At 46.7% G+C, this 288,358-nt stretch overlaps 1 protein-coding gene across 6 annotated transcripts; it reads right to left on the bottom strand.

The window, feature by feature from the left end:
• Nucleotides 1-52,152: 52,152 nt before the first annotated feature.
• Nucleotides 52,153-275,394, bottom strand: TOR4A (torsin family 4 member A). Of its 6 annotated transcripts, none has more exons than XM_030207774.1 (4): nt 275,255-275,394; nt 252,410-252,957; nt 158,978-159,067; nt 52,153-53,725 (listed from the first exon to the last, which is right to left on the bottom strand). In XM_030207774.1, the coding sequence occupies exon 4, from the start codon at nt 53,674-53,676 to the stop codon at nt 52,414-52,416; it is 1,263 nt and encodes a 420-aa protein (XP_030063634.1). In that variant the 5' UTR covers nt 53,677-53,725; nt 158,978-159,067; nt 252,410-252,957; nt 275,255-275,394; the 3' UTR covers nt 52,153-52,413. The 6 variants fall into 6 exon arrangements, with proteins under 6 accessions (XP_030063634.1, XP_030063635.1, XP_030063638.1 ...); XM_030207775.1 differs by having other exon boundaries at nt 158,982-159,067; XM_030207778.1 differs by lacking the exons at nt 252,410-252,957; nt 275,255-275,394 and adding an exon at nt 274,662-274,715.
• Nucleotides 275,395-288,358: the final 12,964 nt, after the last annotated feature.

The raw sequence follows: 288,358 nt of genomic DNA, 5'->3' as shown, positions 1-288,358 counted from the left end.
TGCTTAGACTATGAGCATTTGTGGTCATCGCTTTCCAGCTACATTTCCTAGTATGTGTTTTGGTTTTAGTGATTTGGGGGTGTCTTTTCTCTTTGGGTACCTTCTTATCTTTTTGTTCCGCCTCAGTTTAATTTCAGGAACATCGCAATGCTGTAGTGGAGCAAAAGAATTTTGTAGTGGCAACACTTGTGCTGGTGGATGCTTTTGTGTCACATGACCACTTCGGGTCCTATCAAGGACAAGATTAACTCTGTGCACTGGCAGGCCCCGAGTATTTCTCCCTCTGCACCTCCAGCCTATGAAACACCCTACAAGCCAGGTTTTCAATTCATAGAACCACAAAAGCACACAGAAGGTGTGTGTAGTGGATTTGAGAAGTGGGGGCAAATCTAAGACTGAAAACACTGACTTAAGCACTCAAATATGCATAGATGAGGAAACCCCAGGCTCAAGCACTAACCTGAGGGACAGGGAGGATTCTGCAGACACGGAGACTGAGTCCATTACAGATCCCAGAACATCAGTAAACCTGGTACTGTATGACTCATTAAAAGATAATGACATTGAAAGGATAACACAGAAGGTCCGCCCTATGCCTTTTAATATGAATGAATGGTGCAAATGGGCCACTGATATTCTGATTCACTGGGGCCTAGGAAAGTATAAGAGGAAAACGTCTGACTTGACAGACTTATGCACGTGGCTTTAGGACCCCACTATTTTTAAAGTAGGATCTCTCACCCACCCATACCAGTTGGTGAAAAAGGGTCTTGAGCACTTATTTCGCTGTACCCAATGCAAGCATTTAGAATACTTGCACCCCTGCCAAATGACACACTAGAACAATTTGCACCAGATGTTTGAACTGTACTGGAAGCAGCCTTTCGAGACCAGGGAGGGGTGGCCCAAATAGAAGATTATGGTCAAGAACATCATAAAGCATTTTTATTGGAAATCCTATCCCCTGAGATTACTAAACATCTCAGATTGTTTGCTGAGGAACCCAAAGTATCTCCTTTTGACACGTTAATGCTCAGGATTGGATCTGTGTGGAAAACTCAGCCATCCCAGGTAATTACTGTGTCAGAAGCAAAAAAAAATGGCAAGCAGAAGGGCCATCCCACAGCAATAAGTCAGGAAACACAGGACAGGCCCCAAGGATGGGGCAGGGCAGAGGTAATTTTAGAAATTGCTCAGGCTACATCCCGTTTCATGAACTCAAAGCACAGAGAGACCAGTTAGCACAGCAGCAAATTAAGTGGGAGCAAGATAAATATACCATGCAGCTGGAATTAGCCAGAATAAAAAGTGAATTGATAGCTGCCCAGGATAATCAAGAAAAAAAGGAATAGGGATGTCCTGATCTCCAGTGTCCAAATATCAAACAATCCGAAGTATTTTGTGCCCAGCCTGACTCATTTCACTTACCTGAGCATGCACTTCCAGCACCTCAGGAGAAGGGAAAACAGACAGATTCAGAATATAAATTAAAGTTTTGTGGCACCCTTGATTTTGGACACGTGTGGATGCCCAAATGTGAACAGCAGGATAGGGGGTCAGGATAAATTAGCATTGATTGACACAGGGGCTGGAATCACGTTTTACAAGCAGGGTTTCTCCCACTTCTGACCAGGAAATGTGCAACATATAAAATCCAAGGGGTCAATGACACAGTTACCAACTGTGTGGCTATCCCAGTTAAATGGGGTATCCGGTGCAGATGCAGAGGGAACATGATAATGAAATTTTGGAAACCAATGCAGCCACTATAGTAAGCACAGAAAAAGAACTAATTGGAATCGATGTCCTCAACCAGTTAATGGTAGTGGATATGGCTAATCTTACCTTGTGGCAATGTATTGGATCTCCAAAAATGTCTACAATTTTGGTGCATGAAGCAATTCCCATACATTTGGCTACACAATGCACAAAAGCTGACCAACAGTATGATCTGAGTGTAATTCCCACAGAGGTTACAGACATCCCTGTTGGACACAAGACAAACTAGAATGTGGCAGAATGTCCACAGAAATCCTGTTGGAAGGGGAGGATCCTCCGCCCCGAAAGCAATATCCAGTACCTCATCAGGCAATAGAACCCGTAGCTAAGATTCTCCGAGGACAAGCAGGCTGCTTGTTCTCACTGATGGGTTGACGTCCTCGGCAGCCCCCTCCATCGGAAAGTTTACTAGCAAAGGCCTTTGCTAGTCCTCGCGCGCCCATGTGCGGCCGTCTTCCCGCCCGAAACAGGCTCGAGCCGGCCAGTCTTCTTTCGTCCGCACTCGGTAACGGTCGTGTTACGCCGTTCGTTGCCCCAGACAGTCGGACCTCGCGCGTCCTTTTCGACGTGTTTTGTCCTTTTTTTACCTTGCAAAAGTTCGGGAAGCGCTCGGTAGTAATTCCGGAAGACCCTTTCGGGCTTTCTGCCCTTCCGTATTTCCAGTTTTTGCCCCTTAAGTTTTCTTCGTTGTCGGGGTAGGCTCCTTTTGGCCTCGGTCGAGATTTTTTCTCCCTCTAAATTTTGGTGCTTCAATTTTCGCCATTTCGGCTTTTGATTTCGCCGGCGTGATTTTTCCGCCCATGACATCGAAGCCTTCCAGCGGCTTCAAGAAGTGCACCCAGTGCGCCCGGGTAATCTCGCTCACTGATAGGCACTCTGCGTGTCTTCAGTGTCTAGGGGCCCGCACCGCCCTCAGAACTGCAGTCTGTGTTCCCTGTTACAAAGGCGGACTCAGGTAGCGAGATTAGCCCAGTGGAACGTTTTGTTCTCGGGCTCTTCGTCGGCATCGGCACCGGAGGCATCGAGTGCATCGACGTCGTCAGCGTCCGGACCATCTTCCTTGGCTGCCGTTCCATCGACTGCATCGAGGCATCGGACCTCTGCATCGGCGCCGATGGCATCGGGCGACTGTATCAACGTCGGTGGTACCGAGACTTCGTCTGCTAATGTCGTCGGACGGAGGTGCATCGTCAGGAGTGCAGGTGAGGGCTGTCCATTCCCCTGCTGGTGGCGGTGAGCCTTCGGGTGGGTCTCCTCCTACCCTGAGGGCTCCTGCGGTACAGCCCCCCCCGGGATCGACCCTCTTCGGTCTCGGCCCCGAGGACAGCGACGGATGGATTCTACGTCCTCCTCGTCGGTGCCGGGGAGCTCCGGTGACATGCTTCGGAAGAAGTCGAAGAAGCATCGACACCGGTCTCCTCCCCGTGTCGGCACCGAGAGCTCTGGGTCGCCGAGGGATTCGGCACCCAGCCAGGCATCGGCACCGAGAGGACCGCTCCACCCTCTGTTCAGGAGGTGTCGATGCGCTCCACTCTGGACAGCCCGGAACAGCCTCCTCGCACGGAACAGGTTCTGGCGTCGACGCCTGCATCGACCCCTCAGCCTTTCTCTGCAGCCGCTCTAAACGAGAGCCTCCGGGCCGTTCTCCCAGAGATTCTGGGAGAGCTGTTGCGCCCTACCCCTCCGGTACCGGCGGTGCTTGCGCCTCCGGTACAGTCGAGCGTGGCGCCGGCTGGCCCATCGCCCGGTTGAGGTCCCCGACGTCGGTACCGCGTGCGGTGCCGACCGCGGCCACCTCCCAGGAAGGCTCCCCGACTACGTCGGCGGAGGGAGCTTCGCCGATGCGGGCGAGGGAGTCTACCTCTCGACGCCCCCACCGTGGACGGGGTTCCACCGAGTCGAGCAGGGCGAGGTTGCAGACACAAGTCCGTGAACTTGTGTCTGACACCGAGGGTGAGGCCTCGTGGGAGGAGAGGAGGACCCCAGATATTTCTCTGACGAGGAGTCTGAGGGTCTTCCTTCTGATCCCACTCCCTCTCCTGAAAGACAGCTTTCTCCTCCCGAGAGTCTGTCTTTTGCTTCCTTTGTCCGGGAGATGTCTACGGCCATCCCCTTCCCGGTGGTTGTGGAGGACGAGCCCAGGGCTGAAATGTTTGAGCTCCTGGACTATCCTTCTCCACCTAAGGAAGCGTCCACTGTTCCCTTGCACCATGTCCTGAAAAAGACATTGCTTGCGAACTGGACCAAGCCACTAAGTAATCCCCACATTCCCAAGAAGATCGAGTCCCAGTACTGGATCCATGGGGACCCAGAGCTGATGCGCACCCAGTTGCCTCATGACTCTGGAGTTGTGGATTTGGCCCTAAAGAAGGCTAAGAGTTCTAGGGAGCCTGCTTCGGCGCCCCCGGGCAAAGACCCTAGAACCTTAGACTCCTTGGGAGGAAGGCCTACCATTCTTCTATGCTCGTGGCCAAGATCCAGTCCTTACCAGTTCTACACGAGCATACACATGCGGAACAATGTGCGGCAGTTGGCTCTTCCCCCTGAGCAAGCCAAGCCTTTTCAGGAGGTGGTCAGGCAGCTGAAGGCATGCAGAAAATTCCTGGCAGAGGAGTTTATGACACTTTTGATTGTTGCGTCCAGGGCCGCTGCTCAAGGTTGTGGTGATGCGCAGGCTCTCATGGCTGCGTGCCGCCGACCTGGAGAATAGACTCCAGCAGCGGATTGCGGACTCGCCTTGCGTGCGGACAACATTTTGGAGAAAAAGCGAGCAGGTGGTAGAGTCTCTCCACCAGCGGGACACCGCATTCGACAAGTTCTCCCGCCGGCCAGCCTTCAGCCTCTACCTCTACAGGTAGAAGATTTTTCGGGGGAAGGAAGACTGGTCCCTATGCTTCTGGTAAGCGTAGGTACAATCCTCCCTTCTCGACAGCCTGCGGCCCAGGCTAAGCCCCAGCGCGCTCGCTCTCGTCAGCAGCGTGCGCCTCAGCAAGGCCCCGCGGCTCCCCAGCAAAAGCAAGGGGTGAGCTTTTGACTGGCTCCAGCAGAGCATAGCCGACATCCAAGTGTCAGTGCCGGGCGACCTGCCAGTCGGGGGGAGGTTGAAAGCTTTTCACCCAAAGGTGGCCTCTCATAACCTCCGATCAGTGGGTTCTCCAAATAGTCCGGCAAGGATACACCCTCAATTTGGCCTCAAACCTCCAAATTGTCCACCGGGAGCTCAGTCTTACAGCTTCCAGCACAAGCAGGTACTTGCAGAGGAACTCTCCGCCCTTCTCAGCGCCAATGCGTGCGAAGCCCGTGCCATCCGGGCAAGAAGGGCTGGGATTCTATTCCAGGTACTTCCTTGTGGAAAAGAAAACAGGGGGGGATGCGTCCCATCCTAGACCTAAGGGCCCTGAACAAATATCTGGTCAAAGAAAGTTCAGGATGCTTTCCCTGGGCACCCTTCTCCCCATGATTCAGCAAAACGATTGGCTATGCTCTCTGGACTTGAAGGATGCCTACACACACATCCCGATACTGCCAGCTCACAGACAGTATCTGCGATTTCAGTTGGGCACATGCCACTTCCAGTACTGTGTGCTACCCTTTGGGCTCGCCTCTGCGCCCAGGGTGTTCACAAAGTGCCTAGCTGTGGTAGCAGCGGCACTTCGCAGGCTGGGGGTGCACGTGTTCCCATATCTCGACGATTGGCTGGTGAAGAACACATCCGAGGCAGGAGCCCTGCAGTCCATGCAGATGACTATTCGCCTCCTGGAGCTACTGGGGTTTGTGATAAATTACCCAAAGTCCCATCTTTCCCCAGTGCAGAAACTCGAATTCATAGGAGCCCTGCTAGATTCTCGGACGGCTCGCGCCTATCTCCCAGAGGCGAGAGCCAACAACTTGTTGTCCCTCGTCTCGCGGGTGCGAGCGTCCCAGCAGATCACAGCTCGGCAGATGTTGAGATTGCTGGGCCACATGGCCTCCACAGTTCATGTGACTCCCATGGCCCGCCTTCACATGCGATCTGCTCAATGGACCCTAGCCTCCCAGTGGTATCAGGCCGCTGGGGGACTAGACGACGTGATCCACCTGTCCACGAGTTTTCTCGAATCCCTGTATTGGTGGACGATTTGCTCCAATTTTGACTCTGGGACGTCCCTTCCAATTCCTCAGCCACAAAAAGTGCTGACCACGGATGCGTCTCTCCTGGGATGGGGAGCTCATGTCGATGGGCTTCACACCCAAGGAAGTTGGTCCCTCCAAGAACGCGATCTACAGATCAATCTTCTGGAGTTGCGAGCGATCTGGAACGCTCTGAAGGCTTTCAGAGATCGGCTGTCCCACCAAATTGTCCAAATTCAGACAGACAACCAGGTTGCCATGTACTATGTCAACAAGCAGGGGGGCACCGGATCTCGCCCCCTGTGTCAGGAAGCCGTCAGCATGTGGCTCTGGGCTCGCCGTCTCGGCATGGTGCTCCAAGCCACATATCTGGCAGGCGTAAACAACAGTCTGGCCGACAGGTTGAGCACGATTATGCAACCTCACGAGTGGTCGCTCAGTTCCAGGGTAGTGCGACAGATCTTCCAAGCGTGGGGCACCCCCTTGGTGGATCTCTTCGCATCTCGAGCGAACCACAAAGTCCCTCAGCTCTGTTCCAGGCTTCAGGCCCCCGGCAGACTAGCATCGGATGCCTTCCTCCTGGATTGGGGGGAGGGCCTGCTGTATGCTTATCCTCCCATCCCTCTGGTGGGGAAGACTTTGTTGAAACTCAAGCAAGACCGAGGCACCATGATTCTGATTGCTCCTTTTTGGCCGCGTCAGATCTGGTTCCCCCTTCTTCTGGAGTTATCCTCCGAAGAACCGTGGAGATTGGAGTGTTTTCCGACCCTCATCACACAGGACGAGGGGGCGCTTCTGCATCCCAACCTCCAGTCTCTGGCTCTCACGGCCTGGATGTTGAGGGCATAGACTTTGCCTCTTTGGGTCTGTCAGAGGGTGTCTCCCGCATCTTGCTTGCTTCCAGGAAAGACTCCACTAAGAGAAGTTACTTCTTCCATTGGAGGAGGTTTGCCGTCTGGTGTGACAGCAAGGCCCTAGATCCTCGCTCTTGTCCTACACAGACCCTGCTTGAATACCTTCTGCACTTGTCTGAGTCTGGTCTCAAGACCAACTCTGTAAGGGTTCACCTTAGTGCAATCAGTGCATACCATTACCGTGTGGAAGGTAAGCCGATCTCAGGACAGCCTTTAGTTGTTCGCTTCATGAGAGGTTTGCTTTTGTCAAAGCCCCCTGTCAAGCCTCCTACAGTGTCATGGGATCTCAATGTCGTTCTCACCAGCTGATGAAACCTCCTTTTGAGCCACTGAATTCCTGCCATCTGAAGTACTTGACCTGGAAGGTCATTTCTTGGTGGCAGTTACTTCGGCTCGTAGAGTCAGTGAGCTTCAGGCCCTGGTAGCCCAGGCCCTTACACCAAATTTCATCATAACAGAGTAGTCCTCCGCACTCACCCTAAGTTCTTGCCAAAGGTCGTGTCGGAGTTCCATCTGAACCAGTCAATTGTCTTGCCAACATTTTTTCCCCGTCCTCATTCCTGCCCTGCTGAACGTCAGCTGCACACATTGGACTGCAAGAGAGCATTGGCCTTCTACCTGGAGCGGACACAGCCCCACAGACAGTCGCCCAATTGTTTGTTTCTTTTGATCCCAATAGGAGGGGAGTGGCTGTAGGGAAACGCACCATATCCAATTGGCTAGCAGATTGCATTTCCTTCACTTACGCCCAGGCTGGGCTGGCTCTTGAGGGTCATGTCACGGCTCATAATGTTAGAGCCATGGCTGCGTCGGTAGCCCACTTGAAGTCAGCCTCCATTGAAGAAATTTGCAAAGCTGCGACGTGATCATCTGTCCACACATTCACATCTCATTACTGCCTGCAGCAGGACACCCGACGCGATAGTCGGTTCGGGCAGTCAGTTCTTCAGAACCTGTTTGGGCTTTAGGATCCAACTCCACCCCCCGAGGGCCCTGTTTGTTCTGTTCCAGGCTGCACTCTCAGTTAGTTGGTAAATTTTTTAGGTCAATCTCATTTATGTCCTCGCCGTTGCGAGGCCCAATTGACCATGGTTCTTGTTTTGAGTGAGCCTGGGGGCTAAGGATACCCCATCAGTGAGAACAAGCAGCCTGCTTGTCCTCGGAGAAAGCGAATGCTACATACCTGTAGAAGGTATTCTCCGAGGACAGCAGGCTGATTGTTCTCACAAACCCGCCCGCCTCCCCTTTGGAGTTGAGTCTTCCCTTGAAGTGTATTGTCTTGCTACATACTGGACTGGCCGGCTCGAGCCGGTTTCGGGCGGGAAGACGGCCGCGCATGCGCGGTGCGCATGGGCGCGCGAGGACTAGCAAAGGCCTTTGCTAGTAAACTTTCCGATGGAGGGGCTGCCGAGGACGTCAACCCATCAGTGAGAACAATCAGCCTGCTGTCCTCGGAGAATACCTTCTACAGGTATGTAGCATTCGCTTTATACAGGTACTGGAAGAGAGGGGCATCATTAGACTGATCTCTTCTACATGCAACTCTCCAGCATGGCCAATAGTTAAACCAGGAGGCTCCTTTAGACTGACCATAGATTTCCGCGCCCTAAATCAAGTATCAAAATCTGTGGTACCGGTTGTGGCCTCATACCCGGAAATGATCTCTAAATTAAACCCCAACTGTAAATTTTTTTCTGTCCTAGACATTTCAAATGGGTTTTGGAGCCTGCCCCTGGCCCCAGAATGCCAGTACAAAACAGCATTTCAGTGGCTAAATAAACAGTACGCATGGACTGTGCTACCGCAGGGTTATAAGGATTCTCCATCCATTTTCCACAAATACATGCAGGAAGCCCTAGCTCAGGTGTCTTGTAGAGACAATATAGTCAGTGGTGTCCTGAGAGCTAAGGTTTCTAGTGTAGCTGAGGGTGGAGGGAGAGATCAAAGCATTAAATCGTTGTACTCTCACTTCCCATCCTGTGCTGTTCACGCATGTCCTGCAGGCTGCATCTGCTTTCTTTTGCCCCCCGCCCAGGTGCATGTCTTTCTAACTCCTTCCTTATTTCACTGCCCAGGGGCGTGTCCTGCTTCATCTGTTTTCTGCCCCTGCCCAGGGGCGTATCGTATCCTCCTAACTCCTTCCTTGCTTCACCGCCCAGGGGCGTGTCCTGAGATCTAAGGTTTCTAGTGTAGCTGAGGGCGGAGGGAGAGACCGAAGCATTAAATCATCGTACTCTCATTTCCCATCCTGCGCTGCTCATGCTCATGCGGGGCTGGTGGTAGACAAAATTTTGAGGTAACGTTTCGCATTCTTTCTTTTGATCTTCTTAGAGTCAGTCCGTGTCTGGGTTGAAGTTTCTCCTGCTTTTAAAGTACAGGTTTGTTCTGGACAATAATGGAACAACTACGAGGCCCTGATCAGATGAGTTTACCGCATGATTGAATTGTGTGTTTCAAAGTAGCTCTAGTGGAGGGTGATATTAACTTCCCAATCCAAGGAGGGTGGATAGGACTGTTGTTGGGTTTTAGTAGTGGGAGTGTGTGGTGTTTGGTAGTGGGCGTAGACTGAGGAGGCAATTAGGTTACCCAAAAGTTGAGAAAACAGATCTGTCTAGTTTGTTTCTGTCGCATCAGCCACCAGTAGTCAAATTTTATTAAAGTATATCTTCTGAGATATTCTCTGTATTTCCTTGTGCACTGGTACTGTGTATCAAGGGTTACCATATATCTTCTCTTAGGTCTTCAGATTTGTTCTCCAGGAAATATTCTCTTTTTCTTTTATGTGCATATGACCAATACACCTACCCAAGTAATCAGAGAAACTATCTCTGTCCTTTTAGTCAGTCTGGACACATGGAGGCAGTGGTGTGCTGGAGCCAGCTCGAACTGGCTCGCAAGAGCCGGTTGTTAAATTTTTTAACATCTTTGTGAGCCGGTTGTTCTGCAGAGCGAGCCAGCGCCAGTAAACGAGGTAAGCATGGCAGGAGGGCGCCACAAGCCATGCTTACCCCATTTACCTCACCTGCCGCGTCATTGAAAGCCCTGCCCATCTCTAGCCTTCCCTTCGTGAGTTCGTTCCCTCAGAGTCCCACCTTCTGATGTCATCTCCTCTTTCCGCGAGGGTGGGACTCTGAGGGAATGAACTCGAAGGGAAGACTAGAGACGGGCAGGGCTTTCAATAACGTGGCCGCTTCGATGGAGATAATCAGGGGAGCAAGGAGAATCACTAGGGGGAGCAGGGGAGAGAAGAGAATCGCTGGCTATGGGTGGCTGGTGGGGGGGCAGGGGAGAGAAGAGAATCGCTGGCTATGGGTGGCTGGAGGGGGGCAGGGGAGAGGAGAATCGATGGGTATGGATGGATAGAGGGGGGCAGGGGAGAGAAGAGAATTGCTGATATGGATGGATGGAGGGGAGGGCAGGGGAGAGGAGGGTTGCTGGGCATGGGTGGATGGAGGGGAGGGCGGGGAGAGGAGGGTTACTGGACATGGATGGAGGAGGGAAGGGAGAGAGAAGAAATGCTGGACATGGATGGAGGGGAGGGAAAAGTGAGGAAGGAGATGAGATGAGGAAAAAGGAAGAGAGGAGAAAAGCTGCACATGGATGAAGAAAATAGGCAGAAGCTGGATCCACTGGACTGTCAAGTCTGCAGAGGACCCTGCTTTTACTTACATATGTAGGGCAAGAAATGAAGAAGAAAGGCAGAAAGTAAAGAAATAAATGGAAAGGAAGCCCTGGAAATGTAGTTAAGAGGAAAGATAGCAGCAAAATCAGATACTGGGCCAGCATGATCAGAAAAACAAAGTCACCAGACAACAAAGGTAAAAAAAATCATTTTATTTTCATTATAATGTTTGGAATATGTCCACTTTGAGAATCAGGTGCTCAACATTAAAAGTTTATATTTATTTACTTATTTATGGCATTCTATCCCACATTAAACATGAATTAGATCGGAACCTGGGATCATTTACATTTTTTTTTCCTGGAGTAATGCATTCCCCCCCAGGCTCTCTCCCAAGCTATAGCCAGCTCTGCAATTTGGGGGGGGGACGCCGAGGTGGAAGAGGGGGCGCAGAGGTGGATGAGGGGCACAGAGGTGGACGGGGGGGGGGGGGGGCGCAGAGGAGAGAGCCTGTTGTTAAACATTTACCAGCACACCACTGAATATAATCCAATATGTTGATGACATTCTAATTCAATCTGAAACTGAATATGACCACTATGCCCATGTAAGAGAGATTTTAAAAGCTCTTTTGGAAGCTGGACTTAAAGTAAATCTGGCCAAAGCTCAGCTGTGTAAACCACAGGTTTCCTTTCTAGGAGTCACTATTGGCTAGGAAGGGAAATCCATAGATTCTCAGATCTCATACAGAAATTACCTCTTCCTACAGACCAGAAATCCCTCCAATCATTTCTAGGGCTTACAGGGTTCTGCCGTGATTTTATGCACAACTATGCTGAAGTGGCTGCTCTACTATACTCCCTGCTTAAATGTAAAGAATATGTTTGGGAGGCAGAGCACACAGAGGCAGCGACTAAACTCAAGCAGACTGACTTCTGCTCCTGTCCTTGCTCCCCCAGATCACAAGCAGAATTTTTTTCTATACCCAGTGGTTGGTGAGAACAGTAGAGGAGCTGCCCTAACACAGCGCTTAGGAGGGACAGACCGGCCAATTGCTTGCTTTTCCAGAGTTCTCATTTCTCCAGAACTTAAAATGGGAACCTATGAAAAACATGTTCTGGCTGCATATGCTGCTATGCAAACATTTACATACATTATTGGGGCTCCAACCACTTACATATGCAGCCACCACACTCCCCTTAAATTCATTGTGGAGGGCAAGTTGGCTTGTAGTAGAATTAGGACGGAGAGAATAGTCCTTTGGACCCTGATGTTGCAGGCAGAGAATGTGAAGTTTGAATTACTAAAAGAGCCTAAAGTGCAGGTTGCAGGAATCTTACTGGAGGGACAACCTCATGACTGTCAGCCTTCACCCAGTACCCCCAATCATTTAATATTTAAAGAACTGGTACTGGACAGAATATCCCCTTTTCTTCCTACAGTATATATTGATGGCAGTAGCCAATGTGAGGGTGGAAGGGGATTAGCAGGTTTTGCAATTGTACAACTGGGCCCAGATAACCAAGTAATTCTGCAAAGGCAGTACTCCTGTGGGTCAGCCTCGGCACAATACTGTGAACTGGCTGCCTTTGTGGCCTGTTTGCAGGATTATCAAGACTCCCACCCTGAAATACAGACAATCTTAGATTCAGATTATGTATTCAGAAGTGCCATTGCATTGCTGCCATGGTGGTTAAGCCACAACTTTAAATCCACAGATGGGTCCATGGTAAAACATTCAGCACTATGGGCTATGGCACAAGAACTCAGTGAAAAATTTCAGAAAGTTCATTTAGTGAAGGTGAAAGCACACAGAAAGAAAGGCCCTTTAGTGAAAGGAAACACTTTAGCGGATTCACTAGCGAAGGAAGCATGTCATGTAGGCCCTATATGGCCCTGGTATGAGCAGACCCGGATGGTAGCCATGGCCACACGGTCCACTGATTACGATCAGGTGGTACCACCAGATTATTTCAGTACACTGCAGGAGAATGACGCAGAGCTTTCCAATCTGAAGCAACACACCCCAGACAACACTTACCAGCATACACCCTTTCTCACACTCACTATACAGAAAGACATGCTGTGTGTGAAGGAGGAGGAAGGATTGGTTATAGCTATCCCCAGAGCTCAAGGGAAAGATTGGATGCATTGGGTTCATGGAGCAGGTCCCATGGGGCACCCTAAAGCTGAAGAGATGTTGGCAACTCTGAATATGTTGGTCTGGTGGCCAAAAATGAAACATGACATACAGGATCATGTGGCCTCCTGTGTGATTTGTGCTTCATTTGGGAGACAACCTAAAAAGAAAAGGGGACAGCTGATGAGAGTGCCACCACGGGGCCCATTTGAAAGACTACAGATAGATCATGTGGGCCCTCTCCCTTTAACAGCTAGGAAAAACAGATTTTTACTCATAGTAGTCGATTCCTTTTCCCACTGGGTAGAAGCTTTTCCTGTATCAGATCAAACTTCTAGAACCACAGCTGAGGTCTTAATTATGCAATTTTTTACACGTTGGGGAATTCCTAAGACTATTGAATCTGATAATGGTCCTGCTGTTGTTTCTCAGCTAGTCAAGGAATTGTTTGATTTTCTAGGCATAGAACAGCAATTGCACATTTCGTACCATCCCCAAGCAGCGGGGCAGGTAGAACGTATGAATCAAACAAACAATCAAAGCACATCTCAGCCCTATGCTGAATCTGACAAGGAAAAATTGAGATCAGGCCCTCCCTTTGGTCCTTATGTGTATCAGAGCCAATGTCTGTAAGTCCACAGGTTTTGCCCCATATGAAGCCTTAATGGGAAGGCCAATGCCTCGATGGGAAAACCTGTTACACCCTTTTCTCCCGGAGGATCAGACTGTAGTTCTTGCAAATGAGTGGATGAAATCCCTGCAATAACACCTAAAAGAAATCCAGACCACTGTGCTGGCACACAGAAAAGTCTAGGGATTATCTGCAGGAGGTGCAGGCCACAGATTCTGATTTACGACCACTCAAAGTGGGGAGTAAGGTCATGCTCCTAAATCCTAGACCAAACCTCCCCTTTGGCACAGCAAAGTGGGATGGACCATACTTGGTTACAGATACATTAGGCCCAAGCCTATATCAGATCCTAAGGCCAGACAACCAGCGATGTTGGAAACACATCACTCAGTTGAAACCTTATGGATAATTAGTGGTTACCAGTTTTTGTTCTCAGATTCCACCTGAATACAGCACAGATGACTGATTCCTGAATACAGCACAGACGACTGACTCCGGAATACAGCACAGAAGGCTGCCCCCGAACAAAAGATGTTGGAAGAGTGGTAACTATAGTAGCCACTCATAATGTACAGTATCTGTATAGTTGATACAAGCATTCATTAGTGATAATAATACTTAGTAAACATTAGTAAACATTATTTCTGTTGAGGTGTTATATAAGTAAGTTTATAAGTAAGTACGTTAGTTATTATACTGTAATAATCAGTGTGCTTCTAGTATGGCACGTTTTCTGTTTAGTGTGGTATGTGTTCTCCTTTACCCAAATCTCATTACAGGAACTATCGTCCGAATATGCACAATTGGTTGGACCAATTCCACAGATGGGGTATATCGCTATCAAGAAATACCCCCACCATTCCCTGAAGGAAAAGACCTGGTTATCCTGAGTTTCTGCTCGGTGCAAGACAGACCAGTCTACTATTCCCTAAACATCACACACGTGAAGTGGGCTCCATCAACTTCCACTTCCCTAGAAAGAACACAAGAATTGATTGCACCCCCAGAGAAATACTTTCTAGGCCCTCCTGCCTTGATTCTATACAATATTTCCTGTCAGGATAAAGGGACTTGGCAGATCACTTATATGTGGATTCAAAGTAATCACCACCACATTACTGAGACTTCTTTCTTTTTTGATGTACTTTGTTTACCTACCACTCCTCCTCCCACCTCCCCTACCACTCCAGTTCCTCCTATTCTGTACCTCTCAGATATTAATTTGTTCCAGGAGGAGATACCATTTCAGATTAAATATGATGCACCCCATGATGTAGAATACCACTTTCTTACTTGGCATCTGTATCCTAAAGTATTTCTAGTCACTACCGAGCAGACGGACGCAGCAATGTCAAGGGAAATTAGGGAAGCGAATAAAAAGGGCAAGGTAATATTAATGGGTGACTTCAATTATCTGGATATAGACTGGGTGAATGAAACATCGGTACACGCAGGGGAGGTGCAATTTCTTGATGAAATCAAGGACGGCTTCATGGAACAGCTGGTTCAGGAGTCGACCAGAGAAGGGAAAATACTAGACTTAATCATTAGTGGGGCTCATGATCTGGTTCAGGGGGTAATGATGCTTGATGCTTGATAACAGTGATCATAATATGATCGGTTTTGATATTGGCTACGAAGTAAGTGAACTCAGGAAATCAAATACACTAGCGTTTAACTTTAAAAAAGGAGACTACGATAAAATGAGGAGAACAGTGAAAAAAAGACTGAAGGGAGTGGCTGAAAGGGTAAAAAACTTGAATCAGGCATGGATGCTGTTCAAAAACACCATCCTAGAAGTACAGGACAAATATATTCCGCATATTAGAAAAAGAGGAAAAAAGACCAAATGTCAGCCGGCATGGCTAAACAATAAGGTAAAGCAAGCTATTAGAGCCAAAAAACAATCCTTCAGAAAATGAAGAAGGGAACCGACTGAAGACAATAAGATAAAGCACAAGGAATGTCAAGCCAAATGCAAAAAGGAGATAAGGAGGGCTAAGGAGGACTGAAAAAAAATTAGCGTTAGAAGCGAAAACACATAGCAAAAATTTTTTTAGGTATATTAAAAGCAGAAAGCTGGCTAAAGAATCAGTAGGGCTGCTGGACGACGGTGGTGTTAAAGGGGCGATCAGGGAAGACAAAGCTGTAGCGGAGAAATTAAATGAATTCTTTGCTTCGGTCTTCACCGAGGAAGATTTGGGAGGGATACCGGTGCCGGAAAAGGTATTTGAAGCGGACGAGTCAGAAAGACTAAATGATTTCTCTGTAAACTTGGAGGATGTAATGGGGCAGTTCTGCAAACTAAAAAGTAGTAAATTGCCGGGACCGGATGGTATTCATCCCAGAGTATTAATAGAGCTGAAAAATGAACTTGTGGAGCTACTGTTAGTAATATGCAATTTATCCCTAAAATCAGGTGTGGGACCGGAAGATTGGAGGGTGGCCAATGTAACGCCGATTTTTAAAAAGGGTTCCAGAGGAGATCTGGGAAATTATAGACCGGTGAGTCTGACGTCGTTGCCGGGAAAAATGGTGGAGGCTATTATTAAGAATAAAATTACAGAGCACATACAAAAGCATGGGCTACTGAGACAAAGTCAGCACGGATTTAGTGAAGGGAAGTCTTGCCTCACAAAACTACTGCATTTTTTCGAGGGGGTGAACAAACATGTGGACAAAGGGGAGCCGGTGGATATTGTATATCTAGATTTTCAGAAGGCGTTTGACAAAGTGCCTCATGAAAGACTCCAAAGGAAACTGGAGAGTCATGGGATCGGAGGCAGTGTATTATTATGGATTAAGAGCTGGTTAAAAGATAGGAAGCAGAGAGTAGGGTTGAATGGTCATTATTCCTCGATGGAGAAGGGTAGTTAGTGGGGTCCCTCAAGGGTCTGTGCTGGGACTGCTGCTTCTTTAACATATTTATAATTGACTTGAGATGGGAGTAACTAGTGAGGGTAATTAAATTTGCAAGATGACACAAAGTTATCCAGGGTCGTCTCGTCGCAGGAGGAGTGTGACTGGGAGGAGCCTCGTGAGACTGGGGATTGGGTGTCCAAATGGCAGATGAAGTTCAACGTTGACAAGTGCAAAGTGATGCACATGGGAAGGAGAAACCCGAATTACGGCTATGTCATGCAAGGTTCCGCTTTAGGAGTTAAGGATCCGAGAAAGGGATCTGGGAGTCATCGTGGATTAGGACGTTGAAATCTTCCGCTTCAATGTGCTGCGCGGCTAAGAAGGCGAACAGAATGTTGAGTATTATTAGAAAAGGGATGGAAAGCATGAGGATGTTATAATCCGCTCCATGGTGTGACCGCACCTGGAGTATTGTGTTCAGTTCTGGTCGCCTCATCTCAAAAAAGATATAAAGGAGTGTGGAGAAGGTGCAGAGAAGGGCGACGAAAAATGATAAAGGGATGGGACGAACTACCTTATGAGGAGAGGTTAAGAAGGCTAGGACTCTTTAGCCTGGAGAAGAAAGGCGGCTGAGGGGTGATATGATAGATGTCTACAAAATAATGAGTGGGGTAGAGCCGGACAGATGTGAAGCGTTGTTTAAGCTTTTCTAACAATAATAGAAACTAGGGACACAAGATGAAATTAGAATGTGGTAGGTTTAAAACAAATCAGAGAAAGTTTTTCTTTACTAAGCGCGTGGTTAGACTCTGGAACTCATTGCCGGAGAGGTAGTGATGGCCTTGCTGAGTTTAAGGGGGTCTGGACAGATTCCTGAAGGAAAAGTCCATTGATCGTTATTAAATTTGGGTTTTGCCAGGTTCTTGGGGCCTGGATTGGCCGCTGTCAGAGACGGAGTGGCTGGGCTTGATGGACCTTTTAGTCTTTCCCAGCGTGGCAGTGCTTATGTACCAAATATCCAAACTGCTCTCAATTTGTTGCCAACCACATACATATGCTTAATACGTGGTTGGATATGCAGTCAGCCAATCCCTCTAGATACAAGCGGGAATTATGGACACCATTTTAGGGGGCACAGGAACTGCACTGGGGGCCCTTAATACAATTGATATAGAAGTGCTCTGGAATAAGATGGGATCCACAGCACAACATGCTTCTGAAGGGTTTACATCACAACATATTATTAATGAAGCTTCAGCTAAATTATCTAATGTAATTGTAGATACCTTTGCTCTTATCACCCATTATTGACAGAACATTGTGACTTTAGCACATGAAGAACACAGGTTGGGAAAGAATATTTCATGGCTATGGCCTGTGATCAAATACAGATTGAGCTTATTACTATCTTAAAGGAAATTCTAATCACGTCTAAGTTAGGCCACTGGCCACCATCTCTTATTCAGATGGCTAGCACCAAATTTGCTATAGCTCACCTTGATTGGTAGACGGTTAGTGTTCCAATCTGATCACAACAAGGATGCTCTATCTGTACTTTGATCCCATGGTCAGGACAACATACAGTTATTTACCCTGTTGTTAATATTGGTGTGCCATTTAATAATATGATAATGTATCCTTTGGACCATCTCGCATGGGTGTAGCCCTGGACAATGACTGGACATCATTCAGACCAATGGACCCTAGCCTGTGCCAGCGAACGCCCTTCATTTCCAGTGTGAACCTCATCAGTTTAAAGAGAGTGACAGCTCCTGCTGGAACAATACATCCTCCTGTACTCTGACTGCTGAACTTTTGTATTCACCCACTGTCTCACATAGGGTGTACTACCTTGGAGCGGACACTTTTGTTTTAATCTGTTCTTTCCTTAAAATATTTCTTTTTCCATTGCTCCCCAAGTACATGGACATCCGCCTCCCTAAGAACACTTTGCTGTACAGTTCAAACTTTTTACAGAACAATACTTGATGCAGTCATACACCGCTGGTGTCCATCACCATTAATGAGACAACATATCTGCACCTCTGGTTACCAATGACTCTATTGACATTCCAGATTTTATTCCATACGCTGTACATCCACTCCCTCTGGGCATGGGAGAAGAGACTTTACACAAACTACTGAACTTACTAAACTTCATGCCTATATGGACCATTTGAAAACAACCTCCACAGAAGTGAATCATACCATCACCTATGAGAATGGACAAATTAGACAAACTGTTCAAAATTTGGTACAAGACTCCCATGTCTCAGTATGGGAATTATTTTAACTAGTGTACAAGTATTGCTATGCATTGTTATGATTTCATGTGCTGTAAACTTAGACATACGTACAACTCTGTGCAAAGCTTAACCTATAAATAACCTCACCCTAAAAGGCAGCTAATTTGGTTTTTTTTTAACAGTCCCATCATCTACTTGGAGCCACTTCTAGTCTAGCAGGTTAATTGAGCTTAACCTCCAAAATGCCTGCATCCCTTATGCACTGTTCATTCTGCTCTAAGACATATAAGGACTGCCCAACCTAAGACACGAGGCTTGGACTCATAATGGGATTTAAACATCTCACTACTGTGGAGATATGAATTAGCAGGAACAATATAACTGGAGGTATGGGAACATGAACACTACAGTGACAGATCAGGTACCCAGGTTTGCTTCCATCTTGCCTCCATGAGAAAAAAAAGGGGGTGGAGATGTCAGGATTGCGGGAGGTCAAAATTATTGCTGGACATACTTATATTAATATGAAACCAGCTTGACTTACTGAGATTAATGTTAGACCAGCTTCTGACCTCTGAGAACTCCCCCCCCCCCTCAGGAATCAGAGGATGGCAAAATGGACCAAATGGTGTTGATCTGCCTGCTAGCCCTGTGTTTAATTACTCCTGATTAACATACCTTTTGTTCCATCTGGGAGCAGGGCTCTCTAAGAACAAAAGAGGCCAGACAAAGAAGCTCCCATAGCTTGGGACTTCAAACAGGAGAAACTGTGAAAATATTCACCTTCCTCACTTCAGAAAGTAAACTGGAGTTTGGCTGGGAAGGAAGATACGTTTTTTTGATCTCTTTCTGTTCTGGAGGTATAAAGCAGAGCACATGGTGCTCAGGGCACTTCTCTATGTCCAGGGACTGCTCCCTGTCCAGGGCACTACATCTCTCTCTGTCTTTCTCTGTGCAACAGAGCCCAGAGCTCTGCTTGCACTTCTCTCTCTTTCTTTCCCTCTGCCCACAACCATCTTGAGCACAGGGCTCTGGGGGCTGGCAGTTTTTTCTCTCTTTCCTTCTCTCTGCACATGGCTTTGCTGGCTTAACTGTTCCTTCTCTTTATCTAAACACATACCCAGAGACAGCATTGTACCATTTACCTGTACTAAGTGCTGTGAGCCCATACATGTATGCAAACATAATATACTATATATATCCAAACCCGTGTGGATTGTACATTCTTTGGGAACCCACTGCCTCTGTGAACTGGACCCGGGACCAACCCTAGACAACGATTGCTGACAAGGGACACTTAAGGAAGGACTGTTTTGCAAGACTGGGATTCACCTCCTACTCCCAGTGGCCGGGGGTGAAGCCCTTGCGGCAAACAGTGGAGTTACTGGGTGTCAGGGTTAATGCACTGTTAGATTCAGGAGCGGACCAGACTATGCTTTCCCAGTCTCTGTGGAGAGAATAAGAAAAGAGGGAGATGGAGAGATAATAATGGGGGCCGGGAGGTTAGTATTCAGTGTATTCACGGGGCTTCCACCACATATCCCCTACAGAAGGTTCAGATAAAAGGGCCCTTAGGTACACACTGGGTGTGGGTGGCCGTATTACCTAGACTGCCACAAGAGCTAATTCTGGGCAGAGATTGGCCCGCATTTCCCCGCTGTGTAAGAGCGGAAGCATGGCGGGTAGATGTTCAGAAAGAGGGGCTGCTAAGGGGAAAGAACATCAGGCAAAGAAGAACATCAGGCAAAGTAGGTGGTACAACCAGCAGACGATGGGGCTTGGATTGCTAGTCCATTGAAGAAAGGAATAAAGATTAAACAGACTAGCAATTGTTTGGCCAGGGGGGTATGTGAGGAGGCAGGAAACTACAAAGTCCAGAATGCACTGCAACAGCAAGGGACTCAGAGTCAGGGGAAGGACTCTAGGCAGGAGAGTGAGAAGCCAGGAGTTGATTGAGAAATTGAACCAGGTGTGAGAGGTGTTCAGGCAGCTTTATTAAGACAATGGTGGAAGCGCTGGGGAAGCTCTCTGCTGAAAAGGTGACAGCTGCACTACCCTCTGAGAAAGAAAAGTAAATGCTTTTGTTTGGCTGTTTGAATTGTGAAAGTTTGAAGAACTGCTTTTAAGTCTGAAAAGGGTTTAATTAGAAGACTCTGAATAAATGCCTTTTTTGTTATGGTTGAGTTGAAGAAGAAATGTTTGAGTTAAAGAAGAAATAAGCCATGAAGATTATGTTAAATGGCAACTAATAAAACCTTTAGTTATAAGAAGCCTGGTGTTGGTGAACATTTGTGAAAGGAGAAGAGGAGGCAGAGAACTCCCCTGTGTTTGAGGCAGAGTCCTGGTGAATTACCAAGAAGTGTAGAGCCCAACAGTGACTGTGGGTGAAGGAAGTTAAGCAGGGTCAGCCCTGGCCAGATCTTGGAAGGGTGACCAGCTCACAATATTGATGGCTTTGGACCAATTCACCATACTATTTTAACCTCACTATGCATAACTAGTAACACTTATTTTTTTTTTTTTAAACTATCCATGGAGATTACTATGGAGTTCATTATTATTAAGCCTCTTTAAGATGAGCCGAACTTATCACCAATTACTTTTTATTCATCGAAAGACTTTTCCTATTCATTGCAAAATATTACATTTATTGCATGTTAAGCTCCCTTTGGCAATCTTGACAGTTTTTATCCCTTTAACTTATTACTCTCTTACCAAATCGCATGGTATTGGATTATTATCTCTCTTTTTTGGTAACCTTTACAGATAACTGTTTGCAGACTGATTAAGTCGTAAGGATTTTTAGCCAGTGAAGTTTTTGCAAAAATGGTGTGATATGGTCACATCACTTGCAACCTTATATTAGTCTTGCTGCAGCATTCTGAATCAATTGGAGCAGATGCAGACCCTTAGTAGTCAGACTAGTGTACAATGCTTTACAGTAATCCAGTCTTGATGTTATCATGGCATGCATAACTGGGATAAAATTTGCCTTCTCAGTGTAAGAAGAGAGGCAGTGTAGTTGTCGCAATAGAAGAAGCAGCTGTTGAAAGTTGCTTGGATTTTGGGGGAATCAGAGTAAGTGTTGAATCTAACTGTATTCATGGGGAGTTCATACTTTTCAAAAGAGATTTTGATGTCCGGTAGTGTCCACTTGTGTTAGGGACCCAGAGAACCTCGGTTTACTTAGGTTCAGACAAAGTTCGTTGTGTTTAGCCTATTCTGAATTGATTTTAGAACAGGTAATCAGTTATTTAGGGATGTAGGTAAGTCAGGATCAATGGATAATCAGGTTGGCTAGTGGCTTGAGGTAGATATTGAACAGAATAGGTGACAGTATCAATCCTTGTCAGTGCCCATGGTGACGATAAGTTGCTGCCAAACATTATGGACTGTTTCCTGTCTGATTAGATAGGATCTGAACCAAGCAACCGTTGTTTCATTGATACCTGTTTTCTGCAGTCGTGCTAGCCTGATATCATTATCCACTATGTCAAAAGCTGCTGAGAAATCTAGCAGTACTAACACCAAGGCAAATCCTCTGTCTCGGTTTCTGTGAAGATCATCTAGTAGGGATACGAGGACCATTTCTGTTCCATAACTGGGTCTAAATCCAGATTGACATGGATCTAATCCAGTTTCTCTCTTCTAGCCAATCACTGAGTTGAACATGACTAAGTTTTCCTAGAAATGGGATGTTGGATAATGGCCGGTATCTTTCAAGTTTGTCCTGGTCAAGGTTGTTTTTCTTTAGCAAAAGGTGTGCCACTGGTAGTGCCATTGGTAGTTGCCCATTAGAAAGAGAGGAGTTCACGATTTTCGTGACACCTTCTATGAGACCAATACTTGCCTAATGCCCTATCTTTGATGGACAGAGTCGAGGGAGCAGGGTCTCTTAGGATTTTGTCAAGGCTCTCCTCTGTTATTGGGTTAAAAGTGTCTCGTATGTCTGTGTCAGGAGGGGACAAGTTTGTGTGATCCTGGTTAGCTGATTGGAGACCTGGATGGGGCTGCCTGTAAATTCTGGCAGAGACTTTTAATTTTGTTGGCAAAGTATTCAGCAAAATCATTGCAGTTCAGTTTTGACTGGACAGACTGGTTCTGTTGTGGAGGTTGCAGTAGGCTGTTTACTATACTGAACAGCTGCTTGGTTGAACTGGCAGCCTGTGCAATGCATTGAAAGAATATTGTTTTTGGTTGCTGCTAAGGCTTGGCAATACTTTGTCATATGTTTCCTACAGTTTAGCCTGTCTTCATCCAGGCAAGATTTACGCCATCTCCTTTCCAATTTCCATCCTTCATGTTTAAGAATCCAAAGTACTGGAGAAAACCAAGGTGACCGTTTGTGAGTGGGGCATAAGACCTTTTTTACTAGTGCCATTTTCTCTAAGGTCTTGGCTAAGTGTGTATTCCAAATGTCAACCTGTTCTGACACTGTAGTTGTCTTTTCATCAACATGTGGATAGTCCAAGGCCCCTAGGAAATTCTCAGTGGTCAGCTTTTTTTGTCTTTGATCTTCTTCCATTTCTGGGAGGTGCTATTTGTTTCAGGTGGTCACTTAGGGAAAACTTAATTAGAAAATGGTCTGACCATGATAGGGGTCTTATTTCAATACTGCTATCCTGGAATTTTGGGATGTCAACCCCTTTGTAGCATACGAATTCTACTATGTGACCCTTTTTATGGGTTGGAGAATTGATCACCTGTGTGAATCCTAGTGCTGTCATCGTGTCCAGGTATCTGGGGTTTCAATGTGTAGATTGAAATCTCCCATGATTACATTCTAGTGTAATTTAGGGTCACTTGAATAATCAGGTCCAGAAGTTGTTGCACAGATGATGTGTTGTTACAAGATGCTCTAGTAGTATTCTCACAATATTACCACTAGAGGTCAGTCTTACATATATGGAAGAGGTGGGGTTCACACCTACCTCAATGGCCCACTTGACCACTAGGGACCTTGAGGTAGATCCAGGTTGGAGGGGACCTACTTACACATGGCTAAGGGTAATGCATTTGATATACCGCCTTTCTATGGTACAAGGTCTGGAATTGGGAGATTGGAATGGGGGGGGGGGGGGAGGAATTTGTGTTATATTGTTGGAGTCCCGGGGGCTTGCGGAATTGGGAAGGGGATCAGAATCGAGGGCGAGAAATTTGTAGTTCAGGTCCTGGGTGGAGGGGGGTGGAGGGTGTCAGCATCGAGGATTTGAATCATAGGGTTTGAATGGTGGTGGGGCTTGGGGGATCCAGTCATGTTGTTGGGAGGGGAGCAAGCGTTAGAGGTGCAGAACATCACTGACATAGCTGAAATTCAGTGCCAGCACATATGTAACTAAGCGACCAAAGTTTGGACTGCTATTTATGTGGTCCTGTTTGATCTTTAGCTATGTAGTCACCAGCACTATTGCCAGCACCCACATACCCGCCAGCTGCTCTCCAACTCCACACTAGGAACGCATCTCTCTGGCTCACTTTAAAAATGGCCGGTCAGATCCGACAGTCAGCGACCGCTGGTGCCTGCATGGCTAAAGATCAAACAGAACTGCGTAAATAGCAGTTAGTTACATGAGCGCTGGCACCTCTAACACCTGCTCCCCTCCTGCTTTAAATATCAGCTGGATAATGTTTCATAAGCACAGCACTAACTGTGTTTAATTTCTTAAAGTAACCTATAACAGAAAGTATTTCCAATAAAATATGCTGTGTTAATGTAATTGATATCCTTCATCACCTTTTACTTTATTTTACCTAGGCAACACTGGGGATTTCTGCTAGTAGGTTCCCTCTCTTTTTCTCCCTGCACTAAGCTTGATAGCTGTTCCTGGTCCCTCTGAAGGCTTCTTATCTTCTTGTTATGTTTTGTCAGTACCTGAGGCGGGGGATGGATCACAAAGACAGAAAGTCTCACACAACAAAATCTGTCTCTATGGAATAATTTCCAACACATTAAGAATATTTCACCTCCCAGCACCTTCCAAGGCTATCTTTGTTTCCAAGTGTTATTTTAAAACAATTATCAGCAACAGCAACCAGGTTTTATTACATAATTACATATAATGATTATCAGTGCTCTGACAGTTACCTATTTATAGGACAGCAATAGCTTTCTATTTTAGGCTGAATTCTTTTCTCCTGCTCTTTCAGCACAAGTGATGCAGAAGCCAATTCTAAATACCATGAGAAGGTGTGGAGAGAAACTGACTGAAATAGCCCAATTAAACACACAAGGAGATCATGTTGAGTCTTGATGCAGAGAAGCTGTAGCTGTATTGTTATTGTGAACAGGTGGATTTTGTCTGCATAGTACACTGCTACAGTGTGCATAAAATCCTTTGTTCCCTGATGTAAACCTGGAGCACTCGAATCATTAGAGGTGACTGCAATTCACAGCATTTCACAACCCCTTAGGAGGATTTGCCACCAACTACATCTTAAAGGAGACCTGCCATTTTCCTAGAACTGTAAGCAGAAATGACCCTTAGTAGCAAAACAAATGTGAAGACACAGAGGAAGAAATAACTAGCAGCTGGGTCTGTCTGTTGAATTACAAGTACAATAGTACTAGAACTATAACCCATTTCAGAAACACAGGAGCTAAAGTAACTAGATCGGTCTGGCAGGATACATGCATGTTGTGTAGGCTGGATCAGTATATAAATGCATGTTGTATAGGCTGGATCAGTACAGTGGTGCATCACCCAGAAAAATTGGACCTCAGAGTTTAGATGTCTGTGAAGGCTTATGTGGCTGCTTGGACTTGGTATCCTGTAGTTGGACATGAGATGGGCATTAATGTAAAAGAGAACCATGCATGCTGAGCTATTTATTGGAGAAGGATGGATTGCCAAGGAGCAAAATGGAAAAAAAACTATCTTAGAAAAGGAGGGATAGCTTAGGAACTGTACTATTTATGGCTGGCAATTGGGATATATGCTCAGCAGTATAGATAGGAATAACCAATCGGACTGTATAGGTCAGTGGGCCTTTTCCTGTTCTCATATATCATGTAGGTATGCTATCTAGTGGTTATAAAGGAGACTTGCCTTTTTCTTAGGCTGTAATCAAAATATAGTGTTAAAGAAAACCAGCCTTGTTTCCCAATGTAGCCAACCTATTGCTGTTACCTTCTGACCCATGGCTACTTGGGTCTAAAGAAGACAGGAAACAGAGTAGAAGCAGTGGGAAATCCTGCTTGCAGCCCAGAAGGCTAAAATCCTGGAAAACAGTGATTCATTCCAGCTCTCCACACTGGTTTACAGTTTTTTAAAGTTTTATATTTCAGACTGAACAGTACACTTCCATGTATCTCCTAAACAAAGTTAACAATTAAATTGGCAAGCTAAAAGAGTAACTTATATAACATTTGACAATAATATTATTAAGTATTCTAGAGCTTCAGAGAAAATGCAGGCCCTGCTTCCCTGTCTATATTCTCCTGAAGTCTTGAGCTCCTGATGTTGGAAGTTTCCATATTAAGGAATAAAGAGGGGAGAACTGCAGAGAACTAGCTCAGGCAAACTATTTAAAACAGATTTTTTTTCCTTCCAGTTTCACAGAATCCTGGACTTAGCCCTTGTTGCTCCATATAACATCCAGGCAGCGGAAACACATAATTCAAATGATTTTACTCCAGTAACTAAGCAAAGAGGTTGGTTTGGGGGGGAGGGGACAGAAACACATTAGAGTGTGTGTTTTACAGTGATGACTTTGCACCTGCAGCATAGAAGTGGCACAGGGTGGCAAGTGCCATCTCAAAAAATTGCCTTGCAATCCCTTTGCCACCCCAAACAGAATCAGTGCTTTACAGTCCTTGCAGAAGTGCTGTCTCACACTTAGCTAGACTGTCATCTAAACCTTAGTGTAGAACATCACTGTGAAGACTCAGAACTTTTGAATCAAAACATCTTTAATGCAAAGCAAACAAAGAAAATATGACTTACAGTTTGTAGTGATGCACAAGAGTCTCTGCCCTCCAAAACTGGGAGTCTGTTCTCTACCAGCTCACCCTGTAACCAGGGGAGCCAGGAAATCTCAGCATTGGCTGATAAGTAATGCTTCACAAAAATGGGGAGGTACACAAAGATAATAATAGCTAACAAACCCGCCCAAAGAAATACGAGTGAACTAGTCCAAAAAAGAATATAAATATTATACTGTGATAGTGATAGCTGACAGAATGAGTAGAGAACCCCCCCCCCCCCAAAAAAAAAGGATAAATGGCACTACACTATTCTTATCTATTTGAGACAAGTTTGAGATGTGCCGTTTATCCTTTTTTTTTTTTTTGGGGGGGGGGGGGTTTTGAACGCATTCTGTCAGTTGTTATGGTTGTCTTTTGCTGCTATTTTGGACATTAAATATGGACATTTAATAGGATTGTAAACTGTTTGAATTATATATATTTCTTCACAGACACTTACCACTTGATTTAATGGAAGCTTCTGTGATGTAAGGAGAGCACATTGAACCGCCTATTGTGGCAAATTTGTGTTTAGCTTTCGGGCTAGGTGAGCCCTTACTGATGAGCTTCCACTATCACGCTATAATTTTTATTTTTTTTAAGACTAGTTCAATCATTTCTTTGGGCGGGTTTGTTAGCTGTTATGATGAATAATGCTGTCAATACTTTTAAATGGTGAAAATTTGACGTTACAAGGCTTTTGAAAGGCTTAAAACAGCTAGGCACAGTGTTAGATACAGTTCTTAGAACCCCATGCTGCAGACAGATTCGTATTACTCAATGGAGAGAGAATGTGCAGGCTACATCCCAAAGGCTGAAGCTTCAGTAGCTCCACACACAGAGTGAAGCACCAGAAGGACTAGCAGTCCACAGACACAACAAGCAGAAGGGCAAGAGCCCAAGAAGCCAGCCAATAGGAAAAGTCCTACAAAGCATAAAGAACTGGGACATGTGCTCAGGAAAAGCCTATTACAGAGCACTGCAGGAAGACTAATATTTGTAGTCCAAAGACACTTCCTGCCCTTCATAAAAGCACAAGCAATGTAACCTGTTATAGGCAATGCAATCTGATATAACAATGTCCAACATATACATATAAAAAATAAACTACCTGCCTCCATGAATATGGGGTCCACCAACAGAAAACGAATCCTCAATATCAATATCTCTGGTAACATCCAATGACATATACACACAAACCAGGACTTGTAGCCACCAGTGCTTGAAACAGTTCACACCAGTATAATATAATAGAAATTTTTATGTATGTAGAGTACCCTCAGATATTTACCACTATTACTGCAGTCAATAATGCTGCTACAAAGTGGCATAGCACTTCTTTCATCGGGTAACTCTTAACAAATTTTTTGGGAGGAGCAACATATGCTCATTTTTTCATGCTTCCAAATCACCTTAGTGCTATAAAATCGCTTATCACTTTAAAAATGTATATACTAGGTGAAAACTGTGCACTTATCTTGACAAATTCTTGCCTCCCTGGCAGAACTATCTTGCCTCCCTGAAACATTCATCAATTGCCTTCCCCTGAAACCGCCCGACTCCGCGGGGTTTCAATCACTTTCCTCAGGGACAAGGGTTAAGGCTGCATAATTCTTTTCTTCCTCATTCTTTTTTCTCTCAAGCAATCAACAAGACAAAGCAAGACCTAATGCCTGCTTATCCCCTGTGGCTTATAAGGCATCCGCATCCATGTAAGGTCGGAAATGACGTCATAATCACAACTAGCTTTATACAAACTGCTTAAAGACAGTCAGAAGATCGAGCTGCAAACATCTCTGCAGACCACTCCAGGTCAAATTATAGTGTTCCATTCCACATTTTCATTGAGCCCCTGAGGGTTCACTGTCTGTAAAGTAAAAATCCACCACTGCTCACGTCTGGCTAATGCAGTAGCCCGATCCATGCTTTTCATCCAAACAGGGACATGATCAATGATAAACCAACGTAAATCTGCAAATGTATGTTTAAATTGCTCACAATGGGCAACCATAGGGGCTGTCATAGTTTTTGTAGATAGTCTGCTTTTATGTTCTGTTAACCTCACCTCCATGTGCCTTGTAGTACGCCCTACATAATACAAATGGCAAGTTTTTGTAGATAGTCTGCTTTTATGTTCTGTTAACCTCACCTCCATGTGCCTTGTAGTACGCCCTACATAATACAAATGGCAAGGGCATTCAATAATATAGACAACAAAAGATGTAGTGCACATAGAGGCATATTTTCAAAGCACTTAGACTTACTAAGTTCCATAGTAACCTATGGAACTTTGTAAGTCTAAGTGCTTTGAAAATGAGCCCCATAGTGTTACATCTCAATTTAAATGTTCGTGAAGTTTTTTGATGAGTCCACTGTGTCATACTGTAGGTTTGACTACAGAATTGGCAAGTGCCACAAGGTTGATGTATGCCATCTTCTCTACTTTGATTGTTATATCCCATGGAAGTATGCACCAACCGGTCCCTAAGGTTCTGCCCCCGCGTATACGCAATATAAGGCTGCTCTGAAAAAATAGTGTGGAAAGTTAAAACCTGCCCGTGTCTATTAATAATTTGGACAATTTGGGGGGCCATGGTAGAAAAACCTAGCACGCATACCATCCTATTTAATGATTCCTTAGGCTTATCTGTCAGTAACAGCGACCTTTGCGCGAACCATGCTCGTTTGTACGCTTGTCGAATGCAATTCTCAGGGTACCCGCGTATCCATAGTTTGTCCATTAATAAGGCAGCTTGTTGTTTAAAAGATATGTCAGTGGTACAAATTCTCCATACTCTTAAAAACTGTCCCACCGGTAATGACCACTTTAGCCTATGAAGATGATGACTGCTGAACTGCAATAAAGTATTTCTGTCCGTAGGCTTATGATGGACTGTGGTATATAAACTACCATTATTTTTATAAATTTCCGTGTCCAGAAATACAGCATGTTGACTATTTTTGTTCATGGTAAATTTCAAATGAACATCTCTGCTGTTCAGCCAATCAAAAAAACTGATATAAATGATTTTCTGTAGATGACCAAATGAAAAAAATGTAATCTATAAATCTACCCCAATATTTGATGTGGGTAATCTCCACTGAGAATTGTATAAGTTCATTTCCTCGAAACTACTGACATATAGGTTGGCAATGCTAGGAGCTGCTGCTGTACCCATGGCCACTCCAGTGATTTGCAAAAAGAATGTTGACTCGAATTCAAAGTAATTCAATTTCAAAACAAGTTTACCAGTGCCAACAAAAAAGTAGATGGTATGCGTTCGGTGACAGGATGCTTAGACACCTTATTTTCCACAATATCAAGAGCAAGGTCCTGAGGGATATTTGAATACAAAGATTCAATATCCAGGGTGACTAAAAATGCTCCCTCTGGGACTTCCTTTATCTCAGCCAACTGGCGCAAAAAATTAGCAGTATCTCGTATATAAGATCTAGCCAGAATGACATAAGGCTGTAAAAAATAATCCAAAAATTTGGACAAAGGTTCCAAAATAGTGCCACATAAGGACACAATAGGACGTCCAGGAGGTTTCAAAAGATCTTTATGAACCTTAGGGACCGTGTAAAACACTGGATTCCTGGGATTGGTGACTTTCAAGAAACGTGACTCAGCTTTAGTAAGATAGCCGCTTTCTGTGGCTCGATCTACTATATCAACAATCTCTGTATGTAATGTAGGGCCTGGATCTTCTGATAATCGTTGATAATATCTGATGTCAAAAAGTTGCCAACGGACCTCCTCCACATATGTGTCCTTATCCTGAATTACTACCGACCCGCCCTTATCCGCGGGACGTATAATAATCTTAGGATCCTTGGATAATACATCTAACTCCTTCCGTTCCACTCTTGTCAAATTGTCATACCGTCTTCTATACTGTCCATAAGTAATCTCTGTTGCTTCTAATTTTTCCACATCTCTAAGAACTAAAGCTCTAAACATCGCTATGTGGGTATCCATAGGACCCGGAGGAATCCAACGTGATTTAGGACGAAATAAGGGCCCATCCTCTTGCGGTGAAATTTGCTGAGAAAAAAATAATTTGACCTGTAAGTTCCTAATGATTCTGGCCAAATCAATCCTAGTTGAAAAGGCATTATGGGATATAGTAGGAACGAACGAAAGTCCTCTTTCTAACACCTGCATTTGTGTAGCAGTGAGTGGCCTCTGAGAAATATTAATTACGTTTGATTCCTGGAATGACTGGATCGCGTTACCGGGCCTTGCGTCCCTAAAAAAGCTGGAGCAGGTGGTCTCATCGATGTTGTCATATTAGATTGCATCATTTGCAAAGAACCTTGGTGAGTATTGGCATTACTGTGGGCTGCAATGTCTTGGTACTAATGTTGATATTGATGTTGATATCCCACATTGGGTGCCGTGGCATATGGAAAAGAAGAAGTAGTTACTGGGCCTTGAAAATGTGATTGAAACATAGGTTGTTGTACATAGTGTTGCTGCTGATCTTGAAACCCAAGACGTCGATTCCCTCGTTGGCGTGAACGTTTTCCTCTGCCACCTCTTCCTTGTCTGCGATCACGGGATTGCCTCCCGCCATCAGAGCTGTCATCCGAACTTGAAAAGGCTTCTGGAACCATACCTGATTCCTGACTTTGGTCATTATTATTCTTTGCTCCAAGCCAATTATAAACAGGACCAGCTGCATAATCCGACTGGTCATGTTGGAGCTTTTTAATTTTGTTCTGCTTTAAAGAACCATAGTATTGGTCCAGTGCCGACAGCTCAAAACTAAGCTGTTCTTCCGGTTTAAATATCACTTCTGGTGTCTGAGATAGCATTTGTAATTGGGTAATAATTCCTTCTGTGCTAACTTGGAGTTCCTTAATTGTCTCCTGCGCCGTTTCAATCACTAATAACATAAGATCCCTCGAACAGTGATTAAAAATGGCATACCATCTACTTTTTTGTTGGCACTGGCTAAACTTGTTTTGAAATCGAATTACTTTGAATTCGAGTCAACATTCTTTTTGCATATCACTGGAGTGGCCATGGGTACAGCAGCAGCTCCTAGCAATACCAACCTATATGTCAGTAGTTTCGAGGAAATGAACTTATACAATTCTCAGTGGATTACCCACATCAAATATTGGGGTAGATTTATAGATGACATTTTTTAAATTTGGTCATCTACAGAAAATCATTTATATCAGTTTTTTTGATTGGCTGAACAGCAGAGATGTTCATTTGAAATTTACCATGAACAAAAATAGTCAACATGCTGTATTTCTGGACACGGAAATTTATAAAAATAATGGTAGTTTATATACCACAGTCCATCATAAGCCTACGGACAGAAATACTTTATTGCAGTTCAGCAGTCATCATCCTCATAGGCTAAAGTGGTCATTACCGGTGGGACAGTTTTTAAGATTACTGAGAATTTGTACCACTGACATATCTTTTGAACAACAAGCTGCCTTATTAATGGACAAACTACGGATACGCGGGTACCCTGAGAATTGCATTAGACAAGCGTACAAACGAGCATGGTTCGCGCAAAGGTCGCTATTACTGACAGATAAGCCTAAGGAATCATTAAATAGGATGGTATGCGTGCTAGGTTTTTCTACCATGGCCCCCCAAATTGTCCAAATTATTAATAGACACTGGCAGGTTTTAACTTTCCACGCTATTTTTTCAGAGCAGCCTTGTATTGCGTATACGCGGGGGCAGAACCTTAGGGACCGGTTGGTGTATACTTCCATGGGATATAACAATCAAAGTAGAGAAGATGGCATACATCAACCTTGTGGCACTTGCCAATTCTGTAGTCAAACCTACAGTATGACACAGTGGACTCATCAAAAAACTTCACGAACATTTAAATTGAGATATAACACTATGAGGCATATTTTCAAAGCACTTTGGGAGGCTAAGTTCCATAGGTTTCTATGGAACTTTGGGAGGCTAAGTGCTTTGAAAATGAGCTTGTATGTGCACTACATTTTTTGTTGTCTATATTATTGAATGCCCTTGCCATTTGTATTATGTAGGGTGTACTACAAGGCACATGAAGGTGAGGTTAACAGAACATAAAAGCAGACTATCTACAAAAACTATGACAGCCCCTATGGTTGACCATTGTGAGCAATTTAAACATACATTTGCAGATTTACGTTGGTTTATCATTGATCATGTCCCTGTTTGGATGAAAAGCATGGATCGGGCTACTGCATTAGCCAGACGTGAGCAGTGGTGGATTTTTACTTTACAGACAGTGAACCCTCAGGGGCTCAATGAAAATGTGGAATGGAACACTATAATTTGACCTGGAGTGGACTGCAGAGATGTTTGCAGCTCGATCTTCTGACTGTCTTTAAGCAGTTTGTATAAAGCTAGTTGTGATTATGACGTCATTTCCGACCTTACATGGATGCGGATGCCTTATAAGCCACAGGGGATAAGCAGGCATTAGGTCTTGCTTTGTCTTGTTGACTGCTTGAGAGAAAAAAGAATGAGGAAGAAAAGAATTATGCAGCCTTAACCCTTGTCCCTGAGGAAAGTGATTGAAACCCCGCGGAGTCGGGCGGTTTCAGGGGAAGGCAATTGATGAATGTTTCAGGGAGGCAAGATAGTTCTGCCAGGGAGGCAAGAATTTGTCAAGATAAGTGCACAGTTTTCACCTAGTATATATATTTTTAAAAGTGATAAGCGATTTTATAGCACTGAGGTGATTTGGAAACATGAAAAAATGAGCATATGTTGCTCCTCCCAAAAAATTTGTTAGAGTTACCCGATGAAAGAAGTGCTATGCCACTTTGTAGCAGCATTATTGACTGCAGTAATAGTGGTAAATATCTGAGGGTACTCTACATACATAAAAATTTCTATTATATTATACTGGTGTGAACTGTTTCAAGCACTCTCTTTGAGTTGGTGGCTACAAGTCCTGGTTTGTGTGTATATGTCCATGAATATGGGGGCAGTACACTCCCCTCCTGGTATTGGTAGATGACACTATTGAAATTCTCAACTTATAAATACCACTAAGTCCATGCAACGTCCATAAATAAAGCTGGAACTTGAAGCTTGAAAACTTTTGCTTCTCTCTGGTTCACTGTTGCTCTAGCGACTTCTCTCTTGCAGTCTCGTAGGAGTTGAAGCGAGAGGCAGACAACACAAAGAAACAAACAACATAAAAGAGAGAGAGAGAGAGGGAGGGAGAAAGTCTCTGGAGTGGACTATGGTCCATGTTGTCCTCATCTCTTTGTGGTGTGGATCACTAGCTAAGTGATGTCTCTGCTGCAGAAGTTCTTTCTCTTCCAGGGAAGTCATGTGTTGAAGTTCCAAGGTGGTGCCGTCGGGTTCTCGAGGCAGAACCGGAATTCATGAGCCCTTGGACCACTGCCGAGGAATGGTGGAGGCAGGCAAGACCACCCTGGAACCGGATACAAGGAAGAGCAGGACTAGAACTCTGGACTGGAGTAGTAACTGAGGCGGGCAAACTGGAACAGGCAGAACTGGAACAGCTTCACCTGCGCTTGACCACCGTTCCTCAGGAGTTGAGCCCCTGAGTGCAGGTGGCCGGCAGGACTTGCAGGACAGGGCAGGAACTGAAAGCCCAGAGGACCTCCCTCTGGGTCTAGGATACACACGGGAGGCTTGGCTAGGCACTAGACTCGGACTGAAGGCTGCCACGCTGCCACTAGGCAAGAACACAAGACAGACTAAGCGGACAGGGGAAACACAAAGGTTAGGCGGAAGCAGGGGCTCGGATATACATACAAGCTTGGCAGAAGCAGAGGTTAGGAGGTACATACAAGCTTGACAGAAGCAAGGGTCAAGACATACATACAAGCTTGGCAGAAGCGGGGTACAGGATATGCATACAAGCTTGGCAGAAACGGGGTTCAGAATAAGCATGCAAGCTTGGCAGAAACGGGGTTCAGGATATACATGCAAGCTTGGCAGCAACAGGGTTCAGGATATACAGGCAAGCTTGGCAGAAGCGGGGTTCAGGATAAACACGCAAGCTGGACAGAAACAGGGTACAGGATATACACATAAGCTGGGAAGAAGCAGGATTCAGGATATACACACAAGTTGGGCAAAGCAGGGCTCAGGATATGCACACAAGCTGGGCAGAAGCAGGGATCAGGATAAACATACAAGCTAGGTAGAAGCAGGACTCAGGATAAAGACATAAGGATTCAGGATTTACATACAAGCTAGGCAGAAGCAGGACTCAGGATAAAGACATAAACTGGTCAGAAGCAGGATTCAGGGATTACATACAAGCTAGGCAAAAGCAGGACTCAGGACATCCACCCAAGCTGGGCAGAAGCCAACAGTAGAATAAACCAGAAACTAGCAGAGTCGGGCAGGCGGCAGATAGTAGAATAAAACAGGAATACCAAAGTCTTGGAGCAGGCAGTAGACAGGAGAATAAACCAGGAACTAGCAGAGTCTTTGGGCAGGCTGCAGATAGTAGAATAAACCAGGAATAGCAGGCTAAAGGCTGAAGCTTCAGTAGCTCCAGACACGGACAGGGAACAAAGGCTGAAGCTTCAGTAGCTCCACACACAGAATGAAGCACCAGAAGGACTAGCAGTTTACAGACACAACAAGCAGAAGGGCAAGAGCCCAGAACAGGAAGGGCAAGAGCCCAAAGCAGGAAGGGCAAGAGCCCAAAGCAAGGCTAACACTGACTAACCTGACGGCCTTTTGGCAATGCAAAGGCCCTGAATGCCAGTACAGCACTTCCTTATCAAGGCTCTCACTGATGATGTCACCTACAGCAGGACAGAAGCAGGGAACACACCGACACCAAAGAGAGGCTTGAAACACATAGGAAGTAAGCATACAGGAAGGACAGGAGCCATCTTGGAAGCTGGAACAGAACAGGTGGAAGCCATCTTAGATGCTGGCCAGGCAGGAGCCATCCCAGAAGCTGCACTTCAAGGGATCAGGTGAGCAAAAGAGGAGTCACGACCACGGACGTGACACCAAGTCATTGATGATCCACCGTTCTGTAGCTCTTACGGCACTTTGGTGGTAGATGTCTGCTCTTTCATCAGCTGGTTAATGAGATGTAGATGCAATGTTGGTGGCAAGAATGGTCATCTCTGGATCTATCTCTGTGTCTGTAGCTTTCAAGTAGACCACTGCTGCTATGGCCTTTTCAGAAGTGTCTGAGAAGATGTAAATTTCTTTGTGAGAGGCAGTACTGAGTGCTGCAGGAATGTAAATGCGTGGTATGTGAAGTTGTTTAAGAGTCTTTAGAAAATCTTTCCATTTCTCCCATTCTTATTGCACTTCTCTCTTTTGGGCTGTCACTTGTCAGCAAGCACCCCTCCGTGCTGTCCGCTCTCCACTCAACACCTCTCCGTGCTGTCCGCTCTCCACTCAACACCTCTCCGTGTGGTCTGTGCGCAGCTTAGCACCTCTCTGTGCTGTCCTTCTTCACCCACACAATTGGGGCTAATCCATCTCCTAAGCAGAACTGCTCCTGCTCACTTGCAAAGAGTAATTTACAGTACTATTTATTCAGCAGAGTACTTTATTCCAGAGCACAACCAGCGAGAAAACAGCAGGTCCACAGTACTATAGCTGCTGGTCTCTGTGCCCCTGGCTTCCCTTCTTCCCCCACCCAACAATCCCCAATAGTTCAGAACAGTTCAGTCTTGAAACTTCACAACAACTTGAAATAAACCTTTGAATCAGTCAATTCTTCTACTCCCTTTCTCCTACTGCCTAGGAGATAGAGGCATTTTCTCCACCCTCGCTTGTCAGACACCAACACTCTGACAACCACCCACTAAATGTCCAGACTGACCTTCTTCAGGTAATTAACCTTTGTCCTGAGCAGAAGAACTCCATTTGCTCCTGCTCAGCCTCCTTCATGACATTTTCACTCTTCTCCTCGAGCTCAATCTCCTCCCACTCCATGGAGTCTTCCCCCACCCTCTCTCCCAGGTGCTGCTCCTCCACTTGATTATCCTCCATCTCCCAATCACCTCTTGACTTTTCTGCCTGCTGGGAGTGGGAGTGCTGTTTCTCATGTTCCCCCCTCCCTTGCAAGTGCTGCTGGGTTCTGTAGTTCTCTTCCTTTCTTACAAGTCTCCTACCCCCTTTTTCCGGCAGAGAGTGCTCTTCATTTCTTGGCTTACTGCCCCTGTCAGCTCTTCTCTGCTTTCCCTCTACCTCCTCCTTACACACTGCAGGTGATGGACTATTACCAAAGACATGAACTCTCACTCTATATTCCACAATTTCCTGGTTGAAGTCTTTGTCATGGCACCATAGGAATCTCAAGTAGTTTCTGTAGTCTGGGTGTACGACAAAGTAATAGAACATCTGCTGGAGATCTACTGATAGGGTTCTTTCTGAAGTGAATCAAGACTCCTATTAGGCTGTTGATCATGTCAGGCCCATAAAGCAGCACATTTTTGAGTTAGGTTCCTTCAAATTAAGCATTGGAATCAAACACAAGCCTGGTTTTTGTGGGTGATACACCCCAAGGCATTCTTCATTGTTTTTCAACGGTGGAGCTGGCTCTGCATGGCCATTATCCAGCATGTTCTGCATGAATGTTGTAAAGTGCTGTTTTCTCTCTGGTTACTACTACTACTATTACTACTACTACTATTTAGCATTTCTATAGCACTACAAGGCATACGCAGCGCTGCACAAACATAGAAGAAAGACAGTCCCTGCTCAAAGAGATTACAATCTAATAGATTCTAAGCATCTTTTGCAATGAAGTGAGACAAGAAAGAGCTTGCTCTCTATTGTTAGGTATTCTGGAATGGTAGTGGAATTTCTTATCCATAATTCTCAAGAAATCTCTATCTTCTACTGAAAGTGTTAGTTTGTCATCATCCTTGGTGACTTGGAACACCAAGTTCCCCAGATGTTCTCCTAAATCTAGTGGAGAGGTGTCCTGACAAATGGTTGATCTGGGAACTGGTTCTTCCTAACTGCATGGGCGTAGTTTGATTGTTTCATTGGGGAGGGGAGCGGCGGCGGCAAAGGGTGGGGCGTGGCACATATACATACATCTTATACATATTCATTGTGGTTATTCAAAACACACATAAGCTTAAAACAAGTTATATATATGCAAATGAATATGCTAATATGGAGGAAGGAAGGAAGGAAGGAAGGGAGAAAGAGCTGGCTTTTTTGGGAATAACCACAATGAATATGTATAATCTAATCAACAACCGTTGCAAATTATTTCAATCTTTATTATATCTTTAATACATATTTAATATACCACATTATCTAACAAATATTACCTAAAATTCCCCATATCATCCAAACATTCATCCATTCACACTTATTTTCATAAAATACATAAACACTTCTATAATATTGTAGTACCCAGAGTGAATGTGTCACTTCTGTTTCACAAAGATCTAAATAACACAGCTACTATTTGACCTGTCTTCTGCACACTGAGTCAATAAAGTTCTGACTCTCCTCTCCCTTCCCCTCCATCCGTGTGCATTTCTCCTCTCTTCCCTGCCCTCCACTCCATTCATGTCCAGCATTTCTTCTCCCTTCCTTCCCCTCCATGTGCATCTCCTTCCTGACTTCCCTCCCCTCCATCCATCCATGTCCAGCAACTCTCCATTCTCCCCTGCCCTCTCCTCCATCCATCCATATCCAGCAACTCTCCATTCTCCCCTGCCCTCTCCTCCATTCATCCATAGCCAGCAAATTTCCTCTCTCCCCTGCCCCTCCCTATCCATCCATGTCCAGCAATTCTCTCTCCCCTGCCCTTCCCTCCATCCATGTGCATTTCCATTCTGTCTTCCTTCCCCTCCATCCATGTCCAGCAACTCTCCTCTCTCCCCTGCCCTCCCCTCCATCCATCCATGTCCAGCAACTCTCCATCCATATCCAGCAAACTTCTTCTCTCCCCTGCCCCCTCCCATCCATGTCCAGCAGTTATCCTCTCTCCCCTGCCCTCCCCTCCTCTCCATGTCCAGCAATTTCTCTTCTCTCCCCCTGCCCTCCTCTCCCATCCATGTCCAAATTCTCCTTTAACTCCCCACCCTCCCCTCCCATCCATGTCCAGTGACTTCCCCAGCTCCCCCTTTTCAGTCCCCGTTCTAGTTTCCACCTCTCCATCCATATCCAGCAAATGTCCTCTTCCCTGCCCCCTCCATCCATCCATGTCCAGCAATTCTCTTCTCTCCCCTGCCCTCCCCTCCATGTCCAGCGATTCTCCTCTGCCCCTTCCCTCCATGTTCAGCAATTCTTCTCTGCCCCTGCCCTCCCCTCCATGTCCAGTGATTTCGACTCTCTTTCCTGCCCTCCTCTTCCATCCATGTCCAGCGATTCTCCTCTGTCTTCCCCCTATCCGTGTCCAATTCTCCTTTGACCTCCCCCACCCTCCCCTCCCATCCATGTCCAGTGACTTCCCCATCTCCTTTTCAGTTTTCTTCAGTTCCAACCCAGCCCCACCTGCCCTCCCTCAGCTCCCCGACAGCCCTCCTCTCCGTTCCTTCCTGCCCCCCCCCCCCCCGCACATTTAAACATTTTATTTTCAGTTGCAGCGATGACAGTGAAGAAAACAGCACAGCAAGCGGGTTGGCCTCCAGCCTTTCCCTTCCCTCTCAGTGTCCCACCCAACAGGAAATACATCATCATAGGAAGGCGGGACACTGCTAGTTTTTAAATTAAAAATAATTTTTTTCTACCTGTGTGGTCTGGTCATGTGGAGGGGCATTTTCGAAAGGGACATCCAAGTTTTGATTTGGACATCCTTACAAAAGGGGCAGGGGCAGGGAAACCTGTATTTTTGAAACAAGATGAACGTCCATCTTTCGTTTCGAAAATACCCTAGATTTGGACATCCCTAGACATGGACATTTCTGATTTTTGACAATTTTCGAAACCAAAGACGTCCATCTCAGAAATGACCAAATGCAAGCCATTTGGTCGTGGGAGTAGCCAGCATTTGTAGCGCACTGGTCCCTCTGACATGCCAGGACACCAACCGGGCACCCTAGGGGGCACTGCAGTGGATTTCATAAAATGCTCCCAGGAACATAGCTCCCTTACCTTGTGTGCTGAGCCCCCCAAATCCCCCCTCCAATACCCACTACCCCCAACTGTACACTACTACCATAGCCCTTATGGGTGAAGGGGGGGCACCTAGATGTGGGTACAGTGAGTTTGTGGTGGGTTTTGGAGGGCTCAATGTTTCCTCCACAAACGTAACAGGTAGGGGGGGGGGATGGTGCTGGGTCCACCTGTCTGAAGTGCACTCACCCACTAAAACTGCTCCAGGGACCTGCATACTGCTGTCATGGACCTAAGTAACTCTTAGTGTAAATCAAAGAGACAAGTTGTGTAAGCCCAATGCTCAAGGGCACATTTATCCTAGGAGGAAAAAGCCCCAAGAAGCACCTTTTCCACTATTTTAAGCAGAGAAAGGGCTAGGACTGCTTCATCACTGGCAAAAAAAACCCTCCTGGTGTCTAGTTTCTTATCTTATTCAAATTACTTGTCTTTTAGAGTCACCAACAGAATGGGGAACTCAATACTCATTTAAAGAGGTACTTATCTTGAAACAAGAGTCTTCTGTCAGTGTTCCTTCGGATCTTTTCCTTCCAGTTTCTTCCACTTTTTTTTTTTTTTTGCCTTTCTGTCCAGATTTCATTATTACTAACCAGTCCTCAACTTCCCTCTTGTTACTGCATCTACCTACAAGTTTCCATCTCTTTCCCTCACCCCTGCCCCCTTCCACATGTTCCCCAGACTTTCACTAATTCTGTCCTCTCCTCTCCTTCTTCCATCCTCTCTCCCCTATTCCATTCTGATTCTTTCCATCCCCTTTCTCATTCTATCGCATCTCCCATCAATCTCTCTCTCATTCCTTTCCATCATGTCCTCTTTCCCCTTCCATTCAGCATCCTCCCCTCTCTCTCCCCTTTGCAGCATCTTCCATCTCTCTTGCTCTCTCTATTTCTTTCCATCCAGTGTCTCCCCTTCATCTCTCCATCGAGCATCTCCCCCCTCTCTCTCCCCTTTGCAGCATCTACCCTCCCCCTTACCTCCAGCCATCTCCCTCATTTCTTTCCACTCAGTATCTCTCCCCCCTCCTCCTTCCATTACCTCCCCCTTTTATTCACTGTCTCCCTCCTCTCTATCCTCTTCCATTCACTGTCTCTCCAGGTGTTCCCTGTTCCATCCAGTGTCTCTCCCTTCCATCTAGAATGTCCTCTCACTCCCTTTCCCTGATGTAGCCATCCAGGATCTCTTCTCCCTTGCCTCACCTGTCCTCTCGCTCACTCTCTGTAGCCCCCTCCCCCCAAGGTTAGGGCTGTGTCAGCCAGGAGGAACCGCAAGCTTCTGTGCTTTACCCTGCCCTTCCCTGCCTCTTACTCACTCTCTCCACCCCCCCCCCCCCCCCCCGCACCCGATGCAGCTACAAAACAAAATAAAAACGTGCACGGGGCCTTGCTCCTATGTGCACCGCTGCGGGCTTCCCTCCTTTCTCCGGAAACAGGAACTTACATTATGAGGCAGGTGAGGGAGGAAGAGAGAAGCCGGCAGCAGCGCGTGCCTGTCTCTTGGGCCCTGCGCGTGGAATGGGTAGCACTTCAGAAATGCAATCCTAGAGGTTCTGGATTTGAGCTTTCTACCGAAGAGCCTAAATTTGGCTTCCAGAACCTCTCTCCCACATTTTTCTATGTTACTGGTAATCACATGTACCAAGACAGCCAGTTCCTCCCCAGTGTGAGGTCCGCCACCTTCGCACCAGGCAGGCAAGTCACCAGGTGAGCCTCACATCCACCAGCCACCCAGCTATCTATATGCCTAGTGAACGAATCACCAACTACAACAGCTGTCCTAAGCCTTCCCTCCTGGGCAGCACTTGGAGACATATCCTCGGTGCATGCCCTGGCTACAGGAGTACCTCTCTGTCTCCCACAGCTGCACCAAGTCTGCTACTATAGCCTAAAGAGAACAGACACGTTCTCTGAGAGCTAGGAGCTCTTTGCATTGGGGACACACACATATAACCACTCACCAACTGGGAGATAATCATGCATGTCACACTCAATGCAAGACTGGATAGCACCCCTCTTGCTGCTAGACTGCTGAATCCATCTTAGTATTTTTGAGTTTTTCAATAATTTAAAACTTGCTAAAGTATTAAGGAAATTAGCCTAATATGAAAATGTCTTTTAGTTTATATGGTATATTGTGTGATTTATTTAGTATTTAATTAGGGACAATGCCAAAGGCCTCCTAAAAAAAAATAAGTTTTGAGTTTTGTTTTAAATCTGGACAGGGAAAGTAGCAATAGAAAAAATTCAATCTGACAGAAAAGAGGTAAACCATTTGATAGTGAGGTCACCAAGTACAATAGACTGAAAACAGGATATGAGAAGAATGATCAACAAGGTCGAATGCAGCAGACAAATCAAGGGATATAAGGAGTGCAATTCATCCATCATCTAAAATGGAGTAGAGTTTGCTGTCAATGCTGTGATGGTAGTTTCTGAGCTAAGATTTTCTCTAAATCCAGTTTGTCTGGGATGATCTACAAGATTTGAGAGTTGATCAAAAACAACTTTCTCTGTAATTTTTGTAGCTATACAAAGATTAGAAATTGGACAATAGAATGGCAGGATTAGAGTGATCTAAAGATGGGCCGTTAAGAGCAGGTTTTACTATAGCATGTTTCAAACATCGGGGTACAGTATCCATGGAAAGACTCAAAGAGATCATATGGAGAAGTAACGGTGAAAGACCATGACGTCGAGTTCACAACCAACCTGATGGAAATGGATCTAATAATAAGGTTATGAGATGAGCATGTTTTATAGTGTTCTCAAATCCATCAGAGAAAGAATTGAAAATGTATTTCAAGAGCTGGTGTAGGGGTAACTGGAGGACAAGGTAAAGGGGGTATAGTAGCAGGGGGGAAAGCTGCTTCAGGAGGGTCTAAACTTTAGTCTGGAAAAAGAGAGCTAAGGAATTTGATGAAAGGGAAGCCTCAGTAATGTGTAAGTTCAGAAATAACTTGCAAAAGGGTCATAAGTACATAAGTAATGCCACACTGGGAAAAGACCAAGGGTCCATCAAGCCCAGCATCCTGTCCACGACAGCAGCCAATCCAGGCCAAGGGCACCCGGCGAGCCTCCCAAATGTACAAACATTCTATACATGTTATTCCTGGAATTGTGGATTTTTCCCAAGTCCATTTAGTAGTGGTTTATGGACTTGTCCTTTAGGAAACCGTCTAACCCCTTTTTAAACTCTGCTAAGCTAACCGCCTTCACCACGTTCTCCGGCAATGAATTCCAGAGTTTAATTATGCGTTGGGTGAAGAAAAATTTTCTCCGATTTGTTTTAAATTTACTACACTGTAGTTTCATCGCATGCCCCCTAGTCCTAGTATTTTTGGATACTTCACATCCACCTGTTCCACTCCACTCATTATTTTATATACCTCTATCATGTCTCCCCTCAGCCGTCTCTTCTCCAAGCTGAAAAGCCCTAGCCTCCTTAGTCTTTCTTCATAGGGAAGTCGTCCCATCCCCGCTATCATTTTAGTCGCCCTTCGCTGCACCTTTTCCAATTCTACTATATCATTCTTGAGATGCGGCGACCAGAATTGAACACAATACTCAAGGTGCGGTTTCCATACCTTTCCTAATAATACCCAACATTCTATTCGCTTTCCTAGCCGCAGCAGCACACTGAGCAGAAGGTTTCAGTGTATTATCAACGACGACACCCAGATCCCTTTCTTGGTCCGTAACTCCTAACGTGGAACCTTGCATGACGTAGCTATAATTCGGGTTCTTTTTTCCCCACGTGCATCACCTTGCACTTGCTCACATTAAACGTCATCTGCCATTTAGCCGCCCAGTCTCCCAGTCTCGTAAGGTCCTTCTGTAATTTTTCACAATCCTGTCACAAGTTAACGACTTTGAATAACTTTGTGTCAAAGCAAATTTTATTACCTCGCTAGTTACTCCCATCTCTAAATCATTTATAAATATATTAAAAAGCAGCGGTCCTAGCACAGACCCCTGAGGAACCCCACTAACTACCCTTCTCCATTGTGAACACTGCCCATTTAACCCCACTCTCTGTTTCCTATCCTTCAACCAGTTTTTAATCCACAATAGGACATTTCCTCCTATCCCATGACCCTCCAATTTCCTCTGTAGCCTTTCATGAGGCACCTTGTCAAACGCCTTTTGAAAATCCAGATACACAATATCAACCGGCTCCCCTTTGTCCACATGTTTGTTTACTCCTTCAAAGAATTGAAGTAAATTGGTCAGGCAAGATTTCCCCACACATAAGCCGTGCTGACTTGGTCTCAGTAATCCATGTCCTCGGATGTGCTCTGTAATTTTGTTTTTAATAATAGCCTCTACCATTTTCCCCAGCACCGACGTCAGACTCACTGGTCTATAATTTCCCGGATCTCCCCTGGAACCTTTTTAAAAAATCGGCGTTACATTGGACACCCTCCAATTTTCCGGTACCACGCTCGATTTTAAGGATAAATTGCATATCACTAACAGTAGCTCCACAAGCTCATTTTTCAGTTCTATCAGTACTCTAGGATGAATATCATCCGGTCCAGGAGATTTGCTACTCTTCAGTTTGCTGAACTGCCCCATTACGTCCTCCATTTACCGTGGTCAGTAAGTTTCTCCGACTCGTCCGCTTGAAATACCATTTCCGACACCGGTATCCCACCCAAATCTTCCTCGGTGAAGACCGAAGCAAAGAATTCATTCAATCTCTCCACTACGTCTTTATCTTCCTTGATCACCCCTTTTACCCCTCGGTCATCCAGCGGCCCAACCGATTCTTTTGCCAGCTTCCTGCTTTTAATATACCGAAAAAAAATTTTGCTATGTTTTTTGGCGTATAATGCTATCTTTTTTCGTAATCTCTCTTGGGATCTGCGCCTTGCATTTGCTTTGACACTCCTTATGCTGCTTCTTGTTATTTTCAGACGGTTCCTTCTTCCATTTTCTGAAGGCGTTTCTTTTAGCCCTAATAACTTCCTTCACCTCACTTTTCAACCACTCCGGCTGCCTTTTGTAGTTCCGTCTTACTTTTCTAATTCGCGGAATGTTTGGCCTGGGCCTCCAGGATGGTATTTTTGAACAGCATCCACGCCTGTTGTACAATTTTTACTCTCTCAGTTGCCCCCCTAAGTTTTTTTTTAACCGTTCTTCTCATTTTATCATAGTCTCCTTTTTTTAAGTTAAACGCTAACGTATTTGACTTCCTGTGTATAGTTACTTCAAGGTTCATATCAAAACTGATCATATTATGATCACTGTTATCAAGTGGCCCCAGTACCATAACGTCCCTCACCAGATCATGTGCTCCGCTAAGGGCCAAGTCTAGAATTTTTCCTTCTCTCGTCGGCTCCTGCACCAGCTGCTCCGTAAAGCTGTCCTTAATTTCATCAAGGAATTGTACCTCTCTAGCATGTCCCGATGTTACATTTACTCAGTCAATATTTGGATAATTGAAGTCACCCATTATTATCACATTGCCCATTTTGTTTGCGTCTCTGATTTCTTTTATCATTTCTGCGTCCTAGAAGAGTTGCTGATAGCTTTGACATAATAATTCATTTTAGCATTTTTTACTGCATTGTTGTAGTGGTTTCATAGAATGTGGTAACCATTGCAGTGTGCTGAGATATCAGTTGATTGTTTCCGGAAGAAATGTTCAGCATTACATAATTGACGCTTTAATAATAGAATACCATGATAGAGCCATGGAGTTCTCTTACAAGAATGGAGTCTCAGAACAGTACTGTCAGATAATGATACATCGGGAGAGCAGAATAGAGGGGTAAGGGATGAATTCCAACAACTAGCGGTCTGATCAAGGGGAAGATTAAGAAAACCAGTGGGCAAATCTAATATAATAATTTGCTCCTCCAACATTCCAGTGTGTCTCACTGGGATCGTAACCACCTGCTGACGTCACTCCTCCAATGTTCTACGTCCACCCTCCCTCCCAGTTCCATGGGACCCTGGAACTGAGAGGGAGGGACAGAGGGAGGGGGGACCCTAGAAATGGGAGGGAGGGAGGGGGACACTGGAACTCAGAGGGGGGAGGGAGGGAGGGGGGCCTGGAACTCGGAGGGAGGTGGAGGGGGCAGGGGAGAGATGCTGCACATGGATGGATGGAGGGGGCAGGGCACAGAGGATGTTGCCTGCAAATGGATGAATGCAGGGGAGAGAGCATAATGCAGGGGAGAGAGGGGACCCTGAAACTTGGAAGGAGGCAGGGAGGGGACGACCCTGGAACTCGGAGGCAGGGAGTGAGGGAGGGGACAACCCTGGAACTCGGAGGGAGGGAGGGGGGATGACCCTGGAACTGGGAGGGAGGGGGGGGGCCCTGGCACACACTCTCATGCTCACACACACACACTCTCACAGACACACTCGCACCCAGTCTCACTCTGTCACACACACACACTCGCACATTCACTCTCTCTCTCTCTCTCACAGTCACTCTCACACACACTTTCTCAAACATACACACTCCGAGGAAAGCCTTGCTAGCGCCCGTTTCATTTGTGTCAGAAACGGGCCTTTTTTTTTTACTAGTGAGAGAATAAAGGCTTAAATGTTGCAGGGTCATGTCTGATAAAACAAATGGATGCGTGCCAATTATTAGAAGGTGATGTTGACAAAGCAGTAACTTAAGAGGGAGCCAGAAAATGATCACTCCAGACGACAGTGAGTACTTGCAATGGGGAAGATGAGAGGGATGAGACTTGTGGGCTCATTTTTGCAAGAGGAGTGGCCTAGTGGTTAGGGTGGTGGACTTTGGTCCTGGGGAACTGAGGAACTGAGTTCGATTCCCACTTCAAGCACAGGCAAGTCACTTAACCCTCCACTGCCCCATGCAAGCCGCATTGAGCCTGCCATGAGTGGGAAAGCGCGGGGTACAAATGTAACAAAGGTCCATCACAGCAGTATGCAGGTCCCTGGAGCAGTTTTAGTGGGTGCAGTGCACTTCAGGCAGGCAGACCCAGGCCCATCCCCCTATACCTATTACATTTGTGGAGGAAACAGCGAGCCCTCCAAAACCCACCACAAACCCACTGTACCCACATCTAGGTGCCCCCCTTCACCTGTAAGGGCTATGGTAGTGGTGTACAGTTGTGGGTAGTGGGTTTTGGGGGGCTCAGCACACATGGTAAGGGAGTTATGTACCTAGGAGCAATTTATGAAGTCCACTGCAGTGCCTCCTAGGTGCCCGGTTGGTGTCCTTGGCATGTCAGGCGGACCAGTGCACTACAAATGCTGGCTCCTCCCACAACCAAATGGCTTGCAATTGGTCGTTTCTGAGATGGACATCCTTGGTTTTGATTATCGCCGAAAATCAGAAACAACCAAGTCTAGGGACGACCAAATCTAGGGACAATCAAATTTAAGGATTTGGATGTCCCTGATCGTATTATCGAAACAAAAGATGGACATCCATCTTGTTTCGAAAATACAGGTTTCCCTGCCCCTGGATTGGGACGTTCTGCGAGGATGTCCAAATTGAAATGAGGACGTCCCTTTTGATCATGCCCCTCTAGGTCATTTTGTATGAGGATAAGGTCCAAAGTGTGACTGACCACACGGTGACAGTGTCCATGGCCGGTCTTAGCAATTGCGGGGCCCTGTGCAGACCAGTTCGCTGGGCCCCCCCCCCCCCCCCCCCAGTCCTGCCCCACCACCACCCAGCCCCTTGTTGACAAAATATGTTTTAAACATTTTCTTTTATTTCAAATAAAGACAAATCAAGCAAAACATGTATACAAAAACTAATTCAAACATAAAAAATGCTATACTAGGAAACCTTTGGGTGTAAAAAGCAAAACCATGTGCACGTAAGAAGTAGATAAATGAATTAAAACTAAACTCCTTAATATGTAATGCTTGGTAGCAATAATGAAACACTGATTGAATATTCAGATAGCAAGCAGCCTGAGCCAACAGATTCATTTTCCACTGTATGAACTTGGCTGCTAATAGTGTGCTGAACTGAATAAAATAACTTGCTTTTTTTTCATTATAAATAATTTCTGTAAGCTGTTACAGCTCCAGTATACCCAAAATGACACAAACCAAAATTAGCATACAGATTCTGCATGCAGCACAATACCAGAAAAAAGCAGAATATTGCAAAATAAGACAGCAGATGTAAATTCTCAAATTGGACATATTCCAAACACTAAAATGAAAATAAAATGATTTTTTTCTACCTTTGTTGTCTTGTGACTTTGTTTTTCTGATCATGTTGGTCCCAGTATCTGATTCTGCTGCTCTCTATCTGCTCCACTTCCAGGGCTTCCTTTCCATTTATTTCTTTACTTTCCTCCTTTCTTCTTCATTTCTTGCCCTACATCCATAGGTAAAAGCTGGATCCTCCGTGGACTTGACTGGAGGAGGTATGGAGTGGATCCAGCTTTTGCCTATTTTCTCCAGCCATGTGCAGTTTTTCTCCTCTTTTCCCTTTCTCTCATCTCCGTCAGTATGCATCTCCTTCCTCTTTCTTCCCTCCCCTCCATCCATATGCATTTCCTTCCTCTCCCTTCCCTCTGCTCCATCCATGTCCAGCATTTCTCCTCGCTCTCCTCCCCTCCATCAATGTTCATCTCACTTCCTCTCTCTTCCCTCCCCTTCATCCATATCCAGAATTTCAACTCTCCCCTCTCCTCCATCCGTGTCCAGAAATTCTCCTCTCCCCTCTATCCATGTGCATCTCCTTCCTGTCTTCCCTCACCTCCATCCATGTCCAGCATTTCTCCTGCCCTCCCCTCCATCCATCCATAGCAACTCTCCTCTGCCCTCCCCACCCACCCATCCATGTCCAACAATTCTCCTCTGCCCTCCCCTCCCATCTATGTCCAGCGATTCTCCTTTGCCCCGTCCTCCCCTCTCATCCACATCCAGTGATTTTCCTCTGTCCCCTGCCCTCCCCTCCCATCCATGTTCAGCGATTCTCCTTTGCTCCCTGTCCTCCCCTCTCATCCACATCCAGTGATTCTCCTCTGTCCCCTGCCCTCCCCTCCATGTCCATCGATTCTCCTCTGCTCTCCCCTCCATGTCCAGTGACTTGTCCCAGCCCCCAACTTACCCTCCTTTTCAGCCCCCGAGTTTCAGTTCCCAACCCCAGCCCCACGTGTGCCCTCAGTTTTCCACAGCCCTCCTTTCCTTCCAGCCGCCCTGCGTTAAAAAAGTCGCAGCAGCGTCAGCGAAAAAGCAGGCTTGCCTCTAGCCTTTAAGCCTTACCTTCTCTCTCAGCATGCACTGTACCACCTTCACAGAAACTGGAAATTGCACCAGAGAAAGGCGACACATTGAACGCTGAGAGAGAAGGGAAGGCTTAAAGGCTAGAGGCGAGCCTGCGTTTTCGCTGCCGCGACTTTTTAAACGCAGTGCGGCTGGAAGGAAAGCAGCTGAGGATCAATTGCAGGGAGCGAAAGGAAGTGCCACGGGGCCCCTGGAGGCGCAAGGCCGTGTGTGAACACTCCTATCTCCCCTGCCTAAGACCGGCCCTGACGGTGTCCACCAATTGGGTAAGATGAAGATTTAGGGGCATGTGAGTCATCTATATAAATATTAAAATCACCAGCTGTAATACAATCAGAATAACTGGTAGAGGCATCAGTTAATGTCTGGACAAAGGTATCCCAGAGATGCCTTGAGGTATTAGGGGGGACACAGCAAACTAACAACATAAGGTGTTACGTCCCTCACCTGTTCGACGCTCCTCCCGGCTAAGTCATTCCGCAGCTCTGTCCAAAAGGGACAAGGTTCAGTCTTAGGAGGGTCTGTTTCAGTTTCCTAAGTCTGGCAGCCGTCATCCGGCATGGAGCAAGGGCAGCAGTCATCTTGGCTAGCTCAGGAGGGGGCAGCCATCTTGTATAAACGAGAACAGGAAGGAACTCCATATTTGGTCTTGGGAGGATCTCCTATGGGGGCAGCCATGTTGGATTCACCTGACTTTGGTTTGCTCTGATTGCTTCACTATTTAAAGCACTGCCTCCAGGCCTTCATTGCTTCAGCCTCAATTGTTCAGAGGAGTTGCTGTGGGAGTGCTCTTCATTGACTATTCTTCTGTTCCTGTTTACCTGTGCACCGGACCTTGGCTAGTTTTCTCGGATTACGCTTGGTTGCTGCCTGCCTTGACCCTGGACTAATTTTGACTATTCTTTGCCTGTCGGAGTACTGGTTCTGGACTGTGTCTGTTCCCTGCCATCCTGGTCAGCGGCTGTGCAACCCCGCCGGTTCCAGAAGTCCTGGTGGCCGCCTGCAGCTGGGAGCTCACCTCCCGGTGAACGGTGGTCGCTTTCCAGGTGAAGCTAGGGGTTGTCTGGCTGCCTGACTGAGTGCAGTAGCACTCCATCTCTGCCGTGCTCTGTCGGGCACAAGGGCTCACTACTACCGGGTCATAACATAAGGTGACAGGGGGAGGATGATTAATATAAAGAAAATCTAGTGATACTCATTCTTTGACAGCTGATATGTTTGCAGACTTTTTTGTCTCTAAAGGGCAATCTGTTTTAAAGCAAATAGTGCCTGTGCAGGAGATGTGACAAAATAAGGGGCCTTTTTACAGAGCAGCAGTAAGACATAAGTACATAAGTAGTGCCATACTGGGAAAGACCAAAGGTCCATCTAGCCCAGCATCCTGTCACCGACAGTGGCCAATCCAGGTCAAGGGCACCTGGCACGCTCCCCAAACGTAAAAACATTCCAGACAAGTTATACCTAAAAATGCGGAATTTTTCCAAGTCCATTTAATAGCGGTCTATGGACTTGTCCTTTAGGAATCTATCTAACCCCTTTTTAAACTCCGTCAAGCTAACCGCCCGTACCACGTTCTCCGGCAACGAATTCCAGAGTCTAATTACACGTTGGGTGAAGAAAAATTTTCTCCGATTCGTTTTAAATTTACCACACTGTAGCTTCAACTCATGCCCTCTAGTCCTAGTATTTTTGGATAGCGTGAACAGTCGCTTCACATCCACCCGATCCATTCCACTCATTATTTTATACACTTCTATCATATCTCCCCTCAGCCGTCTCTTCTCCAAGCTGAAAAGCCCTAGCCTTCTCAGCCTCTCTTCATAGGAAAGTCGTCCCATCCCCACTATCATTTTCGTCGCCCTTCGCTGTACCTTTTCCAATTCTACTATATCTTTTTTGAGATACGGAGACCAGTACTGAACACAATACTCCAGGTGCGGTCGCACCATGGAGCGATACAACGGCATTATAACATCCGCACACCTGGACTCCATACCCTTCCTAATAACACCCAACATTCTATTCGCTTTCCTAGCCGCAGCAGCACACTGAGCAGAAGGTTTCAGCGTATCATCGACGACGACACCCAGATCCCTTTCTTGATCCGTAACTCCTAACGCGGAAGGCGTAGCTATAATTCGGGTTCCTCTTACCCACATGCATCACTTTGCACTTGTCAACATTGAACTTCATCTGCCACTTGCACGCCCATTCTCCCAGTCTCGCAAGGTCCTCCTGTAATCGTTCACATTCCTCCTGCGACTTGACGACCCTGAATAATTTTGTGTCATCGGCGAATTTAATTACCTCACTAGTTATTCCCATCTCTAGGTCTTCCGGGACTACCACTGGCTGAATGCGGCCACCGGTGGTAGTCCCACCTCGTGCACGTGCCATTTCTGGATGAAAAAGAAAAATGCCCGGCAGTGGCGTAGCTACATGGGGCCTGAGGGGGCCCGGGCCCCAGTAGATTTGGCCCTGGCCCCCTGCCCCATGATCCTCTTCAACCCCCCTCACGCCACCAACTCTCCCCCACCGTCGCCGCCCGCCCCGTCACCGCAAATGATACCTTTTTTGAAGCGAGAGACTTTCTTCCGCGCTCGAGTAGCGCCTTTCTTCGACGAAGTTCCGGCGATCAGCTGTTTTGATGCCAGCATCGAAACAGCTGATCGCCGGAACTTTGTCGAAGAAAGGCGCTACTCAAGCGCGGAAGAAAGTCTGTTCAAAAAAGGTATCATTTGCGGCGACGGGGCGGGCGGCGACGGCGGGGGAGAGTTGGTGGCGGGAGGGGGGTTGAAGGGAATCGTGGGCAGGCCGGCAGGGGGGGGTCCGATGTGATGGCGGCGGATAGGGGGGGACGGCGGTGGGGGGGGCGGCTAAACAGTGCCCCCCCACCTCGGGCTCTGGCCCCCCCTCCCGGTGAGGTCTGGCTACGCCCCTGATGCCTGGAAATGGCTTGCACAGCAATAACCTGATGGTAATCGGGCATCACCATGTGCTGCCCAGTTACCGCCAGGTTAGCGTGGGAGTCCTTATCACCATTTTTCTTACCACATGGCCATGTGTGCTGGGGACTTTTTTACCCGCTGCCGCAAAAGGGCCCTGGCGTGTGGGAAAAATGATCCCCGCTGCTAGCGCAGGCCCTTTTTCCTGCAGCTTGGTAAAAGGACCCCTAAGTTAGTTCAGGATACTTTTAATTGGGAAGTATTTGAAGAAGTATGAGAACATGAAATAAAAAATATTGCTTGTTCTAGACACTTACAAGGGCAGTTCATGAATGCAAACATAGTACAAGAGCCCAGTTGCAGCTGCAGATATTTGCCCTGAACTTCCTGGGGCAGTGGAGCATTAGGAGCCCCAAATATGAAACATATATAAACTACATAGTGATACATACATCAAGTTCAAATGATGGGTGCCACTTTTCTTGGGGGAGAACTGACCCACTTTTGTTATTTGAAAAAATATATATATATATTCAAAATTATACTTTGAACATGACAAGCAAACAGCTCTTTTGTAATTTCACATAGAAATTTAATTTCATAATTACAGTGATTAACCTCCTTATTAATGAGGGTAATATCAATGCATACCATGAGAGTAAGTGATGAAGGACCATCACCTAGAAGCATTTAAATCATTCTGCAGACGAAGGGCAAATTGGAAAGTCTGGCATAGTCCTAAACAGTTCAGTTTGCCTGAACCATGACTATAGGAGGAAAGAGCTTTTCAGTGTGGGACCACAGTAATTAAGGGCTGGGCTCCACTTGTTCACATGCTTTAGATGAACAGAAACATGCCTATGTAGCCAAGGTCCCATTCTATTTCATTAATGCAACAGATTAACTTTGGCTCCAACCTGTTTGCAGCCTGTGGTAGAGTACTGTCTGTCCTCTGTAGTGTAGTAGTTAATCTGTCGTGCTAAAGTCTCTATGTATTTGCTATCAGGATAAAAGCCTTCCCTCATCAGTTCATCTAGAAAACAATGCATGATGTGGCTCCTCTCCAGAAGAATAAAAGGGACAATGTCAGTGCTGTTCCAGAGTGGATGGTACTGCTGCAATGCTGACCGAACAACACTGATGAGGTCCTCACTCATACTGTGTGAGTTCAGGATATCACTAGAAGCATTGTACAGGACATACTTGACGATCTCATTCCCTCCAATGTTGCTTATCAAGACATAGATAGCATTGAGGAATTCATTGGTTTGATTGGACTGAAAAAATCCATTCAGGGTGTCCAACAGAGCAGGAGGCATCAGTTCTACTTCATCAAAAATAAACACTGGGATCTTTTCTTCAATTTCTGCTTGGCTGACTATAGTAGAAATCTTGCTAGATAAATTCAGCTGGCAAGAGAAGATGTCTTCATTAGCAGGACAATGGTGCATCACAAAGTACTGTAGCACAAATTCGCCATCCATGACTGAGCAGAAATGTCTAGCCAGCAACCGCCCTATATAACTCTTTCCAACCCCACTAGGACCATGAACAGACATCACGAGAGGTTTATTATGGACGTGGGTGGCCAAATAGTCCTTTAAGAGGTTCATAATGATTTCCATGGCTATCGTCTGACCAAACACCTCTCGCTGTAAGGTCTTCTCAAGCCCATCCAAGTCATACTTCTGTAGGTTATCATCCAGGTTCTCAATTGCATTCAGTATCTGAAAGCAGATAATGGCAGTGAGCAACAGAAGGCAGCGCTTGGCCTTGCTCTTTTGCTCTAGAGGAAGGTGTTTCTTCATATTTTCAGGGTACAACACGGCTCTGGACCTTCTGGATTTCTTTTTTCTCCTTTGATTCACCATGGAAACACGTTCAACTGTTGGGGTGTCAAAGGTAAAATATTGGGGTTTCTGAAAACCCATTGTATCAACAAGCATTTTTCGGTTTACGTAGGGATGTTTTTGCATTAGCCTAGTTTGTGCTGATTCCAAGGATTTCTCCCCAGTCAGATCCAGATGGAGGCGACTCTTCCTCAGTATCCTTATTTTGCGTCGAAGGCGGACCACAGCCCGCACAGGAGACACCAGGCATACCTTCAGGGGTCTGCTGGGAGCCATAGCACAAGGGTCACTCTCTTCCATTTTTCTGACACCATTCAGGTTAACTTGAAGGAACGCAAATCAATCTTACCTGGGAAAAGAGAGAAAGAGTGATAAGATGTCACCACCAAACTGTGAGAAGAAGTTTTGCAACTCATGCCAGTGGAATGGAGGGTTTAGATGCTATCTGGTTAGCAGATTTCTGATTCAGTTCCGAATGCGCTGGTTCTATAGTTTTTTTACATGGCTAAATGTTTTGGATTTTGATATGGATTTTTGATCTACTCACCTTTACCAAATCCAAGCTCAAGGGGCTAGATTCTGTAATAGATTCTGTAAATAGTGCTCAAATTTAGGTGCCAGGAAAAATCCGCACTAAGCACTATTCTATAAAGGGCATGCTAGGCTGAGTGCCCTTTATACAATAGCACTTAGAGTGGATTCCCACGCCCAACTTTGGGATTGAGGACTTATGCCAGCCTAAACTTGGTGTAAATCCTAGCGCCCCTGACCAGCCCCTCTTTGGGTTGTGCATAAGACACTATGGGTGTGCAATGTTATAGAATAGTGCATAGGCAGATATACATGTAAATCCAAATTAGTGGCAATTAACTCCAAACTACATCAGTGTTGTTAGCATCCAACTGACTGACTAGTTTATGTGCACATCTGGGTTCCACATCCAAATTTGGGTGCCCAACTTTGGGCAACCTATATAGAATTCAGGGGAAGATGACTTTCATAATTACATATGAAATGCCATACTGGGAAAAGACCAAGGGTCCATCGAGCCCAGCATCCTGTCCACGACAGCGGCCAATCCAGGCCAAGGGCACCTGGCAAGCTTCCCAAACGTACAAATATTCTATACATGTTATTCCTGGAATTGTGGATTTTTCCCAAGTCCATTTAGAAGCGGTTTATGGACTTGTCCTTTAGGAAACCATCCAACCCCTTTTTAAACTCTGCTAAGCTAACCGCCTTCACCACTTTCTCTGGCAACGAATTCCAGAGTTTAATTACACGTTGGGTGAAGAAAAATTTTCTCCGATTTGTTTTAAATTTACTACACTGTAGTTTCATCGCATGCCCCCTAGTCCTAGTATTTTTGGAAAGCGTGGCCGCTTCACATCCACCTGTTCCATTCCACTCATTATTTTATATACCTCTATCATGTCTCCCCTCAGCCGTCTCTTCTCCAAGCTTAATAGCTCTAGCCTCCTTAATCTTTCTTCATAGGGAAGTCGTCCCATCCCCGCTATCATTTTAGTCGTCCTTCTCTGCACCTTTTCCAATTCTACTATATCTTTCTTGAGATGTGGCGACCAGAATTGAACACAATACTCTAGGTGCGGTCGCACCATGGAGCGATACAACGGCATTATAACATCCTCACACCTGTTTTCCATACCTTTCCTAATAATACCTAATACCTAATAATATTCAATTCAGGTACTGTTGAAGGGGGATTATAGAATGAATGCAGGCTAAGATAGCTTAAGAGAACACATATACTTTCTGTGCACTGTAAAGAATTTCAAATGTACATTTCTGCAGGATTTGTGATAGTTTTTTTATAAAGATACAAAGGTTACTCTCACTATGTCAGGTCATCTATGCCATAGTTTCAAACACAGTGGTTCCCAAAGGCTCAGGGGAACATTTTACAGACTTAAAAGAAATACAGTAGCAACTTACTGGTTAATATTCAGCCCAAAGCAATCAGAAGTTTTGTAAACATTGGCCACCATAGGCTAATTTAGACCTGGATACTCAATGCTGGGCCATATCTGGCTACCAGCACTGAATATCAGGTCACCAGCGGTCACCTGAAGTTATATAGGTACTGCTATTTAGTGCCGGTATCAGGATAGCTGCTATTTATGTAGTCCAAACTGCTCAGATATCTGGGCACTGGCACTAGATATTGGTGGTGCCCAGATAACTTCCTGCTTTGCCTTTGTTCCACCACAGACCAACCAAGCATTGCCATGGTGGTTTGTACAGATATTCAATGAAACTCTCCAATTAAGTGCTGCTGAATATATGTTCCAGACCTGGTCAATGTGATTAAACCAGGTAGGAGCCACTCCTTCCTGGTTAATTCCTGCTGGATATTGACTCCTTAATTTTATTTCAAAATGCATGGGTTTGCCAATATTTGATAGCAACCAGGAAGTGACATCCTGAAGATGAAAAGCTATTTACAATCTAAAAGACCAAAATAAATAAAAGATAAAATATACTCTAAAGACTAAAGGAGAAAAACATCAAACACATAACATTATGAGGATGATGTGCAGTGGTCTGTCCCCTTGTTAGGTGGTGCAGAGGTTGAATCTGTGCATGGTTCACTAGAAGTGGTCTAAAGCAAAACAGTGCTAAAACTGAGCTGTTGTAGATTACCTGTTTCAGGGGTCCTTTTACTAAGGTGCACCAAAAAGTGGCGCGCGCTGGTCCATTTTTCAGTGCAAAAAAGGCCTCTTTTTTTGGCCAAAAATGGATGTGCAGCGAAATAAAAATTGGCGCACATCCATTTTGGGCCTGAGACCTTACTATCACCCATTGACTTAGCGATAAGGTCTCACGTGCTAACTGGGTGGTAATCGTCAGCGTGTGTATACTGCCAATTACTGCCCAGTTAGTGCTATGTGGTAAAAATAAAAAATATCTTCTGCCGCCCAATCAGACACGCGTAAAAAATGGCATTACTGCCCGGGGCTCACGGTAGCAGGGTGGTAGTTCCAAATTGACGAGTGTTGGATGTGTGTAAGCGTCTACGCGCCTTAGTAAAAGGGCCCCTCAGTTACCCTGGTGTTACACATTGCCAGGTTCAGTTGCATATGGAACTTTGGGAGCTCATATGCTGGGTATTTTGCATAGGCCTACCACAAGTTGAGGTTGGTGTGGGGTCTGTGACCTCATGTGAGTACTTCTGTTTTGCATATAGTTATTCAGGCACTGGTGTTAAAATGTTTAGATTATTGTAGCACGCTCCTAATATGAATGCCTGGTAAAATTTTGAGGAAATTATAGATTTTGCAAAATATTATTGTACATAAATTCTAGGAAGATAGCAGTTGGAATGAGCAGCTCTGCTGTTGATTACCCTATCTTGTCTTTTGAGATGAAGGTTAAATGTAAGATCCTGATACTTAGTTTTCAGGCCATGTGTGAGTGATGGTCCTTATATTTGTCAGTAGTAGCAAAAAGAGGAAGGCTGCTGTAACTCTAATGCAAATCATAAGACATCAACAAGTGAAGAGTCCAGTATATATACTTGATCAAGTTAATCAACACAAAGTATTCAAAGTTTCAAATCTTCCTTTATTCTCAAACATTCTTTTCTTGTTGTATTTTTATATATAATTAAAATGAAAAGTTGTTGAGCACTTAGCTATGGCTCGACAGTGGCCAAACCAGTTTCACTTTACATGCTTCATCAGGAGCCATGCATCAACTTTCTTACAATGTCAAAAAGATGATATCACATATTTATGTGATCACCTACAAGACAAATGTATATCAATTACATCCGTGAAAAGTAACAGATTAACTGGTGTTCAATCCTTATTTACAGAATCATTAATTTGACAGCGTTTCAACTTTGTAACTGCTTAGATGGATCTTTATATCTACTTAAATAAACAATGCAGTTAACAAACAATATTGGTTCAATGTATTTTAAAGGCAGCTTCCAATATGGTATTTTTAACAATGTCATGCTGCTCATTTTATATGAACAAAGGCTAAACATTCTAATCCAAGTTATAAAAAGGCTGTTAACGGTTATAAGTTTCCATACATAAATGCTGCTCCAATTTAGAAACATTCCCATTTCAACACATCCCATCACATTGTACCTTTTATAGTAATCTATCCAGATATCCTCTTACTCCGTGCTGTTTTCAGTTTTTCTCCCCCCCCCCCCCCAACCCCAGGAGAAACTAAACCATCCCTGCCCCCCACTCCCACCTACTGTCCGCTTCCTGTATCATCAGTTACTAAACTTGTTAGGACACCCTGTTGAAGTGAAGCCTGCACTTTTTCCCATAGCTCGCAATACTGGCGTTGCCCCAAGGAGCACGATGATTTAAAAGACATAAGCACCCAACTAGCCATTTCCCTCATATGTTCCTTCCAGAGCACCAAAAGGGGAGGAGAGGGATCCACCCAGACCTTTAGAATACACTTCTTTGCCAGCCAGGTTGCCAGCAAAGCAAATTTACATTGAGCACTCCCTAACCCCTGCTCCTTCAATGATGCTGTACATCCCATAAGCACTGCTGAGTACTGCCACTCTATAACTCACTGCAAGACATGCTCCATGACCTCCAACACCCCTGGGCATTCCATGAAGGAATGCAGCAATGTTCCCACCTTTATCTTGCATGTATTACAATTGGGATCTTCCCACAACCCCATCACCACTCCTCTCTCCTTAGTGATGTGCACTCTGTACAGAATCTTATACTGTATGTCTTGCAGTGCAGCGTTAGGGGTCACACGGTGAATATTTCCAAATACCTCAGCTAATCTCTTTTCTATAATCTCTTCACCTGTATCCTGGCTCCATAACTCAGCTAATTTTATAAGATACGGAGCTTTTTTATTATCTCTGATTACTTGGTGCCACTGGGTCAACCGGTTAAGTGTTGGGGGTAGCTGTAAAAAACCCCACTAAAGTTCTATATTTGTGTTCCACACCCAACACATAATTGTGCGCCTGGAGGTAAGCAAAAAACTGTGAATTGGGGATTTCCCATACACGTCTGCATTGTTCAAAAGATGGGAACACCTCTCCCTCCCATTGACGGAGATGGCCCAAGTGCCTACATCCCCCACTCCTCCACTTGCTGAATACTGTTGTAACCATTCCCGCCGGAAAAGCAGGGTTACCCACAAAAGTTAAAAAGGGGCTAGGTCCAAGAGTCGCCCCTCCCACCCCCCTCCACCATCTCCAAGCACTTTGCAGAGCTTTCCAGTACTGATTCCCTCCAGCTCCTCCAGCCCTCCCCCTCCAACATAACAAAGGGATCTTTTTGCCACTCTAACTCTCCCAAAAACCCTTAGGGGCAACTCGTGTATCCAGCGTAATAACGCTGCTACATTATAAGCCCTCAAATCTGGCAATCAAAGACCGCCTTTCGTCCTATCAGACGCTAACTTCATGAAGGAGATTCTCGGACGCTTTGCTCTCCAAATAAATGAACTCACCACACTGCGAAGCACAGACTCTTCCTGCTTGCGGACCCACATCGGAAGCATCTGTAAAGGATATAGCAACTTAGGCAGTATCACCATCTTAACCAGCGCTATCCGACCCATAAAACTTAGCGGAAGGTCCTTCCATTGAATGCATAACCTTTTGACCACTTCTAATTTATCCAATACATTTCTTTTATATACCCAATTCGGCGCCGCACTTAGATACACTCCCAAGTACTTTATACCGACCTGGGCCCACGACAATGGGAAGCTACTCAAACCCAGGCTCGCACATGGGTTACTTATAGGGAGATGTAACAAAAATAAAAATAAATAAAATAAATTTTCCAAAATTTATGCTAAGCCCCGAAAACTCCCCAAATTCTTGAATTATACTCATGGCCCGCAGTAACGTAATGGTCGCATTGTCCAACAGAAGAAGCATATCGTCTGCAAATAAGTTTATACGGTATTCCTCTCCTCCCATCTGAATTCCCCGTAGCTCTGGATCTTGGCGAATCCTGGCTGCCAAGGGTTCTAGTGTTAATATAAATAATAAAGGTGACAAAGGACACCCCTGCCTAGTACCACCCTTCAAATACAAAGGTTCTGTAAGAGAGTCATTGATAAGGATCTGGGCTGTCAGGTTGCTATACATCCCACAAATCCAACTCAGAAACTCCCCTCGTATTCCGAATCTCTGCAACACCCAGAATAGGTATTCCCAGACCACTTTATCGAACGCTTTCTCCGCGTCCAAACTAGCCAGGAGTGCATCCCCCGCCTTTTGCCATCCGTCAAGTAGAATACGACTCACTTTCAATATATTGGCAGAAGCAAATCTCCCCTGAACGAATCCTACCTGATCCGAGTGCACCAACTGAGGAACTAAAGCACCTAACCTAGCCGCGAGCACCCCTGCTAAAATCTTAATGTCTTGGTTAAGCAATGAGATTGGCCTATATGACCCCACTAACTCTGCATACTTTCCAGGTTTCGGAAGGACAGTGATATGAACATAGTTGAGTGTTGTCCCCATCACCCCTGATGACCTCACCTCCTCACACATCGCTATAAAAGAGGGTGGGACTAGGTCCTGTAATATTTTATAATATTCCATACCCAGTCCATCTGGACCTGGGGCTTTAGCCAACTTTAATCTTTTAATGATTTGCTGCACCTCTTTTCCGTGCATCGGTTCATTTAGCACCCCCAGTTGTTCATCAGATAGGGATGGGAGCTTCACATTTTCAAAGAACTCTTTACACTTCTCCTCAGAAAATGAGCCCTCCCTATAGAGCGACGAATAAAATCGTACAAACTCCTTCTGTATTTCACCTAGTCCTGTACACACAGAGCCCCTTACATCCCTAATTTTTCCTATATAGCTTTTAGAAGATCTCTGTTTCACTAATGATGCTAGTAATTTCCCCATCTTATTTCCCCACTGAGAGAGCCTGTATTTATACAGTTTTATGCTATACATAGCCCGCTCATCCAGTACCTCCTGCAATTGCTTCTTACAATCTACATACCCCTTCCTCGCCTCTTCTGATGGTGAAAAAATAAAGAGCTTCCGAGCCTCCCTTAGTTTCAACATTAAGTTTGTCACCCGAGATTCACACCGCTTTGTTACGGAGGCCAGGTAGGATATAATTTTACCCCTTAACACCGCTTTTCCTGACTGCCCCATTTTTTTGGTCAACAATTGGGATACCAGTAGATAATCCAGACGTGCATAGACTCCATGAGGGTGTGAAAAAAAGGTATAATCCCGGTCCTCCAAATGGTGCAGGTGCCAAATATCTACCAATTCTAATTCTTTAAGCAGATAATTCACTCCCCTCTCACCATGGCCTCTACCTTCTTTCTTTGGTGGTTTACAATTTATCAAAGGGTCGCTAGTTATATTAAAATCCCCTCTAATAATAAGCGGGTATTCATCATAGGTTACTAATTTAGTAGCTAAAAGTGTAAAGAATTTGTGAGAGTACACATTTGGTGCGTAAATACTACACATCACCACTTTCTTTCCCTTCAGCAGCTCTGCTACAATGATAAACCTTCCTTCTGTATCTTGATACATACTGTGGAGGCTAAAAGCTATGGACTTCCTTATCAGAACAGCCACCCCCCCTTTTCCTCCCGTTACATGCCGCAAAGAATACATCTCACACCCAGTCCTGTTTCAATTTCAAATGTTCAGACTTCCCCAAGTGGGTTTCTTGCAGCATTGCTACATCTGCTTTTTGTCTCTTGAGTGCCTGCAGAATTTGTTTCCTCTTTATTGGAGAATGGATCCCATCTACATTATCCAGCACCCAATAGGATCCCCTCCTGCTGTCAAGCAACCCCCCCAAGCGCTAAGGAGCCTCCCAGCTGCACTCCCCAGACACATTTTCCCTGATACTCCTCAGGCACTTCAATCTGCCCTTGCCCAGCACCACAAACCAATTCCCACCAACTGACTTTCCGTGCCCCACATTGAAAAAAAAACAGTGCGGACCTCCCAACCCTACCCTTCAAGCCCTCCTGCTGTGTTCCCGCCCCCTCCCCCCCTCCCGTCCAAAGATTAAACAGTATTACCACATTCATCCCTTCTGACCACTCGCACCAACCACTCCCCTTCTTCCACCATCAACCCCCTCCCGCACTCTCTGCTCACACGCAAACCCCTTCCCTGTTATCTTTCCCTGCCCCCATGCTAAACTCACTTTTTTACAATACAAACTGGAATTCAAAGATTCTTCACTCCCCGGTAAGCTTGCAGCACTCTCTCCTTGTCTGCATAGTTTAAGATCTTAGCCAGCACCGGTCTGGGCTTGCGATCCTCCTCCCGCACTTTCCCCACTCTATGAACTCTCTCTGCTCGCATGGCGCCGCCTTCAAATTGCAGACCCAGTTGTTCACGCAGCCACTGCTCCACAAATGTTCGTAAGTCCTTCTCCTTCACCGCTTCGGGCACTCCTATGATCCACAAGTTATTGCGCCTACTCCTATTTTCGTGGTCATCTACTTGACCTGCCAGCTGAGCACATTTCTGTTCCAGAACTGCAATTCTTCCACTCACGCTTTCCACACGGTCCTCCTGCTGTGACTACTCCTTGTAGGCGCACTCCCTGCCATTCTAAGGAATCCTTAATTTGGTCCACGGAGGACTGAATCTTGGACAGTTTTTCCTCCAGTACTACAGAGACCTTCTGGACCAGTTCGTTCACAAGATCTATAGGCAGCCCTGCTTTCATTGGATCCTCGCTCGTCGCCGCCATCTTGGTTCGTGCTGTATGAATATTTTCCTTCTTCCCCTGCGGGGTCTTTCTGGGCATGCCAACTTGCCCTCCGGTCTGCTCAAACTTTCAATTTGCCCTGTCAGCAGCTCGTATCCTGCACTATTGGGATATCCAGTTTTAGTCCCAGATTGGGGGCTCTATTGCAGATTATTAGGCAATAAGCTCTGCCGCATCACGTGACCCCCTAGCCTAGTTTTTCTGCTTAAACCTTACTATCAATTATCTATTATCCAATGAAAAGATCACCTTTCTTAACCAATCATTTCATAAGTACATAAGTAATGCTATACTGGGAAAAGACCAAAGGCCCATCAAGCCCAGCATCCTGTCCTCGACAGCGGCCAATCCAGGTCAAGGGCTCCTGGCAAGCTTCCCAAACGTACAAACATTCTATACATGTTATTCCCGAAATTGTGGATTTTTCCCAAGTCCATTTAGTAGCGGTCTATGGACTTGTCCTTTAGGAAACCGTCCAAACCCTTTTTAAACTCTGCCAAGCTAACCGCCTTCACCAGAGTTTAATTATGCGTTGGGTGAAGAAAAATTTTCTCCTATTTGTTTTAAATGTACTACACTGTAGTTTCATCGCATGCTAGTCCTACTACTTTTGGAAAGCGTGAACAGACGCTTCACATCCACCTGTTCTACTCCACTCATTATTTTATATACCTCTATCATGTCTCCCCTCAGCCGTCTCTTCTCCAAGCTGAAAAGCCCTAGCCTCCTTAGCCTTTCTTCATAGGGAAGTAGTCCTATCCCCGCTATCATTTTCGTCGCCCTTCGCTGCACCTTTTCCAATTCCACTATATCTTTCTTGAGATGCGGCGACCAGAATTGGACACAATACTCAAGGTGTGGTCGCACCATGGAACACTGCATTGTTTGAAATCACCAATCAATGGTTAATATAAACGTGACATAAACTTCATCATTAGTTAATCGCTCCAATCTGATACAGTTCTAAATCGTTGCTTAATTCAACTATATGGAGCGTTACCCCAACATTTCTTTGATTGTCATTATTGTCAGCAAAATACACGCCACTCAATTAAATTGGTTCCATTGAGTTCAAGCGGTATCACCAAATCATATTTATGTGATCACCTTTCTTAACCAATCACTTCATTGCATTGTTTGAAATCAACAATCGGTGATTAATATAAATGTGACATAATCTTCATCATTAGTTAATCACTTCAATCTAATACAATTCTAAATCGTTACTCAATTCAACTATATGGAGCATTACCCAAGTATTTCTTTGATTGTCATTATTAGCAGTAAAATGCACGCCACTCAATTAAATTATTCAAGCCAATTGGTTCCATTGAGTTCAAGCGGTAAATCCATTTATGCTCTTGTTGTAAAAGCAGCTTTCCCCTGTCTCCTCCTCTGATGTTCGGTATCACTACATCAACTATAAAGCATTTCAAATTGTCAAAAGTATGTCCAAGCTTATTACACTGACTGACTAGAGGTGCCTCCATCCTAACCCTCTTTATATTGCTCCGATGTTCATTTAATCTTATTCTAAGACTTCTTGTTGTTTTCCCCACGTATAGTTTTTCACATGGGCAAAGGATTATATACACTGCATAAGTAGTATCACAATTACTAAAATGCTTTAGCTGATACTTTTTAGAGTCATGTGGGTTAACAAAAGATTTTAGCTGCAAAGTTATATCACAATTTTTACATTTACCACACTAAAGTGACCAACTGGAATATTGGTTTTTTTCATGAATGTAGATTTTGGATTTGTTGGGCTTAAGATTTCCTTCAAATTCTTTCCTCGTGTATATGAAATACATAATGTTGTATCTCTGAATGTGTTGATTGATTGTAATATAAGCCAATGATCCCTTATTATATTAGAAATCCTTGGACTAGAATTTGTATATTTACTGATAAATGTCAATGATCGTCCTGTGTTTTTTCAGAATTTCTCAAGAGCCAGTCCCTTTCATTATTGCATCTTTTTTGGATGTGGAGATATTCCAAGCATCCAAAGAATTCATCATGAAAGTCCATCAAAAACTTGTGCGTAAAAATACATTTCTACTCTCAACAAGTTGCCATCCTAGACACTGTAAAGAGTCTTTGCCATATGCACAATTTTTGCGATATAGAAGAATATGCAGTAAAAAAGAAGATTTTAAATCACAATCTAGAACTTTGACATCACGATTGAAACCAAGGGGGTACAATGACAGCATCTTGAACAAAGCTTACAATAGAGCAAAATATAATGAAAGGGACTGGCTCTTGAGAAATTCTGAAAAAACACAGGACGATCAAAGAACTTTGACATCTATCAGCTAAAATCTTTTGTTAACCCACATGACTCTAAAAAGTATCAGCTAAAGCATATTAGTAATTGTAATTATTACTTATGCAGTGTATATAATCCTTTGCCCATGTGAAAAACTATATGTGGGGAAAACAACACAAAGTCTTAGAATAAGATTAAATGAACATCGGAGCAATATAAAAAGGGTTAGAATGGAGGCACCTCTAGTCAGTCAGTGTAATAAGTTTGGACATACTTTTGACAATTTGAAATGCTTTATAGTTGATGTAGTGATACCGAACATCAGAGGAGGAGACAGGGGAAAGCTGCTTTTACAACAAGAGCATAAATGGATTTACCGCTTGAACTCAATGGAACCAATTGGCTTGAATAAGTTAATTGAGTGGCATGCATTTTACTGCTAATAATGACAATCAAAGAAATACTTGGGTAATGCTCCATATAGTTGACGAGTAACAATTTAGAATTGTATTAGATTGAAGTGATTAACTAATGATGAAGATTATGTCACATTTATATTAACCACCGATTGTTGATTTCAAACAATGCAATGAAGTGATTGGTTAAGAAAGGTGATCACATAAATATGATTTGGTGATACCGCTTGAACTCAATGGAACCAATTTAATTGAGTGGCGTGTATTTTGCTGACAATAATGACAATCAAAGAAATGTTGGGGTAACGCTCCATATAGTTGAATTAAGCAACGATTTAGAACTGTATCAGACTGGAGCGATTAACTAATGATGAAGTTTATGTCACATTTATATTAACAATTGATTGGTGATTTCAAACAATGCAGTGAAGTGATTGGTTAAGAAAGGTGATCTTTTCCTTGGATGATAGATAATTGATAGTAAGTTTTAAGCAGAAAAAATAGGTTATGTACGCACATCAATCTGCTTAATAGCTAAGAATGCGTAATAAAAAATTGGGGTTATAGAAGATGCAATGAGAGTATATTGTAAAAGAAATGTTTATGGTTGAAAAAGAATGTTTCTAAATTGGAGCAGTATTTATGTACGGAAACTTATAACCGTTAACAGCCTTTTTATGACTTGGATTAGAATGTTTAGCCTTTGTTCATATAAAATGAGCAGCATGACATTGTTAAAAATACCATATTGGAAGCTGCCTTTAAAATACATTGAACCAATATTGTTTGTTAACTGCATTGTTTATTTAAGTAGATATAAAGATCCATCTAAGCAGTTACAAAGTTGAAACGCTGTCAAATTAATGATTCTGTAAATAAGGATTGAACACCAGTTAATCTGTTACTTTTCACAGATGTAATTGATATACATTTGTCTTGTAGGTGATCACTACACCTACATCTTTTTGACATTGTAAGAAAGTTGATGCACAGCTCCTGATGAAGCATGTAAAGTGAAATGGGTTTGGCCACCGTTGAGCCATAGCGAAGTGCTCAACAACTTTTCATTCTAATCTACTATAATAAAATTCACCCTCAACGTTCTGAGGACACTGACGTCAGTGAAGCCAAGCCCTGACTGCCTTCAAAAAGGTTCAAAGGTTCGTGGTGGTGAAGCCACCAAAATCACTCCGGGCCCCGCTCTCGAGGGCGGAGCTATGGCAGGGAGGGAGGCAGGGGTGGGAAATCATTCCGGGCCCCGCCCTCGCGTCAAACGTCATGACGTTGGGGGCGGAACAATGGCAGAACAATGAAGGGGTTGGCCAGGGAGGGAGGGGGGGTGTTGGCGACGAAAACCTTGCTAGCGCCCGTTTCATTTGCTCAGAAATGGCCTCTTTTACTAGTTTTATATAAAAATACAAAAAGAAAAGAATATTTGATAATAAAGGAAGATTTGAAACTTTGAATACATTGAGGGGCATAATCGAAAGGTCGTCCAAGTACGAATTAGGACGCTCTTGCGAAGTCGGGCAAAATCCGGTAGGTATAACCAAATAATAATATGGGCGTCCTTAGGCATTCAATTATCGCCGTTTGAAACGCCCAAATAACGGCCGCACAAAGGGTAGTAAAAAGGGCGCCTTTAGACATTCGATTATCGCAGTTGAAAACAACTAAATCCGGCCCTAGGTGTTCCGCAAGTACAGTGCATGCAGTTCCGGACATCCAGGTACAGGAAATATGAGGAACGTTCATAAGCGTAATCTACAAGAGGATCATGCTGCTCCACCAAATATTCTTCATATTTTCCATACCTGGATGTCCGGAACTACATGCACTGTAGGTTGGAACATGCAGCTATATGCATTTTGTGTATATGTGAAAAGGTTCGCAATGTTCATACTCATCTATATAAGGCAAGCTCCACATGCATCAAAGGCCCGCACGCATAACCATTCATGCACGTTATGGACGTCTATGCTTACGATGGCGTCCACGTGCTGAGTCGACCATATATGGGATGGTAATCCATATATGGAGCTGTGCACGAAACGACGTCCGTCACGCAAGGACGTCCATATAAGGCGCTTGTTTTCCAAGAACGCTTATTCACTGAGAACTATGGAGGAGTTCCGTAGGGAGCGCAATTTTAGCGAGGCGGAGAGCCTGCTGCTGGTGCGGCTGTGCCTTAGGCACCGGCACAGCCTCTTCATCCAGCACCACCACCTGCCCCCCAGGATACAGGCAATGAGAGTCTGGACCCGGATAAGGGACAGGCTGGAAAGGTAAGTGTTTGTCGTCCCCGTTCCCCCCCCCCCCCCCCCACACACACACACAGTGTTGTGCCTCTGTGCTATTGGATGTACAAATGAATATCTGTCCTGAAGGCAAGAACGACTATCCCCTGACTCCTGCTGTACAAACTTATATCTTCCAGACAGTTTGGCATTCACAGGGACCTAGAGTCCCTGCGCAGGAGGTTCCGTCGAGTCAGGCGGGAGAGCCCTGACCTCATCAGGGCAGTGCGACGCCACCTGAGGGCTCGACGTAAGTATTCAAAACAGGACACATGCACTCATTTGTAAATGTATTTATTGAATAATGCAAATGTACTGTACAATATCACTTTCCATGTGGCTAATAGGCAACTAGTAGGTCATAACACCTCTGTCCCAGATCAAGGCCTTAGGTTGCAGGTGCCCTCCCATGAGTGTGGCTGCAACCTCCAACCAACCTCCTCCGAGATGAATGAGATGACATGCCTCACTTTAGTATCCCACTTTAGTGGGTGGATACTGGTAGTCCTGGCCGAGGTCCTACTTTTCGTGGATGTCATTGCCTTATATTAAAGTTATGTGCTAACCCCCCACCCCAAAAAAAATAAAAAAACAATACAAAGAACAAAACAGGTCAGTATTCACATATCATTATGCAAACATGCTGGGCACCAATGAGTGTGGTCTGCCAACATGTCCTGTGTGTTCTGTGTCAGAGCACCTTCCAGGGTTCCCTGTCATGTCATCTGACGCATCTCAGTCCCCATGGGTATAGGCCACGCCTCACCACACCTTTCCCCATCCCCCGCGTCAGGCCACCCACTATGCCATGTTGCATGTGCTGATCTCAACCACGATCCTTTTACATATACAGGCCGCCAGCAGCAGCAGGAGGAGGAGGTGGCTGAGGAGGCCGACCAGGAGGAAGAGGCGGCCGAGGAGGCCCAACAGGAGGAGAAGGAGGAGGCCGAGGAGGACCAACAGGAGGAGGAGGAGGAGGAGGAAGAGGAGGCCCAACAGGAGGAGGAGGAGGAGGAGGAAGAGGAGACCCAACAGGAGGAGGAGGAGGAGGAGCAAGTCTTCCTCATCGATGAGGCCATGATGGAGGAGGAGGAGGGGGTCCTCATAATCGATGAGGGAATTATGGAGGAGCTCCCACCAGCTGCAGCTCCATCGTCCTCATCCCCTGGGCCAGCTCCATCCCCTGGGCCACCTCCATCCCCTAGGCTACCTCCATCCCCTGGGCCACCTCCAGCCCCTAGGCTACCTCCATCCCCTGGGCCAGCTCCAGCCCCTGGGCCAGCTCCAGCCCGTGGCCCAGCTCCAGCCCTGCTCCTCCTGCAGCACCTGGTAGATGGCCAGAACCAGGTGCTGCAGGAGCTGAGAGCCATAAGGCAGGGTAATGAGCAGCTCCACACGCCACTGAGGGTGCTTCTGGCACTGCTCATTACCCTGCTACAAAGGGCACTACACTTGGGGCATGGCCACCGGTGAAAGACTTTGTAGGGTTTTGGGGGGGGATTTGTACATTTTGGGGAGATTTGTAGGGGTGGGGGGGATTTGTGTCTCCATGTTTAAATAAATATATGTGTTTTATACTGCATATAACAGGGTGTGTGTGTCTGTAGGTTGTGCATTACATATTATCAAATGCTGGTGTTGATGTGAGAGGAGGCAATATGCATTGCATTGCATGAACTGTGAAGTGTGAAAGAGAAATATGATGCATATCTGTGATAATTGTGCCCATAAAGAAGGCCACCTGTTCATTCCATCCTGCATGGCTGTATGTGCGGGGGGGGGGGGGGGCCATTACTCTTGAGACACAAATGGCCATCCAGCCTCTCTCCCTCCCTCCCCCTTACCATAGAGCCCCACAGCACAGAGTGCTGTAAATAATAGATTTGTTGTCTGGCACTAGTGATCTGCCAAGTAGAAACTTAGCACATAGACGATGTTTGCTCTCTGATCACCAGACACCCTTACCCACAACCACACCACATTGGTGGTGCCACCAAGGAGCTACAAGCAGCTGGGTCATGTTTTCACATTCCAATCATTCAACAATGGTATATAGTGCTGAGGAGAAAAGGGAAAACAATAGTCACAGTATTTGATGGATATTTATATCAGCACAATTGCAATATAATACAACAGGTACAGAAGGGCACCCAAATATATATGTGTTTATTTACATTGAGTTTGGTCACCCCTTTTTCAGTAGTAGCTCAGGGGTGTGTTACATTCAGGCACTCTGGATCTGTCTCAGTCCCAGGAGGGTGTTAAGTTTCCTCGTGACACAATGGACAGTAATGTTACTTGGCCAAGTTCACACAGAGCAGCTGGGATTTGAACTGGCAACCTGTGGATTACAAGACTGGTGCTGTAACCACTACGCCATGCTAGCCACCAGGCTGCAGCCAGCTGCAGGTAATTTGGATTAGGAACTGTAATCAAACACCCTCACCGTCACCATGACTGAAGGGCTCAGTAGGCAGGTACCTGTGGCCACCATGCAATTCGTTTGCAGACTAAAAGTTAGAAATGCTTCACTTCCATAACTATGGAGAATTATAGGAGTGTGTTCAATAATGTGGAAAAGACATTCATTGCATATATTCTTCCCCTCCCAGCAACCTTCACAATGGGTGAGCACTGGGGTGCAGCACATAAAGCGTGGAACCTACCGGGGAGTCCCACAGGCCCAACATGATATGGTCCAGCAACTACAACAGGAACACCACACAGTATAGCCGTGAAGCAGCACCAATAAGGGCCCTCAACGTCCTCCACTGCACAACATCCACTAGCAAACCTGGTGAAAATAGAAGTAACAGTTGAATGCAAAGCACATCCAGAGAATGGGCAGCCCTTGAACAAGTGGCTAAGAACTATTAGCTTACCTTGAACTTGTGTGGCAAGATTCTAAGCAAGCACCCACCTGCAACGGAAATGTCACTGATGCGGAAATGGAGTTCAAGGGATGTGGAACACTGCAAACAGAGGGGGCGAGGCCAACCCCCCAGCAGATGACACGAAAAATACAAACCGTACAAACAAACAGGTGTTGAAACGTATACACCCCCACCCCCCCAATGTAAAGAACAATCGGTAAAGTGCAAGCAAACAGCCCGTTTAAAAGGCCAGCACTAAAAGGAATGTAGGTGAGGACGCCCATACGGCTCCGCCCATAATCAGAATCGTGCCCACAACACAGAGCAGCTGGGGACGCTACTACTACTTAACATTTCTAGAGCGCTACTAGGGTTACGCAGCGCTGTACAAATTAACGAATAAGGACGGTCCCTGCTCAGAAGAGCTTACAATCTAAAGGACGAAATGTCAAGTTGGGGTAGATGAGATTTCCTGAGAAGAGATGTAGTGATTAGGTGCCGAAGGCGACATTGAAGAGGTGGGCTTTGAGCAGTGATTTGAAGATGGGTAGGGAGGGGGCCCGGCGTATGGGCTCAGGGAGTTTGTTCCAAGCATGGGGAGAGGCGAGGCAGAAGGGGCGAAGCCTAGAGTTGGCGGTGGTGGAGAAGGGTACTGAAAGGAGGGATTTGTCTTGAGAGCGGAGGTTACGGGTAGGGACGTAAGGGGAGATGAGGGTAGAGAGGTAAGGAGGGGCTGCAGATCGAGTGCATTTGTAGGTGAGTAGGAGAAGCTTGAACTGTATTCGGTATCTGATCGGAAGCCAGTGAAGTGACTTGAGGAGAGGGGTGATATGAGCATATCGGTTAAGGCGGAAGATAAGACGTGCGGCAGAGTTCTGAATGGACTGAAGGGGGGATAGGTGGCTAAGTGGGAGGCCGGTGAGGAGTAGGTTGCAGTAGTCAAGGTGAGAGGTAATGAGAGAGTGGATGAGAGTTCGGGTGGTGTGCTCGGAGAGGAAGGGGCTAATTTTGCTAAGAAGCGAAAGGTCTTGGCTATCTGCTGGATATGCGCAGAGAAGGAGAGGGAGGAGTCGAAGATGACATCGAGGTTGCGGGCAGATGAGACGGGGACGATGAGGGTGTTATCAACTGAGATTGAGAGTGAAGGGAGAGGAGAAGTGGGTTTGGGTGGGAAAACAATAAGTTCAGTCTTGGCCATGTTCAGTTTCAGGTGGCGGTTGGACATCCAGGCAGCAATGTCGGATAAGCAGGCCGATACCTTGGCCTGGGTTTTGTATAATTATGGTACAGCCAGAGACCTCCCCCCCCCCCCCCCCCCCCACTGGAATGGTGGCGGGCCCAGTCATAGAGCTCAGGCCATTACAGACCTTGGCTGAGTCAGAAATCTGATGGCTGACATAACTGGGAGCTTACTGGAAAAGTATGGCCTAGTTTGTAGCCCGGATTGAGGCCTAAATAAGCTAAATTAGGAAAAGTTAGGTCAATAGATATGGAAACAAAATGGAGGATTTCAGCACAAAATGGAAGCCGTATCTGTTACAAAGTGGAATTTTCTCTAATGTAAGTTAGAAAAACAAGTTGAGAAATGAGTGAGTCATGCCAGGTGCAAAGAAAAGAGGGAACTAGCTGTCCAAGAGGGGAGGGAGACTTTCCTGTGAGCAGGATTGTGGTCAGCCATGGTGTGAGAAAGGAAAGGTGTAGCTGGATGCAGGGTCTTGCTTAAGATTTGTGGTCAAGCGAGCTAAAGACAAAACCATGTTAGCAAGATAGAAGCTACTCATTAGCATGAGCCAATCAGTGGTAACCATGACATTAGCATAGATCCAATCAGGTATATCTATTGTCATATTATCCATATCCTGAGGGCACCTATAAAAATCAGGGTATTTCCTGGTTTAAGTTAGAGAGAAGGGTTGCCACTCTCTCTCTCGAAGGGAAACCAATGTGTCCAGCAGAATTGACAAATTACCTAATTGCTTTCCCTTGTAAAACCTCTAATTGGTAAAAGAAATTATAAAAGATTAGGAACTAATTAACACCTGTTTGCAGCTGGATTATTATATTCCTATAACTAATTGATTGTACGTGCCTGTTGTCAATCACTGATTTGACTTGTATCTTGGCAAATAAACTCCTCATTCCAAATGATGATCTGTGGGCTTCACTTAATGATGAAAGGCTGTAAGTATAAATGCTTTTGCTGTATCAGGCTATCTTTCACTGCATTGTATAACTTGTAATCTAAATCCAGTTTGTCATAAGGCTGGTATCTTTTCCTTAGACCTAACATCTCTCTTAGTGGCAATTCCTTTTAGAACTTCACAACTCCTTGATTACCCCAGTACTAGTGCTATTTAGAGATGGAGTCAGATTTAAGGTCACTCCAGCCTTCTTGGGGGTCTCTGACCCCTAAATTAAAACAGTTTCCGCAGTGATTTCTGGTGTGGAGAGATAAAGCTGGGTGTCGTCAGCATAAAGATGATAGTGGAAACCATGAGAAGAGATCAGGGAGCATAAGGAAGAGGTGTAGATTGAAAAAAAGAAGGGGCCCAAGGACAGATCCCTGAGGAACTCCAACAGAGAGCGGGATAGGGGAGGAGGACGAACCATGAGAGTGTACTCTGAAGGTACGATGGGAGAGATAAGAGAAGAACCAGGAGAGGACAGAGCCCTGGAACCCAAAGGAGGACAGTGTGTCAAGAAGTAGGTTGTGATTGACAGTGTCAAAAGCGGCGGATAGGTCGAGGAGGATGAGGATGGAGTAGTGACCTTTGGATTTGGTGAGGAACAGGTCATTGCAGACCTTAGATAGTGCCGTTTCTGTCGAGTGTAGGGGGCGAAAGCCGGATTGAAGCGGATCGAGGATGGCATGAGTGGAGAGAAAATCAATGCAGCGGCTGTGGATGGCGCATTCAAGTATCTTGGAGAGGAAGGGTAGGAGGGAAATGGGGCGGTAGTTGGAGGGACAGGTAGGGTCAAGTGATGGTTTTTTGAGGAGTGGTGTGACCACAGCATGCTTGAAGGTGTCCGGGACAGTTGCAGTGGAGAGAGAGAGGTTGAGGATATGACAGATGGTGGGGGTGATAGTAGGAGTGATGGTGATAAGTAGGTTGGTGGGGATGGGGTCTGAGGAACAGGTGGTGGATTTCGAGATGGAGAGGAGATGGGCGGTTTCCTCTTCGGTGATAGCAGGAAAAAAGGAGAAGGAGGCCTGGGTAGGTTGGTTGAGAGAGTGGGTTATAGGATGAAGAGGAGGAGAAGGTTTGGTGGTGAATTCGAGGTTGATCTTCTGGACCTTGTCACGGAAGTAGTCGGCCAGAGATTGAGGAGAGAGTGAGGGGGGGTGGGAGTGGAGGGCACTTTGAGGAGGGAGTTGAGGGTGGCGAAGAGACGACGTGGGTTAGAGCTGAGGGAATTAGTCAGTTGGGTGTAATAGTCCTGTTTAGCGAGGAATAGGGAGGATTGGAAGGAGGATAGCATGAATTTGAAGTGAATGAAGTCAGTATGGGCGCGAGATTTTCTCCAGAGGCGTTCAGCCGAGCGGGCGCAGGAGCGAAGGTAACGGGTGCAAGGGGTCAGCCAGGGCTGTGGATTGGTACGCCTTGTGGGACAGGAGGGACGGTGCAAGGGTGTCTAGGGCAGAGGAGAGAGTGGCATTGTAAGTGGAGACAGCTATGTCGACAGATTTGGAGGACATGATGGAAGGGAGGAGATCAGAGATACTAGAGGATAAGGTGAGGGGGTCAACAGCCTGGAGATTTCTGGACGTAGTAGTTAGTGTTGGGCGAGATTGAGGGGGAGGGTGCTGAAGTGTGAATGTGATTAGGTGATGGTCAGAGATAGGAAGAGCTGAAACGTAGAAATTGGAAGGTGAGCAAGTAGAAGAGAGGACGAGATCAAGACAGTGGCCAGATTTGTAAGTAGGGGTGGTGGGGCTCAGTTGGAGGTTGAAGGAGGAGGTAAGAGTGAGGAACTGAGAAACATACGAGTTGGATGTGTTATCAGTGTGAATGTTGAAGTCACCAAGAATGAGGGATGGGGATGAGGGCTCAAGAAAAACGGAGAGCCAGGCATCGAAGTCGGCAAGGAAGGAAGGGAGAGATTTATCAGGGGGGCGGTAGATGACTGCAACTCTGAGTGGCAGTGGGTGGAATAGACGGATGGAGTGAACTTCAAAGGATGAGAAGCAGTGAGACTGAGGTAGGTGGAGAGGTTGAAAACTGCAGGAGGGCGGGGCGAATGGGAGAAAAGATAACCTCCGTGGCATAGGGCTGCGATTGAGGCAGAGTCGTCAGGGGTGAGCCAGGTTTCAGTTAGGGCGAGCAGTTGAAGGGAATGGGAGATGAAGAGATCGTGGGTGAAGGGAAGTTTGTTGCAGATCGAGTGGGCGTTCCACAGGGCGCACGAGAAGGGGAGGGAGGAGGGGAATAGAGATGAGATTGGAGATATCGCGGGGACGTTTGCATAGATGAGATGAGGACGAGGACAGGTGTGGGGGACCTGGGTTGGGATTGATGTCACCCGCGGATAGCAGGAGAAGGAGCAAGAGAGTGCGGAGAAGGGTGGGTGAGGAAGGGCGATGAAGGCGACGAAGACGGGATGCGCTGAGGAGGAAAGGGGAAGGGTTCATGGCAGGAAGGAGGTATTGAAGGTTGAGAGCTAGGAAGGAGGAGGACGACAGTAGGGATGGTGAGGTGGTGGGGTACAGGGGTAGGTAGGGTATTGCAGTAGTGAGCGGGATGGAGGAGGACAGGGATGGGTAGTGAGATCGTGTGGTATACAGCGGTGGGAGGGGGAAAAGATTAGGGAGGGACAGGGCAAGGAATAGGATGTGAATCCGCTCATAATCGTAATCACGGACGCCCAAATCGCTGGATGAGCTGGGTACGTGTAGGGATTTGGTCCATAATCAAACAATCAACGCCTATCTCAAGGCCAGCCATCCCCCCTTCAACATGGGCGTGTCTGGCGAGTATTTAGGCGTTTTTCTCCGGATTTTCGAATCGCTTTGTTACAATGGCACCGAGGCTGCCTCCGACCCACAAGGGTAATTTTAGCGATGCCGAAATCGAGCTCCTGGTGCAGGAGATAGAAAGGAGACACACATTTCTGTTTGCTCCCACAGGCCAGAGACTCGCAGCTACTACCAAGCAGCGGGAATGGCAGGCGGTCCGGGACCACCTGAATGCAGTCTTCCACAGTGGCAGAGACATGGAAGACTGCAAACGTAAGTGGCGCAGGCTGAGACGGGATGTGAGACGGAAGGCTGGTGGGAACCCCCAAGCACATGACACCGCAAACCTGACGCCCCTGGAGCGGACTGTTCACCGCCTGTTACCCCAGGAGGGCATTCATGGCGTCTCTGGGACCCTTGACACATCAGCACAGCCTGAGGGCACAGGTAGGTTGACCCTTATGAAGCTGGGGTATCTGTTGTGCTGCTGCACTACACTCTGTTTTACACAATTGGGGGACAGGAGGAGGGAGGTGGGAGGTGGGGGGAGTAGTGTCAGCAATGTGTGTATCTGACTGTCTTCAAATCTAGCCTAAAAGGCCACCTTTATGATGCTGCTTTGAACTCCTAACCACAACTCACTTGCTTAAGACCCTTACTCACTATCCCCACCTTAGTAATTCCCTTCGCTCTTAGTTGCCCTGTCTGTCTGTGTGACTTAATTAGAATGTAAGCTCTATTGTGCAGGGACTGTCTCTTCATGTTCACATGTACAGCGCTGCATATGCCTAAAGGATTAGTAGTAATGTGTAGGTTGGCACTGTGTCACAGCTTTGTGGCCCTTCCCCACTCCCTCCTCTTTTACCATTTCCAAACTCTGCATATATCCTTCCCACACCTCTGTGCTGTAGCCAGCAACGTGGTTCATACACCAGTTGTAGCCAGTCTAGGAAGTCAGTAGTAAAAGAAGACATGCACATATGTCCTTCAGTTACAAAAAAACCCAACAAAAACAAAAAGGATGTGGAAGGACATCCTCAGAGTTGGTGATTGCTGTCCTTCTCTTGGGTCTTCCTCCAGCACCTCTGCCTTTCACATCAGTCTCTCCTGTCCTGGTCTCCAGCTCTGTCCCATGTACAATCACATCTGTGGCTTGCCTGCCAATCCTATTCCTCACCATCTCCTTGCTGGGTCTTCAAGAGTGGGGCCATGTATACGAATGCTGACAGCCACTCAGATGAGGCTGGGCCTAGTGGGCTACAGGCCCAGCAAAGAACTGCAGCAGCAGCAGCAGAAGAGGTGCTACCTCCACCACCTGCTGCAGCAGCAGCAGAGGAAGAAGAGGCGCTACCTCCACTTCCATCACCTCCATTACTTCCATCACCTGCAGCAGCAGAGCGCATACCTGCAGCTGCACCACCTGCAGCCTTTGCTGATAATGAAGAGGATGGAGAAAGGGGGTCACCTCCTCGCCAGAGGCTATCGAGCCACAGGAGGCAACTGATGCGTGTGACAACTCAGTTGCTGCGCCACAATGTGGAGCTGCATGAACACCGGCGGGAGAAGCTCCAGGTGTAGCAGGAGAAGCTCCAGGTGCAGCGGGAGGTGCTCCAGGTGCAGCGGGAGATGCTCCAGGTGCAACGGGAGGCGCTCCAGGTGCAGCGGGAGGCGGTAGAGGGCCAACATGCTATGCTCCAGCAACTCCAACAGCTGGAGCATAGCATCGAGGGCCTGCGCCGTGACCTGACACCACCGACTCCAGCCGTGCTGCAGCACCAGGAACTGGCCTCAACGTCCTCTAGTGGCCAGCAACCAGTGGCTAAACGGAGGACCTTGAGGTCGTCCGCCTCCCCAGCCACTGCTACACCACCCACCAGACCAGCTCCCATTCTGGGTCCTGTGGCCAGGTTGGAGGGCAGCACTACAAGGTGGCCTGACTTTGAAAGGGCAGCTGAGGAAGCAGGCTGCCGCCTGCATACTCAGGACAGTGAGAGCAGCTCCTCATCAGAGCACTCTGAAAAGACTTCCCCTGCAGCACCAGCTGCAACCGAACACGGTGGGAGGGGTAGGAGGGGACGGGGCAAGGGGAAGGGAAGAGCCCAGGGGAGGGGTCGTGGAAAGTGATGGGACATGGAGGGGAGAGGGGGTGATGGTGGTGGAGGGGTGATGGTGTAGACATATGTGATTGCTATGAATAAATTTCAACTTACTCTCACACAAAACTTGTCTCTATGAGTCGTTGCCTTGCTCTGACCCCCAGCTGGTGTGCGGTCTGCTCTGCTCTGTGGGCGGGAGGTGGAGGGGGCTCCTCATCCTCTTCCTCTGGGGCCTGCTGCTCTGGTGGCTGTGGCTCCTCTGGGAGGGGCTGTCGTCTGCGCAGGGCCAAATTATGGAGCATGCAGCAGGCCACGAAGATCTTGGCCACCTTTTGGGGGCTGTAGAGGAGCTCCCCTCCAGACCGGTCCAGGCACCGGAACCTGTTCTTCAGTAGGCCAAAGGCCCACTCTATGATGACACGGGTGGTCCGATGCCTACTGTTGTAGGTCTCCTCTGACCCTGGTTGTGGATGCACCAGGGGGGTCATGAGCCAGCTCCGCTGCGGGTAGCCTCTGTCACCTTTGAGGAGAAGCACAATGAGAAAGATGAGTGTGTATTGTTTGGAGGTGTGTGTGTGGGTTGTGGAGGAGGTCTAGGTTGGGCAGATCCATGCTGCACTTACCTAGGAGCCATCCGCCAGTGATCTCCCCTCGGTCAAACCTGCGGAAGATGCCTGAGTGCTGTAGGATGTAGGCATCATGGGTGGAACTGGGGTACCTGGCACACACGTCTAATATCTCCCCCTGGGCATCACACACAACTTGCATGTTCATTGAATGAAATGCCTTCCTGTTTCTGTAGGTGGCTTCGTGTGCCCGGGGGGGGGGGGTCTGAGTGCGACGTGTGTGCAATCAATCACACCTATGACCGAGGGGAATCTAGCTACAGCATAGAAGGCAGCCATGTTGTTGTGCAGGGCCTGGGGGGTGATGGGGAAGGTGATGTAGTCAGAGGTGTGGGTAAGGAAGGCATCAAGGAAGTGGGTAAGGCAGTTGGAAATGGAAGCCTGGGTGAGCCCAGTGTTGACAGCAAGCACAGACTGGAAACTCCCAGTGGCCAGAACAGAGAGAGCGACAGTGACTTTTAGGTGCACGGGGATGGGGTTGTTCCTATGGGTCCGGGCTTGCAGGAGTGGTTGGAGCTGGTCACACAGGTGCTGAATGGCTGCCTTATCAAACCTGTACCTAGTGATACACTGGAGGTCAGTGAGGTCAAGGAAAGTGGTGCGGGGCCTGAACACCCTGGGGCGTGAGTATCTCCTATGGGGGGGGCATCTCTTCCTCCACCATGTGCATCGCCAGTGCATTTAGTGCGTCCATTGCTTATAGGCTCACTCCCACCACCACAACCACACTGCACTTGCAAGCACTCTCCAACCACACCCTCTAGCCACTCACTGCCAAACACACGCTGCAGCAGTACACAGGACAAACAGAGACTCCAAACAGGTAAGGGAATGACGTATGCACGAGGGAACAGTGAATGGAGAGGGATAGGGTGAGGGGAAGGAGTTTGGGGGCTAGAAGGGGTACGGAAGGATGAAAGGGTAAAACACAAAAGAGGCAGGTGAGGGTAAAGAGGTTCGGACTAGGGTACACACGCAAAGGTAACAGGTACTCCGCTTTCTCTCCAAACAACGATTCAGCTTTCTCTCTCATCAAATATCTCACCACTCTCCAACTACACAAAATCGCTACTTGGTCTATAGACAATTTCCCCCTTCCGCTGGTCGCTTTTATATGAGGTCTACTGAGGAACGCCCATGTTCTGGCACATACTAAACCATTTCGCAAGCCGTAATACGGTACGGACGCCCAACGCGTAACACCGCCCATAACACGCCCACGACACGCCCATGTCGCCGGCCGTAGATGGGCGTTTTTGCATTAGGCGCGTCCTTACGGCTCCCTTTCGATTATTGGCTTTGGGCGTCTTTCGTCCATGGGAACGTCCATGTGCCGTTTGTGTCGCTTTTTGTGCGCTTCTAGTTTTCGAAAATAAGCCCCATTGTGTTCCTTATATTTGTCAAACAGGATGAACAAAAAAAATGGGAAAAACACCGTTTATCTTATAAATATACAGCAACAAAATAGTGGGTTAGATCAAGCAATCTGCATGCTGGTCAAACAAAATAATGGAAGGGGAGAAGAAGGACCTCAGACTGGTGACATTTTAACCAAGTTAATGGAATTACTTATGCACATGTATCACATATGTACAGTCACCATACTTCAATCACTGGTCCTCAACCAACCACCTCCCTAGATGTTAAACAACATCTATTTTTATAATGATTTTTGTGCAAAACGTGTCACATATACACCTCCTCAGGATGTGGAGAGCAAAAAAACGTATCTTATGGTGGTGTTGAACTTAGACCTCCCCAATGGTCCGTTTTGCTGGTAAGGGCTTCATCAGGGGATGAAACAGGATGAAGAAATTCTGTCCAAAGAGGAATTTGAGATATGTGGATGATTGCTATTGGTTGTTCCTTCAGTTACGGAGATTAGTAGATTAGTGGGATTTGATGGCAACGATGGCACCAACATGGTAGAATGAGATGCCACAAGTTGTAGGTTGGAACTTGATCACAAAGCGTTTTGAAAATTAGTTAAGATATGTCTTTTCCCAAGTGGTGATAGGAGGGTGTTAGCATTTTGTGGTTTTTTTGTACTTTTACTTGTATTTAGCTTGTTTTTTTTTAAAAGATGTTTATTTGATATTTTTACTTTTGTATATGTATATTGGATATTAACCACATTTATCAGACTAGTTCTGTATGCATGAACAGTCAAGTATTTAATTTGGTTTGAAATAAAAAATAATGTTGATTATGAAAGGCGGTATATAAGTACATAAGTACATAAGTACATAAGTAGTGCCATACTGGGAAAGACCAAAGGTCCATCTAGCCCAGCATCCTGTCACCGACAGTGGCCAATCCAGGTCAAGGGCACCTGGCACGCTCCCCAAACGTAAAAACATTCCAGACAAGTTATACCTAAAAATGAGGAATTTTTCCAGTCCATTTAATAGCGGTCTATGGACTTGTCCTTTAGGAATCTATCTAACCCCTTTTTAAACTCCGTCAAGCTAACCGCCCGTACCACGTTCTCTGGCAATGAATTCCAGAGTCTAATTACACGTTGGGTGAAGAAAAATTTTCTCCGATTCGTTTTAAATTTACCACACTGTAGCTTCAACTCATGCCCTCTAGTCCTAGTATTTTTGGATAGCGTGAACAGTCGCTTCACATCCACCCGATCCATTCCACTCATTATTTTATACACTTCTATCATATCTCCCCTCAGCCGTCTCTTCTCCAAGCTGAAAAGCCCTAGCCTTCTCAGCCTCTCTTCATAGGAAAGTCGTCCCATCCCCACTATCATTTTCGTCGCCCTTCGCTGTACCTTTTCCAATTCTACTATATCTTTTTTGAGATACGGAGACCAGTACTGAACACAATACTCCAGGTGCGGTCGCACCATGGAGCGATACAACGGCATTATAACATCCGCACACCTGGACTCCATACCCTTCTTAATAACACCCAACATTCTATTCGCTTTCCTAGCCGCAGCAGCACACTGAGCAGAAGGTTTCAGCGTATCATCGACGACGACACCCAGATCCCTTTCTTGATCCGTAACTCCTAACGCGGAACCTTGCAAGACGTAGCTATAATTCGGGTTCCTCTTACCCACATGCATCACTTTGCACTTGTCAACATTGAACTTCATCTGCCACTTGCACGCCCATTCTCCCAGTCTCGCAAGGTCCTCCTGTAATCGTTCACATTCCTCCTGCGACTTGACGACCCTGAATAATTTTGTGTCATCGGCGAATTTAATTACCTCACTAGTTATTCCCATCTCTAGGTCATTTATAAATACATTAAAAAGCAACGGACCCAGCACAGACCCCTGCGGGACCCCACTAACTACCCTCCTCCACTGAGAATACTGGCCACGCAATCCTACTCTCTGCTTCCTATCTTTCAACCAGTTCTTAATCCATAATAATACCCTACCTCCGATTCCATGACTCTGCAATTTCTTCAGGAGTCTTTCGTGCGGCACTTTGTCAAACGCCTTCTGAAAATCCAGATATACAATATCAACCGGCTCCCCATTGTCCACATGTTTGCTTACCCCCTCAAAAAAATGCATTAGATTGGTGAGGCAAGACTTCCCTTCACTAAATCCGTGCTGACTTTGTCTCATCAGTCCATGTTTTTGTATATGCTCTGCAATTTTATTCTTAATAATAGCCTCCACCATCTTGCCCGGCACCGACGTCAGACTCACCGGTCTATAATTTCCCGGATCTCCTCTGGAACCTTTCTTAAAATCGGAGTAACATTGGCTACCCTCCAGTCTTCCGGTATTACACTCGATTTTAGGGACAGATTGCATATTTCTAACAGTAGCTCCGCAAGTTCATTTTTTAGTTCTATTAATACTCTGGGATGAATACCATCAGGTCCCGGTGATTTACTACTCTTCAGCTTGCTGAACTGACCCATTACATCCTCCAAGGTTACAGAGAATTTGTTTAGTTTCTCTGACTCCCCCGCTTCAAATATTCTTTCCGGCACCGGTGTCCCCCCCAAATCCTCCTCGGTGAAGACCGAAGCAAAGAATTCATTTAATTTCTCCGCTACGGCTTTGTCCTCCTTGATCGCCCCTTTAACACCATTTTCGTCCAGCGGCCCAACCGACTCTTTGGGATTTATTAACCGTCTTTATGAACAAATTCACCCAAGGCAGTGTACAGCAGGTCCCATTTAACATAAAAACATCGTAACAACAGCAAAATGAACAAATACAATAAATGAGGTAAACCTGGAAACATGATGTCAGTACAATACAAACAATACCATAATAGACAGTATGTAAGAATATTCAAATAACATAGCTATAAGATGATGTCAGCATAATACCAATGAAACACCTAATAAGTACACATTAGAACAGTCAAATGACATAGAAATGATGTTAATGCTTTTCTATCTAGCCAAGGGGCCAAGTGCAGATATATAGACGGGGACAAAGTGGGTAGTACAGAGTCAATTGGGATAAATGGATGGGTGACTAAACTCAAGGCAAAATCTTTGTACAGTTAAACAAGATATGAGGAACTGGTCTAAGTTACAGGGTTGCAGCAAACTAGTCCAGGTGCAATACCATAAACCACAAAACCAAAAGGGTTTACATATTACATACAGGTAATTTCTCTGCCCCTAGTGGGCTCACATTCTATTTTTTGTACCTGAGGCAATGGAGGGTTAAGTGACTTGCCCGGGTGAATAGATTAAGACACTTTTCAGCCGATATTCAGACAGAGGTGGACAGTGAGTTTTTTTGTCCACTGCCGGCACTAAAACCGGATATTCATTGCTGGACCCATTGCAGGCTTCAGCATTGAATTTCTGTACATAAATACAGGACAGTTCAGTGGCATAGCTAGGGGTGGGCCTGGGTGGGCACAGGCCCACCCACTCTTGCCTCAGGACCACCCAGTCAGCAGCCCAGTGGTTAGTGCAGTGGACTTTGATTCTGGGGAACTGAGTTCGATTCCCACTGCAGCTCCTTGTGACTCTGGGCAAGTCACTTAACCCTCCCTCCGTTGCCCCTGGTACAAATAAGTACCTGAATATACTATGTATGTATATAGTTGCAAAAACCACAGAAAGGCGGTATATCAAGTCCAATTTCCCTTTCTCTACCTCTTCTTCACTCGTGGCCTGGCATCTGCATGTCTCTCTCTGGAACCCCCCTGGTTTACCTCAAAGCTACTGCCGGCGGCAATTCCTATAGGCATCCTGCACCAGCCTGCAGGCTTCTCTCTATCATGTCCTGTCCTCAATGATGTCACTTCTTGTTTCTTTGGCAGGAATGTGGTAGAGAGAAGCCTGCAGGGCTGGTGCAGGTTGCCTATAGGAATTGTGACGGGCTCTGAGGTAGGACTGGGGTAGGGGGTTCAGAAAGAAACGGGCAGACGTAGTCATTAAAAAAATCCCACTATATTGTATGTATGCATTTACAGGGGTAGGGGTGGAGGTGGGGATGGGAAGGGCCCACCCAAAATAGCATGTCTGCCTACGCTAAACATGGCTGGTTAGCTCTGAAGTGGGTGCTAACCAGATTCCGCCCCAAAACACCCCTGATGTAGCTGGCTTCCACTTTGGTGCTAACCAGTCATTTCCAGCACCACTAACCGGTTAAGTGCCACTGAAAATAACCAGATAATCACATACAACTACTACCACTACTACTTATCATTTCTATATCACTACTAGACGTACGCAGTGCTCTACACTTGAATATGAAGAGACAGTCCCTGCTCGACAGAGCTTACAATCTAATTAGAACAGACAAACAGGACAAATAATTGGAATGTGGTCAGAACCTCATGGGTGAGGCGGTTAGCCCCTTTTTCTGATAGCATAGAATCAAGGATGCGGCGAGCGAGCCCAATCATGTGCTCCCAAACTCCTCTCACATGTGAAGCATGGGGAGGCTTGAATATCCACGTGCAGTGGTGGTCGTTCAGGTACTTTCTGATGGACGAATCGTTAATCTTCTCTGAGTTTATTTTCAGCTCTTTGCAAGCACTAATGAAGTGGGATCCACAATCAGAGCGGATCTGCTTGACTGGACCACGGATTGAGAAGAACCTTCTGAGAGCATTAATGAAGCTCGAAGTGTCCATCGACTCTACCACTTTGATGTGGACAGCGCGTATGCTCATGCACGTGAACATAACAGCCCATCGTTTGCTGTTCACACTTCCTCCTCTGGTCTGTCTTGAGATAACTGACCATGGCCTGAAGATGTCCATCCCCTCATAGGTGAATGGTGGGTCAAGTCTGTCATTCTCTGGTCTTGATGTTTGCCCCGCAGCTTACGGCACTTTATGCAATTGTGGATGGCTGCAGTGACACAATGCTTTGCTCCGACGATCCACACACCTGCGGCCCTGATTACTCCTTCGGTAAAGTGTCAACCTTGATGCTTAACTTGCTAATGGTAGTGGCGCACGAGCAGAGTGGATACTGGTTGTCGACCTGGGATAATCAGAGGTTTTTTTTCGCTTTTGTCTATCTTGGCATGGGTGAGACGGCCGCCTACTCTTAGCAAACTATCCTCATCCTTAAGGGAGATTAGCTTCCAGAGGGGGCTGTTTTCGGGATGCTCTTCCCTTTACTGATGCTCTGAAACTCTGTAGCATAAGCTTCTCGCTGCACACAATGCAGGACTACCTTCACTGCTTGGACGAACTCTTCTACTGCCAAGTGCTTGGTGCAAAGGTGCCAGTGGTGACATCTGCTTACGCTACTATCAGGCCTTTGCTGGAAAGAACGTGTGATGTGGATAAAGTGGGCTATGGCTTTTCTCAGTGTCACCCATCGCGAAAATCGCTTAAAGTGGTGAGCCCCCAGGTTATTATTAGTTGAAATACTTGTGGTGAGGGCCGTTACAACCGAGCGAACTTCATCATCGTTTTCTGGGTTCACTAGTTCAAAGGAGTTCGCTGTAGTTAGAGGGCCGCTTATTGGTTCTGTGAGAAAAGTCGGCCCTGTTAACCATGTTGTTTGCGCTAGGTGCGCTGCTGAGACAACTCTTGTGGCACGGTCTGCTGGGTTCTGGTCAGAAGACAAGTAGTGCCATTGGTCAGGTCTGGTAGATCTTCGGATGCGTTCTACTCGATAACTCACGTTTACATAGAATCTTCTACTCTGGTTGTATATATAGCCAAGTACGACCTTGCTATCTGTATAGAACTTAACTGAATCTAAGTGGGTGTCCATCTCGCTTACAACCAGTTCGGCTATTTCTACTTCCAGGACTGCTCCACATAGTTCTAGGCATGGCACAGTCTGACTGGGCTGCGGGGCTAGCTTGGCTTTGCCGAAGATGAATCCCATATGGACACTGCCGAAAGGCATCTATGGTTTTTAGGTATGGTTTTAGGTATGGCTTTCTCTGAGGCATCAGAGAAGTCGCAAACCTCCTTGTGGCAAGCATTCATGAGGGACATGAAGGTATATGTCCGTGGGATGTGGAGTTCTTCAAGTGTCTTTAGGGAGTTTCTCCATGTGTTCCACTCTTGCTTCTTTTCTTGTGGTAGTGGAGAATTCCATTCATTTGAGCTCGAAGAGAGTTCACGAAGCAGTGTTTTCCCTTGGATGGTGACTGGTGCCACAAATCCTAGTGGGTCATAGAGGCTATTCACTGTAGACAAGTTCTCTCGTCGGGTGTGTCCACTAGATCCTTCAAGTTTGTGGCGTGATCTACCATAGGAAACGCTTTCATCACATTGGTGCTGTTGGATGCGATTTTGTGGAGCCTCAAATTAGCTTCTGCTAACATCATCTGCGTCCTTTTTAGCAGGTCAATGGCTTCTGTTTCAGTAGGCAAGGACTTCAACCCATCATCCACATAGAAGTCTCTCTCTACAAACTGCCTGGTATCAGCCTCATGTTTTTTCTCTCCTTCTCGTGCAGTTTGTCTAAAACCGTAGGTGGCCACTGCTGGTGATGGGCTGTTCCCAAAGACATGGACTCACATCCTATATTCAACCACATCTCCGTTGACATCATTGCCGTGGAACCACAGGAACCTTAAGTAATTTCTGTAGTCTTCGTGGACAGTGAAGCAGTAGAACATTTGCTTAATGTCAGCCATCATAACAATGGGTTCTTTTCTGAAGCGGATTAAGATCCCTAGTAGGCTGTTGGTTAGGTCGGGCCCAGTGAGCAGCACATTGTTCAGTGAGATCCCTTGGAACTGGGTACTAGAGTCAAACATGATTTGGATTTGCTGTGGCTTCTGAGGGTGGTATACCCCAAAAACAGGTAGGTACCAGCACTCTTCATTCTCTTTCAATGGTGGGGCCAGCTCTGCGTGGCTGTTGATAAGCATGTTCTGTATGAAGGTTATGAAATGCTACCTCATCTCTGGTTTCCTCCTCAAAGTTTTCCGCAACTAGGCAAGTTGGGAGAGGGCATAGCTTCTGTTGTTAGGGAGTCGAGGCCTGGGCTTACGGAATAGGAGGGGTGCTACCCAGTTGTTGGAATACGACCACCCTGCTGTTTCTTGCTTGCATGAAGAGTGTATAGCTGGTGTTCCTCTGGGAGATGGTGACTCAGATTCTCCTTGCCTTCGGTTACCATGTGGCCCTGCAGCTTGTGGCTACAGTGAGACATCTGCTTCATTAGTCACTCTCAGGACATGAATTGTAGATAGTGCGTCAGACCGTATAAGAGCATGTTGTACCTCGAGCTTTCTTTCCTCAGGTGGTATTCCCACTGATAAAGATGGGTTTGGATCCTCAGGATCTGAGGACTCCCTTGAATCCAACTGTTTCAATGCCCTGGTAAATGGTGGAGAGTGTGTCATCACATAAGTTTTGGTTCTTTGGGCAGGGTCTTCAGAGATAAAGTAGCTAAGTTGTTTGTTTGTTTCCTTCATTCTGCCCTGCAGCATCTTCGAGGACGTTGGCCTTCACCTCAAGTCCAGCAATTTCTTTGTCTTGCTGGAGCACCTCTATCATAATATCCAGCTCAGCCTTTTTACGTGCGGCTTCAGCTTCCATCTCACCCCTCTTGCGTGCCTCCTCGGCCTCCATCTTGGCCCTCTTTAGCTTAAGAGCGGTTTCTTGCTCAACGTGGCGACGGTGAGCTTTGGCCATTTCTGCCACAGCCCGCGCCTGAAGGGCCACCGAGCTCGCTGTTGATTGGCTGGAGTGGTTTGCTGCACTTGATCTGGAGGATCTTGAGCTTTTGGACATATGCTTAGACGAGTAAGCGCATAGGGAGATACTATCTTGTGGATCTACAGTTGTATTTGCTGTTTTCTTTACAGCCTCAGCTACTTCCATGCTACGCCTCTGGTCTGTGACTTTTTGAAATTCTTTTTTAAAAAGACTCTGCTCAGTATTTGTCTCATCTAAGAACTGGCAATACTCTACTGACTTTTGCTGATAGCGTGCATAGCTGGTCTCTACTGATGACAGACAGGCGCCCTTGTCTGCCCCTGCCTATGAAGCATTAAATATGTTCTCTTCTACCTCTCCCCAGAGCTTGTACAGCTTCTCACAATACTTTTCCTGTTTTGCTTGATAAATTTCCAGGAATTTCTGGGTTAATTTACAAGTTATTTTACTCTTGACCCCTTGTTGGGACTGGTGGGGGAGGGTGTCTACTGAATCTGCATTGCCCTCTGGCTGCTCCTGCAGGGAATACTTTATCTGGTACAGTCTGTGTGGCATTAAGATCTGCCATCCTGTGATTCAGGGCCGTGCAGACACGGTAAGCGAGGTAAGCAATGCAGGGGGGCGCCGACCTCTAGAGGGCGCCACTCACTCACTTTTACCTGAAGTTGTGATTCTCCTCTCTCCCCTGCCCTTCCCGCATCAGGAAGTGAAGGTAGCCCAGCAGTGCTGAGACAAACACGCTGCTCTGCTAAAGCTGTTTCAAAGAGTACAACCAGCAGCTATTTATGGCTTTGGTGTATGAACAACTTTCATTTAGGGTGAGCTGGAACAACATTCAAATTAAAGAGAACAGATTTGGAGGCAGGTGTGCAAGTGAGACTGGGGAGAAATAAAAAATAAATAGTGTAACTGTTATCTGTAAGTGGTACAAAGTTTTTGTTTTTTGAGCATGTACACTGAGAGGAGGGCATGACTGCAATGATGTGTACATAATTATCATAGCTACAGCTAAAATCCATTTAATTGGCTGAAGTTCAAAGAGGAAGTTTAGCTGACGTATAGTGTAGAATAGCTGGTAAGTAAAAATCTGATTGCTTTTTTTGTGTGTTTGTTTTTATATAAAACATTCTGCTTGGATAGGGAGAGTTTGTGATATTTGAAAATACATTTTGCTTTAATGAAATTGCTAAACTTTAGAGTCAGAGACTTATCAATGAGGGATACATACAGTGGAAAGGAAGCCCTGGAAACAGAGTTAAGAGGACAGATACCAGCAACAGAATCAGATACTGGGCCAGCATGATCAGAAAAAGAAAGTCACCAGCCAACAAAGGTAGAAAAAAATCGTTTTATTTTCATTTTAGTGTTTGGAATATGTCCACTTTGAGAATTTACATCTGCTATCTTATTTTGCAATGTATAGCAGTCTCCAAGAGACTGGGCTCCCAGTGAGCCAGGGAGGTCAGACTGTGTAAATGAGCTGAAGAGAACCCCCCCCCCCCCCCCCCCACACTGTAACAAAGACAGGAACATGCATAATCAAAGCTTAGGTCTCTGCAGTTACAAGGGCTGGCCATTCCTAATTATGCTAATAGTAGTGAGTTAAGATGGCCGCCAGGTAGGAGGCTCCGTGTTGAGCTCCGGAGGTCCTAAGATTAGAACTTACCTGCGCTGTTTGGCGCTATCCTGGACCGTCCTAGATCGAACCGGAACGGACCGAGAGGAAGCACTGCGAGGAGCTCCTCTGAGAACCGATCGAAGGGTCGGTTCCCAGTGTCTCGCAATCGCAGCGTGAACCCCAGGACACTGGCCAAGGAGGGAATCGCTCACGGAGTCAGCGCCTCCTACTGCCTCGTGTCACTGTACGGATCGGCGTGGCTGTATCGGCGGACAAGCGGGCGGGAGGTCGAGAGCAGCGGTGGCGGGGCAATCGAAGCTGTGCGGCCCAGGACCGCGCGTCCACGTGGCAGCCGTCTCGTTCCGCTGCCTGGCGACCGGCACAGCGTGGGAGTCTGAGGTAGGGTGGTAAGTCGGCGGAGGGCGGCCGGGACCACGCGTCCACGTGGCAGCCGTTCTCCCTAGCCCATCTGAGAGCCAGGAGACCTGGGCAGCTGGCCCTGGTGTTGATCCTTCTGACGTGGGAGCTTGGGGAGCCAGGTGTCCTCAGGCAGCTGTTCCCTAGGCCCTCATGTTCATGTCCTGTGGCCCTCGCTGGCTCTGGTCCTGCCTGTCTGCCACCTGCCCTCTGTCCTGGCTTGCTCTGGCCCTTCAGCCTGCTCCGACCCGGCTTGCTCCAGCCCGCTGCTCTGCTCCCTCCTGCTTCTGCTTGTCCCAATCTGTCTGTTCCAGCTTACTCGGGCCCTGCTACTCCTACTCCTGCCTGTTCCAGCTTGTTCCAGTCCATCCGTTCCAGCCCATCTGCCTGAGCCTGTTCCAGTCCATCTGCTCCAACTTGATCCAGTCCATCCGTTCCAGCTTGCTTAGTCCGTCTGTTCCGACTTGCTACAGTCCACCTGCACCTGCTTGTCCAAGTCCGTCTGTTCCTACTTGCTCCAGTACATCTGCACCTGCTTGTCCTAGCGTGTTCCAGTCTTCTGCTCCAACTTGCGCCAGTCCATCTGATCCAGCTTATACCAGCCCATCTGGCCTAGCCTGTTCCAGCTTGTTCCAGCCCTTGTGCCAGCTCGTTCCTGCTCTAATGCTCCAGCTTGTTCCAGCCAATTCCAACTTGATCCAGCCCACTCCAGCTTGTTCCAGTCAATCCCTGCTTGCTCCAGTCAATCCGCTCCAAGCTTGTTCCAGTCCTCCAGATCCCAGCTTGTTCCAGTTCGCCTGACCCAGCTTCCCCCGCTTGTTCCAGTCCATCGGCTCCAGCGTGTTCCAGCCCGCTTGTTCCAAACCATCGGCTCCAGCGTGTTCCAGCCCGCCTGATCCAGCCAGCGTGTTCCAGCTCGTTCCAGTTCTCCTGAGCCCAGCTTGTTCCAGCCCGCCTGATCCTTCCAGTCTATCGGCTCCAGTGTGTTCCAGTCCGCCTGATTCAGCTTCTTCCGGCTTGCCCCAGTCCACCGGATCCAGCATGTCCAGCTAGTTCCAGCCACCGATCCAGCCTTCCCCCTGCTGTCCATCGGCTCCAGTGTGTTCCAGCCTGCCTGACCCAGCCTCTCCTTGCTTACTCCAATTCTTCTGCTGCAGCGTGTTCCAGCTCGTTCCAGTCTTCCTGATCCCAGCTTGTCCGTCTGCTCATCCTGACACAGTTCATCTGTTCCTGCTTGTTCCAGCTTGTCCATCTGTTCCTGTCTGTTCCGGCTTGTTCCTGCTTGCTTCAGCTTGTTCCGGCTTGCTCCAATCCATCTGACTGTTAACACATCGAGTAACCTGCCTGCCTACTTGCGAGCCTCTCAGCCATTGACATACCTACCTGCCAGCTAGCTTATCAGCCATTGACTTACCTAATCGCCAACCCAAAACCTAGCTTCAAGCCCTATCTATCTGCTTAACACCTCAGTCATTACATAGTCACCCATTAACACCTGTTAACTGCTTAACACCTCAGTCACTATATAGTCACCTGTTACACCTCAGTCACCACCTATGGCCCCTGTCCATGTTCTCTTCCTTGCCCTGTCCCTTCCTAATCTTCTTTCCCCCCCACTCCCACTGTCTACCATTAGAACTACCCGCTGCCCTCCCACCCTGCCCGCCACCGCAATACCCTATTCACCTCCATCCCTCACCTCACCATCCCCCTTGTCCCCCTCCTTCCTGGCTCTCAACCTTCGGCACTTCCTTCCTGCCAATAACCCATCCCCTTTCCTCCTAAGTACACCCCGTCTTCGTCGCCTTCATCGCCCAACCTCCCCCACCCTCCTCCGCACTCTCTTGCTCCTCCTCCTGCTATCCGCGGGAGACATTAACCCTAATCCAGGTCTCCCTCACCTGTCCCTGTCCTATCCTTGCGAACGATCCCGGGATGTCTCCAATCTCGTCTCTATTCCCCTCCTTCCCCCCTCCTCCCTCCCCTTCTCATGCGCCTTGTGGAATGCCCACTCAGTCTGCAACAAACTGCCTCTCACCCACGATCTCTTCATCTCTCGCTCCCTTCAACTGCTCGCCCTAACCGAAACCTGGCTCTCCCAGGAAGACTCTGCCTCAGTTGCAGCCCTCTGCCATGGAGGCTCTCTCTTCTCCCACACGCCCCGCCCAATTGGCCGCGGCGGAGGCGTTGGGCTACTACTCTCACCCTCCTGTAGTTTCCAACCCCTCCACCTACCGCAGTCTCACTGCTTCTCATCCTTTGAAGCCCATTCCATCCGGCTATTCTACCCGCTACCACTCAGAGTGGCAGTCATTTACTGCCCCCCTGATAAATCCTTCCCTTGCTTCCTTACCGACTTTGATGCTTGGCTCTCTGTCTTTCTTGACCCCTCATCTCCGTCCCTCATTCTCGGAGACATGCTGATGACCTATCCGACCCCCATGCTTCTAAGTTCCTCACCCTAACATCCTCCTTCAACCTCCAGCTGTGCTCCACCATCCCTACTCACCGTGACGGCCATTGTCTTGACCTCGTCCTCTCCTCCTCCAGCTCACCCTCCAATTTCCACATCTCAGCTCTTCCTCTCTCCGACCATCACCTGATCACATTCACACTTCTTCACCCCCCCCCCCCCTCCACCCCGTCCAACTTTAACCACCACCTCCAGGAACCTCCAGGCTATTGACCCCTCCACCTTATCATCTACTATCTCTAATCTCCTCGCCTCCATCACGTCCTCCGAAACTGTCGACAAAGCGGTCTCCGCCTACAATACCGCTCTCTCGTCTGCTTTGGACACCCTCGCGCCATCCATCTCCCGTCCCACAAAGCGCACCAATCCACAGCCCTGGCTGACTCCTTGCATCTGTTACCTTCGCTCCTGCACCCGATCCGCTGAGCGCCTCTGGAGGAAATCTCGTACCCTTTCAGACTTCCTCCACTACAAATTCATGCTATCCTCCCTCCTCTCCTCCCTATTCCGTGCAAAACAGGACTATTACACCCAATTGACCAATTCTCTCAGCTCCAACCCTCGTCGTCTCTTCACCACCCTTAACTCCCTCCTAAAAGTGCCCCCCGCTCCTACTCCCCCTTCTCTCTCTCCTCAATCACTGGCCGACTATTTCCGCGACAAAGTGCAAAAGATCAACCTTGAGTTCACGACCAAGCCACCACCTCCTCGTCACCCTTTAACCCTCTCCCTCAACCAACCTACCCAGGTCTCTTTCTCCTCTTTTCCTGAGATCACCGAGGATGAAACTTCCCGCCTTCTTTCCTCCTCGAAATGCACCACCTGTTCCTCTGATCCCATCCCCACCAACCTACTCAACACCATCTCCCATACTGTCACCCCCGCCATCTGTCGCATCCTCAACCTCTCTTTCTCCACTGCAACTGTCCCTGACACCTTCAAGCACGCCGTTGTCACACCTCTCCTCAAAAAACCTTCACTTGACCCTACCTGCCCCTCCAACTACCGCCCCATCTCTCTTTTACCCTTCCTTTCCAAAATACTTGAGCGCGCCGTTCACAGCCGCTGCCTTGATTTTCTCTCCTCTCATGCCATCCTCGATCCACTTCAATCCGGCTTTCGCCCTCTGCACTCGACAGAAACAGCACTCTCTAAAGTTTGCAGTGACCTGCTCCTGGCCAAATCCAGAGGTCACTACTCCATCCTCATCCTCCTCGATCTTTCCGCCGCGTTTGACACTGTCAACCATGATTTACTTCTTGCCACGCTGTCCTCTTTTGGGTTCCAAGGCCCTGTCCTCTCCTGGTTCTCCTCTTATCTCTCCCACCGCACCTTCAGGGTACACTCCCATGGATCTTCCTCCACTCCCATCCCACTATCTGTTGGAGTTCCCCAGGGATCTGTCCTTGGGACCCCTTCTCTTCTCAATCTACACCTCTTCCCTGGGCTCGCTGATCTCGTCTCATGGTTTTCAGTATCATCTTTATGCTGATGACACCCAGCTATACCTCTCCACACCTGACATCACCGCGGAGACCCAGGCCAAGGTATCGGCCTGTTTATCCGACATTGCGGCATGGATGTCCAACTGCCACCTGAAGCTTAACATGTCCAAGACCGAGCTCCTCGTCTTTCCTCCTAAACCCACTTCTCCTCTTCCTCCACTCTCTATCTCTGTTGATAACACCCTCATCCTCCCCGTCCCATCTGCCCGCAACCTCGGAGTCATCTTCGACTCCTCCCTCTCCTTCTCTGCGCATATCCAACAGACTGCCAAGACCTGTCGCTTCTTCCTCTTCAACATCAGCAAAATTCGCCCTGTCCTCTCTGAGCACACCACCAGAACTCTCGTCCACGCTCTCATTACCTCTCGCCTTGATTACTGCAACTTACTCCTCACCGGCCTCCCACTCAGCCATCTATCCCCCCTTCAATCAGTTCAGAATGCTGCTGCACGTCTTATATTCCGCCAAAACCGATATACTCATATCACCCCTCTCCTCAAATCACTTCATTGGCTTCCGATCAGTTATCGCATACAATTCAAGCTCCTCCTCCTTACCTACAAATGCACTCAGTCTGCGGCTCCTCACTACCTCTCCACCCTCATCTCCCCCTATGTTCCCGCCCGTAACCTCCGCTCACAGGACAAAGCCCTTCTCTCTGTACCCTTCTCCATCACTGCCAACTCCAGGCTCCGCTCATTCTGCCTTGCCTCACCCCATGCCTGGAACAATCTTCCTTTACCCATACGCCATGCCCCCTCCCTACCCATCTTCAAATCTCTGCTTAAAACTCACCTCTTCAATGCTGCCTTCGGCGCCTAACCGCTCGAGATATATAAAATACCCCAATCTATCCACCCTATCAGATTAACTGTTCACTCGTCCTCTAGATTGTTCACTTGTCTTTAGATTGTTCTCTTGTCTTTTAGATTGTAAGCTCTTTTGAGCAGGGACTGTCCTTCTATGTTTAAATTGTACAGCGCTGCGTAACCCTAGTAGCGCTTTAGAAATGCTAGTTAGTAGTAGTAGTAGTTTTTAATAGGCTAAGTCCCACTGAAAAGCCTCTTTATAAAGGCAGTGCTTTCTCTGGAGAGCAGTGTTAAGAAACAGCAGGAATTGTGTTTATTTTTTTAAACTGCTTTCCTGTGTAAGCTAATTTACAGTTTTCTAGTATATGCTTGACATTGAAGGGTGTGGTAGACCCTTTTGTCAGGTTTGGCTGGGCCTGTAGTTTTCAGTCTAAAGGAAAGACAGGTAGCAATGGAGAAACATATAATGAAGAAGCGAGACGGGGGGGGGGGGGGGGCACCAACTGATAGTCTGCAGGGGGGCACCAGAGACCCTTAGCACGGCCCTGCTGTGATTATTTATATATTTTATTAAATGGGAAGACAGCTTTAGTTTAAGAGGAAGCTGGAGTGAAAAGCTACTCTGTGTGAAGGCTGTACTGAGAATCAATTGCTGTAGGGAGAAGTCTGCTTTTCAAGCTGCTGCAATCATTACTGAATCAGGTTTCAGACATAGGTTAATGAACAGCAGGGTTGCCAGGTGGAAAATTTTTTTCCAGCCCGATCGAGCCCAAAAAACAGCCCAAAACCCGCCCAAACACAAACCCCGCCCCTGACACCCCCACCCCCGCGTCATCACGCCCGCCCCCGCCGTCATCAACCCCGCCCCCGCCGTCACTGGCCCCGCCTTCCACGTCACCGGCCACGCCTCCCCGTCATCGGCCCCGCCTCCCACGTCATCGGCCCCGCCTCCCCGTCATCGGCCCCGCCTCCCACGTCATCGGCCCCGCCTCCCCGTCATCGGCCCCGCCTCCTACGTCATCGGCCCCGCCTCCCACGTCACTAACCCCGCCCAAAACGTCATTAACCCCACCCAAAAACGTCACTAACCCCGCCCCCCCGCGGCCGAAAAAACCGCACTGAAGGCCAAAAACAGCCCAAAAAACCTGCAACCCGCCGCGGGCAAAAATTTCCCGCGGCGGGTCGCGGAAAACCGCCCAATTGGGCGGTAAAACCGCCCACCTGGCAACACTGATGAACAGAGGAGATGGGAAGGGGAGAGTAGCTCTGAGTCAGGATCCTCCCTCCTTCTGTCTCTTAGCAACTTGTTGCTATACGCCCCTCTCGCCCTAGAGGATTTTCAGAGATCAGGTTAATGTCCTTAGCTGCATGCAGAGGGGAGGGGCTGCACTTGAGCAGGGCAAGGTACTTGAAACAATATGAAGCTGTTCATTAAATGTGGTCACAGAGGAACTGCTAACACTTAACACTGTTACTAGCTTTCACAAAATCTTCTGTGTCTTCACAAACTTAACTTTTCTGGTCTGATTAAATACAGTTCAGAAGACTCTTTTTCAAGCTGAACTTTCTTCCTTTTCTGTTTTTTTTTTTTTTTAATGTTCAGGCCTCTCATAAGCTGTCCTCTAAGTTTAGATATCCTGATGTTTAACCTTGGCACCCCAATTCACACCTGAAGACTCTATATTTCTGAAATTCCTTTATTGAATAACATAAAGATTACTCACAGTCAGATGTAATTCAGAAGCACTGCCCCATGGCATAGAGACTCCGTAATTCTGAGAAGACAGTAGCTCAGAGCTGGGTGACTGGAGTAAAATATCTCTTCAGTAAGATATACACAAGGTAAAAAAAACAAGTACATTAACAGGGGGTATGGCAGGAAAGGGTGCTGTCTTAACAAGATGGAAACTGTCTCCATGCGAGAGGGATAGAGAAGGACACACACTGGCCCAGGGAGCAGGGGGAGACCCACCAATGGGAACAGAGCCTGCCATCTAGCAACAGCACAACCAATAAAAACAGTATTATGCAGACAGGCTAGTGTAGCTACATTCCATGAGAACCACACCACCCACAATGCATCGTTCATGTGACTCCGCAGTGAGAATGACAGCAAAGGTATCAAACTCATCTGCAGGGCCACATTATAAATCAGGGTAAGGCTGTCAGAGGACAGAACAATCACTACGAGACATACGCAGTGCTCTACACTTGAATATGAAGAGACAGTCCCTGCTCGACAGAACTTACAATCTAATTAGAACAGATAAACAGGACAAATAAGGTGGGAATGATAAAACATGGGTCCTGAACAAGTGAGTAAGGGTTAGGAGTTAAAAGCAGCATCAAAAAGGTGGGCTTTTAGCCTAGATTTGAAGATGGCTAGAGATGGAGCTTGAAGTACCAGCTCAGGAAGTTTATTGTCTGGAGTTAGCAGTGGAGGAGAAGGGTGCAGATAAGAGAGATTTACCAAGTGAATGGAGTTTCCGGGGAGAAGTGTAGGGAGAGATAAGAGTGGAGAGGTACTGAGGAGCTGCAGAGTGAATGCACTTGTAAATCAATAAGAGGAGTTTGAACTGTATGCAGAAATGGATAGGATGGCAATGAAGTGACGAGGAGAGAGCTAATATGAGCATAGCAACACTGGAGGAATATAACTCGTGCAGCAGAATTTTGAACAGATTGAAGAGGAGACAGATGGCTAAGTGGGAGACCTGTGAGAAGCAAGTTGCAAAAGTCTAAGCGAGAGGTGATAAGAGTGTGGACAAGGGTTCTGGTAGTGTGCTCAGAAAGGAAAGGGTGAATTTTGGTGATATTATAGAGCCTTGTAGCGCTATAGAAGTGTTAAGTAGTAGCAGTAGTAGTAGAAAGAAATGACAGATTTTAGCAGTCTGCTGAATATGTGCAGAGAAGAAAAGACAGGAGTCAAAGATGACCCCAAGGTTACCAGCTGATGAGACAGAGAGGATGGGAGTGTTATCCACAGAAACACAGAATGGGGGAAGAGGAGAGGTTGGTTTAGGAGGAAAGATAAGAAGCTCAGTCTTGGTCATGATTAGTTTCAGATGGCGCTGAGACATCCAGGCAGCAATGTCAGACAAGAAGGCTGATACTTTGGCCTGGATTCCTGCTGAGATTTCTGGTGTGGAGAGGTAGACCTGGGAGTCATCAGTATAAAGGTGATACTGAAAACCATGGGATGAGATCAGAGTACCAAGGGAAGAAGTATAGATGGAGAAGAGAAGAGGTCCCAGGACAGATCCCTGAGGTACACCAACTGACAGTGGGATAGAAGTGGAGGAGGATCCACCAGAATGTACACTAAAAGTATGATAGGACAGATAAGAAGAAAACTAGGAAAGAACAGAGCCCTGAAATTCAAGTGAGGACAGAGTATCAAGGAGTAGGCTGTGATCAACAGTGTCAAAAACAGCAGATAGGATAGAATAGAGACCTTTGGATCTAGCCAGGAACAGGTCACTGGAGACTTTGGCAAGCGCTGTTTCATTGAATGAAGAGGGCGAAAGCCAGATTGAAGTGGATCAAGAATAGCTTGAGATGAAAGAAAATCAAGACAATGGTGGTGAACAGCACGTTCAAGTATCTTGGATAGGAAAGGGAGGAGGGAGATGGGGAAATAGTTGGAAGGACAGGTAGGGTCCAATGAAGGTTTTTTTAAGGAGTAGTATGACTACGGCATGTTTGAAGGCATCAGGAACAGTCGCAGTGGAAAGTGAAAGATTGAGGATATGACAGATAAAAGGGATGACAGTAGGAGAGATAGTGCTAATTAGATGGGTGGGGATAGGATCAGAGGAACAGGTAGGTAGTTTTGAGGAGGAAAGAAGATGTGCAATTTCCTCTTCAGTACATAAGTAATGCCATACTGGGAAAAGACCAAAGGTCCAGCGAACCCAGCATCCTGTCCCCGACAGAGGCCAATCCAGGACAAGGGCACCTGGCAAGGTACCCAAATGTAAAAACATTTTATACATGTTATTCCCGAAATTGTGGATTCTTCCCAAGTCCATTTAGCAGCGGTCTATCAACTTGTCCTTTAGGAAACCGTCTAACCCCTTTTTAAACTCTGCCAAGCTAACCGCCTTCACTACGTTCTCCGGCAACGAATTCCAGAGTTTAATTATGCGTTGGGTGAAGAAATATTTTCTCCTATTTGTTTTAAACTTATTACTTATTGGAAAGTGTGAACAGACGCTTCACATCCACCTGTTCTACTCCACTCATTATTTTATATACCTCTATATTAACTTTTCAGTCCTGTAAAGTGGAGGAATGCCATCTGGGTTTAATTACTCAAATGTCTAGCTTTTGCTAGACTAAAAGGTTAGAAAGGTCAGAGAGAAGTAATTATTTACCACATCTGGATACCATTATGAGCAAGGCATATTGCAGTTTTAAAAGTAGGCTGAATGCTGTTTAAATAATTCTAGATATTCTAGATGAGTTAGATTTTGTCTTATAAGGAATTCTGATTTCTGCTTATTTTAGAATATGTTTTATTCTGTGTAATTAATAAGTTCTATTTCTATATAGAATATCTTTTCAATCCAGTGTTAAATCTAGTGGCTGACTTTTCAAGTGAGCTTTGTCTGCAGTTTTAAGAGGTCATCATCTGGTTTGAATTATCCACAGTCCTAGTGAGTTCTGTGTAGGAAGCTAATAGGTGAAAGAGGTCAGGGAAAGTCTTGATTAATTATAGCTAAGTGAAGGACTGGTTTTCTGAAAGTAATAATAAATGTATGTGTGCCATTGAGCAAGATTGGCCCCTTGACCCCTTCCTTAATGAATGCCAGAACCCAGTTAGTATGAAGTTAGCTGGGAACCTAAGAATTTAATCATAATAAAATGCAAGAGATAGCTGCCACAATGTCTAGTGTGAGAGGCCCCAGGTTATAGGTCAGTTTAGGAAATATCAAACCTATGTAACTGATATTTTTAAGTAATGTGTAAGTAATAATTAGTTCAAGGCAGGGTAATCAATCTATTCTTTACCATCTGGTGAGAAAGGGGGGCCAGAAGGGCTTAGGACCCTACATAACTGAGAGCAGAAGCAGCTTACGTTAGAAGAGAGAGCTGAAGAAGAGAGACAACAGAAGAAGAGAAGGAGCTGAGACAGAAGCCACAAGACACAGAGAGCTGAGAAAGAGAATAAGAGACCTAGTGCTGATGTCCTACTTTGTTTGCTGGCAAATAAAGAAGACTTCTCTCTCATTCTGGTGTGTGGTGTTTGACTCCTGAAGTACCACAGATTCTGCTAACAATAGTGGTAATTCCTGCAACACCCTCAGCCGTCTCTTCTCAAAGCTGAAAAGCCCTAGCCTCCTTAGACTTTCTTCATAGGGAAGTCGTCCCATCCCCGCTATCATTTTAGTCGCCCTTCGCTGCACCTTTTCCAATTCTACTATCCACTTATAATCGAAAGAGAAAAACGCCTATATTGCGACCCAAATCGGGAGATGAGCATCTTTCTCCCATGGGTGCCCAAATCGATATAATCGAAAGCCGATTTTGGGCGTTTCCAACTGCAATCCGTCGTGGAAACAGGTAAAGTTGATGGGGGTGTGTTGGAGGCGTGATGAAAACGGAACTGGGGCGTGGTTATCGGCCGAGGAGAGATGGGCGTCTTTAGCTGATAATCGAAAAAAAAGGCGTTTTTACCGTGATTTTGGGTCACTTTTTTTGGACCCTTTTTTTTTCACGAACAGGTCCCAAAAAAGTGCCCCAACTGACCAGATGACCACTGGAGGGAATCGGGGATCACCTCCCTGGACTCCCCCAGTGGTCACTAACTCCCTCCCACCAAAAAAAACCCACTTGAAAAACTTTTTTCCCAGCCTCTATGCCAGCCTCAAATGCCGTACCCACCTCTATGACTGCAGAATGTGTTCTATCCTGTGACAGCCTTTCCCTGGTTCTGATATGGCTCTCGGGTGAGTGTGACACCTTTTCTGTTATGCGCACTGCAGAGTCACATCAGCAATGCATTGTGGTGGGTGTAGGGTATTGGGCTCTGTGATTCCACTAGCTTGTGGCAAATGCTCATGATGTTGGTAGTTGGTAGGCTCTACTCCCATGGTGCTTTTCCCCCTGCTTACTGGGTCAGAGTGTGCCCTGTTTTGTTTCCGGTAGTCCATGAGGTAGTGGCCATTTTTGTAAGCCAGTTTTAGATCCCTTTCACGTGTTAGCCACGTTACAGAACTTAGTTCTTCCCTTGAATGTGGCTGAAAGAGGGCATTGTACACCATTCTGCCAGCTCTGACCTACTGCTCATCTCATTACCAGGGAGACTCGTTGCCAGTAGGGCACAACCTCTGATCTGCAGTTAACTGTGAGTAAGCGTGCTTATTCCAATAAAGGAGGTTTTCGGAGAGATTAGTCTTCAGGTGTCAACTGGTGTGCCAATGTTATATAGCAGCAACCAGTCCTAGAGGCCCGTGTGTATGCAGGTCCCTGGAGCACTTTTAGTGGGTACCGCAGTGCACTTCAGCCATGTAGACCCAGGCCCATCCCCTCCTACCTGTAACACTTGTACTGGTAAATGGGAGGCCTGCAAAACCCACTGTACCCACATGTAGGTGCCCCCTTCACCCCTAAGAGCTATGGTAGTGTTGTACATTTGTGGGTAGTGGGTTTTGAGGGAGGGGGTTGGGGGCTCAACACCCGTGGTAAGGGAGCTAAGCATGTGGGAGCGTTGTCTGAAATCCACCACACTGACCTCTAGGGTGCCCAGTTGGTGTCCTGGCATGTCAGGGGGGCGAGTGTACTACAAATCGTGGCCCCTCCCACGACCAAATGGCTCGGATTAGGACGTTTTTGAGCTGGGCGTTTTTAGTTTCCATTATCGCTAAAAAAAACAAACGCCCAGCTGAAAAACGTCCATTTTTTCGAAAATATGGTCTGTCCCGCCTCTTCACGTACCCGTTTTCAGACATAGACGCCCATGGAGATAGGCGTTCGCGTTCGATTATGCCCCTCCACATCTTTCTTGAGATGTGGCGACTAGAATTTAACACAATACTCAAGGTGCAGTCGCACCATGGAGCGATACAACGGCATTATAACATCCTCACACCTGTTCTCCATACCTTTCCTAATAATACCCAACATTCTATTCGCTTTCCTAGCCGCAGCAGCACACTGAGCAGATGGTTTCAGTGTATTATCAACGACGACACCCAGATCCTTTTCTTGGTCCGTAACTCCTAACGTGGAACCTTGCATGACGTAGCTATAATTCGGGTTCTTTTTTCCCCACATCCATCACCTTGCACTTGCTCACATTAAACGTCATCTGCCATTTAGCCGCCCAGTCTCGTAAGGTCCTTCTGTAATTTCTCACAATCCTCTCACGAGTTAATGACTTTGAATAACTTTGAGGCATATTTTCAAAGCACTTAGCCTTCCAAAGTTCCATAGGTTTCTATGGAACTTTGGAAGGCTAAGTGCTTTGAAAATATGCCTCTTTGTGTCATCAGAAAATTTAACTACCTCACTAGTTACTCCCATCTCTTAATCGTTTATAAATATATTAAAAAGCAGCGGTCCTAGCACTGACCCCTGAGGAACCCCACTAACTACCCTTCTCCATTGTGAATACTGCCCATTTAACCTTACTCTCTGTTTCCTATCCTTCAACCAGTTTTTAATCCACAATAGGACATTTCCTCCTATGCCATGGCCCTCCAATTTCCTCTGTAGCCTTTGTAAGGATTATGAGGCTGTCCTACCCTGGTTAGGCCCCTAGAGGGCGTTGACCCCCCTAAAATGTCCAGGGAGAAGGGCTAGGTGAGTCAAAGGGGAGATATAACTGGAGCTCGCTAGGACCGGGGAGAGTCCTGGGGGTGGAAACAGGTGCAGCCGGTTATGGGCTGGGTCCTGTTTGCCATTAAACCCTTAATACCCCACCTGAGAAGAGGAGAAAGTGAGGGGAGAGCTGGCAGCTGAAGAAGAGAGCTGGAGCTGGGAGCGGGAGATCCCCCAGGTGAAGTACTGGCTGAGCCCTTTTGACTTGTGGTGAACGGGGTGCAAGGCAGGGAAGCTGGCTGGGGTAAGAAGGCCCTAGAGTGCCAGGATAAGAACTATGTGTTCAGAGAGCTACTGTGTGTCCCAGATGCCAAGGCTGTGTTTAGAACAGTGAAGAGAACTACTGTGTGTCCCAGATGCCAAGGCTGTGGTTAGAACAGTGAAGAGGTACTGTGTGTCCCAGAGTTAATATTGAGAAGAGACTGGGTGTCCTGGACTGAGCTATTACTGAGCCAAAATGCCAGTGGGAAAGGGCTCAGGGGGAAGAAATAAAGGGACATGGGACTGTGCAAGAAGAAATGTTTAAACTGGAAGATTGCACTGAGAGGAAGAAAGGAAATGGTTAAGCTGGAAGAACTGTTGAGCTTGTGAAAGTGTTTTAAGCTAAGAGAGGTGTGCCCCACGGGCTGAAATAAAGATTTGTATGGAAGAAATCCTGTTGATAAGACCTGACTCTGTTTGCTTTTTTTGAGAACCAGGTCACCCCGAGTAAAAAGGGGTAGGATCTGAATTTGCATAAAATCTGCATACTAAACCAGCTCACCCTGAGTGAAAGAGGGACCTGGGAGCCTGAGGTGAGAGCTCCATCCTCACCATTCTTCACAATTAACCTCATCCTGTTTACACCTTTCATGAGGTACCTTCTCAAACGCCTTTTGAAAATCTAGATACACAATATCAACTGGCTTCCCATTGTCCACATGTTTGTTTACTCCTTCAAAGAATTGAAGTAAATTGGTCAGACAAGATTTCCTCACACTAAAGCGTGCTGACTTGGTCTCAGTAATCCATGTCCTTGGATGTGCTCTGTAATTTTGTTTTTAATAATAGCCTCTACCATTTTCCCCGGCACCGACGTCAGACTCACCGTTCTATAATTTCCCGGATCTCCCATGGAACCTTTTTTAAAAATCGGTGTTACATTGGCCACCCTCCAATCTTCCGGTACCACGCTCGATTTTAAGGATAAATTGCAAATCGCTAACAGTAGCTCCGCAAGCTCTTTTTGCAGTTCTATCATCAGTATTCTAGAATGAATACCATCCGGTCCAGGAGATTTGCTACTCTTCAGTTTGCTGAACTGCCCCATTACATCCTCCAGGTTTACTGTGAATTCAGTAAGTTTCTCTGACTCGTTCGCTTGAAATACCATATCCAACACCGGTATCCCACTCAAATCTTCCTCGGTGAAGACCGAAGCATTCATTTAATCTCTCCGCTGAGTCTTTGTCTTCTTTGATCGCCCCTTTTACCCCTTGGTCATCTAGCGGCCGAACCAATTCTTTTGCCGGCTTCCTGCTTTTGATATACCAAATTTTACTATGTTTTTTTGCCTCTAATGCTATCTTTTTTTCGTAATCCCTCTTGGCCTTCTTTATCTGCGCCTTGCATTTGCTTTGACACTCCTTATGCTGCTTCTTGTTATTTTCAGATGATTCCTTCTTCCATTTTCTGAAGGCGTTTCTTTTAGCCCTAATAGCTTCCTTCACCTCACTTTTCAACCACGCCGGCTGTCTCTTGGAATACCGTCTTTCTTTTCTAATTTGCGGAATATGTTTGGCCTGAGCCTCCACGATGGTATTTTTGAACAGCATCCACGCCTGTTGTACAGTTTTTACCCTCTCAGTTGTCTCTTTAAGTTTTTTTTTTTACTGTTCTTCTCATTTTATCATAGTCTCCTTTTTTAAAGTTAAGCACTAACGTATTTGACTTCCTATGTATAGTTACTTCAAGGTTGATATCAAAACTGATCATATTATGATCACTGTTATCAAGCGGCCCCAGTACCATAACGTCCCTCACTAGATCATGCGCTCCACTAAGAACCAAGTCTAGAATTTTTCCTTCTCTCGTTGGCTCCTGCACCAGCTGCTCCATAAAGCTGTCCTTGATTTCTTCAAGGAATTGTACATCTCTAGCGTGTCCCGATGTTACATTTACCGAGTCTACATTTGGGTAATTGAAGTCACCCATTGTTATCGCATTGCCCATTTTGTTTGCGTCTCTGATTTCTTTTATCATTTCTGCATCTACCTGCTCATCCTGGCGAGGTGGACGGTAGTACACTCCTATCACCATGCTTTTCTCTTTTATACATGGAATTTCAACCCACAATGATTCAAAGGTGTGATTTGTGTCCTGCTGAATTTGTAATCTATCTGAGTCAAAGCTCTCGCTAATATACAATGCTACCCCTCCACCAGTCCGGTCCAGTCTATCACTACGATACACTTTGTACCCCGGTATGACAGTGTCCCACTGGTTATCCTCCTTCCACCAGGTCTCAGTAATGCCTATTATGTCCAATTTTTCATTTAGTGCAATATATTCCAACTCTCCCATCTTATTTCTTAGACTCCTAGCATTTGCATATAGACATTTCAGAGTACGTTTGTTGTTCCTATTTGCATGATGCAGGAGTTGGAGGGTTGAGAGAATGGACTAAGGGAAGGAGAGGTGGAGGTGACTTGGTTGAGAATTCAAGTTTAATCTTGTGAACCTTATCATGAAAGTATTCAGCCAGAGTGAGGAGACAGTGAAGGGGGAGTTGGAGGTGAAGGCACTTTGAGGAGAGAGTTCAGTGTGGCAAACAGATGTCGAAGGTTTGAGCCAAGAGAATTTGGCAGCTGGATGTAGTAGTCCTGTTTGGCAAGTAAAAGAGCAGACTGGAAGGAGGTCAGCAAGAATTTGAAATGTATGAGGTCAGCATGGGCATGGGATTTCAGCCAAAGGCGGCTGGCAGAACGGGCACAGAAACATAGATAGCAGATTCTAGAGGTCAGCCAAGGCTGGCGATTGGTACGCCTTACAGATAGGGGAATGGGAGGAGTGAGATTATCCAGAGCAGAGGAGAGAGTAGTATTATAGGAAGAGACAGCCTCATTGACAGGCTTGGATAACGTATGAAGTCAGCATGGGCATGGGATTTCAACCAAAGGCATTCGGCAGTGCAGGCACAGGAACGTAGGTAGCAGATTCTAAAGGTCAGCCAAGGCTGGGGTATGGTACGCCTTACAGAACGGGGAATGGGAGGAGCGAGAGTATCCAGAGCAAAGGAAAGAATAGTATTATAGGAAGAGACAGACTCATTGACAGACTTGGATAATGTGGAGGGGGATAATCGAATGGGGCGGCCATCTCTAAGGTTGGCACCGTGAAGGGGTGGGGCAACCCGTATTATCGAAACAAGATGGGCGTCCATCTTTTATTTCGATAATACGGTCGGGGACGCCCAAATCTCAACATTTAGGTTGTCCTTAGGTCATCCTTAGAGATGGTCGTCCCCTGTTTTCAGCGATAATGGAAGCCGAGGACGTCCATCTGAAAAATGACCAAATCCAAGCCCTTTGGTTGTGGGAGGAGCCAGCATTCATAGTGCACTGGTCCCCCTCACATGCCAGGACACCAACCAGGCACCCTAGGGGGCACTGCACTGGACTTCAGAAATTGCTCCCAGGTGCATAGCTCCCTTACCTTGTGTGCTGAGCCCCCCAACCCCCCCCAAAACCCACTCCCCACAACTATACACCACTACCATAGCCTTAGGGATGAAGGGGGGCACCTACATGTGGGTACAGTGGGTTTGTGGTGGGTTTTGGAGGGCTCACATTTACTAGCACTAGTGTAACAGGTAGGGGGGGATGGGCCTGGGTCCGTCTGCCTGAAGTGCACTACACCCACTAAAAACTTCTCCAGGGACCTGCATACTGTTGTGATGGAGCTGGGTATGACATTTGAGGCTGGCATAGAGGCTGGAAAAAATATTTTAAAATTTTTTTTGGGTGGGAGGGGGTTGGTGACCACTGGGGGAGTAAGGGGAGGTCATCCCCGATTCCCTCCGGTGGTCATCTGGTCAGTTCGGGCTCCTTTTCGAGACTTGGTCCTGAAAAAAAAAGGACCAAGTAAAGTCGGCCAAATGCTCGTCAGAGACGCCCTTCTTTTCTCTATTTTTGGCTGAGGATGCCCATCTATTAACCACGCCCCCATCCCACCTTCAGTACACTGCCAACACGCCCCCGGGAACTTTGGTCATCCCCGCGATGGAAAGCAGTTGAGGACGCCCAAAATCGGCTTTCGATTATGCCGATTTGGGCGACCCTGAGAGAAGGACGCCCTCCTCTTTCTAAAATGTCCCTGATAGTGGTTGAGAAGAGATTTGAAACACTGGAGGACAAAGTAGAAGGTTCAATAGCCTGAAGATTCCCAAAGGTATTGGTTGAGATTGGAAGGGGCTGGGGAGGAGGGTGTTTAAGTGTGAAAGTTATCAGATGATAGAGGGGAAGAGCTGAGGCACAGAAACTGGAGAGTGAGCAATTTGAGAAGAAGATCAAATTGCCACTGGGCCCTTCTGGTGAGTGGGGGTAGTGAAGCACAGTTGAAGAATGAAAGTGAATGTTAAAATCCCCAAGAATGAGGGAAGGAGATGAAGGTTCAAGAAAGAAGGAAAGCCAGGTGTCAAAGTCAATGAGAAAGAAAGAAAGGGACTTATCAGGGTGTCGATAAATGACTGCTATTCGGAGAGGCAGAGGAGTGAATAAACGGATGGAGTGGACTTCGAAGGAAGAAAAGCAGTGAGGCTAAGGTGGAAGAAGAGGTTGAAATCTACAGGAGGGTGAAAGTAGTAGCCCGACACTACCTCCACGGCCAAGCGGGTGAGGAGTATGGGAGAAAAGATAACCTCCATGGCACAGGGCCGTGACTGAAGCAGAGTCTTTAGGGCAAAGCCAAGTTTCAGTTAGGGCAAGCAGATGGAGAGTATGAGAGATAAAGAGGTCGTGGATGTAGGAAAGTTTGTTACAGACAGCACGGGCATTCCACAGAGCACAGGAGAAAGGCAGGGAAGAAGTGGGAAGGAGAGAAACAGAAATTAGATTGGAGACATCACGGTGTGATCTGCACGAATAGGATGAGAGCTGATGTGGAGGACCAGGTTTGGGGTTGATGTCCCCAGTGGAGAGCAGAAGGAGCAAGAGAGTACAGAGAAGAGTAGGAGAAGCATGATGACAGTGACAAAGGCAAGATGTACTCAGATAGAATTGAGATGGAATGGAAGGAAGGAAATGTTGAAGGTTGAGAGCCGAGAAGAAGGAAGAGGACAAAAGAGATGGTGAGATGATGAAAGCAGAGGGTGGGCAATGTGTTCCTGCAGTGTACAGATTAGGAAGGGACAGTACCAAGAAGAAAAAGTGTACTGGAGCCATAAGTAGTAACTGGGAGAAAATCTGAAATGTATAGAGAAAATGTTCTGGTGCACAGCACCTGAAGCGAGGGCCCTGGGAGGATCAGGATGGACCTGGGAATCACCCCAGAGAAGGCTGTGAGGATATGCAGAAGGGCTGCAAGTCCTCCATAGCACCTGGTGGGAGTGCTGGGCACCTTGAGTGAAGGCTCTGAGTGGACCGGAGTGAACCTGGCAGTCACCCCGGAAAAGGCTATGAGAATATGCAGATGAGCTGCAAGTCCTCCACAGCACCTGGTGGGAGCGCTGGGCACCTTGAGAGAAGGCCCTGAGTGGATAGCAGTGGATCTGGGAGTCACCCCGGAGAATCTGCAATTGTACCTACTACATCTGCTATATTGATTGAGACTACCAAGAAAATGACTTTAATAAACAGTTGGTTGAGAACAAGAACTGTGTTGTCTAAGTTATTGAGTGAGTGGACTGCATAAAAGTCTGAGAGAAGCTGTTTATTAGTCTCCTGGTGTAAACCAGTTCCAGCCCTAGTACTAAAACCAATAAATACTGTTTGTGTATTTATTGTGTAGGGGTTATCCACTAACTGGGTACCAGCTAGGTAACCACCAAGGCAAAGTGAAAGAACTCCTGTTACATCTCAAAACATGAATTACTGTCATGGACGAGGTGGTTTAATAAGACAGAAGATGGGGGATCACGTGATGAGTTGAAGAGAGCAGACGTGTTGTAGCTCTCCTCTGAGACCTCGCCCTCCCACCCGCACCCGGCAGCGAGGGCCACGGTTCCAAATCGCCACCCCAAGAGGAGGAGAGTGAAAGGGACTTTATGGACCAGTTTGTCACTCGATCAGAGTCCAGCATGCCTCCAAAAAGCGGGAAGAAAGAGGAGAAGACTAGACCGCTCGATTCCAAGATGGCCGCGAACTCGACATCAGAAAAAACCCCTGCGGAGTTCACTGAGGCACAGTTACAGCAACTGACTGTGGTGGTCGTCAGCAATGGAACCACAACTTCACCAACTCTCGGGCCAGCTCACCTCTTTTTGAATCGCTATTAGCGGAAACTACAAAGCGAACGGGTGAATTAGAACAGCGAATGTCGGCGGTAGAGGATAAGGAGGCCGGAATATCGTCGAGGTTGACGGAACTCGCAGAGCTGGTGCAGAAACACTCCCAGCTTGTAGACGACTTGGAAAATCAATCGAGGCGAGATAATTTGCGGATTATCGGGTTCCCGGAATCCACTCCGGAACACCACTTACCAGAAGTACTAGAGAAGTGGCTAAAGTCGGAATTCGCCTTGTCGGATAGTGTTGAGCCATTGTGCCTTGAAAGAGCCCATCGAGTGGGACGCAAGACAGGCCCAAATCAGAGGCCAAGAGTAATTATGATAAAAGTACACAATTACATCCATAAAGTGGAAATTTTACGTGGGATGCGGCAGAAAAGAGACTCTTTAGTTTTTGAAGGCACTCCTGTTAAAATATTTCAAGACTTTTCTGCTGCACTACAAGAACGACGCCGAGCATTTGGGCCTATATGTAAATCTTTAGCTCTCACTAAACAAAGATTTGCCTTGATATATCCTGCGATCCTAAAAGTATATCACCAGGAGAAATGGCAGACCTACAGAGCGCCACAGGAGGTCCCAGCAGAATTACTTAGATCCCTTCCTCCTTGAGGATGAAACTTGGACAACCAGAGAGAACTGGGTGACAAAGAGGCTCATTTTCAAAGCACTTAGCCTCCCAAAGTTCCATAGAAACCTATGGAACTTAGCCTCCCAAAGTGCTTTGAAAATATGCCTAACAGAGCTCTAATTGTTGGAGTAGTGAGTATTTTAGTGGAACGGGCCAATGTAATTAAGGTTAAACAAGTTGCTGTTTTGGGGTGCTGGGTAGTGGGGGAGAGGGGAGGTCGCCATCATTGATTTCCATAAGAATTATAGTTTGGTTAATAGTTAATAACAGGTTGAATAAGGGATTAGGTCAGGGAAGGGGGGAGGGGGGCTGGGTTGGGAAGGGTGCTAGGTTGAGATACATGATTTATGCACATTGTACGGGACTTACTGGGCTCACATGGGACATCTATATAATAATGGGGGATATACACATAAGGTGGCGAACTGGATCACAGGGTTCCTTGGGCGAGGCTGGGCGCCCGAGGAATGGTGTTAATCCTTTAGAATCAGCGATGGATAAGTTACACAAATGTAAAAGTTAAGTCCATACGTTTCTCCACGTGGAACGTGGGAGGCATTTCAACCCCGATTAAAAGAGCAAAAATTTTATCAGCCCTGAATAGGCATAAAACAGATGTGGGTTGCTTACAAGAAACTAGACTCTCTGTGGCAGAACACGCAAAGTTAAAACGCCAGTGGGTGGGAGAAGTACACTCATCCGCATCTGGAGACCGTAAAGGTGGGGTGGCCATATTAATTCGGAAAGGGCTCGCGGCCAAGTCTGAGGTAATTGCAGTGGACCAGGACGGGCGCTATATTTTGATTCGGGTATGGATACAAGATAAGGAATTTGTGATATTGGGCTTATATGGCCCAAATACATATGATCCAAAAGTTTTTGCCCAGTATAAGAGCAGGGTGACCTAGAACGCCCCTTAAATCTTAAAGAAATACAAGATGTGATCAAATCCTTACCTGTTGGATCAGCACCAGGGCCAGACGGATACTCCGGGGAGTTTTATAAGCTGTTACCCCCTTCCTTCTACCCTAGGATGCACGAATTTTATGAACAGATCATTGGGGAGGGTAAATTTCCATCATACTTTAATAAGGCATTTATTACGTTAATTCATAAACCAGGCCGTCCGGAGGATCAGGCTAACTCTTACAGACCTATCTCCTTAATTAATGTCGATCTCAAGATCCTAGCCAAAATTATAGAAATTTATCAGGACCTGGCCGCGATCACATTAAAGTGTAGAGCAGATCTTAAGCCACTTACTACCAAATTGAGAGACTTGGGGATTCGCTATCGTTGGAGATACCCGTTTGCGATAGCATTCTACAAAGATGGACAACAGTATCAAATAAAATCACTAGCAGAGGCCCACGAGATTCTCCAGGGAGATCAGCAGGCAGATCCGCCGTCCACGCCAGCTGCCTCACGGCCAGTCCAAGGTCAGCGAACCCACCCGAAATGGCAGAGAGTAGGCCAGAGACGTCTGCAACGCCAGAAGTCAGCGGGACGCCTCACCTGAGAGATTTCCGGTTTGCGGGAGGCTGGGTGAAAGATGGCCGGCTGAAGGCTAACGGTACACTCGAGGAGGCGAGTGGAACTGGCTGTCTGTTTAACTGTGGACATTTGGTTGAAAAGTTAATTTGGGTCGAATATATTATGCCCGGGGTGCTTAGAGGGCTATCAGATAAAAGTTAATGTTTGGCTGAGCTTGAAGGTGGAAGACAGCAAGAGGGTCACTTCCCCCCTTCTAAGTTCCGACCTAATTGTGGGATCGGATGTTAAAGTTATGGGGTAAGGTTGAGGGGAGGGGGGAGGAGGGTAGGGAAGCTGAAATTGGTTGGGGTAATATGCTATTGGAGGGAGGAGGGTGGGGAAGAGAGGGAAAAGGGACTATCATCTTGGTACACGATAAGGTTCTCAGTGAATTAGATATCACATTACTATTCTGCCATGTTTAAATATGTTACCATAAATGTATGGGGTTTAAATTCCCCGCAAAAGCGTAAGCAGATGTTCAGAGAAATGCTGCGCCAAAAGGCAGATGTGGTGTTTCTACAAGAGACCCATCTCAAAAGACAACATGAACACCTAGTAAAGCATAAACACTATCCCAACATAATCTGTGCATCCAGTATAGAAGATAAAAAAAAAAAGGGGTTTTGATTGCGCTCTCGAGTTCTCACCCGTGGATAATACATAAAACAGTTAAAGATAAGGAGGGCAGATATTTACTGCTGATAGTCTCTAGAGGTAATGTGTACTACACACTATTGTGTGTCTATGCACCCAATGAGGGCCAAAAGGTGTTCCTGGCAGAACTGGAGCGGGTCCTACGGGATCATGTCAAAGGCAATTTGATTGTGGGAGGAGATTTTAATTTGACAACTAACCCACAATTGGATAATTCGGGTGGTGCAGAAAGCTATGCCAAAGGAGAGCGTATGGCCTTTAGGGCATGGATGGCAAGATGGGGACTCATGGACCTATGGCGAGACACTCATGGGTTAGAAAAAGACTACACTCATTATGCACCCACACATAACACATACTCGAGAATTGATTATTGGTTGGGTGATGTGACCATGAGATCCAAAATAGATAAGGTGGAGATAGAACCATGTACCTGGTCAGACCATTCTATGGTAGTACTAACAATGCTATCAGATACTCAGAAGAAAAGGCGAAAGCCCTGGAGATTAAATGAGGCATTGTTATTGGACCCACAAAATATACCTATAATAGAAAACTATATTATGGAATATATAAAGTATAATGACACAGGAGAGGTGCACCCAGCCCACGTGTGGGAGGGCATGAAAGCGGTCCTGAGAGGTCAATTAATAGCTTTACAGTCCCATACCACCAAAAAAAAGGTAGAGCAAGAGGCTGACTTGCGAAAAAAGATAGAAACCAGTGAGAGAGCACATAAAAGGGATCAGACAGATACAAAAATGTTGCAGGAATTACAACAATATAGGGCCCAGCTTAATGAGTTGCAATTATTAGATATAGCACATCAGATGCAACAAGCCCAGCAAGAACATTTCGAATTTGGGAACAGAGCTAGTAGACTGTTGGCCAACAAATTAAAAAAGCAAGTTCAGAGGAATTATATAGCGAGTATATATGACGACACGGGTAAACTGTTAACTCAAGCAGAGGAGATACAAACAATATTCTGGGACTATTATGACCAAATATATAAATCAGAGCAGGAAACAGCCCAGGGAGATATAGAGAAATATCTACAGGAGGTCAGGCTCCCAAGACTATCTGAAGAAGCGACTGAAACCTTGTCAATCCCCATGACATTAGAAGAAATTGAGACAGTGATCAGGAAAATGCCTACGAATAAAGCCCCAGGGCCGGATGGCTTTCCCGCACGTTTCTATAAAATGTTTGCCAAATGGTTGGGCCCCTTGTTGCTGAAGGTAATAACATCTTTTGATGAGGCAGGGGAGTTACCATATTCCTGGAGACTGGCTGAAGTAGTCTTAATACAGAAACCGGGAAAAGACCCCATGAGCTGTGGCTCGTATAGGCCCATATCGCTATTAAATATTGATTATAAAATCTTCACTAAAATCCTTGCAAATAGGTTGCAAAAAATGTTACCACATATTATACATGATGATCAGGCGGGATTTATTGAGGGCAGACAGACGTTTGATAATATCAGAAGCCTCTTGCATATCATCCAGCAGGCGTCTGATGAGGCAGAATCAGTAATTTTGTTCTCGGTTGACGCGGAAAAGGCCTTTGACCGAGTGGAATGGTCCTTTTTATTTACAGTCTTAGAACAGATAGGAATGGGAGGGAGGTTTCTAAAGTGGTTACAATTATTATACACAAGCCCTATGGCAATGCTAAAAATAAATGGCTCCCACACGAAATTGCTGAACCTGGGAAGAGGGACGAGACAGGGTTGTGCAGTTTCTCCTCTGCTTTTTGCACTCTCAATTGAACCCTTAGCTAAGAAGATCAGGGAGCATGGGAATATACGGGGAGTAATTAGAGGGAAGCGAGAGCATAAGATTATGCTCTTCGCTGATGATGTGCTGATGACATTGGCTCATCCTGCACAATCGCTTGGGCAGGTGATGGAGGAGTTGCAACAATATGGGAAGATGTCGGGATTTAAAATAAATGTAAATAAATCAGAGATACTTAATCTTACCATGCCCCAGGATGAGGCCCAGAGGTTGAAAGCATTATATCCAATTCAATGGGCAACCAAAACAATCAGATATCTAGGCATAATGGTCACATCTAGGATTGAGAACATAGTCCAGGAAAATTTCCCAAAGAAACTGAGGGAGTTGTTCGAGGAGCTGGACAGATGGGAAGGCCTAACAATAACATGGCTAGGTAGAATTCAGGCCGTAAAGATGATGCTTCTACCTAAATTGCTGTACTTGTTTCTGGCACTCCCATTGCTGATTCCCCGAACCTTCTTTCAACAATTAAATAAGAAAATGTTTGCATATATTTGGAGAAAGAGACCACCAAGGGTACGAAGGAGTATGATGTTTCAAACTCCAGCAAAGGGTGGGATGGGAGTCCCTAATTTTTATCTGTATTACCAGGCAGCACAACTTAGGATTCTAGCGGGGTGGGATTCAAGGAACAGCAAGAAGTGGCTACATTGGGAAAGAGCGTGGTTGGGGACCCGATACCTGAGGGACATACTATGGGGCCCGGGAAGGGAGATCTTAGCAGCAGCAGGGAAAGTCCCGATGGGTCTCAAACACTTACTAAATACATGGCTCCAAGTCAGGAGAAAGGTGTTTCCAGATAGAAAGTACTTTCTACAGATGGCTATACGAGGTGCACCGGGCTTCCCCCTTGGAGAAGAAGAGAGAACGTACTCAATATGGGCCAAGAAAGGGCTTGATAGACTAGGACAGCTATGGAGTAATGGAGAAATAAAATCCTTTGAAGATTTACAGGAAGAGTTTGATCTAGAGGAAAGAGATCTGGTATTTTATGTCTGCTTAAGGAGTTACATTTTGAAACGAGCCAGGGATGAACTAGAACTGACTGAGACAGGGTTGGAGCAAGCGATGAGAGGGGGAGATGGGAAAGGTAGCATAACACGACTGTATAGAGCATTACTCCTCCTCTCGTCGCCCCAAGGCTTTTATACGAGGAGATGGGAGGAGGATCTCCGGACACAGTACTCGGAGGAGTGGTGGGCGGTTGGATATAGACATCTGTTGAAACTGACCGTGGCCCAGTCATTGGCAGAAAACGGATATAAAATCTTGTATAGATGGTATTATACGCCGATGCGATTACATAAAATTTATCCACAGATTACAACAGACTGTTGGAGAGAATGTGGGGGACGAGGGACATTTTGGCACATCTGGTGGGATTGTCCCCGGGTTCAGGGGTTTTGGACCGAGATTCTAGATATGATATTTGACATGTTAAAGATAAAATACCCAGCTCAAGCCCAGTATTGCTTACTGAATGCACGTCCGGGGAAGAGCCCTATACATTGCCATAAGTTGGTTATCCATCTCCTGGGAGCAGCTAAAATAGCGTTAGCTCAAGCCTGGAGACAGAAAGAAGTCCCCAAAATGCAGATAATAAAAGGTAGACTGCACCATCTCTATCAAATGTCAAAGTTGACAGCTATCCATAAAGGGCAAATACAACAATTCCAAAAAATATGGCATGTGTATGAACAATGGAAAGGAATTTAATGAGGATATGTTCTGTACCGATGATGGGTGGGGGGGAGGGGGGATAAGGGAAGTTTAGGGGATCAAAAATATCTGATGTAATTGGAGGCTGGGAATAGTTATGTTATGTTTAGGTAATGACCATCACATTCTATTGAAGAGCGTCTATTTTGTATGTTAAGGAAAAAGAAAAATTGATGTTAATATACCAAATGGTGTATACTGTTGGCTAAGGTGTATTGAAGTTACAGAATTTGGTTGTCATTTGTGATATGCACTTATTCATTAATAAAAAGATTACACAAAAAAAAAAGATCCTAGCCAAAATTATAGCGAATCGACTATCAAACATTCTACCCAGATTGGTTGGGGAGGAGCAGGTGGGCTTCGTCAAAACCAGACAAGCGGCTAGTAATGTTCGTAGATTATTACTGGCTATGGCATCTAGCCAACAACACCAAATTCCAACTTGTATGTATTCCCTCGACGTTGAAAAAGCATTTGATAAGATCGAATGGGAATACATATTTACTGTGTTGACACACATAGGGCTTGGTGGGTGGACTTTTGGGGCCATAAGAGCTCTGTACTCAGACCCGGAAGCAGCAGTGCTAATTAATGGAGTACAGTCCCAATCTTTTCACATAAAAAAGGGTACTAGACAGGGTTGCCCTCTTTCACCATCACTCTTCATACTGGCTATGGAACCCCTGTTGAGGGCCATTAAACACTCAGGAGAGATCCCAGGGGTGCGAGTGGGGGGAGAAACAATTAAGGCCTTGTCCTTTGCAGACGACCTCATGATTATTACCACACAGCCGCAGACTACTCTGGGAAAGTTGCTGGATATGATTCAAGAATTTGGGAGAATATCAGGTTTTATCTTAAATGTGCATAAATCGATAGGCCTCAGGGTTTTTCCCATAACTGAGGGCGTACAGGAATTGGGCACTCCTTTATCATGGGCGGAGAATAGAATTAAATACCTGGGTACGTATATAACTCAGGATATGACAAGACTATACCATGAGAATGTAACTCCTTTGATGGAGATGACTTGTCAAAGGTTGAAGTTGTGGACAGATTACCCCCTGTCTCTACTAGGAAGAATAGCGCTGTACAATATCCTGCTGGTGCCAAAGTGGATTTACATCTTCCAGACGCTGCCACTCTTCCTCAGGCCTGAAGACGAGAAGAAACTGAATAAGCACCTACAATGTTTCTTATGGAGGAAAAAGCGGGCCCGACTCTCATTAAGTCTTTGTGTGTCCCGGTGGAGCATGGAGGGCTAGGACTGCTGAGTATTCGTTACCTTACTATAGCCAGTAGCATGAGACATATTTCAGACTGGTTTCGTTCAACCTCGGTATTCTCGGCTACTCAAATAGAGACGACTCTCACCCGGGATACTCATTTTAGTTGCCTGCTCCATGTGGGAGAGGGCCCATTACCACCCATATTAACTGACTCATATATCCTCCCCACGGCAAAAGCAACCTGGAGGTGGATCTGTCGTCACCATCAGTTTTCAGCAAGAACGACTCCATTTATGGCTATTTGTGGTAATCCTAGCTTCCCCCCATGGAATATCTATCCTGCTTTTGCCAGATGGCAGAGGAACGGGCTAATCTATTTAGTCCATGTACTAACAGAAGAGGGTCAGATGCGGTCGTTTGAGGAGTTACAAAATCAATTCAGACTACTACCCTCGGATCGTTTCCATTATTACCAACTGAGACACTACGTCCATAGTATCCCATGGACAACGCTAACAGAAGATGTGCAGGAAGAGCTGTCCTCCGCCTTTTCTTTGCAATCACAAACAAAAGTGCCAATGCGGATGCATCACAGACATATTAGAGACTCAGTACAGGAACCCAACTATATGGCACTGGCAGCGTCTTGGAGTGAGGAGCTGTCAGTGTCAGTGTCAAGGCCAGCTCTCCAAGACTTTGTTCGCAGTATCCAGAGTTCCTCAAAATTGGTGTCGTATCAAGAGATGGATTATAAGTTTATAATGAGGATACATATGTCACCTCGAAGGGCATTCCATGCAGGAGTGTCCCCGGGCGGAGCATGCCCTAAGTGTCTGGCCCAGGGCGCTACTCTGGGCCATATGTTTTGGTCCTGTCTCAAGATAACAGCCTTCTGGACTAATTTATTAAAGTATACTTTGACATTGTGGCACACACCATGGAAACGCACTCCCCTTCTATTGTTTGGAAAACCATTACTGACCACCCCCATACCAGCAGGATATAAAGGATTTGTACACAGAGCAACTACAACAGCTAAAGCAGTCATATTGAAAGAATGGATTTCCTCCAAAAGTCCTACAATCCAACAATGGCGCAGTAAAATGATTGACTATATGAAGTTTGAGTGGAGAGAGGCTAGGTCCGACTCCAAGTTTTCAGAATCTGCCTTCTTTCGTGTTTGGACACCCTTTTGGCAAACGCTCACGCCAGCGGAGAAAGGACACCTTATGAACATGTGAAACCCTGTGAGAAATTATAGTTCAAACGTTTTTTATTGACATTGTATCAACACCAACATTGTCATGCAAGCTCTGTTTCAGTCTAAATATACAACAATTGCTAACTAGCATACAGCATTTATAAATTTTTGCCAACATTATTATCCCATCAAATATACCAATCCTCCCCCCGCCCTCTCCCATTCCCTCCCTTCCCCCCCCTTTTACCCCAGACCTGGATAACCATTCAGTTCAGCCCGTAGAGTTCACCTTGTATTTAAAAGCAAACTACGGCCTCTATGGCTTAGACTTTGCAAATAAGGGCCCCAGATAGCCAGAAATGTAACTCTCTTTTTCTGCGAGAACCTAGATTCCCCCGCCTCCCACGATACCAGCTGATGTAGCTGATTTCTCCAGTGCCAGTATGCCGGAGGATCTTTGACCGTCCAGTACTGTAAAATACATTTCCTGGCCAAGAGGCTCATCTTACGGAGCATTAATGTTTCAAAACGATTCTGCCCTCTAAAGGACCCCGGAATGTCTAAAATCAGTTGCTCAACTGTCCCCAAAATCCGCAGCCTTAACCGCTCCTCCCAAAATCCTCGAACTCGAGCCCAGAACCTTTTTAAAATTGGGCAGCTCCAAAACATGTACCCTGTGAGAAATTAATGTATATGTTTGCTAACAGGTATCTCACTATCAAGGGAAGGAGGGAGGGGGGAGGGGGGAGGTAGGGAGGGAGAAAATGTGAGCAAATTCCTTGCATTTGGCAGAGTTGGTAGATATGTGAGAGTTTAAAATGTTCCCAACATAAGTTGCACTGGTTGTTACAACAAGTTCAAATTTTGTATAATGCTTTATTTCTATACTTACTTTGCTGTAATTGACTATCTGACTCACAATAAACAGAAATTGAAATAAGACAGAAGATGGCATGAGCCTATCCGGCCCATTCTGTGTGTCCCAAAACATTCACAGATGCTATTGAAAACAATCTCAAACTGGTGAGGTTTATATTATGTTTATTTAAACTCCTTGGTTTTGCATTCTGTAGGGGATTGGGAGGGGGGATGAAAGGGGAGTTTGGAGAGTTTTTGAGGGGTCTGTGAAGGGGGGAGGGTTATATTCAAAATGTTTCTGTCATTACTCAAGAGCTTGCTTTGTTATTTGCAGTGCTGTATTGTGGATTTCAGTGCTATGCTATATGCCTTTAATTTTGCTTATGACAATAAAGATATTGATACATAAAAACAATAGCAAACACTTATGACTGCCTATGTGTGGATTTTTTTTGACAGTTTTTTTTATTTATTTGAAAGCTTCCCATGTGTAGATATATATCATGAAAACAACAATTTATTGCAGCTGGTAGAAATAGCAGTAATAAACTCTCTGGGGGTCTTTTACTAAGGCGCGCTCACTTTTTTAGCATGCACTAAAATTGGGTGCGCACTAAACGTTAGAGATGCCCATGAATTCCTATGGGCATCTCTAACGTTTAGTGAACGCCCAATTTTAGCGCGCGCTAAAAACATGAGCGTGCCTTAGTAAAAGACCCTCTCTGTATTTTGTGCCCAGTTTTCTACACTGTTCTATATAATGCAGTAATACATGGCTAAATTTCAGTGAGGATATCCTGTTTCTTGATGGGTTCATTTTAGATGTTGTTGTACTAAATATTCTACTAAAAGTTTTGCACATTATATTTTGTATTTGTAAACTACATTGGCACTAAGGTATAAGGCGGTATATAAAATGAATAAATCCAATCCAATAATTTTGGAGGTTTTTAGCTGATGATTAGTTTTTTTTTTTCGTCTGTTGGTAACACTGTGAAGCAAGTGGTCTTTTCCTCCATTTTTGCACTTTACAGTAGTTTATTCTGAAATTTCCCATCCATATCTCAGTAAGATCAACACACAGTCCCTCCACTATAAAACACTATACAAAAACATGCTCAGAACCTCACCACACCCTAATAACACTAACTCCCAGAATTCAAAAAGCCACAATCTTATCTGTAAAAGGAAACCACAGTAAATATTTCACCGAGCCCCAAAACTCCAATACACCATCTAGTGAGAAAAGAGATGAAATGGGACTGCTACAGATATATATTACATGCTAATAGAATACCGCACCTTGGTCACATGCGCAAAACACAGACAGACCCTCAACAAATATTAAACCAGGGAACATAGATCATTTAACAGATATATGAAAGGAAAGACTAAACTGGAACCTCAAGAAGACAACTCTGCATATACAGCAAACAGAGAAATAGAAACTGAAATGCAAGTTATCAGAGATGTGCATGTGTGGGGCATACGCAAATAACAACATTTTGGGATGTTACTGGGGACGTGACATTCAGTATGAATTACAGAAGAATGTGACTCAGCCTCATTCTAGCATTAGTCAAGGTAGTGTTGGAAGTAAATGTGTCCCCTTTTTATCTACAGACCCGAGCACACAATGCCCAAATAACAGACAGAACTAACTCCACACCAAGGGTATTATTAAAAAAATAATAATAGAGTGCTTCTGTCACAACTGTCATAGAGTCTGGAGGAGTGAGCCCTTGGGCCAGGGACCGTCAGCAGCAGGTGAACCACCCAAACAGGAAGCGAGGTTGGACACAGACAGGCTGGTACAAGCAGGACCGGAACTAGCAGGATGAGAACTGAAGCGGTAGATGAGCAGGGCTGGAATAAGCAGGACTGGAACAACCGGATTCTGGAACGGGCTTGGCTTGGCTGGAACCGGATTCTGGAATCTCAAACAGGATTCAGGATTCTCAAACAGGCTTGGCTGGAATGGAAGCTGAAAGCAGACAGGGTTGGAACAAATAGTGGAGGAACTGAAGCTGAAGACAAACAGGGCAGACACAAGCAGGATTAGAACTGAAGCTGAAGGCTTGCAGGGCTGGAACAAGCAGGGTTGGAGTAGAAGTTGAAGACTGGCAAGACAAGAACTAGCAGGGCTGGAACTGCAACAAACACACACAGACGAAAACTCATCTGAAGACCTCTGTTGCAAAGGCAAGCCTGAAAGTTCCCAGGTGCTTAATAAAAGCAATTACAGATGAGGTCACAAGTAAGAGTGAGGCTTGGCAGCAGGAACACCAGGGCAAGGCTTGGTTGCAAGAGCACCAAAGTGAGGCTTGGCTGCAGGAACCCCAAAGCAAGTCTGGAATGCTGGAACATCAGAATAGGCCTGGAATGAACTCTGGAACATGTTTGGGAAACAGGAAGAAGACAGTCCACAGCACCCATAGGGCTTGGTCACCAGGAGGCGAGGTGAGTGTAGGCATGGGATACAGTCACAACCATGACAGCTTCTGTATTTACAACAGCAAAACAATATGAAAGTTGCAGAAATGAAGACAATGCAGTTCTTATCATAGAAACAGCTCAGAGTAAACACACATTACCCTAGGTAGATTTACACACGTCACAGGCCAGGGAGGGTAAGCCCTTGGGCTGCTGCCAAGTTTATACTGCCTAACTATCCCTGAGGCTAGGTAGGTCCTGACAGGCCGCAGGTGAGTCATGCCCAGGCTAGGATCAGGGCTGACCAAGTCTTGAAGTTCACTAGGAGTGCTCAAGAAAGTCCAAACAACCTGGAGATCAGGGCAGACTGCAATCAAGGCATGATCAGGAAAGCAGGGGTCAGGGCAGGCAGCAGTCCAGAGGAATTGAGGAGACAAGGCGGGATCTGAGCAGAGAAGTCAGTCTGAGGAAGAGAGCAGGAATAAAGACAGGCTGGCTGGAGACACAGACTGGAACAAGGGCAGGCAGGCTGGTGGAAGAGATGATCTGGAACAAGGGTAGGCAGGCTGGAGTGACAGACTGGAGTAAGAGCAGGCAGGGTGGAGTGACGGACAAGGTCAGGCGTAGCAACCCACACCAGGCAAAACCTAGGACACCTATTGCAAAGGCAGTGCAAAGGAGTGCACCAAGAGCTGTGGCCTATATAAGGGATCTTGGACCCTTATATAGGCCACAGCTCTTGATGTCATCAATGGGCATTCTGGAGCTTTACCACCACTAGCCCTTTACAACAGGTTTTCTTGTGAGAACGCATGCCTAGGAAAGCTGGTGTTAGCTGGCGCTGGAGGTCAGGGGGGAGCAGCACACATGAATGGCGGGCATCCCAGAGCACCAGAGCCGAGGTGCAGGTGGCCCGCTGTGCCAAAGAATAGACCCAGAATACCGGAGAAGACCGTGAAGCCCAACCCCAATGCTTGCCGAGCCCAGCAGGTGAACTTAGTTGTTGGGCACAGCCACAGCCGTGACAGTACCTCCCTCCTAAAGACCCTCCATCCATCAGTCCAGGTTTGAGTCTATGGGGAAACATATGATGAAATCTAATGAGCAGTGGAGCATGGAAATGGATCGCTGGCTTCCAAGAATTCTCTTCAGGACTGTAGCCCTTCCACATGACAAGGCACTGAAGTCTGCTTCATACCTTCCTGGAATCAAGGATATCTTGGACTTCAAACTCATTATCCAGATTTGTGACCACAGTAGATGGTATAGTAACATAGTAACATAGTAGATGACGGCAGAAAAAGACCTGCATGGTCCATCCAGTCTGCCCAAGACAAACTCATATGTGTATACCTTACCTTGAATTTGTACCTGTCCTTTTCAGGGCACAGACCATATAAGTCTGCCCAGCAGTATTTCCCGCCTCCCAACCACCAGTCCCGCCTCCCATCACCAGCTCTGGTATAGACCGTATAAGTCTGCCCTCCCCTATCCTCCCCTATCCTCACCTCCCAACCACAACTCCCTCTTCCCCCCCACCTGCTCCGCCACCCAATTTCAGCTAAGCTTCTGAGGATCCATTCCTTCTGCACAGGATTCCTCTATGCATATCCCACGCATGTTTGAACTCCGTTACCGTTTTCATCTCCACCACCTCCCGCGGGAGGGCATTCCAAGCGTCTACCACCCTCTCCGTGAAAAAATACTTCCTGACATCTTTCCTGAGTCTGCCCCCCTTCAATCTCATTTCATGTCCTCTCGTTCTACCGCCTTCCCATCTCCGGAAAAGATTCGTTTGTGGATTAATACATTTCAAATATTTGAACATCTGTATCATATCACCCCTGTTCCTCCTTTCCTCCAGGGTGTACATGTTCAGGTCAGCAAGCCTCTCTTCATACGTCTTGGAACGTAAATCCCATACCATCCTCGTAGCTTTTCTTTGCACCGCTTCCATTTTTTTTAACATCCTTCGCAAGATACGGCCTCCAAAACTGAACATAATACTCCAGGTGGGGCCTCACCAACGTCTTATACAGGGGCATTAAAACCTCCTTTCTTCTGCTGGTCACTCCTCTCTCTATACAGCCTAGCAATCTTCTAGCTACGGCCACCGCCTTGTCGCACTGTTTCGTCGCCTTCAGGTCCTCAGATACTATCACCCCAAGATCCCTCTCCCCGTCCGTGCCTATCAGACTCTCCCCGCCTAACACATACGTCTCCCTTGGATTTCTACTCCCTAAGTGCATCACTTTGCCTTTCTTCGCATTGAATTTTAATTGCCAAACGTTAGACCATTCTTCTAGCTTCTTAAGATCTTTTTTCATGTTTTCCACTCCCTCCGGGGTGTCCACTCTGTTGGAAATCTTGGTGTCATCCGCAAAAAGGCAAACTTTACTTTGTAACCCTTCGGCAATGTCACTCACAAATATATTGAACAGAATCGGCCCCAGCACCGATCCCTGAGGCACTCCGCTTGGCTGGCCTTGCTGGTGCATATGTCTCCTTCGCACACTACAATGACATTACTGCAATGGAGAGACTAAAAGAATAGACAATTTAAAGCAAAATGACCTCATAATAACTGATTGTGGTGACGCCGGCTTCCCCAATCGCTGTGTGCATCCTGGGAAACAGTGACCATCAAACGGTTTGTTTTGATGTAACGGCTCATGTGGATGGCGGCCACTCTAAACTCAAAGTCCTGGATTTCAAGCGAGCTGACTTTAACAAAATGGGAGAATACCTGAGGAAGGAGCTGATGGGCTGGGAGGACATACGAGAAGTGGAAGGACAGTGGTCCAGGCTAAAAGAAGTAATAAACAGGGCCACAGACCTTTATGTAAGGAGAGTAAATAAAAGCAAGAAAAAAAGGAAACCGATATGGTTCTCAAAGCAAGTGGCTGAGAAAATAAAGATTAAAGAGTTAGCGTTCCAGAAATATAGAAAATCTCAAGAGGAGGAACACGGGGAGGAATACCAGATGAAACTGAAAGAAGCCAAGAGAGAGGTACGTCTGGCGAAGGCGCAAGCGGAAGAACAAATGGCTAGAAATGTAAGGAGGGGAGACAAAAACTTCTTCAGGTATATTAGTGAAAGGAGAAAGACTATAAAGGAAATTGTGAGACTAAAAGATACAACAAAACGCTATGTAGAAAATGATGAAGAAAAAGCCAATTTGCTAAATAGATACTTTTGTTCTGTTTTCACAGAAGAAAATCCTGGAGAAGGACCGGGATGGACTGCAAAAAGTACAAATGAGATTGAAGTGGATAGAGTACCGTTCATGGAAGAGAGTGTGTATGAACAACTTGGAAACCGAAAGGTGGACAAAGCCATGGGGCCGGACGGGATCCACCCCAGAATACTGAGGGAGCTCAGAGAGGTTCTGGCGGGTCCTCTTAAAGACTTGTTTAATAAATCCTTGGAGAGGTTCCGAGGGATTGGAGAACGGCAGAGGTGGTCCCTCTTCACAAAAGTGGGGATAGGGAAGAAGCTGGAAACTACAGGCCGGTAAGCCTCACTTCGGTTATTGGAAAAGTAATGGAAGCCATGCTGAAGGAAGGGATAGTGAATTTCCTGGAAGCCAATAAGTTGCAAGATCCGAGACAACATGGTTTCACCAAAGGGAAATCGTGCCAAACGAATCTCATTGAATTCTTTGACTGGGTGACAGGAGAATTAAATCAAGGATGTGCTATGGACGTCAGCAAGGCTTTTGACACGGTTCCCCACAGGAGGCTCTTAAATAAACTTGACGACCTGAAGATAGGACCCGAAGTGGTGAACTGGATTAGGAACTGGTTGACGGACAGACGCCAGAGGGTGGTGGTGAATGGAGTTCGCTCGGAGGAGGGAAAGGTAGGAGGTTTGATTTTTTTTTTTTCTATTTCAGAACCAGAGGTTTGAGGAGGGATATATGGAACGTGTTGTGTATCCACAGAGTGGGTGGTAACTTCAGCTGGTAAGTGACAGATCCAACCTGGCAAATAACTGGGTATAGTCCAATAAATTGAGGAGCAAACTTGGTAGATCGGAGTTGAGTCGAAGGTTCTGGATCCCTCATGTTGTAGATGGAGAGGACTTATTTTCTTATCCGCTTGCCTCTTATATTTCTCTGCAGCCCAGACCAGAAGCTCCTGTGTTTTTCTCCATTGGCTAGCGAGGGATATAGCTGAGGCTTCAGTGATGGGTACTGCGGAAGTTTGAGGTATGGGCAAGGGCACTCTGGGATGCTGCCCAAACACAATTTGGAATGGAGATGAGCCAGAGGCTTCAATCACATGGTTGTTGTAGCTGAATTTGCCCATGGTAATAGCTGAGATCAGCTAGTCTGTTGGGAGGACACATAGCTGTGTAGGAAGGCCTTTAGGATCTGTTTGACTCTTTCCATCTTCCCATTGGTTTGAGGGTGATAGCCAGATGAAAAATCCAGATTAATTCATAAGGTTCTGCACAAACTCCTCCAGAACCTTGAAATGAACTGAACTCCCCAATTTGAGACAATGGTTTTGGGTAGTCCATGTAGATGGAAAATCTCTTTGAATAAATGTAGGGCCAAGGCAAGCTCAGATGGTAAGCCATTTTAGAAGTGAGCCATTTTAGAAAATTGATCCACAATCACCCATATGCTGGTGAATCCTTCAGACACGGGGAGATCGGCCACGAAATCCATGGCAATGTGGACCCATAGAGCCTCCGGAACTGAGAGAAGTTGAAGTAGGCCCTACAGGTGCGAATAAGAAGGCTTGTGACAGGCACAGACAGGGCAAGAGGTCATGAAGTCTCAAATATCCTTTTTCCTCTGTGGCCACCAATAAGTTTGGAATATGAGTTCCAGTGTTTTGAGGACTCCAGGATGTCCGGCAAGTTTAGAGTCATGGCCCCATTTTGCTTGGCTGCTCTGCACTGGCTTCCCCTCCTTAGGAAGGAAATCGTGTGCAAAAGAGCTAACAGTGAGCAGCTCATTTGCATGCGATTTCCTTCATGCATGCCCGTTCCTTTCTGAATTGCTAAGGGATCGGTAAGGGAAGGACTTTTTCTGTTCAGCTAGTGCATCAGTTAGTCCACTGCAGTGCCCCCTAGGGTGCCCTGTTGGTGTCCTGGCATATCAGGGGGACCAGTGCACTATGAATGCTGGCTCCTCCCACGACCAAATGACTTGGATTTGGTCGTTTTTGAGATGGGCATCCTCGGTTTCCATTATCACCGAAAACCAGGGACAGCCATCTCTAAGGTCGACCTAAATGTTGAGATTTGGGCGTCCCTGACCATATTATCGAAACAAATGATGGACGCCCATCTTGTTTCGATAATACGGGTTTCCCCGCCCCTTTGCGGGGATGTCCTGTGAGGATGCCCTCAGGAAAATTTGGCACCCCGTTTGATTATGCCCCTCTATATGGTTCTCCAAACAAGTAGCTAAAAAAATAAGAGCAAAAAAGGCTTTGTTCAAGAAATACAAAAGAATGCAATGAGAGGATTATGGAAAAGATTATCAGATTAAACTCAAAGAAGCGAAGAGGGAAATATGGCTAGCGAAAGCATGAGTGGAAGAAAAAATGGCTAAAGATGTAAAGAGGTGACAACACCTTTTTCAGATATACTGGAGAAAGGAGAAAAGATAGGAATGGAATTGCAAGACTGAAAGATAATGAGAATGAATATATGGAGAGTGATGAAGATAAAGCGAACATGCTAACAATTATTTCTCTTCAGTGTTCACGGAGGAAAATCCTGGAGGACTGTGGTCGGCTGCCGAGGGAACATCTGGGAATGGAGTGGATACTGCGCCGTTTAAGGAAGAAAGAGTTTATCAACAGCTTGAGAATCTGAAGGTGGACAAAGCTATAGGGCCGGATGGGATACATCCCAGGATACCGAGGGAGCTCAGAGAGGTCCTGGTGGGACCTCTTAAAGATTTAATAGATCTTTAGAGACGGGAGAGGTTCTGTGGGATTGGAGATGAGCAGATGTGGTCCCTCTTCACAAAAGTGGAGACAGGGAAGAAGTGAGAAACTACAGACCAGTAAGTCTCAAGTCGGTGGTAGAAAAAATAATGGAGTCGCTACTGAAAGAAAGGATAGTTAACTTTCTAGAAGCCAACGGGTTACAGGACCCGAGGCAACATGGCTTTACCAAAGGAAAATCCTGCCAACCGAATCTTATTGACTTCTTCGACTGGGTGACCAAAGAACTGGATGAAGGAAGTGCGCTAGATGTAATCTACTTGGATTTCAGCACAGCCTTTGATAGGATCCCCCACAGAAGACTCGTAAATAAGTTGAAAGGGTTGAACTTAGGACCGAAAGTGGTGAACTGGATAGGAAACTGGTTGACCGACAGGTGGCAAAGGGTGGTGGTAAATGGAATCCGCTTGGAGGAAAGGAAGGTGAGCAGTGGAGTTCCTCAGAGGTCGGTGCTGGGGCCTATTCTGTTTAATATATTTGTGGGAGATATTGCTGAAGGGTTAGAAGGAAAGGTTTGCCTTTTTGAGGATGACACAAAAATAGCCAAAAGAATGGATACCCTGGAGGGAATAGAAACAATGAGAAGGGATCTCCATACGTTAGAGAATGGTTGAGGGTCTGGCAGTCAAAATTTAATATTTAAACAAGAGGGGGTATAATAATGCACTCCTATATAAATTCACTTAATGTGCTCCAGAACACACAATATATATTCAAATTTTATTTATTGTAACAAAACATAAACAAACAAACATACACCCCTTTATAGCTGGGCAAGACTCAATCCTGCTTAAATAAACTTTATGACATTGGTATGTTTTGTTGTTTTTTTTTCCTGAAGAAGTACAATGAAATGCAGTCACGCATTGAGGAGCTGAGGAACGCTTGTGGACATGTTTAATTTTAGATGGATTGAGCGAAGCTCTTCTGCAATGATTGAATAATGACATAAGGAGAGAAAGCTGTACCATATGACTAAGGATCAATCAGTTTTTCACAACTTTTTCTTGTTGCATGAATTTATGAAACTGTGACATAAAAGGAGACTTTGGGATTTGCGTGCAACAGAGATTAAACGTGCGCATAGCGACCAAGGAAGATTTTCTGACACCTGTGGACATCTGAGTTTAAATAACAACAGGAGTTGGTACAAATGCGTGTACAGAGACACAGGAGATCCTTTCTGATGTCAATTGACACTTTAGTTTAAGCAACAACACTTGTTGATGTAGTTGTCACAGTGTAACGTGAATATTCTTTCATAAAGATTATGTATCCTAAACTAAGTTGCTACTAAACGGGGATAAACCAGTCTCAGCCAGAGCACAATCAATTACAATCAATTTAAAATAATGTGCGCCAGATGTTTTTTTTCCCCTTTTCTTTAATATCTCACAAGCAAATCCCACTCTCTCTCTCTTATACACCTACATTTACTGTTTTGGACATAAGCTCCACAAAAAATGACATTTTTTATACACATAGAACACTCAGACCATCACTTATCTTATTTTCAATGTTTTCCCCATATTCTCATCCATGTTAGTTCATGTGTATTATCAATACTTTTAGTCCAGATATCCAATCCACAACAAATTCTTTATCAGTGATGTCCTCCGTCTCATAAAAATATTCCCTGGCAGTCTAGTACCCCCCCCCCCCCCCGCAATCTCAACCCAAGCCCCCCTTCCCCCAGAGGAAGTGGTGGAGATGGGGATTGTAGTGGGAGGCGGGGATAGTGCTGGGCAGACTTATACGGTCTGTGCCAGAACCGGTGGTGGGAGGTGGGGCTGGTAGTTGGGGGCGGGGATAGTGCTGGGCAGACTTATACGGTCTGTGCCCTGAAAAAGACAAGTACAAATTAAGGTAAGGTATACACAAAAAGTGGCACATATGAGTTTATCTTGTTGGGCAGACTGGATGGACCGTGCAGGTCTTTTTCTGCCGTCATCTACTATGTTACTATATGTTAAAGTTCTCAAACCTTCATCAATCCTTGTTCGAGGTGATCTTTTTTACTCTGTTTGAAACCAACTTGTCGATTGTAAATAATCCTTGTTTGTTTTCGCTATTCCACATGAGCTTCACCAAAGCTTTGAGACTGTATCCATTGCATTCATCTTTATTGTTACTTTTTCATTTGCAACAATGGATCTGAGTGCCCTCGATGTCACCCTCGTCCATGGTAATCAACTGAAAACAACTTCAAAACAGCCTTGTTCAAAACAGATTTGCATTCACAAATCACCGCTCATTCTTTCTTTTGTTCCTCAATGCTGGCCGCATTTCGATATCCTCTTCCTCAGGAGGAACTATTTCCTATAAAGCACAATCATCGGTATGTAACTTACTTTTACCTATTTCTAGAAATTATCAAGCTTATTCTGTTTTTTTAAAGAATATTTAAATTCAATTTTTCAGCAACTCACCAGCGGGACTATCGTCCAGTCTCAGTCACGGAATACTGATCCTCAGGCTTCATGCTCTGATTAAACACTCTTAATGGGGATATAACTGCACCCTTCTCTTAAAGGCTGCCCTGCTATATCCACTCGACTTCCATGTTTAGTCCATTCGGGGCCACTGTATCCCAAGAAAAAATGTAATGTTGTTCATTTGTTTTCAATGCTTCTGTGATATCTCCACCCCTAAATTTTGTAAGCTGATACAGTACTACTACTCTCAGATCATCTATTGCATGATTTTTCAACATCCAATGTGACACCAATGGAGTTTCCTTCCTTTGGTGTCTAATATTACATGTATGTTCTGCTAATCTATGTTTTAGCTGACACTTCGTGTGTCCTATTGTGAGAAGGGAGAGGCTGTCCTACCCTGGTTAGGCCCCTAGAGGGCGCTGTTCCCCTAAAATGTCCAGGAGAAGGGCTGGGTTAGTTGCTGAAGGGAGCCAGTAAGGGGAGGTATAGCTGGAGGTCGCTAGGACCGGGGAGAGTCCTGGAGGTGGAAACAGGTGCAGCAGGTTATGGGCTGGGTCCTGTTTGGCCATTAAACACTTAATACCCCACCTGAGTGGTGAGGGGGAGAGGAGAGCTAGCAGCGGAAGAAGAGAGCTGGTAGCTGAAGCAGGAGGTCCCCATGTGAAGTACTGGCTGAGCCCTTTGGACTGGTGGTGAACTGTGTGCAAAGCAAGGAAGCTGGCTGGGGTAAGAAGGCCCTAGAGTGCCAGGGATAAGAACTGTGTGTTACAAGGACGGACTGGGTGTCCGGGTTACAAGGAAGGACTGGGGTGTTCATGTTACAAGGAAGGACTGAGTGTCCAGGTGCTTAAGCTGGAAGATTGAACTGACTAGGAAGAAATGTTTAAGCTGGAAGGACTGTTTAAACTTGTAAAAGTGTTTTAAGCTGGAAGAAGTGTGCCCCAGGAAGGGGGAATAAAAGATTTGTAAGAGAATATCCTGTTGGTGAGACCTGTGTTTGCCTTTGAGAAGCAGGTCACCCTGAGCAGAAAGGGGTAGTAGAATAATTTGCATAAAATCTGCATACTGAGAACCAGCTCACCCTGAGTGAAAGAAGGACGTGGGATCCTGAGGTGGGAGCTTCATCTTCACACTAGTCTCATCTTGACACTATATAATAAAGTTTACAGGGACACATTATACAATAGACTACCAACTCACTGGTGCATGTAGTATGAATTGTTAAGTAAAATTTCTTAGATGACCCTGGTATGTCTATACTACTGGTTGTCAAATCTACAATATACACAGTTCCCACATGGGGAATGCGAGCCTACCACAAAAGCAGGGGTAGTTTTTTTTCAATAGTTCCCCTAAATTAGATCTCCTCTTGTATGCTACTTTGGGGTGTTCAGCGAATTCCTGGTGCACTGTCAGAACATGCCAGTATCTATGAATGATATGTGCTATCTGTGGAGCCCTATATGAATACAGGAGCACACATGCTAAGGGCTTCCTAATATCTCTTTGTTTTGTTGAAAACAACCAAGGTCTATGAGAATATAGGGCTCTTTTCAACACCTTCAAGGGGTAACCTCTTTCCAAAAACCCATTCATCATATTACTTGACTGACTCTTGAATTCATCCATAGACAAACATAATCTCCGCAGCCTAAGGAACTGACTGACAAGAATCCCACATTTTAATGTCATATCATGAAAACTGGAGTAATGTAATAGAGAGTTCCTGTCAGTCTCCTTCCTATGAATTGTAGTAGTCTCAAATTTCCCATTATGTATTTTTTTTAGCTTAATATCCAAAAACTCCATTTCTGTCTCATGTATCCTAGCCCTGAATTTAATGTATTCATCTATCGAATTCAAGAAATCAATAAACTCATTTAACTCACTCCTTGATCCATTCCAAAACAGAATGACTTCCACAGTATGACTTTATTGTAGAACGTTGACGTGTATACAAATTTTGACTCGAATAGAGTCATATATAGACACAGATTTGCTTGTGATATATTAAAGAAAAGGGAAAAAAAATGTTGTCTGGAGCACATTATTGTAAATTGATAAAGATTATGTAAACAGGATTGAGCCTTGCCCAGCTTTAAAGGGGTGTATGTTTGTTTGTTCTATGTTTTATTACAATAAATATAATTTGTATATATATTGTTGTTCTGGAGCACATTAAGTAAGTGGAGTTAAAATTTAATGGCAAGAAGTGTACAGTGATGCACTTGGGGTGCAGAAACCCCAAAGAGAGATACCGGATAGGAGGGGAGAGGTTAGTAAGCTCGATTCAGGAGAGAGACCTTGGAGTGTTGGTGTCCGAGGATCTAAAGGTGAAGAAACAATGTGACAAGGTGATGGCTGTGGCCAGAAGGAAGCTAGGCTGTGTAGAGAGGGGTATAACCAGCAGAAGAAAGGAGGTGTTGATGCCCCTCTACAAGTCGTTGGTGAGGCCCCAATTGGAATACTGTGTTCAGTTTTGGAGGCCGGATCTTGCTAAAGATGTAAAAAGACTGGAAGCAGTGCAAAGAAAAGCTACAAAATGGTATGGGATTTGTGTTGCAAAATGTACGAGGAAAGACTTACCTTGGAGGAAAGGAGAAACAGGGGACACATGATACAGATGTTCAAATACACTGTCCTCATTTGGGTTCCAGGGCTCTGTCCTCTCCTGGTTCTCCTCCTATCTCTCCCACCGCACCTTCAGAGTTCACTCTCATGGATCTTCCTCCACCCCCATCCCGCTATCTGTTGGTGTTCCCCGGGGATCTGTCCTTGGACCCCTTCTCTTCTCAATCTACACCTCTTCCCTGGGCTCCCTGATCTCATCTCATGGTTTCCAGTATCATCTCTATGCTGATATCCAGCTGTATCTCTCTACACCAGACATCACCGCGGAGACCCAGGCAAAGGTATCAGCCTGCTTATCCGACATTGCTGCATAGATGTCCAACCGCCACCTGAAACTGAACATGTCCAAGACCGAGCTCATCATCTTTCCACCAAACCCACTTCTCCTCTTCCTCCACTTTCTATCTCAGTTGATAACACCCTCATCCTCCCCGTCTCATCTGCCCGCAACCTCGGAGTCATCTTCGATTCCTCCCTCTCCTTCTCTGCGCATATCCAACAGACTGCCAAGACCTGTCGCTTCTTCCTCTTTAACATCAGCAAAATTCGCCCTTTTTTTTTGGTTACATTTGTACCCCGCGCTTTCCCACTCACGGCAGGCTCAATGCGGCTTACATGGGGCAATGGAGGGTTAAGTGACTTGCCCAGAGTCACAAGGAGCTGCCTGTGCCTGAAGTGGGAATCAAACTCAGTTCCTTAGTTCCCCAGGACCAAAGTCCACCACTCTAACCACTAGGCCACTCCTCCACTCCTCCTCTCTGAACACACCACCCAAACTCTCGTCCACGCTCTCGCCTTGACTATTGCAACTTACTCCTCACCGGCCTCCCACTTAGCCATCTATCCCCCCTTCAATCTGTTCAGAACTCTGCTGCACCTCTTATATTCCGCCAGAACCGATATACTCATATCACCCCTCTCCTCAGGTCACTTCACTGGCTTCCAATCAGATACCGCATTCAATTCAAGCTTCTCCTTCTTACCTACAAATGCACTCAGTCTGCCGCCCCTCACTACCTTTCTACCCTCATCTCCCCTTACGTTCCCACCCGAAACCTCCTCTCAGTACCCTTCTCTACCACCGCCAACTCCAGGCTCCACTCATTCTGCCTCGCCTCACCCTATGCTTGGAACAACCTTCCTGAGCCCTTACGCCAAGCCCCCTCCCTGCCCATCTTCAAGTCTTTGCTTAAAGCCCACCTCTTCAATGCTGCGTTCGGCACCTAACTCTTACCGTTCAGTAATCCAGACTGCCCCAATTTGACTGCCCCTTTCGGACTGACTGTTCACTTGTCTTTTAGATTGTAAGCTCCTTGAGCAGGGACTGTCCCTCTATGTTAAATTGTACAGCGCTGCGTAACCCTAGTAGCGCTTTAGAAATGTTAAGTAGTAGTAGTAAGTAGTAAATATCTGAAAGGTATTAATCCGCCAACAAACCTTTTCCGGAGACGGGAAGGCAGTAGAACTAGAGGACATGAACTGAGGTTGAAGGGGGGCAGACTCAGGAGTAATGCCAGGAAATATTTTTTCATGGAGAGGGTGTTGGATACGTGGAATGCCCTCCTGCGGGAGGTGGTGGAGATGAAAACGGTAATGGAATTCAAACATGCGTGGGATAAACACAAAGGAATCCTGATTAGAAGGAATGGATCCACGGAATCTTAGCAGAGATAGAGCGAATGCTACATACCTGTAGAAAGTATTCTCCGAGGACAGCAGGCTGATTGTTCTCACTGATGGGTGACGTCCACGGCAGCCCCTCCATTCGGAACACTTTCTAGCAAAGTCCTTTGCTAGTCCTCGCGCGCCGATGCGCACCGCGCATGCGCGGCCGTCTTCCCGCCCGAACCGGCTCGTGCCGGCCAGTCTCATATGTAGCAAGACAAAGACAAGGGAAGACACAACTCCAAAGGGGAGGCGGGCGGGTTTGTGAGAACAATCAGCCTGCTGTCCTCGGAGAATACCTTCTACAGGTATGTAGCATTCGCTTTCTCCGAGGACAAGCAGGCTGCTTGTTCTCACTGATGGGGTATCCCTTAGCCCCAGGCTCACTCAAAACAACAAACATGGTCAATTGGGCCTCGCAACGGCGAGGACATAACTGAGATTGACCTAACAATTATCCAACTAACTGAGAGTGTAGCCTGGAACAGAATAAAACATGGGCCTAGGGGGGTGGAGTTGGATCCTAAACCCCGAACAGATTTCTGAAGCACTGACTGCCCAAACCGACTGTCGCGTCGGGTATCCTGCTGCAGGCAGTAATGAGATGTGAATGTGTGGGACAGATGACCACGTCGCAGCTTTGCAAATCTCTTCAATAGTGACTGACTTCAAGTGGGCTACCGACGCTGCCATGGCTCTAACATTATGAGCCGTGACATGACCCTCAAGAGCCAGCCCCACCTGGGCGTAAGTGAAGGAAATGCAATCTGCTAGCCAATTGGATATGGTGCGTTTCCCCACAGCCACTCCCTTCCTGTTGGGATCAAAAGAAACAAACAATTGGGCGGACTGTCTGTTGGGCTGTGTCCGCTCCAGATAGAAGGCCAATGCTCTCTTGCAGTCCAATGTGTGCAGCTGACGTTCAGCAGGGCAGGAATGAGGACGGGGAAAGAATGTTGGCAAGACAATTGACTGGTTCAGATGGAACTCCAACACAACCTTTTGCAAGAACTTAGGGTGAGTGCGGAGGACTACTCTGTTGTGATGAAATTTGGTGTAAGGGGCCTGGGCTACCAGGGCCTGAAGCTCACTGATTCTACGAGCTGAAGTAACCGCCATCAAGAAAATGACCTTCCAGGTCAAGTACTTCAGATGGCAGGAATTCAGTGGCTCAAAAGGAGGTTTCATCAGCTGGGTGAGAACGACATTGAGATCCCATGACACTGTAGGAGGCTTGACAGGGGGCTTTGACAACAGCAAACCTCTCATGAAGCGAACAACTAAAGGCTGTCCTGAGATCGGCTTACCTTCCACACGGTAATAGTATGCACTGATTGCACTAAGGTGAACCCTTACAGAGTTGGTCTTGAGACCAGACTCAGACAAGTTCAGAAAGTATTCAAGCAGGGTCTGTGTAGGACAGGAGCGAGGATCTAGGGCCTTGCTGTCACACCAGACGGCAAACCTCCTCCACAGAAAGAAGTAACTCCTCTTAGTGGAATCTTCCCTGGAAGCAAGCAAGATGCGGGAGACACCCTCTGACAGACCCAAAGAGGCAAAGTCTACGCTCTCAACATCCAGGCCGTGAGAGCCAGGGACCGGAGGCTGGGATGCAGAGAGAGCCCCTTCGTCCTGTGTGATGAGGGTCGGAAAACACTCCAATCTCCACGGTTCTTCGGAGGACAACTCCAGAAGAAGAGGGAACCAGATCTGACACGGTCAAAAAGAAGCAATCAGAATCATGGTGCCTCGGTCTTGCTTGAGTTTCAACAAAGTCTTCCCCACCAGAGGTATAGGAAGATAAGCATACAGCAGACCCTCCCCCCAGTCCAGGAGGAAGGCATCCGATGCCAGTCTGCCGTGGGCCTGAAGCCTGGAACAGAACTGAGGGACTTTGTGGTTGGCTCGAGATGCGAAGAGATCTACCAAGGGGGTGCCCCACACCTGGAAAATCTGTCACACTACACGGGAATTGAGCGACCACTCGTGAGGTTGCATAATCCTGCTCAACCTGTCGGCCAGACTGTTGTTTACGCCTGCCAGATATGTGGCTTGGAGCACCATGCCGTGACGGCGAGCCCAGAGCCACATGCTGATGGCTTCCTGACACAGGGGCGAGATCCGGTGCCCCCCTGCTTGTTGATGTAATACATGGCAACCTGGTTGTCTGTCTGAATTTGGATAATTTGTGGGACAGCCGATCTCTGAAAGCCTTCAGAGCGTTCCAGACCGCTCGTAACTCCATCCTCATCCTCCTCAACCTCTCCGCCGCTTTTGACACTGTCAATCACAACCTACTTCTTGACACAACTGTCCTCCCTTGGGTTCCGGGCTCTGTCCTCTCCTGGTTCTCATCTTATCTCTCCCATCGTACCTTCAGAGTATACTCTCATGGTTTCGTCCTCCTCCCCTATCCCGCTCTCTGTTGAGTTCCTCAGGGATCTGTCCTTGGGCCCCTTCTTTTTTCAATCTACACCTCTTCCTTAGGCTCCCTGATCTCTTCTCATGGTTTCCACTATCATCTTTATGCCGACGACACCCAGCTTTATCTCTCCACACCAGAAATCACCGCGGATACCCAGGCCAAAGTCTCGACCTGCTTATCCGACATTGCTGCCTGGATGTCCAACCGCCACCTGAAACTGAATAGTCTAAGACTGAACTTATTGTCTTCCCACCCAAACCCACTTCCCCTCTCCCTTCACTCTCTATCTCAGTTGAGAACACCCTCATCGTCCCCGTCTCATCTGCCCGCAACCTCGTGTTATCTTCGACACCTCCCTCTCCTTTCTGCGCACATCCAGCAGATAGCCAAGACCTGTTGCTTCTTCCTCTATAACATCAGCAAAATTCGCCCCCTTCCTCTCCGAGCACAACCACCCGAACTCTCATCGCACTCTCTCATTACCTCTCGCCTTGACTACTGCAACCTACTCCTGACCGGCCTCCCACGTAGCCATCTACTCCCCCTTCAGTCCATCCAGACTCTGGCCGCATGTCTTATCTTTCCGCCTTAACCGTTATACTCATATCACCCCTCTCCTCAAGTCACTTCACTGGCTCCCAATCAGATACCGCATACAGTTCAAGCTTCTCTTACTCACCTACAAATGCACTCGATCTGCGGCCCCTCTGTACCTCTCTACCCTCATCTCCCCTTACGGTCCCTACCGTAACCTCCGCTCTCAAGGCAAATCCTTCCTTCTCCACCACCTCCAACTCCAGCTCCGTCCCTTCTGTCTCGCTTCACCCCATGCCTGGAACAAACTCCCTGAGCCCATTACGCCGTGCCCCCTCCCTACCCATCTTCAAATCAATGCTCAAAGCCCACCTCTTCAATGTCGCCTTCAGCCCTAATCACTACACCTCCTCTCAGAAAACTTATCTACCCCAACTTGACATTTCGTCCTTTAGATTGTAAGCTCTTCCGAGCAGGGCCGTCCTTATTGTTAATTTGTACAGAGCTGCGTAAACCCTAGTAGCGCTCTAGAAATGTTAAGTAGTAGTAGTAGTGGTAGAGATTGATCTGCAGATCGCGTTCCTGGAGGGACCAGCTTCCTTGGGTGTGAAGCCCATCGACATGAGCTCCCCACCCCAGGAGAGACGCATCCGTGGTCAGCACTTTTTGTGGCTGAGGAATTTGGAAAGGACGTCCCAGAGTCAAATTGGACCAAATCGTCCACCAATACAGGGATTTGAGAAAACTCGTGGACAGGTGGATCACGTCTTCTAGATCCCCAGCAGCCTGAAACCACTGGGAAGCTAGGGTCCATTGGGCAGATCTCATGTGAAGGCGGGCCATGGGAGTCACATGAACTGTGGAGGCCATGTGGCCCAGCAATCTCAACATCTGCCGAGCTGTGATCTGCTGGGACGCTCGCACCCGCGAGACGAGGGGACAACAAGTTGTTGGCTCTCGTCTCTGGGAGATAGGCACGAGCAGTCCGGGAATCCAGCAGAGCTCCTATGAATTCGAGTTTCTGCACTGGGAGAAGATGGGACTTTGGATAATTTATCACAAACCCCAGTAGCTCCAGGAGGCGAATAGTCATCTGCATGGACTGCAGAGCTCCTGCCTTGGATGTGTTCTTCACCAGCCAATCGTCGAGATATGGGAACACGTGTACTCGCAGTCTGCGAAGTGCCGCTGCTACTACAGCCAGGCACTTCGTGAACACTCTGGGCGCAGAGGCGAGCCCAAAGGGTAGCACACAGTACTGGAAGTGACGTGTGCCCAACTGAAATCGCAGATACTGTCTGTGAGCTGGCAGTATCGGGATGTGTGTGTAGGCGTCCTTCAAGTCCAGAGAGCATAGCACCCCCGGTACCGGAGGGGTAGGGCGCAACAGCTCTCCCAGGATCTCTGGGAGAACGGCCCGGAGACTCTCGTTCAGAGCGGCTGTGGAAAAAGGCATGGAAGCCGATGCAGGCGTCGATGTCAGAGTCTGTTCCGGGCGTGGAGGCTGTTCCGGGCTGTCCAAAGGGGAGCGCATCGACACCTCTGAACAGAGGGCGAGCGGTCCTCTCGGTGCCGATGCCTACTGGGTGCCGACTCCCTCGGCGACCCAGAGCTCTCGGTGCCGATACGGGAAGGGGACCGGTGACGATGCTTCTTCGACTTCTTGGGACGAAGCATGTCACCGGAGCTTCCCGGCACCGACGAGGACGTAGAATCCAGCCATCGCTTCCTCGGGGCCGAGGCCGAAGGAGGTCGGTCTCGGGGGGGGGGCTGTACCGCAGGAGCCCTCAGGGTAGGGGGAGACCCACCCGAAGGCTCACCGCCACCAGCAGGGGAATGGACAGCCCTCACCTTCACTCCAGACGAAGCACCACCGTCCGACGACATAGCAGACGAGGAGGTCTCTGTTCCACCGACGCCGACGCAGCCCTCCGATGTCTCGGCCCCGATGCAGAGGGTCGATGCCTCGATGCACTCGATGCAATCGGGGGCGAGGATGAAGGTCCGGGCGCCGACGACGTCGAAGCAGTCGATACTCCCGATGCCGACGAGGAGCCCGAGAACAAATCGTTCCACTGGGCCAATCTCGCTACCTGAGTCCGCTTTTGCAAAAGAGAACACAGACTACAGGCCTGCAGGCGGTGCCCAGCCCCCAGACACTGAAGTCACGACGCGTGCCTGTCAGTGAGTGAGATTACCCGGGCGCACTGGGTGCACTTCTTGAAGCCGCTGGGAGACTTCGATGTCATGGGCGGAAAAATTGCGCCGGCGAGATCAAAACTCGAAATGGCGAAAATGGCACCACAAAACAGGGGGAAGAAAAAACTTCGAACCGAGGCCTAAATAGGGCCTACCCCGACAACGAAAGAAAACTTACCGGGGCAAAACTAGAGATACCGGAAGGGGAACAGACCGAAAAGGTCTCCTTCCGAACACCTTTTCTTTTTTTTTTTTTGAAGCGAAGTCAAAACAACGCGCGAGGTCAACTTTCGGGGCGCGAATGGCGAAACACGACCGTACCGAGCGCGGACAAAAGAAGACTGGCCGGCACGAGCCGGTTCGGAGCGGGAAGATGGCCCGCACATGCGCGGTGCGCATCGGCGCGCGAGGACTAGCAATGGACTTTGCTAGAAAGTGTTCCGATTGGAGGGGCTGCCGTGGACGTCACCCATCAGTGAGAACAAGCAGCCTGCTTGTCCTCGGAGAATGAATGATACATACCTGTAGCAGGTGTTCTCCGAGGACAGCAGGCTGATTGTTCTCACGACTGGGTTGACATCCACGGCAGCCCCCACCAACCGGAAAAAAACATCACGGGCGGTCCCGCACGCAGGGCATGCCCACCGCGCATGCGCGGCCATCTTCCCGCCCGTGCGTGACCGTTCCCGCTCAGTTGAATGACAAGCAAAAATGATGAAACGCAACTCCAAAGGGGAGGAGGGAGGGTAGGTGAGAACAATCAGCCTGCTGTCCTCGGAGAACACCTGCTACAGGTATGTATCATTCACTTTCTCCGAGGACAAGCAGGCTGCTTGTTCTCACGACTGGGGTATCCCTAGCTCTCAGGCTCACTCAAAACAAGAACCCAGGTCAATGGAACCTCGCAACGGTGAGGGCACAACAGAAATTGACCTACGAAGAACAACTAACTGAGAGTGCAGCCTGACCAGAACAAATTCGGGGTCCTGGAGGGTGGAGTTGGATTTACACCCCCAAACAGATTCTGCAGCACCGACTGCCCGAACCGACTGTCGCATCGGGTATCCTGCTGGAGGCAGTAATGTGATGTGAATGTGTGGACAGATGACCACGTCGCAGCCTTGCAAATCTCTTCAATAGTGGCTGACTTCAAGTGAGCCACCGACGCTGCCATGGCTCTAACACTATGAGCCGTGACATGACCCTCTAGAGTCAGCCCAGCCTGGGCGTAAGTGAAGGAAATGCAATCTGCTAGCCAATTGGAGATGGTGCGTTTCCCGACAGCGACCCCTATCCTGTTAGGGTCGAAAGAAACAAACAATTGGGCGGACTGTCTGTGGGGCTGTGTCCGCTCCAAGTAGAAGGCCAATGCTCTCTTGCAGTCCAATGTGTGCAACTGACGTTCAGCAGGGCGGGTATGCGGTCTGGGAAAGAATGTTGGCAAGACAATTGACTGGTTAAGATGGAACTCCGACACCACCTTCGGCAGGAACTTTGGGTGGGTGCGGAGCACTACTCTGTTGTGATGAAATTTGGTATAAGGAGCATGAGCTACCAGGGCTTGAAGCTCACTGACCCTACGAGCTGAAGTAACTGCCAGCAAGAAAATGACCTTCCAGGTCAAGTACTTCAGATGGCAGGTATTCAGTGGCTCAAAAGGAGGTTTCATCAGCTGGGTGAGGACGACGTTGAGATCCCATGACACTGCAGGAGGCTTGATAGGGGGCTTTGACAAAAGCAAGCCTCTCATGAATCGAACGACTAAAGGCTCTCCAGAGATGGCTTTACCTTCCACATGATAATGGTAAGCACTAATCGCACTAAGGTGATTCCTTACTGAGTTGGTCTTGAGGCCAGACTCTGATAAGTGCAGAAGGTATTCAAGCAGGTTCTGTGCAGGGCAAGAACGAGGTTCTAGGGCCTTGCTCTCACACCAAACGACAAACCTCCACTTGAAAAAGTAACTCTTTTAGTGGAATCCTTCCTAGAGGCAAGCAAGACACGGGAGACACCCTCAGACAGACCCAACGCAGTGAAGTCTACGCCCTCAACATCCAGGCCGTGAGAGCCAGAGACTGAAGGTTGGGGTGCAGCAACGCTCCGTCGTTCTGCGAAATGAGAGTCGGAAAAACACTCCAATCTCCACGGTTCTTCGGAGGACAACTCCAGAAGAAGAGGGAACCAGGTCTGACGGGGCCAAAAGGGCGCTATCAGAATCATGGTGCCGCGGTCTTGCTTGAGCTTCAGTAAGGTCTTCCCCACCAAAGGTATGGGAGGATAAGCATACAGGAGGCCGGTCCCCCAATGAAGGAGAAAGGCATCCGACGCTAGCCTGCCGTGTGTCTGAAGTCTGGAACAGAACAGAGGCAGCTTGTGGTTGGTCCGAGAGGCGAAAAGGTCCACCGAGGGGGTGCCCCACTCTCAGAAGATCTTGCGTACCACTCTGGAATGGAGCGACCACTCGTGCGGTGGGTTGCATGACTCTGCTCAGTCTGTCGGCCAGACTGTTGTTTACGCCTGCCAGGTATGTGGCTTGGAGGAGCATGCCGAACTGGCAAGCCCAACGCCACATCCCGACGGCTTCCTGACACAGGGGGCGAGATCCGGTGCCCCCCTGCTTGTTGATGTAATACATTGCAACCTGATTGTCTGTCCGGATTTGGATAATTTGACAGGACAGCCGATCTCTGAAGCCTTCAGTGCGTTCCAGATCGCTCGGAGCTCCAGGAGATTGATCTGAAGATCCTTTTCCTGGAGGGACCACAGTCCCTGGGTGTGAAGCCCATCGACATGAGCTCCCCACCCCAGGTGAGATGCATCCGTCGTCAGCACTTTCGTGGGCTGTGGAATTTGGAATGGACGTCCAAGGGTCAAATTGGTCCGAATGGTCCACCAGTGCAGTGAAGTGCGGCAACTGGTGGAGAGGCGGATGACATCTTCTAGATTCCCGGTGGCTTGAAACCACTGGGAAGCTAGGGTCCATTGAGCAGATCTCATGTGAAGACGAGCCATGGGAGTCACATGAACTGTGGAGGCCATATGACCCAGAAGTCTCAACATCTGCCGAGCTGTGCTCTGCTGAGACGCTCTGGTCTGGGAAGCCAGGGCCAGGAGGTTGGTGGCCCTCGCTTCGGGAAGGAAGGCCTGAGCCGTCTGAGTATTCAGCAGAGCTCCTATGAATTCCAGAGACTGGGCTGGCTGGAGATGGGACTTTGGGTAATTTATCACAAACCCCAGCAGCTCCAGGAGGTGAATAGTGCACTGCATGGACCGGAGAGCTCCTGCCTCCGAGGTGTTCTTGACCAGCCAATCGTCGAGATATGGGAACACGTGCACTCCCAGCTTGCGTAGATACGCCGCTACCACCACGAGGCACTTTGTAAACACCCGTGGGGCAGAGGCGAGCCCAAAGGGCAGCACACAATACTGAAAGTGCCGTGTGCCCAGGCGGAATCTGAGATACTGTCTGTGAGCTGGCAATCGTTTTTCTGAATCATTGGCAGAAGGGTGCCCAAGGAAAGCATCCTGAACTTTTCTTTGAACCAGGAATTTGTTCAGGCCTCTCAGGTCTAGGATGGGGCGCATCCCCCCTGTTTTCTTTTCCACAAGGAAGTACCTGGAATAGAATCCCTGCCCTTCCTGCCCGGGGTGGTACGGGCTCGACCGCATTGGCGCTGAGAAGGGCGGAGAGTTCCTCTGCAAGTACTGCTTGTGGTGGGAGCTGAAGGATTGAGCTCCCGGAGGACAATTTGGTGGAGGGTGAGGCCAAATTAGGGCATATCCGCACCGCACTATTGGAGAACCCACTGGTCGGAGGTATGAGAGGCCACCTTTGGTGAAAAAAATTTTAACCCTCCCTCCGACCGGCAGATCGTCCGGTACGGACACTTTGAGGGCGGCTATGTTCCCATGGATCCAGTCAAAAGCCCGTCCCCGGCTTTGCTGTGGAGGGCGCAGGGGGCTGCTTAGGCGCACGCTGTTGACGAGAACTAGTGCGCTGGGACTGTCCCTGTGCCTGACGAGGCCTTCGGGCCGGCTGGTGATACCTACGCTTGGTAAAGGCATAGGGCGCAGCCTGCCGGGCCCGGGAAAAACGTCCACCTGCTGAGGTGGAGAGCTTGTCGAGAGCGGTTTCCCGCTGATGCAGTTGGTCCACCAGCTGCTCGACCTTCTCCGCCAAAATGTTAGCCCCCCGGCAAGGGACGTCGGCCAGTCTCTGCTGGGTGCAGTTGTCCAGGTCAAAGGCACGCAGCCATGAGAGCCTGTGCATCACTATACCTTGGGCCGCAGCACGAGATGCCACGTCACAGGTGTCATAAATACCCCTGGACAGGAACTTTCTGCACGCCTTCAGCTGCCTGACCACCTCCTGAAAAGGCCTGGACTGCTCGGCGGGAGCTTGTCAACCAGGTCCGCCAGTTGCTTCACATTATTCCGCATGTGGATGCTCGTGTAGAGCTGGTAAGACTGGATGCGGATCACGAGCATGGAAGATTGGTAGGCCTTCCTCCCAAATGAGTCCAGAGTGCGAGACTCCCGCCCCGGGGTGCCGAGGCGGTATCCCTCGAACTCCCGTGCCTCTTGAGAGCAGAGTCCACGACCGCCGAGTCATGAGGCAATTGGGGGCCGCATTAACTCTGGGTCCGAGTGGATTCTGTATTGGGACTCTGCTTTCTTGGGGATGGTGGGATTAGATAGTGTCTCAACCAGTTCCGAAGCAGTGTCTCTTTGAGGACATTGTGCAACGGTACCGTGGAGGATTCTCTAGGTGGTGATGGATAGTCGAGGACCTCGAGCATCTCAGCCCTCGGCTCATCCACAGAGACCACGGGAAAGGGAATGCAAATAGACTATCCCTGACAAAGGAGGCAAAGGAGAGGCTATCAGGTGGCGAGCTTTCTCTCTGGTGAAGGAGTGGGGTCGGAGGGAAGGCCCACAGACTCCTCTGAGGAGAAAAATCGGGGGTCCTCCTCCTCCCCCCACGAGGCCTCTTCCTGCGGTGTGGACATGAGCTCGTGCAGCTCAGTCCTCAAACCGGGCCTGGCTCGACGTCGAGGCAACCGAGGCCTCGGTGGCGTCGTCGAGCGGGTGGACTCCTGCGCCGGCAGGGATGAAGCTCCCTCCATCGACGTCGACTCCACCTGCGTGGGCGGTCGAGACCGGCAACCGCAAGCGGCGTCGCCGTCGAAGGCCTCGCACCCGGGCTACAGGCACGCCGGCGCCACAGTCAATGGCGCCGAGGGCGCAAGCACCCCCCGGCGCCGGCACAGTCTGGCGCATCAGCCCTTCCAGAATCCCAGGAAGGATGGCTCGGAGGCACTCGTCCAGGCCCGCTGTCTGGAAAGGCGAGGGGGGCCGGTAGAGGCGTCGGTGCCAGGAAGCTGTTCGGGGTCCAGAGACTGCACCGAAGTGCTGGGACCCTGACGCGGCCAGTACCTCTACTACAGAGGGGGACCTCTCCTCTCGACGCTGCCCGTTCCTCGGCGTCGACTCATCTCCGGCGCCGGGAGCCGGAATGCATCGAGGGCGACCGAGTGACGGTTGCTTCTTCGTCTTCTTGCGATGCCCGTCCGGCACTTGGTGGAATGGAGGAGGAGGAGGTCAATCCCCTCGGCCTCGAGGGACCGGGTCCGACAGGGTTCGGTCCGAGGGTCCTGGTAGAGGGATGTGACCGGGGTCGATTGCCCACGCGGGCCTCTCACCCCTGCCTTCACCGGAGGACCGGCGGGCCGACGGGACCTGTGCTCCTGGGGTCGATGCCATCGGTGCCGATTTCGTGGACATCGATACCGGTACCGAGAACCGGCTGTCGATACCGATGCCGTTCGAAGTTCAAAGTCGAGGGGCCGGTTGCAAGTTCCAAAAAGACGGTCCCAAAGAACTTTGCCTCGCTACTTGTGTCCATTTCCGGAGACCGAGACACAAAGTACACGTCTTGGTACGTGCTCCGGCCGAGGCACTGGAGGCACCAAAGCGTGAGTGTCGGTCTGCGAGATATGCCGGCCGCACCGACCACACTTTTTAAATCCCTCGGGACCTTCGAGGACATCGACGGAAAAATCGCGTCGGCGAAATCAAAGTCGTCGATGGTGGCGGTAAAAATCACACCTCGAAAATACATCGACCGCGCAGCCACAAGGCCCACCACGCGACGCCCCCGCTAAGAGACGATGGGAAAAATCAAGTTCAGCATTTTGTTTTTTTTTTCTTTTGTAAAAGAAACTAAAGGAGAAACGCGAACAACGAAAAATTAAGAAGATTCGCGCGAAAACGCGATCCGGTTCCGGGGGCTGACAGAGAGAGAGACGAACACAGCTCTCTCCAGCGCGGAAAAGAAAAGAATCTGAGCGGGAAACGGTTCCGTACGGGCGGGAAGACGGCCGCGCATGCACGGTGGGGCGTGCCCTGCGTGCGGGGACCGCCCGCGAAGTGTTTTGTTCCGGTTGGTGGGGGCTGCCGTGGACGTCAACCCAGTCGTGGAGAACAAGCAGCCTGCTTGTCCTCGGAGAATGGGTGGTGACGCTGGTAATTGGGAAGCAAAACCGGGGCAGGGCAGACTTCTACAGTTTATGCCCTGATCGTGACTGAATAGATATGGACGGGCTTTGAGTGTAAATTTTAAGGGGCTTTGACATTAGCTTCGGAACTTTTAGTATAAGAGTGCTGTGCAGACTTCTACGGTCTGTGCCCTGAGAATGGCAAGGACAAATCAAACTCGGGTATACATATAAAGTATCGCATACCATGTAAAAACTCTTGCACACCTTAGTAAACAGGGACCTAAATTTGCACCTGAGGCACTGGAGGGTTAAATAACTTGCTCAAGACTACAAGAAGTTTCAGTGGGATTCCTTGGCCCTTAGTCCACTGCTCTAACATTAGGTTATTCCTCCCCTTGTCATTGGCTCATGCTCTAACCATTGGGCTACTCCCCCACTGCATTCCAATTTCCAAACTGGAGAAAATATTTTTAAAATCAATAAGTAATAAAGTTGTGGCATTTGTTGCTCAAAGTAGTATTCAAGACATCTAATATAGCTCAGTTTACAAGTCAAAGACAGCGCTGCGTACGTCTAGTAGCGCTTTAGACATGATAAGTAGTAGTATTTTGACAGTTTCCTAGAGGAAAAAGGTCTATAAATAATTATTAGCCAGGTAGATTTGGGAAAGTCACTGCCTACCTTGTGTGAGCTGCAAGAACTAGCCACTGCTGGAGACAAGATTCTGGACTCAATGAACCTTTGGTCTGACTCAGCCTAACACAGCTTATATTTTTATATTCACTACCATTATGTACGTGCATAGTCAATAGCAAGGTAAGTGATAATCCTGCCTCCTGATGATCCTGTCACCAAGCATTGCAAAGCTTTCATGATAATAAACAAAATACCCATATTAACATGGTTGTTACTGCAAAATGCATGCAAATATACTCTGAGTATTCAATGTAGCCATTCTAACAGCCAGACTTGAAGGAAATGCTCATACACTGACATGTAGATGTTACAAATTAGTTCTAGGTTTGTTTGTTTTTTGTATCTATTAGGACTGCACATTTAACACATTATTAATGTGATTAACATATTGTTATTTTAATACATTAAAATAAATTTAACTTGATTAACAGTGTAACATCTCCCCTCTCCCTTTTTCTAAGAGTGCAGCATGTCAATTCTCAAATGTGGCTCTGAGGGGGTGGCAGCAGCAGTGCATCTTGGGGGTGCGGTGGCAGCGGGAAAATCAATGGCAGAGATGTAGCCACAGAAGGCCCAGAAGTCTGCATTCTTTTGTTCTTAGCTGCCCTCCTTCCTGAGACACAGCGGCAAATAATTTTAATCTGCTTTTACTTCCAGTGCACTCCACGTACTGGAGGTGAAAGCAAACTCAGGGCCCGATGCACAAAAGTTACCGGGCCACCAATGTGTGTTTTTTACCGGTTCCAGCTGGTTTAGTGAGCAGAGTCTTTAGTGGGAAATGCACAAAGGGGCTTTGCGAGAATTGTAGGCAAATGTATGTAAACAAGCTGATTACTATTCAAATGTGCATTCCGAGTGATGCACAGCCTTTCCCGAGAGATACACATGACGGGAAAGGGAATTTTAATGGGTGGTCAGGAACTGTTGTAGCAATGGTTTCCAGATCACCCCTCATATATTTTCTGTATTGGCATGCCTGAATGGTTTGTTGTACAAAAGTAGACTGCTGTTCTTTAAACCATGTAGTTGCAGAGAGAACAGTAGCAAGGAAAGCGTGAAATGGATCAAGGAAAAATTCTTATTACCAGGTTTTGGATTTCAGGATAAAAAACCTCCATCAGGCTGTGTGCTGCTCGTTTCTCCGCTGTGTTTTCATGAGGCAGGTGGAAGACGACTGCAAGAGGAACAGCCTGAAGGGCGCCAGGGAAGCTGTGGGATCTGCTGATCAGGAGCTTGGCTGTGCTCTCTGGCTATGCACCGGGGCTGTTTCTCTGCCCCTGATATAGGGAGTCACTCTGATCCCTCTCCTCGAACTGGCTACCATTTGAAACTGGCCCAACTTGCCTGGGATGGATCCCACAGAACTGAACTTTCATTCCCATCCCAAGCACTGTGAGTGGGAGGATGGAGGAGGTTCTGGACTGAACCTCTGAAGGACCTGGAGAAGGTGGGGAGGAAAGCCCCGAGGGACTGATGCAATAGCTGTGAGAGGACTCTGCCCAACTAATGGGAGAAAGCCCTGCCCTACTGGGGAAAGCGAAGCACTGCAGGGCCTGGGATCAATATCAAAGGCATTAGAACTGGTAAGTCTCTGAGCTGACACAATGGCAAGGGTCTCTGGCTCTGAGAGCTTCCAGGCTACAAAAAAGTCACAGCTGCGTGTGTGTGAATGTTGTGGAGGCATGTTCAGGGCATAAGAATAGCAGTCACACTTAGCGAATGGCTGCTATGCACATGCCCTGGCTCTTTCCCTACCGAGCTGCACACTAAAAGTCCATGCAGCTCATGTGTATTATTGTTATTACAATCTTATATCCACAACTACCAGCCAGTTCAGTGCGGGTTACAATCAAAAACAATGACGCATCCTTCAAGAAGTTACATACCAGACAACAAAATACAGCAAAATCATAACAACATTAATTATTCATGATTGTAATACTTTGAAAATAGAAAGGTTTTTAACAATTTTCTGAATAACTTATAGTTATCCAATTGCCTAAGGGAAAGAGACTACTTATTCCAGTAAGTTGCAACCTAATAAGAAAATATGACATAAGGGGGCTGAAAGCCTCTAGCTGTCTAACAGCAGGGAAAGCAAATAAATAATAGTTTCTAGTTGCTCTTAAACCATTTCTGTTTAAAAATGAAACATGATCCGACAAATATGCTGGAGTGTCCTCATAGAGAATCCTACATAAGTGTTAGATTGATCGTGAGCCCTTGTGCTTAGGCCAAAGCCTAGGAAGGATCTTGGCCTAGGGTAGACGAAACAGATGCTATGCAGTACCAAGGGCTGCAAAGCCCAACACACTCAGGGAAATCAGCGTACGGGCCCCAAGACCGAACTGGAACCCAATCATACACTAGAGAAGGGAAAAGAACAACGAGAGGTCCCAGAAGGGACTAGAGCTCAGAAGGCGCACACAGCGCCGGGCACTGATACAAAGGGGAAGACGTCAGACCAAACTGGCAGATACAGACAACAACCAGAGGTAGAGAATACAGACAAAGGCTACACAGAACCCAGGTAGCGGTAGGCAGTACTCACAGGGGTAAAAGGGGAAGGCAGGGTCAGGGCAGGACACTACTAGACTTGCAGAACCTAGAGGAGCGAAACTCCACAGAAATGGCCACCAAGGAAAAGACAGACAGAAGAAAAGGCAGCTTCTAACTAAATAAACCAGGAAAGGGAAGTAGGCTCCCCAGAGCCAAATAACAAACACATAACACCAAGAGTAAAACAGACCACAGGGAAGGACTGCCTACAAATACAAAGACAGCAGGGCTCACAAGAGAACAGAAAGGGTTAAAGCAGACTACAGAGAAAGGCTACTTAGAGAGGCAGGGCTCACAAGAATAGGGTTACCATATTTTGTCCTCTTAAAAAGAGGACACATGTCCCGCCCCTGTCCCACCCACGCCCTTTTCGCATCCTCACCATGCCCCTGTCCCGCCCACACCCCACCCCTTTCACATCCTCGCTCCACCCCCTGTCACATATTCCCCTCCCCTCCCATCCCCTTACTTACTGTCTACTGCCCTGGTGGTCTAGTGATCTCTTCGGGGCAGGAAAGAACCCCCTCTTTCCTGCCCGGAGCACTGCCTTGCCCTGCATCCTTCTCAGTCTCGGCTTGGGATTCAAAATGGCCACCGAGAGTTGGAGTCTCGCGAGGTCGCTTCAACTCTCGGCGGACATTTTGAATCCCGAGCCGAGACTGAGAAGGATGTAGGGCAAGGACAGGCAGCACTCCGGGCAGGAAAGAGGGGGCTCTTTCCTGCCCCAAAGAGGTCACTAGACCACCAGGGCAGATACAGGGCCGGTCCTAGGGTCTCTGGTGCCCCCCTGCAGACTATCAGTTGGCGCCGCGCCCCCCCCCCCCCCCCCCATAGCATCTCCTTTTTCTTTTCTCCCACCACGCTCCCAGGTTCCAATCTAATTCATGTTTATTTTGTTCGTTCCCTCAGAGTCCCACCCTCGAGGAAATGATGTCAGAAGGCGGGACTCTGCGGAACGAACTCATGTCATGAAGGGCGGGCTTTGAAATGACGCGGCTGCCGCTGGGACGGAGGTAAATTAAAGATTTAAACCCCCAAGGGTGGTGCGGGGCAGATAGTAAGGGAAGGGGAGGGAAGGGGAGACCCATGGCACTGGTCACCCGTGTGAATATATTCAAATATATTCAAATTGGAGAGGTGGAGATGTGAACAAACTGCTATTGCAAGCTGAACAACGTTTGATTTATAGATTTAAGACTGTTAAATCTTTTGGGTTGAATCAAGAAACTGATCTCTCAGTGTTTTTATAGTACTACCAGCAGATTGCCATTATGTACTGCTCAATCCAATGTTTGTTTAAATCAGCCACTTGGTGGTCTGTATATGTTACTACATGTATCCAATGCTTGTTCCACATCCTTTGCCTGGAAATGTCACATGACAGAATTTTTTTTAAAAATTATCCATGTTTCTTAAAGTTTTTTTGTTTTTTCCATTTTTATTTTTACTTATCTGTTTTTGAGAGGTCCATAGTATTTTATATACACTTTTATTTGGATTAGTGGGTTCTTGTTCTAGAACCAATCAGAGTGTTTGTTATAATGCTGCCAGTCAACATAGCATTGTGAAGTTTGCTGAGTAAGCTTGGGAAGCACTTATGTAAGGTAGGATATAAGATACTCCATATGGAATTTAGATGGTGGTGTGTACTGTTTTAACAGCTTGGCTTGCTTTAAATATGTTTTGTCAGTGCAAATTCTGTCAGTTATTTTTTCTAAGCCAGTTGCTTGATGCTCCATGTCTGTTTGATTGAAGTTTGTGTAATCTGATCAACTTAGTGTTGTTAGCTTTCATACTTAAAGGGGGTTTGGGATGTTACCACAGTTATGATTGAAACAGATGATTGTATATCTATTATTATTATTATTATTGCATTTGTACCCCACATTATCCCACCTTTTTGCAGGCTCAATGTGGCTTACAGAGTGTTGTTATGATGCAGTCATTACATTATCTTAAATCTACCTATTCAAGTATCAGTAAAGAGCACTGCATTACATGCCAGTTGTGCTGAGTGGGATTGCTAAATTCTTTCTAATGATAAAATCATTAGGGTTTATGTATGGATATCCACCCATTCAAATAGCAGCATAAAGCACTGGATTGCCTGTGAGTTTGGCTGAGCGCCTCTGAATCAGTATTGCTACATCCACTGCAAAGTTTTTTCTAATGGCACAAGTATCAGGGTAAGCACGTTTGGTGCGTTGCAACAGCACAATTTCAATTGATGTTTGTACATTCAAACAACAGTAATGAGTGCTGGATTGCCTGTGAGTTGTAATCAGGTTTTTTCATGGCCAGTGTGGAGTTCATTTTAATATATCACTATCAGGATATATGTGATTGTCATAGAACAGTATGATGTTTTTAGGTACTTTGTATTGATTTCTATTGATTTGAGTTGCTATCTATTAGAACATGGAAACCCACTGATTCTTACTTTTTAACAAAGTGAATATTAATTTCAATATTTTTAGATCATTGAATGTGCATAAAAGACGGCAATTGAGGCCAAGCATTGTGAGATTTTATTTATTTATTTTATTTTGTATTTTTAGGTGGTTGTAGGACTACTTTTAGGGGTTCACTTTGCTTTTTACCCCTATTAGGTAGGTGATATTTAGTATGTACGGTCATTCAGTTATTTTAGTGTTGTATATCTCCACCTATCTGTCCTATGCAGTTCTGTTGATATACATTAGTGTTGATATTATTATTTTTTGTTGATATCATGTCTTGTATTAAAATTATATTTTATTGCATGCATATTTAATCTGAATGTTTTTAACTGATATTGATTTGATATTATATTTATTGTATTTTGTTTTTTAGATTTGATCTGTTTTTATTTTATATGATGTGATAGTGTTTTTAGTATGTTTTATTATCAATATACAATGTGATGTTTGTTTTACTCATTATGTATTTTTATTTTGTAGTTTTTTTACCCCTGACGCAGCCTGAGGGCGAAACGTGACCACGTCGTGTAACTTGTAATAAACCACTTCTTCTGTTACCCTCCTGTTCTATTTTTTTGTCTTTTTTGATCTGCTTTTTTTTCTTTTGATTTACTGTATAGGCTGTTGCCAGTTCGGTTGATAACAGATACAAAGTTATGTTGTGAACAGATGAGGTGGGTTTGGATCAAGTATCATGGGGTCAAAAGAGGTGAAGATTATAAATTGTCCAGTACCAATCATTAGTTATGTTTTGTCGCTGGGTGCTGGGGTTTTATGTTGGATGTTGGGATAGGATTTTTTGAATAGGTGAGTCTTGAGTGATTTTCTGAAATTTATGTGGTCCTGGATTGTTCTCACTGTACTTGGGAGTCCGTTCCATAGTTGTGCACTTATTTAGGAGAAGTTGGATGCGTGGGTTATTTTGTATTTTAGTCTTTTACAGATTGGGTAATGTAGGTTTGGGTATGATCTTGATGATTTGATTCTGTTTCTGGTGGTAGATCTATTAGGTCTATCATGTAACCTGGTACTACGCCGTAGATGATTTTGTGTATCAAGGTGCAGATTTTGAAGATAGTTCTTTCTTTGCCAGTGCAGCTTTTCTAGTAGGGGTTTGGCGCTTTCGAATCGTGTTTTACCATATATCAGTCTGGCTGCTGTATTTTGGGCGGTTTGGAGTTTTTTTTTTTTAGTTGTGCTTTGCATCCCGCGTAGATTCCGTCACAGTAATCTGCATGGCTTAGGACCATTGATTGTATTAGGTTTTGAAAAGTTTCCCTCGGGAAGAAAGTTTTTTGTTCATTTCAGTTTCCACATTGTATGGAACATTTTCTTTATTACCGTGTTTACTTGGTTCTCTAGTGTGAGGCTCCGATCAAGTGTGACACCGAGTATTTTTAAGCTTTCTGAGATAGGGAGTGTGTGTCCTGGGGTAGTTATAGTTGCAGGTTTGTTTTTGTTGTGTTGTGATGAGAGGATGAGGCAGTGTGTTTTTTCAGTGTTTAGTTTCAGTTGGAATGAGTTTGCCCAGGAGTCCATGATGTTGAGGCCATCATTCATTTCTTTGGTTATTTCTGTCAAGTCTTGTTTGAAGGGAATGTATATTGTGACGTCATCTGCATAGATGAATGGGTGTTGAGACCTCGATTGGACAAGGACTTTGCCAGTGGGATCTTCATCATGTTGAAAAGTATTGGTGATAATGGTGATCCTTGGGGTACTCCACATTCTGCTTTCCATGGTGGCGATATATTAGAGTTTGATTTACTTGGTATGTTCTAGTGGTAAGAAAGCCCTTGATCCAGTTAAGTACGTTTCCAACAATCCCAAAGTGGTCGAGGAGTCTCAGTAATATATGTGAATTACCATGTCAAATGCGTTTGACATGTCAAATTGGAGGAGGAGTATGCTTTTACCTGTGGATATTTCTTGCTTGAACTTGGCCAGGAGAGTGACTAGTACAGTCTCAGTACTGTGGTGGGAACGAAATCCTGATTGTGAGTCGTGAAGTATTGAGAACTTGTCCAAGTATTCCTTGAGCTGTTTGTTACTAGGCTCTCCATCAATTTGACTATTAGAGGGATAGATGCAACTGGTCGGTAGTTGGTGAGATCATTTGTTTTTTTTCTTAGTGTCTTTAGGTATTGGGGTAAGTAGGATGTTACTATATTCCTTGGGGAAGGAGCCTTGTTGTAACATGAAGTTAAGGTAGGATGTAAGGTCTTCTATGAATCAGTTGGGGGTGCATTTAAGTAGGTGACTGGGGCATGTGTCCAGTTTGCAGTGGGTTTTTGCGAACCTGCGGGTCGCTTGTGTGACTGATTCGGTGGTGAGTGGATTGAATATTGACCAGGTTCGGTCAGCTGGGTGTCCACCTGGGGTTAGGTCCAGGTTGTCGAAGAAGTTTTCGATAGCGGTGTCATGATGAGGAAGGGTGCTGCATAGTTTTGTTATTTTGTCTTTGAAGTAGGTGGCCAGATTGTCTGCATGTGGGATGTCAGTGTTGGATGTGGTGACAGGTGTGATGTCTAATAGCTTGTTTACGAGTTGAAATAGTTTCTTGAGATCTTTATTGTCCAGTCCTAGTTTGGTTTTGTAGTAGGACCTTTTGGTTTGTCTAATTGCATATTTGTATTTTCTGTGTATTTCCACTCCTAAATCCTGGAAACAGTGACTAAATTAATTTTACAATCTCCCAGTACAAACATAGGATTAGATCTTACCAGGTCTGGTGGGCCAACCCATAAAATTTTAGTTTTATCCTTATTTAAATTTAGCTTAAAAGCCTGGACCCATGTTTCAACCATTGATAAACAGCAGTGAAGATTTTGCTTGTGGAGCAAATTTCCTGGAATAAAAGGAATGACAGAAAAGTCATCTGCATAGATGTAAAACGGCAGTTTAAGTTTTTCCATACAGTAAGCTAAGGGTTGCATTAATATATTAAACAGAGAACCCTGCAGTACTCCGCTACTGGCTTCCTAAGAATTGGACAGCTTATCCGGCATTTTTACTCTATATGATCTTTTTAAAAATCCTTGGATTCAGGCAAGAACTTTTCTACGGATCCCAAAGTTATCCAGAAGAATAACAGAATACTGTGGTCTACTAGGTCAAAGGCACTGGAGAGGTCGAACTGCACAATAAGAGCAGTTCAACTTGGACATAGAATCCTCTGATTTATTTTGAGAATTGCTTACAACTTCCAACTTAGTAATTTTTACTGGGGTGGAAATAGCGAGTGTTTCTTTCCAGGGACTTTTGTGCATCGGACCCAGTGCCATATGTTGCTGCAAACAGAGCAAGGAAAGCAGCTGACAACAACTGAAGTCAGAGTGCTGGGGCTTGTGCAGCTACATCTTCTGCAATTGTATTTCCTACTGCTGCCACCAATTTCCCCTCAGAGACAGATCTGAAAGGTGAAACGCTACACAGGGAAGGAGGGAAAATGCTGCACTATTAGGAAGGGAAGGGTAGACAGGACTGTTACACAGATGTGGGGACAGAGGGAAGATGCTGCCCTGTTGAAGGGGGAAGGGGAGATGTATTCACTTTTGAATAAATTCTCTCTACACCTGTCTTAATACTGAACCACACAGTGATCACTAGATACCAGATGATCACCCACTGTAACATCAAAGACACTTTCCCCATTTGTAAGCACTAAGACCTCGATGCACTAAAGTCCTGTTAAAGCACCGATCGCTACTTCCAACTCGGTAAAAATTACTGAGTTGGAAATAGCCAGCGATGCTCAGAAGAAATGGGATATAAATGAGCTGCTTGCAAAAACAGCGAGCAGCTCAATGGGGGGGGGGGGGGGGGCAATCAGCCTGCTGAGTCAAGAACAGAACAGCCAATCACTAAGCGTTGCTGTTCTGCACATGCTACAGACGTCTTTCATATACGCAGACAAGCTATGTGTATGAAAGCAGTTGGTAGCTTTTTTTTGTTTTCCACAACATTGGGGTGTTTCCAGAGACTCTTTGTCTTCATCTGTTTTCCTCTGCTTGTCAGAGGATTGTTCACTATCAAGCGGACTGCCTTCTCTGGGGGATCTTAGCTGCCATGCTCTTGAATACACGTCTGACAAGACGCAGCGCAGGAACTTCTCTCTCTTTTCGCTTTGTTTTCTCTGGCAATTGTTTTTCACTTATGCCTTCTGTTCGGCTGATTCCCAGGATGAATTCTCCCTCCCGTGTTTCAGTTATCATGCTTATTGACTGGCCGGTCCACAGCTCAGCTCTCCTCAGCCAGCCGTACCAACGGCTCCCTAACCACCCATTAAAAATGCATTGTTAGGGGATGGAGAAAATACAAATGGAGAAGCATGAGATGCCTGTGCGCTATAGCTCCTGCTATAATATTGTTACCTGGTGCCTAGTGCTGCTTTCTATGTTCTTGATGCCGAAGATAGGCAAGGTCGGCTGCAGCTGCTTGGCAGCCCTTGAACCTTGGAATGAAGCAGGCGGAGATTACCAGCTTCTTGTCAGCCATTTCAAAGGGCGATCCAGCTGGGACCGGAAAATGGAATGCGCGCTAAATTGAAACCAGCGTGTGTCATTTCAGCCTGAGACCTTACCATAGCACACTACCGCCCCAGTGGTAAGGTCTTATGTGCTATCCGCAAGCAGCGCATGCCAACTGCTGTTTACTGCCGGGTAAGCGGCCCATGGAAGAAAATAGAAAATTATTTTCTACTGCGGGATCAGCATGTGCCAACTTCAGAATTACCACCTGGCTCACATGCTAGCCAGGCGGTAGTGCCAATTTGGCATGCGCTGTATGCACTTAGGCCCTTATGCAGCTTAGTAAAAGGGCCCCTTTACAGAAAATTGACAAATGTGAGGAAGTCTTGAAAGTTCAGGGAAGATTCTTGCTTTAGAGTCAGTCCCAGCTGTTCAAGCTTCTATGACTCAGGACATATGGTCATCGAAAATTGGAGAATTTTGATAAATATGCGAGACATTTAAATTTACATTTACTTAACTTTCCCAGACTTATGACTGTATCCCCAAAGGATCTATTTTATAGATTTTTGAAGTTTTAGTCTGATACTGCTCTGCTTGTCCACCTTTTCATAGGATATATTACCTTCCAGTTCCTAGACAGCGTTCGAGTTCCCCAGATGTTAATTCTGTTGTGGATGTATCCTCTGATAGTTTAAACATTACTCAAATTCTTGAAACCTCCAAGGAAGAAATGGTTTCTAGATTTACACTTTTGGTGACATTTGTTTTCCTACAGGATAAAGAGGCTATTTTGCGCCTTTTTTTTTTTTTTTTTAGGATTTCAGATCCCATGTTTCTAGGAGGTAAAGTTTCTGTATTTCCTGATATATCTAAATGGACTCAAATACGTAAGAAGAAGTTTCTAGCACTTAAGCCACATGCAATTTCCTTGGGAGCTAGGTTTCAATTAAGGTTTTCTCGCAAGTGATTACTTTTCCTATATCAACGTAATTATGTATTTTATGAACCCTCTCAATGACAATTTTTTTTGGAAGGTAGAGGGGGTTTCACTTTCAACCTTTTATGTCACCTACTAAGAACTGATAATATAGTTAATATGGTCTGACACACTGTAGGTTTCCACTTATTTTAATTTTTACCTTTTTTTTTGGCCAGTTTCCTCTGGTATTTGGAATGGTTTTTTTCATCCAAGTATGGTCTAGTTAGCTGATTATGTTTAAATTAGATTATTATATATGATACTGTGTTTAATTTTCTTTTTATATAATCATGCTTGATGTGTTTCAAGGATTTTCTTGATATATATATTAAAAGTTAAATAAGAAAAGGCAGTCCTTTCTGTGCATCGTTACGAAAAAGGCTGTGCATTACTCGGAATGCACATTTGAATGGTAAGTAGCTCATTTAAATAACAGCATGCAATTATCATTAGCTGCTACCGTGACAGAAAAAGAGCACACAGAACCCCTTTGTGCATGTCTTACTGAACTCCATGCTCGCTTAACCAGGTGCACGTAGCTGGATTGTTAATTTTTGTGCATCTGGGCCTAAATTCAATATAGCTCCATCCTGTATGGATTATTACCAACTGCTGGAACAGTTATCCCTGTAGAAAATCCATGACCTCCCTACTTCTAGCTCATTTTCAAAAGAGAAAAACGTCCAAATCGGTATATTCAAAACCAGTATTTAGATGTTTTTCTATGAAGTCTGTCAAAAGACCGTTCAAATCACAAGAGGGAATGTCAGGGGCGTGTTAAGGGCGAGATCTGGGTGTTCCTAACACTTGGAAGGTTTTCAGCCATAATGGAACAAAACAAAACCTTCCGTTTTGAGCCAGACCTAAATAACCAGATGACCACTGAAGGGAACCAGGAAGGACCTCCCCTTACTCCCCCAGTGGTGACTAATCCCCTCCCACCCCCCAAAAATGTAATTAAAAACATTACTTGCCAGCCTCAGATGTTATACTCAGGTCCATTAGAATAGCATGCAGGTCCCTGGAGTAGTCTAGTGGTGGGTGCAGTGCACTGCAGACAGGTGGACCCAGGCCCATGTCTCCCCCTCCCTCTATTTGTGGAGGAAACTGTGAGCCCTCCAAAACTCACCAGAAAACCACTGTACCCACATATAGGTGCTTTCTTTACCTGTAAGGGCTATGGTAGTGGTGTACAGTTGGAGGTAGTGGGTTTTGGAGGGGGCTCAGCAGACAAGATAAGGGAGCATTTTATGAAGTCCATTGAGGTGCCCCCTAGGGTGCCCTATTGCTTTCCTGGGATGTCTGGGGGACCAGTCTACTAAAAATGCTGGCTCCTCGCTCCTCCTACATTCCAGTGGCTTGATTTTGTGCATTTTGCACTTGGACTTTTTTTTTTTTTTTAATGGACCAAAAACAAAATGTCTAGATCAGAAAACCTTGTTCAAAACAGTATTTTAAAAAAAAAGATAGATGTTTTTCTTTTTTAAAAATGACCTTCTTTCCTATTCAGATTTTGGACTTTTTTTGCAAAAAAGTTGGACTTACGTCATATTGAAAATGCCCCTCCACGTGAAAAGGATACCTGAATCAACATCTGGTATATTAAAATAACCTATTAGTATTACTTCCCCTTTCACAGCTATATTCTGAATGTCTTCAATTAAATCTCTGTCTACTTCTTTCGGTGAAGGAGGTCTGTATATCACACCGATGTAAACATATTTGTCAGTCCTTCTTTCCAGATTGACCCACAGTGCCTCTTCCTTACTCATTTTCAAAACAGATAAATGTTTAAAAAGTGGCACAAAGTGGCAGATGGATGTTTTTTTGCCTAGGTGATAGCTGGGCTATAAATATAGTAAATCAATCAATCAATATCTGGCCAATGTTTATCCAGAGTTATCAAGACTTGAAGGTCATCACTGATAAAAGACTGCCTATAAGGCTGAGGAAGGACTTAGTTTGGCGATGTCTTTGTGCTCCATTTGTAAGCTGCAGTGCCTGCTGCTGGATCAGTTCAATCTACCATCGTGAAGATGAAGACCTTGATGACACTGGCAAGGCAGGTATTTTAAGAACTGTGATCACACAGGATATCTAGTTGGTTTTTATCAGAATTTAAAGTGTGCTTCTTATGTTGTCATAAGTATGTGTCTTAGGTTCTGTATTTCTATTGGAATCTTTTCTTCTATATATTATTCTTCTGTCTTGCTTTGTAAATAAATATTTTTCCATCCTAGGCACCCCTTAGTCAATCCTTCTCGTTATCAGCAAATAAAGAGGTTTGTAACTCTAGAACCTATTTTGGTGTGACCAACCTCTGGAATTATTTTATCTTTATCTTATCTTTGCATGCCAACTGTGTACTCCTCAGTAAGATCTTCTGCAAATTACATCTACAATGCCTATTTCAACCCCCGAGATAATCCCTCCACTCCCTCAGATAAGCTCCTGATCCTCTGAATCCACACCCCTCCAAGGTGACCCTGAGATCCTCTGATCCTCCACCCCAGAAAGGTTCCCCCATGTTCCGATCCCCCACCTATTAGAGATGCCCCTGTCCTCCTGTCACTAACCAAAAATTTCCTAGTAGTCTAGTTGAAACACCCCCCCCAAAAAAATATATATATACCTTGGGGTCTTCTGAGCCTCCCTCCTTGTGACCTCCTGGGCCCCATACATTCCCCCATGTGCCTTGAAGAAGATGTAGGAATGATACCCACTTTGTACTGTCTCTGCACTACCATCTTCTAAAATGGAGACACCTGGCCAGAGCGGTGCATCCTGGAACACATCATGTGTGGTCAGTCTGCTAAATAAGGGAATTTTCCCTTATTTGGTGGTTTGGGTGGAGATTACCAAATAAGGAGAACATTTCCTTATTTGGCAGACTGATCCTGTGCGGTGTGTCCCAAAATGCACACTGCAGGGTTGGGTGCCACCATTTTGGAAGACTGCAGCATGGAGGCAGAAGTGAGTGAACATCATTCTTGCCTCTTCAAGGTATTTGGGTGAGGGGGTTTGGGGGGGACAGAAGGGCGGCGGGCCCACTAGAATACAGGGATATTTTTGAAGAGGTTGGAGGGATCAGGGGTAGAGCTCAATAGAGTGCCAGGAACTTTTTTGAGTAGCAGCCTTTTTCAAAATGTCTCCCTTCAATGCATAAACTAATCACCACTCAAGCATTTACAGGAAAGGGGACATTTTAGCAATAAGCTGCAGATTACTGCAGTGTAGTGCACTGCCCTTTATGCCACAGCACACTTTTTAATGCTGCAATAGTTTGCATGCTCATTGCTTATTTCATTCAGGCACTCAACTTCTGTGGTAACGTGTGTGAGAAGCCATGCACTTAGCCACTGGAGCATGGCTGTAACGCGTGGCTTTCTGCATCAGTCCCTAAGTGCGTGTTTCTTTCTGACCTGATGAACAGAGGATAACTCTTTAAGGCTAGCACAGATATATTACGTTAATTCAATAAAAAGGTCTCACCTACAGCTTGTTTGTTGACTCTTATTTTCACATATTCAAATGAATCAACACGATAACCATAATTCTTTGTTCAGGAGTTGTTTTCAAAGACTGTCAGGGAAACAAACAAAGCATTTGAAACCAAGGCCCCACACATCTAAGCAAACACAAAACACCAGTTAAGAATTACTAAGCAAAGCTCTCAAAATATACTCACACAAACTAGGAGTAAAAATCATCTACTGACTGATTATTGATCCTTTACAAGCAAAGAGAAAAACTGACTCTAGGTAGGATGCGAGGAATACGTGTGTCTAGCACAGAAACAAAACTCCCTCCTCTACTCCCAACATATCAACACACCAGGAAAATGCATAAATCCAAGATAAGGTCATTGAGAGTCATACATCAGTTCATCTTGCTGTAAAAAAGAAAATAGGGCTGCATTTCTCAAGTAGGCTGTGAAAACTGTAAGGCTGTTTATAGCTATTCTGCATTTTTTTTTGCTTCTTTAATTTGTAATTTTTCCATTTGTATTTGCATTTCTTATCTTTTCATTACTTTTTATTATTCAATATTTTAGGGCTGCAGCTAGCTTAAAATTCGCAATCGCGATTAATCGTTCAATTAATCGTGCAATTAGTTGGAAGCATGGGCCAAAGAGCTGGGTCGGCCTCTTGTCATATCCTCATTTTGGGGGATTCTGCTGAGTACCCCAGCGGCTGTTCACAGTGCACAGTTGAATGTCAGTTCCGGGTAGTGCACAGGGGTTATTTCTCCCAGCACTTCCTCACTGCTACATGGGCTATGGCAATGTTCTCATATTATTATTATTATTATTTGTAGCATTTATACCCCGCTCTTTCCCACTCGATAGCAGGTTCAGTGCGGCTTACATGGTATAGTACAAAGTAGTACAGAGTTAATACAAAATATGGAACAAAGTATCAGAGATGACATTGTTACATAGAGTAGGTGCTCCTCCATGGTATGACTATGCGCAATAACCATACAAACCCTGCGTACATTAATAGACGAGTGGCGACCTCGCACAAACCCCACCTGGCCCTCCCCCACCAGAGCAACCATGTGTAGCGCCAGATGTTCCGCCAAGACCCTAGCCAGTATCTTCAAATCCACATTGAGTGAAATCGGCCTATATGATTCCGGGCATTCCAGCAGCCTACCCGCTTTGGTATAAGTGTAATTAATGCATCATTGCCATCTCTTGAGAGAACCCCCTCCGCTACTGAGAATTCAAAGAACAAGGTTAGGGCCCCACAAATCTGTGGCAACATAAGTTGATAATATTCACGCCGAGTACGCATCTGGACTCGGGGTGGTGCCCCTTCTGAGTGATTTAACGACACTCTGAATTTCTTTAGCTCTCAAGGGGGCATTCAACTGACTCACAACTTCTGCTGATAAACGCGGCATTCCTGAGTCGTCTAGGTAATCCACTACTGGGCAACAATGGTCAGATATATTCAGTCAGAGCTTGGCCACCCCTTTTTGTTTTCATTCGAGGGGTTGGTTCTTTGTAATGCAGCCTCCATGGGGGCTCAGAGAAAAGGAGGAAATCCTTTTCCTATGAAATGGATACACCCTGGGGAATAAATGCATTCTCAGTCACTGGCTGGAAGATCACACACCAAGTTTCTGGTATTGGCATAATAAATTACGAGTTAATGATGTGGGAATCTTATGGTGCCTGAGGTCACCCTAGGAGACAAAAAATCATTTATGCTCATTTGGGAGCCCTATTTAAATACAATTTCTCACAAGGCTCGTAGTCACTTTTCTGAACCATTTACTAGATGGTAGATAGTACTCAGTGCACCTGCATATCAAAAGTGGAGGGTTGGGAGGGGGTGGTTTTTCACTTAGATTTTTTTTTTTTGGGGGGGGGTGGATTTTTTGGGACAGTTTTTGGCAGGATGTTTTGGTTGGCGTCATGCAAAACCCCAGATCCCAGTCAACGGCCTTCACTAGGTTTTACTGTGGGGGAAACTGGTGGGGGGCTTTGGAGGAGGTTGGGTGGAGAGCTAGATGTTGTACATAAAGATTAAAGACTAATGACGTGTTGTATATGTCAGCTATTTTTGGGCATACGTTAGCTCTTTAATTTTCTGTATTTCCTACATATCTTTGAATTCATTGTTGGTTCTGTCATCAATAAAAAATTGTTGAAACATAATCGTACAATTAATGGTATGTTATTTATTTAGGGCCCTGTTTACTAAGCTGCACTGTAGGCATGCAAACCTTTCAGCATGCGCTAACACTAGAGACATCCATAGGAATATAATGGATGTCTCTATCGTTAGCACACGCTAAAAAGTTAGAATGCTTACAGCGAGGCTTTATAAAAGTTCCCCTAAGTGACTTGCCCAGTCACAAGGAGCAGCAGTGGGAACAAAATTAAATAACATACCTTTAATCACAATTTCAATCAAAATACAGCCCTAAATTTCCATCAGTATAGAGATAATGAAGAATCCAGGATAACACCTAATATTCTAGATGTCAACTTAATATTCTATGTTGTTATGTTATGAGGGACTTATCTCTCGCCAACTCTCTAATATAATAATCAATGTGGGGGACAATCTAAGCTGTAAGAGAGTTCTCCAACTGCATTGCTGCCAGTGAGGCATGATGCTTCAATTGTCTTCAATCACTAGGGACAGATGGGTCCTCTGGAGCCTGTCCCTCGCTACTGAAAATGTGATATTGAAAAGGCACCACTGCTGGCAGGAATGTATATGGAGGACACCTGCACAGCTTAGAGGGAACATTGGAGGAGGAGACACAGTGAGGATGAGAGGGCAGAAAGATATTGACCCAAAGGGAAAAATATGCATATTGTGAAACAAGCACATACTTAGGAAAAGGTTGATTGAGCCCGTCACCCTGTTTTCAAAGTGGCCAGTCCTGGTTGCTACTACCCAGAAGGTCTAAAATGTAGACCAATTTCTATTAGTTTATTTCAAGGGAAAAGTGATTGCTTTCCCAAATATATCTGGCTAATATTGTTTTATGAACTTTTCCTCCAGGAACTTGCCCAAACCTCTTTCGAAGCCTGGTATGTTAGTCACTTTGACCACACCATCTGGCAATAGAATCCTCAGTTTAAATGTGCACTGCAAGAAAAAATATTTTTTGATGACTGAAGGCGGCTTTAAACTAGAATCGTTGGGGCTGGGTGATCAAAACTACAAGATAAGGGTCACCTGTGGCATTTTATGTTACAAATAATATTAAAGCATCATAATTGTAGGACTTACTGTGGGTCAATCTGGAAAGAAGGAATGGAAAATGTATTTACAGAAAAGGAGGTTCCAAGATGGCCACTGCACGCTGAGCTCTTGATCCCGTTGATCTTTCCTATCTAAATATAACTAATAGAAAAGAAAAGGTGAGGGTTTTCCCCTCTAAGCCCTCTTCCCTACCTCCTGGAGCCACTATGGACTTGTTTGTTCAGCGTCTTGGTTCAGGAGGACAGACCTCCATGAGTAGCCAACAAGAAGCTCAGTCGGAGACAAGTGGACCCAACTGAGACTTCTGGGGCATTCTCTCAGTCCAGAGGAACAAGTTCTGCCACTGCAACCGCTACTTGGAGACCCGAATCTGACTCTTTCTTTTCCCGTAGTGACTGGCTATGTCTTGGCGGGGGAGACATCAGCACTGGGTCTCTCTGTTGAGCTCTGTGCAGAGCAAAACCGGGTGAGTGGAACTGCGGGCAGGGAAATGCTGTTTGGGGAGGACACAGTTCCTGGAGAGTCTCCATTCTTCCCCACTGTAGCACCAGTGCAAGAGGATCAAAATATCTCAACTTTGGCTATGGTAACAGGACTGTCTTAGACCTTTGGTTTAACCAGACCTGGAATGTTTACTTTGGAAACAATTTGGCAAGCTATTATTGATTTAGGTTAAGAATTGACTCTTCAAAATTCCAATCTGAATCAATCTACGCTGACAATAAAAAAGAGAGTAGTTAAAAATGGAATGATATATTGCAGACTAATACGAAACTGGGAAAACTGGAAGAGTCAATATCTTCAATGAAAATTATAGCAAAGGATAATTTATTTCTCAGGAACAAGGCTGAATCTTTGGAAATGTTACCAGAAGTTGTAATCTAAAAGTGATTAATTTTCCATGTTTGACAACTGTGACCCCAAGTATTTAGGTATTTATGTTTAAATCTTTTTTATTGATAAACGACATTATAAACTTGGTACAATTCACATCATAGAGTACAGAATCAGATGTCATTTATGAAACTAACACCATTGTACAAATTGCAATTGTATAGATTTGTTTTCTCAATTTTTCTCCCCCCCTCCCACCCTATTATACCTTGTGCTCCAACCTTGTTATTTCATTCCAAAATTTGTTTATTAAAGTTATCAATGCTTTGAATTCCCAGGTGGGCTACACACCGCTATTGTCTTACTTCTTGCTGTTAGATCACACTCAGCCTTCCCTATTCTGCGACTAGTCTTCTCTACTTGATCTAAAACATGTCTAAGAATTGCGTTCACTGTTCTCGCTTTATAACATTTACTTCTATTGAAACCTTAATCTTAGCTACTTCTTCTATCTCTTCCTTATTCTAATTCTACTCCTCCCCCTCCCCCCCCCCCCTAAAGCCCACCCGCTATCTACCCCACCCTAGGAGGCTATTAACCAACACCTTTGTCTTAGTCTCTTTTTGTCAGTTCTTAGAGGTTGAGAATTCGAGATCTGCCCCCTTTAGGGATTGTCTGCCAGAATGGATGCCAGATTTTGAAAAAATCTTTTTCTGTAAAACTGGAGTCGTGATTGCTTTCTACTATTTGTCGTTCAAATTTCATAAAATCCATCATACCACCTCGCCACTGTTGTAACGTTGGTGCTTTATTTGTAATCCATTCTCTGAGTATCGTTTTCTTTGCCACTACTGTGGCTCTGTATGAAAAGCTCTTAAATCCTGCTGGACAGGGCCTGCTCGTTGCAGCTTGACCAAATAGTAATTTGGCATCTCTTCTCCATGTCGTCTTCCACATCGTTGTTGTGGCTTGCTGTATAGTGCTCCAGAATTTTTGAATTGCTGGACAGTGCCAGAACATATGGCCTAAAAGTACTCCTGGAGCTGCGCATTTAGGGCAGGCCCCATCTGGGGAAACCCCCATATGAAATGCCCTCCTTGGTGGTATATAAGTTCGTAGCACAAATTTGTATTCCATTTCGCTGTATGTTAGCAGTTTTGAAGATCTCTGGATTGAGTATATGTAAACCGTGAGTGATTGGGATGTTATCTCAACTGATAGTTCTAAGCTCCATGCTTTAGCCAATGATTGATAGTCTACTTCCATGATCATGTCTCTTATATGTCTGTGGTACATTTTCATTGGTACTTTAGTTTGCGCCTGCAATGAATAAGCTGATGACAGTTCTTCTTGCACATCCTCCGTGATGTGTTCCCTAGGCAGGCTATGTATGTAGTGGCTGAGTTGTATGTAGTAAAAATAGTCTCTGTTAGGTAAATCATATTGTCTTTGTAGGTCTTTATAGGCTTTCACCCTGCCCTCTTTTGTTATGACCTGTATAATATATACTAAGCCTTTACTTTGCCAGTTCCGAAACGCTTGATGCAATTCCCAGGGGGAAATTTTTGGGTTTCCACATATGGCCAGGAAGGGAGTAGTGGTGCTTGAAAATCTGTGGTATCTGCAAATCCACCTCCACACCGCTTTAGCGGTGGGAAGTATATGTGACTGGTGCAAAATCTCTAGCTGTTCCCCACCTTTTCCATGTAATAGGCTACTAAAGTGTACTCCATTCGTTAAAGCGGTTTCTAGCTCAGTGTCCGAGAACTCTGAGGAGGTCCTATACCAGTCCGAGATATGTCTCATGCCGCAGGCTACCGAAAACTGGCGTACACTCAGCAGCCCGAGTCCTCCAAATTCGCGTGGTATCTGTAATGTTGAAATCGCTATACGTGGTTTCTTTCCTCTCCAAAGGAATCGTTGTAGCTTCTTATTTAATGATTGTTCATCTTCTTTGCGCAAGTATAAAGGCAAGGTTTGGAAAACATACAGCCATTTCGGCACTATCATCATGTTGTATAGGGCGATACGACCCATTAGAGACATTGGTAGGGTTTCCCACTGGTTGAGTTTCAAGCTTGTGGCAGTCAGCAATGGAGTAATATTCTCTTGGTACAATTTCGATAAATCTTGCGTTATATAAGTGCCCAAGTATTTAATCTTGTTTCCAGCCCAGGTCAAGGGGAATGTTGAGGCATCTGGCTTATTTTGCTCGGGATATACTTCCAAAGCTAAAGACTTCTGTGCATTTAAGGTAAAGCCAGAGAGCTGTCCAAAGTTTTGTATTGTCTCCAATATCTTGGTTAGGGCTCCATATGGAGAGTTGTAATTACCATTAGGTCGTCTGCAAAGGCAAATGTTTTGACTACCTTCCCCCCTACCTGTACTCCTGGTACTCCTTCCATGATTTTCAATGCTCTCAGTAGGGGTTCCAGTGTTAAGATAAATAGTGCAGGTGAGATGTGGGCAGCCCTGTCTTGTCCCCCTCGAGATTTTAAAGGGATTTGCTTTGATACCATTCATCAATATGGAGGCACTGGGCTCTGTGTACAGGGTCTGCACTGCATTGTAAAACCAGCCATTAAACCCCATGTATTGTAGTAATGTGAATAGGTATTTCCACCCGACTTGATCGAATGCTTTTTCTGCATCCAGTGAATAAAGATTTATTGGGGTCTCTGTCAATTGTCCTGAAGCCATTGCTATCAAGAGGCGTCGTATATTTTTTGCTGCCTGTCTAGATCTGATAAATCCTACTTGCTCCTCCCCCACTAATCTTGGTAAAATCTCAGCCAGTCTATTAGCTAATACTTTTGCTAAAATCTTTTGATCTAAATTTAAGAGGGAGATTGGTCTGTAAGACCCTGCTTGGTCCTCTGGGCGTCCCGGTTTCAGAATCAGCGTGACTAGGGCAGAGTTTGCATGTAGTGGGAACTTCCCTTCACCGACCGCCTGGTCTAAGTAATCACATAGTGGGAGATAAGCTGAGCTAGGTAGTATTTTGTAGAATTCCCCAGCATACCCGTCAGGTCCCGGGGCAGACCCGTCGGTAAGGCTTTGATTACTGCCTGTATCTCTTTAATCTCTAGTGGGGCTGACAGAGCTTCTATTTCTTCATTGGTTAACCTGGGCGCTTCTACCTTGTGTAAAAATGTTGTGATATCTTTGTCCTCTGGATCCTGGGAGGCTGTGTACAACGTGGCGAAGTAGTTAGTTAATATTTCTGCTATTTTTTTGCTTTTATTTTGTATCCTTCCTTTGTCGTCTTTAAGTGTAATTATGGGTTTTCGTGGTCCCCAAGCTGTTACCAGCCTCGCTAGCATTGTCCCTGTTCTATTTCCATACCTATTTAGTTTGAATTTTTGCCATGCCAATGCTCTAGAGCTTCTCTCATGGAGCAAGGTATTCAAGGTTATTTGTATGGCATGTACTTGCTCTTTTGTTTTAATGGATGGAAATTTGATAAGTTGTGACTTGGCTTTCTTTAGGTTGCGTTCTAGCCTCAATATCGCTGTAGCGTGTTTCTTCCGTCTCGCGTGGGTAAATGCCATTATTTCGCCGCGCAATACTGCCTTCGCTGCCTCCCAGTAAATCCCAGGTTTATCCTTATATTCTGCGTTATAATTAGTGTAATCCTCCCATTTCTTTTGTATAAATTCTTTAAATTCTCTGTTCTGGCTTAAATATGATGGGAATCGCCATCCCCTTTGTTGTTGGTAGAAATCTGGGGACTCTATATCCACCCACGTTATGGAGTGGTCTGATATCTCTTCCGGGCCTATTTCTGCGTTAATCACCCACGGAAATAACGTTTGGCCTACTAGTATATAGTCTATTCTTGAAAATGTCCCGTGGGCTCTAGATTGATGAGTGTAATCTCGCTCTTCAGGGTGTAGACTACGCCAGGCGTCCACCAGATATAGTGAGCGTTGAAAGGCTGGTATAGCATGAGCTCTTGGCCCTCCTCTATGTGCCACTCTGGGATTTGAGCAGTCCTTAGTGGGGTCTGCCACTAGATTAAAATCTCCCAGCACTATCAATGGAGTATTCGGGTATGGAAGGCATAGCTGGACCAGCTTAGTTAGGAAATTGGCATCATATGTATTTGGGCCATATAGGCCCAGGACTAAGTACTCTCTCTGTTGTAACCATAACCTTATTATCACGTATCGACCTTGCTTATCGGCCTCTATTAACTCTGTCTTGGCTGCCAATCCTTTTTTAATTAGTATTGCTACACCACTTTTCCTGTCCCCAGATGATGCTGCATAAACTTCTCCCACCCATCGTCTTTTTAGTTTGTTGTGTTCTGTATCTGTAAGTTTTGTCTCCTGTAGACAGCATATATCTGTTTTATGTCTCTGAAGGGCTGATAGTATTTTTGCCCATTTAACTGGCGTAGATATCCCTCCCACATTCCATGTGGCAAAACGTGTGACCTTAACTATTGCTCTGTTCTATTGTGAGTCTAGGCGGTTCTAGTAATTTCTTCTGCCTCGGGTGCCCAGCCTCACCCTTGGCCTGCATGTAAATGTTTATGGGGACTCTCAAAGTGTAATCAAGATATTCTCCCCTCATCCCTTGTTGTGTTCTATTGTTTACTGTCGAAAGTTGTTCCTGTCTTCCTCCCTTCCTCTCTTGCCTCCCAGCCCTCCCCTCCCTTCCCCTTCCTACCCTAACCCTATCCTTCCCCTTTATCTTCCACCCCTTCTCCCAACCCGACGCTAATATCAGGGAGGGAATTAAGGATCAATGATGTGTAGCCCCCCCCCCCCCCACTCTCACCGTCTATAGCGATCATCCGGCCTTTTGGTTCTTTGTCAAGACTCCAACCCTCAGTCTTCTATTTATGCTTATGTCCATCTACATTATGTCAGGCTTTGTCATCCGGGCTTAGGACTTTGTCATTCTGTAGCCATTCTTGTGCATCTTTTGCCGATTTGAATGCGTGCCATTTGCCCTGGTGATGAACCCGAAGTGTGGCTGGATATACTAGCATAAATTTCGTGTTATTTTCCGCCAGTGATTTACATATCTGTCCATAGTTGCGTCTCTTCTCTTGCAGTGACATCGAAAAATCCTGGAATATTTTTATTGGAGAGTTTTCAAAAGTCAGGTTGTCCCTCTTGAGCCGCGCCCCTCTGAGTATTTCTACTTTGTGGATAAAATTATGCACTTTAATCATGACCATTCGAGGTCTCTGGGTGTTATCTTGTCTCCTGCCTACTCGATGTGCCCGCTCTAAGCATAGGGGTCCCGCGCCATCTGATAGCGCGAATTCTTCTTGCAGCCATTTCTCTAGGATGCTGGGTAATAAATGTTCTGCGACGGACTCTGGGATCCCAATGATCCGTAGGTTATCTCTTCGCGATCTGTTTTCGAAGTCATCGATCTGTATAGACTGTTTTTTTATTATTTCGCGCAGTTCTTTTATTTCCGTTGTTACTCCGGTCCCCTCGTCCTCCGCGGCCGACACACGCTGCTCTAATTCTCCAGTGCGTCGCGTAGTGTCCTCTAATTTTGTCTCCACTGCCGCTAATTGGCTGGAAAGTTGTTGGAACTGTGGGGCTAGCGCTTGTTGCACCGCCTCCGTTAGTTGTTTTAGTTGCTGTGCTGTAAACTTTACCTCGGGCGGTTCTGGTATGGGACTGGCGGCCATCTTTGGCTCCGCCGCGCGGGCCTTTTCCATTTCTTTCCGCACTGATTTCGCCGGCATTGTTTGTTCCCCGCGCGTTACAAAGTTGTCCATACACTCCCTCCGATTTGTCTTCGCTATTTGTTCCGCTCTAGTCCGGTTTCGATCGCTGGTGGAGCGGGGGAAAGGACGGGGCCTAAGAGGAGAGCGTTTCTGCTGTTGCACTCCTCAACACATCACGTGATCTTCGTATTTAGGTATTTAAAAAAAACTTTGAATGTTTTGTTGGATCTTACCCCCATATCACAAAAGTTGATTACCTTCCCTCTCAAAGAACATTGGATGGAGGATCTCACTTAAAATCAATACAGGCAATGGAAAATATGGAGCCTCTAGATGTTTCTGCTCTTTTAGAGACTTTTGTTTCTGCTCTGTTAGACACTTTGGACACTGACTTTGTTTAACCTGCAGTATTATTAGAATCTTTTGCATTATCTTCAGATAAGGATTGGGTATTACACTTTTTTCTTAGAAATTTAGACAAAACATTTCTTAGTTATACATTACATATATTTCCTGATGTTTCTAAAGAAACTCAGAGGAACAGAAGACAATTCCTGCTACTATGACCTGCAGTGTTGCAATTGGGAGAATTATTTTTTTTGAAGTTCCCGTGTAAATGTAATGTTAAATTTAGGTCTCACAAGTAAAACCTTCCTTTTCTCTCACTTGCAAAACTACTGGCTCCTATACATTGCTATATTCCTGTCCTCCTCCTGACTTTATAATTGTTCTTTGTTTTTATACTGAAAATCTCTGTTCAATAAGGGTGCTTTATTTCCATATCTGTTTTGAATCTTTTTCCTACTACAGAGTTGACTGAGGTTTTATTTAATTAATTTGGCTCCCATTGTACCTGGTACCTAGTATAGTCTGTACCTTTAAGGGAGGGGTTGCTTTCTGGAGAGCTGAGAATTCCTGAGAAGCAGAGCATGCCTAAAAGCTAAGCTTTTCTGAATGTATATATTTTCAGATGTTTGTGTTTGGATTGATGCAGATTCTGAACTGCTCTCTTACCTGTGTGTCCTTCTCTCTTAATACCTTCCTTCATCTATCCTACACAGAAGAAAAAAAACCTCTTCCTTTCCTCTCACTTGCAGAGCCGCTGCTACAAGTTGCTACATATCTGTCCTCCTCCTGGTTCTATAGCCCTTCTCTGCACATCCCTCTCCCACCCACCCCTAGGCAAGCTCTCCCTATAAACCAAGAGACAATTATCTTCAATACAACCTATATTGGACAATCCTGCTAATTGATATCCCTTAACATAGTACATCTTCTCACACTGTAATCATATCAACATGTCTTTCATTCAAAGTAATATATGTTGTGCCTTATTCTTATGGCAAACCATCTGGAATCGAGTTATGAAAAATGAAATTTACAAACTCAAGAAGGAATTTGCTGGAATTAAAGAAGCATCCAGGACCACTCAATTCCCATCCAACTTACCACCAGCTGTGCCACAGAGAATAAAGCAAAAGAAGACTAGATGGGTCACAGTAGACCCAGGTAGATTACGACCTGTGTCATACAGGAATTTACCCTCCCAACCTTTGCCCCTATATAATTCCTTTATTTATGTTTATTTATTTATAGCCCACCTATTATTCTGGACGTGAGCCCTTGAGCCCATGCCGAGGCCTACTATAGGATTTTGGCCAAGGCGTAGGGTAGACCGAACAGGCCCTATACACCACCCCAGCCACCAAGCCCCGCACACACACAACAGCTAACAGGCACCACCAGAAAATGGGAGATAGAGCATTCAGGCGGGCCTCACGGCCAATCGGAAACCTACTCGCGCAGAGTCCAAGCAAGCGGGCCTCACAGCCGACCGGGAACCCAGTCACACTCTAGGAGGAGAGAAAGAACAATGAAGGGTCCCCAAGGGACTGGGCACAAGCATCGCACACAGTGCAGGGTAGAGACACAAGGAAAAGGGTGAGAGACAGAACCTCTAAAGGTATGCACAAGGCTGTGCCACAGGGCGATCAAGAATACAGGAAGCCCCAGAAGGGAACCCTCTAGGCTGTACTATACAGCACTCCAGGGAAAAAGGGAACCAACTATAGGAATACACTCTAAGCTGAACCATTCAGCACTCAGGGAAATGGGAAGCCACTCAAAGGAATACTCTAAGGTATGCCATTAGGCACTCTAGGAAAAAAGGGAAACCACTCATAGGAATACACTGGGCTGTGCCCCATAGTACTCAAGGGAACTAGGCTGCACCTTACAGCATACAAAGATACAGGAAGCCCTACAAGGAACACACTAGGCTGTACCATACAGCGCACAAAGGAAAAGAAAAACTACCTATAAGAATACACAAAGCTGGCCCCACAACACACAAGAGAAAAGGGAACAGTAAGCAAACAGAGGAAGCTGCCTTGACACACACAGACCAGAAAAGGAGCACTGCTCACTGGAAACAGGAGACAGATTCAGCAAACAAAGAGAACTAAAACCAACAAACAGGAGCAATATACAAGGACAGGGGGGACTGCCAAATGGAGGCAGAACCACAGGGAGCAGAGCAACAGCTCAGCACGACAAAGGGAACACAGAGAGAGAGAAAACTAAACAAACAAACTGGAACAATACAAGGCAAAAGCTTACCACAAACAGCACAACCTTAGAGCAGCAGAAAACAGACCAGGTGTAGGGGAGTGAGGCAATCAAGCTCATGCTGGGAATACCCAGCACACACACACATAGAATAAACAAGCACCGAGGAGAAAGGCTAAACTCCAATGTGAACACAAGTGCCCAAGCACAGGCTGGCTTCACCTGAGCAAACAAAGCAATCAATTCTAAAGCAAGGATTGCAGGGAAAGGCAGGCTTAAATGGATCAAGCTTCTGATGTCTGCTGGCTCAGCCCCTGACAATCAGGAGCGAGTCCCAAACATTCCCCTGCCTATCCAGCAGAATCATAACACCACCTTTATCCAAAGTGAGTAACAACTCAACATACATAATCTAAAATACAACAAAAGACAGATTACTAAAAAATGTAATGTCAGCTCATTTTTGCTGCATTGGAGCATTATGATGATCAGAACTGAGGTGGAGCCAGAGGCAAGGAATGTAACTTAATCCAAAGGACATCCCCAAAACAATGACAGATCATCTCAAAGTGGAAAATTCTTACTGCTAGGAGATTCCATTATAAGAGGCATTAACTTAGGAACACAGTTCAAGGGTCCCAAGTTAGTGAAATGCCTTCCAAGATCCTCTGCTACCAAAAGTACCAACCAAATACTGAATGTGATCTGGAAGAGAGTAAGGATTCTAATACTGATATTGTCTCCACCTGGAGACAAATGACCTGGCCAACAATAGTAAGTTTGCAGCATTCCAGAAACTTAGGGAGGGACTCGGGTCTTTGGTTCAGACTGTAGCTTTTTTTTAACTTATTCCTACATATGAGAAGGGAGAGGAAAGATGATGTAAAACAGAGGAGTTCAATAAGTGGCTTAAAGTTTGGTGTAAAGAAGGTTTTAGGTATATAGGAGGATGGGGCAGTACATAGAAAAATAACAGGCTGTACTATAATGAGGGGCTACATCTTTCTGTGACAGGAAGAAGGTTCCTTGGGGAGAAATTCAGACAGTATGTTTGTAGACATTTAAAATATAGAGTGGGGGTGACAAAAGGAAGCAAAGGAAGTCAAAGTCGCTCCCCCTCCTGGAAAAACAGGATGGCAGTGGGGAAGGTAATGTTAACACAGAAAACCATCTGAACTCACTTAATAACACATGGAAAGTAATGAGCACAAATGCTAGTAGTTTAAGTAAAAAGGTTTAAGATTTGCAAGCCCTGATGTTTGAGGAAAACATAGATATTGCTGCTATTACAGACACACGGTTCAAAGATTCCCATGAATGGAATGCACCCATATTGGGCTGCAATTTGTTTAGGAAGGATAGGGAGGGCCAAAGAGGTGGCTATCAGAGGGGCTGAAATGCAGGGAACCTGGGAAAAGGAAGAAGCTATATGGATTGACTTGGAAAGAGAAGATGGAATCTATATCCAAATGGGTCTTATTTACAGACCTCCAGCACAAATGTAGAAGCTGGAGAAGGATCTGATTGAAGATATCCATAAGGTTGGAAAGAAAGGGGAGGTACTACTGCTGGATGATTTCAACTTGCCTGATGTGGACTGGAATGTCCCGTCAGCAGAATCGGAAAGAAGCAGAGAGGTTGTGGATGCCTGTCAAAGTGCTTTGCTCAGACAAATGGTGATGGAACCCACAAGGGAAGGACTAATGCTGGATCTAGTGCTCACAAATGGAGGAAGTGCTTCCAACATCCAGGTGGGTGTCCACCTAGGCAATAGTGATCATCACACGATATGGTTTGATATAAGAGTAAAAGCGGAGTGCAGACGCACAAAACTCTAAGTGCTGGATTTCAGACATGCTGATTTTGGTAAAATGGGGGGAAACTTGAAGGAGAAGCTGACGGCATGGGTAGGCATAGGAGTGGTCCAAGCTGAAAGCTGCTACAAATATGACTAAACAACAACAAGAGAAACAGGAATCCTATATGATTCTCGGAACAAGTAGCCGAAAAATAAGGCAAAAGAGGCTGCGTTCAAGAAATACAGAAGAATGTAACAAAAGGATCATGGAAAAGATTACTGGATTAAATTCAAAGAAGCAAAGAGGGAAATATGGCTAGCGAAAGCACAAGCAGAAGAAAAAACTGGCTAAAGATGTAAAGAGAGGCGACACAACCTTTTCAGATATATTAGGGAAAGAAGAAAAGCTAGGAATGGAATTTTAAGACTGAAAGATGCTGAGAATAGTTATGTGGAGAGTGATGAGGATAAAGCACTAAAGAAATACTTCTTTTTGGTGTTCATGGAAGAAAATCATGGAGAAGGAATGTGGTCGGCTGCTGAGGGTATCTCTGGGATGCTGCCATCCTCTACTGCTGCTGCTTCAATGGACATATGTGTTGAACAATTCCTCTCCCTCCTTTGACATTGGAAGGTTGGAAGTGGCAGAGTGGTTACAGCACTAGTCTTGCCCTTCTGTGATTGCTGATTCAAAAATGATCAGTGGAGTATGGCCCCCTTCAAGCTGCATATGTTTTGCACAATTTCTTCCCCTAAAGCAACCTTTGACATTGTCCAAGAATGTTTGCTGAAGAACTGATGTGGCAAAGTGGTAGAGCACTAGTCTTACCCTTCTGGGATTGCTGGCTGAAATCCCATCAGTGGAGCATCCCTTCCCCCCCCCCCCCCCCCCAAGTCGGATATGTTTTGCTCAATTCCTCCCCCCTAAAGCAGCTGAGGGTGGGGTGCTCAAGAACTGAAGTAGCAGAGTAGTTAGAGCACTTGTCTTGGCTTCTGGGATTGCAAGTTCAAATCCCCGCAGTGGAGCTTGCCCCCCCTCCCCAAAGCCGCATATGTTTTGCACAATTCCTCCCCATAAAGCAGTGTTTGACATTGGTTGAGGTGATGCTGCTGCTCAAGAACTGAAGTGGCAGAGTGGTTAGAGCACTTGTCTTTTCCTTCATGAGAACAGCCATTACCATCTTACTGTTATAGTACAGTATTGCACAGGGATGTAGAAGGATTACAGTCTGATGACAAATTTGTAATAAAATGTTCTCTGAAAATATGTAGATGAATGTACTAAACAGTATTAGGAAGTTTGCATACTTAGCATACTCACAGGTATCCAGACCTGTGAGTTGTGCAGTGAGCCTCTCCCAACTCCTGCAGTAGTGCACGTTGGCCCTCCTTCTCCCCTTTTGGAGAAAAAGTCTGGCCATGAGTTGAGTTTCCTAGGAGTAGAAGTTGGGCATCCTCCTCTTTCTTTTTGTCATCTTGAAAATGTCCCTGTGGATATCAATGTCGAGAAGTGTTTATGTCATTCTGGGCATATTCTATATACCACGCATAAATCTGCACCAAATGTAGTGTTGTTAACCGCATGCATATCCGTCATCATGTGTATTCTATATTTATTTATTTGCATTTATTTATTTAGATTTTGCTCACACCTTTTTTCAGTGGTAGCTTAAGGTGAGTTACATTCAGGTACACTGGATATTTCTCTGTCCCAGGAGGGCTCACAATCTAAGTTTGTACCTGAGGCAATGGAGGGTTAAGTGACTTGCCCAAGATCACAAGGAGCAGCAGCTGGATTTGAACCGGCCACCTCTGAATTGCAAGACCAGTGCTCTAACCACATATATATATAGCGCCTTGTGGTTTCAGAATGCGCGTAAGGGTTTTTTTTGTTCCATGAGGAATTTTTCGGTGCCAGATTCTATATATTTGACATCACACCAAGTGTCTAATAGATAAATGAAGATGTAATAAATCAACTCTCCACCCCAAAATAATGCCAAATTCTCTTTGAGCATCAAAAAGTACTTATCTTATGTGGAAGTCCTAATATTTGTCCTTCCAACTGGAAATATAACTGCTATATGGCGCAATCGATATATCAGTCCAATGCAGTTCACTCAGCTTCACTTCAGCTCATCCCAGTCACTGTAAATCTTCCATATGAATAGTGATTTAAAAATCTTTGCGTTTCCTTGACTCTGGCCAAGTTTTGTGAGATCGATTCATCAGAAGGAAGCACCTCTTAAAATCATTATCAGACACTCTCCAAAGGGGATGCTAAGCCCAGCATTTCTTCCAATGCATAGAGAGGGGTATAACCAGCAGAAGAAAGGAGGTGTTGACGCCCCTGTACAAGTCGTTGGTGAAGCCCCACTTGGACCACCTTGTTCAGTTTTGGAGGCAGTATCTTGCTAAGGACGTAAAAAGACGAAGCAGTTCAGAGAAAAGCAATGAAAATGGTATGGAATTTGCGTCACAAGATATATATGAGGCTTGAGGATCTGAACATGAATACCCTGGAGGAAAGAAGAGACAGATGATATGATACAGACATTCAAATATTTGAAAGGTATTAATCTACAAACAAACTTTTTCCAGAGACGGGAAGATGGTAGAACTAGAGGTTGCAGGGGAGTTGACTCAGGAATAATGTCAGGAAGTACTTTTTCACAGAGAGGATGGTAGATACCTGGAAAGCCCTCCCACGGGAAGTGGTGGAGATGAAACTTTAGCGGAATTCAAAAATACATGGGATAAACACAGAGCAATTCTGTTTAGAAGGCATGGAACCTAACACGCTTAGCAGTGATTAGATCGCAACACCAGTAATTGGGAAGCAAAGCCACTGCTGGGCAGCTTCTATGGTTTGTGCCCTGATCGTGGCTGGACAGATTTAGATGGGGTGGAGTGAGGCTTTAATGAGAACTTCAGTAGCTGGAGAACAAGGCCAGTGCCGGGCAGACTTCTATAGTCTGTGCCCTGAAAATGGCAAGATCAAGTATAAATAGGTAGGATCACATCATATATTATACTGAGTTTTTGTTGGGCAGACTGGATGGATCATACAGGTTTTTATCAGATTCAGCTGAACTTACTGCATTTATAGCTGCTAGGGGGTTATGGAGGGGGGCACTAACACTTCGCCCCCACTATCTACAGCCTAGGATACTCTTATGTTAGTTTTCTTCCCTTTAAATCTCACATGTCCAAAATTTGGCAGCCAAGATTTAATGCTAAAAAATGCAGTGTCATGCATTTGAGCTGCAAAAACTCAAGGAAGCGGTACAGTTTTGGGGGTGAAGTACTTTGTGCACAAAGAGAGGGACTTTGGTGTAATCGTATGTGATGATTTTAAGGTGTCCAAACAGGTAGAAGGTAAAATTATGTATCATACCTGATAATTTTCTTTCCATTAATCATAGCAGATCAATCCATAGACTGGTGGGTTGTGTCCATCTACCAGCAGGTGGAGATAGAGAGCAAACTTTTGCCTCTCTATATGTGGAAATCCTCAGTATGGTCGATATCAAAGCTCCATTCACAGGAATCACCAAACATAGAGAATTACACCCACAAAGGAACACTCCGTCAACCCACCACCGCCAAGCAGGGGGGGGGGACCCACCCCCGCCGACGCGGGGGTACTGGCATATCCTGCTATCGCAACCGCGGGAGGAGCTGGCTTACCTTACCACCGCTAAAGCGGGAAGGAAACAAGGCTACCCAAGCACCGCCGAAGCAGGAGGGAGCGCCGGCATAATTTAGAGGTCAACCCAGCCACCGCCGAAACGGGGAAGGGGAGAAGCAGCAGCTCACTGTAACACAAAGTCGTCCCAACTCAAGGGAAATCCAACTGGAGAAACCTGAACACGAAGTTTTCGTGAACAATAACTGGAACTTGAACTTGAATCTGAAATATAAATAAAAACAGTACAGATATCTGGGAGGGACTATGGATTGATCTGCTATGATTAATGGAAAGAAAATGATCAGGTATGATACATAATTTTACCTTCCATATCATCATGCAGATCAATCCATAGACTGGAAATCCCTGAGCGCAATACTGATGCTCCAAACTGAGCATCGGCACGAGCAGCCATGTCCAAGCGGTAATGCTTTGAGAAGGTATGGGCCAACGCCCAAGCCGCCGACCTGCAAATCTCCTCCAAGGAAACGGCTCTGGACTCCGCCATAGAGGCTGCCAAATAGGCAGCACCTTCCCTGAGGCCACATAGGCTGACGCAATCATTTCCATGACCCAACGTGCTACGGAAGGCTTAGACGCCTGGAGGCCCTTCCGAGGGCCCGCGAACAGCACGAAGAGATGATCCGACTTCCGGAAATCGTTGGTCACTTCCAAGTATTTGATGATGACTCGTCTAACATCCAGACATCTGAAAGCATGAAACTCCTCTGGATAGTCCTCCCTATGGAAGGAGGGTAGACACAGCTGCTGATTCAAATGGAAGTGAGAAACAATCTTGGGCAGGAAGGAAGGTACCGGTCGAATAACCACCCCAGCCTCCGTGAACCGCAGGAACGGCTCCCGACACGAGAGTGCCTGGATCTCGGAAACTCTTCTGGCTACACTGATTGCCACCAAAAACACCGCCTTCAACGTGAGGTCTTTAAGAGACAGCCGCGATAAGGGCTCAAATGGCGGCTTCTGCAAGGCCCGCAGCACCAGATTGAGATTCCATGTGGGCACCACCGAGTGCACAGGAGGGCGCAGGCGATTAACTCCTTTCAGAAAACGCACCACATCTGGCTGGGAAGCCAGGGAAACCCCTTTCCGGCGGCCCCTGAAGCAAGCTATGGCCGCCACCTGGACTTTAAGCAAACTGAGCGATAGTCCTTTTTCCAGACCGTCTTGCAGGAACGCCAGCACTGCAGCCACTGGTGCCGAGAAAGGCGACAGGGAGCTGGCCTCATACCAGGATTCAAAGGTACGCCAGACCCTAGTGTAAGCCGTAGAGGTAGAGCGCTTCCGTGCTCTCAGCATAGTGGCGATGACCTTGTCTGAGAACCCCTTCTTCTTCAGCCGTTTCCTCTCAAGAGCCAGGCCGAAAGACCAAAGGGGGAGGGATCCTCCATCAACACAGGCCCCTGATGTAAGAGACCCTGCTCCGCTGGAAGCCGCAAAGGACCATCTATGGAAAGCCAGATCAGATCCGCATACCAAGGACGTCTGGGCCAGTCCGGGCCTACCAGGACCACTCACCCTGGATGCCTTGCCACCCGGCCGAGGATTCTGCCCATCATGGGCCACGGCGGAAACACATAGAGAAGCTCCTGTCTCAGCCACTGCTGAAGAAGAGCATCAACCCCCAGGGAAGGAGGGTCCCGTCCTCTGCTGAAGAAACGCGGCACTTGGCAATTTGCCGAGGTCGCCATCAGATCCAAGGTCGGTATGCCCCAGCGCTTCGTGATCTCCAAGAATGCTCGAGCAGACAGTTGCCAAGGTATAGCGACTGAGAAAGTCCGCCTCGACATTGAGGACTCCCGCAATGTGAGCCACCGACAGCTGGTCCAAATTCGCCACCGGCATAACTTCATGGTCTCCCTGGCTAGGGGAGCGCTCCTGGTACCTCCCTGGCGATTGACATAGGCCACGGCCGTGGCATTGTCTGACAGGATCTGAACTGGCCTAATTATCAGCACCTGAAGGAATGCTTGAAGCACCAACCGAATGGCCCGGAATTCCAAGAGGTTGATGGACCACTTCGCCTTCGCTGGCGACCATATCCCCTGCGCTGTCCTTCCCAGGCAGTGGGCTCCCCAGCCCGGCAAACAGGCATCCGTCATGATGACAATCCACTCCGGGGACGTGAGAGACATGCTGGCTGACAACTTGTCCGACCTCAGCCACCAACAGAGCGCCCTTCTCACCGCCGGGTCCAAGGGCCAGCGTACCGCATAATCTTCCGAAACCGGAGTCCAGCACCGCAGAAGAGAGTGCTGAAGAGGCCTCATATGGGCCCTGGCCCAGGGTACTACCTCCATCGTGGCCATCATGAAGCCCAACAGTTGCACATAATCCCAAGCCCGAGGCACTGAGGCTAGGAACCGACCCACCTGGGTCTGAAGCTTGAGGCTCCGGCTTTCCGGCAAGAACACTCTGCCAACTCGGGTGTCGAACCAAACCACCAGATACTCCAGGGACTGAGTCAGTCGCAGCTGACTTTTCTCCCGGTTGATGATCCACCCCAGGGAGCTCAGAAGAGCAATGACCCTGTCCGTCGCTCTCCCACACTCCGCAAAGGAGGGGGCTTGAATCAGCCAGTCATCCAGGTAAGGATAGACTTGCACGTCTTCCTTGCAGAGATGAGCCACAATGACTACCATCACTTTGGAGAAGGTCCGCGGGGCCGTAGCCAACCCGAACGGGAGGGCCCTGAACTGGAAGTGCCGGCCCAGCACTGCAAAGCACAGGAAGCGCTGATGAGGCGGCCAAATGGGAATGTGCAAATAAGCCTCCTTGATGTCCAAGGATGCCAGGAACTCTCCTCCTTGTACCGCAGCGATCACGGAGCGGAGTCTCCATATGGAAATGCCAAATTCACAAGGCCCGATTGACTCCCTTGAGATCAAGAATAGGCCGAGAAGAGCCTCCTTTCTTTGGCACCACAAAGTAAATGGAGTAACGTCCCGGACGTGCCACGCTGTTCTACGGGCACTGGGACTACCGCCCCAAGGCGGAGCAAGTTGTCCAGAGTCTGCCGCACTGCTGCCACTTTGAGGAGAGACTTGCAGGGCGAGTTCACAAACCCATCTCTCAGGGACCTGCAGAACTCCAACTTGTAGCCGTCTCTGATGACTTCCAGAACCCAATCGTCTGAAGTTACCCTGGTCCACTCACCCAGAAACGAGGACAGCCTTCCTCCTATCTGCTCTGGGCCATGGACCAGGGCCCATCATTGGGTACGAGACCCTGGGGGCGGACCAGAGGAAGGACCTCCTGAGCGGCGGTCTCTGCAAAAGGACTGCTGCTTCGGGGAGAATCTCTGCTTAATGGAGGAGGAGGAGCCCGACTTGCCCGGGCGATACCGACGGGCTTCTTGAAAAAGGCCCTTAGAGGAACCAGGGCAAGCACTGCTGGCCCGTGCCTTGACCTCCGGTAACCTCTTGCCTTTAGAACTGCCGAGATCCATCACGATCTTGTCCAGCTCGTCCTCGAAGAGCAGCTTGCCCTTAAAAGGCAACTTGGCTAAACGAGACTTAGAGGCATGGTCAGCCGTCCAATGCTTAAGCCATAGCCACCGACGGGCAGAGACTGCCTGAGACATACAGTGGTGGAAATAAGTATTTGATCCCTTGCTGATTTTGTAAGTTTGCCCACTGACAAAGACATGAGCAGCCCATAATTGAAGGGTAGGTTATTGGTAACAGTGAGAGATAGCACATCACAAATTAAATCCGGAAAATCACATTGTGGAAAGTATATGAATTTATTTGCATTCTGCAGAGGGAAATAAGTATTTGATCCCCCACCAACCAGTAAGAGATCTGGCCCCTACAGACCAGGTAGATGCTCCAAATCAACTCGTTACCTGCATGACAGACAGCTGTCGGCAATGGTCACCTGTATGAAAGACACCTGTCCACAGACTCAGTGAATCAGTCAGACTCTAACCTCTACAAAATGGCCAAGAGCAAGGAGCTGTCTAAGGATGTCAGGGACAAGATCATACACCTGCACAAGGCTGGAATGGGCTACAAAACCATCAGTAAGACGCTGGGCGAGAAGGAGACAACTGTTGGTGCCATAGTAAGAAAATGGAAGAAGTACAAAATGACTGTCAATCGACAAAGATCTGGGGCTCCACGCAAAATCTCACCTCGTGGGGTATCCTTGATCATGAGGAAGGTTAGAAATCAGCCTACAACTACAAGGGGGGAACTTGTCAATGATCTCAAGGCAGCTGGGACCACTGTCACCACGAAAACCATTGGTAACACATTACGACATAACGGATTGCAATCCTGCAGTGCCCGCAAGGTCCCCCTGCTCCGGAAGGCACATGTGACGGCCCGTCTGAAGTTTGCCAGTGAACACCTGGATGATGCCGAGAGTGATTGGGAGAAGGTGCTGTGGTCAGATGAGACAAAATTGAGCTCTTTGGCATGAACTCAACTCGCCGTGTTTGGAGGAAGAGAAATGCTGCCTATGACCCAAAGAACACCGTCCCCACTGTCAAGCATGGAGGTGGAAATGTTATGTTTTGGGGGTGTTTCTCTGCTAAGGGCACAGGACTACTTCACCGCATCAATGGGAGAATGGATGGGGCCATGTACCGTACAATTCTGAGTGACAACCTCCTTCCCTCCGCCAGGGCCTTAAAAATGGGTCGTGGCTGGGTCTTCCAGCACGACAATGACCCAAAACATACAGCCAAGGCAACAAAGGAGTGGCTCAGGAAGAAGCACATTAGGGTCATGGAGTGGCCTAGCCAGTCACCAGACCTTAATCCTATTGAAAACTTATGGAGGGAGCTGAAGCTGCGAGTTGCCAAGCGACAGCCCAGAACTCTTAATGATTTAGAGATGATCTGCAAAGAGGAGTGGACCAAAATTCCTCCTGACATGTGTGCAAACCTCATCATCAACTACAGAAGACGTCTGACCGCTGTGCTTGCCAACAAGGGTTTTGCCACCAAGTATTAGGTCTTGTTTGCCAGAGGGATTAAATACTTATTTCCCTCTGCAGAATGCAAATAAATTCATATACTTTCCACAATGTGATTTTCCGGATTTAATTTGTGATGTGCTATCTCTCACTGTTACCAATAACCTACCCTTCAATTATGGGCTGCTCATGTCTTTGTCAGTGGGCAAACTTACAAAATCAGCAAGGGATCAAATACTTATTTCCACCACTGTACCTATATAGTGGTCGATAGTAGTAATTGACTTTAAAAAATTATTTTCTTTTTCTTACAGTACATTGTTTCAGATTTGTGTATTAGCACTCATATATGTACTATGATTGTTAAAAAATTATAAATAAAGAATTTAAAAAAAAAAAAGGTGGAGGACAAAGGATTTTTAAAAAACATTTACATCCCACATTATCCCAAGCAAAGCCGGGTTCAATGTGGCTTACATTTGAAAATACAGTAAGACAGAATAATAGAATTTAGTTATTCATGGGAGCAAGCAGATGGATATGTATGAAACATTTAACAAAGTTGAGATTAGCATATATAGCCAACTGGGCATTTAAAAGTCTGTCCTTTAATAATGCTGCATATTCAGAAATCATAGCCAAGTATAGGCAGTTATTCAAAGATAATCACAGGCATTCATCACATTACAAAAGTAAACAACTTCTACAGAGTACATCCAAAATTTAATTTTTATTTTCTCATTTCCATCTTCCAAAATTCCAGACTGCAAATGGATCAGCAGGACCCAAAGCACTCCAAAACAAGTAAAGTCAGAAATAACACAGTTTATACCTAATTATTCAGCCACCCTTAGGATTCACCTTTGGGTTTAAAAAGCAAAATCATATGAATGTATGGTCTGGATAAACAATCAAATTTTAAAGCAAATGCCCATAATATGTAATAGGTGGTAGCAATAATGAAACAATGATGGAATATTTAAATAGCAAAAGGATATAAAAATTCACTAATCTGCTAAGAGCAATAAGAAACGAGAAACTAAAAAACAATTTGCTCTTAAATAGGTTATAAGAATTATCTGTGCTGTATATAAGGATATAATATTACTGTTTTAAATAAAAGGCCTCATTAGCTAAGGGTACCAACTCAGTGGACACACCTGTACAGGCTTCAATCATGGGCCAGCCACCACCTCCGAAAAACCTACAGAGTGGAATAACTGAACCAGTCTGTAGTAAAAAACGGGGTGGGGCTAATGTAGGTTTAATTAACAACGGGCACAGATAATATCTAATAAACCCAATAAATGTAGTGTCATATAACGGAAGAATGAAAAAGTACAATTCATATGGGGGAAAAAAGGATTATAAAATACCATATAGCCAAAAAGGTTACTTAGCTTCCAATCCAGGAGAGAAAAGAAAACCTCAGTAGGTTCCTTAGCAAAAAAATGGTATAATATAAGTACAGTCCTTTCAGGATCCACACAAATTATTTCTTTAAGTAACTCTCTCGACAGTTCTAGAATTCTCACTGTTTCGTTACTTCTTCAGGCGAGGATATGCAAAAGTAGCGAACATCTTCCGCATTGCAAGGCATCCTCGGTTTCCATTATTGCCGAAAACCGGGGACGACCATCTCTAAGGTCGACCTAAATGTTGAGATTTGGGCATCCCTGACCATATTATCGAAATGAAAGATGGACACCCATCTTGTTTCGATAATAGCGGTTTCCCCGCCCCTTCATGGGGCCGTCCTGCGGGGACACCCTCAGGAAAACTTGGGCGCCTCGTTCGATTATGCCCCTTTTTGTCTCCTGTTTTATCTAACCTCCTTGGAGAAAGGGGCTGGAATTGGGGCTGAAAAAAGGGGGGGTAGGAATCTGGTAGTGGAGGAGTTTGTGTTGCTTCACTGAGGGGAGGGGAGAAAGAAGGTGCTAGATGGGGGAGGGGAGAGGTTGGGAGGAGAAAAAAGAGAGAGGAAATGCTAGATGGGTAGGGGGCACTGGACTAATAGGCTGCAGGGGATTTTCTATCTTGCTGCTGTTTTGGAAATATCTTATTTTGGGGGGATTCACCCATATGGATCTCATTAAAGTAGAGGCTGACCGAATTTCGGTTTCAGTTTTGGCACTGAAACTGACCTGAAATCCGGGTTCAGGTTTCTGCTAAAAATCCCTTTGCATTTTTGGCAGAAACCCAAAACCGTTTCTATCTTACAACGGGAAGTGAATGAACATCTATCACATAGCGATTGACACTGAGAGACAGTTTTTTAAAACTTGGTCTCCGATATGTAGTTCTTACTACTGGGATTTAAGAGTTCTCCAAAGATTTAAATCCAGGGACTGCATAGAATAAAAAGCAACTCAGCAAGGCTATAAAATAGCCAAGTTTGTTGCATGATGGTATCGTACTAAAGTCACAACTCACACCAAAAAAACCAACACGTAATAAGAATATAATCTGCTTACTGATCATCAAAATAAATCTCAACAGTTGACATCAGCGACAAAAATGACACTAACACCCGATGTATAGTTGTTGAAGGTACTAAAAAGAATGAAAAACAATCCATTCATCGAGTGGAACACTAGTCTTCTGCCAGTCGCTGTGCATAGACATTTAAGGGGGTCTGGCTGATTTAAGCCCTCAAGAAAGCAACGGGGCACTTTTCTCTTTACATCTATTTTTCTCCCAGTTACTACTTATGGCTCCAGTACACTTTTTCTTCTTGGCACTGTCCCTTCCTAATTTGTTTCTCCTTCTTAAACCACTGTACACTGCAGGAATACATTGTCCACCATCTGTATTCATCATCTCACCATCTCTTCCTTTTTCTCAGCTCTCAACCTTAAACATTTCCTTCCTTCTATTCATCCATCTCCTTTCTGTCTGAGTACATCTCGCCTTCGTCGCCTTCGTTGCTGTCGTTGTACTTCTCCTTCTCTTCTCCGTACTCTCTTGCTCTCCGCTGGGGACACTAATCCCAATCCTGGTCCTCCACATCAGCTCTCATCCTATTTGTGCAGGTCACACCGTGATATCTCCTATCTAATTTCTGTTCCTCTCCTCCCCACTCCTTCCCTGCCTTTCTCTTGGGCTCTGTGGAACGCCCGCTCTGTCTGTAACAAACTTTCCTACATCCATGACCTCTTTATCTCTCGTACTCTCCATCTGCTTGCCCTAACTGAAACTTGGTTTTACCCTGAAGACTCTGCTTCAGTTGCGGCCCTATGCCATGGAGGTTATCTTTTCTCCCATACTCCTCGCCCGGTTGGCCGCAGAGGTGGTGTCGGGCTACTACTTTCACCCTCTTGTAGATTTCAACCTCTTCTTCTACCTCAATATCACTGTTTTTCTTCCTTCGAAGTCCACCCCATCCGTCTATTTGCTCCTCTGCCTCTCCGAGTAGCAGTCATTTATTGACCCCCCCAATAAGTCCCTTTCTTCCTTTCTCACTGACTTTGATGCTTGGCTTTCCTTCTTTCTTGAACCTTCATCTCCTTCCCTCATTCTTGGGGATTTTAACATTCATGCTAATGATCCCTCTGACTCTTTGCAGTTTCTTGCTTTAACATCCTCTTTCAATCTTCAACTGTGCTCCACTGCCCCCACTCACCAGAATGGCCACTGTCTTAATCTTATCCTCTCCTCATACTGTTCACTCTCCAGTTTCTGTGCCTCAACTCTTCCCCTCTCTGACCATCATCTGATAACTTTCACACTTAAACACCCTCCTCCCCAGTCCCGTCCAATCTTAACCAATACATTTAGGAATCTTCAGGCTATTGACCCTTCTACTCTGTCCTCCAATGTTTCAAATCTCTTCTCAACCACTATGTTATCCAAGTCTGTCAATGAGGCTGTCTCTTCCTATAATACTATTCTCTCCTCTGCTCTGGATACTCTCGCTCCTCTCATTCCCCGTTCTGTAAAACGTACCAAACCCCAACCTTGGCTGACCTCTAGAATCCACTACCTACGTTCCTGTGCCCGCTCTGCCGAACGCCTTTGGCTGAAATCCCGTGCCCATGCTGACTTCATACATTTCAAATTCTTGCTGACCTCCTTCCAGTCTGCTCTTTTACTTGCCAAACAGGACTATTACATCCAGTTGACTAATTCTCTTGGCTCAAACCCTCGTTGCCTCTTTGCCACACTGAACTCTCACTTTCCCCCCAGACTCTGGCTGAGTTCTTTCATGATAGGTTCACAAGATTAAACTTGAATTCTCAACCAGGTCACCTCCACCTCTCCTTCCATTAGTCCATTCTCTCAACCCTCCAACCCCTGCCTCCTTTTCTTCCTTTTCTGAAATCACTGAAGAGGAAACTACACATCTTCTTTCCTCCTCAAAACTAACTACCTGTTCCATCTACTTAACACTATTTCTCCTACTGTCATCCCGTTTATCTGTCATATCCTCAATCTTTCACTGTCCACTGCGACTGTTTCTGATGCCTTCAAACATGCCGTAGTCACACCACTCCTTAAAAAACCTTCATTGGGGAGGTCACGTGATGCCGAGCTAGGAAGCGGCTGTGATTGAGGAGAGCTCCCGGTTCGACCCTCAAAATAAATATTTAACAGGGCTTTTATCGCAGAACTTTGGTGCTGCTGATTGAGAACTTGCCTCTGGGAGGCGGCTGGAGCATAGCGTGCTTCTCCGAGTGCAATGGCCCTTCGTGCGCCACGAAAAGATAAAGACAAGGCGCGCCAGAGTGAAAATAAAATGGCGGACGATGGCGAATCAGGCCAAGCCACGATCAGCTCAGCATGGGTGGCGAAGGTTGTGGCAGAGGTGCGGAAAGCCATTGACGTCTCCTTAGATCAGCGGTTGCAGAAAGTTGCAGATAAGCTCGATACCGTGGACGGAAGGCTGGAGGACTTGAAAGGTGAATTCTCAGCCCACTGCCAGAGAGTGTCTGACTTGGAGGACAAGGTGCAGTAGTTGACGGCTGGGAGGGAAGACCTGCAAAAACGTGTGCGTTCGCTGGAGGATCAGATTGACGACATCGAAAACCGCTCTAGGCGAGCTAATTTGCGGTTGGTGGGTCTCCCGGAGAAAATCGCGGATTCGGAGCTTCAAGGATTTTTGGAATCCTGGTTGAGCAAGAGCCTCCAATTAAAATCAGAAGCGGGAGACCTCCGTATTGAACGCGCCCATCGTCTGGGACTGCGGAGGACCGCGGAGGCCAGACCGCGAGTGGTCATCTTCAAGTTGTTAAATTATGTACATAAGACCGAAATACTTCGAGCTATCCGAAGCAGGGGCACCTTAACCTTTGAAAACCAACAGGTACTTTGCTTTCAGGACTACTCCTCTAGGATTGCCTTGTTGCACAAGGCCTATGCCCCTATTTGTGGGGAACTGCATCGGCGGAACATTCAGTTTCCATTGCTGTATCCTGCGTGGCTCAAAGTATTTACCAAAGGGAAACCGCAGCTATTTGAGACGACCGACGGAGCCAAAGCTTTCTTGCATACGCTACCGCCGTTGTAGGCGACGTCACCTGGAGCAGCAGAAGCTAAGCGTGGTAATTCTGGATGGTGATGGTTGACTGAGCAGGGACTTTGCAGCTCTCACTTTACTTTTTCTTCAGTGTCTGTTTTTTATTTTTGTGTAAAGAAGAGGCCTGTTGTCCCTATCTGAGAAACAATATGGGATGGCATGGGGGCCTCTTAGATTTAAAACAATGTGACTGCCCAATAACCTGATGATAACAGCTGTTTATTGGATACTGGGTGCTTACAATGGGGTGACTTAAGTTGGATGTATAGGATCTGAGTTATGCTGAATTTGAGTCCTTCAGGGATATAAGAGGGGAATTGAGGGGTAATTGATTGAGGTGAGACCTGTATGAATCGGATGGAGGGAGGTAGGGAAAGTAATCGGAGGATGAAAGGTGTGTGTATGTGGGGCATGGATGATGCTTTGGACAATGAAAAAGTGGAGGCCTGCACCAGTTATTTCTGACTTGGTGGTGGGTAGTGAAAGCCAGCCTTCTTGATTAGCAGAGGGGGACCGAGGGAAGTGCCTCTCCCACGGGGCCTACTTGGTGGGGGATGGTGGAGTTGGGAACTTCAGCCCAAGGGAGGGAAGGAGAAGTGCAAGCGTTCTGTGGGGGAGTTTGGTTGGGTTAGGGGGGGAGATTTTTCTCTCTTTCTGTTTTATTTTTTTTTTTACGGTAATCTTTGTGCTAGTTTTGCTGCCCGGGTGGCTCCCCCGATCTGTGCGACGGTGCGGGTACTCTGGAGTGGAGTGGGAGGAGTATGGGGCTGGATGGGTTATTGCTGGGGTAGCCCTGAGGCCTACTTTAACGGACTAGATATTTGGAATTACTTGCATTCTATTCCTCCATGACTGCGCTCAAATTGATATCATGGAATGTGAATGGAGTTTCTTCCCCCCATAAAACGACAAAAAATTATGCAGGCCTTAAATCGGCAAGGGGCAGACGTAGTTTTTTTTACAGGAGACTCATTTACCCACTTCAGAGCATCTCAAATTTAAGAAATGGTGGGTGGCAGACTTGGTGGAAGCGCCGGCGATGAATCGTAAGGCAGGACTGCTGATCCTATTCCGGAAGGGACTGGAAGTTCAAAAGATGCAAATTTGGAGGGATCCCAAGGGTCGTTTTCTTATTGCCAAGGTGATATTGGGCAAGCAATAAGTACTTTTATGTAATGTTTATGGTCCCAACACCTATAATAGTAGCTTTTTACAAACCCTTACTCATAGATTGTTAGAGATGCCAGATATACCTATTCTGATGGGAGGTGACTTCAATTTAGTTCATGACCCAACTATGGATAGATCTTCGGGGACCCAGAGGGTGGGAAACTCTAGTAAGGGTATTCCATTAATCTGCGCTACACTACAGGTACTAGATGTGTGGCGCACGTTACACCCCATGGAGAAAGATTTCACCCACCTTTCGAGAGCCCTTGGAACTCAGTCACGGATTGACTATTGGTTAATATCAGCATCTTTGTTCTCAAAGGTGATAAAGGCAGGGATTGGGGCTTATAGTGTGTCGGACCATGCATGTGTGTGGTGCACGCTTAAATTGGGTTCTGCGAAGACAGGGGCATTTAGGTGGAGGTTTCCATTGCAATTGTATGGGGATGGTGAGTTCCGAGATTACTTGGCAAAGAAATGGACTGAGTATCAGAATGATAATGCTGTGCACAGGACCAACCCAGTCCTTTTCTGGGAGGCGGCTAAGGCAGTTTTATGCAGAGAAATTATAGCATACACAACGTTTAAAAAGAAGGCAAGAGATTGGGAAATTTTGAGGCTAGAAAAGCAATTGATTAAGGAGTGGATTCTATATGGGAAGTACCACTCGGAAGATAGGCGGAGTGCACTGATGGCTGTACAGTCCTCCTTGGGGGAATTACTACATGCGCGGGCGGTTAAATCAATGCAATATTTCAAGTACCAGTTATATCGGCATGGGAACAAATCTGGGAAGCTAATGGCCCGACTGGTTCGGGGAGCCAGAGGTTCGTCTCGAATAACTCAGATTGATAGAGGGGATGGTGTGTTGGTGAGAGAGGATTCGGAAATTTTGGACGTTTTTTTGAGGTATTATAAACAGCTCTATGCAACTTCAGAGGGGGAGCTGTTGGAGGATGATACCTACTTGCATAGTGTAGATCTTCCTCAGGTACTTGAAAAAGATCGTAGAATGCTTGATGCAGACATAACGGAGGAAGAGGTGGCATTAGCAATACAGCAGAGCACTGTGGGTAAGGCACCGGGGCCAGATGGCCTGAGAGCTGAATTTTATAAGCTCCTTTCGCCATCCATTGTACCATTGTTACATTTGGTGTTTACGCAGTTTATCTGTGATGGGGCTCTCCCTTCATCACTCCAGACGGCCCAGATTAGTCTGCTGCTGAAGCCAGGGAAAGATCCTACGAAGCCGTCTTCATATAGGCCCATCTCTTTATTAAATACTGAGGCTAAGCTGTTTGCCAAGGTGTTGGCGAATCGGTTGTCACGGGTTTTGCCATCAGTGATAGCCGACCCGCAGGCGGGATTTGTCAAGGGTAGAACCATAGTGAAAAATGTGAGGAAGATTATGATATCTCTGGAACAAGTAGAACGCACACAGACCCCATCCCTTTTGGTTAGCTTCGACGCTGAAAAAGCGTTCAACCGGGTTAGTGGGGATTTATGTTTGCGGTACTGCGGAAATATGGGGTGGGAGAGTCATTTATCCAGGCCGTACAGGTACTTTATGCGTCTCCATTAGCAATGATTGGATTGAACGGGGTGTTCACATCCCCCTTTGCGATTAACATGGGGTACATGTCAGGGGTGTCCTCTCTCTCCCTTGCTTTTTGTTCTTTCCCTCTGGTGAGGGAAGTTGTGAGTAATCCAGAAATAAAAGGGGTGCAGGTTGGGAACCAAGAATTCAAGTTATCTGCATTTGCGGATGACCTGCTAATTCATATTGTTGAGCCCCAAAGTTCGTTAACAACCTTAATGGAGAGCTTTCGGGAGTATGGGGAATTCTCGGGTTTCAAGCTCAATCTAGATAAGTCTTTGGCGCTACCCACCTGTGAGTCTGTAAGACGAGAATGGGTGGGTGGATTTCCCTTGAAGTGGGAGACTCGTTCTTTTCGATATTTAGGCATTCAGCTATGTACAAGAACAGCACGGCTATATAGGTGTAATGTTGAGGGATTGCTGAACTCCACGAGAGAATGGCTCAGGAAGTGGATACATTTACCACTCTCACTTCACGGCCGCATACAGCTATTTAATATGGTTCTTTTCCCAACATGGTTATATGTGCTCCAGGTCCTACCGCTGCGATTATTGAAGCGGGATCTGGCCGTGCTGAGAGGATTGTTATCTAAATTTTGTTGGGCGGGGAAAAAGCCAAAACTGGCCTTTAGATACCTCTTAGGAGCTTGGAAGCATGGTGGCTTAGGATTGCCAGATCTGCACCCTGGCATGTTAATTATTTGATGCAGGAGGCAAGCAAACAGCTGCCCACAGAATTGAGAAGAAGCGTAGTACTGCAGTCGGTACGAGAGGCCTGGAGATATTTAGTCCCGCTATGGGGGGGGGGGGGGACCCTGGGACTTCGGACCAGTTACTCATTCGGGGTAACAAGCAGTTTCCCCCAGGACAAGATAATATTAGTTTTCGGCGATGGGCTGCTCGGGGGTTGACCCTCTTTAGGCAGGTACTAGATGAGGAGGGTAGACTATTTACTTGGGCGCAATTTCAAAGTCAGCTGGGAGTGGAACAGAGGGATGTGTTAGCCTATTTACAACTACAGCATTATTATAAATCTTTGGATAGGAGGGCTTTGGGGATCCGGATGGGAGCTTCTTTAGATGAATTTTTTGGGCGGTTCCCCGAAGGGGGATTGTCGATCTCGTCTCTTCATAAGGAGGTGCAGAAACGGGTGATGAGTCAGTCCCGAGTGGCGATTTTAAGTCGGTGGAATCAGGATTTAGGGGAACACCTGTCGGAGATCGATTTCTCAGTTTTGATTCGGAAGATCCCCGAGGTGTCTACTAGTGCAGAGTTGAGAGAGTGCCAATATAGGGTTTTACACTGAGCATATATGACGCAGGAGCAGTTATTCAGGTTCAGAGGAGTGGAGACACTGGTCTGCCCCAAGTGTAAACAAGGAAATAATTCATTTTATCATGCTTTTTGGGACTGCCCAGAGGTGAAATTGTTTTGGGCAGAAATCCTGAAATATGTGGGGGGTCTCTGGGACTGCCCTTTGCTGATGGTGCCTGCTGGAGTGTTGTTAGATAAATATGAGAAGTTTAGGGTTACTAAACGGGAAACAATACTATTTATACGGAAGACAATAGTAGTAGGGAAACGGATTATATTGAGAGAATGGGTTGAAGCAGAGAGCCCTTCTTTCTGGGCTTGGAGGAATCGTCTACATATATTGTTGTTATTGGAGAAGCGAGAGATGTGGGGTACCCCAAAGAGAAAAAAGCAATTCTTGTTGGTTTGGGACCCATATTTGCAATCACTTCCGCATAAAGCGAGGCGCTTAATTTTAAATACGATCTAAGATTGCTCTTTTGCTGAGGGTAGTAACTTATGAGCAGCTAAGATAAGGGAGTTCTTGTCAGGATGCCCATGCTAAATCACGGGAGGGGGAGCACCGAGTGGGGAATAAGGAAAGGAAAGAGGAGCACAGAGGAAAACATTTTTTTCCTTCTTTTTCGTTTCTTTTTCTTTTTGGTATAGGGTGGGTAAATTGTGTGTGGGGTGCCATAGGGAGGGGGTTGGGGATAGTGGGCATTTATTTGTTCTTTCTCGCCGCCCTTGGGGGCTATCAGAGCACAAGCTTCCAGGGGCATTGCTGAGGAGAATTTTTGTATGAGGACGGGGAGGGAGTTGGGAGTTACAGGGTTTCAATGGTAGGCATTTAATGATAGACATCGGGATTGTACTATCTTTAGATAGGGGATATGCAAACAGGCATTCCCGTGCATATAGTTGTTGTTCTATGAGTGGATACAAGGGATGGCTTGGGGAGATAGGACACGGGGGGGGGGGGGGGGGGGGTTAGGGGAGGGGTAGGAAGGGAGGGGGGAAAGGGAGTTTGAAGGATGTAATAGTTTGGGTATGGGATAGTTTTGGGTTGTTACTATATAGGATGTCACATTATTGTCATCTGCGCATGAGATTGTATTGTTTTGATTTATGTGAAAACTCAATAAAAACCGTTTAAACACAAAAAAACCTTCATTGGACCCTACATGTTCTTCCAACTATCGCCCCATCTCCCTCCTCCCTTTCCTATCCAAGATACTTGAACGTGCTGTTCACCGCCGTTGCCTTGACTTTCTTTCATCTCAAGCTATTCTTGATCCACTTCAATCTGGCTTTCGCACCCTTCATTCAACTGAAACAACACTTGCTAAAGTCTCTAATTATCTCTTCCTGGCCAGATCCAAAGGTCTCTATTCTATCCTCATCCTTCTCAATCTATCTGCTGCTTTTGACACTGTTGATCACAGCCTACTCCTTGATACACTGTCCTCACTTGGATTTCAGGGCTCTGTTCTTTCCTGGTTTTTTTCAGGGCTCTGTTCTTTCCTGGTTTTTTTCAGGGCTCTGTTCTTTCCTGGTTTTCTTCTTATCTCTCCAGCGTACCTTTAGTGTATACTCCAGTGGATCCTCTTCTACTTCTATCCCACTGTCAGTTGGTGTACCTCAGGGATCTGTCCTTGGACCTCTTCTTTTCTCTATCTATACTTCTTCCCTTGGTACTCTGATCTCATCCCATGGTTTTCAGTATCATCTTTATGCTGATGACTCCCAGATCTACCTCTCCACACCAGAAATCTCAGCCGAAATCCAGGCCAAAGTATCAGCCTGCCTGTCTGACATTGCTGCCTGGATGTTTCAGCGCCATCTGAAACTAAACATGACCAAGACTAAGCTTCTTATCTTTCCCCCTAAACCAACCTCTCCTCCTCCCCCATTCTCTATTTCTGTGGATAACATTCTCATCCTTCCTGTCTCATTAGCTCTGAACCTTGGGGTCATCTTCGACTCCTCCCTCTCCATCTCTGCACATATTCAGCAGACTGCTAAAACCTATCGTTTCTTTCTCTATAATATCAGCAAAAGTCACCCTTTCCTTTCTGAGCACACTACCAGAACCCTCATCCACACTCTTATCACCTCTCGCTTAGACAATTGCAACTTGCTTCTCACAGGTCTCCCACTTAGCCATCTCTCTCCTCTTCAATCTGTTCAAAATTCTGCTGCACGACTAATATTCCGCCAGTGTCGTCATGCTCATATTAGCCCTCTCCTCAAGTCACTTCACTGGCTTCCTATCCGTTTCCGCATACAGTTCAAACTCCTCTTATTGACCTATAAGTGCATTCACTCTGCAGTTCCTCAGTACCTCTCCACTCTTATCTCTCCCTACATTCCTCCCCGGGAACTCCGTTCACTGGGTAAATCTCTCTTATCTGCACCCTTCTCCTCCATTGCTAACTCCTTTTATCTTGCTGCACCTTATGCCTGGAATAGACTTCCTCAGCCGGTACGTCAAGCTTCATCTCTGGCCATCTTCAAATATAAGCTAAAAACCCACCTTTTTGATGCTGCTTTTAACTACTAACCCTTATTCACTTGTTCAGAACCCTTATTTTATCATCCTCACTTTAATATTCCCTTATCTCTTGTTTGTCCTGTTTGTCCTAATTAGATTGTAAGCTCTGTCGAGCACGGACTGTCTCTTCATGTTCAAGTGTACAGCGCTGCGTAAGTCTAGTAGCCCTATAGAAATGATAAGTAGTAGTAGTAGTAGATGTTTGAGAATGTTGCAGAAAGATGGTAGTTATTCTCCTACAGTATCTGCTACTCCTATAGCATCTGCTGCTCCTATGCCAGCTTTATTTTTCAATGCCAGGTCTGTGAATAACAAGCATGTTTTACTTCATGATTTGATTTTAGATAATGATCCAGGAATGGTTTTTATAGTGGAAACCTTGCACATGGATTCCAACAGAAGTGCTTTCGTGCATTTATCTCCCTCTAAGTATTGTGCTTTAACGGGAAATCTAGTAGATAAGAGGGGATGTGGCTTGGCTATAATTAGTCTTAAACTTAGACTAATTGAAAAGAAAATTATACCAGGTTTGGAAATGTTAATTTGTCAATTGTTAAATGAGTTTTCTTCAAAAATGGGTCCTATTGGAATTATTTTCTTTTATCACCCTCCTGGGAGTTGGGCAAAAATCCAAGAAATATTTATAAGAACTGCTTTATATTAGGTTATAAGGTTCTCTAGAATTTTATTATGTGGGTATCTTAAGTCTCCATTTGGATGACACTTATGATTATGATATTAGAAAAGTATTTGATTTTTTAGAGTTTTGTCATTTTAATATTTGCACAATCTACGCATGAAAAGAGCCACTGGTTGGATATTGTAGCTTATACATTTCAGGGTTTGGTGTCTTCTAATGTTTGGCAATCTGCCCCCTGGTCAGATCATTACAAATTGAGTTTAATGTTTATCTGACGGACTCAAACGTTCAAACATAGCAAAACTGTTTATGCTAGAAGTACAGTAAGTACTTCCGCTTTTGGGACTGATGTTAGTGACTGTTTAGACTTTGAGGAAGCAGAACCTGTAAAGATGTTTTTTAATTGGCATACTATAGTTGTACCTTAGATAACAGCGCTCCTCTGACAAAGAAAACCATAAGCTTTAGGAAACCTGCTCCATGGTATTATAAAAATCTGCAAGTTATGAAAAGGAAATGTAGATGTTTGGAGTGGGCTTGGTTTAGATCTTTAGAAATGAAGTGCTATTGGAAGTTATGTGTTTCCAATTATAAGTCTGAAATTACTCAGGCAAAGAGAACATATTATGCTGAACAGGTCTTCAGTTCACCCTTGTATTCAAAAGCTCTCTTTTCTTGGGTGTGTCAGTTGTCCATTCCTTTATCTAGTGGAAAAGAGATGTTGCTTGAACAGCTTTCTACTCAGGAATTGGCTGATTTCTTTTATACTGTGAAAATTAGATCTGATCTCTTATGGAAGTATGCATGTTATAAATATGAGGCAGTCTATTCCTTTCACTCAAATTTCAACAGATAGACTGTGGTATAAGTTTAAGGATATAACATTCCAACAGGTTCAATCTCAGCTTGCTAAATTAATTAAATCTTCATCTCCACTAGATAACTGTCCTGCAACCTTTCTGAAGGATGCTCTAGCCCTGTTTACTTGATCACCTTTTTTATTAATTCCATTCTTAGTTCAGGGAGTTATCCTGAGAGTATGGGCCAATTTTATTGACTCCTATCCCTAAGTCATATGGATTAGATCTGGCACTGCCTTCTAACTTCAAATCTATAGTTAGTATTCCTTTATCAAAGTTAATGGAATCCTTGGTGGGATTGCAATTGTCCCAGTACATCGAAAGACATCAATGTCTGCAAAATACTCAATTTGGATTAAGGAGTCAACATAGTACTGAATATCTCATTTTGATTTTGGTAGAGCTGCCATGGAAAGCAGATAGTGCTTTTACAATTTGATATATCTGAAGTCAACTCCGTAGATCATTCTAAACTTCTTGAGAAACTTAGTGAAATCTGGTTGTGTTGCTAAATGTTCAGTTGGTTCCAGGGTTTTTTGGAGAACTGTGGTTATTGTGTGCTAAAAAATAGTGAGCATTCTAAGAACTGGAAACCTTTGTGTGGTGTTCTTCAAGGTTCCCCACTTTAACCTTTATTGTTTAATCTCTTTATGGCGGATTTGGGTGCAATAGCTTTACTTGAGGACACCTTTTCAATTTCATAAGCAGATGACATTTTTGTTCTGGCACAGATATTTGCAGATTTACAGTTGACCTTTTCAATTTAGAACGCTACAGAAGTACTGCCATACTGGGACAGACCGAAGGTCCATCGTCCAGCATCCTACTTCCAACAGTAGCCAATCTAGGTCACAAGAACATCTCAAGATCCTCAAAAAGTACAATACATTTTATGCTGCTTACCCTAGAAATAAGCAGTGGATTTTCCTCTAGTCCATTTTAATAATGGTCTTTGGACTTTTCTTTTAGGAAGCCATCCAAACCCGCTAAACTTACTACATTCTCTGGCAACAAATTACAGAGTTTAATTACACATTGAGTGAAGAAACATTTACTCCATTCATTTTAAATTTACTACTGTGTGCTCCCTAGTTGTAGTATTTTTGGAAAGAGTAAACAAGTGATTCACATCCACCTGTTCCACTCCCCTTATTATTTTATAGACCTCTATCATATCTCCCCTCAGCTGTCTTTTTTCCAAGCTGAAGGACCCTAGTCGTTTTAGCTTTTCCACATAGGGAAATTTTCCATCCCCTTTATCATTTTTGTCGCCCTTCTCTGTACCTTTTCTAATTCCACTATTGGGCTCACTTTTGAAAGAGGACGCCCAACTTTCAAAATAAATCAGAAGATGGACGTCCTTCTCCCAGAGTCATCCAAATTGGTATAATCAAAACCGATTTTGGACGTTCCCAACTGACGGCTAAAGTTCAAGGGGGTGTGTAGGAGGCGTAGTGAAGGTGGGACTTGGGCATACCTAACACTTGGATGTCCTTGACCCATAATCGAAAAAAGAAGGAAGTCAATGACGAACACTTGGACGTTTTCACCCGGACCTGTTTTTATTACGACTAAGGCACAAAAAGGTGCCTGAACTGACCAGATGACCATCGAAGAGAATTGGGGATGACCTCCGGTTACTCCCCCAGTGGTCACTAACCCCCTCCCACCCTCAAAAAATATCTTTAAAAATATTTCGTGCCAGCTTCTATGCCAGCCTCAGATGTCATACTCAGGTCCATGACAGCAGTATGCAGGTCCCTGGAGTAGTTTTAGTGGGTGAGTGCACTTCAGACAGGCAGATCCAGGTCCATCCCCCCTTCCTGTTATGTTTGTGGAGGAAACAGTGAGCCCTCCAAAACCCACCAGAAACCCACTGTACCCACATCTAGGTGTCACCCTTCACCCATAAGAGCTATGGTAGTGGTGTATAGTTGTGGGTAATGGGTTTTGGTGGGCTCAGCACACAAGGTAAGGGAGCTATGTACCTGGGAGCAATTTATGACGTCCACTGCAGTGCCCCCTAGAGTGCCCAGTTGGTATTCTGGCATGTCAGGGGGACCAGTGCACTAGAAATGCTGGCTCCTCCCATGACCAAATAGCTTGCATTTGGTCATTTCTGAGATGGACGTCCTTGGTTTCGAAAATCGCTGAAAATCAGAAACGACCATGTCTAGGGACGTCCATCTCTAAGGACGACCAAATTTAAGGATTTGGACATCTCTGATGGTATTTTTGAAATGAAAGATGGGTGTCCATCTTGTTTTGAAAATACGGGTTTCCCCGCCCCTGGATCGGGATGTTTTGCAAGGATGTCCAAATCGAAACGTGGACATCCCTTTTGAAAATGCCCCTCCATATCTTTTTTGAGATGTGGTTACCAGAACTCAGTGGCGTAGCGACGGCGGCTGATCCCCCCTTTTGCGCAATCTTACCACTGGCGCTCCGCCCCGAGTGCACGTCGTCGCAGGGAGCTGCGTCGGCTCTGCTGGTTCCCTGCTCTCTCTGCCCCGGAACAGGAAGTAACCTGTTCCGGGGCAGAGAGAGCAGTGAACCACCGGAGCCGACACCCCCCAGCGGCGTGCACCAGGGGCGGACCACCCCACCGCCCCCCCCCCTTCCTACGCCACTGCCAGAACTGAACACAATATTCAAGGTGTGGTCGCACCATGGATCGATACAAAGGCATTATAACATCCTCATTTTTGTTTTCTATTCTTTTCCTAATAATACCTAACATTCTATTTACATTCTTAGCCACTGCTGCACACTGGTTGGTGACTCCTAATGTAGAACCTTGCATTACATAGCTATAATTCGGGTTCCTCTTTCCCACATGCATCACTTTGCACTTGCTCACATTAAACGTCATCTGCCATTTAGATGCCCAGTCTCCCAGTCTCGTAAGGTCCTCTTGTAATTTTTTCACAACCCTCTTGTGATTTAACAACTTTGAATAACTTTCAGGCTTATTTTCGAAAGAGAAGGGCGCCCGTCTTTCGATACAAATTGGGAGATGGGCGTCCTTCTGTAAGGGTCGCCCAAATCGGCATAATCAAAAGCCGATTTTGGGCATCCCCAACTTCTTCTCATCACGGGGATGACCAAAGTTCATGGGGGCGTGTCGGAGGCGTAGCGAAGTCAGGACTGGGGCGTGCCTAACACATGGGCGTCCTTGAGCGATAATGGAAAAAAGAAGGGCATCCCTGACGAGCACTTGGCCGACTTTACTTGGTACATTTTTTCTTACGGCCAAGCCTCAAAAAGGGGCCCGAACTGACCAGATGACCACCGGAGGGAATCAGGGATGACCTCCCCTGACTCCCCCAGTGGTGACTAACCCCTTCCACCCTGAAAAAAACAACTTTAAAAACTTTTTTTGCCAGCCTCAAATATCATACTCAGGTCCATCGCAGCAGTATGCAGGTCCCTGGGGAGGGAGGTGTGTGTGTGTCAGCGGAGGCATAGCGAAGGCGGGGACGTCATTCTTTCAAACATTTTGTCTTGATCTTGTCCTCTCATCCAACTGCTCGCCCTCTAGTTTCTGTGCCTCACCTCTTCCCCTCTCTGATCACCATCTTATAACTTTTACTCTTAAACACCCTCCTCCCCAGTCTCGTCCGATTCTGACCAATACATTTAGAAATTTTCAAGCTGTTAACCCTTCTACTCTGTCCTCCAATGTCTCAAATCTCTTTTCTGACGCTATGTCATCTGAGTCTGTCAATGAGGCTGTCTCTTCCTACAATGCTATTCTCTCTTCTGCTCTGAACACCCTTGCGCCTCCCGTGTCTCGTCCTATCAGGCGTGCCAAACCCCAGCTGTGGCTGACCGCTGACATCTATTTACGTTCCTGTACCCGCGCTGCCGAACGCCTCTGGCTGAAATCTCGTACCCTTGCCGACTTCGTTCATTTCAAATTCATGCTGACCTCCTTCCGATCTGCCCTTTCACATGCCAAACAGGACTACTACATCCAGCTGACCAACTCTCTTGGCTCTAGCCCTCGCCTTCTCTTTGCCACGCTGAACTCCCTCCTTAAAGTGCCTTCGCCCCCTACTCCCCCTTCGCTTTCTCCTCAGACTCTAGCCGAGTACTTTCATGACAAGGTTCAAAAGATTAACCTTGAATTCTCAATCAAACCACCTCCACCCTGCCCTCCCCTAGTCCATTCCCCCAACCCTCCAACCCCTCCCTCCTTTTCCACCTTCTCTGATGTCACTGATGAGGAAACTGCACATCTTCTTTCCTCGTCCAAACATACCACCTGCCCCTCTGATCCCATTCCCACTCACCTACTTAACACTATCTCCCCCACTGTCATCCCTTTTATCCGTCATATCCTCAATCTTTCGCTTTCCACTGCGATTGTTCCTGATGCCTTCAAACATGCTGTAGTCACACCGTTCCTTAAAAAACCTTCACTGGACCCTACCTGCCCCTCTAGCTATCGGCCCATCTCCCTCCTCCCTTTCCTCTCCAAGACACTTGAACGTGCTGTTCACCGCCGCTGCCTTGACTTCCTTTCATCTCGAGCTATTCTTGACCCGCTCCAATCTGGCTTTCGCTCTCTTCACTCGACTGAAACAGCACTTGCCAAAGTCTCCAATGACCTGTTACTGGCCAAATCTAAAGGTCTCTACTCTATTCTCATCCTCCTCAACCTATCTGCTGCTTTTGATACTGTTGATCACACCTTACTCCTTGATACATTATCCTCTCTTGGATTCCGGGGCCCTGTTCTTTCGTGGTTCTCTTCCTATCTCTCCCAACGTACTCTTAGCGTATACTCTGGTGGTTCCTCCTCCACATCTATCCCGCTAACAGTCGGTGTACCCCAAGGATCTGTTCTAGGACCTCTCCTCTTCTCCATCTATACCTCTTCCCTTGGTGCTCTGATCTCATCCCATGGCTTTCAATACCACCTTTACGCTGATGATACCCAGTTCTACCTCTCCGCACCGGATATCTCAGCTGAAATCCAGACCAAAGTATCGGCCTGCCTGTCTGACATCGCTGCCTGGATGTCTCGCCGCCACCTGAAACTAAACACGACCAAAACCGAGCTTCTCCTCTTTCCCCCTAAACCTGCCTCTCCTCTCCCCTAGTTCTCTACTTCGGTAGATAACACTCTCATCCTCCCTGTCCCGTCTGCGCGCAACCTTGGAGTCATCTTTGACTCTGCTCTCTCCTTCTCTGCTCATATTCAGCAGATTGCCAAAAACTGTCGTTTCTTTCTCTATAATATTAACAAAATTCGCCCTTTCCTCTCCGAGGATGCTACCAAAACCCTTACCCACACCCTTATCACCTCTCGCCTAGACTACTGCAATTTGCTTCTCGCTGGTCTCCCGTCTTCAATCTGTCCAAAACTCTGCTGCGCGTCTTATATTCCGCCAGAGTCGCTATACTCACGTTAGCCCTCTCCTCAAGTCGCTTCACTGGCTCCCTATCCGCTTCCGCATACGGTTCAAACTTCTCCTTTTGACCTACAAGTGCATCCACTCCGCAGCTCCTCAGTACCTTTCCGCTCTCATCTCTCCCTACACTCCTCCCCATGAACTCCGTTCGCTGGGTAAATGTCTCCTGTCGTCCCCCTTCTCCCCCACTGCTAACTCCAGGCTCCGTTCCTTCTATCTCGCTGCTCCCTATGCCTGGAATAGACTCCCTGAGCCAGTACGTCAGGCTCAGTCTCTGGCTGTCTTCAAGTCTAGGCTTAAAGCCCACCTCTTTGCTACTGCTTTCGACTCCTAACCATGACTCTCTTACTCAACACCCTCACTTATCATCCCTACCACTGCAATTTCCCCACCCCTAGCTGTCTGTTCGTCTGTCCAATTTAGATTGTAAGCTCTGTTGAGCAGGGACTGACTTTTCATGTTAATTTGTACAGCGCTGCGTAAGTCTAGTAGTGCTATAGAAATGTTTAATAGTAGTAGTAGGACATCCTGAACTGCCCCCCCTCCCACAGGGATGGCCAAATTTCAAAGGCATGGTGTGGAGGAATGGCCTAGTGGTTAGAGCACTGGTCTTGCAATCCAGGGTGGCCAGTTCAAATCCTGCTGCTGCTACTTGTGATCCAAAATTCAAATAAACAAAGAGGGTGTCAGAGGCATAGCAAAGGCATGGATGTCCTTCTCACAGAAGCATCCACATTTTGGATGGTCTCAACTGCCCGTTGCAGGGACAGAGGCATAGCGAAGGCGCCTAACACTTGGACGTCCTTCACCCATACTTAAAAAAAAAAAGTTGTCCCTGACAAGCACTTGGACGTTTTCACCTGGACTTGTGTTTTTTAAGGTTGTAGACGCTTGTCTGCGTGTGTGAAGTCATCTTTGGCATGTGTAGAGCAGCCATGCATAACGCATGGCTGCTCTGCACTGGCTTCTCTTCCTTAGAAAGGAAATCGTATGCAAATGAGCTAACAGCGAGCAGCTCATTTGCATGCGATGTCCTTCATGCATGCCCGTTCCTTTCCGAATCCCTAGGGATCGGTAAGGGAAGGGCGTTTTCCGTTCAGTTAGTGCATCAGTTAGTTCACTGCAGTGCCCCCTAGGGGGTCTGGTTGCTGTCCTGGCATGTCAGGGGGACCAGTGCACTACGAATGCTGACTCCTCCCATGACCAAATGAGTTGGATTCGGTCGTTTTTGAGATGGGCGTTTCCATTATCACCGAAAACCGGGGACGACCATCTCTAAGGTCGACCATCTCTAAGATGTTGAGATTTGGGCGTCCCCGACCATATTATCAAAACGAAAGATGGACGCCCATCTTGTTTCAATAATACGGGTTTCCCTGCCCCTTCGCAGGGACATCCTGCGAGGACGCCCTCAGGAAAACTTGGGCGCCCCGTTCGATTATTCCCCTCTTTGTGTCATCAGCAAATTTAATTACCTCACTAGTTACTCCCATCTCTAGATCATTTATAAATATGTTAAAAAGCAGTGATACCACCACAGACCCCAGGGAAACCCCACTATCTACCCTTCTCCATTGAGGATACTCTCCATTGAGGATACTGACCATTTAACCCTTCTCTCTGTTTTCTGCAACAAACTTCCCTTTACCCACGATCTCTTCATCTCCCATTCCCTTCAACTGCTTGCCCTAACTGAAACCTGGCTCACCCCCGACAATTCTGCCTCAATCGCAGCCCTATGCCACGGTGGATATCTTTTCTCCCATTCGCCCCGCCCAGCTGGCCGCGGTGGCGGCGTCGGGCTACTACTTTCGCCCTCCTGCAGTTTTCAACCTCTCCCCCTACCTCAGTCTCACTGCTTCTCTTCCTTTGAAGTTCACTCCATCCGTCTATTCCACCCACTGCCACTCAGAGTTGCAGTCATTTACCGCCCCCCCCCCCCCGATAAATCCCTCCATTCCTTCCTTACCGACTTTGATGCCTGGCTCACCGTTTTTCTCGAGCCCTCATCCCCATCCCTCATTCTTGGTGACTTCAATATTCACACTGATAACCCATCCGACTCATATGTTTCTCAGTTCCTCACTCTTACCTCCTCCTTCAACCTCCAACTGAGCCCCACCACCCCTACTCATAAATCTGGCCACTGTCTTGATCTCGTCCTCTCTTCCACCTGCTCTCCCTCCAATTTCTGCGTTTCAACTCTTCCTCTCTCTGACCATCACCTAATCACATTCACACTTCAGCACCCTCCCCCTCAATCTCGCCCCACACTAACTACTACGTCCAGAAATCTCCAGGCTGTTGACCCCCCCCCCCCCCCACCTTATCCTCTTGTATCTCTGATCTCCTCCCTTCCATCTTGTCCTCCAAATCTGTTGACAAAGCTGTCTCCATTTACAATGCCACTCTCTCCTCTGCTCTTGACACCCTTGCGCCGCCCATCTCCCGTCCCACAAGGCGTACCAATCCCCAGCCCTGGCTGACCCCTTGCACCCGATACCTTCGCTCCTGCGCCCGTTCGGCTGAACGCCACTGGAGGAAATCTCGCGCCCATAATGACTTCATTCATTTCAAATTCATGCTATCCTCCTTCCAATCCTCCCTATTCCTCGCTAAACAGGACTATTACACCCAATTGACTAATTCCCTCAGCTCTAACCCTCGTCGTCTCTTTGCCACCCTCAACTCCCTCCTCAAAGTGCCCTCCACTCCCACTCCCCCCTCACTCTCTCTGCAATCTCTGGCCAACTACTTCCGTGACAAGGTCCAGAAGAACAACCTTGAATTCACTACTAAACCTTCTCCTCCTCCTATAACCCACTCTCTCAACCAACCTACCCAGGCCTCCTTCTCCTCTTTTCCTGCTATCACCGAAGAGGAAACCGCCCATCTCCTCTCCTCCTCGAAATCCACCACCTGTTCCTCAGACCCCATCCCCACCAACTTACTTAACACCGTCACTCCTACTATCACCCCCACCATCTGTCATATCCTCAACCTCTCTCTCTCCACTGCAACTGGCCCAGACACCTTCAAGCATGCCGTGGTTACAACACTCCTCAAAAAACCATCACCTGACCCTACCTGTCCCTCCAACTACCGCCCCATTTCCCTCCTACCCTTCCTCTCCAAGATACTTGAACGCGCCATTCACAGCTGCTGCATTGATTTCCTCTCCTCTCATGCCATCCTCGATCCGCTTCAATCCGGCTTTCGCCCCCTACACTCGACAGAAACAGCACTATCTAAAGTCTGCAATGACCTGTTCCTCGCCAAATCTAAAGGTCACTATTCAATCCTCATCCTCCTCGACCTATCCGCCGCTTTTGACACTGTCAATCACAACCTACTTCTCGACACACTGTCCTCCTTTGGGTTCCAGGGCTCTGTCCTCTCCTGGTTCTCCTCTTATCTCTCCCATCGTACCTTCAGAGTGCACTCTCATGGCTCATCCTCCTCCCCTATCCCGCTCTCTGTTGGAGTTCCCCAAGGTTCTGTCCTTGGGCCCCTTCTTTTTTCAATCTACACCTCTTCCTTAGGCTCCCTAATCTCTTCTCATGGTTTCCACTATCATCTTTATGCTGACGACACCCAGCTTTATCTCTCCACACCAGAGATCACTGCGGAAACCCAGGCCAAGGTACTGGCCTGCCTATCCGACATTGCTGCCTGGATGTCCAACCGTCACCTGAAACTAAACATGGCCAAGACGGAACTTATTGTGTTCCCACCCAAACCCACTTCTCCTCTCCCTTCACTCTCTATCTCAATTGATAACACCCTCATCGTCCCTGTCTCATCTGCCCGCAACCTTGGTGTCATCTTCGACTCCTCCCTCTCCTTCTCTGCGCATATCCAGCAGATAGCCAAGACCTGTCGCTTCTTCCTCTATAACATTAGCAAAATTCGCCCCCTCCTCTCCGAGCACACCACAACTCTCATCCACTCTCTCATTACCTCTCGCCTTGACTACTGCAACCTACTCCTCACCGGCCTCCCACTTAGCCATCTATCCCCCCTTCAGTCCATCCAGAACTCGGCCGCACGTCTTATCTTCCGCCTCAACCGATATACTCATATTGTTACGTCTGTGGCCGTGACCACCCTCAGACTTACCCTGTTTCTGGGAGTCAGTGGCTGTGCTGGCTTCTGCTTGTCTCTGTGTCTGTCTCTGTCTTAGTTTCTCTCTGGCTCTGTGTGCTGATTGCCCTACTGAACCTCACCTGTGTGGGCTATGCCTTTTCCAAGATGGCTGCCGCCGACTCCTCTATGCCAGTATCCAAGATGGCTCCCGCTGGGCTGACTTCTCTGTGTGTCAAGCCTCTGTTTGGATGCAAGGTGATTGCTGCAGCTGTGCCTCTGGTGTGGAAGGGCTTTATTAATCACTTAGAGACTACAGCCCTGGCCTTTGCATTTCATCTAGGGCCCTGGTGTATAGAGTGCTCTGTACACTGTTTCGGTGTTTGCTCTGTGTGAGTTTCTATGTTTGACTAGATAGCTTAGGCACCATGTGGCTTGTTAGCCTGTGTATAGCTTTGCTAGTTCTCTATGTTTGTTCCTAGGTTTAGACTAGCCAGCTTAGGCACCGTGTGGCTTGTTAGCCTGTGTATAGCTTTGCTAGTGCTCTGTGTTTGTTTAGACTAGCCAGCTTAGGCACCGTGTGGCTTGTTAGCCTGTGTATAGCTTTGCTAGTGCTCTGTGTTTGTTTCCAGTGCATGACTTGTTAGCTTGGGCACAGCTTTGTTGTTAGCTGGTGTATAGCTTTCAAGTCTCCTGAGTGTGCTCTGTGTATGTTTCTTGTGTATGACTGGTTTGCCTGGGTATAGCGTTTCTATTAGCCTAGGTACAGTTTACTAGTCATTGTGTTTAAACCTGACGACTGCCAGAACCCGGACAGTCCCTGCCTGTCGGCCTTGCCTGCGCCTAGGTGCCAGGGGGCACTCCTGGATCTTCATTCCTGCTGTTCCTGCTTGCAAGTTCCAGTTCCGGGTTTTCCTGTAAGTCCTATCGGCTGCCAGAACCTGAGGGCTCACCCTCGGGGAAAGGTGGTCAAGCGTAGGTGAAGCCTAGGTCCAGTGTGTTCCAGTCCAGCGGGTTTCACTCCTGTATGTTCCAGTCCTGTGGGGCCCTCCAGTGTCCAGGCCAGCGGGCTCCACTCCAGTGCGCACCCGTCCGGTGCGTTCCAGTTCCGTGTATTCCAGTGTAGAACTCCAGTCCGGGGTTCTGGTCCAGTTTTGTCTCATCTCTACCTTGGAGGTGATCTTGCCTGCCACTGCCGCTCCACGGTAGTGGCCCATGGGCTCACGAACCCAGTGCTCCCGGGGAAGAAGCCTGACAGTATGCCAAGGTCCTCGAGCACGCGACACATATCACCCCTCTCCTCAAGTCACTTCAGATACCGCATACAGTTCAAGTTTCTCCTACTCACCTACAAATGCACTCGATCTGCAGCCCCTCCTTATCTCTCTACTCTCATCTCCCCTTATGTCCCCACCCGTAACCTCCGCTCTCTTGACAAATCCCTCCTTTCAGTACCCTTCTCCACCACCGCCAACTCTAGGCTTCGCCCTTTCTGCCTCGCTTCACCCCATGCTTGGAACAAACTCCCTGAGCCCATACGCCGGGCCCCCTCCCTACCCATCTTCAAATCATTGCTCAAAGCCCACCTCTTCAATGTCGCCTTCGGCACCTAATCACTACACCTTTTCTCAGGAAATCTAAACTACCCCAACTTGACATTTCGTCCTTTAGATTGTAAGCTCTTCTGAGCAGGGACTGTCCTTATTTGTTAATTTGTACAGCGCTGCGTAACCCTTGTAGCGCTCTAGAAATGTTAAGTAGTAGTAGTAGTTTTCTATCTTTTAACCAGTTTTTAATCACAATAGGACACTCTAATTTCCCCTGGAGTCTTTCATGAGGTACTTTGCCAAACACCTTTTGAAAATCCAGATACACAATATCGACCGGCTCACCTTTATCCATGTTTGTTCACCCCTTCAAAGAAATGTAATAGATTGGTGAGGCAAGATTTCCCTTCACTAAATCCATGTTGGCTTTGTCTCATTAATATGAGAACTGTAATTTTGTTCTTTATAATAATCTCTATCATTTTGCTCAGCACCGACATCAGGCTCACCGGTCTATAATTTCCCAGAACTCCTCTGGATCCTTTTTAAAAAATCGGCGTTACATTGGCCACCCTCCAATCTTCCCGTATCTTTCTCTGGATAGTTTATGGGATTATGAGGCCTACAGGGATGTTGTAGATAAGTCCCATCTCTAGTCTGGCAGCCCCTGTGCTGCCTTGGAGAAGGGACATCTCCTAAAGGGAGAGCACAACCCTGGAGAAGTTGGAAGTAATTCTGTAGACAGGACCTGCCCACCAGGGGATGCAATATCCTCTTGCACCGAGGATGTGTCTCCAGGAGCTTCTGCCCAGAAGGGACGGATTAGGATGGCTCTTGTAGTTGGCAATTTGATTATTATGCATGTAGATAGCTGGGTAGCTGGTGGACATGAGGATCGCCTGGTCACTTGCCTGCCTGGCCCAAAGGTGGTGGACCTCATGCATCAGCTAGATAGGATTTCAGATAGTGATGGGGAGCAGCCATCTATATTGGTACATGTGGGTACCAATGACATACAAAAATATGGGAGGGAGAGTCTGGAAGTCAAAGGACCCAAAAGACAGGCAGAGCTCCGAAACTTTGATGCATGGTTGAGACAATAGTGCAAGGACGAGGGATTTATATTTGTTAGGAACTGGGCAACATTCTGGGGAAGGAGGAGCCTATTCCAAGATGGAACCAGGCTGCTGGCACTAGCACTGAAAAAGGAGATAGAGCAGCTTTTAAACTAAAAGGTGGGGGGAGCCAACAGTCACCCAGGAGTGCATGGTTTGGTGTGGAGTATCCTTGAAGGATACTATTGAAACAGGATCTTTAAGGAATCCCGATAGAGAGGTTTCAATAATGGTAAAAGAAAGCCAGGAGTGTTCAATGGGAGAACAGAGTAAAGGATACATATTATCCCCATTAACTTCAAAGCAGCCTATAGATGCAAGAAAAAAAGACAATTTGAAGTGTTTATATACAAATGCTAGAAGCCTTAAAAATAAGGTAATTGGAGTATGTAGCACTAAATGAAGAAATAGATATAATAGGCATTTCAGAGACCTGGTAGGAGGACAATTAATGGGACACTGTGTTAGCAGGGTACAAATTATACCACAACGATAGAGTGGATAAAATTGGAGGGGTGGGGGTTGCACTATATCTTAAAGACGGAATTGAGTCAAACAAAATAAACATTCTACTTGAAACAGATAGCAGTGTGGAATCATTATGGATAGAAATTCCAGATGTGAAGGGGAGGAGTATACTGGTAGGGCTGTACTACCACCACCAGGACAGAAAAGACAGATGAAAATATGTTTACAGAAATTAGGAAAGCTGGAAAATTGGGCAACAATGGTGATTTCCATTGTCCTAATATTGAGTGGATAAATCCTATATAATAAAACTCACCCTCAACGTTCTGAGGACACTGACGTCACTGTCAGTTCCTCCGGGCACTTCCTTCCGGTTCGAAGGGATCGTGGTGGTGAAGCCACCGAAATCACTGTGTTGGGGCCCCGCTCTCGCGTCAAACGTGATGACGTCGAGGGCGGAGCAATGGCGTCAGTGGCTTCACAACCAACGACTCATTACATTGAAGGTGGCATTGTCGTGCATTGACGAGGTCCGCAACAATGGCGGTCAGTGCCTTCACAACGCCGAAGGGGTGAGCAGGGGGGGTTCAGGAGGAAAACCTTGCTAGCGCCCGTTTCATTTGCGCCTGAAACGGGCATGTTTTACTAGTGTTACATAAAGGAGTTCTTGGGAGGTAAATTTCTAGGAACAACTGATCAAGGAACCAAAGAGAGGGGGAGCTATTTTAGATCTAATCCTTAGTGGAATGCAGAAAATAGTACAAGAGGTAACGGTGCTGAATCCACTGGGATACTGTGATCATAATATAATCAAATCTGAGCTGATAGTATGATTATGACAAGAGAAAAATGGTTAAAAAGAAGCTGAAAGGGTCGGCCACAAAGGTTAGGACTTTAAATCAGGCGTGGATGTTGTTGAAAAAACACCATTGTGGAAGCCCAGACTAGATGTATTCCATGTGTTAATAAAGGTGGGAAAAAGAGCAAACGACATCCAGCATGGTTAAAAGGTGAGATGACAGGGGCTTTTAGAGCCAAAACAACATTTAAAAAAAATGGAAAAAGGATCCGAATGAAGAAAATAAAAAGCGAATGCTACATACCTGTAGAAGGTATTCTCCGAGGACAGCAGGCTGATTGTTCTCACTGATGGGTGACGTCCACGGCAGCCCCTCCAATCGGAAACTTCACTAGCAAAGGCCTTTGCTAGTCCTCGCGCGCCGATGCGCACCGCGCATGCGCGGCCGTCTTCCCGCCCGAACCGGCTCGTGTTCGTCAGTCCCATATGTAGCAAACAAAGCAAGGGAAGACACAACTCCAAAGGGGAGGCGGGCGGGTTTGTGAGAACAATCAGCCTGCTGTCCTCGGAGAATACCTTGTACAGGTATGTAGCATTCGCTTTCTCCGAGGACAAGCAGGCTGCTTGTTCTCACTGATGGGGTATCCCTAGCCCCCAGGCTCACTCAAAACAACAAACATGGTCAATTGGGCCTCGCAATGGCGAGGACATAACTGAGATTGACCTAAAAAATTTACCAACTAACTGAGAGTGCAGCCTGGAACAGAACAAACCGGGCCCTCGGGGAGTGGAGTTGGATCCTAAAGCCCAAACAGGTTCTGAAGAACTGACTGCCCGAACCGACTGTCGCGTCGGGTATCCTGCTGCAGGCAGTAATGAGATGTGAATGTGTGGACAGATGACCAAGTCGCAGCTTTGCAAATTTCTTCAATAGTGGCTGACTTCAAGTGGGCTACCGACGCTACCATGGCTCTAACATTATGAGCCGTGACATGACCCTCAAGAGCCAGCCCAGCCTGGGCGTAAGTGAAGGAAATGCAATCTGCTAGCCAATTGGATATGGTGCGTTTCCCCACAGCCACTCCCCTCCTATTGGGATCAAAAGAAACAAACAATTGGGCGGACTGTCTGTTGGGCTGCGTCCGCTCCAGGTAGAAGGCCAATGCTCTCTTGCAGTCCAATGTGTGCAGCTGACGTTCAGCAGGGCAGGAACGAGGACGGGGAAAGAATGTTGGCAAGACAATTGACTGGTTCAGATGGAACTCCGACACAACCTTTGGCAAGAACTTAGGGTGAGTGCGGAGGACTACTCTGTTATGATGAAATTTGGTGTAAGGGGCCTGGGCTACCAGGGCCTGAAGCTCACTGACTCTACGAGCTGAAGTAACTGCCACCAAGAAAATGACCTTCCAGGTCAAGTACTTCAGATGGCAGGAATTCAGTGGCTCAAAAGGAGGTTTCATCAGCTGGGTGAGAACGACATTGAGATCCCATGACACTGTAGGAGGCTTGACAGGGGGCTTTGACAAAAGCAAACCTCTCATGAAGCGAACAACTAAAGGCTGTCCTGAGATCGGCTTACCTTCCACACGGTAATGGTATGCACTGATTGCACTAAGGTGAACCCTTACAGAGTTGGTCTTGAGACCAGACTCAGACAAGTGCAGAAGGTATTCAAGCAGGGTCTGTGTAGGACAAGAGCGAGGATCTAGGGCCTTGCTGTCACACCAGACGGCAAACCTCCTCCATAGAAAGAAGTAACTCCTCTTAGTGGAATCTTTCCTGGAAGCAAGCAAGATGCGGGAGACACCCTCCGACAGGCCCAAAGAGGCAAAGTCTACGCTCTCAACATCCAGGCCGTGAGAGCCAGGGACCGGAGGCTGGGATGCAGAAGTGCCCCTTCGTCCTGTGTGATGAGGGTCGGAAAACACTCCAATCTCCACGGTTCTTCGGAGGACAACTCCAGAAGAAGAGGAAACCAGATCTGACACGGCCAAAAAGGAGCAATCAGAATCATGGTGCCTCGGTCTTGCTTGAGTTTCAACAAAGTCTTCCCCACCAGAGGTATGGGAGGATAAGCATACAGCAGACCCCCCCCCCAGTCCAGGAGGAAGGCATCCGATGCCAGTCTGCCGTGGGCCTGAAGCCTGGAACAGAACTGAGGGACTTTGTGGTTGGCTCGAGATGCGAAGAGATCTACCAAGGGGGTGCCCCACACCTGGAAGATCTGACGCACTACACGGGAATTGAGCGACCACTCGTGAGGTTGCATAATCCTGCTCAACCTGTCGGCCAGACTGTTGTTTACGCCTGCCAGATATGTGGCTTGGAGCACCATGCCGTGACGGCGAGCCCAGAGCCACATGCTGACGGCTTCCTGACACAGGGGGCGAGATCCGGTGCCCCCCTGCTTGTTGACGTAATACATGGCAACCTGGTTGTCTGTCTGAATTTGGATAATTTGGTGGGACAGCCGATCTCTGAAAGCCTTCAGAGCGTTCCAGATCGCTCGTAACTCCAGAAGATTGATCTGCAGATCGCGTTCCTGGAGGGACCAGCTTCCTTGGGTGTGAAGCCCATCGACATGAGCTCCCCATCCCAGGAGAGACGCATCCGTGGTCAGCACTTTTTGCGGCTGAGGAATTTGGAAAGGACGTCCCAGAGTCAGATTGGACCAAATCGTCCACCAATACAGGGATTTGAGAAAACTCGTGGACAGGTGGATCACGTCTTCTAGACCCCCAGCAGCCTGAAACCACTGGGAAGCTAGGGTCCATTGAGCAGATCTCATGTGAAGGCGGGCCATGGGAGTCACATGGACTGTGGAGGCCATGTGGCCCAGCAATCTCAACATCTGCCGAGCTGTGATCTGCTGTGACGCTCGCACCCGCGAGACGAGGGACAACAAGTTGTTGGCTCTCGCCTCTGGGAGATAGGCGCGAGCCGTCCGAGAATCCAGCAGAGCTCCTATGAATTTGAGTTTCTGCACTGGGAGAAGATGGGACTTTGGGTAATTTATCACAAACCCCAGTAGCTCCAGGAGGCGAATAGTCATCTGCATGGACTGCAGGGCTCCTGCCTCGGATGTGTTCTTCACCAGCCAATCGTCGAGATATGGGAACACGTGCACCCCCAGCCTGCGAAGTGCCGCTGCTACTACAGCCAAGCACTTTGTGAACACTCTGGGCGCAGAGGCGAGCCCAAAGGGTAGCACACAGTACTGGAAGTGACGTGTGCCCAGCTGAAATCGCAGATACTGTCTGTGAGCTGGCAGTATCGGGATGTGAGTGTAGGCGTCCTTCAAGTCCAGAGAGCATAGCCAATCGTTTTCCTGAATCATGGGAAGAAGGGTGCCCAGGGAAAGCATCCTGAACTTTTCTTTGACCAGATGTTTGTTCAGAGCCCTTAGGTCTAGGATGGGACGCATCCCCCCTGTTTTCTTTTCCACAAGGAAGTACCTGGAATAGAATCCCAGCCCTTCTTGCCCGGATGGCACGGGCTCGACCGCATTGGCGCTGAGAAGGGCGGAGAGTTCCTCTGCAAGTACCTGCTTGTGCTGGAAGCTGTAAGACTGAGCTCCCGGTGGACAATTTGGAGGTTTTGAGGCCAAATTGAGGGTGTATCCTTGCCGGACTATTTGGAGAACCCACTGATCGGAGGTTATGAGAGGCCACCTTTGGTGAAAAGCTTTCAACCTCCCTCCGACTGGCAGGTCGCCCGGCACTGACACTTGGATGTCGGCTATGCTCTGCTGGAGCCAGTCAAAAGCTCGTCCCTTGCTTTTGCTGGGGAGCCGAGGGGCCTTGCTGAGTCGCACGCTGCTGACGAGAGCGAGCGCGCTGGGGCTTAGCCTGGGCCGCAGGCTGTCGAGAAGGAGGATTGTACCTACACTTGCCAGAAGAGTAGGGAACAGTCTTCCTTCCCCCAAAAAATCTTCTACCTGTAGAGGTAGAGGCTGAAGGCTGCCGGCGGGAGAACTTGTCGAATGCGGTGTCCCGCTGGTGGAGCTGCTCTACCACCTGTTCGACTTTCTCTCCAAAAATATTATCCGCACGGCAAGGCGAGTCCGCAATCCGCTGCTGGATTCTATTCTCCAGGTCGGAGGCACGCAGCCATGAGAGTCTGCGCATCACCACACCTTGAGCAGCGGCCCTGGACGCAACATCAAAGGTGTCATACACCCCTCTGGCCAGGAATTTTCTGCACGCCTTCAGCTGCCTGACCACCTCCTGAAACGGCTTGGCTTGCTCAGGGGGGAGCGCATCCACCAAGCCCGCCAACTGCCGCACATTGTTCCGCATGTGTATGCTCGTGTAGAGCTGGTAAGACTGAATTTTGGCCACGAGCATAGAAGAATGGTAGGCCTTCCTCCCAAAGGAGTCCAAGGTTCTAGAGTCCTTGCCCGGGGGCGCCGAAGCATGCTCCCTAGAACTCTTGGCCTTCTTTAGGGCCAAATCCACAACTCCAGAGTCGTGAGGCAACTGAGTGCGCATCAGCTCTGGGTCCCCATGGATCCGGTACTGGGACTCGATCTTCTTGGGAATGTGGGGGTTAGTTAGAGGCTTGGTCCAGTTCGCCAGCAATGTCTTTTTTAGGACATGATGCATGGGTACTGTGGACGCTTCCTTAGGTGGAGAAGGATAGTCCAGTAGCTCAAACATTTCAGCCCTGGGCTCGTCCTCCACAACCACCGGGAAGGGGATGGCCGTAGACATCTCCCGGACAAAGGAAGCGAAAGACAGACTCTCGGGAGGAGAAAGCTGTCTTTCAGGAGAGGGAGTGGGATCGGAAGGAAGACCCTCAGACTCCTCGTCAGAGAAATATCTGATGTCTCCTTCGTCTTCCCACGAGGCCTCACCCTCGGTGTCAGACACAAGTTCACGGACCTGTGTCTGCAACCGTGCCCGACTCGACTCTGTGAAGCCACGTCCACGATGGGGGCGTCGAGAGGCAGACTCCCTCGCCCGCATCAGCGAAGATCCCTCCGCCGACATAGTCGGGGAGCCCTCCTGGGAGGCGACGGCAGCCGGTACCGCACGCGGCACCGACGCCGGAGACCTCACCCCGGGTGATGGACCAGCCGGCTCCACACTCCACGGTACCGGTGGCGCAAGCACCGCCGGTACCGGAGGGGTAGGGCGCAACAGCTCTCCCAGAATCTCTGGGAGAACGGCCCGGAGGCTCTCGTTCAGAGCGGCTGCAGAGAAAGGCATGGAGGTCGATGCAGGCGTCGACGTCAGAACCTGTTCCGGGCGTGGAGGCTGTTCCGGGCTGTCCAGAGTGGAGCGCATCGACACCTCCTGAACAGAGGGTGAGCGGTCCTCTCGGTGCCGATGCCTACTGGGTGCCGACTCCCTCGGCAACCCAGAGCTCTCGGTGCCAACACGGGAAGGAGACCGATGACGATGCTTCTTCGACTTCTTGGAACGAAGCATGTCACCGGAGCTTCCCGGCACCGACGAGGAGGATGTAGAATCCAGCCGTCGCTTCCTCGGGGCCGAGGCCGAAGGAGGTCGGTCTCGGGGGGGCTGTACCGCAGGAGCCCTCAGGGTAGGGGGAGACCCACCCGAAGGCTCACCGCCACCAGCAGGGGAATGGACAGCCCTCACCTGCACTCCAGACGAAGCACCACCGTCCGATGACATCAGCAGACGAGGTCCCGGAACCACCGACGTCGATGCAGCTGTCCGATGTCTCAGCGCCGATGCAGAGGGCCGATGCCTCGATGCACTGGCGGCCGAGGATGAAGGTCTGGACGCTGAAGACGTCGATGCACTCGATACCCCCGGTGCCGATGTCGACGAAGAGCCCGAGAACAAAACGTTCCACTGGGCCAATCTCGCTACCTGAGTCCGCTTTTGCAAAAGGGAACACAGACTACAGGCCTGCGGGCGGTGCCCAGCCCCCAAGCACTGAAGAAACGACGCGTGCCTGTCAGTGAGCGAGATGACCCGGGCGCACTGGGTGCACTTTTTGAAGCCGCTGGGAGACTTCGATGTCATGGGCGGAAAAATCACGCCGGCGAGATCAAAAGTCGAAATGGCGGAAAAGGCACCACAAAAACAAGGGGAAGAAAACTTTGACCCGAGGCCTAAAAGCGGCCTACCCCGACGACGAAAGAAAACTTACCGGGGCGAAAAGCTGGAAATATCGGGGGGGAAAGAGACCAAAGAGTCCCTTCCCACACACAGAATGTTTTTTTTTTTTTTTTTTTAACACGAAGAGAATGCGCGAGGTCGACTTTGCGGGGCACGACACGGCGAAAACACGACCGTACCGAGCGCGGACAAAAGAAGACTGACGAACACGAGCCGGTTCGGGCGGGAAGACGGCCTTTGCTAGTGAAGTTTCCGATTGGAGGGGCTGCCGTGGACGTCACCCATCAGTGAGAACAAGCAGCCTGCTTGTCCTCGGAGAAAGCAACATAAGCACTGTCAAGCCAGATGCAAAGCATTGATAAAGAAGGCAAAAAAAGAATATCAAGAAAAATTTGCCACGGAGACGAAAACTCATAGTAACACTTTTTTCAGGTATATCAGAAGCAGGTAAGAGATCTACCTATACCGGAAATGGTTTTCAGGGGTGATGATGCGGAGGAACTGAATGAAATCTCGGTGAACTTGTAACATGTGCTGAGCCAAACTGACAAGATAAAGAGTTATAAATCACCTAGACCGGATTTTAGGGTACTGAAAAAACTCAAACATGAAACTGATGATATACTGCTACTGATCTGTAACCTGTCATTAAAATCATCCCTAGTACCTGAAGAATGGAGGGTGGCCAATGTGACGCCAATTTTTTAAAAGGGTTCTAGGGGTGATCCCAGAAACTACAGACCTGACTTCAGCGCTGGGCAAAATAATGGAAACTTTTATAAAGAATAAAATTATGGGGAACATGTAGAAAAACATAGTTTAATGAGACAGAGTCAGCATGAATTCAGCCACGGGAAGTCTTGCCTCACCAATTTGCTTCATTTGTTTGAAGGCATGAATAGGTAAACTCAGATCAGATTCACACCTTAAAGACTGTAGGGTAACCTCAATATACCAGTGAATCACAAAACAAGCACTCATTTAGTTCTTCTTAAACTTTAAAGGCATGAATAAACATGTCGATAAAGGTGAGCTGGTTGATGTAGTGTATCTAGATTTTTAGAAAGTTTTTGACAGAGTACCTCATGAGAGACTCCTGAGAAAATTAAGAAGTCATGGGATAGGAGGCAATGTTTTTCTGTGGATTAAGAGCTGGTTATTGGACAGAAAACAGAGGATAGGGTGAATGGTGGAGTGCCGCAGGGATCTGTATTATGACAGGTACTATTTAACATATTTATAAATGATGTGGAAATCAGAACGAGTGAGGTGATTAAATTTGCTATTGACACAAAACTATTCAAAGTTGTCAAAATCATGCGGATTGTGAAAAGACCTTAGGAAATTGGAAGACTGGGCATCCAAATGGCAGATGTAGACAAATGCAAAGTGCACGTTGGGAAGAATAATTCAAATCATAGTTATCTGATGCTGATCCACTTTAGGAGTCAGCATGCAAGAAAAAGACACAGGTGTCTTTCTAGACATTACGCTGAAATCTGTCCAGTGTGTGGCAGCGGCCAAAAATCAAACAGGATGATAGGAATTATTAGGAGAGGGATGCAAAATAAGACCAAGAATATTATAATGCCTCTGTATCACTCCATGGTGCTACCTCAACTTGAGTACTGCGTTCAATTCTGATCTCCATATCTCAAAAAAGATAAAGCGGAATTTGTAAAGGTTCAAAGAAGAGTGATCAAAATGACAGATGGATAGAACTGGTCCCCTATGAGGAAAGGCTAAAGAAGTTAGGACTCATCAGCTTGGAAAAGAGATGGATGGCTGAGGGGAGATATGATTGTGGTCTACAAAATCCTGAGTGGTGTGAAGCGGGTGGAGGTAAATTGATTTTTCACTCATTCAAAAAGTACAAAAACCAGGGGACAATGAAATTGCATGGAAATACTTTTAAAACAAACAGGAGAAAATACTTTTTCATTCAAACAATAGTTATGCTCTGGAACTCATTGCCAGAGGATGTGGTAACAGTGGTTAGTGAATCTGAGTTTATGTTTAAATCATTTTTATTGATGATAAATCTCAATAAAATACAGCTGAGAAACTGAAACAACTCAACATGAAATCATCAATCATTTTACATTAACCCCCATGCCCACCCTCCAAAACTAATCCCTCCCCCCTTTTATGGAACTCGTCAACTTTCAACACGGTCCTCACTATAGCACACACGTGTCTCTAATGTTTATAAGTTCAACAGATGGCTTCGTGCCCCAGAACGGGCCCCAGCACTGTTGAAATTTCTTCCCTTCTCTCGATTCCAAGTCGACCAACCCAGCTCGTTCCAAGCGCATCAATAGCAACATTCGTGTCCGCCATTGTTGTAGTGTAGGTGCCTTATTCGAGATCCACTCTGTTAATATAACCTGCTTGGAAGTGATAGTCGCTTTAGCCACAAATTCTGTAAATCCTTTAGGGCTAGGCTTTAATAGTCTGGGGTGTCCAAACAATAGCCCAGCATCATAAGTCCATTTCGTATTCCAGAGCTTAGATACAGAAAACAGAATGGATTTCCAAAATTTCTCCACGTTCACGCAGGTCCAAAACATGTGTCCTAAAGTTGCTCCGGCCTCTCCACATTTTGGGCAAGCGCCCCAGGGAGACATTCCCATGTGGAAAGCTCTTCTAGGAGCCACATGGATTCGCATCGCAAATTTATACTGCACTTCCCAATGACTCGCTGCTGCGCTGACACGTCTGATGGACAAGACATGTGTTTTTAATTGTGTGGCTGAAATTCTAATATGAAGTTCACTGCTCCATTGTGTTGCTAATCTGATGTAATCCGGCTCCTCTGTCATGTCCCTTATGTGTCTATGGTTGAACGTGAGTGGAACTTCCTGCTGGGCCGCCAGGGAAAATGCTGATGACAGTGCCTCTTGTACGTCCTCTGCCAGTGGTTCCCACCCTAGGGAATCCATGTAGTGTTTGAGCTGCATATAATGAAATTTGTCTGCATCCGGAAGTCCAAATTCTGTTTGTAGGTCCACAAAGAGTTTAGTCCTACCTTCCGGGTGTAATGCATGCAGAAGGTATATCAATCCCCTACGTCTCCACTTTTGAAACGCTGGATACAACATCCCAGGTGCAAACTGTACATTCCCACAGATGGCCTGGAAAGGTGTTATTTTTGCTGAAAATTTATGTAGGCGGCATACCCAAGACCAAGTTGCTTTTGCCGCTGGCATTATCATTGAGTATCTCAGAATGTCCGGGATTGGTCCCCCACCCACATGTAAATAATTCGTGAAATGCAATTCCGGCATCATTTGGAGTTCCAGTTTGGAGTTGGAGAAGTCTTCTGTCCCGCGGAACCAATCATTGACATGACGCATTCCGCATGCCACTGTCAGGTATCTCACATTTAATAGGCCCAGCCCACCATATTCCACTGGGGTTGTCAGAGTTGACATTGGTAGTTGCGCCTTTTTACCTTGCCAAAAGAATAATTGTAAAAGTCTATTTAACTTCTTCTCATCCGTTCTTGTCAAGTATAATGGTATTGTTTGAAAAACATATAACCATTTCGGTACAATGCACATATTATATAAGGCTATCCGTCCCAAGAGCGTAACAGGTAGTGCTTTCCACATATTCAACCTCTCTTCAGTCTCTTTCAGCAATCGTTTAAGATTTTCATTATACATGGTGTTCAGGTCTGCTGGGAGCCAAATTCCTAAGTACTTAATTGGTCCTTAAGTCCAGGTTAGTTGTTGGGGGTCCCTGTGCTGTATCACTCCTGACGCTGTCACCGGAAGAATGTAGGACTTGGTGTAATTTAACTTAAACCCTGAAAATCCTCCAAACCTCTCCACCCTTTCTAATACCCCTGTCAGGAAGTTGTTGGGGTCTGTTATGGTCAATAGTAGGTCATCCGCATAAGCGAACCATTTCAAATGATGATCCTTCACCTCCACCCCCTTCACCTCCTGCGCCCGCCTTAAATTTTTTAACAATGGTTCTACTGCCAGCACAAATAGTAAGGGTGATAACGGGCAGCCCTGCCTAGTACCCCTTTGAATTGAAAATTCTCTTTCCCGCCTTCCATTGACAAATACACTAGCTTTGGGGTCTTATATATAGTACTTCCACTGCCTTTAAGAACCACCCTGATATTCCTACCACCGCCATAACCTGAAATAGGTAATCCCAATTTACTAAATCGAATGCCTTTTCGGTATCAAGGCTTAACACCCACATGGGTATGTTTTTTAATGTGCATGTCGCCATTGCAAGCAACAGCTTCCTAACATTGTGAACCGCTCTCCTTTTTTTTATAACCCCAACCTGTTCCGGGCCTATCAGGTCTGGCAGGCACTGCGCTAGTCGCTCTGCCAATATCTTGGATAAGAGCTTTATCTCCACATTCAGTAGGGATATTGGTCTGTATGACCCTGGCCTTTCCAGTGACTTGCCCGCTTTTGGAATTAACGTTATAAGGGCTGAGTTAGCGTATAGTGGTAGATTACCCTCTTCCACCACCTCCTCAAAATAAGTGAGCAAGTTCACTAATGCTCCGGGGGGTAATAGTCTATAATATTCCCCGGAAAATCCATCTGGGCCGGGGGCTGACCACAGTTTCAGTGCTTTCACCGCCTTTTGCAGTTCTCCCATCGCCAGTGGTGCATTTAACTGTTCTATCTGATTTTTGCGCATTTGTGGTAGCTGTGTCTCTTGAAGATGTGTGATCAGTGCTTCCCCCGGGGCCCTCCTTGACTTTTGTATAGGATAGCAAAGTATTTTGTGAAAATTTGACCTATTTGGAGGTGATCATTGGTCAATTTATCATTTTTATCTCTAAGGGTGGGCACTGTCCTAGGCCCTCCCCAGTTCTTTATTACTCTTGCCAGCAAGCGTCCTGCCCGATTCCCATACCTATGCAGCTTATATTTATAGAATAGCGCCGATCTCTGTTCTAGTTCATGTAGCAAGGTGTTTAGAGCAACCTGCACCGATTTCAAATTCTCTAAGTTGACCTTCGTCAGCCTACGCAAGTACGTGCTTTGTGCTTTTTTTAATCTCGATTCCAGAAGCAGGATCCCTGCCACTCTGCATTTATTACGTTTACTGCAAAAGGCAATAGTATCCCCTCTTAGGACTGCTTTGGAAGCCGACCAGAATAAAGCGGGTTGCTCCTGGGCATGTAGATTATTATTTTGGGCATAATCTGCCCATTTGTGGTTAAGGTATTTTTGAAATTTGGGGCTGTGAATAAATATGCTGGAAATCTCCGCCCTCTTCCCTTTCCTATATCCCCTTGCAACTCCAGATCCATCCACACTGGCGAATGGTCTCATATTGCTTCTGGGCCTATATCAGTTGCTGTCACCTGTGAGAACATTACCCTGTCAATTAATATATAATCCAGCCATGATTGCGTTCCGTGGGCCCTGGATCTGTGAGTGAATTCACGTTCTACCGGGTGTAAGGCTCTCCAGGTGTCTATTAAATTGAGCTCTCTAACAAATAATGTCATTTCTCTGGCCCTTTTCCCTGAATAATGGGGTGAGGTATTATTAGAGCAGTCCAATTCCGGGTTATGTACCAGGTTGAAATCTCCCACCACTACCAACCTCTGTTTACCACTAGTATTATATTTACCCTCTAATGATCTGAAGAAATCTGGATTGTAAATATTGGGGCCATAAAGTAATACCAAAATTATCTCTAATCCTGGCATCCAGACCTTCACTATAATATACCTTCCCTCCTTCCCTATAGCCACCTGTGTCACTTTATAAGTCAGTCCTTTTTGAAAAAGGATCGCTATCCCTCCTTTTTTCCCTTTTGCCGGCACGGAACAAATTTCTCCCACCCACAGTCTTTTTAGCTTGTCATGTTCTGTGTCTGACAAATGTGTCTCCTGTAGACACGCAATGTCAGATTTATGCCTCCTCAAGGCTGTGAGGATCTTCGCTCTTTTATTGGGGAGTTTACCCCCCCCCCCAAGTTCCAAGTTGTTATTCTGACAGGCATCTACCCCTTGAACCTCCCATCAACAGCTCAACTTCCCGTGATCTAGCCATCTCTCTTCCCAAAGCCTTATATTCATTTGACTACTGTGGTCTATGAGTGATTGTGTGCTTATCGTGCTATCCTCCGTTGTTCCTAATGTGTCCCATTTCTCCAATGATTGCTCCCCCTGTACTTTAACTTCGTTAAATTCCCCCCATCCCCCTTCCCTCCTGCCAACCCCACCCTTACCTCCCTTCCCCAAACCCAATTATACCCTCTCTCCAACTTCTGGCACCCTAGGAAATAAAGTAGTGAGACCATTGAGCACGTGGGACTCCCGCCCATTTACATGACTTTGGCCCTTGTAAAATGTTCAACTTTGCTTGTAACTGCCCTGTCCACAGTGTTACCTTCTTTATATTGCATCTATCAGGCCCACTTCCAGTGTTGCTTTCTTTGCTTCCGCCACTGCTTTAAACATTTTCCATTGAGGTCACGTGATGCTTTAAGGCAAGGCAGACGTGGTTTCCGCGATCTCCCGGGCCCCGACTCGATCTTTTAGGAATAAACCCTGAAAACCCCAGGTAAACACCGCCACAACTGTGGAATCGTGAGGGGAGATTGTATGGAAAAATATTTAAACTCCCCGAATCCACTAATGGCGCCCAAAAGCTCCAAGAAGGAAAAAGAAAAAGAGAAGCCGAAATCAGCGGGCGGCGCGGAGGCGAGTCCACGCACGCCGCCAAAAGACTCTATAGCTTTTTCGGCGGAGCAGCTGAGGCAACTGGCGGAGGTAGTCGGAGCGGTGGTCGAACCCAAATGGGACAAGTACTGGAACGCCTTGAGACGATGGAGGCCTTAATCACGGACACAACCAAAAGAACGGGTGAGCTCGAACAACGGGTATCGGCAGTGGAGGAGTCTCTAATCCCTCACGCGCAGCAGCTTACAGAGATCAAAAACAAAATGGAGTCTGTAACTGAAAAACTAGACGAACTAGAGAACAGGTCCCGTCGAGCCAATTTAAGAATCGTGGGCCTGCCGGAATCGGTGGGTGCGTCGGTGCTATCTTCAGTGCTAGAGAAATGGCTAGCTAAAGAATTTGCTCTATCCGACCACGCGGGGCCCTTATGTTTGGAGAGGGCCCACCGCGTGGGCAGGCAGCAAGATGGACGACGCAATCCAAGGACAGTAATCCTAAAAGTACATAATTATGTACACAAAGAGGAAATTCTGAGGGGATTTCGGATGAAACGGAATGAAACTAAATTTGATGGTAATCAAATACTCATTTTCCAAGATTACTCCGCAGCACTACAGGAGAAAAGGAAGCTGTTTACCCCATATTGCAAGAAACTGCATGAAATGAACATCCAGTTCATGCTGGCTTACCCTGCAGTGCTAAAAGTCAAGGACAACGGGCAGTGGAGAACCCTGGGAACTCCGGAGGAGGCACAGAAGTATGTACAACAACAGGAGTTGAAGGATCGGGACGCGGCAGGCAGCGGCTGAACTGCATATAGTCTAATATACTGAACCACTCTGATAAGGACTAGAACACTAAATTGCAGGGTTGGTATGTTGTATAACCTGTATTAGGAGTCGGGTGCAGGGAGACAAGGAAAACCCCCAAACCCATTCCAATGGGCAATACAAGTGTGGGTCTAAGGGGAAGGGGGGAAGGGGAGGAGGCGAGGGGGTTGGAGAGGGATGGAAAGGATAAGGGCGGGGGGGAGGGGGGAGGGATAAGAGGGAAAGGGACCAGGTTAGAGGGGAGGGAGGGGAGGGAGGGGGAGAGAGTCACATGGCTGTGCACTAGTGCTGTGGGAGCGAGTAAAAACAGGAGTAAGGGGATATTAGCAGTGGATAATATGGTTGTACTGAAAACCCCTGCTCTGTACGGAAGCTGGATCCCTTGGGGGGAGGGGCTGGCCCCCGGGGATTATGAAAATGGTAAATCTGTTATTCTACCTATTGATATTTTGGTGACTGGCTGATTGCTCCCAGGTAAAAATAATCTCCTGGAATGTCTCTGGAATTACATCCCCGGTGAAACGGTACAAAATATTAACACAGCTGAGGCGCAGGGGTGCCACCATTGCTTGTCTTCAAGAGACTAAGCTCACAGACATAGAACACAGAAAACTAAAGCAACAGTGGGTAGGGGAGTGTTTTTATTCCTCTTCAGGGGGAAAGAAAAGTGGGGTGGCCATCCTAATCAAAAGGGGTCTCCCATGCCAGTCCAAATTAATTTACAAGGACACCGAGGGCCGTATAGTATTAGTGAAGATGAACCTCCAGGGCCAACATTATTACCTATGCTCGATTTACGGCCCTAACGAACACAACCCAGGTTTCTTTCAATCGCTTACTGCCCTGGGCCTCCAACACGCGGACGCTCCATGGATTTGGGCGGGAGATTTCAACCAAGTAGTAAACCCTGCCCTGGATAGATCCTCTCCTAGGGCTTTCCGGGGACCGGGGGGAGGGAAAGACATGGGAACGCTCTGCCGTCAACTCCATTTGGTGGACCCCTGGCGGGTGCATAACCCCACCATCAGAGATTATACACACCAATCTAAAGTCCACCAAACCTGGTCGAGAATTGATTACCTACTGATCTCCCAGTCTTGGTTCTTCAAGGTCCGGAGGGCTGAGATAGGCCCATTGGTTGTCTCTGACCATGCAATGATCTGGCTGGTTTTGGACTTGGCCGTAGGTGTAACAGGGGCACGGCCTTGGAGATTCCCGTCCTTCCTATATCAAGACAAACAGTTCATAGAGCATTTACAGTCAAAATGGCAATTTTATGTTGACACTAACGCTGACTCATGTGATTCTTCAATTATTTTTTGGGAGGCCTCTAAAGCTGTAATAAGAGGAGAGGTGATCGCTTTTCAAAGTGCCAGGGCCAAGAGGATGGCGGCAGGGGTGTTACGCCTGGAAGGGGAATATAAACTAGCAAAAAAAAAATTTATTACTACTCCCTCTAGGCTTCATAAAGACAGGATGGATACCGCCCTGGTGGCACTTAATTCTCTTCTCCATGAGCAAGCGCAAAGACACCTGTCAGCGGGTCGCCTTAGATTCCAATGCTTTGGAAACAAATCAGGTAAACTTTTGGCGAGGGTGGCACGGTCGAACACTCCACGCCAGTTTATCCCCAAGATTATCAACCAGCGGGGGTTGCGGGTTTCTACGCCACAAGCCATTCTAGATGGGTTCCGTGTTTTTTTCGAGGACATGTACACTACAGGGAACTGTGAACGTGGGCCTTTGTTGAAGGATTATCTAGATGATGCAGGGATGCCCAAGTTGAGGGTGGAGGCCCAGCAGGCTCTGTCTAAACCACTCCAGGGGCTAGAAGTGCAAAAAGTCATCAAGAATCTAAAGTTGGGGTCTGCCCCAGGGGTAGACGGTTTCTCAAATGAATACTACAAAATCATGGCACCTCATATTTATGGTCCACTAATAGATTATTATGATGAAGTGATAGACAGGGGCTCATTTACCAAGGGAGCAAATGAAGCACTCATTACCCTGATCCCGAAACCTGGCAAGCCGCTAGATCAGCTGGAGTCCTATAGACCTATATCCCTCCTCAATGTGGATGTAAAAATTTTGGCTAGGATTCTGGCTGATAGGTTGGCTGCCTATATTCCATCTCTGGTGGGGGAGCACCAGGTGGGCTTTGTGCGAGGCCGCCACGCAGTTACCCATGTGCGGAAAGTACTGTTGGCAACGGCCTATGGACAGGCTACAGGGGACCCACTACTATTAGTGAGCCTTGACGCAGCCAAGGCCTTCGACAAAGTCAACTGGGACTATTTGTTCCAAACCCTCGAATATATTGGGGTGGGAGGGAGGCTTCTGGCTGCAATAAATACACTTTATCGGGACACCACGGCACGGGTTTTGGTTAATGGTCTTCGATCGGACGCTTTTAAAGTGGAAAGGGGTACCAGACAGGGGTGTCCCCTGTCCCCATTATTGTTCTTATTGTACTTAGAACCCCTCCTGCGTACCATACTAAAAGACCCTAACATAAAAGGAGTAACATGTCGTGGGAAGGAAACAAGGGTACTCGCATTTGCGGATGATCTTTTTTTGACCCTCACCCAGCCTACCACCTCGGTCCCTCACCTAATAGAGGTTATAGAGGAGTTTGGTTTTTTTTTCCGGTCTTTCTCTAAACTTACATAAGTCAGTAGCTCTCCCAGTTCAATCCGTGGTGAGGGAGGAGTGGGTGGGAGACTTTCCGTTTCGGTGGGCGGAGGGGGAGGTCAGATACTTGGGTGTACTAATACCATCGGATCTGTCCCGACTAGCTGAGATAAACCTTGGCCCACTAAAAGATAAACTAGCAGCAACACTGCGGGGTTGGAGGGGGTTACCCCTATCACTACAAGGGCGAATAGCTTTATACAACATGATACTGTTCCCTAAGTGGACATATATTTTACAGATGCTCCCGCTCATCCTGAGTTGCAAAGAGGATACATGGCTCCAGAGACAGCTTAATGGGTTTCTATGGCAGGGTAAGAGAGCACGAATTGGGATCAAGACATTGATGCGGCCGAAAGGGAAGGGGGGACTAGGACTTTTAGATCTGAAATTATTCTCGATAGCCAGTTGCTTACGCCATCTGTCGGACTGGTTCCGATCCACTGAACACTTTTCATGCACTGGGATTGAGACAGCTTTGATAGAACCGTTACATTTTGCATATTGGTTGCAGGCGCCAGCAGGCCAGTTACCTCCTCTAGGTCCTTACAAATACATTTTGAACCCATTAAGAAAAACATGGCACTGGATAAGTAAAACCTATAAATGGAACAGATTGGTGTCACCCCTGTTGCCAATCCGGGGTAACCCGGCATTCCCAGAGGGGGGGTCTTCGACCCTATTTAAAAAATGGTCAGCGCAGGGGATCCGGTATTTATTTCAGGTAGTAACAGAGCAGGGGTTAATGAAGCCATTTCAGATCTTATGCGAGGAGTTTGGTCTGGGAGGGGGCGATACATTTGCATATTTACAACTAAGTCATTATGTCCGCTCGTTGCCGTCCGGCTCTCTGGCTGGGGGTGTGTGGGAGCTACAGGATGGTTTGTTGGGGCTGGAGGCGCAGCAGAGAACTCCACTGAAATACTACCATAGCTGCTTGCGAGACTCTCTTACGCCATTGGACACTACTCTCATATGTGACAGATGGTCCAAAGAACTTCGTTGGCGTCTGACACCGCAGCAGCTGGAGATTTGCTTGAAATCGTCACAGGGAGTGACTGAGAATGCAGCATGGACAGAGATGAACTACAAATTCTTGCTGCGCCTCCATATATCGCCCCACAGAGCTTTCAGGGCAACTTTGCGAGAGTCGGATGATTGCCCCAAATGTGGGGGACCCGGGGCTTCCCTGGGACACATGTTTTGGTCATGCCCACTGGTGCGCTCGTTTTGGCTGGCAATGGGCGGGCAGGTGTCGGGCATGTGGAGGGTACGGTGGAGGCCTACTCCGGGCCAACTATTTGACACCTTTCTGGTGCAAGGACCTCCGCCTGAGGGCCTGAGGGCTTTCTTAAGGAGAGCTGTGTTAATGGGGAAAAGAACAATTTTGCAGCAATGGATAACACGAGAGGCCCCCTGCACATCACACTGGCGTAGCGCCATGATGCAGTGCTGTTCAGTGGAGAAACAGAGGGTACGGGACTTGGCTTCTGCAAGGGGAGATCGCTTTTGTAAGGTTTGGTCACCGTTTTGGGACTCACTCACTGCCACAGCAAAAAGCAGGATTCTGAATTGTTAGGGGAGGGTGGGGGGAGGGGAACTACTTGGAGAGCTTGTTTGGAAGCATAGGAGGAGGGAGGGGAGGGGGGGAGAAAATGAAAATCACAGGTTTGGCATATGTCTGAATAGATTTGAGATTTATTTTTTGTTAGATAAGATTCTCTGTGAAAGGTTCTTGTTTTCACAATGTTGTGATCACACTATCTTGTATTGTATGAAGTTGTGCCAATAAACAAGAAATTTAAAAAAAAAACATTTTCCATTGTCCCTACATCAAGATTCTTAGGGTGGCTGGAAATTGCAACGTAAACTTCACGCCTTTCTGGGCTAATGCTGAGCAAAGTGGGTGAAATTGCTTCCTCTGCAATTGTACCTCAGCTGAGAAGTCCTGAAATATTAACACTTTATGTCCTTCGTGGGTTAGGGTGTCTCTGCGTGTTCTAAAACCCTGCATAATTTCCATTTTGTGGCGGTAGTTAAATATCTTAGCCATTACCACCCTCGGCCGTGCCTTGCCCTCGGGCTTGCTACCTACTCGGTGTGCTCTTTCTATTACCAGAGGGCCTGAGGCATCTGAAATCGCCAGTTCTTTACTTAGCCAATTCTCGAGCCAGGTTGATAGATTTTGCTCCGGGATGTTTTCAGAAAGTCCCACCACCCGAATGTTGTTCCAGTGGGAACGATTCTCGAGATCTTCCAGCTTTTCATGGCAGCCTTTTAGTTGCTGCGTTAAGGCAGCGATGTCCGGGCCATAGCCTCTCCCTTCATCCTCTAGGGCCGACACGCGTGCCTCGAGGTCTCCCACTCTTGTCCCTATACCATCCATTCGCGTGGCCAGGACCTCTAACCTTTGCTCCATCGCTGCCCACTTCGGATCCCATGCTTTTGTTACCGCCATGGTGAGTTGCGTAAGCTGCGCCTCTGTGAACCCTCCGGGCAGTTTATCGAGTTCGTCCGCCATTTTAGATTCCGGTTCAGTCGTCTTAGTTTTCTCTTTTTTTCCGGATCGCTGTGCCATCACTCCAGTCGATTTCCGCAGGTATTTGTCCATAAACTAGGGCAGTCTCAACTGTCGGGTCTGCGTCAAAATTTCTCTTTAAATAACTGCACTTTTAAACCAATTTCGGGCAGGAGTCTCAGAGCTTCAGCAGTACACTGCTGCTCAGCTCATGTCCTCACGTGGTCTCCTAGCGTATCTGAGTTTAAAAAAGGTTTGGCCAAGTTCCTGGAGGAAAAGTTTAATGAAGAACTGAAAAAACTAAAAACACAAGTTAGGAGGCTTGAACGAGCATGGAATAAAATAAAAGATGACTACACACTTAACGCATGGAAACAAATGCAAAGAAAATACAAATATGCAATAAGACAAACCAAAAGGTCACACTACAAAACCAAAATAGGGCCAGGCTACAAAGACACGCATAAACGTTTCCAACTCGTGAACAAACTACTAGATACCACACCGGTTACCACAACCAACACAGACACCCCATCAGCAGACAACCACTCTCGAGTTCTCATGCCTATGCCACTAGCCCCTGAAGTTCCTGCGGTCAAAGAGACGGTCGACTCTGTCTCAGATTTGGAAAACCATTCAAAGATTCCTCATCCAAGCTGCCCAGAGATATAAGCAGCAAGCCAACAAAAGAAGGTGCCCTGCCCCTCATCTCCGAGTCAGAGACCTGGTCTAGCTTTCTGTATGGAATTTGCACCTCAAGACAACCTCTGGCCAATTTCCTCCCTGGTTTATAGGACCGTACCCGCTGATCTGGCATGTGGGGCAAGTCACTTACCAGTTTAAACTTACACCCTCTCTATGGTCATGACCTTCTCATGTATTGGTACTGAAACCATTGGCTCTGTGGAAGACCACAAGACTCCTCCTATGCCAATGCCAGCAAATCAGCAATTATACAATTATCAGGTAGTGCTATTAGGAGTCTGACAAAATGAATCCAAACGAGCCCAGGTCTTCAAGACAGATTGAACTTACTCTAATGTTTCAGCAGTCTAGCCTCTTTCTGGTGCCCTGCTGCCTCCTTCATTGTGGTCCAAGCTTCATTCCAGGCACCAGAGACCGTGACATCTTCCGTGAGGGCACTAATAAGTAACCATGGGACATTCATGCATTGTGAGTTGCTTGGCCCCAGCTCCATTCCTGAGTTCCAGTGTGCAGTTCCATTCCCAAGTTCCAGTTTGCAGCTCTATTCTTGAATTCCAGTCTCCTGATTTCCAGCCTTCATTTCTGTAGTTCTTCTGCTGGATATCCATTATCCAATCCATTCTGAAGGTGACTGTCTGCCGTCCATGGAATTCCCCTATCTCCAGGGTTCAGAGTCAATGACAGCCCAAGGGCTCACTAATGGGACAGACATCCAGAACCCTAACAGCTCAACTTTAAGAATTTATTGGCTTACTAGATTTCTGTACTCAATGCACAAGTTGCTATTGGAAATACCTTCCTTTTGACAGATTAGGCTGGAGGAATAAATGTTCTCCATTTCTTATGCTGTGGAAACTATGCTGAGGAATGCCTTCCCTACTGAAGGTAGACTTCAAATTTTATGGCATTTTAGAAATTATTAAGTGCATTTGTTTAGGCACCCATTTAAAAGTTGGCCGATTACTGAACATCTTTAAATTCAAATTGGCTATCTGATTGAGTATGGAATCTCTTTATACTTGGCTTAGCATATTAGAAAAACAGTCTGCCCAATATTCAAAGCAATGTAAGCAAGCAGGAGAGGCTCCTGCCTGCTTAAATCACTAATATTCAGCTGAACTTAACTGGCCAATGCCACTGAATATTGGCACAAAATATCCATGGATGAAGTGGGAAGGTCAGGGGTGGTACAGGGGACGGAGTTCTGAAGAAGCTGACAGTTATGTAGCTGTCGGTAATATTCAGTGCCAGCACCCTCATAGCTATTTAGGGCAACTTTGAAGCTGTCCTAAATTTGGCCAGTCAGCTATGTGCATAAAAGAAAAAAGTGTCCTGTACGCCTCCTCCTCCTCCTCACCCCTAAGAGGATAGAAAACCCCTTCGCTCACCCTCCCACTCTGAGTCAAGATCCTCGTCCAAACCCCCCACATCTCAGGATAAAACTTCCCCAGGCCTACCTGAACTACCTTGTGGTCCAGTGATGCAATGGGGGTAGGCCTGAAACCCACCCATTTCAGCCCTTAGAGGCTTACACTCCAAATGGCTGCTGTGACCTCTAGTGGCAGCCTTGTAATACTTCGGTAGTAGGAAGAGGCTGCTACAAGAGGTCACAGCAGCAATTTTGTAGAGCCAGCCACTAGGGGCAGGAGCGAGTGGACTTCTCTCCTGCCTCCAATCACCCCGTTGGACCACCAGGGATTCCAGGTAGGCCCGGGGGGGGGGGGGGGGCATATCTTGGGTGGGGGGGGGGGGGGGGGTCTTGACTCATTTGGGTGGGAGGGAAATCCAGCTTAGCAAGGGGTTCTGGCCTTGTGAGGGTACTTTTTTTCTTTTATGCAGCTCCCTGCTGATATTCAGCCAGGGTCTGCATAGCTGTCTTATGCGGGTCTCAACTGAATATTGGCTGGGACCCGCATAAGCTCCAGCGGCCAACATCACTGTAATTATCCCCAGATATTCAGTGTCAGTGCTCAGATATGACCTGGCACTGAATATCCGGGCTAATTTTTTCTGGCAATGATCAGCGTTTAAAAAAATGATGTCCACTGCCGCCACCACCTGAATATCAGCTGGAGTGAAGTATAAAAGTTGCTAGTGGGTTCTTTTTTGTTTTTTTCAACAGTGGCATGTTATGCTATGTTGCATTTTTTTAAATTATTTTGTGTTTTTAGTTTTCTTTTGCTCTTATTGTAATCTGCAAGACTATAAGGGCCTGATATACCACCCATGGTAGTCAGTCGCTTCCAGCTGTAGGCTGAAGTAACCCTGGATATTCAATGCTGGGGCATGCATCGCTCCCTGCACTGAATATCAGGGTATAACTGCCAACCCAGAAGTTAAGCAGGGCACTGGCTGTCCTAACTTTATGAGGTTCCTTAGCTGGTTAGTGGACTGAAAATTGCCACTATACAGCAAAGTTTCCACTTTTCCCTGGACCATTCCCGGACCACCCACAAACTAGCTGGTTTTGGCATAGGCAGTTAGCGGACACTAGCCAGTTTCACCATAGGCAGTTAGAAGGGATATTCAGTAGCAATATCTGGTTAACTGCCACTGAATATCTCTGGATAGCCCCATACAAGTGATTTACATGGCCAGGAGTCTCTCCTGGCTCTTTAAATCACTTTGAATACTGACCCCTAATTTTTTTTAAATCAATAAACAAGTAGATAAATAAATACATCAGAGATCCTAAATTTACATCAGTTGTCTTTGCAGCTTTTATTTTCATATATTTGTTCTGCCTGCCTGATTGGGCAAGCCCTTTTAATGTGCTTTTTAGTTTCAAATGCAATACTTTTGGCATAAAAGTAGCAGTACATTATCTCCACTTTATCTGCAAGAATTCCATTAAATGTTTTCAGTCCTCTTTACTTTCTCATTAATTTCTATGTTCTAACGTGCCCAGTAAATGCTGTGCATTTTCACGTGTAACATTTGTCAAGACTTGCTCATGCTACTTAAATTCCTACATTTCTCCCCGAATATTCATTACACTGTAACTAGTCCAAATCTTTTAGAATCCCTCAGAAGCCAGTTCAGAATTTTTGGCTAATGGCCCTCCCAGTTTAGTAGTTAAACAATAATCTCCCTGAGCTATGCCTTCACTAATGCTTGAGTGCGTGAAGACACTAGAAAAACTAAGAGAATCCAGACAAAGCTTTAAGAGCCAGAGGCGCTATTGTCTTTAGAAGACAGCAATCATTATATGATGATGTGCATTAATCAGCAATATAATACTGCAGTGGGGAAGCAAATGGAAACACTGCCTGGTGCGAAGGTGGCGGACCTCACGCATCACCTAGATAGGATTTTAGATAGTGCTGGGGAGGAGTCGGCTGTCTTGGTACATGTGGGTACCAATGACATAGGAAAATGTGGGAGAGAGGTTCTGGAAGCCAAATTTAGGCTCTTAGGTAGAAAGCTCAAATCCAGATCCTCTAGGGTAGCATTTTCTGAAATGCTACCTGTTCCATATGCAGGGCCAAAGAGACAGGCAGAGCTCCGGAGTCTCAATGCGGGGATGAGACGATGGTGCAGGGAGGAGGGTTTTAGATTTGTTAGGAAATGGGCAACATTCTGGCGAAGGGGGAGCCTATTCCGAAAGGATGGGCTCCACCTTAACCAGGGTGGGACCAGGCTGCTGGCATCGGCATTTAAAAAGGAGATAGAGCAGCTTTTAAACTAGAAATGGGGGGAAGGCCGACAGTCGCTCAAAAGCGCATGGTTCGGGATAAGGTATCTTGCAGGGATACCTCACAAACAGGGAAGATAGGGTTTCTGGATAGTGAGGTTGCACAACAGACCATGGTAGGCCAGGTGCCCTTAAATACAACTAAAGATCAGACAAAAGATGGCAAATCAATAGTGGCAAGTACTAAGCATCATGCAAATAGGAACAACAAACATACTCTGAAATGTCTATATGCAAATGCTAGGAGTCTAAGAAATAAGATGGGAGAGTTGGAATACATTGCACTAAATGAAAAATAGGATATAATAGGCATTACTGAGACCTGGTGGAAAGAGGACAACCAGTGGGACACTGTCATACAAAGTGTATCTTAGTGATAGGATGGACCAGACTGGTGGAGGGGTAGCATTGTATATTAACAAGAGCCTTGACTCAGATAGATTACAAATTCAGCAGGACACAAATCACACCTTTGAATCATTGTGGGTTGAAATTCCATGTATAAAAGGGAAAAGGACGGTGATAGGAGTGTATTACCGTCCGCCTCGCCAGGATGAGCAGGTAGACGCAGAAATGATAAAAGAAATCAGAGACGCAAACAAAATGGGCAATGTGATAATAATGGGTGACTTCAATTATCCAAATATAGACTGGGTAAATGTAACATTGGGACACGCCAGAGCTGTACAATTCCTTGATGAAATCAAGGACAGCTTTATGGAGCAGCTGGTGCAGGAGCCGACGAAAGAAGGAAATATTCTAGACTTGGTCCTTAGTGGAGCGCATGATCTAGTGAGGGACGTTATGGTACTGGGGAAGCTTGATAACAGTGATCATAATATGATCAGTTTTGATATCAACCTTGAAGTATCTATACACAGGAAGTCAAATACGTTAGCGTTTAACTTTAAAAAAAGAGACTATGATAAAATGAGAAGAACGGTTAAAAAAAAAACTTAGGGGGGCAACTGAGAGGGTAAAAACTGTACAACAGGCGTGGATGCTGTTAAAAAACACCATCCTGGAGGCCCAGGCTAAACATATTCCGCGAATTAGAAAAGAAAAACGGAAGTCCAAAAGACAGCCGGCGTGGTTGAAAAGTGAGGTGAAGGAAGCTATTAGGGCTAAAAGAAACGCCTTCAGAAAATGGAAGAAGGAACCGTCTGAAAATAACAAGCAGCAGCATAAGGAGTGTCAAAGCAAATGCAAGGCGCAGATAAAGAAGGCCAAGAGGGATTACGAAAAAAAGATAGCATTAGAGGCAAAAAAAACATAGCAAAAGTTTTTTTCGGTATATTAAAAGCAGGACAGTGGACACCCTGGAGGGAGTGGAAAACATGAAAAAGGATCTGAAAAAGCTAGAAGAATGGTCTAAGGTTTGGCAATTAAAATTCAATGCGAAGAAATGCAAAGTGATGCACTTAGGGAGTAGAAATCCAAGAGAGGCGTATGTGTTAGGCGGTGAGAGTCTGCTAGGTACGGATGGGGAGAGGGATCTTGGGGTGATAGTATCTGAGGATCTGAAGGCGATGAAACAGTGTGACAAGGCGGTGGCCGTAGCTAGAAGGTTACTAGGCTGTATAGAGAGAGGTGTGTCCAGCAGAAGAAAAGAGGTGTTGATGCCCCTGTACAAGTCGTTGGTGAGGCCCCACCTGGAGTATCGTGTTCAGTTTTGGAGGCCATATCTTGCTAAGGATGTAAAAAGAATTGAAGCGGTGCAAAGAAAAGCTACGAGAATGGTATGGGATTTGCGTTACAAGACGTATGAGGAGAGACTTGCGGACCTGAACATGTATACCCTGGAGGAAAGGAGGAACTGGGGTGATATGATACAGACGTTCAAATATTTGAAAGGTATTAATCCGCAAACGAACCTTTTCCGGAGATGGGAAGGCGGTAGAACGAGAGGGCATGAAATGAGATTGAAGGGGGGCAGACTCAAGAAGAATGTCAGGAAGTATTTTTTCACGGAGAGGGTGGTGGATGCTTGGAATGCCCTCCCGCGGGAGGTGGTGGAGATGAAAACGGTAACGGAATTCAAACATGTGTGGGATAAACATAAAGGAATCCTGTGCAGAAGAAAGGGATCCTCAGGAGCTTAGCCTAGAATGGGTGGCAGAGCTGGTGGTTGGGAGGCGGGGCTAGTGTGGGCAGACATATACGGTCTGTGCTGGGGCTGGTGGTTGGGAGGCGGGACTAGTGCTGGGCAGACTTATACGGTCTGTGCCGGGGCTGGTGGTTGGGCGGCGGGGATAGTGCTGGGCAGACTTATACGGTCTGTGCCAGAGCCGGTGGTGGGTGGCAGGGATAGTGCTGGGCAGACTTATACGGTCTGTGCCAGAGCTGGTGGTTGGGAGGCGGGGTTGGTGGTTGGGAGGCGGGGATAGTGCTGGGCAGACTTATACGGTCTGTGCCAGAGCTGGTGGTTGGGAGGCGGGGTTGGTGGTTGGGAGGCGGGGATAGGGCTGGCCAGACTTATACGGTCTGTGCACTGAAGAGGACAGTACAAATAAAAAAAGTAGCACATATGAATTTATCTTCTTGGGCAGACTGGATGGACCGTGCAGGTCTTTTTCTGCCGTCATCTACTATGTTACTATGTTAAAAGCAGGAACCCAGCAAAAGAATAAGTTGGGCCGCTGGATGACCAAGGGGTAAAAGGGGTGCTCAAGGAAGATAAAGACGTAGTGGAGAGATTGAATGAATTCTTTACTTCCGTCTTCACCGAGGAAGATTTGGGTGGGATACCGGTGTCGGAAATGGTATTTCAAGCGGACGAGTCGGAGAAACTTACTGACTTCACGGTAAACCTGGAGGACGTAATGGGGCAGTTCAGCAAACTGAAGAGTAGCAAATCTCCTGGACCGGATGGTATTCAACCTAGAGTACTGATAGAACTGAAAAATGAGCTTGCGGACCTACTGTTAGTGATATGCAATTTATCCTTAAAATCGAGCGTGGTACCGGAAGATTGGAGGGTGGCCAATGTAACGCTGATTTTAAAAAAAGGTTCCAGGGGAGATCCGGGAAATTATAGACCGGTGAGTCTGACGTCGGTGCCGGGGAAAATGGTAGAGACTATTATCAAAAACAAAATTACAGCGCACATCCGAGGACATGGACTACTGAGACCAAGTCAGCACGGCTTTTGTGTGGGGAAATCTTGCCTGACCAATTTACTTCAATTCTTTAAAGGAGTAAACAAACACGTGGACAAAGGGGAGCCGGTTGATATTGTGTATCTGGATTTTCAAAAGGCGTTCGACAAGGTACCTCATGAAAGGTTACAGACAAAATTGGAGGGTCATGGGATAGGAGGAAATGTCCTATTGTGGATTAAAAACTGGTTGAAGGATAGGAAACAGAGAGTAGGGTTAAATGAGCAGTATTCACAATGGAGAAGGGTAGTTAGTGGGGTTCCTCAGGGGTCTGTGCTAGGACCGCTGCTTTTTAACATATTTATAAATGATTTAGAGATGGGAGTAACTAGCGAGGTAATTAAATTTGCTGATGACACAAAGTTATTCAAAGTCGTTAACTCGCGACAGAATTGTGAAAAATTACAGAAGGACCTTACGAGACTGGGCGGCTAAATGGCAGATGACGTTTAATGTGAGCAAGTGCAAGGTGATGCATGTGGGAAAAAAGGACCCAAATTATAGCTACGTCATGCAAGGTTCCACGTTAGGAGTTACGGACCAAGAAAGGGATCTGTGTGTCGTCGTCGATAATGTGATAAACACAGTGTCTGCCCTTACTTGAGGAGGCCGCCAGAGGGCGCTCTCCCACTGAAAACCGGGAAAATGCCCTTTCTGGTCACTAGAGGGAGCTCCAGTGATCTAGCTGAGTATTGACTTGCATGGGCCAGTAGAGGGAGCTCCAGAGAGATAGCTGGGGGAGTGAGAAGAGACTTCTAGACCCAGATCTTTCTGGAACCGGAGGGGCGAGGTCTCAAGAGGTGGGGACACCTCATAAATAGCTTCCTCTCAGTAGAGGAGGGAGTTTTTGCCTGAAGGATAACCTAGATGGCGATAAGCAGGCTGAAAATCCTGAGGTAAGAAGTCCCTAAAGTATTAATGCTGGAACTGTGTGTTCAAAGAAGGGTAGACAGTGTGGCCCAAGTACTTGTAAATAATTCTGTGTTCAAGGGGGGTCACGTGATGCTTTAGAACGAGGCAGACGTGAATCTGGGCTCTCCCGGTCCTCGACTCAAACTTTTCAAAAAAAAAAAAACCCTGCAAACGTGAAACGAGAAAAATTTCGCTGGCGATCAAACAGAAGAACTGTATGGACAAATATATGAGCGCCGTTCCGAAGATAATGCCCCCCAAAAGCGCGAAAAAAGAAAAAGAAACGGCGAAGGCGGTGGGAGGCCTAGAGGTCGGCACACTGCCGCAGGCCTCGGGGGCGTTCACGGCTGAGCAACTACAACAGCTAGCAGAAGTGGTGAGAGCCGCGATTGACCCAAAATGGGATAAAATTGCAGAACAGTTAAATGCGCTAGAGTCACTTACCACCGAAACCACAAAAAGGACAGGGGAGCTGGAACAGCGAGTGATGGCGCTGGAAGAGACGTTTGCCCCTGCGCAACAACGCCAGACCAAGATGGACGCTAAACTAGAGATTTTCCAAGAGAAGCTCGACGAGCTTGAAAATCGCTCCCGCCGAACGAATCTTCGTATTGTGGGGTTTCCAGAGTCTGTGGGAGCCTCAGTGCTGATGTCAGTTTTGGAGAAATGGTTGTCGACTGAATTCGCACTATCGGACCATGCGGGACCATTGTGCTTGGAAAGAGCGCACCGCATAGGCAAACAGCAAGATGGACGGCGAAACCCCAGAACGGTGATCTTGAAGGTGCATAATTACATCCATAAGGATGAAATCCTGAGGGGGTTTCGGCAGAAGCGAAATGAGGTTAAATTTGACGGACAACAAATCCTAATATTCCAAGATTATTCAGCGGGACTCCAGGAAAAGAGGAAAAAATTTAATCAGTACTGTAAGAAACTATACGAACGGAAGATCCAGTTCATGTTGGCCTACCCAGCAGTATTGAGAGTGAGAGACAATGGACAATGGAGGGCCTTGAGAACACCAGAAGAAGCACAGGCATATGTACAAACTCTAGAAGCACAGGAGCGGGATCCAAGCGACAATGACTGATTACAAGTCCCACATGAAGAACACATTGGATCAAGATATATCTAGGTTTGTGACAGTTGGAGCTACAGGGCTCATAAAACTTGATTTACGTTGGAGTGGGTGGGGGACCGGGAGAGACAGAAACCCCTGACACCCATTAGATATGGGCACTTGCTGTGAGGGATTTAGGGATTGGGGAAAGAAGAGAAGGGGGAGAAGACAGAGGGTGGCTGAGGAGGGAAGGGGGGGGGGGGAGGGGGGGAAGAAAACACACAAGCAGTACTTAACAAAACAATTGATTTATTGCTGACACGGGTTAGAAACCAGGAGAAAAATTTAGAGAAGAGGCTAAACCACAATGGTGTGCAGATGGGGAACCTTGGAGTGGTGGCTGGGCACTCCGAGGAGGTAAAAGTTATCATCTTTGCAATGACCCAGATTCAAACAACCAAGCATATCCCCAAATAGAGTTCGTATAGTCTCCTGGAACGTAGGTGGCATCACCTCCCCCATTAAGCGAGCAAAAATTCTGACAGCATTGAAGAGACACGGGGCGGGAGTAGCGTGCCTCCAGGAGACAAGGCTCTCCCAGGAAGAACACGAGAAGCTGAAACGACATTGGGTGGGAGAGGTGTTTTGTTCCCCAGCAGCTAATAGAAAAGGGGGTGTTGCCATTCTTATTCACAAATCCCTAATGTGTCAGGCACAAATGGTATTCAAAGACGGAGAGGGGAGGATAGTGGGGATCAAAATTAATCTGCAGGGAGTAGAATTACATTTAGCCTCTATATATGGTCCTAACACCCCAGCACACTCTTTTTATGCACAACTTTTAGCGAGATATAAGGCTGTACCAAAAATACCACTAATTATGGCAGGTGACTTAAATCAAATAATGGATATGGAATTAGACAGGTCTAAGAAACAACAACTGAAACAAAACCCTAGTAATTCACTACTGCAGATTTTCTGCAGAGAGATGGGCCTGCTAGACCCCTGGAGGATTCTGCACGGAGAGGAGAGGGATTACACACACACTTCTAGAGCACACCATACGCAGTCTAGAATAGACTATATTCTCACAACACAAGACCTCTTTCCTAGAGTCAGAGAAGCTAGAATTGGACCAGAAGAAATCTCTGACCACGCCATGGTCTGGTTAGATGTGGAAAACCCACAGTATTTTAGGCAATCCCCGGGGTGGAGGTTTCCAGCTTATTTATACCGTTCGAAAGACTTTGAAGGTTTCCTCCAAAAGAAGTGGGAGGAGTACTCAGCTAACAACCAGGCTCACAAAGAAGACCCAATTCTATTCTGGTCAGCAGCGAAAGCTGTCCTAAGGGGTGACATAATCGCTTATGTTAGCGCCCGAAACAAACGTCTCTCACAGGGGATAGTGGACTTAGAGAAGAAACTTAAGACGGTCAAGAGAAAATATACTAGAACCCCAAATCAAGCGACATATGAATTAATGGTAGCCACACGGACAGCTCTAAACAGCCTACTACATGAGAGAACTACAAGATCCCAGATATATAGGAAATTTAATTTATATAAATTTGGAGATAAAGTGGGTGGGATGCTAGTTAGAGTAGTGAAAGGCTCTCGGAAATCCCACTTTATACCTGCTATAAAGAAGCCCACGGGAGAAGTAACAAACAAAATGACTGAGATAGCACAAGTGTTCAGGGACCATTTTGCTACATTATACGGGGCGACCAGCAAATCAAGGCACATGGGGAATGACATAAGGCAATATTTACAAACACGGGGACTAGGAAAGATTCCAGCAGATAACGTAGAGATCTTAGATAGCCCTGTGACAGTAAAAGAATTACAACAAGCCATAAGTGCTTTGAAACTGCATTCGGCGCCGGGACCTGATGGCCTGTCGGGAGAGTTTTATAAAATACTAAAAATGCAGATAGTGGGCCCCCTGACTGAACACTTAAACATGGTGGTGGAGGTTGGCCACTTTCCGCAACATACTAATTTGGCAACAATTAGTTTAATACCCAAACAGGGTAGAGACCCATTACAACCAGGCTCCTATAGACCCATCTCCCTTATAAACGTGGAAGTCAAGATACTGTCTCGTATATTGGCGGACAGACTGGCACCTCTGATACCAAACCTTATTGGGGAGGAACAGGTGGGGTTCGTCCGAGGGCGACAGTCAGTACAAAACGTACGGAAACTTATTATGGCAATGCTTTCAGAAGATGACACTAATACTGGCAGGATGATTGTGAGCTTGGACGCAGAACGCGCATTTGACCAAGTAGACTGGGAGTTCATGTTTGAAACGCTGGGACAAGTGGGCCTGGAGGGATGGACCCTGCAAGCTATACAAGCGCTATATAACCAGCCACGGGCTAAGGTCCGAGTGAATGGGGTCCTGACAGAAGATTTTGGGATAAACAAGGGTACTCGGCAGGGATGCCCCCTTTCCCCACTACTTTTCCTATTAACCCTAGAACCTATGTTGATTGAGATACGGGCAAATAAAGACATTAGAGGTATCCAAGTTCATGGGACAGAGTTAAAAGTACTTGCATATGCAGATGACGTACTACTGCTGCTGAGCAACCCTCAGGCTTCACTAGACAATCTCCTACAGGTTATTGACACATATAGTGAGTTATCCGGATACACATTGAACCAGACAAAGTCTTTGGCCCTGCCACTGGAAGAGACGGTTAGGAGTTCGTGGAGGGGGCAGCCCCAGATTCCTTGGGGGACACAACACCTTTGTTACCTGGGAGTTACTATACCAATAGAAATGAAAACTCTATATGATAAGAATGTCCGACCCTTATTAGACACCACTAGAAGATTATTACAGCTTTGGAGCTCTTGTCCACTATCATTAATGGGTAGGGTGGGGTTGGTAAACATGATAATAATTCCAAAATGGTTGTATAAGTTTCAGGTGTTACCAATCCACCTGAGAAGGAAAGAGGAGAAAGAATTACACAGACTAATACAAAAATTCCTGTGGAATCAGAAAAGGCCTAGGCTCCCCATACATATCATACAAAAACCAAAGCTACAGGGGGGAATGGGGTTATTAAATATACGTCATCTAATCACGGCTTGCTCCATGAGGCATATTAGGGATTGGCTGACAGGTCCCCATCACTTTTCAGCAACCCAACTAGAGATGAAAATGTCCCCAACTGCACACCTGGGATGGGTACTACATGCATCAGGTCGAGCGCTCCCTGGGGGGCTGGGGAAGAATCCACTAGTGACAACAGCGAGAGCAGCATGGAAGTGGCTGTGTAAAAGATACTATTTTGATTGGAGGGCGACTCCTTTCCTGCCTTTGTTTCATAACCCTGACTTTCCAGAGGGCACCTCCTCGAGGACCTTCAGTAACTGGAGGAAGCAAGGGATTCATTATGTTTATCAGTTGGTCTCCGAGGAAGGCGAGACCAAACCCTTTGCGGAACTACAAAAAGAGTTTAAACTAAAGGAGTCAGACCGCTTCGCATACCTTCAAGTTAGACACTATATTAGATCCCTGGGTTGGTCGAACCTAAGCGAAGACGTTCAAGATATCCTGAGCTCAGACCTGACCTTAGGGGCACAAGCAGTAGTGCCACTAAAATACCACCATAGATCATTACAGGACTCGACGGAGAATATAGACTTTCGAACTAGTGCCCAAAGGTGGGCTGGAGATTTGTTGACGGAGGTAACAGAAGAAATATTGCACAATTTTATCATCTCGATCCAAAAATCCTCCATTTTTACCAGATATTGGGAAATGCAATATAAATTTGCCTTAAGACTATACATCTCCCCGGACAGGGCGAAGAGGGCCGGCTTTGGAGGAAATGGAGTCTGCCCATGGTGTGGACAGTCTTTGGCCAAACTCGCCCACATGTTTTGGTACTGCCAACATATTTTGCAACTGTGGACGCAAATTTTGAGAGAGACCAAGAGATATTGGGGACGTACAGCACAGAGACACCCTTTGATGCTCCTTGGAGAATATAAGTATGTCAAGCCAGCTCCACCGGGTTTCCTAGCTTTTCTACAGAGAGCGATGCTGATGGGAAAGAGAGTAATCCTGCAACACTGGCGCGATACTAGAGCCCCCACAATCGGATCCTGGAGAATACAAATGATTGAACTTTTGAAATTAGAGAGACGAAGTTATCAAGATCTGTCGACGGAGGAGGGCAAGAGGTTTCAGAGAATATGGGAGAACTTCTGGGACACGCTACAACCCTTGGCAAGAAGCAAGATTTTAAATTAGAGGGGCTGAGAAAGAGACTCTACTTGACCATTTGATAATCAGCTTGTGTGGGGAGAGGGGAAGGGGGGGACGCACTATTGGGAGGGAGGGAGGGAGAGATTGTTGGGGGGGAGTAGGGAGGGGAATAAAGGGAAAATACTGGACTTCGGCAAAGTAATACTAGTTGCTTGTTGTATTAGGATTTCATAGATCACAAACCAAGATTGTATTCTGTCAAGCATTGTATGTTAATAAAAAAGATTTAACCATAATTCTGTGTTCAAGGAAAGGACTGTGTGTCCCAGAACTGTGGAGCCCAGGTACTGAGTGAAGCAGGCTGCAAAGCCTGGGGTTAGAAGTCCCCAAAATATTGAGGTTGGAACGGTGAAGGGTTTAAAATGAGCAAACAGCCGTGGGGTGGAGGATAGGACCGTAAGGTTAATGAGAGTAAAGAAGGTCCTATCCAGGGGAGGTGGTTGTTATACCCTGAGACCCAGGTGTCCCACAGTAAATGGGCTCAGGGAGTGAATTTGTAGTAAACGAATAATAGTTGGAAAGAAAGGTTCCCACAAGACTGAAGCATAGCTCTAATAAACTGAATTTACATTTACTCAGCTAATTTGCACATTTCTGAAAGCAGAGGAATCCGTGCTATCTTCCAGAGAAGGGTGACCAGGGGGCCCCACCAGAAGAACGGGTAAGGGGGTCGGTTACCAGGAGATACAGCGGGGAGGCCAGTCCAGGACCAGAGGTTAATGAAGAGGTCACCTTGAGGGAAAGAGGAGGCCCAAACATAGAGGCCAGAGTCACAGGAGTCACAGAGAAGTCTAGCTGCAAGGTTGTTTCCTGAAACAAAGGGCTGGTGAGGCCTGGCAGGAGTCACTAGCGGGCTGCTGCACACCTGAGAGCACCCCTGAGGGCTTATAATAATACACTCAAACTTTCTGCTCAGTGTGCTGCTGTGGCTAGGAAAGCGAATAGAATGTTGGGTATTATTAGGAAAGGTATGGAAAACAGGTGTGACGATGTTATAATGCCGTTGTATTGCTCCATGGTGCGACCACACCTTGAGTACTGTGTTCAATTCTGGTTGCCGCATCTCAAGAAAGATATAGTGGAATTGGAAAAGGTGCAGCGAAGGGCCGCTAAAATGATAGCGGGGATGGGACGACTTCCCTATGAAGAAAGACTAGGGCTTTTCAGCTTGGAGAAGAGACGGCTGAGGGGAGACATGATAGAGGTATATAAAATATTAAGTGGAGTGGAACAGGTGGATGTGAAGCGTCTGTTCACGCTTTCCAAAAATACTAGGACTAGGGGGCATGCGATGAAACTACAGTGTAGTAAATTTAAAACAAATCGGAGAAAAATTTTCTTCACCCAATGTATAATTAAACTCTGGAATTCATTGCCAGAGAACGTGGTGAAGGCGGTTAGCTTAGCAGAGTTTAAAAAGGGGTTAGACAGTTTCCTAAAGGACAAATCCATTAACCACTACTAAATGGACTTGGGAAAAATCCACAATTCCAGGAATAACATGTATAGAATGTTTGTACGTTGGGAAGCTTGCCAGGTGCCCTTGGCCTGGATTGGCCGCTGTTGTGGACGGAATGCTGGGCTCGATGGACCTTTGGTCTTTTCCCAGTGTGGCATTACTTATGTACTTATTTGCCCACCAATTTCAAGATAATTCATAAATATAATGCAACAGGCATATCAAAATTAGTCAAAATATTGAATATTGTATGTGATGGGTTCATACAGAACTTTGCATAAAATCCATATTATTCCTGCAAAATATTTTGAGAATCTGTAATTTCAAAGAATTATAGAAAGGAGCAGAAGAGACTACAGGTAATCCACCCTCTTCTCCCCACAGAATTAGTTTTATTAAAAGCCAATCCACACAAGTGTGAATTTGACCTGATTTTAAAAAGCTTCAGTGACACAAATTCCCCTCTCACCTAACCATATAATGTAGTCTGGTGTTTTCTTCGATTAGAAAGTTCCCCCACAGGTCTAAATGAAGACTCCCTTACAGCAGTTTAAGCCTGTTACTTCATGTCTTATTCCAGAGGAGATGGAAAAAAAATCTGCATTTTCTATAAAACTCCCTTTCCTACATTTGAATAATGTTATCACCTCTTCAGCCTTCTCCAGGATAAATAAATGCAATTCCATCAATGTACTCTCACTGGTGATGTGGAGAAGCATTTCTGATGTGATGTGCAAATGACGAAATAAAACGTTTAATGGAAAATGTCTAAAATCTAAAGTCCACAATGAAAGAAAGAAAAAATAATAAACATCTTGTAGTATTAGAAAACACCAAACCAAAAGAAAAAAAAGCAGCTCAAAAAAGACAAAAAAATGGAACAGGAGAGTAACAGAAGAAGTGGTTTATTACAAGTTACCCGAGTGGCCACATTTCGCCCTCAGGCTGCGTCAGGGGTACAAAAAACTAGTAGGGGTAAAAAGCAAAGTGAACCCCTAAAAGTAGTCATACCACCAGGGGAGTAGCCACGGGCGAGCCTGGATGGGCCCAGGCCCAGCCACTTTCCCTCCAGGCCCGCCCATCCAACATCCTGCTGCTGTCGCTGCCTTTTCTCCCGCGGCTCCGCCGGGTCCGGGAAGCAGCGTTCAGCAACATTGCCTGCCTGCCTTTTAAAATAATTCGTCACCCCAGGCTCCACTGCATTTACTTCTTCGTCCATCGCAAAGCGCTGCTGTTCGCAAAGGCAGCTCCGCTCCCCTTTGCTGCGTCCATCTGGCCCTACGTATCCACTACAGGAAGTGGATCAGAGAGGGCTGGATGGACGCAGCAAAGGGGAGTGGAGCTGCCTATGCGAACGGGAGCGCTTTGCGATGGGCGAAGAAGTAAATGCAGCGGAGCCTGGGGAGACAAATTATTTTAAAAGGCAGGCAGGCACGCAGGCAACGCTGCTTCCCGCCACGCTGGTGACTGGCGCAGGGATGAGACTTGGGGGCCTCCACAAAATTCTTCAGCTGGCAGGGCCCGGAGATCCCTGCCAGGCCAGGTATTTATCTTTAAGGGAGGGGGATGGACAGAGAGGAAATATGTTGGTCATGCCCACCCAGTCCACCCCCAGGCCCACCCAAAAATTGAGGTCTGGCTACGCTACTACATACAACCACCTTACATAAGTGCTTCCCAAGGTTACTCAGCAGTCTTCGCAATGCTATGTTGACTGGTGTCTTTTTTTATCTGCTTTTTTTCTTTTGGTTTGCTATTTCTGTGGCAGATCTTTTCCTTTTTTTGTTTCTGTCTGTATTAGAAAAAACCCCAATAAACCTTTTACAAAAGGGCATACTAAATCATCATAGATGTTTGGCGATAAACACTTCTAGAAATTGAAAATACAATCTGCAAAACATCCAATGGTGGTACTGGTCCCCACATTGAGAAAACATCCACGGCAATGGCAGGACATACCCTCCACATGCAAAATGTCCACATATACTCTGCACGTGGGGGAATGTCTTTCAGAGTGCCTACTTATGTCTCTTTGAAAGGAGCCCAATTATAACATACTGTGAAGTATTTGGTTAATGGATATGAAGATAAGCATGAGGAGACTGGGCCCGGTGCTATGGCTTATGCAGATTTTTTTTGTTGGATAAAATGGCCACTTTAGAGAAGAGGGTAGAAATTTGAGAAAATCAGGAGAAGGAACAGGAGCTGCAGGTGTTGAGTTTGAAGTGGGTTGAATTTGAGGAGGTTAGAGTTCAGGAGATGGTGAAAATTGTCTCTGTGATTACTCCTCTGTCTGACCCTTGCTCTTCTGGAATTATTTGTCAATTGGCTGATAAAATTGCTTTACAGTTGTTATGCATTGTAAATAAGTCTCTCGCAGAGGGTGTGCTTCCAGCTGTTTGCAAGCAGGCTATTGTGAAACCATGGTTGAAAAATGAGAAATTAGACCCAGGAAGTATGGGAAGTTATAGACCTATTGAAATCGTATTCTTCTTGGGGAAAGTGATTGAAAAGGTGGTTTTACAACAACTGAAAGTGTTTGTGGAGGAGAATAACTGTTTGAAGGAATTCCAATATGGGTTTAGAAAGGCTCATAGTGTGGAAACTTTGTTAATTTCTACAGTAGGTACTTTAGAGCTATGGATAATCAATAGAAATCAAACAAAATTAAAACATGGAAAAGAAAATAAGATGATACCTTTTTTATTGGACATAACTTAATACATTTCTTGATTAGCTTTCGAAGGGCAACCTGCATAACATCCAAGCAGAAAAACAATACATGGGGTTGGATGGTTTCCTAAAGGACAAGTCCATAAACCGCTACTAAACGGACTTGGAAAAATCCAAAATCCCAGGAATAACATGTATAGAATGTTTGTACGTTTGGGAAGCTTGCCAGGTGCCCTTGGCCTGGATTGGCCGCTGTCGTGGACAAGATGCTGGGCTCGATGGACCCTTGGTCTTTTCCCAGTATGGCATTACTTATGTACTTATGTACATTGCTATCCGCAAAAAAGAAATAAAGCTATCTTCTCTCCTGCAGAATCACAGGGAGAATAACTGGTTATCCAGGAACATCAACAACAATGCGGGACCAACATCCCCAAACACCTTGGAGACACCTAGATATACATCTGAGGTCTGTGAAAATCAGCGCCCAAACAAACCAAGGAATACTGATCACACCTTTAGGGATGCAGATCAGATGGGGATAATAATCATCTCAAACCATGAATTATCACAGCAAGAAATCTCTGTGCTCGCCAAAGGACTTTCATTTTGCTCATCCAGCAAACTGGACGAAATCCAACTATACTCAGACCTAGAAGAATTCTTTAGAAAAATGCGCCTGAGAACACATTTCTATAATAAAGGGACCCCCAACAAACCGGAATATAGTCTTAAACGAAAGAACACTTATTTCACCCCACAGGAGGGACAAAACTACAAGCTGGATAATTACATAGATAGTTTCAGACATAGGGTAAAATCCCAACTTTCCAACAAACAAAAGAGAATTCTGTACAATCTTACCCCACCAGAAAGAGCGGCCATAAGAACTCTACAAGCTAACGAACGCATTACCATCAAACCCGCAGACAAAGGACACACAAAAATACATTGAAGAAGGACACAGACAGCTCTCAGACAATAAATACTACAGGAAACTAACTGAGGACCCCACACAGGATTATACAAAACAGCTAAAAGACCTTATCAGAACATTTTCTAAACAAGTACAGCCGAAGAAACTCATACCAAACCAACCATCTGTGGGCACATTCTACATGCTACCCAAAATCCACAAACCGGGAAACCCGGGCAGGCCAATCATATCAGGTACTGGCACACTCACGGAGGAAATATCTGGACTCATAGAGGGAATTCTGAAACGTCTCGTGCACAAAACCAACAGCTTCATACAAGACACCACAGACTTTCTGAATAAATTGAAAAATATCAAGCAACTACCACCTAACACCCTTCAGGTCACGATGGATGTAGAATCACTATACAGCAACATTCCACATGCGGATGGCATAGCTGCATGTGGTAAACTCCTAAAAACATCCACACTGGACCATCAATACTCACCAGAAACTATTACAAAATTAATCAAATTTATTTTAACTCACAACTACTTCCGCTTTAACAATGATATCTATCTACAAATAATGGGCACTGAGATGGGCACCAGGACAGCACCCCAATATGCCAACCTTTTTATGGCTGAGCTGGAAGAGACATTTCTGAATACACACCAGATCAAACCCCTAAAATACTACCGGTACATTGATGACATTTTTATGATTTGGACGGAGGGTGAAGAATCTCTGAAACAATTTCACTCTTCCTTCAATACATACCATCCTACAATCAGATTTAAAATTGACTACTCCCCAGAAAAAGTCAATTTTTTGGACACCACGGTCTCAATCAGTGACGGCTGTATACAAACATCTGTATACAAGAAACCCATAGACAGATGCAGCTACCTCCACAACTCCAGCTTCCATCCTGCACATACAAAAAGATCCATCATTTACAGCCAAGCCACAAGATACTACCGTATCTGCTCTGACCCAGGGGACAGAGACAGACACCTTAAAAACCTGACTGCAAACAGAAAGGCTACAACCCCAAAATAATCTCCAAAAATATTGCCTCCTCCCTCAAAACACCCAGGGAAAATCTGCTACAGTACAAAGAGCAAAAAACCACAGAGAGGATCCCCCTGGTAGTGACATACAATCCAGAGCTGGAAAAACTGAGGAAAATCATAAGAGATCTACAACCTTTGCTCCAGGAGGATGAATTACTGAAGGAAATATTCCCATCCCCACCAGTACTGGTCTTCCGACAGCCACCCAACTTAGAACACAAGCTTATCAGAAGTAAACTGCCAACACAGACTGAATGGGAACAGAAAGGCACACGTCCTTGTAATATATCTAGCTGCAAACTATGCCAAAACATTTCACAGGACCCCACAGTCATGCACAAAGGAAAGATATTCAACATAAAGGAATCTTTCACATGCTCATCTTCCAATATATCATTCAATGTAAAAAATGCAACGAAGGTTGTTATATTGGAGAAACAGGCCAGATGCTTAAGACAAGATTCAATTTACATAGACATCACATGCCAGTAGGGCCCCAACCCCGGTGGGACAGCACTTTACAGAACCAGGACACCGTACCAGTGATTTCACAGTGAGAATACTGAAAGGTAACTTTAAAACAATACAGGAACGTAAAACCTTTGAAATCAGAATGATTGAATATTTTGACACCCAACGGACAGGACTTAACAAGGATCTGGGTTTTCTAGCCCACTATAAACCATAAGTTGTATTTCACTGCTTATCACCCTCCCCTCCCCACAAACATCCTGCTAGACTATGGAATGCTTTCAAGTCCCCATGCACATCTCCTACCCACCCTGCTAGACCATCTATGAGGGACTGTTATATACACTCCCTAACACATTTGCTTATTTCTGATCTGATGAAGAAGGGCAACCTTCGAAAGCTAATCAAGAAATGTATTAAGTTATGTCCAATAAAAAAGGTATCATCTTATTTTCTTTTCCATGTTTTAATTTTGTTTGATTTCTATTGATTACCTTTAAGAGTGGACTAACACGGCTAACACACCTCTTTACTTGAGCTATGGATAGGAATCATTGTTTTTGCTTGATTTCATTAGATGTGTCATCTGCTTTTGATTCTATTGATGGTGCAATTTTGCTGGCTAGATTGCAGAATTTGGGTATAGGAGGTAAGGTGTATGAGTGGTTTGCCTCCTATTTATCCTATTTATTCTGTTTGTTCAAAGTGTAGGAGGGATGCCATAAAGTTCTGCCTTATTGGAGAATTGAATCATCAACGTGCTATAGACGTAATCTACTTAGATTTTAGCAAAGCTTTTGACACAGTACCCCACAGGAGGCTCTTAAATAAACTCGATGGGCTGAAGATAGGTCCCGAAGTGGTGAACTGGATTAGGAACTGGTTGACGGACAGACGCCAGAGGGTGGTGGTAAATGGACTTCGCTCAGAGGAGGGAAAGGTGAGTAGTGGAGTGCCTCAGGGATCGGTGCTGGGGCCGATTCTGTTCAATATATTTGTGAGTGACATTGCCGAAGGGTTAGAAGGTAAAGTTTGCCTATTTGCGGATGATACTAAGATTTGTAACAGAGTGGACACCCGGGAGGGAGTGGAAAGCATGAAAAAGGATCTAAGGAAGCTATTGGAATGGTCTAAGGTTTGGCAATTAAAATACAATGCGAAGAAATGCAAAGTGATGCATTTAGGGAGTAGAAACCCACGAGAGACTTATGTGTTAGGCGGTGAGAGTCTGATAGGTACTGAGGGGGAGAGGGATCTTGGGGTGATAGTATCCAAGGATCTGAAGGCGACGAAACAGTGTGACAAGGCGATGGCCGTAGCGAGAAGGTTGCTAGGCTGTATAGAGAGAGGTGTGATCAGCAGAAGAAAGGAAGTGTTGATGCCCCTGTACAAGTCGTTGGTGAGGCCCCATCTGGAGTATTGTGTTCAGTTTTGGAGGCCGTACCTTGCGAAGGATGTTAAAAAAATGGAAGCGGTGCAAAGAAAAGCTACGAGAATGGTATGGGATTTGCGTTCCAAGACGTATGAAGAGAGACTTGCTGACCTGAACATGTATACCCTGGAGGAAAGGAGGAACGGGGTGATATGATACAGACGTTCAAATATTTGAAAGGTATTAATCCGCAAACAAATCTTTTCCGGAGATGGGAAGGCGGTAGAACGAGAGGACATGAAATGAGATTGAAGGGGGGCAGACTGAGGAAAGATGTCAGGAAGTATTTTTTCACAGAGACGGTGGTGGACGCTTGGAATGCCCTCCCGCAGAAGGTGGTGGAGATGAAAACTAACGGAATTAAAACATGCGTGGGATATGCATAAAGGAATCCTGTGCAGTAGGATTGGATCCTCAGCAGCTTAGCCAAAATTGGGTGGTGGAGCAGGTGGGGGAAGAGGGGTTGGTGAGGACAGTGGAGGGCAGACTTATACGGTCTGTGCCAGAGCCGGTGATGGGAGGCGGGACTGGTGGTTGGGAGGCGGGAAATACTGCTGGGCAGACGTGTACGGTCTATGCCAAAGGTCATTACTCCATCCTCATTCTCCTTGACCTATCCGCCGCTTTTGACACTGTCAATCACAACTTACTTCTTGACACACTGTCCTCTTTTAGGTTCCAAGGCCCTGTCCTCTCCTGGTTCTCCTCTTATCTCTCCCATCGTACCTTCAGAGTACACTCTCATGGCTCTCCCTCCACCCCTATCCCGCTCTCTGTTGAGTCCCTCAGGGTTCTGTCCTTGGACCCCTTCTTTTCTCTATCTACACCTCTTCCCTGGGCTCCCTGATCTCGTCTCATGGCTTCCAGTATCATCTTTATGCCGAAGACACCCAGCTTTATCTCTCCACACCTGACATCACTGCGGAAACCCAGGCCAAAGTATCGGCCTGCTTATCCGACATTGCTGGCTGGATGTCCAACCGCCACCTGAAACTGAACATGGCCAAGACCGAACTTCTTGTCTTCCCACCCAAACCCACTTCTCCTCTACCTCCACTCTCTATCTCAGTTGATAACACCCTCATCGTCCCCGTCTCATCTGCCCGCAACCTCGGTGTCATCTTCGACTCCTCCCTCTCCTTCTCTGCGCACATCCAGCAGTTAGCCAAGACCTGTCGCTTCTTCCTCTATAACATTAGCAAAATCCGCCCTTTCCTCTCTCAGCACACCACCCGAACTCTCATCCACTCTCTCGTTACCTCTCGCCTTGACTACTGCAACCTACTCCTCACTGGTCTCCCACTTAGCCACCTATCCCCCCTTCAGTCCGTTCGAACTCTGCTGCACGTCTTATCTTCCGCTTGAACCGATACACTCACATCACCCCTCTCCTCAAGTCACTTCATTGGCTTCCCATCAGGTACCGCATTCAATTCAAGCTTCTGCTACTAACCTACAAATGTACTCGATCTGCAGCCCCTCCTAACCTCTCAACTCTCATCTCCCCTTACGTTCCTACCCGTAACCTCCGCTCTCAAGACAAATCCCTCCTTTCAGTACCCTTCTCCACCACCGCCAACTCCAGGCTCCGCCCTTTCTGCCTCGCCTCACCCCACGCGTGGAACAAACTCCCCGAGCCCATATGTCAGGCCCCCTCCCTCCCCATCTTCAAATCTCTGCTTAAAGCCCACCTCTTCAATGTCGCCTTCGGCACCTAGCCTCTACACCTCTACCCAGGAAATCTAGACTGCACAACTTGACATTTCGTTCTTTACATTGTAAGCTCATTTGAGCAGGGACCGTCCTTCTTTGTTTATTTTATTTTGTACAGCGCTGCGTAACCCTAGTAGCGCTCTAGAAATGTTAAGTAGTAGTAGTATGCCCTGAAAAAGGCAGGTACAAATCAAAGTAAGGATACACATATGAGTTTATCTTGTTGGGCAGACTGGATGGACTGTGCAGGTCTTTTTCTGCCGTCATCTACTATGTTACTATGTTTTTGTTGAATATCTATATGGCCCCTGTGTGTGAGGTTTTCAAATCATTAGGTGTGGAGTTAGCTGAGAAGTTCCGAGAGGACAATAACAGATAGAATCTAGCAGGCACTGCAGGATCTAGTTTAGTATTAAGGGGGAATAAAAAGAGAGAGAGAGAGAGAAAAGCAAGCATCATTAACCAGTTGCCCTGGAGGGGCATAATCGAACGGGGCCGGCCATCTATAAGGGCGGCCATCTCTAAGGACGGCCCCGTCAAGCGGCGTTCCTGACTGTATTATCGAAACAAGATGGCCTGCCATCTTTCGTTTCGATAATACGGTCAGGGCCGGCCAAATCTCAACATTTGGGTCGCCCTTAGAGATCGCCAGCGTTAGAGATGGCCGCCATTGGTTTTCGTTGATAATGGAAACTAATGACGGCCATCTCAAACCCAGCCAAATCCAAGCCAATTGGTCGTGGGAGGAGCCAGCATTTGTAGTGCACTGGTCCCCCTCACATGCCAGGACACCAACCGGGCACGCTAGGGGGCACTGCAGTGGACATCACAAATTGATCCCAGGTGCATAGCTCCCTTACCTTAGGTGCTGAGCCCCCCAACCCCCCCCCCCCCCAAAACCCACTACCCACAACTGTACATCACTACCATAGCCCTTAGAGATGAAGGGCGGCACCTACATGTGGGTACAGTGGGTTTTGGGGGCTCCCATTTACCACCACAAGTGTAACAGGAAGGGGGGGTGGGCCTGGGTCCACCTGCCTGAAGTGCACTAAATCCACTAAAAACTGCTCCAGGGTCCTGCACACTGCTGTCATGGAGTTGGTTTTCTGCAAGAGGGATGGATAGTGTTAGGTGAATCAATGAAAGGGAGTAGATTGCTAGGAATATTTTGACAGTACTCATTTTAGTGTCAGTTTGGAGATGGATGGGTTACTCACAGTCAGATGCTCGGGAGATGTTCGGGAGTGACGTCCCGGGCGTAGAGACTCTACAGTTCTGGGCACCGTACTGCTGGTTGGAGGTAAAGAGGTTCCGTGGGCAAGGACGTTGTGCTGCTGGTTGGGTGTAGAATTGTGAGCTGGTCGTTCTAGCTGGCGTCCTCCCATGTGTTTCGCCCGGCAGCGAGTGAGATCCGATGGTCCGCCACGTTATTATCTGTGCGCTGACCTCTGTAAGCTGCGTGGCATTGAGCAGGTAGATGCCTTAGCAATAGTATCTGCAAGTAGGTGTTCCAAGTGTTGGCCAAGGGCATAAGATTCCGTGGTTCTGAGAGGTATTTTGTGGGTTGAAGGGCCGTGCTCTCGGAGGCCCTGGCGTTCTCCTTTAGTGCACTTTGGCGTTTCCCTGCTGCTTGATTTGGAGGTGGTCCGTTGGTACGGTTCCTCTGGCTTTGGTGCCGAGTTCTCGGAGGCTCCAGCGATCTCCTTAGGAGTGCTTCCACGTTTCTTTGTTCTGTCGTCCGAAGATGAAGGAGCTTCTTCAGGTACTAAGCATCATGTAAATAGGAACAACAAACATAGTTTGAAATGTCTATATGCGAATGCCAGGAGCCTAAGAAATAAGATGGGAGAGTTAGAATATATTGCACTAAATGAAAAATTAGATATAATAGGCATCTCTGAGACCTGGTGGAAGGAGGATAACCAGTGGGACACTGTCATACTGGGGTACAAATTATATCGTAGTGATAGGGTGGATCGAATTGGTGGAGGGGTAGCATTGTATATTAACGAGAGCCTTGAATCAAATAGACTGAAAATTCTGCAGGAAACAAAACACTTCTTGGAATCACTGTGGATTGAAATTCCATGTGTAAAGGGTATAACTTGTCTGGAATGTTTTTACGTTTGGGGAGCGTGCCAGGTGCCCTTGACCTGGATTGGCCACTGTCGGTGACAGGATGCTGGGCTAGATGGACCTTTGGTCTTTCCCAGTATGGCACTACTTATGTACTTATGTACCGTCTGCCTGGCCAGGATGAACCCCGCAGAACTGCTCCTGTCCCCGCGGGAACCCCGCAGAACTGCTTCCGTCCCGCAAACTCCGTTCCCATGCAGCTCTTTAATTCAAAGAAAAAAAAACAAATGACATAACCAGCCACCACCCAGTAGCATCGATTCCCCTGGCAGTCAAACTAATGGAAAGTATGGTAACCAAGCAGCTTACCGACTACTTAAACAAATTCTCAATATTACATGAATCACAATTGGGAATCTGATCCAACCACAGCACCGAAACAGTACTAATCACTCTACTAACCAAATTAAAAAAAAAACAACTGCAACTGGCGATAGTGTACTCCTCCTACAATTCGACATGTCCAGCGCGTTCGACATGGTAAACCATAAAATACTATTAAACATCCTAGAATACTTCGGGATTGGAGGAAACGTACTTAGTTGGATCAAAGGCTTCTTAACTACAAGAACATACCAAGTGATATCAAATTCGAATACATCATCACCATGGAAACCAGATTGCGGAGTATCCCAAGGATCACCGCTGTCACCGACCCTTTTCAACCTAATGATGACAGCTCTAGCCAAATCGCTATCCAACCAAGGCCTCAATCCTTACATCTATGCAGATGATGTTACGATCTACATCCCGTTCAAGCATGATCTAACAGAAACCACAAATGAAATCAAACACAGCTTCCAAATCATGAATTCATGGGCGGATGCATTTAAATTAAAACTCAAGGCAGAAAAAACACAATGTCTCATCCTCTCATCACAATATAACACGAACAAACCCACCACTATAAACACCCCAGACTACACCCTTCCTGTTTCAGATAGCCTGAAAATTCTCGGAGTTACAATTGACCGAAATCTTACACTAGAAAGCCATGCGAAAAATACAACAAAGAAAATGTTCCATTCAATGTGGGAACTCAAAAGAGTAAAACCTTTCTTCCCAAGGGAAATATTCCGTAGCCTGGTACAATCAATGGTGCTAAGCCACCTAGATTACTGCAATGCAATCTATGCCGGATGCAAAGAACAAATCATCAAGAAACTCCAAACTGCCCAAAACACAGCAGCCAGACTCATATTTGGAAAAACGAAATATGAAAACGCCAAACCCCTAAGAGAGAAACTACACTAGCTCCCACTTAAAGAACGTATTGCGTTCAAAATTTGCACTCTGGTTATTATTATTATTATTATTTGTAGCATTTGTATCCCACATTTTCCCACCAATTTGCAGGCTCAATGTGGCTTACATTTGCCGTAATGGCGGTTGCCATTTCCGAGTAACAGAATTACAAATGGTGTTGCGTTAAGGTGCTTACATATATGGTATCACAGATGGACCATAACATACATGTTAAGGTGCATATATACATGGTAACATAGATGGAACATAACATACATGGAACAGTTAATGGTACATATATATACCATGCGAATACATACATGGTAAAGAAGAATACATTATGGTATTGCATGAAGGTTCCTGAGTGATAATTGGATTATAACATACATTAGGTCATCGACTATGGAGAGACCATATTCGACATAAGGGTTGATGTGTTAGTGCTTGTTCACTAATAGCAAAGAGGTTCCTAAAATCATCCACGGCGAGGCCCTGGTCTACATGTCAGACCTCATAGACTTACCAACCAGGAATACAAAAAGTTCAGCACGCACATTCCTAAATCTCCATTACCCCAGCTGCAAAGGACTAAAATATAAATCAACATATGCATCCAGCTTCTCCTACGAGATGCGAATCTGTTTGCTCCCATGGGGCAAAGCCTATGCATCTATATGAAAACAGGAGGGAGTGGGCAGCAATATGCCAACACTATAATGTGGTCTACCATGCCAATAGAGAGGTGGAGGACTGAAAGAGAAAATGAAGTGAGAAATGAGGTGCAAGTATGGGCCAACCTGCCACATGTGGACAGTGCGAATCTGGCCCCTCTGGAGTGAATGGTCTATACTGCTTTTTCCCCAGGAGAACATCCATGGCCTCAGAACACTTTAGCACAGCCTGAGGAGTCAGGTACATTTGGGAGAGGAAAGCTGTGCTATCGGTTCTCTCTGTGTCAGTGCCAGGTAAAATAGTGGAATAAAACTACAGAACACATAAATAAACATAGCTTAATGAGACAGAGTCAGCATGAGTTCAGCCAAGGGAAGTCTTGCCTCACCAATTTGCTTCATTTCTTTGAAGGTATGAAAGAATATGTGGATAAAGGTGAGCCAGGTGATGTATTGTATCTAGATTTTCAGAAAGTTTTTGACAAAGTTCATCATGAGAGACTACTGAGGAAACTAAAGAGTTATGGGACAGGAAGTAATGTTCTGGTGTGGATTAGGAATTGATTATTGGACAAAAAACAGAGGAGAGGGTTAAATGGTTTTTTCTCTCAATGGAGGAGGGTGAGTAGTGGCGTGCCACAGGGATTAGTACTGGGACTGGTGAAATTTAACATATTTATAAATGATATAGAAATCGGAATGAATGAGGTGATTACATTTGCATATGACACAAAACTATTCAAGGTTGTTAAAACACATGTGGACTGTGAAAAATTGCAGGGAGACCGTAGGAAACTGGAAGACTGCACATCTAAATGGCAGATGAAATTTGATGTGGATAAATGCAAAGTCATGCACATTGGAAAGAATACTTCAAATCACAGTTACCTGATACTAGGTTCCACCATGGGGGTAATAAGAACATAATATCAGAATAGCCATACTGGGTCAGACCAATGGTCCATCTAGCCCAGTATTCTGTTTCCAACATTGGCCAAGCCATGTCACAAGTGCCTAGCAGAAAATAAAATTGGTGGAACATTCCATGCTAACAATCCCAGGGCAAGCAGTAGCTTCCCTATGTCTGTCTCAATAGCAGACTATGGACTTTTCCTTCAGAACTTGTCCGAACCTTTTTTCAACCCAGATACGCTAACCGCTGTTACACATCCTCCAGCAATGAGTTAATTGAGTGAAAAAATCTTTCCTCCTATTTGTCCATGTAACTTCCTTGAGTGTCCCCTAGTCTTTGTACTTTTGGAACGAGTAAAATCAAACATATAAATGGCAAGTGACTGTACTCACCTGCAAATGCGCAGTAGAGACTTCCCTCTCTGTCCCGCCCCCGCGTCAATACATGATGACGGGGGGCGGGACAGAGAGGGAAACTGCGCGAAGGGGAGGGAGGGAACCCCCGACGTTGCTACCCCTCCCCCCCCCGAGGTCACCGCTACCGCTCCCCCCACCACCCGGCTCGAGCACTCTCTTCGGTATTGAACTTACATCGTCGACACGCAGCAGGCAGATCAGCTGAGCTCCCGTCGGCCTTCCTTCCCTGCCTATGTCCTTCCCTGTCGCCGCCGCCGCCACCCCCCTCCACACGGCCCGAGCACTCTCTTCGGTATTGAACTTACATCGCTGACACGCAGCAGGCAGATCAGCTGAGCTCCCGTCGGCCTTCCTTCCCTGCCTATGTCCTTCCCTGCCAGTGGTGCGTGTTTGATGGGGAAAGGGGGTAGGGTTGGAAGGGGTGTGTGTGATGGTGAAAAGGTGTGGAGTTGGGTGGGGTGAGTGTGATGGGGAGGGGTTAGGGTTGGGGGTGTGCACGAAGAGCATGGTCATGGGGGTGGGGGATGGTAAGAAGTGTTGCACACAAATAAATGATACATGTACCTTCACTGAAAATTGGTCTGTATGAGTCTTTGTCTGGCGCAGACCTCCAGATGGTATGCTTCCTGGTCAGCTCCGTGGGTAGAAGGCGGGGGAGGGGAGCTGCTCATTTTCTGTGTTTGGCGGCTGCTGCTGTGGTTGCTGGCCCTCCTGTGGCGGGGAGTCTTCTTTGGAGAGCCAGGTTGTGCAGAATGCAGCAGGTCATGAAGATGTTGTGTGTGTGTGTGTATATATTGTGATAAGTATGAGGCTGTCCTATCCGGGGTAGACCACTAGAGGGCGCTAGGAGAATAGGTGGAGGTCGCTAGGACCGGGGAGAGCCCTGGGAGGTCCACAGGTGTAGGAGGTTATGGGCTGAGTCCTGTGTAGCTAATTAACCACTTTATACCCCACCTGAGGGTGAAAGGAAGTGAGCTGGCAGCAGAAGAAGAGAGATCCCCCTGGAAGATACTGGCTAACCTTATGGACTTGTGGTGGACTGTGTGTCCAAAGGAGAGAAGCAGGCTGAAAATCCTGGGGTAAGAAGTCCCTAAAGCATTAGTGTTGGACTGTGTGTCAGTACTTATAGGAACTGTGTGTTCAAAGAAGGAAGGACTGTGTGTCCCAGTACTGAGAGAAGCAGGCTGCAAAGCCTGGGGTTAAGTCCCCAAAGTATTGAAGTTAGTACTGAGCCCATGTATCTGTGTGGGGAGGCTCAGTGTGAAGACCTATGAAAGTATAAAGTATTAAGCTAGAAGAAGTGTGCCCAGGGGCTGGAATAAAGAGTTGCCTGAGAAATATGCAGTTGGTAAGACCTGTTTAATTTGCTTAGTGGGAACCAGGTCACCCTGAGTGAGAAGGGGGATATCACAAATGGCACCCCAGATGGGACTTGACTGTTGAATAACCACTGAATGATAAGGATGTCAGAGGATCCCTGCTACCCTTGGCAGTGGAATATTACTGGTGGAAAGGTGAAGCCAAGGGAAGAGCTGAGGATGGGTGTAGACCCAGACAGTCGGTGTATCCCAGTGAAGTGAGATGGAGGTGTCCTTAGAGATTTCAGAGGCTGTGTTCCAGAAGCTCATCGAGGGGGCCAACACTAGCAAAGGCACTTTGCTCACCTACCCCAGGTAAAGGGTATCTAGGGAGGAGATGAGCTCTGTCTCTACATTTTAGACTTAGCAGCTCTGTCTCTGAATCTCCCCCACAAATTCAAACTTAGTGGGTGTGACCTGATTCTCTGTTAGAGGGGCAGCCTTATATACCAGTTTTTCTTGAGAAATCCACCTTTTTTACAGTAACTGGCTGTGCTGCAGCTCTGTCTCTACATTTTAGACTTAGATCCCTCCCACCCATCCCTCTACCCAAGCAACCTAATCTGCCTGCAGATAACTGCTCTGTCTCTGTGTTCAGGCTCTTCACCTCCCTTTCTCACACATTTTTCAAACATAGTGGGTGTGACTTGTTCTTACTGGGCAGTGCCTACCTGCCTGCTGCCTACCATTCCAGTTTTAAGCCTCTAGTCCAGCTTTCCCGCTCTTATCTATTGCTTAACACCTCAGTCACTACATATACACCCGTAACACCTCAGTTACTACTTATGGCCCCTTTACACATTCTCTTCCTTGCCCTGTCCCTTCCTAATCTTTTTCCCCTCCCCCTACCGCTGTCTACCACTGGAACTCACTCCCCACCCATGTCCTCTCCCATCTTGCTCACTACTGCAATACCCTACTCACCCCCGTCCCTCACCACCTCACCATCTCTCCTGTCCCCCTCCTCCTTCCTAGCTCTCAACCTTCAACACTTCCTTCCTGCCATTAACCCATCCCCATTCCTCCTAAGCACATCTCGTCTTCGTCGCCCTACCTCCCCCACCCTCCTCCGCACTCTCTTGCTCCTCCTCCTGCTATCCGCAGGAGACATCAATCCCAATCCAGGTCCCCCACACCTGTCCTCGTCCTATCCATGCAAACGTTTCCGGGATGTCTCCAATCTCATATCTATTCCTCTCCTCCCCCCCTCTTCCCTCCCCTTCTCATGTGCACTGTGGAATGCCCACTCGGTCTGCAACAAACTTCTCTTCACCCACGATCTCTTCATCTCTCATTCACCCACGATCTCTTCATCTCTCATTCCCTTCACCTGCTTGCCCTAACGGAAACCTGGCTCTCCCCTGATGACTCTGCCTCAGTTGCGGCTCTTTGCCATGGAGGCTATCTCTTCTCCCACACTCCCCGCCTAGTTGGCCGCGGAGTAGGCATCGGGTTACTACTCTCGCCCTCCTGTAGTTTCCAACCCCTCCTCCTACCACAGTCTTACTGCTTCTCATCCTTTGAAGTCCACTCCATCCGTCTATTCTACCCGTTGCCACTCAGAGTGGCAGTCATTTACTGCCCCCCCTGATAAATCCCTCTCTTCCTTCCTTACCGACTTCGATGCCTGGCTTTCTGTTTTTCTTGAACCCTCATCTGCATCCCTCATTCTCGGAGACTTTAACATACACGTTGATGACCCGTCCAACTCTCACACTTCTCAGTTCCTCACTCTAACATCCTCCTTCAACCTCCAGCTGTGTTCCACCACCCCTACTCACCGTGATGGCCATTGCCTTGACCTCGTCCTCTCCTCTTCCGGCGCACCCTCCAATTTCCATGCCTCAGCTCTTCCTCTCTCTGATCATCACCTGATCACCTTCACACTTCTTCACCCTCCCCCTCAGCCCCGCCCAACATTAACCACTACTTCCAGGAATCTCCAGGCTATTGACCCTCCCACCTTATCATCTAGTATTTCTAATCTCCTCCCCTCCATCATGTCCTCCGAGTCTGTCGACGAGGCTGTCTCCACTTACAATGCCACTCTCTCCTCTGCTCTGGACACCCTTGCACCATCCACCTCCCGTCCCACAAGGCGTACTAATCCCCAGCACTGGCTGACCCCTTGCATCCGTTATCTTCACTCCTGCGCCCGATCTGCTGAACGCCTCTGGAGGAAATCTTGCACCCATTCAGATTTCCTTCACTACAAATTCATGCTATCCTCCTTCCAGTCCTCACTATTCCTTGCCAAACAGGACTATTACACCCAATTGACTAATTCTCTCAGCTCTAACCCTCGTCATCTCTTCGCCACCCTTAACTCCCTCCTCAAAGTGCCCTCCGCTCCCACCCCCCCTCGCTCTCTCCTCAATCACTGGCTGACTACTTCCGTGACAAGGTGCAAAAGATCAACCTTGAGTTCACTACCAAGCCACCTCCTCCTCTTCACCCTTCAACCCTCTCCCTCAACCAACCAACCCAGACCTCCTTCTCCTCCTTTCCTGATATCTCCGAGGAGGAAACCGCCCAACTTCTTTCCTCCTCAAAATGCACCACTTGTTCCTCTGATCCCTTCCCCACCAACTTACTTAACACCATCTCTCCTACTATCACCCCCTCCATCTGTCATATCCTCAACCTCTCTCTCTCCACTGCAACTGTCCCCGACACCTTCAAGCATGCCGTAGTCACGCCACTCCTCAAAAAACCATCATTAGACCTTACCTGTCCCTCCAACTACCGCCATCCTCTCATGCCATCCTCGATCCGCTTCAATCCGGTTTTCGCCCTCTTCACTCGACAGAAACAGCACTCTAAAGTCTGTAATGACCTGTTCCTTGCCAAATCCAGAGGCCACTACTCCATCCTCATCCTCCTCGATCTATCCGCCGCTTTTGACACTGTCAATCATGACTTACTTCTTGCCACACTGTCCTCATTTGGGTTCCAGGGCTTTGTCCTCTCCTGGTTCTCCTCCTATCTCTCCCACCGCACCTTCAAAGTTCACTCTCATGGATCTTCCTCCACCCCCATCCCCATATCTGTTGGTGTTCCCCAGGGATCTGTCCTTGGACCCCTTCTCTTCTCAATCTACACCTCTTCCCTGGGCTCCCTGATCTCATCTCATGGTTTCCAGTATCATCTCTATGCTGATGACACCCAACTGTATCTCTCCACACCAGACATCACCGCGGAGACCCAGGCAAAAGTATCGGCCTGCTTATCCGACATTGCTGCCTGGATGTCCAACCGCCACCTGAAACTGAACATGTCCAAGACCGAGCTTATCGTCTTTCCACCAAAACCCACTTCTCCTCTTCCTCCACTTTCTAGTATCTCAGTTGATAACACCCTCATCCTCCCCGTCTCATCTGCCCGCAACCTCAGAGTCAACTTTGACTCCTCTCTCTCCTTCTCTGCGCATATCCAGCATATAGCCAAGACCTGTCGCTTCTTCCTCTAACATCAGCAAAATTCGCCCTGTCCTCTCTGAACACACCACCCGAACTCTCGTCCACGCTCTCATTACCTCTCGCCTTGACTACTGCAACTTACTCCTCACCGGCCTCCCACTTAGCCATCTATCCCCCTTCAATCTGTTCAGAACTCTGCTGCACGTCTCATATTCCGCCAGAACCGATATACTCATATCACCCCTCTCCTCAAGTCACTTCACTGGCTTCCGATCAGATACCGCATTCAATTCAAGCTTCTCCTTCTTACCTACAAATGCACTCAGTCTGCTGCCCCTCACTATCTTTCTACCCTCATCTCCCCTTACGTTCCCACCCGTAACCTCCGTTCACAGGATAAATCCCTCCTCTCAGTACCCTTCTCCACCACCGCCAACTCCAGGCTCCGCTCATTCTGCCTCGCCTCACCCTATGCTTGGAACAACCTTCCTGAGCCCTTACGCCAAGCCCCCTCCCTGCCCGTCTTCAAGTCTTTGCTTAAAGCCCACCTCTTCAATGCTGCGTTCGGCACCTAACCCTTACCGTTCAGTGAATCCAGACTGCCCCAATTTGACTGCCCCTATCGGACCGACCGTTCACTTGTCTATTAGATTGTAAGCTCTTTGAGCAGGGACTGTCTCTCTTTGTTAAATTGTACAGCGCTGCGTAACCCTAGTAGCGCTTTAGAAATGTTAAGTAGTAAATATCTGAAAGGTATTAATCCGCCAACAAACCTTTTCCGGAGACGGGAAGGCAGTAGAACTAGAGGACATAAAATGAGGTTGAAGGGGGGCAGACTCAAGAAAAATGTCAGGAAGTATTTTTTCACGGTGTGCTGTTGCCAGGGTTGCCAGGTAGAAATTTTTTTTCCAGCCCAATCCAGGCCAGAAACCAGCCCAAAACCCGCCCAAACACAAACCCCGCCCCTGACACCCCCACCCCCTCGTCACCGGCCCCGCCCCCGCCGTTACCGGCCCCGCCCCCGCCGTCACCGGCCCCGCCCCCGCCGTCACCGGCCCCGCCTCCCACGTCATCGGGCCCGCCTCCCCGTCATCAGCCCCGCCTCCCCATCATCGGCCCCGCCTCCCACGTCATCGGCCCCGCCCAAAACGTCACTAACCCCGCCCAAAAACGTCACTAACCCCGCCCCCCCGCGGCCGAAAAAAATCAAAAAGCCGCCCGGAAGCCCTAAAAACCGCCCAAAAAACCGCAACCCGCCGCGGGCAAAAATTTCCCGCGGCGGGTCGCGGAAAACCGCCCAATTGGGCGGTAAAACCGCCCACCTGGCAACACTGGCTGTTGCCTAGGCCTTTTTGCTCAGCCTAACTTTGCTCTGTTGTCATTGGTCTTCATGGCCTCTTGTTTCTGGGCTCTGGGAGCCTCCCCCCCCCCCTCCTTTCCAGGTGCTCTCTCTGACTGACTTGATGGCTGTCTCCATCTTATTTTCTGTCAGCACTTGTCCTCATAGACTCACTGGAGATAACTCTGTTTTTACCTCATAAATATTCTCATATATATCTTGTCAATGAGATGCATTTTCAATCTCCCATCTGTGAGCTGCTCTGCCTGTGTAACTGCTTTTCTACTTAAGTAGTAGAACTGCCCTTTTCCTCAGGTCTCTGATTCCATCTACTGAGGCAGCTTTCAAAACACGAAGGCTCTGTGCTAAGAAGCACCTCTTCTGATTTGTGAGTAAACTGTTTGTTATTCATTAAAGGATATTTCAGAAATATAAAGAGACTTCAGGGTGTATTGATTTGCTGAGGTTATACATCAAGATACTAAGATCTTACAGTGACAGATCTTGGGAGGCTTGAACAATACTGTAACCCTAAAAAATTTGTTTAGACCTGTTTCAATACATCACATTCTCTTCCATGTGTATGGCCATGTTCAGGTTTATGTGTTTAAAACCGAGAACCATAGCTCTGCCTTCGGCTGACAATTATCATTTGCAGAGCAAGAGATATTCAACCACCAGTAGCCAGTGGTTGATGTACATCAAGGACCAGGAACATAAACATATCAGGCATACTCTAAAGGGAGGTGAAGTGCAGGTAGGCAACTACTTTCTTTATGGCTATGCCCTCATTAATAGCGAGTGCACATCCCTTGAAATTAACAGGTGAATTTACTACAGCTGTACAATTTGTTATGATTCTAAAAAAACAGAATCCACTACTAATGGGTACCACCTTCATGTTTCTTAACTACAAAACACAAAGCAAGACTGATTACTTAAAACAAATAAGGAATGTGTGGCCTTTCTGAACAGAGCCGCGTTACCCAAACCTTTAGTTCCTCGGGACACCCTTTTTAGAGGCAGAACAAATGCTGTCTGTCTGTACTATCAAGCTAAACAGGGTGAGAAAATACACTATTTACCAGCCTATACCCTTCTGTCAATAAAAATGAAGAATATACAGTACAATACAATTTCTATTTCGCTATAAACCACCAAAGGATCAATGCGGATTGCAATATATAATACTAGTAAAAAAGGCCCGTTTCAGAAAGAAATGAAACGGGCGCTAGCAAGGTTTTCCTATGTGTGTGTGTGTGGTCGCCGGTATCCGAGCCCTGCTCCCCGCCCCCATGTGCTGCAGCGCAAGTGCCTACCTGCACCCTGATGGCCACTCGCAGGGAGTCCTTGGCGATGCTGTGGCCGCATTTATGGCAGGAACGTTGTGCGCTGTTTGCGTAAGCTCCCCCCCCCCCCCCCCGCAGGGCCGTCGCTCACTTGCCCCCCCCCCGAGGTCGACGGAGACAGCGCTTTAAGGTAATGCGAGCTGAGAGGAAGCACAGTACAGCAGCCTCACGTTCAGCTTTCCCCTTCTCTCTCTGCGAAACAGGAAATGAGGGCAGGACGCAGAGAGAGAAGGGGAAAGGTGAACGCAAGGCTGCTGTACTGTGCTTCTCGTCCTCGCAGCTGGCATTACTTTAAAGCGCTGCCTCCGTCGACCTCGGGGGTGAGTGGCGGCCTCCGGGGGGGGGCAAGTGAGCGACGGCCATGGGGGGGGTGCGGGAGCGAGTGCGTGTTGAGCCTGTGTGTGTGTGTGTGTTTGGGTGGGTGGGAGGGGTTGCAGTTGCCGGGGTTCTGTGAAGTGCGAGGCAGTGTGGGATGCGGGCTCCGTATGTGAAATGGGCGGCGAGGGGCAGGGGGAGATGGAGCTTCGTGGAGTGTCAGTGCTCCGCCCTCGTCATCATCACGTAGTGACGAGAGCGCGGGGCACACAGTCATGGGCAAAAATGATATCTCGACGCCTCACACTTCTGGTTGAGGCTTCATTTAGAACGTTGGGGTTGCGAATTATGTATGGAAGGGGCATGGCTGAGGGCAGGTCTATGAGTGACAGTGAGTGGAGCATGAGTAACAGTGAGTGGTGCTGACAGCCTAGCCTACCAACAGTGCAGGGCTTTAGCGTTTCCCTGCCACAGAGTGAGCTTCAGAACGTTGAAGGTGAGAATTATTTAGATAAATGAGCTAGGCCAACACTAGGGAGGAATACAACATCATACACAGTTTATCAGAGCTCACTTAATCCATCAAACAGTTTCAATAAACTAATTATTTTAGATAAATAGCATACAAGTAGGTCTTTAATAGCTTACAAAATCTCAGATACGGCACAGTCAAGGAGAAATTAGACCTTACCTGCTAATTTGCTTTCCTTTAGTGCCTCCAGACCAGCCTAGGGTTGAACTGATGGGTTGTGCACGCCTTCCAGCAGGTGGAGACTGAGAAACTTCTGACTCTAGAGAGCCAATAAGAGTCCTGGCCAAGTGACTCTAGCCTAAGTATTTGACTAACAAAGCAGAAAAGAAGAGAAAGACCCAACCTTCTATGGCCTGTGGAATCTAAACAGCCACCAAGCAGTCATAAACCATGCTTGAAGGATGGCAAAGCCATGCAGCAAAGCTCACCAACAACTCCGCCAAGGCGAAGAGGTATGGCTTAACAGGGTATTTTTTTTTAAATAATAAATAAATGAACTGTCAACTCGCAGAGCAATTCCGTCGTAGAACTCCGGAACTATAAGTACAATCACTCTTCAAAGAACACGGGAGGGACCTGGGCCGGTCCAGAGGGGCTAAAGGAAAGCAAATTACCAGGTAAGGTCTAATTTCTCCTTCCTAAGCGTCCCTCCGAACCGGCCCAGGGTTGGACTGATGGGAAGTAACAAAGCAGTAGACCTAAGGGAGGGACCCCCAGCAAACCCGCTGGGAGCTCTCGAGTTGCAAAAATCGCCTCCTACCGACACTGTACATCCAGTTATAGTGTCTAGAAAAGGAATTTATTTTTTATTTTTGTTATTTTTGTTACATTTGTACCCCGCGCTTTCCCACTCATGGCAGGCTCAATGTGGCTTACATGGGGCAATGGAGGGTTAAGTGACTTGCCCAGAGTCACAAGGAGCTGCCTGTGCCTGAAGTGGGAATTGAACTCAGTTCCTCAGTTCCCCAGGACCAAAGTCCACCACCCTAACCACATGCAGTGAGGCCCACGTTGCCGCCTTACAAATGTCTGCGGGTGGCACCAAGAATTGCTCCGCCCAAGAAGCTGCTTGTCCCCTTGTGGAGTGAGCTTTAACACCTCTCGGGACTGTTCTCCCAGCAAGCACATAAGCAGAAGTTATCATCTCTTTCAGCTACCAAGAAATAGTGGGCTTAGAGGCGGCCAAACCCTTACGCAAACCGGCGTGGAGTACAAACAGACGATCCGTGCACCAAAAGTCATCAGTAACCCTCAGATAGCGTTTAAGAACTCTCTTAATGTCCAACGTACGCAACTTCCTCTGAGACCCCGTACCTGAGGAAGACCCCAGGACAGGGAGGAAGACCAACTGGGAGAGATGAAACCGTGACAGTACCTTAGGTAAGAAAGAAGGCACTGGGTGCAAAACCACATGCTCCTTAGAAAACTCCAAAAACGGAGGCCTACAGGAAAAGGCATGCAGCTCCGAGGCTCTCCAAGCAGAAGCAATGGCGACCAAAAACACGTTCTTAAGAGTTAAGTCCTTAAGGGAACAATTAGACAACAGCTCAAAGGGAGGACCCGTCAGTGCAGAAACCATCAGGTTGAGATCCCAAGCCGGAAAGGCAACTCTGACTGGTGGACGAAGAGGGCTGACCCCTTTCAGGAAACGTGAAACGTCAAGAAGAGTAGCCAATGACTTCCTTGCATCTGGCCTCGGCAACAGGACAGTGCCGCCACCTGTACCTTAAGGGATGAGAGAGACATGCCTTTATCAAAGCCATGCTGCAAAAAATCCAAAATCTCCGCCACCGAAGCCCGGAAGGGAGAAATACCACCATCTGCACACCAAGCCTCAAAAATCCTCCAGGTACAAATATAATTCAGGGACGTAGACTGACTACGCGACCGGAACATGGTTGACGCTGAAGGTCTGCATAACACGGATGATGAGGCCAATCGGGTACCACGAGGACTACCGGACCCCCATGAGCTTTGATTCTTTGTAAGAGACGACCCAAGAGAGGCCATGGAGGCCACTGCTGTAAGAGGGCATCTATCCCCGCTGCTCTTGAGTCTCTTCAACGACTGAAAAAGCAGGGAACCTTTGCGTTGAGACCGGAGGCCAAAAGATCCAGAACTGGAATGCCCCACTGATCCACTATCAATTGAAATGCCCGAGGGCTGAGAGACCAATCCCCTGGATCAAGGGTGTGACGACAAAGAGTCTGCCTGAACATTTTCGGTTCCCGCCACATGGGAAGCCGAGATAACAATCAGGTGAAGTTCCGCCCATGCCATGAGACTCGCCGCCTCCCGTTGCAAGAGTCGACTCTCTGTTTCCCCTTGGCAGTTGACATAGGCCATAGCCGTAGCATTGTCCGATAATATCCGTACCGCCTTGCCCTCTATGAGGGAACAAAACTCCTCCACAGCTAGACGAATTGCCCTGGTCTCTAACCAACTGATGGACTGGGACCCTTCCATGGGAGACCAGAGACCCTGCGCAAGCTTTCCTAAGCAATGGGTTCCCCAGCCCTGTAGGCTGGCATCGGTAGTTAACGCTATCCACTAGGGGGACTCCCCTGGTAAGATTGTCCTCCCACAACCATCAGAAGAGGCTGCTGCGCTCTTGGGAATGAAGGGCCAACCTCACCGGAAGGGAATCTGTCTGCGGGGACCATCTGGACAATAGGGAAGATTGGAGAGACCTCATGTGAGCCCTGGCCCAGGGAACTACCACTATCGTTGCTGCCATGGAACCCAGAACTTGAAGATAATCCCGAGCACAGAGGCCGTGTCTGTGAAGTAACCCCTGAACCTGAGATCACAGCTTGCACACCCTGCCCTGGGGAAGGAAAACCTGTCCTTGTGCCGTGTCGAAGGTAACCCCAAATACTCCAGGGACTGCGACAGTACCAGACGGCTCTTGGCTGAGTTGACCACCCAACTGAGGGACTACAGGAAACTCATCACCCAGCCCGTGACCTGCACACTCTCCTGATAAGATTTCGCTCTGATGAGCCAGTCATCCAAGTATGGGTGGACTAGGATTCCCTTCTTCCTGAGGGCCGCCGCAACTACCACCATGACCTTGGTGAAAGTGCGAGGTGCTGTAGCCAACCCGAATGGCAGAGCCCGAAACTGAAAATGCCGGCCCATAATGGCAAACCGAAGGAACTGCTGGTGACCGGGCCGGATAGGAATGTGCAGATAAGCTTCCGTGAGATCTAAGGCCTAACACTAAGAAGCAGTTAAGGGGGTTCCTGGGGCTCATAGGGTATTATAGACGGTTTATCCCCCATTTCTCTACCCTGTCAGCACCCCTTACTGACATGCTGAAGGGGAATAAGCCCAATCAGTTAGTGTGGGAGGAGGACGGGGTACAGGCGAAAGAAACCCTCCGGAGGACCCTGTGTCAGGAACCTGTGTTAAAAGCTGTAGATTTTTTTTTTTTAAATTTATTGTTTATTCATTTTCATTAAATAACAAGCTATTACACTTGACAGGAAATTCAGAAAAAGAAACTGTTACAATAACACCAGTTTAAGATAAAGATTAATAATTTCTTCTTTAGACCACTAAGTCAGGGGGTGAGCGTAAGGAAAAAGAAGACTTCTTAAATCAATAATACCTGCACCAGAGGAAATATGCTTAACACACTTTCTCGGCCCCATAAATCATATTATACCATCATAATGGGAAATGACGTTAACCAACTTTCTTTACAGTTATAAATTCTTTCAATTGTTCTGGTTGGAAAAAAGATATATTTCAAACTAAAAAGCTGTAGATTTTAAGAAAAACTTTATCCTGCAGACTGATGCTTCAGGGGTAGGGCTGGGAGCGGTGTTGTCCCAGGAGCATGAGGGGGAAGAGCATCCAGTGCTGTATTTGAGTAGAAAGCTCTTCCCACAGGAAACACACTACTCCACGATTGAAAAGGAGTGTTTGGCCATTAGGTGGGCAGTCCAGGCCTGCCAAGTGTATTTGGAGGGGAGGGAGTTTAGATTGGTAACCGATCATGCGCCCCTCAAATGGTTCAATCAAATGAAGAACCATAATGGCCGCCTCATGCGCTGGTATCTGGCGCTGCAGCCCTTCCGTTATTCGGTGGAGCATCGACCTGGCAGTGCCTTGGGCAATGTCGATGCTCTATCACGGATCGGAGAGGAGGATACGAGCCTAAGGTTCGCGAGAGGGGCATTCTCTTAAGGGGGGGGGGGTATGTGAAGGGGAGGATAAGGGTTTGGAACAGATGGAAGTGGAGGGGGGAGAAGGAAGGAGGCTCAAGAGCCGAGGGAGACAGAGCAGAGCCTTGCCTTTAATCATTCCTCAGGGAGAGAGAGAGAGAAGGGAAAAGGTAGTGCCCCCTAGAAAATGGAGATGGGAGAAGGACTACATTTCCCAGCATCCCCGGGGAAAACCCTGGTATAGGGATTATTGGCCCCAGCATTCCCTGGGAGGAGGCTCTGACAAGGCAAGGGAGGGGCACCTGGAACATAATCAAGTAAGAAAGGAACAGCGTGAGCTGCCCAGATTGGAGGGGAATGAGCCCATGGACTGGCAAGCAGGAGCAGGAGGTAGGCTCTGAGGAACCCATGGACCTTTCTGCCTGGGCTCATGCCTTGAAAGCTAAACTGAAAAACCATGTGAACTCTTGGTGTCACAGCTGGGCTGAAAGTGGAAAGGGAAAAGGTCATGCGGGAGGAGGGTCAGTGAAGTAATAGAGTGACCCAGAAAGGGTGGGGTCTTTTCCTCTTTCCCAAAAGAGTTCAGGCTGTGTTCCTTGAAGAGACTGTGTGTCTGAACTGAGTGCTAAGGCACTAAGAGGCAGATGCAGCAACCAAACGTAAAAAAATCTAAATCGTTAAAGTCCCTAACGATTTTAAAATAACGAAAAATGCACCAAAAAAAAAAAGGTCACACATGCTGAGATCGGTATTGAAACGTACAATGTATCAAAGAATCACAATACACATCGTTAATCGGCCCCCAAATCATGCGCAGAGCAGCCAAGCGTTATGTTAGCTGCTCTGCGCATGCCACAAACAGTCAAAACACAGTCAAATCACAAGCACATGGCTCCCAAATCAAAACAAAAATAAAAAAAAAGGGTCGGGAGGGGGCAAGGGCGCTCATCAGGAGCGTCCTGTACGGACGGCCTTGCCCCCCCCCCCCCGCTGCTCCCCACTTTCCACCGCTCCCCCCACCCCGAAAAAGCAAAATTCGAGCAGCCCCTGCCCCCCTCCCTTCCTCACTACTCTCTCACCTCAGCTCCGCCTCCCGACATCCTCCGTCCTGTGCCCCGCCCCCTTTTGGGGTCGTCGCCGCCATTCCCCTCCTCCATCGGGCCCCCCTCCCTCTTACCGGGCCCGTGCAGTGCCTCTCTCCTCTGTCCGAAGGCGCTGCACGGGCAAGAAGAAAGCTGATGCCTGCCTTCGCCCAGCTTCGATGGCGCGTCTTTCTCCTGCTGGGCCCGCCCCTGTCTGACGTCAGACGTCTACGTAGGTTACTGACGTCAGACAGGGGCGGGCCCAGCAGGAGAAAGACGTGCCATCGAAGCTGGGCGAAGGCAGGCATCAGCTTTCTTCTTGCCCGTGCAGCGCCTTCGGACAGAGGAGAGAGGCGCTGCACGGGCCCGGTAAGAGGGAGGGGGGCCCGATGGAGGAGGGGAATGGCGGCGACGACCCCAAAAGGGGGCGGGGCACAGGACGGAGGATGTCGGGAGGCGGAGCTGAGGTGAGAGAGTAGTGAGGAAGGGAGGGGGCAGGGGCTGCTCGAATTTTGCTTTTTCGGGGTGGGGGGAACGGCGGAAAGTGGGGAGCAGCGGGGGGGAGGGGGCAAGGCCGTCCGTACAGGACGCTCCTGATGAGCGCCCTTGCCCCCTCCCGATCCTTTTTTTATTTTTATTTATTTGTGTTTTCTGACGTCCTTTGGACCAATCACAGCGCTTTTAGCTCTGCTAATGCGCTGGGATTGGCTCAAAGTTTCACTTTACGATTTTTCCTGGCACAGAGCTGTCCTAACGAGAGGTCCAGACCTCTCGTTAGTTTTCCTGCCTTTTTCCTGCGTAAAGGCAATCGGAAAAGGTTAGTGCATGTCATTTCAATGGGGTTTTCACACTAATTGCTCATCTCCATTCCGTTTTCGTTAGCTGCTGGCTTCCTTGGTAAAAGCCCTTTGATGCATGCAACGGATCAAATTTTCCTCGTTGGAGAGTCATTAAAGGCTCATTTAGCTTTAGTGCATCTGCCTCTAAGCTCTGTGGATTTTGAACTGTGGGGAAAACAAACCTTCTTTTGTGTGGGGGAGGGGCAAGTAAGCTACAGTGGGTTTTTTTCCTTTTTGTGGGCTGAGGCCCACAGCACTGTGTGTTTTGAACTGTTTGCAGAAACCCCGTGGGGGTGGACAAGATACAGGGATTCTTTTTGGGTGTGAAGTTGGACTACAGAGGAACCTATCTGTGGGGTCTGTTAATTTGGCTCCAACTGATTTGTGCAGCAGCTGGAAGGGGACGTGTTTGTGTTTATGCTGTACCTGGGCCCTGAGAGAAAAACAGGAGCAACTGTTTTGAAGGGCTGCAGGATTCCTTTTGAAAGTTACTGGACTGTGAATCCATGACAATAAAGGAGCTTGGTGACTTTTACCTTTTTGGAGTTTATTTTCTTTGAGCCCTGCCCTGTGGACAGCCGTGGGCCGGGAGGCTGAGTGGCCAGGGTGGAGGCAAGATCCCGAAGACCCTCGGGCGGAGGGAAGGATCTTTCACAATATGTACAAAAAGCTGTAAAATATGTACTATGTAACATACATGTATATTTGCAGAATAACGCCTTGGCACATATTTCACATCCACGTGCGAATGTGCACACATTCATGTACATATGCCATTCTAGATATTTAGGAGACAAGAAGTGGGAAATGGAAGAAGACTCAGCAGGCAATGGGACCTGCGATGACACAATGCTTTACTGACACAAAAAGTCCTTAAGCTGTACAAAACACTCTTTTTACATAAGAGACTTTACACGGTACCATGTTTTAGGTAGTGCCTGCCTCAGGAATCTTACAGTAATAAACACAAGCATAAACACTAGATAGCTACCAAAACAGTAAACCAGAGGTCTTTAGAAAGTTTTGAAACTGGAATGCTTCTAAAAGTGAAGTCACAAAAGATAAAGGAATGACAACGCACTCCTTTCTAATATACTAGTAAAAAAGGCCCGTTTCTGACACAAATGAAATGGGCACTAGCAAGGTTTTCCTCGGAGTGTGTATGTTTGAGAGTGTGTGTGTGAGAGTGACTGTGTGAGAGAAAGAGACTGAATGTGCGAGTGTGTATGTGTGTGACAGAGAGACTGGGTGCGAGTGTGTCTGTGTGAGAGTGAGTGTGTGTGTGTGAGCATGAGTGTGTGTGCCAGGGCCCCCCCCCTCCCGCCCTCCGAGTTCCAGAGTCGTCCCCCCTCCCTCCCTCCGAGTTCCAGGGTTGTTGTCCCCCTCCCTCCCTCCAAGTTCCAGGGTTGTCCCCCTCCCTCCCTCCCTCCCTCCGAGTTCCAGGGTCGTCCCCTCCCTGCCTCCCTCCGAGTTTCAGGGTCCCCTCCCTCCCCTGCATTATGCTCTCTCCCCTCCATCCATCCATGTGCAGGCAATGTCCTCTATGCCCTGCCCCCTCCACCTCCCTCCGAGTTCCAGGCCTCCCTCCCATTTCCAGGGTCCCCCCTCCCTCTGTCCCTCCCTCCCAGTTCCAGGGTCCCATGGACCTGGGAGGGAGGGGGGACGGAGAATGTTGGAGGAGTGACGTCAGCAGATGGTTACAATCCCAGTGACACACATTGGAACGTTGGAGGAGTGATGTCAGCAGGTGGTTACGATCCCAGTGAGAGACATTGGAATGTTGGAGGAGCAAATTATTATATTAGATAAACGTCGTCATTCCTTTATCTTTTGTCACTTCACTTTTAGAAGCGTTTTTACTGCTGTAGAAACAAACTGAGTGTTACTATATTTTCCAATTTCAAACGGTCTTTCTAAAGACCTCCGGTTTACCATTTTAGTAGCTATCTAGTATTTATGCTTGTATTTATTACAGTAAGACTCCTGAGGCAGGCACCAGCTGAAACACGGTGCCAAGACTAGTCTCTTATGTATAAAGAATATAACATGAACAAACACACAATCTGAGGAGTCGGAATGTCTCAGGAATGCAAAACAAAAACTAGTCAAGGCCAAAACTAGTTAAACCCCAAAATAATCTCCAAGAATATTGCCTCTTCCCCTAAATTGCCCAGAGAATACCTATTGCAGTACAAAGAAAAGAACGCCACAGAGAGAATCCCCTTTGTAATGACATACAATCCAGAGCTGGAAAAATTGAGAAGAATCATAAAAGATCGACAGCCACAACTCCAGGAGAATTAATTACTGAAAGGGGTATCCCCAGCTCCATCAGTGCTGACTTCCACCAGCCACCTAATTTGAAACAGAAAAGCAAGCTCCCAATACAAGCTCAAAAAGAAAAGAATGGCACACGTCCCTGTAATATACCAAGCTAAAAACTGTGGCCAACACATTTCACAGGATCCCACAGTCACTCACATGGGAAAAACATTCAGTATAAGGGGATCCTTCACATGCTCATCTTCAAATATGGTTTATGTTTCAATCAATGCAAAAAATGTGAAGAAGGGTGTTATATTGGAGAAACAAGCCAGATGCTAACAACGAGAATCAGTTTACAAAGACATTATATTAAACATCACAATGCCAACTAAGATGTCGCCTCTAAGGGACAGCACTTTACAAAACCAGAACACTGCATCAATGATTTGATGCTGAGAATACTAAAAGGAAATTTTAGACTATTTAGGAACATAAGCCCTTTGAAGTCAAAATGATTAAATATTTTGACATCCACCAGACAGGATTTAAAGTTCTGGGTTTTCTATCCCATTATAAATCATTAAATTATACTGCTTTGTCAGCCTCTTATGACCCATCCATCTCCCCTTGTCTCTCACCGAACTCACCCCACCCTCTTCCTGTGAAACTGTCATTGGAATGCTTTTGTGTTTCACTCATATATTCTGATATTTGTCAACATTTGCTCATTTCTGTTCTGAAGAAGGGTCACCTTTGAAAGCTATGCAAAAATGTATTAAGGTAGTCCACTAAAACAAGTTTTATCTTATTTTCTTTTCTATGTTTTGTTTTATTTCTATTTATTACCTTTAAAAGTGGACTAACCTGGCTACCACACTATTTGACTGTGCAATAAAAAGATATTACCTTATATTTTGCTGAATTTTCCTATTTCTGTTAAACTTCTTTTCAAAGTTTTCTAACACACTCTGAACTTTCAGAATTCATTTGGTAATACAGATAAATTGGTGAGTATTCTGCTAGCTGGATGTTCTCTCTGGAAATGAAGGAAGTCAGTCTATCTTCTATTGACTCTGTATTAAGAACCCGCTGTACAGAGGCAGTGGCAGCTGTCATCAGAAACACTGAAAGAAAGAAATACAGCACAAATAGCCGAGGAAGGACATTAGAGAGAAGGGAGAGAGAAATTAACACTAAACCTTGAATATAGCCTAAGCAGTAGGCGTCTATCAAGAATAGGTCCAGATCTGTCGTTGGGCTGTAAACAGCTGGAGGAAGAAGAGTTTGTTTGGAATGAAACAGAGGTCTGTTGATTGGAACCAGAGTATTAACGATTACATCCTAGTGCTGGCCTCCGCCGCATCATTTTAAAGTATCTTACAGCAGATAATTTTGCAAACAGAAGAACCGGCACTGACCAGAAATACACACCATGCTTTGAGGCACTGAGGAATGAAAAGCTCAGGAAGAACATAGCTCCAGATGTGCTGGTACAAATTTATAGCTTTTATAAAACACTAAGAGAAAAAAAAAAGTGATGCAACACCTGGATCTCCTCCGTGCCGTGCTTCCTATCTGCACAGTGCTAAAACTTCCTGCAAACACTGCCGACTTTAGGTGAAGTTCTGTAAAGCTGCACGTCCCTCCCCCACCCAATTCGGAAGAAGTTTCACTTCTGCTGCTGCTGACTGCTGAGTGAGCGTGTGTCCTAGGTCGTTGCTGCATGGTAGCAGCTCGTAAACGGCATAGTTCATACAAGGAAGCAGCTTCATACAACGTACAGGACCACCAACATGCTGTTTACGATAAATCAGCAGCGCACAGACTGTTAAACCTAAAGTTAATAGACGATAAAAACAGATGGCAGTCCAAGGTTCTGTTTGTTATAGGGAAAGTACTTAGATGGGAGGGGGGCCGAGGACAAAGCAGAGAACTAAAAGTGACCATGGCCAACCTCAGCGTGCCCCACGCCCTCCAGCTGAACCCTGCTCGAGGATGGTTCAGGTCTTACCATTGCTAGGCTGCTCCTGAAACTTGCTCAGCATTCCAGCCCCATTGTAATCATCACGGCTGCTACCGAGCAGTCTCCCCGTGGCCTACTAGTATGAACATATGCTAATGACGAAGGAAGAAAGCCGAAAACCACTTCCATTCTCGCCACGGCAGGCTGCAATGGAAGGGGTGTGGATGGGGTGGGGGGAATAAAGACTTCGGTTCTACTTCCTTCCTGAGAAATTCGATAATATGCAGAGTGCAAATGCTCAGTAAACAGAGCTGGTGCATTTCTCCTAAACCTGTGAAAGTATCTCCATTCCTGCCGAGCCCAGCCGACCCTGACTCTGAAAAAGTAAATTGTTAGAAAACTGCATAATCTGTCCTTCCTCTCCTAACATTGGGAAGATGTCTTTTTTAATATACTGCTATCCAAGAATGTTTTCCAGAAATAAAGCAGTTGCTTAGTAACACAATCTAGGTTAATTTTATAGAAGTTTAGGGGCATAGCTATCAACTCGTGCTATTTTAACACAACTACAACTCCCATTTTATGCAGTGTAAAGTAACCACCACCATCTCCCAGGGAGGGTATTCCAGGCATCCATCATATGTGTGTATCTTGTAGATTATGTGGAGCATATGTTTTTTTTTTTAATAAAGGAGGGTAATATGTTTATTCAGGTTTATTCAGCATTTGTTACTGATGAAACAGAATTAAAGAATAACACAGATATCAAGAAATTAGCAATAGAATACAGAATATCACAGTAAAGAAACTAACACTACACTGGCTCCCCATAGCAGACCGTATTGACTTCAAAATCTGTTTGCTAACACATAAGATCATGTATGGTGAAGCTCCAGAATATATGCTTAATCTCATTGATCTACCATCAAGAAATGCCGTGTTGTCTACAAGGTCCTACCTCATTCTCCATTTTCCAACCTGCAGGAATGTTAAATACAAGACTCTTTTTGCATCATCCTTCCCTTACATCAGTCCAAAATATTGGAATGTCCTACCGAAACAAATTAAGGAGCTCCTTAAAGACATTCTTATTCGTCAAGGTTTACTCCACTGGCAACTCCAATGCTTAGCCTCTCCCACTTGCCATCGCTTCACCCCTGTCATCTACCCTGTGTTATCCCCTGTTCCTACCCCTCCTGTCACTTTCTATTTCTGGGCCATCATTGTCCTGTTTTGTATCCTGATTTATTCTAAGCCACATTGCGCCTGCTCATGTGGGTAAATGTGGGGTAAAAATGCACTAAAGTAAATAAACAGTAGAATAAGGCTAATTACCTAGCAAGCAGTGTTATAAGAAAATAAAGTAGCAATACATTATAAGAAACAGCAAGTTGGAGGACAGGTGCATTGTAGGCTTACATAAATACATTATAGTTGCTTACATATCTCAGATAATTGTAAAACCAGTAAGGCATGTAAGTAGGTCAGGGGTCAGGGCAGAAACCACACAGAAAAGACTCCTTGCTACAGTTGAAAGAAGTCAAAAGGTTTTGCTTCCCCATATAATTAACTGATGACCCAGGGGGCACAAACCAGAGGGAAGAATTCTTTATTACACTTGCTATACTGCTTAAACTGACACACAGAACTATGCGGTTTACATATCAAAGTCAATATGAGAAGACTGGAAAAGAACTACAATATTAAATAGGACAGAAAGGGAGAAAGAGGTCAAAATTACTATAACCAATGGGAAAATAATAGGTAAGTGAAGAAAGAAGAAGGGGAGGGAAAGGGGGGAAGGGATGAAGGCACCTGAACTCCATCATCTCACTGTGCAAAAGCCTGTCTGAATAACCTGTTTTTATTGCTGTTTTGAACTTAGGAAGAGAAAGCTCTCCAAGGATTTCCAAGGGAAGATTATTCCAAGTCACTGGGGCCAGGAAACAGAAAGCACTGTGTCGCGTATGCTCATATTTGGTGATCTTGGGGCTTGGAAGTACCATATGATGGTCATTAATGGAGGGGAGTAATCGCACGGGGGAATAAGGGATTGTCGAGGAGGAGACAGGACGACAAATCCATATGGAAAGCTTTGAAAACTAGCAGAAGTACTTTACAATGGATCCAATAAGTTACAGGAAGCCAATTAAGTTTCTGAAAAAGTGGTGATACAGAATCATATTTTATAGCATGACAGATAAGACAAACTGCTGTATTTTGAAGAGTTTCAAGCTTTTTTACAGCAGTTTGAGGTAATCCTGGAAAAATGATATTACAATAGTCAATCTTTGTAATCAATAATGACAGTACCAAGGCATGGAAGGAATCGTGGTCCAAGGATTTTCTTACACAAACCTGATTGATTCAGAGCAGAAACATGAGAGCAAATGTTGGTTGAGAGTCTAGAATTACCTCCAGATAATGAAAAGACTTGATGGGGGTGACGGTAGTGCCAAGGAGTTGAACACTTTTCTTATGGGTGAGGGGCAGTGTTCTCCTCCACTGCTAACTCCAGATTCCATTCCTGAGCCAGTACGTCAAGCTCCATCTCCAGCTATCTTCAAATCTGGGCTAAAATCCCATCTTTTTGATGCTGCTTTTAACTCCTAACCCCTATCTGCTTGTTCAGTACTCATGTCTGTTTTATCATTCCCACATTAGTAATTCCCTTATCCCTTATTTGTCCTTCCAATCTGTTCTTTTATGCGCCAAACAGGATTATTATATCCAACTGACCAACTCTCTTGGCTCTAACCCTCGACTTCTCTTCACCACATTGAACTCTCTCCTCTAGGTGCCCCCTCCCCCAACTCCCCCTTCATTATCTCCTCATACCCTTGCTGAATTCTTTCACGACAAGGTTCAAAAGATAAACCTTGAATTCTCTACCTCGCCACCTCTCCCTCCACTAGTCTGTTCCCCTCTCTCTCCTTCCCCTCAATCCTTTTTCTCCTTTCCTGAAGTTACTATAGAGGAAACTACACTTCTCCTTTCTTCCTCAAAATGTACCACTTGTTCCTCTGATCCCATTCCCACCCACCTTCTTAATGTCATCTCACCTGCTCTTATTCCTTTTATCTGTCACATTCTCAACCTCTCACTTTCCACTGCAACTGTCCCTACTGCCTTTGTGGTCACACCTCTCCTTAAGAAGCCTTCACTTGACCCTACTTGTCCCTCTAATTACCGACCCATCTCCCTCCTCCCTTTTCTCTCCAAATTACTTGAGCGTGCTGTTCACTACTACTACTACTACTTAACATTTCTAGAGCACTACTAGGATTACGCAGCACTGTACAAAATAAACAAAGAAGGATGGTCCCTGCTCGAAGGAGCTTACAATCTAAAGAACGAAATGTCAAGTTGGGGCAGTCTAGCTTTCCTGGGTAGAGGTGTAGAGGTTAGTTGCTGAAAGCGACATTGAAGAGGTGGGCTTTAAGCAGAGATTTGAAGATGGGCAGGGAGGGGGCCTGGCGTATGGGCTCGGGGAGTTTGTTCCACGCGTGGGGTGAGGCGAGGCAGAAAGGGCGGAGCCTGGAGTTGGCAGTGGTGGAGAAGGGTACTGAAAGAAGGGATTTGTTCACCACCGCGGCCTTGATTTTCTCTCCTCACATGCTATTCTTGACACACTACAATCTGGTTTTCACCCTCTCCACTCAACCGAAACTCGCTTACTAAAGTCTCCAATTACCTATTACTTGCTAAATCCAGAGGTCAATATTCCATCTTTATTCTTCTTGATCTTTCCGCTGCTTTTGACACTGTCGATCACAGCATACTTCTCGATACCCTGTCCTCACTTGGATTCCAGGGCTCTGTCCTTTCCTGGTTCTCTTCCTACCTCTCCCTCCGCACCTTTAGGGTTCACTCTGGTGGATCCTCTTCTACTTCTATCCCTCTGCCTGTCGGTGTACCTCAGGGTTCTGTTCTTGGTCCCCTCCTCTTTTCTATCTACACTTCTTCCCTTGGTTCATTAATCTCATCCCATGGCTTTTCCTACCATCTCTATGCTGATGACTCCCAAATCTACCTTTCTACCCCTGATATCTCACCTTGCATCCAAACCAAAGTTTCAGCGTGCTTGTCTGACATTGCTGTCTGGATGTCTCAATGCCACCTGAAATTAAATATGACCAAAACCGAGCTTCCATATCATCAAGCTGATCAATCCATAGACTGGTGGGTTGTGTCCATCTACCAGCAGGTGGAGATAGAGAGCAAACTTTTGCCTCCCTATATGTGGTCATGTGCTGCCGGAAACTCCCCAGTATGTTCTCTATCTCAGCAGGTGGTGGTCACACACAGCAGCAGCTCTGGCTAGGCCTCCAAGCCTAATCCTTAGGTTTTGTTGAGGCCTGGGGTTGAGGGCTCTTTTGAGCAAGTGCAAACCTGGTGGTGCCAGGTCCCTCCTTTTCTCCCCCCTCCCGCTGGCTCCGTTTAAAAAAAAAAAAAAAAAAAATTTTAAACGTCTTTAAAGGCGTTTAATTCGACGTTTCTTTAAACGTTCATTGCAGCTACTCACTGGGACACCAGTTCGTTACAGCTCGGAGCGGCAAGCAGGTAATTTTACCTTTTTATAGCGGGCAGGGGGTTCCCCGATTCTTCTCCTCGTGGCATATGGCGTCGGAGGGCGAGGGCGCAAAGGGTCGCTCCACGGATCGCTGGAGCGCTTCTAGAGGGGATGCGGGGGTTTTACAACCTGATTCGCCCTTGATGGGTGACAGTTTAGTGACCGATGAATGTCCCGGTCGTTCCTCCGGCGTGGCGGTTTTTTCCCGCCATAAACGCCCATCCCCCGCTCCTCGCCTCCGCCATCTTGGCCGGCCACGCGGCTCGGACGGCTTCTTCGTGGGCCGCCCTTGAGGTTGGAGACATTAATGCCATGAACGCCCTTAATTTGGGCGACGGCACAAAGCGGCTAAAGTTAAGCGCCGTTCTTCCCGCTCGGCTCCTTCGTGGAGTTTCGCGCCGGACGCCATTTTGGATGCGCAGCATGTCTCTCCCCCGCTATTGCGAGCGCCGGTTGAGAGTGCGTCTAGGGCTGTTGCCCAGGCTGCGGAAGTGCACTGTCTGGGGGGTTTCTCCCCCGAGTTTGTTTTGCTGCTGCATCAGGCTTTCCTCATGCAAAACGCTGCCCCTGCTCCCTCTTCTGATAAAGAGGTTGAGGTTCCCAGAGGTAAACGCCCTCGGGTTGATTTCCAGGCCTTGGAGGACTTTGTCTCCTCCGATGTAGATGAGGGCAGCGTGTCTGAGGTCTCCCAACGGTCCTTTGCGGATTCCTTGGAGGAGATAGATCCCCGCTCGGATGGAGCGGATGACCCCTCTGCAGCGCGGCTTTTTAGCCCAGAGGATTTGCCCAACCTGTTGTTACAGGCCATGGACACTTTGAAGATTTCCTCTCCGGAGGACGTCTCTCCCTCAGCCCCTGTTGGCTCTGCCATTATGCTGGGGACGTAGCGCCCGCCTAGATCCTTCCACATGCATGATGCCATGCACACCTTAATTGCGGCTCAATGGGATGTCCCGGAAACGAGCCTTAAAGTGGCTAGGGCTATGTCCCGCCTCTATCCTTTGGCTGTGAGTGAACGTGAGGCCTATCTGTGGCCTACCGTGGATTCTTTAATCACTGCGGTGACTAAGAAAACGGCGTTGCCGGTGGAAGGTGGCACGGCCCTAAAGGACGCCCAAGACAGAAGATTGGAGGCGGCCTTAAGGTCGTCCTTTGAGGCAGCTGCGTTAAGTTTGCAGGCCTCAGTTTGCGGCTCCTATGTGGCCAGGGCGTGCCTGACTATGGTGCAGCGGGCTTCCCCCTCGGATCCTTCCTTGAGGGCTGATTGGCCGGCCCTGGAATCGGGCTTAGCCTATTTGGCAGACTTGCTGTATGATGTCTTGAGAGCCTCAGCTAAGGGCATGGCTCAGACAGTCTCTGCGCGGCGGTGGCTTTGGCTGAAACATTGGTCTGCTGACCACGCCTCTAAATCCCGCCTGGCTAGATTGCCTTTTAAAGGCAAGCTGCTCTTTGGGGTCGAGCTGGACAAAATCGTGACCGATCTCGGCACGTCTAAGGGCAAGAAATTACCAGAGGTCAGGGCTCGGGCTAGTACTCGTCCCGGTACCTCCAGAGGACGGTTGCTGGAAGCCCGTCGGTACCGCCCGGGCAAGTAGGGTTCCTCTGCCCCCTCTTCCTTCAAGAGGAATTTCTCCCCCAAGCAGCATTCCTTTCGCAGAGACCGCCGTCCCGGAGGTGCTCCCTCCGGTCCTCCCTCCGGTCCTCCCCCAGGGTCTCGTACCCAATGACGGGGCCTTGGTCCACGCCCCAGTGCAGATTGGAGGACGGCTGTCCTCGTTTCTGGGCGAGTGGACCACTATAACTTCAGACGCGTGGGTGCTGGAAGTCATCAGAGACGGCTACAAGCTAGAGTTCTGCCAACCCTTAAGAGACGGGTTTGTACTCTCTCCCTGCAAGTCTCCGGTCAAGCTGTGGCAGTGCAGCAGACCTTGGACAACCTGATCCGCCTGGGTGCAGGTCGTTCCGGTGCCAAAAAATCAGATTGGCAAGGGACGTTACTCCATTTACTTTGTGGTTCCAAAGAAAGGAGGTTCTGTCCGGCCTATCCTCGACCTCAAAGGGGTCAATCGGGCCTGGAAAGTGAGGCACTTTCGCATGGAGACTCTCCGCTCTGTTATAGCGGCAGTGAAGGCAGGAGAGTTCTTGGCTTCCTTGGACATCAAGGAAGCGTACCTGCATATTCCCATCTGGCCTCCTCTCCAACGCTTTCTGCGTTTTACAGTCCTGAGACGACACTTCCAGTTCAGAGCCATCCCTTTCGGGTTGGCTACTGCTCCGCGGACCTTTTCCAAAGTAATGGGGGTCATAGCGGCCTTCCTGCTAAAGGAAGGAGTACAAGTCCATCCTTATCTGGACGACTGGTTGATCCGAGCCCCCTCTTATGCAGAGTGCGGCAAAGCTATGGACCGGGTAGTTGCTCTGGTGAGCTCCCTGGGATGGATCATCAACTGGAAGAAGAGCCAGCTGCGCCCGACTCAGTCCCTGGAGTATCTGGGAGTTCGATTCGACACCCAAGTGGGCAGAGTGTTCCTGCCAGACAATCGGATTGTCAAGCTTCAGGCTCAGGTGGACTAGTTCCTAGTAGCCTCTCCTATTCGGGCTTGGGACTACGTGCAGCTGTTGGGCTCTATGACGGCCACGATGGAAGTAGTGCCCTGGGCCAGGGCTCATATGAGACCACTACAGCTATCTCTGCTGCTGCGCTGGACTCCGATGTCGGAGGATTATGCTGTGCGCCTTTCTGTGGACCCAGCAGTGCGCAAGGCGCTGAGCTGGTGGATGCAGACAGACAAGTTGTCTGCAGGATTGCCTCTGGTGACCCCGGAGTGGATTGTCGTCACGACAGACGCCTCTTTGATGGGCTGGGGAGCCCACTGCTTGGGAAGGACAGCGCAGGGGCTCTAGTCTCCTGCAGAGGCAAGTGGTCTATCAACCTCCTGGAACTCAGAGCCATTCGGTTGGTGTTATTGGAGTTCATCCCGGTACTGGTGTTGTAGCCTGTACGGGTCCTGTCGGACAATGCCACGGCTGTGGCCTATATCAACCGCCAGGGAGGTACCAAGAGCGCCCCTCTAGCCAAGGAGGCTATGAGTCTTTGCCAGTGGGCGGAAGCGAACCTGGAGCAGCTTTCAGTGGCCCACATTGCCGGAGTCATGAATGTCAAGGCGGACTTTCTCAGTCGCCATACCTTGGAGCCCAGAGAGTGGCAACTATCTGCTCAGGCGTTCTTGGACATCACGAAGCGCTGGGGCCAGCCGAGCCTAGATCTGATGGCGTCATCGGCCAATTGCCAAGTGCCGCGCTTTTTCAGCAGAGGACGGGACCCTCGATCCCTGGGAGTAGATGCTCTTCTCCAACAGTGGCCGACACAAGAGCTCCTCTATGTGTTCCCGCCCTGGCCCATGTTGGGCAGGGTGCTAGACCGGGTGGCAAAGCATCCCGGCAGGGTAATCCTGGTGGGTCCGGATTGGCCCAGACGTCCCTGGTATGCGGACTTGATCAGGCTCTCAGTCGACGATCCTCTGCGGCTGTCAGTGGAGCAGGGCCTGTTACATCAGGGTCCCGTGGTGATGGAGGATCCCTCTCCCTTTGGTCTTACGGCCTGGCTATTGAGCGGCAGCGTCTGAGGAAGAAGGGCTTCTCAGACAAGGTCATCGCCACTATGCTGAGAGCGAGGAAGCGCTCTACTTCTACTGCTTACGCCAGGGTTTGGCGTATCTTTGCAGCATGGTGTGAAGCAGGCTCACTTTCTCCCTTCACTGCTCCAATTTCTTCAGTGTTGGCGTTCCTGTAAGAAGGTCTGGAGAAAGGCCTGTCGCTCAGTTCCCTTAAAGTCCAGGTAGCGGCTCTGGCTTGCTTCAGGGGCCGCCTGAAGGGTGCTTCCCTGGCTTCGCAGCCAGATGTGGTGCGCTTTCTCAAGGGAGTTAATCACCTGCGCCCTCCTCTGCACTCAGTGGTGCCTGCGTGGAATCTCAACCTGGTGATAAGAGCATTGCAGAAGCCGCCTGTTGAACCCTTGTCGAGGGCATCTCTGAAAGACCTGACGTTGAAAGCAGTCTTTTTGGTGGCTATCACTTCAGCCAGAAGAGTTTCCGAGCTCCAGGCGCTCTCATGTCGAGAGCCTTTTCTGCAGTTCACTGAGGCAGGAGTGACTATTCGCACAGTGCCTTCCTTCCTGCCCAAGATTGTTTCTCGCTTCCATGTGAATCAGCAGCTCTGTCTCCCTTCCTTTCGTAGGGAGGACTACCCAGAGGAGTACTCCGCTCTTGAATATCTGGATGTGAGACGAGTCATCATCAGATACTTGGAAGTGACCAATGATTTCCGGAAATCGGATCATCTGTTTGTCCTGTTTGCAGGTCCTCGTAAGGGTCTGCAGGCTGCTAAGCCTACAGTGGCAAGATGGGTCAAGGAAGCCATTGCAGCGGCTTATGTGGCCGCGGGGAAGGTGCCGCCTATCCAGCTGAAGGCTCACTCCACGAGAGCTCAGGCGGCCTCGATGGCAGAGGCTGGATCCGTCTCCTTGGAAGAGATATGCAAGGCGGCAACGGGGCTTCGGCTCATACATTCTCCAAGCATTACCGTTTGACTGTGGCTGCACGGGCGGAGGCCCGGTTTGGAGCTTCAGTGTTGAGGTCAGGGATTTCTATGTCCCGCCCTGGGTGAGTACTGCTTCGGTACATCCCACCAGTCTATGGATTGATCAGCTTGATGATATGGAAGGTAAAATTATGTATAATCATACCTGATAATTTTCTTTCCATTAATCATAGCTGATCAATCCATAGCCCCTCCCAGATATCTGTACTGTTTATATTCTGGTTGAATTTTAGGTTCAAGTTTAGCCTTCAGTTACTTCAGGAGGACTTCGTGTTCAAGTTCTTCTTTCACTTGGATTCTTCAAGAGTTGAGACGAGTTTGTGTTACAGTGAGCTGCTGCATTCCTCTCCCCTCCGTTTTACGGGGCTGGATTGAGACATAAATTCTGCCGGCACTCCCTCCCGCTTCGTGCGGCTGTAGGGCAGCTTTGTACCCCTCCCGCTTCGGCGGTGTTAGGGTCAGTCAGCTCCTCCCGCGGTTGCGGTTGCAGGATAAGCCAGATCCCCCCGCATCGGCGGGTGTGGTGTCCCTCCCCCGCTCCGCGGGGATGAGCTGGACGGATTCCCCTCCCCCGTTTCGGCGGTGGTGAGCTGGGCAGAGTGTCCCTTCGTGGGTGTAATTCTCTAAGTGCTGAGTCCTGCGGATGGAGCTTTGATATCGACATACTGAGGAGTTTCCGGCAGCACATGACCACATATAGGGAGGCAAAAGTTTGCTCTCTATCTCCACCTGCTGGTAGATGGACACAACCCACCAGTCTATGGATTGATCAGCTATGATTAATGGAAAGAAAATTATCAGGTATGATTATACATAATTTTACCTTCTCATTTCCCCCCAAACCCACCTCCCCGCTCCCCCCGTTTTCTATTTCTGTTGATGGCTCTCTCATTCTCCCTGTCTCCTCAGCTCGAAACCTTGGGGTCATCTTTGACTCTTCTCTCTCCTTCTCTGCTCATATCCAGCAGATCGCCAAGACCTGTCGTTTCTTTCTTTACAACATCCGTAAAATCCGCCCCTTTCTTTCCGAGCACTCAACCAAAACCCTCATCTACACCCTTGTCACCTCTCATTTAGACTACTGTAATCTGCTTCTTGCTGGCCTCCCACTTAGTCACCTCTCCCCTCTCCAATCGGTTCAAAACTCTGCTGCCCGTCTCGTCTTCCGCCAGGGTCACTTTACTCATACTACCCCTCTCCTCAAGTCCCTTCACTGGCTCCCTATCCGTTTTCGCATCCTGTTCAAACTTCTTCTACTAACCTATAAATGTACTCACTTTGCTGCTCCCCATTATCTCTCCACACTCGTCCTTCCCTACACCCCTTCCCGTGCACTCCGCTCCATGGATAAATCCTTCTTATCTGTTCCCGTCTCCACTACTGCCAACTCCAGACTTCGCGCCTTCTGTCTCGCTGCACTCTACACCTGGAATAAACTTCCTGAGCCCCTACGTCTTGCCCCATCCTTGGCCACCTTTAAATCTAGACTGAAAGCCCACCTCTTTAACATTGCTTTTGACTCGTAACCACTCGCCTCCACCTACCCTCCTCTCCTCCTTCCTGTACACATTAATTGATTTTATTTGCTTACTTTATTTTTTGTCTATTAGATGGTAAGCTCCTTGAGCGGGGACTGTCTTTCTTCTATGTTTGTGCAGTGCTGCGTACGCCTTGTAGCGCTATAAAAATGCTAAATAGTAGTAGTAGTAATGATTTAGATTGTAAGCTCTGTCAAGCGGGAACTGTCTCTTCATGTTCAAGTGTACTGCGCTGTGTACATCTAGTAACGCTATAGAAATACGATTGGCAAGTAGGATCAGGATTAGAAAGACAACTAGTGATCCAACAAGTGACTGTCTTGAGCTCTCCACGCAAGTGGATTATCTTTGGACTTTCTTATTAAGATTAAGAACCATCTGATGTGAGCTACTGCATGAAGACAAGATTGGAGCGGAGAAGTACAGGTGTTCTGTTCCCTGACAGCCTTGCACTAGTTCATAACGTGATCCTAAAATGTGTGTAATGTCTTTACTGTTATTCTCATTTCTAAGAACTTTCGCTGCTGCAGTCTCTCATTGTAAAGATATACGAGCAAGGCACTGTGGTTAATGTAGTTCACAGGCAGTGCAGCCACACTTGCTTGGTTGTGCAAGAGTTGTTACCACTGGTTGTAAGGCTGCTTGGACCTCCCCTCTCTCTCTCTGCCAAACTTGGCACCTCTGTCTCCCTGCTACCATTTCCTGTTCAGCCTTACTATCTCTGTCCTAAGAGGTCAGCCAGGTATGACCTTTCCTCATTTTTAGGTATAACTTGTCTGGAATGTTTTTATGTTTGGGGAGCGTGCCAGGTGCCCTTGACCTGGATTGGCCACTGTCGGTGACAGGATGCTGGGCTAGATGGACCTTTGGTCTTTCCCAGTATGGCACTACTTATGTACTTATGTACTTATCTCTAGGACCACCCCTTGCCACCCGATGGCAAGCTCTGTTCCCATTGGCCTCTATCTGCACCCCCCCCCCCCCGAGCCTGTAAAAAGCCCCATCACCTCTTTGTCCTTGCAGCCATGAGGTATGCTAACACCATCCAGCCAGGGGCATGGAGATGACCCCATCTCGCTCCAGACAGCTCTGTCCTGCTGAAAATCCCTGTAACGAACCTGGATTTTTTACCCTGTAAATATCTTCTTCCAAATGAGATATCGCACATTGCAGTCACCCAGCTTTGGACTATTTCTACCTGTTCAACTACTTTCCCCTCCCCCTGCAATACAACTACCTCTCTTCAGATCTCCACCTCCCACAGCCTCCAGATTAAGAAGTCTCTGTATCCTGAACATCTATCTGTGAGTAAATTATCTGTGATTTATTCAATAAAAGAGACTTTATAAAATAATAGAGACTTCAGGTGATTGCTGCGCCAGGGTTATGCTCCATGATATTGGGGCTTTTAATTACCAAGCTCCAAGAGTCATGACAGTAAAAAATCCAGAATGATAACTGAATAGCTGTGAGGAAGTTTGGAGCAGGACAACTGTGCCTTTAAGAGAACAGAAGGGTCAAGTGTGTGGAAAATAAAAGGAAAATCAGTAACTGCGCATTGTCTGGATGTTAATTGATCTGCATTCTAGTGAAGCCATAAGGAAAGCAATGTTGGATGATCTGTTAAAGTTAAAATGCATTTACTAGATAAGTGGAGCTTGTGAAAGAAGCAGAAAATCGTGGAGGTTTAAACTGAATTCAGTGTCTGCCTGCATTCTTGATAGTGATTAATTTAAATACCCTCTCCTGCACAGAAGGGACCCCTTCTCATCTGGCTCACCAGTAAGCAAAGTAAAAAACCAGAATTAAAACTTAAACAGCCATCTGCACTGTGTTTAAAGAAATCAGTGACTCTGCTAGCACTGCCTATGTTAATTGAAATGCATTTAAGTGAACTTGCAGCTAAAGAAAGCAACATTGGACTGTTTAAAGTTTAAAAGCATTTATCAGAAGAACTTAGTTGTGAAGAAGCAGTGTCGGTCTGTCCCATCTATCAGAAAGGCTAAGTTGTGAAAAGGCAGAAGATTTGCAGAATTTTCAAAACCAAAGCTTTGAAAAGACTGTGCTAGCACTGGGTCACATTCCAGAGAGCCATTAAGTCAAAAGCACTTTCCTATTGTCCTCTCCTGCTCGAGAGCAGCCCCCCCCACCCTTTTCTGGGTCATCAGTAAATGAAGCCAGCAGCTAAAAAGTCAGAGAGAGAAGAAAAATGTTTTGTGTTGACAAACCTGTGAACATTTAACCTTCAAGCAAGCATAAGAAGTTAAGAGATAGATCTGCCACAGCCAGTTTAATTCTTTCTATTAGAAACTTTGAAGCAAGACATCAGAGTGAGCCAAAGAATGTGCAGCTAGCTCTTTGTTTGAATATCACACCTCTGTGATCACTGAGGACACTTGGAAGGTCCCCCTCCCCTCTCCCTCCAGCCTCAGAAATCTGAGC

This window comes from Microcaecilia unicolor, chromosome 6 (assembly GCF_901765095.1).
Source record: "Microcaecilia unicolor chromosome 6, aMicUni1.1, whole genome shotgun sequence".
Classification (NCBI taxonomy): Eukaryota; Metazoa; Chordata; class Amphibia; order Gymnophiona; family Siphonopidae; genus Microcaecilia; species Microcaecilia unicolor.
This window is presented reverse-complemented; position numbering and strand designations above follow the sequence as displayed.

Excerpts from the sequence above, each read along its gene's own strand:
- TOR4A (XM_030207774.1), bottom strand. The coding sequence starts at position 53,676 with ATGGAAGAGAGTGACCCTTGTGCTATGGCTCCCAGCAGACCCCTGAAG.